Raw genomic sequence first — 250,677 nt, 5'->3', positions numbered from 1 at the left:
CATCCTGCAGGGTTAATAGAACCATCCTGCAGAGGTCAAGTGCAGACTCCTGAGTTTCTGTTAATATGTTTATTCATTATTGTTCTAAATGGGCTGACCTACTAAGTCTCTTTCTCTGTCTCACACAGGGGTTTACAAACCTCCAATACATGTCACTTCTCCTGATATTCAAATGTGTTGTTTCCTTCCCCTCAAAATAGAATTGATCTTTTTTTTTTAATATACTAGAGTTCATGTTATTATTTGTGACCAAGTTTCAAGTGCATTAGACAAAAACAATGCCAAAATTTGGAATAAATATTTTAATTTAACAGCAGTTTTTCAGTTTTTCAGACAAGTACTTTGGGGCACACACAAGAATCGTGGACACACCTTTTATGCACCATCTGTCACAACACTACAGCCTAGTGGCTGTAAATTTGGAGCCTATAACTAAGCTATATTTTAGAATAGGGCAATAGATAGCTGGGCAGACAATTTATGCTAGTTTGCATTATTATATTAACATGTAATTCTCAAATACAATCATACTTTCTCAGACTTGGGTGAGTCTTTGAGGCAAGTTTCATTTTGCTCACTGTTAAATTCCCCTCCAGGCTGCATGCTGTAGCTGTCAGATCACTCCAATACACTCAAACTCACTCAATTATTGTGATATGATGGTATATTTTGAGAATTAAAGCATGATCGTGAAAAGAAAAGAGACAGATGTGGATAAACTGCAAAAAGTGAATAGGTGATTAATAAAGATGCAGTAGGTAACATATTTTTCTGTTGTACTCTTGTATATTAAGATTCTCAGTTATCTGGAAGTTGAGTCATGTTAACTAGTTAGATCAAAACGTTTCACTGCTCACCCGAGCAGCTTCTTCAGTCCCTTCAGCTGTACTATTAAAAATCCTATTCCAGTAGTACAGCAGAATTTGATGACAAAATTACAAATGATTTAACAATACTTTAACAGTTATTAAAGAAATGTCACTAACTCCAAAGTGCCATATTCCTAAGAAATAAATTCAATGCATGTTTGTGTATAAGAACGTCTTGTAAGTCTTGTTCTAGATGCTGCCCAAAACCCCTCAGAATCAGCTGCTAAACTCTCAGCACAAACAGATCCTGCTATTGTGGACAAAACGAAATAAAACAAGTAAATACTGCTACTACAAGTAAATAAGTGCTTTTTCAAGTTGGAGGAGCCTATTGCTTGTGAAATGGATTAAGTAAATTAGCTAACTCTATGTTATGTTAATCCAAACAGTATAAATTAATAGCTAAGGAAAAGTAAAACATTTTATATTGACCTATTTATAATTGTACGATGTGTTACATTTGGAGCTTGCATAAATATGCTTATAAGCTAGCTAGCTAGATTTAGTAGATTTGGTTGACTGAAACCTCTACGCATATGTGAGCTTATTACACAGATGTACAGCACAATGTTTCATTATTCTTAATCACTCAGTGCAGAGCCAATTTTAAGACTTTATATGCTTATAGCTTTAAGATTTAAACTTTTCAATTGAATTGGCTCAACAGGGAGAGTAACTTATCATTATAGCTGGTCTTCCATATTCCCCCTCATGCTGAGCATTTCAACACACTTTCTTTGTGCATTTTGACTTTACCATATCACATTCAAATAAAATTCACATACACAACGAATTTGTCACATACACAACCAGACAGACAAAATTTTTGTCACATGCACAACCAGACAGAGAAAAACATGTAGTGAATTCTGATAAATACTGAGTATTGTTTCCCTGAATACCTGATTTGTGCTAGCTTCCCGGTTTCTGTGTTCTGTCTCAGCCCAGTGCATCCTGTTTGTATTTTGCCAGCCCTAACCTGTTGTTGACCTTGATCTTAATCTTGCTTGATGTTTTGGATTTGTTTGCCTCTCTATCATTAAAACAACTCTTACTACAACTGCATCTGTCTCAGCTCCCCATTTCATGACAGCTGGGCAATAGGGCCAATCAATCTCAATATAAATATCACAATATTTGTGACCATGTTTCATTACACTGTCATTGAATTTTAAAGAATATTCTTCCAAAGGATGCAGACTGAATCATTTTAAATTGGTGTTTATAATATTTACATTACAATACACAATATATTGTACATGCATGCAATATTATCACTACACTGGAACACAGTTTTACACACTACAGGACAAACCATCAATTCTTTAGAAGTCCCACATATACAGATTGCTGTTAGATGTTAATAAAAAGCAGTTAAAAGCAGCATATTTTGCATTTTTGGCTTAACTGTTAATGTGATTCCTTTTAAGTAGGTAAAATGTAAGTCAGCATCAAATTCAAATTTTATTGATCACATACACAATCATACATGCAAGCTTTTTTCCTGAATGTCCATGTCATAAAAATTGAATAAAATAATAAAGAATAGAAAAAATTTGAATTGAACTATACTGGTAGGAAAGGTGTAAAATATATAGAAAAATCGAAAGCATATACTATATGAATACAGATACAGTAGGTGCAAATGAATACAAAAAATGATATCTAAAAATGTTATCTAACGCTTATCTAATAACTATTCAATAAGTTCCACTAACTATAAGCATCTCTACTGTTTGCTCCTCTAGCACTTAGTTAAAAATCTTGTATGGTAGCACGACTTGTATTGTCCTCTGCTTGATATATTTCTTTGCTTGTATTTCCTTATTTGAAAGCCATTTGGGATATAAGTGTATAACAAAAGGAATAAATGTAACTGACATGAATAGAGTATGACTAATGTGTGCAATCATGCAGTCTGATGTACAGTACACTTTGGTGTCCTGCTACACAACCCATAACACCAGTCAGTTACAAACATGGCTACAAACCAGGACTCCGACTCCCATCACCTACAGTCCCTCTTACCTGATTTCTCCTCATGCACACTTGAACACTTTCACACACACAGCGCACTCACACAACTGCGAAGTATACACTCTGTGTTCCTTAATGTTCCAGTATTTGATCTTGTTCTTCATTCACAGTTCTGTTTTTTTTCCAGTTCATGTTGTTTGCACATCCTCTGATTATTGCCTATTTTTCTGCTTAACTTTTTGTATTTGTTGCTTCGCAATAAAAACATTGAGCGCCTGCATCTGTGTCCGTATCTGGTGCCTGTCAACATGAAGCCTACATGCTGTCTGATCAGCCTGGATCTATTTTGTTTTTTAGATGTAAGGTAGACTGGAAAATAGAAATCAAGGTTATTGCTTTTGAATACTCTAAGTTTAAGAGTCGTGTTTTCACCCACAGTGTATTCAAGCTACAAAATAACATATGGATGCTTCTGTGGTCTTTATCATTTGTTAGCAAAAGGTAGCCAGTGAGTTAAAAGAATATCATATCATGTGCAGAATCATATCATGTGCAATACTATTTTAATTCTCTAGCACCTTTTTTTTTGTACATTTCGTACATAGCATATTTCATTTATACTTATTTCTCTTCTGAAGCAGTCTCTGGCAAAAGAATTTCCTCAGGATTAATAAAGTTATTTCTTATCTTATCTTATCTTATCTTATCTTATCTTATCTTATCTTATCTTAAAAAGTGAATATACCTGTATGTTACCATCCTAAGTTACCAAATAGGAATTCCAAGCTGAAGCAGCATTTTCCTTGTTTTTTTTCCAAGTCAGAGACTGGGAATTACAAGTTATGTCTGTTATTTGAATAAATTTATTTATTTATTTTTATAAAAAAATATATATATATTGTCCAAGTGTTTTAATTTGTAGTCACACATTTACACTTTCAGTGCATCATAGAGAGAACTGCTATATTTTTTTTGCTTTAATTTGTGTAGCTTTAAGTGTTCTGCCAGCTTTGAGCCTTGTGTAGGCTTGTCCAAATAATAAAGAGTGTAATAATTAATAGTAATTTTTTGTTCTTTTGTGCTTTGTCTGCTGTGAGTAAACTATTTTAAATTGTTTATTTTGTAGTGCTGTTAATTTACATTTGTTTGTTTGTTTTTATTTGTGAAATTAATAAATGCCCCTGTCGAAAATGATCAAAAGTTAGCATTCACATAGATGCTATTTTTTTTATTTTTCAAAAATTTATTCCAAACGTAGTGTGCTCCCTGACCCAACTAGCATTAATGTGCCCCCTTCCAGTTGCCAAATTACTCCTACCCCCTTGCGCTAAGCCTCTCTCTCTCTCTTTTTCTCCATTTCTCTTACTCTGTCTCTCACTCACTCTCGCTCCCTCGCACCTGCCGTCTCACTCTGCCATTGTGTGGCTGTGCAAACGTTTAACCGACATTGAATGCAGAACCCCCTGCGATAAAGGGGAAGGGGGAAGGATATTGAGAGAAAGAAAGAAAGGCCGGGAAAGGGCATGTTCTCCCTCCCCACTCTTCTCTCTGCTTACCCTGCCAAGCGAAAGGCATGGCTTTGTTTGTTTTTGGAAGAGCAACATTCGGGATGGCTACAATGTTCAAAAATGAGCATCGGAGCCTGGAATATGAAAGAAGCTACTCAAATCCGATGCCTCTGCCTGGCTAGGAAGACATACATAGTTGTTAACATGTACGCTATGTTCAATGTTACCCCCCTTAATTCCCTTTTGTGGTATTTCAGCAGCCACATTCCTATTGGGCTTTGTTTTGCAAGTGGAGGCCAGACTGCTAATTGGTAATTGTTGTCCCTCTTTTGAGCACTCGGATGCCCTCAGAGCTGTTAGGCGATCACTTGGGTGACAGGTCACTGCAGGAGCTTCTGTTTCCGTTGCAGATGCTTCACCCTTGTCTCCCGTGTCTTCTCCCCACTTCAGCCCTAGTGGGTCATGACCTTTAACCTCACCTGTGCCATTAGGGGATCAAATGAGGAGCGAGGCCAGGTCAGGTCTAGCACCAAAGATGTTTGTAATAATTCCTCCACAGTGGACAATGTTGTGTGAAGGAGCAAGCAGAGCACTTCGTTTTCACACTTATTCATGCAGGAGGAAGGAATGTTGGAGTGCAAAATTCAAATCAAGTAAAGGACATGATGGTATTGTCCCTGGTGACCACTGATAGGTAAAAGACTGTGAGACACACTAAAAAAAGAAGAGATGCCGATTAGCTCACTCACTGGATAAGAGCAGGATTCTCACACACACATACATCCATGTAGAAGGGGAAAAAACAATTACATTTTCTCATTAAACTTCTCTTAATCCTTTTATATGAAACATCCTTACATAAGTATACACAATGAGGAAGAAGAAAGGAGGAGAATGCGTGAGGAATAATTACATATGTCATGGAGCCGGGGCTTTTATTTGGGGTGTCACTTATGATGTCATGGGCTGCATGTGCTAATTTGAATTCAGACCTTTATCTCTGGCCCGCAGCAGATTTGAGTGACGGGCCACCAAATGCTCAAGCCACTGTCTTATTGATTTCTCTAAATCCCCAACAATAGCATTTGCATGCTTGTTTCTGTAATAATACAGATATGCTATTCACAATGAAAGGCCGTGCAGACCAGAGGTAACTAATTGTGTGCCGTGTAATGAGTGCGGTTTCAATTTGATATAACTCAGCTCGCCACAGCCCCGTGCTAAGTACTTTCAAGTCTTTGTGGGGAAATAATTGATTTTTTGTGCTTTGGGCACAAGGAAAACTATTATGATCTTTTTGAATAATGGCAGTGGAAGGCCTGTGAATTATTTAAATTGGTATTAGAAGAAGAAGCCGTGGTGGGAAGATAGCAAAGCCGCTTGACTGACAGCTTGGAGTCTGGACTGCTTGATTAGTCATTCTCTTAAGGTGGAGACGAGGATTCATTTGAGATACACACTGGTGAATGGTATTATAGTGGCCCTTTTTTCTACGTGAGTGCATGGTTTTAGAGAGGGGTCCTCAAGGGGGTGAGCCTTCTGACTTTGGTACCTTCAGTGAAATGCGGAAGAGGGGGGTAGTTGGTGTTTTAGGGTGGAGGGTGGACTCCAGGCTGTGTTCCTGAGCGAGAGAAATGGAGAGAATCCACAATTCGGAATCTGCTCATGGTTAGCCAGTGGACGGTCTTAAATGAGCTCTACCTGTGCCAGCCGCAGGGATTTGAGGCAGAATGTGATTATTCTGGGTATCAGTGAGCCTTGGCGTTGCTCTCTCAAGGCTGAAAAACTCATTTTTTTCCACAGGGCTTTGTTTCCTTTGGAACAAAAGCACTTTCTTAGTTAACACAGCATGTTCAAATTTCATGCTCTTAATTGTGCTCATAGATAAATGTGTTGGGCGCCTGTGGAATGCTGGCTGTGTGCGTCCGCGCTGCAGAACCATCACTGTGCAGGCACAATGTGTGAATATATGTGTGTATGTGCATTTGTTTTAGAAGTGCAGCCTTCTTTCAAAGACACTTGCTTGGTGTGAGAAATCCAGGGTCTTGCTTCCAGAGCGGTAATTCAATTCCACATTTTCTTTCAACAAGGAGACTTAATCTGGTTGAAACCAGGACTAGCTTGGAAGGCATCATGTACCAGTGTGTGTACGAGTGTCATCCCATGTTACGTCTGTGAAGTTATCTTCCTGAAACACAATAGCCAATGAAAGACAGTTGGTGAGTCCACGAAATGACGATGGCCTTAGGATTTACAGCCTGTGTGTGCACGAACAGCGGACAGGCTTAACTACTGTGAAAGCATGTTAACTACTGTTCCAACAAGGCTACATGGTAGTTAAGAGTTGCAGCTTCACTGAACTGAAAAGACACATTGGTGGTGTGTGTTTGAGTAGAATGCAATGTAATGATCTTCTATGGTTAACACTGCTTGGGCAAGAAAGTGGTTATCTCATCTGGAAGCGCACACACACTTTTGGCATTCCACTCCAGTGTTTATTGTCTAAATCACATTATTGCAGTGATGTCTATCATTTGCCGTGAGCTCACCCTGACTGCCAAACACTGTACTGGACTTTCACTATTTATTCTTTAACAAACACCAAACTAAAACCTTGATCCTAATTTAGAATACTCATACTCAGTGGTATATAAACTCTGACCAGCCTCAATTTACTGTAAGAAACCTTAAAAATCTAAAACTAAAAGGATGAGAAGCCATCAGAATGTACACTAAGGCACTCCCAGACTTCATAACAGCCTGAACAGAACAGGATAATAGATATGGAAGGAAGGAAAAAGGAGACAGGAGATGGGATGCACCAGGGCGAAATAAGTATGAGATAAAGCCATGCTTCCACAGATTTGCAACATGATTGACAGGAGCTTGTGGCTCATTCGTATAGTACTTCTCCTGGCGCCTGAGCTCCAGTTAGAGGTTTTTTTATTTTATTTTATTAGAATAATGTCTAAAGGAAAAGATAAATGAATTAAAATGATTGTTATTGTGTGAATCCAGTATCCTGCAGATTTATTTTAAAGTTACGACCAAATAAAAAAAAATCCATCTAATGGAATTGGCATTAAAATACTTTACATTAAAACCTTAACGGCTTCTATTAGTATTGTTATGATTAAGATTAGAACAGATTAACACAACGCCGCAAGCATGTGCCTCTTTTTTCAAATGCAATTAACTCCAACTGCAAAATTACACATAGAAATGTTAACCAAAAGAGATAATGAAACATTACATTGCACATCAATTTCATATAGCCTCCATAGGATCTAGGCTAATTAGCATTCAGAATTGTTAGCAAGAAATGATTCGGGTTTCCATTTATCAAAGCCACATTATGATGTAAATATCTGAAATCCTATACCCTGAAAAAAAAAAGCAATTTATTAAAGTAGTACATAAAATAAATGAAACGGTGACACAAAACAGTAATTTCATCAGCATAATTTGTGTAGAAAAACAGTCAGCTGGGATTTAAGAAATAATTAAATGTAATGTTTCTAGTCTGTGAGTGAAATGGTGCAGATTTGTTGTTGAATTTCTTGGCTGGGTTTAAGGGAGCGTGAAATTACACGCATATATATAGAAAGATGGAAAAGTGGGTGCTAGTACATACACATGAATTTGTAAAAGACCACAAATAACGTGCGGTGTTACCACACACACACACACTGCACTGTGCATACAGTTCACTCTCTCCCTCTCTGTTCATTTAGTTGGTTATAACTAATAGTGTCTAATCTGGGAGAGGGAGTCTTGGGAGAATATTGGACAGCGTAAAGGTTAATCACCATTGCCTGGTTAGCCAAGGAAGACGAGCTAATTCCTCCGAAGGCAAATGGCATGCACTCGTTATCTGGGCTGCCGATAAGGAGTGTTAATGTACCGGGCTGAATGGATGCTCAAGGGCCCGGTTCCCCTTATCAGCAAACTTTACAACGGGAGCTCCGGCAAGCACACAACCCCCGCACACACACAATAAGCACCTCATTTTACCTCTCAACCAGAACTATCGCTGAAACCCCCAAGCCACACACACACACACACACACACACACACACATGCACATACACACACACACAGGCAGACAGCACCACCAGAAGCTGGGGTATTATGAGCGTGGGCTAATTGGAAGATCACTCTAATGCATTAAGAGATAAAATACTTTGGCTGGAAGCCTAAAGCGTGGATCAGGACAACATTGGGCAGCTATCTAGCCTTGTCACACACTCTGAGATTTCCATACATACACAGCACGAGCAATTACCCAAAACACATCTCTGTTTGTGCTACAACACACTCCCTGCCAATGTGGCAGCCGGAGGAAATTAGAGGAGCTTTGCGTGCGTGCATGTGTGTGTGTGTGTGTGTGGGTGTGTGTGTGTGTGTGGGTGTGTGTGTGTGTGTGTGTGTGTGTGTAAAAGAGAGAGAGATTTAGTAGGGCAACAGAGGGGAAATTGGCTCAATGTTTTTCTGATTGTGTTTGTGTATTTATTAGTACAAGAAGAGAATTGGCTCAGGGGCAATAGTGTGTGTGTGTATGTGTGCGTGTGTTTGTCTGTGTGTGTGTGTGTGTGTGTGTGTGTGTGTAACGAGGCTAGCATGCCCTATTGGTGAGAGAATTGTATTCACATAGGCAAAGAAATTAAAGCAGTGAGTTATTTGTTGCTGATATTTCAGCAAACCGTCAAGCCGTTTCCTTCTTCTGCTTTGTTTTTTATGCATTAATTATTGCTCCAGTTTACACACCTGTCAGTATTTTATCATTAGGATCATAGAGTCTGCCCTTTAGACACAACAGTGTAGGTCAAATTTAAAAGAAGTACAGTTATATGCTTGAAAATAAATAAAATGGGCTATGCGGAAAGAACATTTACAAGAAATTCATTTCAAATAATAAAGATGATTTTTGTATTATTTGGTGCTGAAATTAAAATTCAACCAAATAAAAAAAAAACATTCATATTTACACTTGCAAAAAACAACAAACAAAAAAAAACAAAGCTGTTGAATTTAGCATCAGTTTGGATTTGTTTTGGATGAGTTAATAATAAGCTCTACATCCTCGTATGCCTTTTTTGTTTGTTTTGAGCTTTTATTACGGTCTAACCTTTCAACTCTTCGAATTCCATGAATTTTACTTGCAAATTCTGGTTTATTCAAAAGCTTGCCAGTGCGGGATAAAAGGAAGTATTTACACGGGTTGCGCAGTGAGAGTCACAGGCTTTCAGAAGAGCTTGTGTGAATAGTGTACCATCACTTTCCTGCATGACATTCTGTGGAAGAGCGCACACTGTAAAGAAAGAGGATTCTCAGCTGCTCCTGGATCCTACACCTTACATTAGGGTTGTTTTTCCTCTCATATTTTGTGTGCTATCTACATGAATCAGTGTGTGCTTGGACTGACAAACATGAACAACTCAGACATAAATAATACTGAAGGACTCATTTTTATAAAATATTATATCCTCTGCACATTGTATTAATATTCTATGTTATTTCTACTAAGTGGTTTGATTGATTCTGTGTTTTGGGGATAGTTTTTGGGTGGAAACAGAGTTTATCGATTAGTTAAGTTGGATGATCTGCTTTCAATTTAATTCAATCCTAAATTGTTTGGACATGTCCTTGAAGGTGCTGCAATTTTTTTCAGTGATTCGATTTCTCGAGGTTTTCACAATACTTTTATGTAGGAAAAAATACAAAGGATTTCCACTGATGATTTCTGGGTAAATTACAGTTTATTAATCTGCTGCTTTCACTTTCCTGAACATCTGTTGAAGCAAATTCATCACTTGAGATTCACCATACTGTTATAGGTCACATGCTTTTACTATCATAAATAACATCCCGATGTAGAAAACGAAAGAAAAGCAACATATTTGATTATTTTCGATTTACCAGATTATTGTGTTAAAGCGCTTTTAACATGGTGTAGGTTACCTCTAGCTTGTAAATGATAGCAAGCTTATAAATAAATGTTTTAAAGTTTTGGATCTGTACATGTTAGACACCCTCGCATTTGACATCCACACATTATCTATTCCTCTTTGCCGCAGTTATTATTATTATTATGCCAGTCTGTCACTCACCCTGTTATTCTTCTTTTTTAAATATATATTTTAATGTATTATTTAGAATTTATTTAAATAATAAGGATCATAATTGACAACAATAATTGATAATAATAAGAATAATAATTGTCCAGGATCAATGTCCTTATCACATAATAAATTTAATTTATAATGCGACACAATTAATAATTACTTGTCATATTTAGCCAAATTGACACTCTTGATTTTATATTATATATTTAAATATATATTTTAGATAAAATGCATTTACAGGTCTTACATATAGAGCACGTGCAGCATACAACCTGGCCTTTTTTCTGCTCAGTGTTACCCAGACTAATAATGTGTTAAGGTCTAATACAAAAAAATCATCTTTTATTATATGCTAAGATTGTTCAATTCAATTCAATTCAATTCAATTCAATTTATTTTTGTATAGCTCTTTTAACAAAGAGCATTGTCTCAAAGCAGCTTTACATGAGAAACAACATAAGAAAACAACAAACATATAAACAGACAAACAGTCCTAGATGTTATCCCAAGTGAGCAAGCCTGAGGTGATTAAGGTGACTGTGGCAAGGAAAAACTCCCTTAGATTGTCTCTATATTGTACTGTCACTGTCTTTATTCTGTATGTGCTTTACATTTTTATATACTGTATACACAGTATCTATTCACTATTAAATATTAAGGATTCAAGTAATGGAAGAGAAACTTCTGGAAACATTTACTTTTTGCATTATGTTTGTTTTTTCCTCCTGTTTGGTTTAGGAAATTCAATAACTCTTTGATTTAAGGTTTGACAAAACACTATTAAGTAATTCACTAATGAAAGCTTAATTAACAAAAAATGATAATGAATAATTACTGCATAACATTGATAAAAAATATTGTATGGAATATTGGTAATCATTAATACTTAATTTACTTAATACTTACTAATAAAACTAATAAAGGGGGAGCTTGATTTGATCAATCTTGCTGACTTTTTATTTTTTTTTAATTGTTTATTTAATGTGTAATATTTACTAAATCTTACTTATGTCAAAAAAAGTTATTTTAATGAGTGAAGTACACAATTATAAATAATTTATTACTGTTACTATGTTTGTTTGTTAAAATGTTATACTGATACTGATAATTCAGATTTAAGTGATCTATTTGTTTATATTTTTTCTATATGGTTTAAATTATTTACGCATGATCAGCAGAGTTATAGAATTTTTATATACTTTTTAAACATTATACACCACATTACCCCATCTTGTATAGACTGACTACATTTAACACAACACAGAAATGTGGTAAAATGCAGCTACAAGTAGGTGTCATGATGGTGCCCGTAGGCAGGATGTAAGCTGGTACCTAACTGGATAAACCGTCATGGTGCCTTTTAGCCAGATCAATTTCATACTTTACAAAGATGAGTCACTTGTGCCATTTTATTGTGGGGGGACCGCATGTCGCAGCTTTATTGTGCTGACATGCTGTTAAATCGGATTTTCTGCTCATATGGAAATCGTGTGTCACCCCTAGCGAATAAGCCCACTTTTACACTTCCTATCCTGTTCCCTATTCACCCCGATGCAGCACTCGGGGTAAACATGGCCTCGAGATATATTCCTCACACAACACACCATTGCTCAGTGTTTAGCCTTCTCTCTATGTCCTGACAGGGCTCGCTAATGATCAGGGGCCTCTACTTCTTTTTACCATTAATCCATAAAAAACTCGGAAGCATGATAGTTTTCTCAGACCCCTGAAAGTGCTTATGTTGTGTGCTTAGGTGTATGTGTGTGTGTCTCTTAAATCTCATTTCAGACAGGTGAAACTCTTATTCCCAGGCACAGCTGTGCATCACACCCCCTGCAGGTGGACATTTTTCTTCATGCCAATACTGCAAATGAAACCAAAGGTTGCGACAGGGCTCAGTAGAGAGAACTGAGAAAATAGAGGTGAACGGGGTATAAAAAAAAAGAAGAAATCACAGAATGACTAGAATCATGCCGCTATTACCGGCATAGTACTAACTAAACCTCCATACCACTGTAAGTTGAACTGAACTTGGATTTGTGATGCTGCATTTATGGACATTGTAGTTTAGAATAAAAATACTTTAGCACTCAGGAACTAGAAACATGTATGGATCATCTCCCTGTAATAATAGTGCAGCTTGGAGCAAGGACCAGTTGGCCTCAATCTTCTGAGGAAAGATGTCACCTCAGTAGAATAAATAAACATGGATGAGGCAGTCTAGCAGTCTCATGCCTCCACTCCAAACGAGCCCTAAAGCAGTTTGCCTAATGCTGAGAGCTGCGCCAAGCACAGTGTGAGTGGCGCACACAAACACAAACCAGAACATGTGACAGAGCCTGATAGCAATGAATGGGGATTTCAAAGAACCAGTGTGTATATATGTGTGTGTCTTTCTGAGCTCACCCTCACACAGACCTCTCCCCTGATCCATGCACACACTAAGCCTCAGCATCACTGTCCAAGATGCAAAGCTGTTCCATGCTATCAGAAGAGCGGCATCCGCTCTCCCTTACTTTCTCTCTGTTTGTTTCTCTCTCTCGTTCTCTAATCTGAACCTCTTTTCTTTGTCTCCCTAATTGTCTTTATAAAACAATTGGCAGATGTAGCATTTAATTAAAAGCAGTATCTCCTCAGGGCTGCCTGGTCTGTCGCAGGCTTTGTGAAGGAGGTTGCATTACAATTTGCTGAGGAGCATGATTTGAAAGAGAGAGAGAGAGAGAGAGAGCATGCAGGGGAAAAAAGAAAGTAATTTCTGGATCCCTGTTGAAAAAGGTCAAATGCTTTTTAATGACTGTGGTTTGTGATAACGGCAAGCGGGGAGGGCGTGGTAATAAACTTGCAGATTGGTATCGTGTGCAGTGCACTTAAACGCTGTGTGCCGTTGAGGACTTAATTTGCCACCATTGCACTAGCCGACTGTCACCAGGTGTGATTTCTCTATTCCAGATGCCAGCTCTGTTTGCTGCAGACAGCAGCCAATTTGAAGAGAGCAAATACAGAGACGGACACATCCGCGAGAGGCAAGTTATTGAGCGGTGATTAATACATGCGAATAAATACAGCAGGTAATACGGACCACCTTCTTACAGTTAAATTAAAGAAAGCTATAGGCAGACACTGATAAGACAGTAAGGAGGATGGCATGCATTCTGATGGTAGCTTGTGCTTTTAGGTCGCATGCTGTGCCATGGGTGACTTGCCTTCTTCCTTCTCTCTGTTTGAATTCAAGGGCTTTGTGACCTATTATTAGTCTTCTCCATGGTTACTACTCTAATGCCTTTTTGGTGGCATGACCTTGCTGCCAACTCGTTTTAGTGGGAAGGCATAATTTACACGCAAACACTGAAACACATGAGTGGTACAATTATGGACACATAAGAGAACATGCGAGTGGCTCAAGCAGACGAAACTGATTGATGGCTCAAAACCTTCAGACGCTACCCTATTTAAATGTCTGCTTTCACACTGAATACTTGGTCGAGTGTAGCATTTTTAATATTCACTTCTAATCGAATAGATCATATATGATTTAGATTCTTTACCTTATTGAATGGAGAACATACACTTGAAGTACAGGGCTGAAAAAAAACAGCATGTTAGTGGCATGAAAAGTCTCCTACTCTGTGTTCCTCGAGTGCTTTTGCCATGCTGTAAATGGACCTCAGATACCAGTGGTTTTAATATGTTTGTACCATACCGAGGGATGTACAGATGACTAAGATTCACGTCAACTTGTATTTCAGCTTTCTTATGAAACCACAGTAGCCGAAGCAGCAATTCATATGCTAGCGGTATATATCTGAAAGGATACATGAAAAAAATAAATAAATAAAAATACAAAAACAGGATGCTTATTTAAGTAAACCAGCTCAATATAATCTGTATAAAGGTATACTTTATTGAGCAATTAAAATACTGAAGTAATAAATACATCTTAATAAAAAATGTCATATAAAATTCTATTGAGATTTTCAATTGCTTTACCTGGTGCAAGAGCAGCATCATTTATGGACACCTGACCTAACGGTGAGAGCCAGCAGACTATTTTATGTGTGCTTGTGTGAAATGTTTTTGCAAAAATGTATTTCTTATTTAAGTTGCAATGTTCAGTTTCTTTATAGATGTTTCACAATGCTTGTGAGAAGATGTTAATAGAATGTCAATCATGAAACAATGTTTTCAGTTTTTATTTTTAATCCCCAGACCCAAAGCTTTTTAATTAGTTGAAATACTACATTTAGCTAGCAAACAGTAACAGACTGTTCAAAGATTATTGCTTAATGTATTTAAATTACATTATTATTTAGTCTTTTTTTGTTACTTCTTTAATTCATCTTGTGTGAAGTTGTCTGCATATAGAGTTTGCATTTAAATCTTGGTCTCAGAGCAATTTCTCTTAATTAGATGGTATATGTTCATGATCAGCATTAAAACAGAACTGTTCTTGACATGAACTCTTGTGTTTGCACACGATATGCAATTTCATGACAATCCATAATTACATTTCCACAGTTTCACTCCTTTCTAGAATGATGGTGTGAATTATCAACAGAAGTGATGTGAGATCCAACAGTCAACACATATGTATATGCCTTCTGGTGTCACTGACACATAGCATGTTTTCCAAATAAAATGTTATTTCATGCTGAAGCTGTAAAGAAAACACACATTGGTTCAGTTAGACAGTGTTTTTGGAATTTGGTGTTTTGTTTGTGTCTTCACACTGCACAGACGTTTTGTTCAAATAAATCTATTAAGCTGAAAATACGTTCTGGTTAGTCCTACAGTATAAAAGTGTTAGATGTCTCCCTGAACCTTTGACTGTATTCACTACACTTTTGGTGGCCTTGAAGGTCTAGTGCATTCCACAAAGTGTGAAATTCGAAGCCAAGCCATAGATCCTTTTAAGACTAATCTGTAGTGACGTAATAAGACATTTTTTCCCCTCTTACTGTCATTATTATCTCACAAGTAGGTGCACCCTTTCTACTCCTCCGGTCATCTTTCTTTGTCTTCTTCAGTACACTGTTGTTCCCATCCTGAGAAAATTCTCAGGCATGCACAATGCCCTCCAGGCAGACCCAGTGGTCCTGAAGGGCATAACGGTTGGAACGCAAAAAGCCCATCACCGCCCTGCTCTGAACAGGAGAGCCCTTCTGTGTCTCAAAAGTGTATTTGGGGGAGTTTTAGAGGGCTACAGGAGTGGGGGGCTTTGGATAAGGTAAATAGATGCACTCGGTAAGGAGAAGAGCATCTTCGCTCTTAATTGGTGCCGGGAGGGGGTTACTTCAGCACTGCAGCAAGTTGCTAGCGAGGCCTCAGGCACATCCTTTCTACCTTGGTGAAAGCTGCTAATTTTCCATAGGAAGTACGAACAGGACCTTTGTCTGGCATGTCTTCCTTTTTCCTTCCTAAGGGAGTTAGAGGAGTGGAGAATAGGGAATGGCTGGAGCCACTACCTGAGAGGAGGAGAGGCTCCGTAATGAACCACTTCACATGGTGGTTTATGTGAGGAATGAAGGGGGGAGAGAAAGGCTGCAGAAAAAGGAAGCCTAATTTTGTGGCCTGAGAATGGCTGGGGGCACAAAAGGTCTTGTTTAAGGACGCTATTAAGAGCATTCTTCAGACGGGCCTCAGTCTTCGGCAGCAATGGGCCACTTAGCACAAGTGTACCAATCTCAGTCCCTAATGGAAACAAACCGATGCAATCTGTCAATGTTTACCATTATGGATTTCATGTTCCAAATCCCATATGCAAGATCTCAATGCCATGGAGGCCTAATACATTGTCTGTGCCTCAGATGAGTTTGCCAACACTGTCACAAAATGTAATGAGACCTGAAAAGTAAAGAGATCTGAATGTCTGAACTTGTGGAATGTGTGGAGCTTTTTGGTAAGTTGATCTCTTGTGACTGTCATTGACAGATGAGACGCTAAAGCTGGCCAATTCACTGAGGATTTATGATTCCAATAGCACTTTCTGCATGACATGCTGGTGAAGTGATCTTGATAAACTAAGCATGACTATTAATAATAAAATGAATAATAATTTTCCTTTAACTTCCTTTAACTTCTTATTGTTCTAAAAATCAATTACATGGTAAAAAAAAATTATGGATAATATAACATAAATTTGTTTTGCATTTCAGATATTCAAATATTTCCTGTATTGCATTGGTTTGATTTTTTATTTCTATTTTTTGGTATGATTTCCCATCCAGAATTCTGTGAAGGAACTGTTGAGCCTCAGGCTGTTTCAGACCCTACCAAAATGGTTTGGTGTAGATGGAAAGCAGGAGTGAGGGAGCAGCTAAAGATGGGGACAGGCTCCCTTTCTGCACTCACAGAGAGCAACAATTAAGAGAAAGAGAGTTCCGTTCCTTTCTCCTTTTCGCTCTTTAAATCCAGCATTGGGGAACAATAGCCCCCTACCCAGTGCCCTACATCTGGTTGCCCCCCTACTGGCCTGTGTGAGGTAGAAAGGCTTCCTAGAAGTTAGCCCCACTTCCGTTATGCTTTTGTGCCATGGTGGCCAGGCTCCAAAAGCCTGCCAAAGATATTGTAGTGGCTGGTGGCCTGTGGTTCCTGCCCATATTGTGCAGGTCACTCTTTCAGTTGGACAGAAAAGCCAGCCGAGCTCTGATTGGGCCACTTAAATGGTGAGGGTTAAAACTTCTAGAAGACGGGAAAAGGATTTGTATGGAACACCATACAATTATCTACTACTGCTGAGCAGGATGTTTGACTAAATGAATTGTAACTTAATGTGATAATCCTTCCTAAGAGACAGGAAACATGAGGGCACAGGTTTTTTTGTTTTGGTTTGTTTGTTTTGTTGTTGTTGTTTTTTTTAACAACAAGAAATGAGATAAATTTATTCAATAATATAAAGGTCGAAATGTTTTGGAGCTGTGAAATGCGCTGTGATGTGCCTTTAGGTCTGTAATAGAACGACGTGGCTGAGAAGTGAATAGAGCTAATATCCATGCAAAGTGAAAGCTCGTGTAAGAATGCTGTTGGGTGTAATTGTTTTCAGGGCACACAATATGAAACATTAACATATAAAATAGATTTTTTTAACATGACAATTTTAACAAGGAATAGGGCAACACTGTACCATCCTACGGGGGAGAAACAGACACAGAAAAGCTGGCAGACGGTGTCATAGTTCTATTAGAGTGAATTACTGTAAGCTGCTCTGCACACTGCTCTGCTGTAGAGGCTGCTGTCAACACGCTGCTGCCAAAATGACAAGCACTCCAAAGAGGACATGAAGGACAACTGAGAAAGTGTCATCTTTTTTTTTTTTCTCTTGCTGCAATGTCTTGTTCGATAAAGGAGCAGCAGAGAGAACAAAAGGAACAATAGGGAATGAGAGAAAAGAGAAAGAAGGGCAGAGAGAGAGAGAGAGAGAGAGAGAGAGAAACTGCACCATATGGTAGAGAGACTCCGCGCTGACATCTGAATTACATTTTAGCCGTGTGGAGAGAAAGAAAGGGGAGCAATAACTATGTCTCGAATGTTTATTTAACTCGGGCTTTGTCTTGTCAGTCAAGCACTTGGCATCAGCTCATATGGGAATGTATACGTTCAAAGGCACAGATAACTGACAGACTTAGGGTCCATACTGCAGATGCCAAAGTGGCATAGCTGACATTTATATCATTTAACTTCACTGACATTTTACCTCCCTGCTCCGAATGTTTGTCAATTTTAAAATGCCTTGTGCATCAGTGTCTCATCTGGACATTTGTGGTAGAACAATAATTTAAAGATTTCAGGTAGATTATTTCAGCATTTAGATATCGACCGTATACCTTATTTGATAAGAAATTTTAGACATCCCCATGTGTCTAAATATCTCCAGTGATAATCAGAGTTTTTGTGGTCTTGGCCCCATAAATTCCTTCCCAAAACTACTTTTTAATTTATCTCCATGGCTTTAAATTTTAAACAGTAGGACCATTTCTATCCCATGCTGTCATTTGTTATTAGATTTTAAAGGCCAGAGCAGTTGATTGTACTGTGGAACGTCAATAAGGTACATTTCACTTAGCCATTTAGTTCGCCAATAAGATTCCCTCTACTGCATATTCACTGCTTGCCAATCTGTCTAATTTACTGCAAAATGAATGAAGCTGCAGTGCTGAATAAAACTGAATATAAAATCAGTGGGATATTGTGTGTATTCAATTTTATGACATTTTCTGCTAGTAAGATTGCTAGTATGTTACAATAATAACATAAATAATTGATGCCTGTTGTAGCAGGTGACATGCTCCAATTCATTTTTCCTCATTTTTAAATATTACAGTGTGACTGCGGTGAGGATGACTGGCAGGGTGAACTGCTCTGGCTGAAATGGCACGTTTGGTGACACTACATCAGTGCACAGCAGGACCAAATTAGCCATGAAATAAAACAGGGTTATGAGACAGGTATGTTGATTGTCTCCTTAACCCCCCGGAACACGCTCATACATACAGTAGAGAGAAACAGAGACCTAGCTTTTGACATCTCACCCCCACACAACCTCATTACAACCTTTCAACAAAAGTTAGCACCTGAAGGCACTCTTACTGCGCTTTGATGGCTCCAGGTTTATAAATGTCAGTCAGACAGCCCCTCATGTCAGCACCGGCTCCATCATTCTCTCTCACTGGCATGCACTTGCGCTTTCTCTCATTCCCGCATGTATTTGGGAGTAATTTTATGTGCCAGTGTGCCACATAATACTCTTTTAATGGACAGCTAATTCTGTGCCATTAATTTGTCAACATGATTACTGGATCTGCCGTCTCAGCGCGGCCGAGTCGGAGCTCTTTTAAAGCACATACAAGACGTTAATGTGTTTCTATTCAGGTTTACATCAAGGCACGTCAGAGATTTACATAATGCGGCCATTGAGGTCCATGACAGCCCGCTTCTCTCCCGAGCTCATTTTTTCTGACTTGATTTTTTTTTTCCCCCACAAAAGACCTTTGCATTCTCAAGCTCTGCTCAGCTAAATACTACAATTTCTCTGTTCTGCAGACATGACCACAGCTATAGAGAAAGGATGGAAGGAGAAAAAGGATAAGGGAAGAGCTTAGCTGATGAGGCAAGTTGAGTGTATTTATTCTAAAAGAGAAAGCAGAGTCAGATGATGCAGAGTCATACGCTGACACTCAAAGTTTGTCCTGGCTTTTCAGCTCCCTCCAATCAGTGACTCTAGCAGAGCACTGCTATCCTGTTCAACCTCTTAAACCCTTCAGGACCCATTAAAGGGTCCAGATTTACATTCCTCGATCTTGTGAGTACTTCCCTTTCTTGTTAGTTTCACTGAATAATTCATTGAAGAATCTGAAAAAAAACATGCTTTAAGTTGAATAACTGTAGAGCCGAATAATAAGAGGTGAAGGCAAGACAGTCAGCTTCTCAAAAGCATCCGATTTTTATCATTACCATATCAGAAGCCGTGAGCTCTGTTTTCACCTAACAGTGACATTTTGAAAGCTGCCTAATGTCAGGCAGGGAGTCTGCCCTCACATAAAAACATTTATTAATGCTTTCAAAACCCTACACAGGAGGTTGACACGGTGCACACAACCCAGAGGTTCGTGGGTAGGTCACGGCTACTACCAGAGCCCTGCACCTTCCACAGTCCAGCCCAGGAAACACATCCCCTTACAGGCAGGAAGTTAACCAGGGCTCAGCCCAGAGAATTAAAAAAATATATCCTCTCGGGTTTTGCATGGCAAAACATATACCAAGTGTATTGTTTTTGTCGGTACTTGGACACTTTCCTATGAGTCATCTTTTATATACAACAAAGCAGGTCAAAAATAATTGATAATAATTGATAGAAAAGAAGCAAATACGTCACCTCACCCAGCAAGACCTTTGCTTGTTGTTATTAATATATAGCTAAGTTAATATATATATATATATATATATATATAAATAGTGGATTATAATGTAATATCTGACAATTAATAACTATGATTAATCAGAAAAGATTTAATAATGTATTAATAATAATTATAATAATAATAATAATTATAATAAAAACAAAGCATTTGTATGAGACATTAGGCGTTGCTTACATGCAAAACATTTTTATTCCTTTAAATAATATTTAATAATCCTATAGTTTCCATTATTACCTTTTAGTATATACTACAGTGTCACTATCTAGAAGAAAATTATTTTAAAAGCATAGGCATATTTTAAAAGACATTAAAATGACATTATATCATTAGATGTATGTGGCATTATTTTAATTGATTGCACATACAAATGACTTTAGAGCCGCATTTACACAGCTTATAAGGTTAAGGTTAATATAGGATTCATTAGGATCAGTATTTTCTGTGATATTTTAATTTCTGTTGTACTACTAAGACTGAAGAGTATGAAAAAAACCCAGTCAATTTTAACTTTATATATATATAGTATAAATATTATATATATAAGTTAAAATTGACTGGGTTTTTTTCATACTCTTCATATATATATAAATATTTCTGTTTACAAATGTTTTTAATACAATTAACTGAGCTTGTAATACTGGACCCTGAAAACTGATTGATTGATTGATTGATTGATTGATTGATTGATTGATTGATTTATTTATTTATTTATTTATTTATTTATTTATTTATTTATTTATTTATTTATTCATTCATTCATTCATTCATTCATTCATTCATTCATTCATTTATTCATTTGTTTGTTTATTTATGGGTTCACTTTCTTCCTTTGAAAATTCAAACAGTTATTTCAGTAGCTTATAAGTCAACATACAGTATTTCAGAAACATTGATGTGTACAAACACTAGCAATCAAACTAGCAAGTTTACACAAATATTCTACAGACCCAGCAGGCAGGATTCCCTCCGGTGCATTGCTCTCGTTCTTATTTTGCACAAATCCATGCAAAGCAGAGCTTTCTGACATTGTGACAACTTGTTTGCTGAGGGACGAGTAGCAATTGTGGAACAAGCTACAGCTTCATGTCCTCTTGTTGACAACGAGTCAACACTCTCAATTAGAAAAACTGCGGGACCCTAATTAACAGCATCAAACAGTTCATTAATATGCTGCCTATATGTCGTATAGAACGCCAGGCAATTTCTATATTCTTTTTCTAATCTACAAAGAAAGCAGGATTTTCAATGCATAAGGCTTAGAGACATAGCAGAACAATAAGCAAAGAGTTGGCAGATCTGTCTACAAACAGCCAACAGAAGCAACTAGGAATGAGGCCTTTGGTGTGTGGACATGTTTTTATATCTCAGTCCCTTAAAATATTGAAATATCTAGCAATATTGTTTAAAGAAAAATGATAGATTCAATAATAGATTAAATAAAATAATAATAGATTCTAAGGTTAGAATCATAATTAAGTATTACATTAAGTTCTTTTATATTTATGTGATCAGAGGTCTTCACCAGTGTAGTAAGACAGACGTGTGACAGAAGGCAGTGCATGTGGCAGTCTTGTTGACCTCCAGAAAAAGGAACTGACCCTCAAAGTGCTTGGAATACCACTTGTAAGAGGAAGAAGCCTGTTGACCAATCACAGTTCTTGAAGAAGATGAGAGCCCCGGGGCCATTCACATGGTCACTCCAGACTGAGCAAAGCCAAGATCGAGCTAGCATTAGAGGAAGCACTTGTGCACACAAACATTTCATGGCTTAATAAAAGAATAATTTCTTAACTGTGTGTACAAATCGGACAGCAGCCAGTTGATTCATACAGAACCTCTCCATTGCTGAAAGTGGCTGAATACTAAATCAATCAACAGAAATAAGTACAGTCACTTCTACAGTTCTTCCGCCTCCTGAGCTGCTTGACCCTTTCACACAAAGCTTCCTGTCAGATGCAGGTGGATTAAAAAGTCAGCCTGATGGAGAGGAAGCCCTGAAAGCTTGCTCTCTCTCACTCTCACTCTCTCTCTCATTCCCCCAAGCTGAAGTGGCTTACTTTTAAACTGGATGAAGGAATTATGTTTCTGAATGACATTTAACCAGGCTACCGTTGGAAACCACACATTTCTAACAAAGCAATTAAACTGATAACCGAGCCCTTCTTCAAAACAATCATGAACATGTCATCTGTTTTCAGAGCGTGATCTACTGTAAGGTCTGCTAAATGAACATTACTCAAAAACAACCTTGAAAGAAATATTCATTCCTACTCAGTATTACCGTCACTTAGTGGACCTTTAGAACGATGGCGAGATGGAGCAAGCGTAAATCAGGGCTGGAGTCGCAGAAGTGAAGCATTTCCTGTGCTTCCCTGACACTTAGCAGCTCTCGCCGGCAGAGACGCTTTCAGTTTCTGCTCAGCAGAGGAAAACATTTAAAAAGCAGCTAAGAATTTTGAGGACAGAGACTTTAAAGCCCCCTTCTGCAAATAAAAGGAGTTTGACGAACACTTTTCAAAAACTCATGTTTGAGAGGAGGAAAAATGTTTTTTTATTGCTTTTTAAATCAAGGACAAGTGGTAGGGAGGTGCACTAGCAGGGCACTGAATTTAGAAAGTAAAAGCAGCAGAAGTGAGTCGCAACAGAATTAGGCACAATTTAAAGAGCCAGTAAACAGAAGTCAAATCCAAGCTTAGGGTCAATTCTTAAATAAACAGCAATTTTAACTGAGAAAAGAAAAAGAAATAGAATTGATTTTTTTGTTTTGTCTGTTTGGGTACAGACATCTAAATGTTAACTAGAGGGATTCTGATCATTCAAATGTAATCCAAATGTGACGAAAAATAAAAATAAAAATAAAAACACAAACTTGAAACTTTTAAATACAGTTAAGTACAAAGAAAACAAAAACAAACTATTAAATTAAAGGTTACAGGTTTAGCTTGAACAGACCACAAGTCAAATATTTTATTTTTTTAAGTAGAAATTTTAATAATTTAAAACAGATAATTTAAAACAAAAGTAAATAAGATGACAGTTTAATTACATCAAATTAGTAATTAAAAGTGCACATTAAACACAGAAGCACTCTATAATAATTGACAATTAATTAAAGCAATTAAAATATGAATGAACTGTTCAGAAGACAGACTCAAGCATGTCTGTGTTTTTTTGGGGTTTTTTTTTTAAGTTACTACACCACAATACACCACATCACAGTGTTACCTTCTAAAGTCATAAGTAAGCTTTGGCAACATTTCTAAAGAAAAGGACTTTTACAGTTTAACAAAAGGAAATGTCAGAATAGAGTCTGGAATAAGTCACCATAGTAAAAGCTGAGCTTTACTCATCATTGATGAGTCAGTAACATGCCAAATATGTGCAAGAAAACAAAAATGCCATCTTTTATTGTTTTAACTAATTTACAGCACAATGCCTGAGTATTCGAATGAATTAACAGTACCATATGACTCAGGATATTTAACTTGTTTAATAATTGAAATAATTGTTAATATTAAAAACAAGACAGCACAGTGGTAGGATGAACTGATTTCTATGTAACTGCAGATAAAGTTGGTTTTGTGAGAAACAAATGTCAAATCATCACACAGATCTCCATAATTATTTGATCAATTCTTTATCAATTTTTGAATTAAAAAGTATTCATCAGCTAATCAACATGACAATTAATTTGATTTGGTATTCATTGTTTTGTTTTATTATATATTAAATTACCTCTAAAATTCATGTAATAATTAAATATAAATATTAATATTAATATTTATTAATAAATATAAGTGCATTTAAATTCCAGATATATCCCCGAAAGACATGATTTGTTTGAAGAATTTTAATTTAATTTCCTGTTTACACAAAATGCTCAAATGTAAGACACTTGTCTCACATGATATCTATCTATATATATCTATATCATCTGCTGAGTTATCACTGAGGAAGGTACAAATAGGACAAAAGGAAATCAAATGCCCAGCTTAGTCCACGTAGCCCTTACCACGTCACTGCTGATACTTTGCTCTGGCACTGATTACATGGCCCAGACAGGGAAACTGTAGCTCTTGAAGTGTATCAGCTCGTGTTTTTTGTGAGTCCAGAGAGAAATTTGGAGGGAAAACGGAGGCAAACTTTTTACCATATCCTTCGGTTATATTCAGAATATTTGTTTTGCATCTTGGTGCCTCACACCATGCACTGTAACTCTCACAGAGATGATTTTATTTATTTATTTTTATATCAGTGATAATGGAACCCCTGCATAAAATGCATGAGCAAACAAACTAATTGAGAATTTTCGACTTCGAACACATTCATTCGCAGAGTACATTCAAGCAATTTGTGCAGTGTACACCAAATAAACAACCTTCTATCTACCTTCACACACTAGTGGAAAATATGCCAGGCGGCAGGATGCACACACGCCTGTAGTTCATTTTAAATGGCTGCCCTCTCTTGGTCGGTTAACAGTGCCAGCTCTCTTCGTCTCTCTGCATCTTGACACAGCACACTGAGCCTAATCGCACATAATTGGGTGGGTGGGACAGGGGGCCGGCACAGGCTTTGTGTGCAAAGGGCAAGTGGTCAAGTTAATGGGGCTCTTGTATGGAACAGGGAGCGCTCACTCAATCTCTCTCTCTCCTTCTTTCTCCTTCCCTCAGGATGGATGGTGGTTTGGGGAAGAACAGACGTCTTTCAAATCTCAAAACAGGGGTGGGGGTGTAACTCGCTTCACCCCTCCCTCTGTGTGTGTCTCTTCTCCAGCGCCAGTCAGCCAGTCCTGTGAACTAGAAAGGCTTGTTCTCTCTGTAGGAGGGAACACCAGAGAGACAAAGTAATTTACCTGAGAGGCAAATGTGACTGGGAAACTTCTATCCCTGTATAATCCAGTCTAACAGAGTTACTGAGGGTTTTAAAAAGTAGCATTTTAAAATGAAAAGTGCAAGAGAATAATTGGTTCATTGATGGGATTAAAAAAAAAAGAAAATATATATATATATATATATATATATAAAGAGTATAAGAAAATATTTAAAAAAAATATATGTAAAATACTTTCATCAAAAAAAAAATTCAAAATGAAAGTATTTCATCCAAAATACAAACCAAATAATAAACACACATAAACAGTGTAAGTTTCATGTTACTCATCAGCTAATAACTACCATTGGACTGAAACCTTAAAATAAGTTGGTATCACGAAAGAGAAAAATCCTAGCAATTACAGCCATGATGGTTAAAATCACTGACTATCATTTTGTATTCAGGATTGAAAATAATAAAAGCTAAAAAAAATAAAATAAAATAAAGTAAAATAAAAATGCAGACAGTGTATATGGCATGCCAAATAAATTAGAGGCAAGCTAACATTTGTAGAAAAACAGCACTAGAAACAAAAATGTTTCAAATAATGATTTAATCACAGTCATTACAAGCACCTGCTCCATTAGTGTAAAACAATCACTTTAGACTCATCAGTCACAGTGCAGAAACACGAAGCCCCGAAAAAACAAGATGATCAAATTACTGTAAAAGTTGCAGCTCTGACATCAAGTGAATGATTTCTCAGCTCACTATAAACAGTTGAACAGCTTTTACAGTGGGCAAAGGAATATAATGCAAATATTCTGAATATGAAACACTTGATAATATGTTAACACTTTGCATCCTGATATGTTGATATAACTGACAGCATCACAAACACTCTGTACTAATACAATTTGTATTCAATGGAACAATATGGCAGTCAAAATGTTTAAAATTCAGCTCACTGGAAAGCTTCTAATACAACCCCCCCCCCCCCCCCCTCCATATACCCCTCCCCACACACACCCTGTCCCTTATTTTTATTATAGAATACTTAACACAGATACTTCCCCTGGAATACATGATTTGAATGGCTGTCTCCAAAAACCACATAGTGGAAGAGCCTGTAATTCATACTGCATTTCTTCATTTGCACACGGGCTAATGTCAGGGTGAACAGATCCACGTAACACACAGCAATCCAGAACAGTGGTAAAGGTCTAAAGGTAGAGGTCTGCGGAGAGACAATGGTTTGGCACATGATATTCTCATTTAAAATCTTACTTAAAAGATGAGCAGCGAGAGTGAATCACAGTGAAGCAAGTGATACTCAGTTCTCCAGATATGTGTGTGTGTATGTGTGTGTGTTCGGCGGCCTGGTAAAAACCAGTCGGATGGAGCTGGACCTGAATTCTGGTACAGCCCAAAAAGACAAACAAATAAAATTCTGCCTACGACATACTTTGTCCATCGACCATAAATATATATTTGGTGACACTTTTTATTGAAAAGGGACCTACATAGTACCTTTATAACACGTTCATAAGCATTGCATAAATATCTTATAAAGCATTGCTGCAACTTAATGAAAAGCTTAGGTTAAAGAGCGTAAGATGTTTTCAGATTTCTTTTAAACAACTTTGACTTTACATGTACGAGAGAAAAATGTCCATTGATTTTTATTATGAGTTGATGGAAGAAAAATATATTTTAGTGTATTTTTAATGTATTTTATGTCATCATATCTTGCCAATTAATATCTTCTTTTTTTTTTACTAATAGCACATTCATGCAAGTGGTAGACGGTACATGCAGTGCTTCTTAAAAGTGTTATACATGTATTTGTTAATATTATAGTTTGAGGGAATTAAAACAATTGATATGGCCGGCACATGAGATTCATGAATAAGAAATTCATAAGAATTGGGCTCCTTAATCATGCTCCTATAACAAGTAGATACTCCTCATCAATACTTTATTACAGTGTCTGCTTCTTAGAGGAGTATAGCCTCATCTACACTCATCCTCCACTTTAATAGGAACACCTGTACACTATCTTCTTCATGCAGTCATTTAATCAGCCAATCATGTGGCAGCAGTGCAATTCATACAATTCAAGCAGATACAGGTCAGGAGCTTCAGTTAATGTTCACATCAAACATCAGAATGTGGAAAAAGTGTGATTTCTGTGACTTTAATTATGGCATGGTTGTTGATGCCAGAGGGGCTGGTTTGTGTATTTCAGAAACTGGTTTGTGATTTCCTGGGATTTTCACACACAACAGTATTGTTGTGTTGTGTCTATTGTTAACAAAAACCTCCTGTGTGAGAAAAGTTTGGAAGCTGAAACACCTAGATGATTAGAGAGGTCAGACGAGAATGGCCAGACTGGTATAACCTGACAGGAAGTCTATAGTAACTCAAATAAGCACTCTTTAGAACCATGGTGAGTAGAAAAGCATCTCAGCATGCTTCAGCACGCTCAGCAAGCCTCTTATTCTTGGCTGACAGAAGTGGAACCCAGTGTGTCTTCTGCTGTTGTAGACCATACACCTCAAGGTTTGATGTTTTGTGCATGCTGAGATGCCTTTCTGCTCACCCTGGTTGTACAGAGTGATTATCTGAGTTACTATATCCTTTTTGGCAGTTTGAACCAATCTGGCCATTTTCCTCTGACCTCTTGTACCAATAAGATGTTTCTACCCACAGAACTGTCACTCACTCCGTGTTTTTTTTTGTTTTTCACACCATTCTCTAGAGAACTCTAGAGACTGTTTTGTGTGAAAATCCCAGGAGATCAGCAGTTTCTAGAATACTCAAACAGCCCATCTTTCAACAACCGTGCCACAGTTAAAGTCACAGAAATCACAATTTTTCCCTCTTCTGGTTTGATGTGATTAACTAAACCTTTTGACCTGTATCTGCATGACTGTATGCACTGAGCTGCTGCCACATGTTTGTCTGATTAGAACTGCATTAACAAGCGGGTGCACCTAATAAAGTGGACAGCGAGTACATATTTCCATATAAAAACAAAACTGCATAACACCTCTAATATCATCTTACACATATTGCCATAGACCTTTCAATATTTCTCCTGCAATGCTATATAACATACTTATGGAATGCTTATGAACGCATTATAAAGGCACTGTGTAGATGACGTTCAATTATCTTTTATATTTCGCTAAAAATTACATGGAATTATTTTTTAATTACTTTTTAATCATGCCTTGGAATTCTTCCTCCAAACATCATGTTGGAATTAGTTTAGCAAAAGCTGAAGTAAAAACAAGCAATCTGTCTAAAGACGTTTAAATCCTGGTTAGCTAAGCGTGATTTCCTTGCACAGTGAATTTCCGGGTTTATCCCCAAACGGAGTTGGAATGGAATGTTTAAATGTTTAGGAAAGCCATTTTGGAACAATATATATATATTTAAAAAAAAAAAGTGCCTTCATTTCACCATGTGAAGGGGATTCCCAGGTCACTGAACATATATTTTCTTTCCTTGTCCAGTGCTAAATGATGATAGAATAAAATAGTGATTATGCACAGTAGCATTTGATTGATTTATGCATGAAGTGCATAATTAGGCCAACTATTATGCAATAAGCCATGCCATTAAGCACCCATCAATCTATCCATCCATCCACCAGGTGCCTGTTCAAAATAGCAATATTCACTGCACCATATAAAGATATTAGAGTTAAGCTATTTTCAGTACACACGGTTCTCAGGAAGACGGCTGTGCTCCGTGTGGGCTTGCCTCTGTTTTACACACACTTTTTTTATTGCACAGTAACAAGGTCAGGCATGAGTTCACACAGCAAACTGAATCCCACACACTCCGACACATACTGTGTGTTTTTAAAAGCATTATGGATATAAGAGTGAAAAAAAAGGCGAGGTTGAGTAAACCCTGGGTATCACAGTGGCAGAGCCAGGGGTGGCACAGCGGAGGTCTGCCAGGCTCATAGCAGACGTGGACTGGGGATGTGGGTGAGGGTGAGCAGCACAGGATAGTGGATGTTCTCATCATATGCTTCTTTTCCTTCTCTTTTCATCTAAAAAAAAAAACAGATAAACATGAGCCAACAGCAGCACATATTATACATATTCAGTTACTGTGAAGAAGCTGTGTAAGTGTCTGGAACCTCTGAGTTTTTTTTTTTTGAAGTAATGTAATATTTTCAGCAATGTCTATCTGCATTTTAGTGTGCTCCTTTTGGCCAGGACAAGTCACTGTTTTATTAAAGGTTCTTAAGAAAATGCACTTAACAAAGCCTTGTTGAACTTGATTAATAGGTTGCATACATTCAGGGTAAGATTTTAAAAAATCCAGCAAGGATATTAAGGATTTGTTTGATTTGGCCTTATGAACACATGCAGCTTCTATTCTTATGAACACCTATGCTATGGACTGAAACAGGAAGATAATGTTGTAGTTGAAATTGGTTAGTAGGACTAATTGGTTAATAGAACCAATGAAGTTATTGGTTAATAGGTCTAATTGCATCTTCCTAAATATAACTATAGAAATGATGGTTTTCACTGACTGATTATAGTCTACCCATAATAATGCGAATTCTATCTGTGTGTCATTTTAAATCCAGTTTTCTGCTATTTTGGATATGATTTCATTTTGTAGTGTGACAGTGGAGTTTCTATTAATTTCCTTTCATTCATTTTGAAATCTTGGTCCTTTTAGTTCTCCTTTAACATTAATATCCAAAACTTCCCTGCACTCGGTGGTCCCCTTGTTTCTTCCCTCTTCTTCTACCCATGGCTCATATCATCACAGTGAGCACTCCGGGATAGACACAGAGTACCACTCTTCACAAATGCTCCACAGTGACTCACAACCGAGGTGTCTGCATGAGAGACATCTTCCATCGCAGCCTACAGGCCCTCAGGGGCCACTTTCCCTTAACAGTCCCACAACAAACAACACACCATTACTGCCAGCCCGCTCCTCTCTGCCAGCCGAGCCGTGCCCTGTCCCAGGCAATCGGCTTGCCTGCAGCACAAACACAAACACATCTGCCATGTGGGTTCAGTGAGTACTGTGCAATCCGGTTATGAAAATCACAACCCTTTACACAGAGAGCAAACCTGACATGCACACACTCCTTACTCAAGGCTGGGTGTTACAAACAAGGCTTGAATATACAGTAAAAAGAAATGAACAGAGGGAAGAAATAATGTGAAACTAAAATGTCTTTAAATGTATTTAAGCACTGGTCTGAACTACAAGATATTATAGCTATATGATAATTACACAGCAAGACAATGAAATTAAAGCAACATTTATTCTATCATCTGGTGAAGAAAACTAAAGCCGGAGTCTTTATAAAATATGCGAATAAGATTTAATCACTTTTTCTAAATAATGTGAAATAATCAATATGATTTCATGCCACAGCTTGGAGATCCTGTTTAATATATTTCATATGGATTATTCCTCTTGTTATGATTTGTCAGTTTGATGGAACCAAAGCCGTGTGACTCAGTTTTGCTTTTTGTAGGGAGCTATGAAAAAAATATGTATATTCCTCTGATCCAAGCGACAATGTACACATAGCTACTGATATAAACCAATATTAACACTTGCTGTGTTGAAAGTGATGAATTTTATAAGAGTACCTAGGACAAAGCAAACCTCTATCTGAGCTCAAGCGCATTTTAATTTAGCTTTTAATTTAATGGTGTAAAATTTGTCTTTACAATTGTTTAGAATAAAACACTCATTTGAAAAATGTTCATTTTAGATTTTCCTACTGCTGACAAATTCAATAACTGAGAGCTAATCTCAAAGTTTTACTAATTTAACTTTCATTTGATAAAAACGAAACCTTACATAAAATTCACCAGCGCTAACCTCAGCCCAAACCTTTGTATTGTTTCTTGACACATCTGAGTAGTTGCAAATTTGCAGGTGTGAAACCACGTGGGTCATTTCATTGGTCAGAACAGTCTGAATATATCCCACACATGAAAACAGCCCACAAGCTGCAGTTCATAAATTCACAGTATATAAACCCTGCCATGGCTTTTCTCGCTCTGTGGCTTGGAGGAGAGCAGATGAAAGACTCCCCTCTTGGACTTCATGCGCGTTATCGCTCTCTCCACCTCCTCCACGCAGCGGCCGGTGGTTGAACCCGTGACCTCTCGGTAATCAGGACGGCCAGTCGGCCAACACTAAACCCACTGCAGGGACCAGCATGCTCTACATTCAAATCTCACAGCTAAGAGGAAGAGAGAGAGAGAGAGAGAGAGAGAGATGAAGAGAGAAAGAGGGGGAGTGAAGGGGGTTTGTAGAAAGAGAGATAAAGTGTGAGAGAGTGATATAAGAAAGAAGCTTAGAGAGAGAGAGAGAGAGAGAGAGAGAGGACTAGCTTGCAGAGGTGAAAAGTTTAACAAGCAAAGCTGTTCCTCCAGATCACAGGCTGCTAACCAGCTTCATGGGTGGCTGGATAAATCGGCTCGTACGTTTTAAATCGTACTGCCGCCAAGATTCAGGGCATTTATTGTACTGCCACTCCCCCCCCACACACACACCTCCCTCTCCTTCTCTGCTTTTTTCCGCTTTCAGCCGCTAAACTAGCTCCTGAGAGAATGCGGGACACACTGAACACCCGCATGCTTAAACCGCAGCCCCAGAAATGCACAGACGGCTGGACTGAGAGAGGACATGAAGGAGGACCAGTAGTGGAGGAGCTGGAAGCGAACATTAAGGCACACTTATATGTATGATGTGTTTGCATGTGTGATTTATGTGTGTGTTTATAGAGGGGGGGTTGTCAGAATTAAAATTCATGACTCTCTCTTCACCACCAACTGAGTAACAAGATTAAGACGGGCGGGCGGAAAATAGCGGCATTATCAGGCGGCTTGCAGTCCTCCAGCTGCTGCAGCTCTATTCCAGAACAGTGGGGATAAGAGGATAACATGCAGCCCCCTCGCCGCAGCCCCCCCTCACACACACTTCTCTACACCCCTCTGCATATCTTGCAACACTGTGCTGCATAGGGAGGAGAGTAAGGTTTTGGGGGGTCAAAGGAAACGCCTCAATCTGCAGGACATCAGAGACTGCAGCTGAGGAGTCACCAGCATAAGAGGGTGTGAGAACGCAGATAACACCAACATGCATTTAAATACTCTATAATATTATCACTACTTAGAACAAAGCAGCAAGATTTTTTTTTCTCAGGTACATGATGTATAGTCTTGATATAGCATCTTTTTCAGTAAACAAACAAACACACATGGGCATGAACACACACACACACACACACAGGTAGCAGTAGTAGAACACTTGACTCGTCACACCGTTTATCATCATTATCCACACAGTAGGTGGCCTGTTCCCAGTTCAGTATGTCTAAGGTCTTTAAGAACCACAGGGCAGCATGTATTTTGTGTGTGTGTGTGTGTGTGTGTGTGTGTGTGTGCAGGTTTAGGTGTATCTTAGAGTAAATATTATACCCATATATAAAATCCCAATAGTATAAATCACTGTTTCAGGCAGTATGTGAAATATCGAAAGCTTCCAAATATCCTTGTTCAGTTTGCAAAGCATTATCTTTTATTACCACTGCACACACACAAACACACACACACACACACACTCACACACACACACACACACACACTTCCCATAATGCTACAGAGAAGATTATTCGCTCCTGGTGTTTCGGCTATTGTGTTAATATAATTACATGAGGGCAGTGAGAATGAAGTAGCCTAAAATGAAGCTTTGAGATGAATTCATCATGCAGTTTCTGATAGAGCTGACGTGATGAGAATGACACATTTGTTTCAGAATAATACAGAGACTGTTTCTTCGTCATCTTATGATTTCCTGTGCAGTGTGCATTGAGTACGGCTTGTCCTTTCTCTCTCTAACTTTTCCTCTTTCCCTTCCCCTTTAACTATCACTCAGTTTTGCATGTGTCTCTCCCTCCCTCTCTGGTCACCAACAGCTCTAAATTTACTCACGTAGTGTCTGGGGTTGTTTTTTTTTGTTGTTTTGTGTTACTTTTCTTATTTTTAGGCACCCACTTCTGGCCACCCACGACCAGTGGTGGAGTGGCCACTCAAAGGGCTGTGGAAATAAAGACCAAATCACTTAGTGCCAGGTCCATTTTCCTCAGGCATGGGCAGGTCTGCCCGTCAGGCCTATGGGGCCTAATGGGTCCTCACAGCTTCCTCCACAGCCAAAAATGGCAGCCAGTGCCATTAACCAGCTGTTAACCAGCTGGACTCCGTGGTTGCTGCTGCCAGCCATGTGCTTGGGCTGATAGATGGGCATGATGACAAGGGCAGTAACTACCACTCGATTTTCATTGCTCACTCAGTTTCCACGCACTGAGTTTGGCTCCTGAGAGTCTTCTTTTTAGCTAAAGATTGTGGTTTTTATCACACGTTAAGTGCAGAGGATGTTGAGGCACTCATACACATGCTGTGGACACACACCCTTCACCTCCAGCACTCCACAGAGTACTGAAAGTTAAATAAACTATTAAATTATATTTATTATACCGACACATCGTACAGAATAAAACATATATTTAACATTTCACACTTGATAAACACCTACCTTTATATGCAGGTCCCATATGATCGAGTCGTAGTTGTCATAGCGGCACACTAGGAGTCCTGCTCTTTCTGCCAGGCTACAGAATTCTGTCAGCGTGTCTCCTCTTGCAGGGGCAAACACCAACGCCGTGCCCTAAACACACACACACATACACACACACACACACACACACACACACAAACATTTTAACTCTTGGGGACCAGCCACATGTCCGAAGGCAAAAATATATACTATTTTAAAATAATATAAAATAACACGCACCCCAGATATGTTTTAATGAGGTCCATATCTAAAGTCATTTTTTAATTTCAATATTATATATGTTATAAAATTTAAAAAAGGTGTAGTTGTAGAACGTGTTAGTAAAATGGCAACAAGAGAGAGAGAGAGAGAGAGAGAGAGAGAGAGAAAGATTAGAAAGAATTTCAATAATAGTGGATTGCTTACAAACAATTACCACCATCAATGTGGAAATCGATTTGTAGTACTAATATATTCTACATATCTCTAGTAGATATTTAGATGTATACAGAATTGGTAAACTGGTGGCAAAGCCCAGTCCAAGTGCATTGCTTTTCCTGTAAATTCTTCGCCATGGTCACTCATGAAATCAACAGTAAAGTATTAAAGTATTAAAAATGAATTGGCCTGGAAATTAAAATGATTCATTAAAACTAAAATAATTATTATTAGTATTATTAATAATAATGTACAAATGATGATTCCAAACAGCAAAAAAGAAGCTACAGTAAAAAAAAAGTTTCATTACAATAAATGAGAGACAAAGACAAAGTCATCAGAATTACACTCACAATAATAAATGATGAGTGTGATTAAAGATCTAAGCTCTATCCGGCTGTGACGCATCGATGGAAGACACACGGCATCAAACGCAGCTTCACCGCAAGTGGTGGTTTGCATCATTACATTCTATTTGATTTCTCCCAGGTATTATATTAGATAATAAACAAAAAGATTAAAGCTCAACTAATCCAATCAATTGCGCATCCCCACCCTTTATAGATCAACAGGCCGGGACAACCAGCCGTGCTAAGAGGATTACTCAAGGGTTCAAAGTTTCTTTGAAATCCTTCAGCATTAAATACTATTTCATATTTTCTAGCATTTTATTGTTTCAATTAAATTGAGGCCTGGACTCCAGTGAAACAAACAAACAACAAACACGACCACAAGAGTTGCATCGGCTCACTCCGTCAGCTCTCGTCTTCAGTTTATTAGCCTTTATGTTTGACTGCGAGCCGAAAACACACATTCTCTTACAGCTACGGTAATCTCTGGCTGTGCGAGCCGGCTCGTTCACTTTCATTTTGAAATAGAAATTAAAGCCATTAAAGGAAAATTAATTGGTTTTCCAAAATGCAATTGGCCGGCATAGGCATGCTTTTGGCCATTAATAATGCTTCACGCTATACTGTTTTAATGACAAAATAAATAGCTCCTTCTCTTGAATATGTGAGAGCGTTATCGTTTTTACACCCAAAGCACAACTCTAATTCGTTACACGGTGAGAGCAGCTATTACTTCAGCTCCGAAATATGTCTGAATGGATTTGAGAAGGTCTCAGACAGTCAGACAGAGAGAGAGAGAGAGACAGAGAGAGAGAGAGGGAGAGAAGGAGAAAGAGAGAGAGACAGAGAGGAGATTAGAAGAGTGTAAACATAAACATAGAAATCAGGGTGATCACAAGCTGTCCCACCAAAGCACTGACAAACTCTCTCTCTCTCTCTCTCTCTCTCTCACCTCATACAAACACATTTTTATAAAGACATCCAGCATGAAGGACTTGAGGGGGAAAAAACTTGCCACAAATCTGTTGCCATCTTTAAAGCTTTTTCACTTACTGTGGCTCGGGCAGGGGAGGCTCTTATCACAGAGCTGATAAAGCGGAGCATCAAATATGAGAAAACCCAATTCAAGTTGAACATAATAAGTATTAAAGTATTACATGATATTAACCCTGCCATTCCATTACTCCCTCAATCACTACACAGTGCCTAATTACGCTAAGAATACAAGAGCAATGCAAGCACACACACACACACACACACTTACATCAGGCCGCAGTAATCTCCTTAGAGCATCAACCAGGCAGGCTCTGTACTGGTCGAGAAACAGGCTATGAGAGAAATAAGATGAAGGAGAGAGAGAGAGAGAGAGATTAGAATGTATTTCAATGATAGTGCATTGAGATAAAGCAGCAGGTTATTTATTTTTTGTTTACGAAAAATTCCACCATTAATGTGGAAATCACTTTGTAGCACTAATATTCTCTCTCTAGTAGACATGCAGATGTATACACAATTTCATGCTTTGCTTAGGCCGAGACTATTCCTTTCATCATATGCTAAAATACACAATGCACATGTGTCTAAAAAGCCAAATTTATGCATACACACAAGGACTGTCTGTCTTCCATAAACCCACACATACACATTTATATCAGGCATTGGTATCTGGTTCCTAATAAAAGGAATGATCATTTAGCTTCAAATCTGACAAGCTTATAACAAAATTGTAGTGTTATGATGGCTTTCTTCAGATACTGTCAATACCTTTGTGTTTTGTTATTTGTCTGAACTATGGCAGGCAGAGGCATGAGTGTGTGTGTGTTTGTGTGTCTCAGGGAATAGGAATGAGAGTGTTTATGTGGCAGTCATTTCAGCTCGAGTGCTTATGTGTAATTGAGAGTAAGCTAATCACTGTTAGTATATGTACAAATGTGCAGTAGTGTGTAACTATTTGTGAGACAGGCAATGCAGTGACCGTGTGTGTGTGTGTGTGTGTGTTTATGACTGGCTGAGCATGAGCTCTAGTTTGGCTCCTGATTTCAGTCTGAGGAGTCATTGAGAGCAATATGAAGAAAGAAGACTTTAGCCTTTGTCCTATTGTCCTACTCCTCTCTCTTTCTCTCTCTGTCTCTCTCTCTCTCTGTCTCTCTCACACAGACACGCTACTATAAGAAGAGGTGACAATCGACTAACAAGAAAACTCCATCATTAAAACACAAGCAGATTTTGATTACAAATAAAAAATAAATAAATCAAACATGTACACACACAGTAATGACACTGTACTACATCATTGCTGCTCCTTCTGTAGCCTGTTTTGAGTATTTTATCAAACTAATATAGTCAAAACACAGCAATCAGTCTTGATGATGAACAGTTTCCACTCTGTCATCCTGTGGGACATTCGAGTAGAAGAATCAGAGGGATTTGGAGATGACCTTTATGCTCAAATGCAGTGCTTAACACAGTGTTGCATCAATGACCGAACTGTTCACCCGATGTTTTGGGAGGAGCAGGTCAGAGTGGACAATAGAAGGCGAACTTACAGACAAAGCATGCGAGGGTTACCCTCAACTTACACAAAGCTCCCTTCCCTTACTCCGACTATAGCACTTCCTCATTCATATCCTCTTATCCACCTGTCAGTCATGCAGATGATATCATCATAATTATTGTTAGCCTAAATCTCTGTTTATGTATGATATGTATGATAATTTATGAATGATATTTTTGTGGAAATCATCTACATCCTAAAAAGACCACATGACAAATAACTCACAATCCTAGTATATAGTATCTATGTAAAAAAGTGCTTAAATCCAATTGAGATAATACTGAAATCCTGAATGAAAATGCAGATTCCACTGTGTGTGTGGATTTTGCATGTTCTCCCAGTGCTTCAAGGGTTTCCTCCAGGTACTCCAGGTTCCTCCCCAGTCCAAAGACATGTATTGTCAGCTGACTGCCATCTCTAAATTGTCTGTAGTGTATGAACGGTTGTGTGAATGTGTGATCTGTGATGGGTTGTGTGTGTGTGTGTGTCTCTCTCTCTCTCTCTCTCTCTCTCTCCCCTTCTGACCCCTTCCACTCTCTGGACCTGTCTGATGCCTGATACCTCTGGTTGGCGGTCTCAACAATTGGACAACACTCACTGCTGCTGAGGATGACCCACATGGAAGCCTGAGATACATGAGATTACAGTGGGTTCTAGCACTTACAAACCATGAGGATGGCTTAGGACTGCAACTGTACAATTTTGCATTCAAGTCTACATCAGTGAACAGTTGATAACTTCAACAAAATATACTTGATGTTAAAACTGGTAAAGTTCTTGGTTACATTATTGCACTTTTTGACTAAAGACTGCACAGTTATAGGGAAGGGAAATGATTAATAATCACACTCTCTAGTGCCACCCAAATGAGTATGAGTTCCCTTTTGAGTCATGGTTGTGTTTTAGGGACTTTTTTCTTTGCCCCCATCACCTCTGGCTTGCTCATTAGGGATAAAATGAAAATGTATATTTTATATCTTAGTTGAAGACGGAAATAGACAGGCACAAACCTAAGAATATAAAAGAGTTTAAAATGTTCTGTATGGATGAATGAACTAAGTGTCTCCAATATTGCTAGGCACTAAAGATTAAAGATTAGAGTGAGCATAACAAAATATTAATATTAATATTACAGTTGCCTATAATTTTGAAAAGAGTGTTGAATGATTAAATTATCCAATGTATAACCTATATTAATTTTACCTTTAGGGTAATCATTAGCAAAATTTATATAGGTTACCAAAATATAAATACAAAACTTATCATTTATTTTATTTTAATAAAATTGATGAAGCACAAATCTAATAAAAATAAAAAAAATTAGAAAAACCCTGGATAAATACATAAAACCTTCTAATTTAATTTAGTTTAATTAATTTAAATTTAATTTAATGAAATGTTGTTCCACTTGCCTTTATTCCACTAAGAAAAATAGTAAATACAAGTTGAGGTGTGTCTCGATCAGTTCTCTAATTCAGTAGTCAGGGCACTAATCAGGGAATCAGCCATTTTGAAGGATGTATCGATCACAAATCCTTCCAGTGCATCGCTCACAAAAAAATCCCACAATGCCCTGCAAAAACCAGGAGGCATGGATGCTCTCTATGTTCCCTTACTGGAAATGATGTCATATTTTCTATAGCCTCTCCGCAGTAAGAAAAAAAATAAAACCCTCACAGTCAACTTCATCTACAAATCTAAGTAGCTTGTTATTGTTTTTGGTTTTTGTAAATTACTTACATTAGTGTTTTTTAATTTAATTTTATTTGTTCTATATAGGGTTTGTTTGAGCTATTAGATAGTGTATGATCCTGCTGGAAGAACCATAATAGAAATATGTGTTATAAAGCTAACAAATCTACACGACATATAAAATTTGGGTTTTTAGAGTGACATGATGAGGAAATTAGAACGTTGCCAGAAATAGAGTCATTAGTGTCCCAGTGTGTAATGAGCCACAATCTTTACCAGTGCCCTGACTCGCATATATGATATACTAATTCACGACCTAGGGAGCTGGGGAGCTGAATGAGACACACCCACATATCTAGAGCACACTTTTGGAAAACTTTCAGCAAAGCAAGAAATGAATTCTGTAGCTCTATGCCTACATTTTACCCCTACATGATGACCACATTAATCCCGCTTTCTTAATGAGACATTTCCCAGAAGTTCAGCTTTCTTCAGTTCTACAGTTCCATATGGAGTCCACTCTTTCTTTAACACAAACCAAAGATAGAAGGCATGCCACAGGCAGAAGCAAATTCAGAGATCTTTCCTCTGAGAAGCCTAACCGGGTTAATCTGGACGTGGAATCCCTCAGATTATGTTGAGCATAATCTGCCTGGAGTTGCAGAGAGTGGTTTGCCATTCTGACCCCACTTCCACACTTAATCTGGAATAATCCACACCTGCTTCAGCCTGCTCCCTGACAGGTATAGCCAAGAAACATGGCCAAGAAAAGCATTTACTAATTACTCCTTCGAATCGTACAGTGTTGTTTAGCATCTTATTCTAATCAGATGACTAACATTAGCAATGATTAGGGAGTAAACCTTTCCTTTTTGAGTGCTTGTGGCATGTTTTTTGTTTTTCTTTGGTCATCCTTGCTTGCCATTGGTTTCCTTTCTTATGCTTGGACTAATGCTATTCATGTGAAGCTTTTTGTGAAATAAAAAGAAAGAAAATTCCTCTTCTGTCTTTTTCTAGCCCAATCTAAAAAGTGGGATTAGTCAAACTATCAGAACAGACTGACAAACCGTGTAATTTAATGCTTTTTCAGTGAACACGCACAAACAGAAATGTATGTCAAACAGTACAGTTCAGTGTGTGCTGTTAAAAGTGGCTGTAATGGTATGACAAATAAGTAATACACATTGTGCGAGAAGGCAGGCAGGCTTAATGAGCAAGAGACATAAAGTATGCTGTAAACCCATGTGTCTAAACTCCATCTCTGGCTCTTCCTCCTTCTTTCTCCCCCCTGGTGCGAGGGTCTCGGCGTTAGATGCTGCGTTCCTGGGCATCTGCCTGAAAGACTGTAATTAATGGAAGCAGAAGTACGGCTGTTGACCTTTTCGCAGGTGATCGCCGCTGCTGTGATGTTCATTAATCTCCAAGAGATCACTCTACTGATGACGGCAATTACGGGCGAGCGGCTGGCTGGAGCGACGGGGGGACGGCCACAGCGGCGTGAGTCATCTTCAATGCTGCTCGCGCTCTCATGCGTGCCCACATACACACACACATACCAAATCTTCTTACTGCACACAAATCACCACACACTGGCCCTCTACTGTTCATGTCACCCATGTATTAGCTGGCATTTTGTGGCATTAGAATAATAGCAGGATTTGCTGGGGGTTTCGAGATTATCAGCAGTATCATTATGCCGCCTGCAACACGTTCATCACTCATACGGATTCTTACGTTACATAAAGCACACTTTGTACAAGTCTTAGTGCACGTAATGAGCAATTTATTGATGCAAAAATAAGTCTAAAGGCTAATGCGTTTTTTGTGCATAATTCTTTACACTCACTCTCTAAGCTTGGCTTTTCCTTGTACACATACATTTCCGTAGCTTATTCTAAGTTATGCAGAGACTTGATCTTAACTCATTTTACAGAACAAAACCAAATTATTTTAAAGTTCTACATTTTCAATTCCAGCCTATAATATTATTGCAGCTGTAATAATATTAACTGCCAAATCACAGGTCATTAAATCTTAAACCGTTACAGCATTTGCAATCTAATCTAACCAGCTAATATTTCTTGTGAGCATTGTAACATCGGTTGTGTTGCATAATTAACAAGAATTGCTTTTTTTTTTTTTTTTAAACAAAGATTAAAAACAAATCAGGACTGAGATCTATGTTAAGAAGCAGGCTAATTGAAATGTTTGTGTTATTCTCTCCCGCTCTCGGTCTCTCTCCCGGCTCCTCACACCGGCATAATTATTTGCAATTTGCCTAAGACATCCATTTGCTGGGACGTCGAGCATGAAAAAAAGAAGGCAATTTGGGGAAAAATGAAAATGCCTGGCGGGGTTAGCCAAGGGGAAGTAACACGGTGCCAGCCTCGGGCTGAAGGCTGCCATCTGATAAGCGTTGTGCGAGTGTGGATATTAACGCACCATCACCAGGCCAACGAGCCGTGAGCTGTTATTGAGGGTGTGGACATATTGTGTCTGAAAAAGCTGCTACAGGGTGAGATATGATAGTTTTGTAGTTTCATAGTGATGTGAGCAGGAAAAAACTTGGAGAGCTGCACTACCTGTAGACAATTTATGCATGGGATTAGACTTGTGCATGTGCAGAAAAAATGTCTGTAGATGTAGATCGATGTAGCTGGACGGGATGTTAGAGTGCTTCATGTGATTATGTCGAATGCAGAGATCAGATGTGCATTGAGTGTATTTGCTGAAACAGATGACCTGGGAATGACTTACCAATCAGCACACATGACTACATCAAAGCGGCCCTCCATCGCCGACACGTCCCCTTCACTGTCCCATCTCACCACCCTGAGGAAAAACAACCTAGATTATAAGTTTTGTGACAAGCAACAAAAAAGGAATGAGAGATAATACTATCTATAGCTGACTTTTGCGACTAATGAATGACTGATGAAGCATTACAGACAAGAAGAAATGTCTTCGAAATCATACCCAGGCTGTAGAGTCATTGTGACTTTACTAATACTGCCTGCTTTAATCAAATCTCTGGGGCTCACTGTACTTCTATCCTTTTAACTCTTACTCTTACAAAATGAATTGTCCGGATCCGAATCCAGATCGAGGCAGTTAACACGCCTGCCATTCTATTCTCTCTGCTCATGACTCTCCTTTTTTTCTCTACCTATCTCCACCTTCCGTGCTACGGGCGAGTTTTTTTTTTTTTTTTTTTCCAGGCAAGAGAATCTGATTATTAATTAGCTATTATTAACACTCAGTAAACAAAAATTATGTCTTGTGGAAATACAATCTCCTCTCTCAGCAGGGGGCCACACCACTTATTCACAGAGTTGAGAAAGAGAATCCCCCCTCCCTCATCCAATCATGCACGACCTTCACCCCTCTTAAAGCGCGTGCTCTGACAGGAAGCCTAATCTCTAAAGAAAACAATCAAAGTAATGCAGGCTAATTATACATTTACTCCTGCACTTCATCAGCCTAGGGTAAATATGGAGGGAGGAGGGAGGAGTGTAGAGAGAAGAGCGCTTAGATCACTGAATACCAAAATGATTTTAGGTGATAATACATTAGGATTGCGGCACACAGTCTGTAAACCTTGTTGTGAGAAAGCAGGAAGATGAGACTCAGGAGGAGACAAGCTGCTTGAGATTCAAACTCATAATCAAGACTGTATGCTATCAGTACGGCTTGGTTCGGAGGGCAACTTCAAGGCAAGTGGCGTTATTCAGCAGTATTTAGGGTGATTATATTAATCAATACAGGTACCCAACAGTCATGGGTTCAAAATGAGGTCCACATAGCCAAGTGCTCTGCAATTTTATTATTATTACTATTATTGTTAATGATTTTATGCAACAGGGATCATATCATCATTATATTACTTAGTTGCTAGGGATAGTATTTAATCATTATAATATCAGTCAGACTAATATGTTTTTAGTTTATTCATTTTCTGACGTAAAGTTCAAGTCAGTAACATACTGATACTGTCAATTTAACAATTTAACTTTTAACAGTAAAAATAAATAAAACTAGGAAGAAAGCATTTATCATCATCAAGGACTCTTACATATCAGCAAGGAAAGTTATATAAAGTCTTAATAATAAAACACAAAAGAAAGCAAAGGTTTGGTTTATAATCACACAAAATTGTCTGAATATTTGTGTGATATAAAATAACAATGGTGTGTCATCTCTAAGAAATACGCACCACAGTACACTTTGACATTTAAAACATTGTGCTATTGGATATATTTTTCAATAATTAAGGCAATAAACTCATGGGCAATCATGTAAATATTTTACAGTGTAATCTTTGTTTATTCTTAATTCTTTCCTTTTTAACGTCTTAGTTACATCTTACATCTTATCTTATCAGCTATGGGTTCAATGGCTGAAGAGTTTGTAAATAAATCACTCTAATGACTCCAAAAACATGATAATGCATTTTATTTTTTGCTTAATGAGCCCCCTAACTGTCCGATGAGTCATGATTTCAAAGGCCTCTGTGATACTGATTTATTTCTAAGTAACAGGAGACCTTCACATTATACAGTACATACTGACATATGGCTCTAACTTCTGATCTACTTCCATTAATTGCATCAGCACAGTGCACTAGTCAACTGACCCTTACAAAAAGTGAATGCAGATTATATTGGCAAGGATAAACAACATTTTTTGTAGCAGTCAATAAATCTAATAGACAGTGAATTTGTGTCAGTGACTGAGATCCCACCTGCTGGACACATCGGTGCAGGTGAACAGTCCGGCTCGTCTGTTCCTCTCGATAACCACACGCACATCTGGAATAGGGGTTAAGGCAGACACAGGCTTCCACACACAACACACACACTCACTCCAATAAACTCATAGTCATATGTCCCATTAGGTGTATTCATCTTTCATTATGGCTGGTTATTTGACCATGAAAACCATTTGTCCATTTTTGTAGCGTATACATAGTCTTTCCATCATGCATGTTGTTAGTTCATTCATGCCCTACATATCATCCTTCCCCCTTGTCTTCTATTTCACGTCTGCTCACTCTCAACCTTACAAGTGAGAGTGAAAGCAAAGCTTCCCTAGAGACAATGAATAAGAAGGCTTTTAACGTGTAGTCGCTGCCCCAATGAGCCTCCGCCCAGAGTGCTAGATGGCAGGATTGATGGCAACCCATCTATTAATAGAATAGACCACAGTTTTAAGCTAATTCAATTAGGAGTTCTGCCTCTTCACTTCCCGCTAGCTCTCACTTCGTGCCAAACAGCCGTAGCAAATCCAATCTATAGCCGGGAGCACGGTTTGGAGGCTGTGTCACCGGCGGAGGATAGCTGGGCGAGAGAGGCTGTGGAAGTGTGTCACACGGGTGCGATCAGCCGTTCAGGAGATAGAGTAGAGCTTACAGTATAATCTCATCAGGAGAAGCCCACTGGGGAAGAGGTCAGAAATGCTGTGTCTCACATTGGTATCCACACATGTAGACACACACACTTAAAACCCCTCTTGGTTCTTCTTGGTGATGTGTACCAAAATACACTTTTCCTATTTAATCCAAATATTACATACTTGCTTTTTCACTATGGACCACTGACTGTCTGAAACTTTAATCTAGACAGAAATGAACAAAATCCTTATAATAACCTTAACTGCTTTTAACATATCGAAATGATCTATTAAAATGGCCAGCATAATTATCTCATTAATATGTAATCTATGAGTGTGATTTCTGATTCTGGTTTACTGCAAAGTCATAATCTGTAGCTAAATCTTTATGTGCTTTATTTGCTTATTATAACTTTAAAATCACTGACAGGTGAAGTGAATAACATTTATTCATAATTATTCATGATTATCTTGTAACAATGGCACCTGTCAAAAGGTGGGATATATTAGGCAGCAAGTGAACAGTCAGTTCTTTAAGTTGATGTGTTTGAAGCAGGAGAAATGGGTAAGAGTAAGGATCTGAGCCCACAAATTGTGATGGCTAGACAACTGGGTCAGAGCATCTCCAAAACTGCAGGTCTTGTGCTGTTTTGGAGATTTAAACTGTAGTTAAATTATTAAATAAACTTGACAAGCATCCACAACTTCATAAAACTTAAAACTGCTCATTTGAGTAAAAAAAAAACTCACAATGACCCTGATGCACACATCTGGTCTGAAGCATTTAATTCAATCTTAACAATGCATTCGCTTTTGGTTATATTCCTAGTAGATACATAAAGACAAAGAGAGAACACATGCCGTGGAAAAGAGTAAAGAGAGAACATTTGCTTCCTGTCTTTTGTTCTCCAGTGTGAATGTCAATCACTTCATGATACATTTCAGTGATTTCAGTAATTCAAGGTTAGGTTAGTTACAGCACAATGTCCAGAGTGGGAGAGCCAAGCTATAGCAAGAAGACAGCAGAGGACATCAGTGAAGGGTAAAGTCTTTCACACACTCATAGCATACTTTTTTCTCAGTGTTCTTATGGCTTTTTCTGTCTGTCTCTTCATACAGCAAAGTACACAATGTTACAGACTTTGAACCAATTATGTCTGCTCTCGAGTTTTCCACCATAGTGTTAGACAAATCTACTCTGTAGCTAAACCTACTGAGCATTTTATAGATATGCAGTTAGTGACTCATATGCAGCTCATATGTAGCTTATTAGCCCCCTCTACCTCATGCATTAATCAAAAATAACCACTACTGACCAGATAATGTTTGGGTGGAGGATCCAATCTCAGTATGACACCTATGTACTGGTTTGTTATTGTACAGTTTGTGGTTTTGGGGCAAATAAATCAAGAGCAGTTGCTTTGCTGGGAATTTTATTCCCTGTGTAGCTAAAAGGCCACATTATTAGACTGACCATGCTCTTACATCTAGTAGGAAACCACCAAGGGTCACGAGTTGGAGAACCACGACCAAACCAAGCCATTGAAAAATACTCTAACTTATTTACTTACTGTATTTACTGTCTAAACAGGGTCAGGATACTGTACCTGATCCTCTGTTGTTTCTTATCCAATCACATCCATTTATGTCAATTATTTACCTAAAAGCCACTCATGGAATCAGAGACTAGTCACACAGCTCCAGACATCCAGTCAGAAAATGGAGATTTCTGTAAATGTTTCATTTTCTATTCCCTTTCAGGTAAATAAAGAGAATATAGTAGTGAAGTAGTAGTGAAGTGATGACATGGCTTGTTTAAACAATGATGGAAACAGAATGGACAAAGAAGTATTCTCTGCTTTAAGTTCAAAACAGGGGTTTCATCCAGTCAGAGACCATGGGCACTAGTCAAAAGTGGTAAGGTGAATTACCTGTGCAAGCAAAATCACGGTGATCCAATTGTTAATGGACATGAACATGTAATGCAACTGGATGATCACAGATTTTGTTGAATACCCCTGCTTTCCACTTTTGGCTGGAGATTTTGAGTTGATGTTTTTTTCTCATCACAGAAGTGACACTGATGTGTTTAAAAATCTCGGTAAAGTGGATGTGCCTTACGCATGCCAGTGTTACAAAAAGCACTGTGACAATAGATGGGCTACATTCACTAACTCTGTGACTACAACATAAAAGGAATTGCCAATAGGTATAGCAAACTAGCGGATTTAATTAACATTTCACTTAACGTAGGATTCTGACGATCGATCTCATTTCAAAATACCTGAAATTCACTCAGTTTGATTCGGTACTGGGTGAATAATCGCATCACCAGCCTATTATGAGCTAAAAGTACTGCTATCTGAACCGTTTGGCTCCTCTCAATTTTTGCCTTCTGGAAAAAAAAAAGAGCCATAGAACGTACACAGGAGAATGTTATTTTTATGCTCCAGGGACAAGCGGCATTGTTCCGGCTCCTATCATATCATCAGATCTATCAGTGCTCTATTATGGCAGAAACATCTCCTGCACAAAGCGCTGCCAATTAATGCTCTATCAACCCACCGGCAGCCTTTTCACTCTCTATAAGAGGAAATGGCTTAGGCATGGGCTCTGACTGTTGCAAGCATGTCTTTTCTGATTATCCATCTCAGCAACCTTCCCCTCCATTTGGACTCCTTTCTTTTAAACAAATCTCTCCTCTCAATGGAGAATTGTGTGCGATTTCGTGTCACTGCTATTGTTTGCCAAGCGCAGAGATTCAATAAAGACCCACTGTCATCACAGCACTGGCTTTTGTACTAACGAACACTGTAATTTTGACGTATTTGCCGTCATCTTGGTTGCTGCTGCTTTTTTTGTGGACCATGCTCTGGTGGGAGGACGAATGCTGGAAGAGGAGGATGAGAAGTAGGAAGAAACAGAACCAGCCCAAATAGGATTGGGCTTTTAGTTCCAGTTCATTTTTTAACTTAAGAGACAAGTAGAATTGTCAAAGTGATGAATGTAAAAGCAAAATAATCATCATTTCAGTGGGCTGTGACACTATTGTTAGGAGGAAACAATGAAAAAATGAGTGGATCAAAAAGTCGTATTTTTGTCTGATCAGTTGTTTGGCTAAACAATAATGTAAAAAAAATAATTTCTTATAAATTAAATGTAAACAATTACAGCTGGTGGGAAATAAATTAGCACAGTGTTGCTTTAGACAGATTAACAGCACCAACAGAAAAATTCATTTATTTTTCTTTGTTTGTGTGAATGATATTGGGCTTAAAAAACATTCAGTCCTGCTAGTCCAAGACTGCCAATTAAATGTAGTTCTCATCTTGAACTGGGAGCAAAACTACACCTCTGTTATAAGACTAAATAATAATGGGGGGGAATAAAGTTCCAGTTTTCTGGTAGCAAAAAAAGCTCTTGTATTTTGAGCAGTGGAAAAAGGCCCAGAGTGAGAGAAAAAAAAAATCAGCATGCACATTATACAACATTAAAGTTCAATAAAGAGAGCAGGTGAGCATGTAGTGTGCATGGATATATACATGATTGACCACATGCTTGAGGTGTATACATGAGGAAAGGAAAGCATGTGATATCAACGTAATCTTAGACAATGTTCATTTTTGCATCCTGAAAGATAAAATAACAGCTATGGTGAAGTATGTAAAAGAAGTAAAGGTAGTAGAAACTATGCAGCGAGCTACCCAACACTAAACAATACGCACAAACTCTTTCTGTCTGAGCTCAATGCTTTTGCATTTTCGAAAATAAAAACAGGCGCATGATAACAGAAAATTGAAACATCCTCACAATCACGCATGCACCCACTCACTCAAATACACAGAGATTGCTCAGTATGAGGAGGATACTCTCGATGGCCTTCTCATTCCCATCAGATAGCAGCACTTCCTTCACATCAGCACAAACGGCAATCTGTGGGGGGAAAAAAAAATAGAGAGATGAAAACCAAGGAATTGAAACACAACAAAATACAAAACAAAACACCCCCCTTATACATACAGATACACACCCCTTGGAATTCTAAAAATCCCCCTCGCTGCACAGACTACACACTTTCTGTGTCTCTCGCTCTCTCTCCTTCCCCCCCTTCTCTCTCCCTCCATCTCTGCTCATCCCTCCTCTTCTGTCTCTTGGCCCGTTTTTTCATTTTACGTCTGCATTATTTTAATCATTCAATCAAATCAGTCAATACTTTTATCATTCCCCGTGGCTGGGAGCCCTCTATCTTGCTATCACTCTGTTGGGTAATTGCATTGTGACAGGAGATGATGGCGAGCACCGAGCCTTTCATTTGCAGCGTGGTGTTTATCAGGCGGGGCCATCGCGCTCCACTGTCACTCCGCACTCGGCTCGCCAGGCCTGCCTGATGCCCTTCATATAACTTTGCACTGCGCTGCCTCTGCTTTTGTTCTCGCAGTCTTCCCCCTTTCTTTGTTACCGTGTATTTTTTATCCATAACCTATTTTCATTCTAGTGGACGTCTTTATCTAAAAGGGTGTGTGTCGCTGTAGGTTTGAAGAGGAATTGTGTCCGGGGTGGGATCAGGTGGACGTGTATGTGTGGAAAGATGCATTTTTTTTATATTGCAGAATGTCTTTGGATATCAAAGCAAATCTAGATTCTTTATGTGTATTAAAGTGAGTTTTTGTGAGACAGAGAGAGAGAGAGAGAGAGAGAGAGAGATCCTTCAAATGTCAGTAAAAGGTCACATAATGGGCTGCGCAACAAGCAGTCACAAGCTCAAAGAGATCTACTACTAGCAAGCATTTTGAGTGTGGCCTTCACTTTAATTGTGAACTAGACATGAGAGATAGAGCAGAAAATACTACATCCAGGTCTTTCCTGGAAATTTTGCTTTCTCTGTCTCTCACACTAAGAAGTATGTGAAGTCAATGGAGTCTGCACCAGCAGCTGGCCACATAGGCACCACAGCCTAAGGGTTCTGAACTGGAGACGAACATGGCGTGTGGAGTGCAGAGCAGAGGAAGAAGGGATGAGAAGGAAGTGTAGGACTTAGTGCAGTAAAATCTGTTCAGCAATCGTACAACACAGGGGTATTGAGTGGACAAGATAAACAGAGGAGGGTCTTATGAAAGCAAGATCGATCAGCTCTACAGCATGTTCCTCTGGAGAAGCATCCATAGGCCACCACTAACCCCCCAGGGCCCCATGCATGTATGTCTGAATGTGTGTGTGTGTGTGTGTGTGTGTGTGTGTATGGTGTGTGCGTGTGTATGTGTGTGTGCTTATGCATATGCATGTGCATGTGCATGCTTGTGTGTAAGAATGCTCATGTGGAGTCAGTCCATCGCTCTGCGGTTGCTGAGGCGGAAATGCCAGTGTATTTGAACTCATTTCATGATGCTTACAATGTGCCTGTGTTTGGGTATCCATGCTGAAATCGCCCCTTTGCCTGTGATTGGGTTGTGTGTGTGTGTGTATCACACATCTTTCACTTACCATGAGCCCAGCAAGACATGTCATCCCTCCACCTAATTCACACACAGAGGAGCCCCTGTATAAGAGAGACAGCAGCAGAGAGGAGAAGATGAAGAGAGAGAGACAGAGAGAAAGAGAGAAAGAAAGAGAGAGACAGAGAGGACTGTGAATATTGAGCATTTACAATAAGTTTAATTAATGGTGCAATAACTCTCTGTAGGGGTGGCATTGACTGGAATGCAATTCTACTGGGCTCATTGATTTCAACTCTCTCTCACTCTCTCTCTCTTTTCTTCTCTCTCTCACTTGCTCATGAAGAAGCCGGTCTTAATTATTTAATGTTGCATATGATCAGATTCAAACGTAAATGAAGCATATGCACTTTTCAGCCATAACTTCGGTATTTATCCGTTTCCATTTTTTGCTCTTTTGCTGTGATCTGGTTAGACAGCACGTAAATCATCTATCATTTTAACAAAATATGCCTCGCAGTTAAATGATCACACTTATTACCAATATTTGTCAATGCTGTCAGTAATAATTAGAATAATAATGACATTACAGACATGTTCAGTGTGCTTGAGGAGATGAGGCTACCTCAGGGAGCAGTGCTTTAAGCTTAGTGACAGCTTGCTATTTCTTATTTGTGAGGGTTTTATATGCATTTCTTGAAACATAAGATGTTTTTATATCTTGGAGTAAACCGTTGAAATGTACATAAGGTAAATCAAGATGTATCATATGTATAATATATGCTGATTTTGTTACATGCAATTTAGACGGAGAAGAGATTGCCTGTCTTTACTGACTCGTAAAGTCAACCCTGTTTCAAAACTCGTCACTTTTAGCAAATTGTAAATGTTAATTTTGCAGTTAGATCAGATTGTACAACTCTGATGAGTAAGGACTAATCTCTGAACATTATTTCCTAAGCCATCACTATTATCAACATCAATTACGATGCATTTTATATCCACACACACACACACACACACACACACACACACACACACACACACGTGCGACTGTAGAGTGACAGTCAGACTGTGCCGTGCGTCTCTCTTGTCTCCCGTGTGTAATATATAAACTTGCGGAGAGGGAGACTCTGAAAAGAGGATAAAAGGCTGATTGTTGCAAGCAGTGCAATTAAAAATTTAATGTGCACAAAGCTGCTTGTATGAGCTGCACCAGGGACAAAGAGCCAGTGACAGGTAGCTATTTGGCTGTACAGTGGGCTAGTGGAGAGACAGAGGCATATACTGCAGCAATTGAGTGGAGAAATGGAAGCATGCCGTAACTTGGCTTGTTTTTTTTTGTTTTAAATTTCTCCATTTCTATCTCTTATGCTCTCCTTTGTAATGGGCTCAGACTTTTTATGGGGCTGGAGGACAGCCTGAGGACAGCTCCAGCAGGTAGCGCTAAAATGGTTGACGGGCCACACACAAACATACACACACACAGAGTGAGAGAGAGAGAGAGAGAGAGAGAGAGAGAGATGAGAGAGTGATGGTGAAGAAAAAAATGAAGTCAAAGAACTGTAAATGTATCAAATGAGATTTTACAAGAGCTCAGACACACACACACACACAGAGCAAGAGAGAGAGAGAGTGAGGGGCAGGAAAAAAACTTGAAAAAGTCATGAAGTAAAAGAGCAGCAAAAGTATCAATTGAGTTTTTACATGGTGTTACAGGCTTCTGCCTTAATAGCTCTATTGCTCTTTCTCTCTCACACACACACACACACACACACACACAGAGCAGTCCAAGGGCTCAGCACCCTGCGCTGTATGCCCAGTTGACCTTCAGCTTGTGGCTGGGTGATCGATAAGCCTCTCTTCCCCTCCTCTGCCTCTTGAATGTACAAACAGGAAATCAAAGGCTCGTATACCGCCTTGAGTGCAAATCAAAAAGTGCCCCTCGCATCTCTGTCAAATGGCCTGAGCAAGAGGGGAGGGGGCGGTGGGTGTTGGGGGGGTGGAGGGAGGAGGGAGTAGAGTGAGTGGAAAGAGGAAGAGACTCACGTAAACATATGACGATTCTTCAGACAGTAGTAGGCCATCACCTCTTCAGAGGGCCAAACACCTGAGAGAGAGAAAAGAGAAGAAGAGAAAAAGATACAGATAAGAGACTGAGTGGCAAAGGACAAGGATGATCTGCTCTGATACAACCAGACCACAAGCAGCTCAACACAAATGGAACGCAAACTCATTTCAGTAAATGTGCAAAAGGCGTGTATTTCCAGAAAGTCCTTCACATCCAGAGTGACAATCCCATGCTGCACTGATGCGTCTGCTGAACAGTAATGATTTTACATTTCAATGCTGTTTGATTTTTTATAATTATACTGAGAGACCTATAAGATGATATACAGCACACATGATTCCTGATGTGTATATCTTAATAACTTGTATCATGGTACATGGAAATGTAGAACAAAATATTGGCTATGAAAAACACCCCGGTGTATGTTTACTCTACCTGCTATACTTTATACACAAAGCTTACACCTACTGGACATTTCACCATCTGATCAGTGGTGGTCTGATTGGTGGACGGTTCCTTATAATGGGTGAGGTAGAGGTGGCGTGGAAAACTGCAGAGCAACGGATGAACCAGAGCTAGAATCTGTCTAATAGACCTAACATGATGACTTCTGCAAACTTTTTGAAGAGGACTGTGATGAAAAAAAGTGCAAATTATTCCATACTTTCATTTTGTTTAGTCACAAGGTGGCTTATCAGACTTGACTGGAGGACAAAGCATAACAGTGCCTGAAAGACCAGAAGTGCTCGATTGCTCCACTGTTAAACATCTCTGTTCTACAGAAACTGCACACCTGCAATCCAGCTACACAGCACCCTGTCTGTCTAGCTGTCTTTTTCTTTCTCTGCCCTTCTTAAACACACACACATACACACACACACACACATTCTGGCTACTTAGAGCTGTGCAAGCTGCACACAGGCAGAATGGGGGGTCCAGCGGGCGATAATCAGAAGGAGCAGGTTGGTGGTCTTATCACCCATTGTCAGCCTCTGCTTCTTCTGCTAGCTCTGACAACAGCCATAACACTGCTATTGTCTCTCTCTCTCTCTCTCTCTCTCTCTCACACACACACACACACACACACACACAATTTCTGGCAGTAGAAGAGATAAATGCTCATTTCAATAAGCTATGGCACCAGTCAGCTGCTGTGTGTTTTGGGACATTCTCAAGTTTATCCACTTCTCTATAGACATATCAGAGTCAGAGAGTTTAACACACACACACACACAATACCCACACTATATTGTGTACTATGTTTTCAGCATGCATCTATACACAAACCTAAAACTTGTGTGTTTGTGTTGATAACACCTATGTGAGTGTAAGACAGAAACAGAGGCTCCATGTGGGGATATTTGTGTGTGTGTGTGTGTGTGTATAAGAGAGAGAGTGCGTTAGAGGGAGAGAGTCGATATAATAAGCAGCTTATGACCTGCCTTTCACAGAGGCCTGTTAACGCCTGTCTCTCTCAACCTCTCTGCAGCATCAACCTGAGATTAACTCACCCAAGCACGATTTAATAATGCCTATTGATAAAACGTCAACATATGCCTCTGCCATTAAACAGGCAGCCTCTGCTTGCTATTCTCCACATATTCCTCCTGCCTGATCAGCTATATGACATATTGAGAGGCCGCTGCAAGGTTTATCAGGTTAAAAAAAAAAGTATTAACAAGGAGAAGAAAAACACATTTGTGACACTTAGAGGTCACAAAACTTATAGTCTTAGCAACTAAGAGGTATAAAAGAGAAAGTATTTCATTGTTAATATTTGGTGCTGTTTTGTTTGGAAATGGCAATGGCTTCAGCGCTGTGGGTCTTCAAAACCGTAGAGAGAATACACAAGAGGCACCTTCTTTTTTAGATGCCAAATTAGAAAATTACAATTTTTTTTTTTACAGTAAATGCAAGAATTGTAACCAAAGATAGGTATACATTATTCTGAATAAATAGATAATGTTTCCTAAATAGATACAAATTTAGATATAAATAAGTTGTGCACTATTTGCTTTTTTTACTTTCTTTTTTTTTCCACAGGGCATTGTAATTGATGTTGGGATAAGAGGAGTCAGGGATTGGGATCCACTGGGGGTTTTTAACTTTCATGAAGGTGTTTAAGTGTAATCAGATGAATATATCTTATATATTACAGTATTATATACAACAGAAGGTCTATATTTGGGGAATTTATACCAGCTTACTTAGAAAATACCACAGGCAGGTACAAATACAATAATATCTGAGCAGTTAGCACATTAGCTCTGCTTTTCCCCCCCCAATGTTTTCCACTATTTCCGCCTCCCATTTTGTGGTTCATTCTAACAACAAACACATTTACGGTTATTTAAAGCACTAAGCAGATGACACCGAGTTACAGCAATAGTAGTCATTTCATTTCAAGTTGCTGCTGTGCACATAGTCAGTATTGTTAAGTCATTACTGTAACGTTAAATGTTTTTTAAATGTTGCTACATTAAATGCTTTTTCTTGTAATATTTATGCTCTTACTGCCCTACCCTACAATCAATTCAATTTTTATCTGTATAGCCCTTTTAACAACAGATATTGACACAAAGCAGCTTTATAAAATTTTAAATAAACATCATAATGTTTAAAAAAACTCCCAGAGATGATATGAGGAAGAAACCTTGAGAAGACCTAGACTCAAAAGGGATCTCATCTTCATCTGGATGACACCAGACAATGCGATTATGAAAATAAGTCCTTTCTATAACTGTGCACTATATAGTCAAGTGCAATTGTGTAACTAGGAGCTTTTGAACAACTTATAAGTATGAACATCAGCATCATTTCTGAATGTCTCCACACCAATGTGTACTCAACCACTCCTATTATTGCTATCCCTGCCATTTTCTGTACCGCTCATCATACTCAGGGCTGCGAGAAGACTGTACCAGTGTATATGTGGAGACTCGGGGCACAAAGCAGTGGACACCCTGGACAGGGAACCAACTCATGGCATGGCACAATCACACACACACACACACAGGTCAGGAATGACCAGACGTCCGAGTCAAAAATCCTACCACTAAGCCACTGCCCCTCTTCATTACGTACAGTTTATTATTTAATATTGTATATTATTTATCTTATGCCACCACTGTGTGTGTCATGCACAAATAATGTCCAGGAAAAAAATTATTTTATTTTTTATTATATCTCACTGTGTACTAAGTGATAAATGTCAATACTGACTAAATATTCAAGTCCAATGCAAGGCTAAAAATGTGTCAGCTTGTTTGTGTGTGTGTGTGTGTTGCTGGGGCAAGGGGTTGGGACGCACTTGAGGAAATGAGGAGCTCATGAGGTGATCGCAGCTTAACTCTCCTTCTTATGGATAATGCAATCACTTCTCACCTTCAATTACCAGATGAGAAATAGAGCTGTCTCACCCTCCTTCCTCTATCTCTCTATTCCACTCTACACCTCTTTTATCCCATTTTATCCATCAGTGCATCCTTCTATCTCTTGGAAGAGCTATCTACTCCACTGTGTACCAATTCTGAGGGAAAAAAACACAACAGACACACATTAAAGTTACACATATGAGCTTGTAACTAAAGCTGGTCAGTAAAACCACAGACAAAATGGAAGATGTGCTTTATCCTTTAACCTTTAATCTCATCGCATCAATACTTATCCCTTGTAAAACACTGGTAAATGTAGAGAATATATTCTGATCTAGTCCATGTTCATGTTGATACATTTGTATAGTATATTACGTTATTGACTGTATATGACTTTAGCCTTCAGTATGCAAAGCCACTTGAATATTAATGCCACCATCATTTCATAATGCTACACATCTCATTAATCTAATCAACTCATCAAATATGCTGTATTTTTTCCCAAGGTTATATATATATACTGGAAAGAAAGTAGTGATCTCCATTAAGGTAGATACAACTTTATATTAACATCCGTCCATTTTCTGTATCCTTTATCCTACACAGGGTCACAGGAAGCCTGGAGTCAATTTCAGGGAACGCAGGACACAAAGTGCGCTCACAGTCACATGCACCAGGATACAACACGTGTTTGGACTGAGAAGAAAACTGGAGTACCTAGATGAAAGCCTTAAAACACAGGGACAACATGCACAAAGGGTGGAGGCAAGACTCGAACCCTCAAGCCCTGAGTTATGAGATAAACGTGGTAATCAATAGGTGACCAATAGGCTACTGTGCCCCCATCTTTTCAAAGTATGCCATAAATGAAGTGCATTTTATTCAGAAATCAAAATCAAAAATCAGGTAGAATTATGTGGTCCAAATGTTTAAAAAGCTTAAGTTTTCTAATCTAACTGTAATTTGAAGTGGATAAATAATTTACAGTATACAGTATAGGGACAGTGCTGTATTTTGTGTTGGAGAAGTGTACTGAAGTTGAAGTTGACACATAATCTTCTTCCAGCTTTAAGCTGTGTTGAACTTCTGGCCTGGTGAACTTTAGTAAAGTGTAGCAGCTGGTTAATCCTGACACCAGCACTGGACACTAATCACATGAGCTGGGATGAGTCCAGCAGCTGCTGCACTATATGATTCAAACACACGTGCATACAAACACACATACACACACACACACACACACACACACACACATCATGTAGGTATCTGTATCTTTTATTTTTTGCAGTCTTATAAATCAAGAAAGAGAGCAAGGCAGATATGAATGGACGAATGAGATTTGGTAGACACAGATGAAGAGAATCATGCAGAGAAAGAAAAGCAAGAGGAACATAAGTGTGTTGTATTAAGCTTGTGTGTAGGCTGCCAGGCGGCCTCAAGCTTTCCCCAGATGATCTCCACATTAACGCTGGCCTCCGATAATTCTTAAGCCTCCTCCATTTCAGATCCAATAACGGATAAGGGCGCATTTCAGCATGATCAACTGCCAATCTGTTCCCTCACACTGCTACTTTACTCCCACTCAGGATTACTGGACACACACTCACAGCCATAAATGTGCACACTCGCCAGGATGACACAAGGCACCTCTAAAAAGACTATACACACACACACACCATACAGCATATGAGTACAGCATGACATCTCAGTGGCCCTTGCCTCCAACAAAAGACTTACCTCATGGACATTTTCTCTAACTCATGTTTTTCTCCCTCTCACTCTGTCTTCTGTGTCTCTCAAACACACAACAAAAAGACTCGCCTGAAGCTTCTCCCCCAAAATGACAGAAGAAGGGAAAGCATGCCCAGCTATGCACATGAGTGTGTTTTTTCATGAGTGGCAGCCTGCAACACTGTATTAAGCAGATAAGGCCTGTCCTCCTCTCTCGGTAAACAACCCTTTTGGCTAAGGGTGCCTGTGGAGGAGCAGACCACGGCTCCATTGGTATGGACACACACGGGGAGCTGCCACAAAATCTTTGCTCTGCTATTTATCCGCCAGCCTGATAGCTTACTTATCAAAAAGCCCAAAAATGCAGCATCTCATCTAAGTGGGCGGCGTGGGTCTGACGGCAGGCTAATAGATATATCAGCAGCACGGGCATGAGGCTAAAGCAGGCCTGAATGAGTGTGCAGCTGATTGATTAGCATAGTCAGGAATGGCGATGGGTCGTTGACAACCACGGATTACAGGTGCCGTGCTGCACGCTGCAATTGCTCCCTCCTCTCAGAGGCGGAACGAAGCAGGGGCCTTGCTAAATTACAGCCCTGTCACCTGAACAGGCTTTATTTGGAGAATGTTAATGTATATAAACAATTAAGGAGAGAGAGGGGAGAGCAATAATAGAGATGAAAAGGGAAAAGTATAGAGGGAGAGGGTTAATAGGAGATGGGAAAAGATGGAGAGAAGGATACAGGACTGAGTGAAGCTTTTTTTTGGAAACTGGAAAGCTCTGCCACATGAACAGTTTTTCTACGCAATTTCTATCCTCTAGTCTTGTCAGAAAACACAGCAAACCAAACCCTACTGCATTGTACATATTATGGCAATTTAGAAATGTTTTTACAGGTTAAGAGTCTGGTTCAAATGTTTTTGTTTTAGACCAGAAAAATTAAGCACAATATAAATCCATTTTGCCCATGTAAGACTGGGCAAAATAACATTTTGTTAAAATGTGTGAGCACTTACTGCACGTGTGTGTGTGTGTGTATAAAGTGTTACCAGTGGACAGACGACCATTTGCTGAACTCTCCTCAGCAACAGTCTACTCTCTCTTATGACAAGGGTGGGCTACTTCTAAACAGTAACCATGACAACATGCCACAGTGGTACTTTTGGAGGGTACCAAAATTACCCATGTGTCCTTACTCTTCCCTGTTCGGACTCAGATATTCATGTTGTTGTTTGACGCAGACATTCATGCGACAGGTTAAGGTTTGGTCATCAGCTATTATTGTGAACAGCTGTGTTCTAGTGATTATTTATTGATACGGTTCAGACCCCATTGATACAGTTTGTCTTGAAAATTTGAAAACAACATACAATGGCAATATTTGCTATTTGATATCCAGCTATAGTTAATTTCAATCTATGAATAAAATGTAGTTTTCCATTTCTGTATGTTGGCAGTCGGCTAGTAAAGTTTTGGTTAACCGAAGGTGGGAAATGATTAGTAAGAAAAGAGGAACCAACTCCACCAATCTAAATCACTGTTAATAAAATTCAGCACTACAGAGAGAAAAAAAGTCACAGAAAGGGTCTCTTGAAATTGGCCACAAAAGGCAAATGAGCAAAACACATTCATGAGCTGCTGCTTACACATCCCTCCATACATACACACAGAGAGAGAGAGAGAGAGAGAGAACCATATCAAAATCTATTGGAAAGTTTTCCCAAAAGAGTGGAAGTATGTCTAACAGCAAAGCAACAAAATTGTATGTATTTACACGTATATGCATTCTACTCTCTCAGCTACTCTGAGCATGAAAATGCATCGTTTTTGCTGCCGTCTTTTTCCACTGCTAGTTGTGGAGGTATGAATGAACGTAAGCTGCATCATTATTCGACTCGTAGTTTGTTGGGAAAAGCTAGCACCGTCTCCAATTTCTGTTTGAAATGCAGCTAGAATGAAAAGGCCCAGAATAGAGAGCAAGATACATGTATGACTTTTGGCAGATGGCCTTATCCAGTGCACCTTACAGAAGTGCTTTCAAGTCTCTATCAATGAATACAACCTGATATTGGTTCACTAGGTCACAGACTAAGAATACTATCAGTCTATAAACTCTGTTGGGAGGAAATGAAGCAAGAAAGCAGATCAAGGGTTTAAGTGCTAATTTCAGTACTTGAGGAAAGTCTTTAGACGTTGTTTGAAGACAGTCAGTGACTCAGCTGTTGGGATATCTAGGGGAAGTTCAGTCCATCACCTAGATGCCAGAACAGAGAAGAGTCTTGGTGTACCCATCCTTGGACCAGTTGAGCAGTACTGGATGGTCAGTGCACAGTGTGATAAATGCTTTGAAGTAAGTAGGTACTGGTCTGTTTTTGGCTTTGTAGGTAAGCGTCAATGGTTTAAATCTGATCTGGGTGGCTACAGGACGTCTGTGGAGGCAGTGTAGCAATAGGATGGTGTGGGAGGACTTCGGAAGCTTAAACACAAGTCACACAGCTGTATTCTGGATCAGTTGCAGAGGTTAAATGGTGTTGACCTGCCAGGTGTGAGCTGCAGTAGTCCAGTCTCAAAATGGCAAGGGACTGAACAAGCACCTGAGTGGGCTGTGTGGATAGAAATGGACAAATCCTTCTGATGTCGTAAAGGAAAAATCGACAATTAAATCCACACTGGTCAAATATATATATATATATATATATATATATATGTATATGCATGGTTGCTAGCAGTTATGCGAAGCAGGGTTCGTTGCCCATGTGTGCATCAAGTCAAAGCACTGATCGAGAAGCAAAGATGAAATGCGCATTTCCTCACAGCTATTGTGTGTGTATCATCTACAGGAATTCATAAAATGATTAAAAAATAATGAAAAAAGAACCCATGTTCTAGCTTTTGAAGGCTGATTGGCTGTCTCAAAATTGAATATGACTATACATGCAAAAATAAGTGTTTCTTAAGATCATTTTAGTACATTTAAAATCTGAAAAGTCACATAACATACCGTGGATTCAAAGAAGTAACCCTAGAATTTCAGGCCTACTAATTATTGTGAGAATTCTGGGTCCTTAAAATGGTGAAAAAGGCTGAGAACCCCTGCTGAAGGGCCAGCCTAGTGCTCTAGAACCATATGCTGGTGTTAGCCCTCACTGCAGTTTCTCTCCATCTATCTCTCCACATCTCTCTCTCCCTCTCACTCTGGACACGCACTGAGCCTGCAGGCTGTGCTTTACGTTGGCGCTTTTCTCTCTAAACGAAGATGAGCGTGCTGATATCCCGGGGCCAGCTCAGGGGGCCTCTATCTAACCCAAAATGATTTTCAGCACGCCGACTCAAGCACTTCCCAGAAGCAATGTCAACCCACTGCCACAGCACAGCACCACCCCCCCCTCCACACACACACACACACACACACACACACACTCACAGAGCTCTCTCTCTCTAGCTCGCTCTCTCTGTGGGGAGAGAGAAAAACCGAACAGACAGGAGGAAGTTAAAAAGCTTAGCAGCGAGGGTCAGCTTACGACACAGGGGCTTATCATTTTTCTGTCGCTCCCCCGCCGGCCAAAGAAGGGACTTCTTTTTTTCCCCCCACTCGTCTCTCTTCGTCGTTCAGGTGAAAAGATTACTACTTCCCTTGCTCTCTCTCCCACTCCCTCTCTTTCCCTCTCTCTCCTTCTTTCTCTCTCACACACACACATACGCTCTTCCCTCCTTTTCACATCTCAATGCCTTTTAAATGTCACTTATTTTACATGAGGTATTTTGTAGAGACGAGGAATCAGGAGCAATCAGAGCCATTATCCCTGTGGGGCAATGGCGGGTCCAGATGCATTACGACACCCTTCCTCTGGCTGGCCACTGCGTCAGTGTGCCACTTCTCAGGGAATTAAGTGGTATTATGGGGAAAAGCAGTGGTGTTGAGAACAGCATGGGCAGTGAAGGTAGAGAGCTGCTGTCCCTCTATCCTTAAAGGGAAAAAAAAGCACAGGAATCAGAACAAATATAGCATGACAGTTGATGTGATAGATTTAAAAAAAAAAAAACACAATAAAAATGTAAGTGAAATGATTTCTTTTTGTCCATTAGAAAGAAAGCCATTTAACAGATGAAGAGAGTGAGCTTGTGCTCAATGATTGACAAAATAATCCACTGTCCATTATTTGTATTTTGGGATGCTTTTCTGCTCACCACCATTGCAAAGAGTAACTTCATCCATCCTGTCAGTTCAATCTAGTCTGGCTGTTTCTCTCTGACCTCTCTCATCAACAATGCAACCACAGAACTGTCCCTGAACGGATGTCCCCCCCCCCTCCCATCATTCTGTGTAAACTCTAGAGACTGTTGTGTGTGAAAATCCCAGGAGATCAGCAGTTTTTGAACGACTCAAACCAGCCCGTCTGTCACTCATAAGCACATAAGCCCCGACTTGGAAGAAGCCTTTTTGTCAACGCTCTACTGACTTCCAACTCTTCTGCACACCTATTTATGAGTACTACTGAACAGACAGAGCAAAAGAAAACACCCCCTGACTCTGATCTAGTGAATAAAAACCCATCTGGGGCTCAATTAAACTTTTTGCAAGTGTTTTTGTTCATGATAAGTCGTTAGTGCCTTTCATATTATCAGAGTAATTCAGTATGTAGAACTGCACTGTAAGCATAGTAAAAATTCCAGAGCAGTACACAATTTTCAGAGAACCATGACAAAAACATTTGGGGCAAAAATGATGTTTAATTTATCCTCTAGTACTCCATACTGACCCTAACTGACCTTGTTCACACCAAATAAACTGAATTAAAATGGAGGTGATAGCCGATAGATAGCAGTTAGTAATTCTGTTGGGTTATTTCTGACTTGTAAATATGAACAAAATCAAAAAGGAGCAATTATCTGTGCGTTAAAATTGAGTCTACGGTCACATCACTAACTCTGGGTGCGTCTCAATCTGCTATCTAGTTCAGTAGTCAGGGCATTGATCAGGGAGTCGCCATTTTAAGGGCTGTCTATCTCTTAATCGCAAAATGCTTCCAGTGCACTTAAACAGTTGCTCCCTAAAAATTCTACAATGCACTAAAAAAACAGACAGCATCAGTGCTCACTATATTCCCTTACAGGAAATAACATCATGTTTTCTGAAGCTGAAAAAAATGGTGGACAAACTCTCAATCAACTCCGACAAATATACGTAGCTTGTTATCATTGTTGTAGCTTTGAACCGAATAATTACGTTAGCAATCTAAAAATTGATCTGACATTCTATTAACAGTTTTGTTTGAGTCTCACAACTTTTACTGTCTTCATAAAATCCTCTAGCTAGCCTACGATCCTGCTTAAAGTTAAATGACAGAAACGTGCGATTAAGCTAACAAATGCCATATAAATTTTACTTACTGATGTGGATATTAGAACATCACTGGACATCAGTGTCCCAGTGTGTGGTGAGTCAAGGTCCTTACGATATACTGACTCATGACCGGACTGAGCCACTTTCACAGCTGCTGCAACATCTGCACTTAGCTTCCATGTCAAATAGTAACCAACCAATGAACTAGAAATAATTATATTTTTATCATTTATTTTTAGATTTATTGCCTGAAAATAGATAATGATTATTTACTTAGCGGTTAACATCCACACTTATGAAACATTTGCGAGTGAAAAAATAGAGTTATATATAACCAATGTCATGAAATTTCCTGTAAACCTTTGAACTAAAACAGATTCAATTTCATAATAATTCATGACTCAGTTCATAATTATATATTATGGTAGCGAGGGTTCAGATTGATTGCATTAATAACATACAGTGTTAGCATTGGGATCGGTATTTCAGGAATAAAAAATTGAACAAAATCAAAGTTCAGAAATCAAAATCTCCTACACCGGTTTCAAATTAAGTCCCTTTCCAAACTACCAGGATCCTTCAGTAGCTCTTACACTGCTTTCTTGCTATGTACTTTTCTTATTAGTTTCATTGTAGCATATTTCGCAGTAGAACTGAATGATATGATTTCATGTGAATAAATGAATACTAAGCGAAGACTTTAAGGACTTAAACAGACCTCAGTTTATTATTAAATGAAACGATCTTTAATGTGGTGTACAAAAGCGTTCTGACTCAAACAAGACATTTCTTATTTCCAGGCTTTTTTAATAGATTCCACCTCTCTTAGCGAGTGCTCCCTACAAAGACCCAATCAAAGTGAAAGCCCTGGACAAAGCAACAGTTCTGGCTTGGCTAAACCTCCAGCCAGAGGAAAGCAGGGCCATTTATTGTCCATGAGACCCACACACCTTTATTCACCACCGATTTTTATTCTCTCTTCTCATATCCTTTCACACACAAATATACACTATATATACACACACACTAACACAGACAAATTCCTTGCTTTAAATGCTGCCGTTGGCAGCGCTGTCAGACAAATGAAGTATAACATGTCAAAAGGATTAGCTGTAAGCATCCAGTACAGAGACCTCCATTTGAGCTGGAGGGCTTTTAGCAGTGTACTGATTCAGTAGCCTCATATTCTTATCAACTTGTCCAACATCAAATCTAGCACTCATTACAGCATGAAGCCCAATTAGAATATCATCACAGCATACATCTGAAGCGATGGGTTTTAGCTAGTCAAGTACAGAAGGAAATGACGGCGCTTTGATATCGTACTCTGACCCCCATTCCCATCTCATTTCATTTTTTTTTTTAAAGACACTGCAGTTTTGACATGCTTGCAAGTAATACTCTCAGCAGCGAGAAGATGCAAAGTGGCTGAAAGGTCGCAACAGTGCTGCAATGGCATGCATCTTTTATTTGAGAAAAAAAAAAATAGGAGAGAGTTAGCAGAAGATGACAGTGGTACAGCACAAAGTATGTCAAGAAAGCTGAACCTTGCCTTGTCCATTTTACTTGCATTTCTCGAGCACAAAGAGAACTAATTCTCAGTCCTCTCTTCCCTAAATCTCAACACTATAAAGGAAATAATGCTTTATTTCACAGAGAGAATGAAGAGGTTTTTCCCAGAGGCTATTTGGGCCCTCAACCAGAACAATATCTAGAATCTGGACTTTTTCTGGACTTGCTACCTCGGACAGTTTTGCACAGCATATTCAATTCAGTTTTATTTGTATAGCACTTTCGACAACTCAAAGCAGCTTTACAGAAATATAAAAATTCTGAATAGAAATTAAAATTTTAATTCATATTTATCCCGAATGAGTAAGCCAGAGGCAATGGTGGCAAGGAGATGATAGGAGGAAGAGGAAGAAACCTTGAGAGGAAGCAGACTCAAAAGGGAACTCATCCTCATCTGGGTGACACCAGAGAGTATGATTATAAATAATGTCCATTTATAACCATAAATAGTCAAGTGGAATTGTTTAACCAGGAACTTTGAGCAGCTTATAAATATGAGCATCAGTGAAATTTCTAAATTCATTCATTTAAATTAATACATTTCTCAATTCATAGATTGAACATAGAACATGATTTCCTTCCTGATGAAGCTATGCAATGTTCAATGTTCATATACTTTGTAACTGCATAAACATAGCTATACCGTTTTGCCACTGATTTGCATTCGTATACACATTTTTTCCTTTCCTACTTGTATAGTTTATTGCAATTTTTTAAATTCTATTCTTAGTACAGCTTTATTCCATTACATTCTTATTTACTCCATTTGTATGATGCTGACAGTCAAAAACATTTCACTACATGTCATACTATGCATGGTTGTACATGCAACAAATCAAATTTAATAATTTGTATTTAAAGAGCTACCCATTTTGTCAGATGCACCTACATCACTACATTTGTCCACTTTCTTATTCATAACAAAAATAATTTTAAAAAAATGGGACCTGTAAGACTTGTAGTCACTGCTTATATATTATAAACCCACTGAAGAGCAGCTTAGCTAAATAAAAGCTCAGAGGAAACAGTACAGAGGGTGACAGCATGATATCTATAGACTGTCTACACTCACAGTTTGATCCTACAACATTTCCCATGGTTTCTGAAGGTAGAAATTAACATACATAAGCAATACTGCAAAGGTTTGAGCATAATCCGCATATATCCAGTGTACAGTTATTAGAATTAAAAAAAGCATCTGATTGAAAGGCTTTTTATTAGCAGCAGGCGTAAGAGAAAGGGAGGTCCCTTTTTTAGACTAATAACTGTACTCTGCAAATATGCGGATAATGCTCAAGCCTATGCAGTACTGCTTATCTAAGTAAGGTAATTTCCACTTTCAGAACTCCGCCATGTAACAGGAGGCGTCAAAGCCTCGCAGTAGTCGAGCTGAGCTTTTCAGCAGATCCTTGTGCAAAGGCATTGAGGGCACTGCAGGGCAGAACAGACAGACACACACACACACACAGCAAAGTTTAACCTCTCCCACTCAAAGTCAAGCTATTATTCGGTAGCACGAATAGACTTATCTTCTACCATCCGAGAGTACAATGCAAAGGCTCTTTGGACCAGAGTCTATTGTAAGCTCTTCGTTGTGCTTTCTCAAAGTAGAAAGCTATTGTATCTCACTGAGCTATGGGCACAGAGGTGGCAGGAATGTGCAAGAATGAGTCTGGGACTCTGGGACTGTGTGGTGCCACAATGTTGAAAGAAAAACAGATGGAGAAAAAGAGAGAGAGAGAAAGAGAGGATAAAGTTGGTCAGATATTGTATGTGAATAAAATGTTAGTTCACAATGTCAGCTACTACAAGCAGCTGAAGGATGAAAACAGTGTATGTGTGTGTGTGTATGTGTGTGCATGCAAGTTCATGTATCTCAACTTTCATATGAACTAGCATTGCTTGTGGGTGGTGTAATTCAACTAATAAGCTACTTTTTTAATAGTTCATTAAAGCAATTTAAGACACAGAGGTCTGCAGCTGGGAGAAGGGTCTCGCTGGCAACCATGGCCGAAAATAGAAACCTTGAGGATGGGTAGAGGATGGGTAGAGGATGTGTAGAGGATGCCATGGCTGGGAAGCTTGTGCTTAGGGCATCCTTGATAACTTGAACAGCTCTGACATCTTTATTCACAAGTGTGAGGGAGGGGGGAGATGACGACTGTCCGGTGCCGCCCACTAGCATGTGGTACACCAGCACTATAAACAACCAGGGCAAGAAACAGGAAAGAAGGCTGAGGAAGAGAGCACCTTCCCAAAGATGAAGTTAATGGAAGGAAATAATATCACATATCACCTGGCGTAAAGCCCCAGGCTGTCTCTTAGACTAAATTATCTCTAAGCAGATCACATGCTGTGATCTCAGTGAAAACCACAGACTACATGATCCACAAGTCTGAGTTCAAATGCAAGAAGTTTTTGTATTTTGAAGTGTCAAAAATTGCTGCACATTTACCACTACAGGAGTCGTTATTCAAATTTGAGCACAATCATTTTTAGCCTATACAGTCCTGATATATAAACCTGTATCTTTATAGATACATACACTCACCAAGCACTTTATTAGGAACACCTGCACTCCTACTAAGCCACTTGTGTAGCAGCAGTGCAATCCCTAAAATCAGGCAGATATAACCCAGCAGCTATGGATAACATTCACGCCAGTCTTCAGAACAGAGAAATAATGTGATCTCACTGATTTTGACTGTGGCATTATTGGTGGTGTCAGTTGGGCTTTCAGAAACTGTTGAACTCCTGGGATGTTTACACACACCAGTCTCTACACAGAATGGTGTGAAAAGCAAAAACTGACAGTCCTGTTTGTAGAAACACCTTGCTGATGAGAGAGGTCAAAGGAAGATGGCCAGATTGGTTTAAGCAGCCAGAAAGGATATAGTAGCTCATATAGTTTTGCTTTACAACTAGTGAACAGAAAAGCATCTTTGATTGCACAAAACATTTAGGTGTGAGGTAGATGGTCCACAACGGCAGAAGTCTACAATGAGTCCCACTTTTGTCAATCAAGAACACAGCTCAGTGAGAGTCTATACATACAGTATACTGTATACCTACATGTATACGAGATACACACAAACTGTACAAACCAGGCAGACCAGCATTTATAGCATGCTTTAGTTTTCCACTAAATAGGTTAAACAAGTGACCTTGGAATGTAGAATCATAGCGCTAAGCATGCCAGCTCTAGCTGCCTGCTTTTTCACGCGCAGTTGTTTCAAGTGTTTACAGAGTATGCGAGAAGTGCGAAAAGTACAAGTGACATAGCTTGTGGAGAACTGGATAAGCAAACAGACAGGCCACATTCACATTTAATACTAAGGTGCAGAATGGGTGAAGACCATGTAAGGTGAAGTAGAAGACAGCAGGTAATGCCAATGAGGACGGAGGAGTGGGTAAGAGTCACCTGGGTCAACAAATCCAGATTTGTTGATATGGATGGATCACAATTTGGAGCGAGCAACATGATCCATAGAGTCATGCTGCTAGGTGTGAACAGCACAGAGCTGTTTTTACAGTGTGAGGGCATGGGGAATGTTTTCCTAGCATGTTTGAATGTCTCAGTATGTCAGAAGAGGTTCATCGTTATGGCTAAAGTTTATTCCAACTCAGATGGACATCACTGAATATCACAAAGGACCCATCCCAATAAACGCAATGGCAGACTTTTCAATGGTTCCTGCACAGCACACCCAGTTCATTCCTGACAATTTCATGTTGTTTTGAAAATTTAAGGGAAGATCAAAATGATCCTACTCCAGAGATTACATGTTATTTTTAATGCTTCAAATAAAAAAAGAAATAACCCACTGACAACCACGGTATTGTTTTTTCCTGGTGGAATTAAAAGAGTTCTCATTGACTTCATATCAAAAAAATAGACAACACAGACTGAAATAGAAGTCTAACTGACTAAAATAAAATCTATTCTTAAACCTAATGTAGAAACAAGTAGCACCGAAACCCAGATTTGTTTGCGTAAATATTACATCAGCTATATAGATGAATCCAGGCCTCAGTGGCAGTTGTTAAAATATTCACTCAGTATCACAAGCTCTTGATTTAAATGAATGTTGTAATCCACACGTGCACATACATATACACAAACACATCCAACACCAGCTGCCATCTTCACACACTAAAACACTACACGCACAGACTGCGGTCGCAATCAGCAACGTATGAGTAATGATACAAAACACACAGCGCAAATGAAAAAAGCGCTGACTGTCTGTAATTAAGGGTAATTATGTACCTTGCCTTAATTAGGCTGAGTAATAGGGCCATGTTCTTGCCAAGTAAAACAGCCTTTCAGAGCGCAAACAAAGGCAGCAGCTAAGTGGCAGGTAGGACCGGGGAAGGGCCTGCACTCGGAAAGCAGCTCCACAATCAGCATCACGTCCAGCAAAATAGCAACAAAAGGAACCCGAGCCACACGTCATCTGCCCATGCTGTTTCTCCTGCTTAGGTTACTGAGCGAGGAATACATTTTACCCACTCTGTAACCCACACTAAACTTTGTGTTTGCTGGATCCAGTATGGCTTTAGTTGAACCAGGCGGTCAATGAATGGTTACATGTAGAGCAGTGTGTGTGTGTGTGTGTGTGTGTGTGTGTGTTTAAGTAAAGTAATGAGAGCTCCATCTCCTCCAGAGAGAGCATCATCTCACTAACCCTGGTGAGCGGTAGACGTCTATGCGCGCTGATGGACAGCAGCCATTGTTTGATGGGGCTGAGGAGGGGGGTTATAGGCTGGTATCTCCAGGCGACGAGTTGCCGTGGCACTCTTGTCGCTGTGACACCAATGGACTGAAATAAAGAGAGCTCATCCCTCCCACTCAATTACTGACCCTGACAGCTTGCCATTGTCTGCGCGGCTCTATCATTAACGTCACTTATGAACTAGCGCGGCATTTATAGAACAACCGGCTTAGCTAGCCACTCTCCACCACCCTGACACACACACACACAAACATATATGCATTCTTACTTTCAACCCAAACCCCTAACACAAACACTACTTTTTCTCCCATAAACACATGCTCATGAAATGCACTCTCTCACACACACACACACACACACACACTTACTTCCAGCTCTTCATGCACACACACTCCCCCCCTCCTTCCCAACACCCACCCACCCATATGCACATAATCACTCTTAATCTATGCCACAAACACTGCACAAATATAGAAACACAAACCCACACTGACAAGAAGTGCGCTAAAAATCCAAAAGGGCATATGACAAAATATAATGCAGTGGCATGTGCTATTGCAGGTTTAATATCGCACAAAGGCAGGGTGAAAAAAAAGATGCAGATAAACAGAGGCATTGCCGCCTGAAAGAGACAGAAAGAGAGGGTGAGAAACATATCATACAGTTATTTTTTACCAGTGTGATTGAAACAGGGTGAAGGCTGTGGCAGCTCTAGCCATTGCCACTGTTTGCATTCATTCTGGCAAACAGACTAAATAAATACACCATCATCTGTGGGCTAGCAGTGCGATTAGAATGTCAAGATAAGCGAGGACACATGGCAGCCATTCACAAGAGCGAGAATGAAACCAGAGACGCCAACAATCTCCCCAATGTCACTCGTTCGTTCTCTCTCTCTCTCTCTCTCTCTCTCTCTCTTTCTCTGTCTGTCTCTCACTAACCTCCAACACACACACCAGTTGTCAGTCATTCTTCTGGCCCGCTGCACAATCACTGTGAATGTGCAGAGATATGATGATAGGGACTGCTAACACTGTGCTTTGATGGACAGGGCCACTGAGCCTCACACCTTTCCCAAACACAGCAAATATACTGTTTGCTCATTAAGATTAAGAAGAATCAATTAACAGCAGACACATTTTTAGCTTTGTTCATGTCTTTACAAACAAAGACCAATTTTTTTTATACAACAGTTTGAATCTGTTTGTTTCGTTCATTTGTCCACTGCAATGTCCAGTACAGATGAATAAATTATGCCGGGACGTCTGCCAAACTGTTGTTGCCACCCACAAAGTAGGCATTAATAGTGCAGAATCTGTTCATGTTATTTTCCTGATTTCATTCAGCCCAGTTTATACCCTCCACCCAGAGGAATAGCCCTCCTACATCCTTCCTCCACAAGCCCATTCTTTAGGATCTGCTCTGACAGCACAGGAAGAGAGGTGTGTGTGTGTGTGGTGTGTGTGTGTGTGTGTGTGTACGTACACCGTCGAAGGGAGGGAACGGGGGATCCTGCCAGGCATGGCAGAGCCCTCAAATAAATATTTCACATCTCCATCTGAATATTTTAGGGCTGACAAGCGCGTGTAAACAGAGGCAGGCAAAGTGCCCAAATCCATTCAGGAGAGACTATTAAGTCGTCAGGCTCGTGCTGACAGCCACCAAGCGCTGTGGCAACACAGGCTAGTCAGCAGACAGTGGGGCATCGCTGGCAGACTGCTAATTTAACTTGTCTTTAGGAGAGAGCGGGAGAGAGGTAAAGAAACAGAGAAGAAACCAAACTTAGAATGTCACAGGCTCTGTCATACAGGTCTATGGAGTAGTGCAAAGATAGTCATAAAAATAAAACTACTAGAGTGTGTGTGTGCGTGTGTGTGACTGCATGTGTGTGAGCATCAGGTGAGGTGACGCACAGCCCCTGATCCTGAAAGTATAGACCTGCCTTGAAGCTGTCCTGGTTAATTTATAGCTGATAAAAAAAAAATCACCATCATTCATTCATCTTCAGTAACCGCTTCATCCTGGGTGAAAAATGCATCTCGGACAATAGGATAAGGAGAGAAGTGCATATGTGCACACTTATAGTATACATGCTTATCTCTAATGACTGCCAGAGAAGTAGCTGACCTTAACAGTGCTCCCGTTAGGACCTTCTTATGTGTAGATTTATACTGTATGGAGGTTTTTTTCTCCCTGTGTTTGTCTGAAAATCCTCAATAGCCATCTCCCTTTACATTTTTTTTTTATTCTAGTGTCTCTTCTATTTCAATTTTTCTCCTTTTCATTCCAAACCTCATCCTTGAACTCATCTGCTACAAAAAGCTGCATACTCTAACGTCAATGCTCCAGCTAGACAGAGACACCCACACGAACACGTTTTCACCTGATTCCACCCACTGCCACATCACTGCCTATGTTTTACCTGCCTGAGTTTCTAACCTTGGAGCAGACATGCTATTTCCCATTGAATTGGTATCATTTCAAAGGCGCTGCTTTTGCTTTTTACTCAACTATATACACCACTCATTTTTCAAAGCAGAGAATATGACTGCTGTAACAGTCGGCGGAAAAGCGTGAGATTGATGTACGAGCTTTTTGTGCAACTAGATGTATGGTGTGTGTGATGCACAAGGCCAGCATTTTACAACCGTGAATACTGAATACACTGAAAGGTAATGTAATCCAGTTGTCATTTAATACACCACTTTTTGGCCAAAAAAATTGATAGGGGCTGAACTCTTAGTGCAGTGTCCAATCTTATCCACAAAGGGTTTTCTGTCTAATCAAGCAGGAGCCACACCTGATTCTACCTGTTTAATCAGTTGATCTTGGTTGGAATGAAAACCTGCACACACACTGGCTCTTGCTGATCACCCCTGCCTTAGGATGAGCCACCACCAGGGGCCTAGCTAAGATGCAAAAAAATTCATCTTGTTGTGTCTTGCAAACCCTTCTCTCTTCACACTTTACCTATTCACAGAAGTCCTGCTTCTCTACAGGAATTCAGCTCCGAAGTGAGGAAAAGAAGACTGACTCCTGAGCATGATGCACCAATTTTGTGTGAAGATGAGCGTGTACGTGTATGAACAAGTGTGAGGAATCGGCATCTGTACGACCGTCAAAACCACCTCTTAATTATTCAAATGGATTTTAGTGCAAATACTGGGGGTGGTGAACAATAGGGACATTCCAGGCCTAAGTGCTTGCTTGCTAGCCATCTCTTTGTGCATGAGGGATAGGATCTATATGATTGTGGGCCTACGTGTTGTTGTAAATGCGCTGGAGGAAAAATGCGGGCTTTTGTATTGTTCGAACAAGTGTGCGTTTTCGAGGACGCATGAGCCGACCACCCCAGGGTCAACAGGCAGGCAGCCAATAATTTACCCACTGACAGCAAATTTCATCTGTCTACCGCCTCCATCCACTGATTATGCCATCAATACTGTGTGGATGAGAGGAGCTGACAATTGACCAGGCCTGGATCAATGCTGTCTAATAAGCATTTTGTGGAGAAGGGAGAGGGAGAAGGCAAGAGCGTGAGTCAACCAGAGACGAGTCTGATCCAATTCCGTTGTTTGGCGTCTGGTGGTGTAAGTGCGATGATTGGGGCTGTTATTGCTGGTTTAATGTTGAGCAATCAAGCTATAGTGGTCTAGATATCAACAAACATCAACAAATTGTCCCTTTTCTTCTGATACCCTCTTCTCTGACTCCGCCTGCCCTCCCAGAAACAATGGGCAAACAATCGAGCCAGGAGCGGCATTTTCACAACCCAAGGAGGGAGAATGGATAGCCACGGACGAACAGAGAAAGCCTCTTTTTGTTTAGTAGCATCTTTTTTTCCCCTTGTGTTGTTTGCGTGTACATGTTTTCCCTCTCTTTTCTTCCTCCTCCCCATGGTTTCCAGCGGACGAACTTGGCGGTCTGGATTGTGAGATAATAACACAGCCAGGTGTCGGTGGAATTGTGTGATCTGACTTTGCGTAAATCACCATGGTGGGGTTTTTCTTCTGCGCCGGTGTCATTTTCTTTTGCTCAAATTACCTTTTCCGTTGCCCTGGGGATCACACAATTGGAGGTGCTCTATGGATACTGATTGAGGCCTTTTCTTGGCGTCAACAGCCTGGCATGTATCTACCACTGTTAAAGACATTACTTTTATTGCAGGCTATTATGCCTTAGGTATAGGAAAGGTGCTGGTGGAAAGATGGTATTGATGGACAGGTGAGTGGAGAAAAACACATAATGATCTAGGCTCGAGCTTCAGAGAAGGAAATAAGTACAAGTTTGTAGATAAAGTCACAGCAGACATACTGCTAAAGAGCTTGTAGAATACATGGGCCCTCTAACGTCTGTAAGGTATGTAAGTAGTCTTTAAAGAGTGGGTTGATCTACAGCCATTTTAGCTTAAAACACATTAAGATGTGTCCCTGCACATTTGGTATGGATAGCATGACAGAGAATAAACTACAAATACAACCATATGCATACTATGTCCTCCTTGGCTAACTTTTAAGCCTCTCTACATGGAAGGTCCTTGCTATCCAGTTCCAGCAGTGTTCAACAGTGGACTGATGCTCCTGCCTACTAAAGGACAAACACTACTGCTTCTGGACATTCCTTCACTCACCTAGCCTCTCATTTCCATTTTTATAAGTTGTCAGAGGGGAAGAAGCCGCTACCAATTATAAACCCAGCTGCAATGTGTCCCCAACCTCGTCTCTGTCCCCATCATGTCCCATCTGTCAAGCTGAATGTCCGCCCCCCTCTTACCGTCAGTGTCAGAGAACAAAAAGCCTGATTTGTGCATGCTTAATTCTTAAAGTGTAAACAATGACATTATGCAGAGCGAGAGAGAGAGAGAGAGAGAGAGAGAGAGAGAGGGCGAGAAAGAGAGGGAGACAGAGAGCAAAAGGTGTAGAAATGGACAACAGCTTACTACTAAGTTAATCTATATGTAGCAGGTGTGAAAGCAAATTGCATGGATGACAAGATTTGGATGACAAGATAAACCTAGGATGTCAAAGCTGAGGCAAGATTAAAGATCATGTATCAGAGCACATAACCATGGAGGGCCATTATGGCTCTGCATATTCACTCATTATATACTGGAGACCATTCGGTCTTCTCTACAGAAATATCTTACTTACAAAAGGGTTCCTAAATCTGGATTGACATAAGTGCTTTTTTCCTTTTGTTATATGATGCATTATAATGATAAGCTCCAGGAAGGCAAAAAAATAATCTGGGAATATGGGAAGAAGTCATAATTATTTACATATCACATTGCACATTGCTTGTATTACAGTAGGTCTTCATACTGGCTGAATAGAAGAGTGGCAGAGATTGTTCAATGAGCACAGACAAATATAAACATCAATATCAATTACTGTGATAAATCTGATATCATGACTTGATCTGTTGCGACTAAATGAAAAAAATAAATAGCAAACTGACTGGAAGCAGCTGATTTGATAAAGTTCAATTTTTCAAAACTGTAAAAGGCTAAAAAGTTTTTTTCTGCTTTTGAGTACAGTACCTTTTTATATAATGTTTATCTTTTTTTTAAAAAAAATATAATTTAATGCAATTAATTTTATTGTAGTGTTCTTAACAATGGATCTATCTATCTATCTATCCATCCATCCATCCATCCATCCATCCATCCATCCATCATCTATTTTTAATGCAGCACATGCTGGCAGTTTCTGAGTCTACATCGTAATCTACAAACATTTATGGTAATCTAACATCAAAATCGTGATACACCATTCCTGTCATATCAGCCATCCCATAATGTATACCACTACAACCAAAAACCTCTTTCACTAAAGGCTACCAACTAGGAAGCATGTCATCATGCACTAGCAGATTCGGTCTGAAACCACAGTGAAGCTTTTGATGTTTCTCACAAACACAGGTCAGTGCCCATTTTTCAGGCATGCTATCAGAGTATGCACTGCACTGGCAGACGAGCACTCATGGTGAGGACCTTGATGGACAGGCAATCCCTCTACCTAGACTAACAGGTGATTCAGTTATCGCCGAAAGTCATTTATCTAACATGCGTGGTGCAATCCTTCAATCTGTGAGAAAGACCTGAGATGACAGAAAGAGAGCAAGAGGGGCGAAAGGAGTATAGAGAGAGAGAGAGAGAGAGAGAGAGAGGACGATCAAGAGAACTGCTGACATTTATGCAAGGCCTCCTCCTCCTGAATAAGAAAAGAGACTGATTATACACTATTATATCTGTGGGGGACACAACCTCTTGACCTAATATGGCCAGCAATTGAGCCTGTGCAAATAGAGTGAGGGCAGAAAGAGAGAGAGAGAGAGAGAGAGAGAGAGAGAGAAACAAGCAGACATGAGAAAAACACTAGCAGAGGCTAGTTCTAATAGCTAAAAGCTTAAAAGTGACAGAGCTGGCTGCACTTGACAAGCGCTCTCAACCTTTCGAAGGCTCTAAGAAGACCTCTTCCTCTTACAGTAGAGCATCCAGAACACCATTCTGGTGTCACCTACACAGAATACAGCATTGACATGATATTCTAAAACTTGTACTATCAAGTCACCATACTAAGTAACTACCTAATGATTTAACTAAAGATCATTTACTGAAATGCGGAAGGTAAGACATGACCTATATTGATCAGGGCAGTATTCACACAGGAAAAATTCTAAACTTTCAATTCCGCAATCTGAAGATTAATAAGTGATAAAGTAGCAATACAAATTACCCTAAAACAGGTACCCTTAAAACAGGAATGCATATCATTAGTACATTCTCTGCCAAAAAATATCTATATATATTTTAATTTTCAAGTGTATCTAATATTTCTAATTATGAGATTATTTAAAAATATATATATTACCGTACAAGCCTATTTCTAGACACTTTTATTTACTTTCAAGTTTACAAATGGCAGATAATTTTGTTTTACTGAAGTCAAATGATTTGAGAACAGAGTAAGAAACGTTTAAAAAGGGGGTTGGAATTGCATAATAATATAATATTATGTAATAATTGAAGAAATATTTGGCTTTATTAAAGATGCTTCACTTGCTAATGTAGAATTTTTACAGTGGATAGAAGGTATAACTCAGGTTCACTTTAGTCAAATAAATATACAATTTATTTCTTATTATAAGACTACAAAAACCAGATTATTAAGCATATAGGCATCTTTTACTGTTCTTAAGATTTAGGTAATTTTAATTCTATTGGCTATTATCACCTGCTATGGGTTCTTGCTGTGGCAGTGCTTTAAATCATAGCCATGCATATACAATGTTTATTATACTTTGGATATATATATATATATATATATATATATATATATATATATATATATATATATATATATATATATATATATATATATATAAAATTAGAAAATCTGATGTTAGCAATGTAGTAGAGGTTTGATTTTAAGACTTCTTATCACTTGCTAGAAGCCAAAAAATGAAATTTCATTCAGATTTGGTGTGCCCATCTTCAGCATTACATTTCTTTGCATTGCCACACTCCACAGTGGTGTTTATTGGCAGAGGTGAAAACGTAATGATGAACTCATAAAAAAGGTTCATCAGCTATTCTGCTGCTGCCATTTACCATCTTACTTAGATCCTTTGCTGACTGCATGCTTCTAAACATTAGCTAAGTTTACTTCTACTTAGGACAGGCCCTGTGTAGAATATATTACAAAGCTTTGAAGAAAACAGAAAGACAAGGTGCAGGCTGAATGTTTCCAAATCAGACTGAAAGAAAGGAAGCAGCATCAGTTTTCCCATACATCCAAGGCAGTACCACAACCAGACACACCTCACCTATACTTAGAAATACAGATCTGGTCAATCGGTTCTCCCCCTGCCTGTCTCAGAGGGAATTGCTCTCCAAGTGCATAATATAAAAAATAAACAGAATTCCCTACATGCTCAAATTAGAGCTCAGCTGAACACATCCAAAATCATAGACACAGATGTGTGTAGTTGTGCAGTAGCAGGATAAGGATGCTTATACTTTTATATCAAGACCTAATTTGGCGTCTTGATTCACAAACACAAACCATTAATAACATTGCTACACATATACTAGACTTGTTGGTTTTGCTCTGTTCACATTCAATCTATGGCTGTAAGGATGCCATTTTCACCTAAACTAAACCGACGTTTAAGCAAATTGTCCTTCAGCAACACAATTTCTGCTGCCATTACTTCAGGATATACTAATTCCGCTGTCTGACATGCCTGAATATTCACCAGCCCATAAAAAGAACAGGCCAAGAGAGAATAAATGGGTGTTTAATTAGGCTTAATTTGGCCTGATTTCCCCTCATTACCACGGTGCGTGTGTCAGTCAGGCGCGGGTGCGGAGGTGAGGGGTCACAGAGAGAGAGTACAGTTGGTACTCTTCCACACGCTGAACACACTCTTCCCAGACAGCTAGTCTGTCATACGGCGTGACACCTGGACACAGAGTCGACAACTCAAACACTGCCTTTATTATCCTGCTCAAATACACTCTCCCTATCAGGGTTCTCGAGCTTTTTCCTCACACACATAGCCTTTGGTTTCTTATATATTCTCACACATACGCACACTGCTTCCACTCACTCTCACACTCACACTGTCTGACTCTTCTCAATTGTGCATGCATGCATGCACTCACACACACACACATACACATACACACACACACACACACACTGTCCATTATCCCTCCTCAAACACATGCCTGTCTGACCTCTTCCTCAATTTTTCGAGTGTGTTCCTTCTTCCTCCTGGTTTGTCAGTCACAGCCCTGACATGTCCCCCCCATCCTCGGTATACTAGAAGGGCAGTGTGGAGAGTTCACATGAGTTCACAACATGAGTTCAAACTGGAGAGGAAGCTGTCAAGGTTTGTTATTCATTCATTCATTCATTCATTCATTCATTCATCTTCAGTCCTTCCCTGGGTCACAGTGAACAATAGGCCTGAATTTACACATTCATACATTCACACCTAGGGGCAATTTATTAGAACCACTTACTTGCTTGTTTTGAGGTGAGAAGAAACTGGTCACCCTGGAAGAAACCCACACAGACACAGTGAGAATATACACAAATCCACACAGACAGTAAAGTCAAACTTGGGATAGACCCTGGAGCTGTGAGGCAACAACCCCATCATACCACCATACCACTGTAAGCAATCCTTCAAGGTGCATAGCACAACATTTTTAAGTGTCTCTACACCTATGATAATCATATATCAACAAAGATTCCTTGAGACAGAATGGCTTTGTCCACGTTCTTGATTTCAGGTATCTACGTTTTTTTCCGGCATGAATATTAGCTCCATCGCTGTGGCTCAGCTTTTGGTGATTATGTAACATAAATTACTGATCAACAACACACCAAAGAACATAATAAGTCCCAGTAATTCTTAAGCAAACACACACACACACTGTGAACTTTCATTGAACCTCAGATCAGGAAGCTTGAACTCTATGTGGCATACCCAAACACAGCCTAATCCTATTTCGGAAATGGCGTGGCACCTCCAGTCCTTGATTAAGAAAGGCCTCTGTATAGCAGTTTAAGATGGCTTTTGCTATTACCCACCTTGGCTGTACAAAATCTGCCTTAGTCAAATCACACTAAAGCCTTCCAAGCATATGCTGTCGGACAAAACGCTGCTCTAAAGCCTCTTACACACCTACAGTCTGTTTTCCTCATCCACTGCTATTTAAAACACTGCAGACTTTGTCATGGAGCCCATAACACCCTCGAGACTTTAGTGCCATGGTGCCTGGTGTAACAGATCTTTGTCTATAAACAAAGGGAAATTGGTACAAATCCTCAAGAAAAAAACACTCACTCTCATGACTTTTTTCCTTTGGTCCCATGGGATCAGAGTCATGACACACACCTTTAGACTCCAGGTCTCCAGGACAGGAGTTAGGGACCCTTGATTTAGTTTTCCACTAACACAAGACAACTACAACAGAGACCCTTAAAAAAGAAGGTTGAGGTCATAAAAAATTCTTGTGTCCATTCGTAAGTTTTTATCTTGAGCCAATGAGCAATGTTGGCCCCTGTACTTTTTGCAGTATGTCTGTTCCATCATTAACCATGTCTACATTTCTCTTCCACCTGTCTTAACTTCACTGTAAAGTCTAGCAAGTAAGGGCACACACACACACACACAACTTCTCTTATCCGTCCTACTTCCTTCATCTATGATATAACTTACTGCCCCCTCCTGGCACTTGGAGTTATTTTGTTTGTGTGTCTCAGTCACCAGCTGTAGTCTTTACTCTGTGATCATTAGTTGGCATTGGTGGTGTTAGTTCTTCGACACTGGCAAGGTGTGTCATCGCCCTTAAGCTGATCTTTCTCTGCCTCTCTGCGTCACGGTGTTCTCATCCTCTCTCTGACAGATGCCTCACACTCCAACTGAACTGCTCTTGAGCACTTGTCATGCGTGTGAAAGGCTTTTATACAGAGTGATATAGCGCAGTGCTTAGAGAAAAGTGAGACAAGAACTGGAACACGGTCCTGAGATGCCTGGATTCAACCAGACATACACACCCACGCACATGTTTGAGTGCAATTAGTGTATTCGCTGTACAATACAATGACATGTCATATTCTGGTAATATGTCTAGTAGAATTGTAAAATGCTAGATGATTCAGGTCTCAGTTTCCCCTATCATGGTACTAGTGGATTCCATGGTGTGTGTGTGTGTGTGTGTGTGTGTAAGTGAGCCCTAGTCATTAGTGCTCTGAGGTTAGTCTTTAATAACACACAGGGAAGTAAACACATCATTAGCAATGTAATGAAGGCAGCGAGCCTAAAAGAGGGAAGGAGGGTGGGAGAGAGAGAGAGAGTGTGTGACAGGGCACATGGGTAAGAGGGCACTGGGGGTACACTGAGAAGGTTAAGGGGCAGGACAGGGTCCTGAGCCTCACCCCTCACTGCCCTTACTGAGGCATTACACCCAGAGGGAGGGGGGAGGACAGAGAGTGCCGCAGTGTCCTCTGCTGCTGTACTTAAAGTCTTAAAGAGAGCCTAACTTGAGACAGAGTACATTAGCGATCAATAAACACCAGTGTGCAGAAATGTTGAGCAAACTTTAAAATGTGTGGTCACTTCAGCTGTAAGCCATTAAATGACACACACACACACACACACACTATTTTACACATACAAAATGATAAGCAGAGACGATTTCAAATAACCTCTCCACAGCTACTTTCTGTCAGATATTGCTCTGTATATGTGTTTTGCAGGAATCAATGCAAAAAAAATAGCAAGTGTTTGTGTGGGTGACACAAAGTTGCCCCCTGTGGAAGTCCAAAAAAATTGTTCACCTTACAACCTTTCTTTACCCCTCTGTCACAAGACCAGCTAACCAGCGCTTGCCAATTACCGTCATATGAATAGAGGGAGAAGTTTTGGCAAATGGGTGTGGGTCAGAGGGGCCAAATGAAGGTCCGTAGGGGCCATGGACTAAATGGATGGGGCCTTTCCCTTCGCTGCTGCTCATTTTGCCCAGAGAAAAGGACTGCATGGAAAGAGCGAGAGGAGAAAAGCAGCCCAATCAGGATGGGAGATGGAGGTGGTTGTACAGAGCCTGCCAGGGTCACACACACTGAAAGCATTTCAGCTCTCTATTGTAAGCTCAGAAATAGGCAGGAACCAAGCGGTATGACAGGCACAGTCCACCTGTGAGGACGAGAGAAGTGACACACACACACACATCTAAGACAGACAGACACAACTACAAGACACAGCTAAGTGCATTATGGTTAGGAACTTTCAGTGTGCGATAAGCAACAGATATGACAGTTTCAGGGTATTTATTTACTATTTAAATACACAATTTTGTTGCAAATTGTCAGCATTAATCATGTCGTTATTAGCTGAAAGAGGGAACGGCTGTGAGGAGAATGCAGGTTGGCCAAATAAAAACTAGTGTGCAGTGCTGTTTAGCCAAAAACAGAGCATTATTTTCATTTAGTTCTGGTCAAAAAGTGAGAGAGTGATCTGCGGCAAGAAATCAGGAATGGTAGCAAGAAATAGTAGATGCTAATATATGGAAATGATTCTAATCAGAAAACGTTAACTGTGAAGTAACTTCCACTAATAAATTGTGATTAACTATGAAACTGTGTCAAACCTAGGCCATTAAAATAACAGCTATCCACATAACTATAAAGCACAACTTCTCTTAGGGTGTCATAGATTATTTCTGTTTTTTTATTAAACAAGCTTGATTTAGACAAATAAAAATCTTCACCTCACTCTAGCTATTGATCGCAGTAGCATTCCATAACATACATATTCTATTAGACAGTTCAGCCTTATCCTCAGCTTTTCATCCAGGGAGGGTCTTCATGCCTCGTCACATCACCCCTCCCATCCCACCCCATCCCCTCCCACCCCATCCTTCTGAAGCTCCACTTTCATTCTCGTTCCCTCAAAATCAAGAGTGTCTGCTCTCTTAGTTCATAAAGCAGCTAAGCTTTTGATGTTCCTTCTCATCCTGCACTGACCTGCCTATCTCTTACTCTGTCACATTTTTAGTGTTTTTGGAAGAAAATAAATCCTGTGTCAAGTGGTGTGTGAGGCTCAGGTGGTATTAACCGCAGGGCCTGGGCTGTGGGAATATGGTTTGTGTGTAGTGTGTGTGCATACAAAGAAGATACCGAACCAAACATCGTCAGTGTACAAAAGACAATATCACAAGTGAACCATTTCTTACATACTTAAGAACTCAGATTGATTTAGCTGTTTATCTGGGACAAATTTTTTAACAATGTTAGATGACGAAAATTAGCTCACGCCATCTGAGGTGTGTATAGTCAGGCAGAAAATGTACAACACTGCTGCGCTGGCATATACCTGTGGGGCGCTCGGCACTCAAAAGCCGTCTCTGCTAGCTACCATGCCAAACATTACACTCAAATTTAGAGGTAGAATTTTAGGAAAAAAATTTTTTTAGAAAGCATTGTAAATGGGGGGGTTACATGACAAAATAAAATACACCCATAGAGTAAGTATGGAGTTCCATCGATAATGCAGGCTTAAATGAAATGGGGTTATCTGCTTTTAATAGAAAAATGCCTGCAGCCTGTGCAGAAACCTTGCTGTTTTGTGTGCTGAATTGCTGAAACTGTAATTGCAATGTATTTTATTAAAAAAAGTAAAAGGCAGAGAAATGCAGAGGTGAAAAGCAGAGAAATATGCAGCTGAGGATGAGAGTGAAACAGTGTATACATGATAAGGACTGAGGACTCTAGACAGGACAAATTTTGACCCTTTTTTTTCTAACATTTAATAGCACTTAGGTTTAAGCCATAAGAAGACCATTACAATTAAGCAAGCAAATATTAAAAAAGAATACTTCACATACAGCAGAGGAGGCAGCAGGATGATCTCAGATATCTTTGCTATTTCTGTGAATTACAGCTCAATTCTATATGATCAATAACACAACTTCTCTACCGTCTGAGAAGCAGATCTGCCAAGTTCTTTGTTTTGACTAGCTGCCACTTTCTGCCACTGGCACTCCATTAATCATCAAACTATCATGAAATTAGAAATTACTCTGATACATACTTATGTGTACAGTTATAGAAAGGACACTATTAACATCACACTATATGGTGTCAACCAGATGAGGAGGAGTTCCCTTTAGAATCTAGTTACTCTCAAGGTTTCTTCCTCGTATCGTCTCAAGCAGGATTTTCTTTCCATCTCTGCCTCTGGTTTGCTCATTAAGGGAATCTGTGCCTATCTCAGGCGTCATCGGGCATCAAGACAGGATACACCCTGGACGGAGTGCCAACCCATCGCAGGGCACGCACACACTCATTCACTCACGCAATCACACACACTACAGGCAATTTAAAGACTCCAATCAGACTAGAAGCATGTCTTTGGACTGTGGGAGGAAACTGGAGCACCCGGAGGAAACCCACCAAGCACAGGGAGAACATGCAAACTCTGTGCTAACCACTAAGCCACCGTGCCACCTGCTCATTAAGGATAAAATATAAATAAAATTTTAAACTTTATCATTTTTATCCTGAATTTTTATTTTCCTGTAAAGCTGTTTTACAAATAAAACTGTATTGCATTGTACTGTATTGTATTGAATTACAGAAGCCTTTACTCATCCTTCACTCATCATAGCCACTCCTTGGTCCAGCACAGCTGTGTCTGTACAGCTGTGTAAGGAGATGCATTGCCCCTGTGATTAGCTTCTTGTGACAGGTTCCGTACTACAGGAAGCATTAAGGACATGTGATATTTAACCTTAGCTCTAAAATAACACAGTGAAGAACCCAGTAAGTTCTTAGAAAAATTAGAGCATTCTCTGGAAATATTAGTCATTAAAGTAACTGCCTATGAATGTACATCGTAGGTATAGTATAGACAACATGAACCCTTGACCATCACACCCATACCTGCCCATTCCAACAGTCATTTCTATGGAGTTATTTCCCCATTGCAGTTACAACAGCCTCCAATCTTCTGGGAACGAGGCTGTGGGAATTTGTGTTCATTCAGCCACAAAAGCATTAGTGAGGTCAGGCAGTAATGTCAAATGAGAAGGCCTGGGGTGCAGTCTGCATTCCAAATCATCCCAGATGTGATCAGTGGGGCTGAGGTCAGTGCTCTGTGCAGGACACACAAGCTTTTCCACCTTAACAAACCTTAAACTATGTCTTCATGGACCTTATTTTGTGTACAAACTGTGTGCAGCAGTTTAGGGAAGGCTCATATACAGTATGGAGGTGATAATAGGGTGTGCACATACTTTTGGACGCATCAAATGAACTCAGACACACAAGCATCCCATACTCAGAGCAGCTCTAGAAAAAGCGTCAGTACAAACAGTTTGTGGTTCATTTTGTGGTCTACTTTGATTTGTTTCTTGTGAAAACAAAGTAAGTGCAGTCCAACTCACATTTTTGCTTTATGGCCAATGCACTTGAGGCTTACTGTCCATATTCAGCTGCAGTTTTGTGCCAGCTCATGTATTAAGAACAAAGGTGTATGTATTTGTTTTGTCTTTACCAACTAAGCAAACCTATAGCATAAAACATGAGCCTCTGCTATTTTTCCTTTAGTTTTTTTTCATCCACAATGAAAAATCCTCAATTTTTCATCCACAGTCATATAATAGCATCATAGATGCTGAAACATGGATGTTTATATTTTCTGGTTTGGAAGATGCTTTAGATAAAAGCATCTGCTAAATGAATAAATGTAAATGTAACATAAATGCGTAATCTAAAGAAGTTCTATAAAAGCAGTCGTGAGAACAACACACAGTCTGAGAGATAAATGGAAAAATGTCCAGAAACTGAAATGAGTTCCCTTCTAAGTCCACTTGTATTGTGCACTGAGGAACAATGAGAAGAAACAATATAGAAATAATTCCATGAAAGAAAAAAAAAATACATAATGCATACACAATATACAAAACTACTCAACCTGCCAAATTACTATTATTGATAGTTGTTAGCATGTATGTTTCTCACATCCAGGGTTGGAGGTTCAATTCCCACCTCTGCCCTATATACATGTTCTCCACCTTGCTTCAGGGGTTTCCTCTGTATGCTCCAGTTTCCACCCCCAGGCCAAAAACTTGCCTTGTAGGCTGACTGGCATCTCTAAATTGTCCATGTGAATATGTGTGTGATTTTGCCCTGCGATAGGTTGGCATCCTGTCCAAGGTAACCACTGCCTTGTACCCACAGTCCTCTGGTATAGACTCCATGCTCCCTAGGATGCATAGGATAAGTACTACAGAATATGGATGGATGGCATTTATAGGTTCAACCTCTGTCATTCTCACAGCAGCCACTAATAAAACAGTTCTTTAAATATCGTCTACACAGCTTGCGATATCATCAACAAAAAAGTAATGTATAAAGATTTTAGTTCAATGCTTAGATGTGTACTTGAGCTGTTTTTGAATCTAAATTTGAATAGATGATCAAATGTAATGCAAAAGATGCAAAGACTGTAATAGACTTTTCATGATTTTTAATAATTCTCACAGATGTCTAGTTAATTTGTTAATGATTTAAACATACTCTTTAACCTGCTTCATCATAACTACTCTGTTTTGAAAATTTACTCCTTTGAATGTCAAGCACCTTTAGCGTTAGAACTCAAAAGGAAAAGTAGTAGTTGAATAATGATTATGAGTAGCATTGTGTCCCTTGAAATGACTTTGTGTGTGTGTGTGTTTGCATGGTGACCTGTGATGAACTGGAATTCTATGAATTTTCCCACCTTGAGCCCAATGTTCCCAGGATACACTCTGGAGCTACAGTAAACCTAACCAGGATGAAGCTTACTAAAGATGAATTAAGTTTGTTTAAAAAAAATAAACAAACTGAGCTTCATTTGACGATTTGTCTGATAGTTCTGGACATTTGGTGGCTTCATCCAATGGCAATGTTCACTCTCTGTACCAGATCTTTGCTACAGTAAATAATAAAAGCATGTTTACAATTATTACCAACTAGCCAATTCTTAATTTGGCAAAGAAATAAAAACAAAAACAGAACATGCAAGAAAACTGGCACTGAAATGCAAACTTCAGTTATGCTCAGTTATTGATATTATTTGTCTAAGAGGCAGAACATAGGAAAGCAGAAGCGTGTATGTTTGTATGTGAAAACAGACCAAATTACACTTCCAACCTGTTTTTATAAACAGTTTTGGTCGAGGTTCTGCTTGTGTTTTGGGTGACAGTGTGAAAATTCGGGTGCGGTGTGAAAATTGTTTCATAATTATTTGAATGAGGCTGAAATGTGTGAATGTGATATTTGCTAACATTACCCCCTCACTAATTCACATGCACTTACTCATACTATCCAAACACTTGCATTCTGCACCATATATCGGGGGGAAAAAGTGCGGCAAGCCCTGGTCAAAACTCATCACGAGATTATAATTCCTCTCCAGCTGTGCAATCATCATTGAAAGGTGTTGGGCATAATTTGAGTGGATTAGGAGATTAGCAGACTATTGTAACAGCTTTTTGTGGCCTTACTGACAGGCCTTGTCTGATCTAACCCCGCTGATGAAATGTTTTGTCTCTACTGAGTGCTAGCTATTGTTCTGCCCTCAGCTGGGTCATTTGGGGAAAAGCTAGCAGGGGGAGTCTTTCACATTTGCACAGCATATTTTCTGATTTACTCAGTGTTGTATTATTTCATTAATTTGTCTCAGCTAATGCACTGGGATTTAACCCCCTGTCAGAGCAAGAGAATTATTCTGTCAGAAGAATAGAAGGGAGACATTTTCCCTTCTTTTTTTTTTTTGTTAATGGGTGCCACACACACACATACACACACACACACACACACAGCAGGCAGGATTAATGGTGTAATAGTTGCAGCTGTATAGCACACCTGTCCTGAACCCCAGGGTCACCTAATATTTAAGCCCTTCACACAAATCATATAGGTGATGCAAATGAGGTGGTATAGAAAAGTGTCTAAGGCTCTTTCACAGACACTGTAATTATGTTTGTACTGTATTAACAATATTCAGCAAAAAAATGGGGGGGTCTCCTATCATGACTTTAATGCTCGGATTTCCAGTTAACACATTACGCCTCGCTCGGATAAACCTTTTGAACCTTCCTGATGAACCAGTTCCACTGTATGGATCCAATATATATTCTTTTCATTCTAATAACACAAGTTAAAATAGGGATAGCATATTAATAGGGATGAAAATAGAAAATAGGGCTGACAAAGGAAATTAAAATAAAGGTTATGCTGCAGAAGGCCACTTGTCCAGTCAGTGGGAAGGCCCTACAAATCAATACAAAGTTTTTCTGTCCTATTTATCCTGTGATGATACAGGTCTGTCTTGATACGAGTGCTCTATTCAAGAATGATAGTGTCATTCACAAGGCATGAGGGCTCAATGAATGCCTTTGCCAAGGCACACTGAAGCTGTTCTAATGTCACACAGCGGCCTGACACCTTATTTGGCTTTGTTGGCTTTTTCTTTCATTTGTCACCTGTCTATATGTTATTACTAATACATGAAAATATACATCCACTTTAACAGGAATACCTGTATGCCAGCTCATTCCTGTAATTATCCAATCAACCAATCAGGTGGCAGAAGCGGAATGTGTAAAATCATGTAGATACAGGTCAAGAGCTTCATGAAATGATTACAACAAATCAGTGACTAATGGCATGGCAGTGCCTGATAGACTATTCTGAATATTTTTAAATTTTCATGCACAACAGTTTCACTCACCGCCACGGCCTGGGTTCAATTCCCAGGCACGGAAATCAAGCCAGACACTGAGTGCCGGGCCCAAGCCTAGCTAAAACATGATGGTTGCATCAGGAAGGGCATCTGATATGCCAAATCAAATATGCGGATTAGATGGTCCACTGTGGCAACAGGCTGCACCCAAAGGACAACAACAACATGCAGTTTCTAGAGTTTACAATGATGAGAAAGGTCAAAAGCTCACAGGAAGGCTATAATAAGTCAAGTAACCACTATTTACAACCATGGTGAGTGTATCTGCACTCACAACAAAGAGCAGGAAACCAAATCGAGTTACACTGCTGTCAGTCAAGAGATGCAATCTAAGATTACAATGAACACCAAAACTGGACAAATGAAGCCAAATTTAATCCTTAAAATAGTTTTTCGATCGAGAGATATTTAAATATGCTACAACATGACAACTCAATAAGCAAGAGTTTGAGAAGAGAGATGAGGAATAAGAAGGACCAGATCCTAAAAGTACTGATGCATCCTGCTACAACACCTTTCACTTTCTAGAACATTAGCACTAAAATAATACAACATTTCATGAGGGTAGGGCTCAATTAAATGTAAAGAATATAATGTGTTAGGTGTAACAGAAGAGCAAATTATAACCATGAAGCAGATTTATTTGGCAAAAGGTGAAAGGAAGGAGGTAGAGTACTTAAATGCTCCGATTAACTGTTGCATAGCGGCGTTATCTACGCGTCCACAGCTCAGAATAAACAATTAGCCACACAGTGGCGGCAGCTCCCGGGCCCACTTGAGTCGTGGCTGCACTGCGGTAGCTCTGCCCCTGAGAGGTGCCATTAAAATGGACTTGACTTAAGCCCTGGAAGCAAAAAAAGCATGTCCAAACCTCAAGCACCTCCTTCTCCAGAGATCTCTACTCTAGAATGGCTTAGATGCCCAGATGCTACAAGCAGCAAGGGGGAGCACCTGGCAACTGTTGTGGGGTTTGAGAAGGCCGTCTGCGATGAGGGTGGGTAGGACGGCCCTCCGTCTGGTCAAAAAATTAATCTCCTACTGCGTGACTTCTGTCTCAGAACACCTAACAGTTGAAGACTGACTCAGGTGTATGGTGTGTGTGTGTGTGTGTGCGCGTGTCAGTGCAAAGAATCAAGATTCTTCCCAGATGCATGTCTCTAAATCCCCAACATCACCTCTTTTAAAGCCACTAAATCACTCTCCACCTCGAGGGAAATCTTACTTCAGCTTGACAGGGTTAAATTAAAAAGGATACACAATAGCTAAGTCACTGCTGATCCCCTGTCAACACAGGGACCTCTTAGTGAACAAACAAATACATTTGTGGTCATTCTGTTGCCGCCTAATTGACTGTGCCTTGGATACAAAGAGGCCAGCTGGTGTGGGCTGCTACAGTGGGCAGGTGCCTAACACACCCTTACATGCATCAGTAGGGGGAACAGGAGGGAGGCCTTTACTCTAATCACACACCTTGTGCAGAATACAGAGGTCTAGCTCTGTCGACACCACATGCTTCCTATAGCAATGAATTACTCAAGACAATCGTCTTGGGCGTACGGGAGGAGTGTAGTAACAACCTCAGAGTTCAAACAGCCTTGAACTCTTTGTATTTTCGCATTTTTAACAATTGTGCAAAAAAATTGTGTCATCCAGCTACCATTAAGTGCCTTAGATTTAGATTTGTTTTCATTTAAAAAGTCATGCAAACATAAGTAAATATGATGTTAAACTGATTAGACAGAATAGACCATAATACTTAACGTGCACGGCTGCTTTGCGACTGACCGAAACAACATCGAATGTATGTACTGTATGTACATTCATTCATCATTACATTTCAATCCATTGTCCTGATTAATGTGAGGTTTGATGCTGATTTTGTTCACGGTTACGTTTTTACATCATCCTTCGTTTCAAAAAGCTGTTTCCGCCACCAATTTCTCATCCCATCTTTACCAATAAACTCACTTTTTCACCGCAGACAAGCATAGAACATCCTGTTTGTTTATGATTATTCAAAATTTGAATAAAACAGAAAACCGCAATACTCTCTCTCTCTCCCTCTCTCTCTCTCTGTGGCACTTTGACCAGCAGCACAAAAGTTAACAATCATATTCGGAGCCAAGTGAAAGATTTGCTGGAGCACTGTGTGCACATTTGAAAACACTCTCCCACTCAGATCAGCCGTGTTTGTCACTGAGATCCTGAACATGAGCGCAGGCATTGTGTCAGTAGATTCTATGAAGATGTGTAGGTTGGGCACAATTGAAAAATGTCACTGATTCCACCTACTTGTTTCTGTCTAACGCTGAGTGTACAGAGAGAACGAGTGTGTGTGTGTTGGAATTGTGTGTACATCAAGTACATTGGCGCACTGTAGACTGGGAAATAAACACATAAGCACTCCCACCATTCAGGGTATAATCACTATTCTTATGTTGCCATGGCCATGCTCTTTACATGCTAATTGACTTCTGCAACCTGGCATTTAAATTACGCTCTCCTAAAGAGGCTCATCGGGGGCACAGGCAAACAAGCGCATAGGGTATGCCATTGTGTGTTAGTCGGTGAATGTCTCTGAGAGTGGCAAAGTTGTAAAGAAACAAAATCAAAATGTGTCTGCCTCGCAAAAGCCTTAGCATTGCCTCCACCGGCATACTATGACGTATATCCTGTGTTATATAGTCTACTGTACACTATAAGTACATAATCACACAAGTTCAAACAAGTCTCCAGTCGCTGTACTATGGAGTAGGCGTTCCTGCTACCGGTTGCCATAGTAATAACGTTTATCAGTGGGTAGTGCATTCCACTTGATGACAAATTAGTTTTCTTTGTAGAGAGAGATTCTGGTGTTTGTGTATAAAATCCAGCAGTGTATATATGCATCATATCATATGAGATGAAGGAGAAACAGCATGTGTGCTCTTTGCTTGCTCTCTGCTGTCTTCACTCTCATTGGTACACATGTCGCTGCACCAAGGTGCTTCATGTTTGCATAAAGTTCAACTTTTCTCAACTTTGTCACGTCATTGGACACGCCCACATCTAGTCGTCGAAGGCTGCGGGTGCATTGTTGACTCGATGTGGTTTGATTGTAGCATAATGTGAGTACAGGGATCCTATTTGAGTTACCCTTGTGCTCCTGGCAGCACAAACCAGTCAATGATCTTTGTTTTTTCATGCCATTCTGTGCACTCTCAGGCATGAAAATCCCAAGAGATCAGCAGTTTCTTAAAAAACTCAAATCAGCCCATCTGGCACTAAGATCTATGCCACATAATGGACATCAGAATTTTACCCAAATCTAATGTTTGATGAACTGAATCTCTTAATCTGTATCTGCATCGCTGCTGCTTCAGGATTGGCTGACTGAATAACTGAATGAATGAGCAGGTGTCCAGGTGTTCCTATTAAAGTGGCTGCTGAATGAAGGGCATGTTTTTTTTATTGGGAGTGCATATAAAGGTTTTGAAAACAAACCATTTTACAATGTGTCAATATTTAATGATTTTAAAAAAATACAAATGTTTTATGATTTAAGAAGATGTGGGTCATACAGTTAGGGGAAAATAATCATCTTCTCTAAAGTAATGTAGAGCTTATCATCATGACTTCTGAGGTCTACAATGGGAAAGGTTAATTCAAAAAGGGTCCTTTGCTTAACATTTCATTTGTCAGCAATATGTCATTTGAGTACAGGTTTGGATACGGCAAAAGACTAGGACTGTGAGGGGAGGCTGGTAGAAAAGAGAGAGGAGAGGAAGAAAGAGGAAGAAACACTATCTGCCTGCAATACTTGCTCCGCACGGCTGGCAGAGTCAATCACGTATGCATTGAAAAAGTCTCCCCACTGCAATTATTCAGCGAGCTAGCCACAATGATACAGAGTCAGAGATGAAGAGAGGGGGGGCACACACACACACACACACACTCTTAAAATGGTAGCACTCTAAAAGTCTCTAGTCATGACTAATTCAAAACGCTCTCCAGCACTCGCTATCTGGGATCTGTTTTTACAAACAGAGTTGGTGAGAGGAGAACTGGACTGTTTGTGTGTGTGTGTGTGTGTGTGTGTGGTCATTGAGAGCCATGTTAGAATGAGGTCTGCTTAGAATGCACTGAGTGAGAGTGGGTGTATCTATGTAGGTGCAAAGCTCTTTCTGGTCAGTCCTACAGCTCACGAAAATCTTCGCTGGCAGGCAATATAGCGACACACAGCAGTAACAAGATCCTGCAATCCATCTAAATAACCCTCCCCACCCCCCCCAGAGTACTACCCATATAGCGCATACATACCCAAGTACATACCCAAGAACACACACACACTAGTGATTAGTCAATTTTGCTTAGTTGTGATTCTATGCAAAATCAAATAATCTCAGGATCTGTCAGGTCACTATGATTTCACCAACACGACAGAAATAACGGCTCAACGTGAATACAAATCACCGAATCACATCAATGAGTTTAAAGCATTAAAGGTGGCAACACAAAACCTTTCCAGGCTTTAGTTGTCCAGTTTCGGTGTCCACTGTAGCCTTAGATTTCTGTTCTTAGCTAACAGAATCGGACACTGATGTGGATCCTCTGCTCATCCACCTCAAGGTCATCGTTCTAAACCCTGCACTTAACCCCAGAATAGAGGAATGTTTCACACTTGTAATTTAGAAGTGGAGTTATCCCCAAACAAGTACAGTGTGAAGTGATGTGGTGTTAGAATGTTACAGCTAGATGCTTAGCAGCAGACACCCGATCAGTGTGTTGCTCATATCACAGGCTTTGTACACTCACAGAAACTGGAGGCCTAATCAGAGACAACTGAGTATTTAAAGAACTGACTAATAAATTTGCGTACATTCTTTTCAAACAACAAAGCCAGGGTTTAGGAACGTACAGTGTGAAACATCAGATTATGAATAGTCGGGATTAATTTAATTGTTCGCCTTGGGGGAGTTTCAAGAAGTGTGAAACATGATAACCCAGGATTCCATTCCTCCGGAGCTCAGAATGACCCAGGGTTAACTATTTCAAGTGTGAAAAGCCCATAGTATGCTTTTCTTCTCACCAAAGTTGAAAAAAGTGGTTATTTCAGTCACTGTAGCTTTTCCCGTCAACGTCACGCGGTCAACCCACAGAACTGATGCTCACTTTTTGTGCATGAAATTCTTTCTGAAGTGCCTGTACCATATAGTCTGTGACAACCATGCCACTAACAAAAAAAAGTCATTGTGATTTTGTATTTTCCTCCATTCTGACATTTGATATAAAGGTCTTGCATGATTGCCAGATTGGAAAATTGCAGGAAAGTGGAGGGTTACAGGAACTCCCATTAAAGTGGCCAGTGAGTTTTTTTAATAAATAAATAACAGGAAGAATAAAAAAAAATTGACATTTCTTGCTTGTCATTTCTTTAGCTGTAGTGCATTTTCATCTGAAAAGTTTCACTATATAAGCCATCTTCAAGAGTCCTGAGTCAAGCACAGGGCAGTCTTTAGGACTACTGAAGCAGGGTCATTTAATAACATAATTAATAAGCAACAACTTCTCCAAAATATCAGAGATGTGATGATGGCATATTTTATAACTCTGTGCATCCTCTATTCTCACACACACACACGCACACACACACGCACACACACTCTATGACATGCTAGTTAACATCCCATGCCTTTCATCTTAAAATATTTTCATCTTAAAATATATCACTAAATTATATGCAGCGCATGATCCGTAACAATCTATCACTTTTTCCTCATCATATGCAAAATTATAAGACAAATCAGCTGAAAGCTTTCCTCAGATAGATAAATTACTGAGAAGAAGAACAAGAAGAGAGAGAGAGAGAGAGAGAGAGAGAGAGGACTGACAGTAAGAGGGATACAGGAAGACAATCGGCATTTAATCAGAGGTTTGCTTTACACAGCAGTACTTGAGTACGTCTACATGCATTTGTGAGATGTTGAGTGTAAAAATGGAATAATATTAAAATTTTATAGTATAATAACTCAAAAATCTAATATTATAGTTTCAAGTGGATATATTACTCAATACTTCCTACTAGTCTTTCTCTTTCTCCCTCTCTCTCTCTGTCTCCGTCTCTCTCCACAAATGCTACTCCTAAGATAGCACCACTTCTGAGCCGTTTCTGCTCTCTACACCTGCCTGATGCTCTACTTCTGGTTAAAGGTCTCTTCACTTGGACACCACTTACCGCTGCTGAGGATGACCCACATGGAAGCCTGAAGATACATGAGATACTGTGGCTGGAATCACTAACAAACCATGAAGATGGCTTAGAACTGCAATTGATACAAACTATTTGTTTGCACTCAAGTCTCCATCACTGAACAGTTGCTAACTTTTACAAGATAGGCTTCATGTGAAAACTGGTAAATTTCCTGATTATATTATTGCACTTTTTGTCCATGGAGTGCAGTTGTAGGGAAGGGAAATGATTTCTAATCACATTATCCAGTGTTACTTTTGAGTCAAGGCTTCTTCCTCATATTGTCTCTGGAAGTTTTGTTTTTCGCCACCATCACCTGTCTCGCTCATTAAATAATAAATAAAGTGATACTTCTATATATTTAAAATGTATATCCTGAATTTCTACATTTCTGTAAATCATCTTTTCTGACAATGTCCATATTAAAAGCGCTACACAATTAAAACTGAATTGGATTGAATATATTTTATTTCAAGTGGAAACTGCGTCTCGAAATAATACTGGTTGTGCCGCAAAAGTATATAACATTAGAGAATTATATGCATATGTATATGTATAGCATGGTCAAGGGGGGAATAAACCAATATACACTGCTGTTTAGCCCACAAATACACACACACACTCATCATTATCCACTACCATTTCCTTCGGTAGAAATCATGGTCATGCTGCTACGGGATGCGCAACAACTCCTCTGATCGCTCAATCCTGCCGCTGCAGTTCTGGATGGAGATGGAGTGGGTGGTCTCATCAGGGACAGAGACGCACACCGTCTGAGAGATTGTATCACTGAGGGGGGGAAGCATAAGGTGAAATCAAATCATTTGATTAAAGCTGAGTAGGGAGCGAGGGACCTCTGGCTCTGATGAGAGGTAGTCGGAAATCAGGGGTCCAATCAGAATAATTTGGCTGTGGTGATGACTTCCTCCAGCCTGAATCCACTCCCCACAGAGTGTGTGTGTTCGTTTGTGATTATCAGCGTGCAGATACTGTAATAACACACACTAGAGAGAAATGTGTGTGTGTGTGTGTGTGTTTTGGAGAAATGGCATGCATGCACTCTGAGTGATGAATGTTAGAGTAAAGCTCTCTGAGCAATAGTTGCCGTTGTGTGTGTGTGTGTCTGCAATCATACCTGTAGAAACACCAAGATTATCCACAAGAGTGTGCTGTATAACATTACTGAAATGACAAGGTACCAGCAATGTATCATCATTTCGCAAATTTTGCTTCCTGATGAAAATGTAGGCTACTTTACGGCTACGTTACAAGCTTCACTGCACGGATCGGAGTGTCGGAATTTGCCAGTTCACGATCGTAACCGTAGAGTGTCCCGTATCTCTCTTAATATATATCGTGAGGATCGACATGCGTCACCAACACAAGAATGTCATATTTGCGAGACAATCAATGAGAGTAGCATTCGATAGAAGCAACAAATAAATGCACTAGTATGATGATCAGATCAAGGAGGTGAAAAAGATGCCAGAAATGTGTGGGTCTGGAAGAGGAACCAGCAACATCAGGACCACAGTGTGGAGGGATTCACAGAGCACATTTCTTTGCTAGTTATGTTTGGTTCTTAGCCAATTGTTTCGAACACAACTCGGTTTCGGTAGCGTTCGGTTGATTTCCCTAAACATCAAATAAATCCCCATTCTTCCACCGAATATACTGTAGTCACTGCTGTTATTGTCCTCTGCTGCTTTTCTGCCTCATGGCTGCTGATAATAAAAGATGATGATGATGATCAGCATCATCATTTATAATTTATAATCACTATACTCACAACATTCAAACTACTATATATGCAATAAAAAACTCTCTCCTTGCTAATAAATATACATTCTTTTAAGTTTTCTTTTTTGATATATTTATTGTACACATCTGCTCACTTCGCATTTTGCACATTTTGTACACAGTTGCCACTGTATATCTGTTTACATTGTATGTGTGTGTGTGTGTTTACCATTTGAATGACCGCGCCTTCATTTCATTGTGCAACTGTACAATGACTATAAAGTATTCTCTTCTATTCTATAATGATGATGATGATGATGATGATGATGACGTTGCATATGTTTTTGATCTAAGGTCACATATAAAAGTGTTCCAAGTGTGATTTGAAAAGATCAGCTGTTTGTGTCCATACAGTCCTGGAAGATCACAGTATGTTATAAAATCTGAAAGTTTTTGGGCAAGACTTCCTGAATTAGTGAAACTGCATGCACGGGACTCTTCTTACCGATGAAGACACGTGTAATTACTTTTTATGATAGCTGTATGCCCAGGAATCATAGAGGGCTTTGGCTGAATGTGTGTTGTGATGATGTCACATGACACGTCTCAGCCAAAATGTGTGTAAAATCTGCTGGAATTTTGAAAAATCTCAAGCTCCTTTGGGTTTGTTGTAAATTTCTGCGATCACAAAATTACAAAATCATGGAGGGGCTGGTGACCATAACCTATACTACATTAAGTAAAAACAGGTCAGGGAGTGTGTATGTATATGTGTGTGTGTGTGTGTGTGTGTGTGTATAAAAAAGAGAAACTGCTGGGGAATTATCTATCTCTGATAATGTTCATTGAAATGAACAAACTCAGCATATGCCAAACCACTTGGGTTAGTGTATGTGTGTCTCTGTGTATGAGTGTGTGTGTGTGTGAGTGTGTGTGCATGTTTGTGTGAATGTGTGTGTTCCCCCTATTGCATTTGTGTCATAACTAGCTCTAGGATTCGCTCCAGGAATCAAGCTGGTACATAAAACCAGACAATGTTCCACATTTCCCTTTCTACTTTCCCAGCACAGTGGTTCAATTCATTTAATACAAATCCATGTCACTTTTTTATCATGGTAATGAATTATGCAATGAATTTTTTTTTTTTTAAATAACCAACCTAAATGTTTACTCTGTGTGTTTGTGTGTGTGTCTCTACAAACAGAGGTATATTAATCTGCTTAGTATTAATGGATTTGTCTCACAACTTGTTTACGGCGCTGCTAAACAACGCAACATTTTCTTTCACTACACATCAAAGCTGCTTCCTTTCCCACTGAGATGTGAGAGCTGTGAGTCTCACCATATGTGTGGTCATCATACTAAATACATATACATGTGCATGAGACATCTGTTTCAGTTAGAAAAGGACAGGCACTGAGAACATGAGCCATCGCAATCCCTCGCTCTCTCCCGGGCTTCTCTAATTCTCTCCCTGTACACAGCGGCACCCTGCTATTTTATCCCAGGATTTACAGAGAAGTGCATTACAGAGAGAGAGAGAGAAAGAGAGAGAGAGACTCCATATGACCACTTTAATGCACTAAGATGCTGTCGAGCAAGGATATTATTGATGTTTCTGTGGCAACAGGGGCTGAAGCTGCGGATTATACTGCCAACATTCTTGCGACCGGAGGGAGCCGAGCAAGAGGGCGCAAGAAATCATCATGCATCTCAGAGGGCACTGAAGAGCAGGAAGCTGCCGAGGACATTCAGATTGGGACAGAGAGGCAAAAAGACATGTATGCAACTGGCATACCGAGGGAAGCACTTATTCTGAATCGTACCACACTGTTCACTGCTGAATTCTTCAACTTGATGAATCAGATAGCATTGATTCTTTTTCTGTAAGACACCCAGGGCTGCAAGGCAAATCACAGGTTTATATTTAATGCTGAGTCTGTTCCTGAGTCTGTTCTTGTTTCTATAGCAACAACTTACACATCATTTTTGGAAGGAGTCTCCGTTGTCAGTGATTTGCAACAGAATAAACGACTCTTACAAGCTGTTTCATGGACGTTTCACAACAATACACGTGTACATGGATATAAAAAGTGGCCTTCTTTAAAGCTGCGTTCGCACACACTGAGATTTTAGTGCTGAATTTTTATGAAGTTAATTATAGGCGTTCCTACTTCTGGTTGCTGTAGTAATAGCATTTATCAATAAGCGGAGCAACTAACATTCCGAATCTTTTTACTAGTTGCTAAAACGAAACATTCTAGGAGATTTGGTGTATAATAAAATTCATCAGTGTATATCTGCATCGTATCAAGTAAGATGAAGGAGAAGCAGTGTGTGCTCCTTGCAACAGATCACATGTGCTCTACTCACTCCCATTGGTGCACCAATTCTCTCCATATTCGCATCAATTTAAACTTTGTCGCAGCACTGGACACGCCCAGTGAGCTCTAGTCACCGATGCTCTCTGTTGCTCATTGGACCAGAATGGCGCACAGCTCTCAATAAAAAGAAATGACCTGCGATCGCTTTATCGCTGCAAGCCATGGTATTAGAGGAATGCTTCATGGAGTTGTTTGTAAATAAGCAACTTCGGGGTAGGAAATCACACCGTATTGTCGCGTTTCATTCCTTACATGGCTGCATGTGCGTTATCCCGAACACGGTAGCCGATCGCTCAGAGATATCACTTTTAAATCTTCCCCAGTGTGTCTTGCTATCTCCTGTTCACTATCACATTTATCTGTTTAAAAAAAAAAAAGAGGATTATCTTGGCAAAAACCATCTATCAAATTACAATAGCACTACACTTACTCATCTACCATGAGCTCCATGTGTGTGTGCACGGAGCAGGCTACTCTACTTCCCTTTTGCATTAGCATAATTGTATGGTATCACTGGACAATGCACTTTGTACGATCCATTGTGCAAAAAAAGAGGAAAAATCTAAACTGATCATCTATTAAATGCAATGGAAAAAAATACCAATATCATTTCCAAATTCCATTTTCATATTCGCAGATAAAAGCATTTTAAAAACATACTCTCTTTTCATTGCAGATTTTGTATAAGGCCTTATTTTTCTGCTGTTTTTGTGTAACCGCAGCAAAAGGAAAAAATCAAACCTGCACTGTCGTTATTATCTCAAGAAACGCAGGCATGAGCACTTCAGATTTAGCTGCACATCACATGACGGACAAAATTTAACGTCTAAATAAACTGTTACTAATATCATGACATGTAAACAAACCACAATAACTGTTTAAACATAAATCCTTACCAAGATTTAAAACTGTAAATGATATGCATTCCAAATGTTGTTCACTCGCTGTGCTGGGAAATGATAGAAAAAGTACAACATTAGCTGATTTCTGGAACGGCTCCTAGAGCTAGCCATGACTGAACACACTGCTGAGTGCGTCTCAGTAACTGATCAGAAAGCTTTGACTCTGTTAGGAGTTTAAACAGCAGATGAAGTTTTTATTGTCCTCATACAAAGCAGCTAAATGTCCACACAAGGTCAAAACTGTCATGTAGTCCTGTCTTTCTGAAGACCTAAAGTTCCCACTAAGATGTAAACACACACACACATATTCATACATACATACATACATACATACACACAAACACACACACAAGCATGCAGACAGACACACACACACAGACACAAGCATACAGACAGACACATACAGACACACACACACAGACACAAGCAGGCAGACAAACACATACACACAAAAACACAAACACACACACACACAAGCAGGCAGACAAACACACACACACACACACACAAGCAGGCAGACAAGCACACTCACACAAACACTCACATACCCACACACACTCACACACAGACACACACACACACACACACATACATACACATACATATATACACACACACACACATACACACAAGCAGGCAGGCAGACAAACACACACAAACACACACATATAACGGAGGCCAGCGGTAGGCGCTGTGCAGATAAACCTCACTCCTCTGATCTCAAGAGGCGAACTAGCAACTGACGCTAGAGGCTGCAATCTTTAGTCTCCTTGTTAGAGCGCCCGCCTCCCATGTTGGAGACCCAGGTTCGAGACCCGCTTGAAGCGGTTGTGAGTAGGACCCGGGGGGTTACACATACATACACACATGCAAGCAGGCAGACCAGCACACTCACACAAACAGATACATACACACACATACATGCAGACAAGCATACACTACTTATATGGTATAAAGTGAAAAATGTGTTTTATAGGAGTTCATGTACACACACACACACACAGACACACAGGCTGCTTCCACACACAATTTCCACAAAGTCATTTAATACTAAACATACAGTTCAGAGTTTGAACACAGGAGCTGTGAGTGAAACAGACAGTTCAGATATTAACAGTTTCCTCAGAACTGCAGTGACTTCAGTAGAACTGGAGCTTTTATACTGCAGGCTGAAATGTGAGCATCGAGCAGTGAGCAGCGCCAGCATCTCGGACCCATGCAGGACGCTGCAGTGTGGGATCGGGTGTAACTACATTAACACTACTGCGTGAGAAATGATCTCTGCTAAAAAAGTAGCGACTGCTGCCACCTCCAGGAGAGGCCGAGTCCGGCGCAGAGCTAATCACACACTAATCAAGAGCTGCTACGTTTCTCTGTTTATTCTTCAAACTGCTGCTGTAACTGCTTCTCTAACACACACACACACACACACACACACACACACACAGCTGAAGCTCTGTTTCCTCACATCTGTCTCCAGACCTCAAGGGTGAAGAGTTTATTCATTTATTACTGAAGCTGAGAGGACTTTCTTCACTCAGGCCATCACACTCCTCTACATGTTGCACATACTGATCCCTCACAACTCCAGCAACACATTCTGACACTCTACACTCACAACTGCACTACACACAACACCACTGCACTACACACACAACACCACTGCACTACACACACAACACCACTGCACTACACCCACAACACCACTGCACTACACACAACACCACTGCACTACACACAACACCACTGCACTACACACACAACACCACTGCACTACACACAATACCACTGCACTACACACACAACACCACTGCACTACACACAACACCACTGAACTACACACACAACACCACTGAACTACACACACAACACCACTGCACTACACACAACACCACTGCACTACACCCACAACACCACTGCACTACACACACACAACACCACTGCACTACACACACACAACACCACTGCACTACACACAACACCACTGCACTACACACACACAACACCACTGCACTACACACACAACACCACTGCACTACACACAATACCACTGCACTACACACACAACACCACTGCACTACACACAACACCACTGAACTACACACACAACACCACTGAACTACACACACAACACCACTGCACTACACACAACACCACTGCACTACACCCACAACACCACTGCACTACACACACACACAACACCACTGCACTACACACACAACACCACTGCACTACACACAACACCACTGCACTACACACACACAACACCACTGCACTACACACACAACACCACTGCACTACACACAACACCACTGCACTACACACACAACACCACTGCACTACACACAACACCACTGCACTACACACACACACAACACCACTGCACTACACACAACACCACTGCACTACACACACAACACCACTGCACTACACACAATACCACTGCACTACACACACAACACCACTGCACTACACACACAACACCACTGCACTACACACACAACACCACTGCACTACACACAACACCACTGCACTACACACAATACCACTGCACTACACACACACAACACCACTGCACTACACACACAACACCACTGCACTACACACACAACACCACTGCACTACACACACAACACCACTGCACTACACACACAACACCACTGCACTACACACACAACACCACTGCACTACACACAACACCACTGCACTACACACAATACCACTGCACTACACACACAACACCACTGCACTACACACAATACCACTGCACTACACACACACAACACCACTGCACTACACACACAACACCACTGCACTACACACAACACCACTGCACTACACACAACACCACTGAACTACACACACAACACCACTGAACTACACACACAACACCACTGCACTACACACACAACACCACTGCACTACACACAACACCACTGCACTACACACACAACACCACTGCACTACACACAACACCACTGCACTACACACAACACCACTGCACTACACACACACAACACCACTGCACTACACACACAACACCACTGCACTACACACAATACCACTGCACTACACACAACACCACTGAACTACACACACAACACCACTGCACTACACACACAACACCACTGCACTACACACACAACACCACTGCACTACACACACAACACCACTGCACTACACACAATACCACTGCACTACACACAACACCACTGCACTACACACACAACACCACTGCACTACACACAATACCACTGCACTACACACACACAACACCACTGCACTACACACACACAACACCACTGCACTATACACACAACACCACTGCACTATACACACAACACCACTGCACTACACACAACACCACTGCACTACACACACAACACAACTGCACTACACACAACACCACTGCACTACACACAACACCACTGCACTACACACACAACAGCACTACACACAACACCACTGCACTATACACACAACACCACTGCACTACACACAACACCACTGCACTACACACACAACACCACTGAACTACACACACAACACAACACAACTGCACTACACACAACACCACTGCACTATACACACAATACAACTGCACTACACACAACACCACTGCACTATACACACAATACAACTGCACTACACACACAACACCACTGCACTACACACAACACCACTGCACTACACACACAACACCACTGCACTACACACAACACCACTGCACTACACACAACACCACTGCACTATACACACAATACAACTGCACTACACACACAACACCACTGCACTACACACAACACCACTGCACTACACACACAACACCACTGCACTACACACAACACCACTGCACTATACACAACACCACTGCACTACACACACACAACACCACTGCACTACACACACACAACACCACTGCACTACACACACAACACCACTGCACTACACACACAACACCACTGCACTACACACACAACACCACTGCACTACACACACAACACCACTGCACTACACACAACACCACTGCACTATACACACAATACAACTGCACTGCACACAACACTCATGTCATTGGTGTGTGTGTGTTCAGTCTGGAGCTTTACAGAATGTTTCTGACTGGAGCAGTTACAGGTGCAGTGGTGAACACACAGAGTGAGTAAGAGTGACTCAGTGAGTCAGCTTGGAAGTCACAGCTCTTTGAAACTGCAGGCTCTGGATCTGGTGAAAGGTCAGAGGTCAGACGAGGTGAGGGTCTTGTGAGGCTGATCAGCGTGTCGTGCGAGAGAGAATCAGAGAGATTCCGCTGTGATTGTGTAGCGGCGGATGGGACGAGGGCTGTTTGTCTGTCTCTAGTCCAGACACAGGAAACCCTGCTCAGCTACTTAGCATCACCCAGATCCTGTCCGAATCCAAAATAACCAAAACCTGTGCAAAACAAAGCTGAGTACTGAAGCAACATCCCCATGAGTGTGTACCTGCTGCTGAACAAGTTTATTCTCCTGCTTATTGTTCTTGGCTTTTGCTGCAAGTGATATATAAATTAGGGATGTAGCTAAACATGAGGGCATTATTCAGATATAAATACAGATATGAATAGGAGGTACGCTCATGTTGTTGATGTTCTTCATTTTGTTTTTTTGGAAATCTTACCAGAAAACTTTCATGTGGCTGAGAAGTCTGTTATGAAGCATGAAGCTCAGAAGAAAGCAGTGAAGCTCATGGGACAAAGAAAGAGCAGGCTCATTAACACGAATGAGGTCTATGCATTCATCATCCTTAGTAACCGCCTGCTCACAGTCATTTAAATTATTCTACTAATTTGTTGGAGATAAACTACAAAAATATTGGCAGTAAGTACAAACTAAAATAACTGCACAAGCTGGATTTTAAAAATCTCTACTATACACATCTCTCTTTAATTATTTAACTTTAATTATGTAACTTTTATTGTCTAAAAGGGTGCCAATAATTCTGCCACACATACACAATATTGCCAAAAGTTTTGGTACACCCCAAGAAATCATTGAATTCAGGTGTTGTTTTTCAGGGGTTGGGCTTGAATTAGAGCGGAGACTGTGAGCCAGACCTTCTCATCCAGCATCAGTTCCTGACCTCATAAATGCGCTTCTAGTGGAATGGTCAAAAATGACCATGAACACACTCCTAAACCTTGTGGAAAGCCTTCCCAGAAGAGTTGAAGCTGTGATAGCTGCAAAGGGCGGGCCAACTCCATATTACATTCATGTGCATGTAAAGGTAGACGTCCCAGTTTTGGCCTGGCTCACAGTCTCCTCTCTAATTTATCCCAAAGGTGTTCTATCAGGTTGAGGTCAGGACTCTGTGCAGGCCAGTCAAGTTCATCTACACCAAACTCGCTCATCCATGTCTTTATGGACCTTGATTTGTGCACTGGTCTGCAGTCATGTTGGAACAGGAAGGGATCATCCCCAAACGGTTCCCATAATGTTGGGAGCATGAAATTGTCCAAAATGTCTTGGTATGCTGAAGCATTAAGAGTTCCTTTCACTGGAACTAAGGGGTCAAGCCCAACTCCTGAAAAACAACACCTGAATCAGACCACGTAAAGTAGCAAAAAACTAAACTAAAGATCTGCCAATAGAATACGAACATTTAAACCTTATAGCATTTAAACCTAATAGTAAAATATGCCTATAAAATGTATAGCTTTGTCTGATTAACTTTAATCTTGTAATAAGAAATAGAAGATAACTTTGAGTAGATTTAAAATATTACAACTTTTAAAAATGTCAAATTATTGCAGTGTATAACTGCATACTTGTACAAGTACTCAGCACTACAAGGATACTCTGTTCAGTGTTAACTTTACCCTAATACAGATTTTCCCTCTTAAAACTTCATGGTAAATCATTTAATCAACCCAAACCTGGAAAAGAAGCATTACTGAAAGGTGTAATAATATTATCAGCTGTGCCGCTCTAATCCTTTTACAAACTGGTTGTCTAATGTCCACATGGCCAACGGTTTCACTGTCGCTTATAGGAGAGAGTGCATGAGAAATCAGCCACAAAGAAGAAGAAAAAACACAGTGTGTTTCTTCACTTCAAAACTATTTCTTCATTTTATAACTATTTTAGACCTCCTAGTTTTTGGTGGTAGGTAGATAGATAGGATTTGTAAAACTCAGGTACAAGATATACTCAGGTACTCAGATATACACCATAATACAGCATAAAGTTGATGAGTCTGGAGATGAGACATGGAGATGCACTAGAGCCTCTTCATCAGCAGGAGCTCAGGAACATTAAGATTCCGAGGGTTTTGCGTCGAGTATCACTTGTACAGACGTGGAAGACGTGAGCGGGTGTGTGTCGGTGAAGTGCTCTAATGCTTTGCATTGTGTAAACATTTGCAGTAGCATTTAGGCACTTACACAGAGTATCTGCTGATTGATTTGTTTATGTACTACACTGGATGGCTCTCAGTACAGAAGCCTGGAGAGGACAATCAGCATGCACGCCTGCCTGTGGAGTGCTTTTGGAGGACAGGAATGCACGCTGCCAAATATGTTTTTTTTTTTTTTAAGAAAAAAAACCCTCACACACAATAAATAATTATAAGAGATGAATATATCTGTTTTTATGGCTGCATGTTGTGTTTGTGTGGTTAATGACTATAGGGTCGGCTATATGCTGCTACAAGGAGCTTTACGTATGAATATTTGCAATTAAACAGAAATTTGACAATTTCAAATTGAAAACACCAGCACTCTCTCTCTCTCTCTCTCTCTATTTATCATATCTACCGGAAAAGAGAAATAAGTAAATTCAGAGAAATTATCTACAAAAAAGTGGAATGCTAACTGAAACGTTGCCTTTGTTTGTGGGTCACGTTGCACCCTATGACTCTCTTCCTAACATTTCATTCTTATACCTTCAAGAAGTTCCCCAAATCGCAGCGTCCTATCAGTCTTGATTCTGCACTCGACTGATTTATTTCAGCCTTCATTAATATGGAAATGAACTACAAAAACATACCCCAAAAAAAGCCTGCTGAGAAGTTTTTTTTTTTTTTTCTGGCTTGTCTGCTGCTCACGTGTGCGTTGAGTTGGAATGGTAGGGAGCATGTCGGTCGGTTTTACAAGAGCGCTCCAAAACAATGGTCTTATGTACCATGGGCCTCTCACTCGATCGCTTTTGCTAATAGGTATGCAAATCAGGAATGATACTGAGGCTTACGGGCCTGCAGTACCTCCTAACTCCCCCCACACACACACATACACCCCAAAAAAACAAAACAAAACAAAAAAAATCAACAAAATACTCTACAATCTGAAACAAACGAGGATATAGCATGAATACCAAAGATGTTAATATTCACCTTTAATCAGGCGAACATATTTGCAACCTCTCAAAAACATTAGTACAACAAAACCCTCAGTGGAGTGGGGAGTAAACAGGCCATTAAGAGGGTGCGGGGGTGGCGAGACTTGACTTTAGACCTGTGCATTTGAAGAGCGCTGTAGTACTCCAGGTATTTGTTTCAAAGCAACTCACTTCAGATGAACTTCAGTGCAGAGCTCTTAGGTACTGTTCAGCCCTCTGCATCGCACAGCTGCAGAAAATTACACAGTTAAACACACACTCGGCTTTCACACAGACACTGTGGGTCAGGACCCACGCTAATTCACACAGCGATGCTAGTTTATGATATTTGCAATCGCGCTTCCTGATCATATAGCTCTGCTGGAAAGCATGAACTACATCATGTTAAAACCTGATCGCTGAAAGTCGCTAATCTACCTCTTACTCCTGCCTCGCTCTGTGTTTGAAAACACAAATCCATCCCTGAGTCCTCTGGGGATGATGGTCTAAAAGAGGTAGCACATATCCAATGCAAGTGTGTGGCCCATGAAGGAGAGTACTTCCACAGAATTCTACAGCCAAAGGTCATTAAAGTAGAGGAATAAAATAAAAATAGAAAACGGAGGGAGGTGGAAGGAGGGGCTGGAGGTGAAGAGATGATGGTCAGACTGCAGAAGGAGAGAGTGAGAACATTAAAGTGCTACTGCATACAAGCACGGGTTGATGACCTAAGTGCGACGACAAGTTTAGTGTGAGGTCAATAGCTCTGTATTTTACACACACACACACACACACACACACACACACACACACACAGACGCTACTGGAATTACAACAAATATCTCTACAAACATTCAGGCATTCAGTTTTAGGAGAATATATATGTGTGTGTGTAACAGTGAATAGTGAAGCTTAGCCATCATTAATAAGTGCTGAATCACTAAAGAACATTTGGCAAATACATTTGCTACTAGTTTATATGTTCTTGATTCCTCTCCTTGCATCCTGATTTCATGTTCTGAGACAGGAGCTAGGAAAGAAAAAGATTTAAAAAAAGAATTAAGAATCTAAGAATCACCCAATGGAGGCACGGTGGATTAGTGGTTAGCTCTGAGGTTGTGGGTTTGATTCCCCCCTCTGTCCAGTGTGTGTGGAGTTTGCATGCACTCCCAGTGCTTTGACTGGATTCCTTCAGGTACTCCAGTTTCCTCGCCCAGTCCAAAGACATGAACTGTAAGCTGATTGATTGATCTCTAAATAGTCTGTAGTGTGTGAACAGGTGTGCGTGTGTGTGTATGTTAGTGATTATGCACCGCAACTCCATTCAGGGTGTCACCCGCCTTGTGGAAAGGCTCATGGTTCTCTTCAACCTTGTGGAATGGATAGGACAAGCGGAAAATGGATAGATAGATAGATAGATAGATCTATACCCAAACAGTGCTATAAACCCTCTGAGCAACTCCCTCACATGTGTTTGAGCGCTAGTACAAAATGGCTAAAATCCAGTTACACAAGAGTTATGAGTCACACTAGCCAATCCTGGGCATCTGTAAGTACATGTAGTTCAAAAAGATGCATCTTAGACCAAGTGTGTGTTGGCCTTCACTCGCCCTATTTGGTAGCAGGCATATAAAGGTGGAGAACTAGCTAGTGGGTGGGAACTGGCATGTAACCAAACTGGGGAGAAAAATGAGAGGGGAAAAAAAAGTAGTGCCTTGGGTCACATAGCACTTGAGACATCCGTATACTGATCTAAACTCTGACCCACAAACACTACTGTTTCACCTGCCCTGTCAGACTAAACCCAGACAGACTGCAACCCGGGCACATTTACACCAGAGCGCTAAAAAGGAAAGCGGCTTCTGTTGATGGTGGCCCTGCCAAAAATGTGGGGTTGTGGCATGCACGTGTGAGCTGGGGCATAACCGACTGAAAGTGTCTGTGTGTTTGATCGCCGCGATGATTGACCTCGCTGCAATTCCAGAATCAATTACTCAGTGTCCGTCTGTGTGTGTTTGTGTGTACGTAATCAACGCACATTTTAAAAGCACATACTCTACTGTCAATTCCTGTGTATGTGTGTCACTTGCTGATTGAACCACAGCATGTATCTATCTGATAATGTACCGCAGAGTATGAGCAGATCATAGAGTGTAAGGGTGTGTGTGTGTGTCTCACTCTCTGTGTAATGGTCCTGGGGGGGCAGGAAGCTCTAGCAGCAGTAGAGCATTAGCACTCAGCTGGACCACATGTATCGATGGACATTGCCAGCCCCCTGCCCTCTGGACTGTCTGGCTCGGATGACCTGTGACCTCGAGAATGTTTGGCAGGGCTGCGTTCACTCTGACACAGCATTGGCCATCGATCCTCAAGCGACACCAAGACAGCACTTAGCACTCTGACTGCGGGAGTAATAGAGCCAGCCCACTGTTATTACAGACTATATGTGAGCGTCTTTCTGTGTGTGGATTCCTCTCATTGTCTCTCTCTCGCTCTCCCTCTCTCTGACATCAATATTTACAAAAGACCACTACAATTTCTTGGAATGCTACATAGCAGCATCCCTTTTAACCAATTACGCTCATACATTTTCCTCTACCTTGCCTTTAGTACTCTGCAATGTCCTCACTTTCACTGGTTTAGTGGAGCAGAATGAGGCGTTTTATGAGGAGCTACTATTAAAGAAGCAGTTTAGAATTTTTAGAGCCCTCTGCTGTCTGCAGTGAAAATACTCACAAGGTTCCTTCTCCACCTAACCAACACCACACCCATGATCAAAATGGCTTATGTCTTGTAAATTGGGATTTAGGAAAAAGAAGCTGTGATAAGCTGCAGTGTTATGGCTGGAGGCCATTTATGCAGGCTGGAAAAATGTCAAAAGAATCCTGAAATCAAGAGACTAACTGTAGCTAGTAGTTGCAAATATTGTGAATCATAGTTATTCTAAGGCATCTTTAAAATTATGTAATTATTATAAGTTTAGAAACACGTTTACCTTTTTAAAAATAGCAACGTTAATCTCTTTACCATGCCCATGCATTACAGTGCATTAAAATTTTGGGTTTCAAAGTTAAACTAAATATCACAACTCTGAACACATAAATTATACATTATCTCACTTATATCTACCTTCCCTTATTTTCTATAGTAGAGCAATATGCACACCAGATACAGTGGTCAGAAACATAGGTCTCTGGGTGCCTGTGGCTGCTCTGGACGAGCCACTAAACGGGATGCTTCACCCCAGTTGAAGGGAGAATAATTTCTTCTTTATATCTCGGTGCTCACGACCTTGTCTTTCTTCTCATGCGCGAGGTGAAGGACGCTTGGGGCTAGCCGCTGGCTGCTGCAGGGGCTGGAGAGGGCCACTAGATAGTTTGGGGGGGTCTTTACCCACAAGCGGGTGTAGAGATTGGGTCATGCCAGGGGAAAGAGGCTCTTGAGTGATCTGATTGCCTGGTGGAGGATGCAGTGGTCCTTAGAAAGGTTGCTAATAGCATAGCCCCCTTTTAGTGAACAGCACAGTACCTACTAATTGAACTTGATGCAAGGCTTTTGTGTATGTGCACACGCGCACGCGCACACACAGAGAGAGAGAGAGAGAGAAAGAGAGAGAGAGAGAGAGAGAGAGAGAGCGAGAAACAAAACTGTGGACAAATTTAGCTAAGCACTGGAACTGGGGAGGGAAAAAACTAAAGGGGGGCAAAACAACCTGCTCACACACAAACACAGTGCCACACACACTCACTCTGTGCCTCTTTCAGTCACCCGTGCTAATACACACACACACACACAGCTTAGTATAAAGGCAGGGGAATGGGGAATGCATTGAGAGCCTATATACACACTGTGTCACACAGACATACACAAACACACACACACACTGAGTAGTATGTGTATTATTAGACTGGAAAAGTGAATGACACTTTTGTTTTGAATTGATTAGCAAAACGCTGGGTATTGTGGCCTGAGAGAGAATGGGCCTAAACGATTCCCATTGATTAGTGATGTCCCACTTTGGAGCACACCATGGGTTTCCTCTTACACGCCACATGACGTTTGTGTATGTGTGTGTGCGTGTGTGTGCCTGTGTAATGGTCGCAAATAAAAAGTGGTCAGAGTGAGAAAGTATACATAGGATACAAATAGCAGCATCAGGATGTTTACACTGCATTGTGATAGATGTGACACCTTCAGAATACAGTCTGTACCTTCCTGGGTTTAATGACTCCAAACTGTTACAACCTCTTTATTTTCTTTCATTAAACAAATTAAGTAAAAGAAAGACTATTCCAACATTGCACTGGCAGTAGACAGAGATAAAGTGGTAGATCAGTGGTTAAGATCTAACAGCTCAGTGGTTGTCAGTGGTTAAGCTCGAGCAAGAGTCTAACGACTGCTCGAAAAGGTCATGAGTTCAAAATCCAGCCTCAGCCAAGCTGCCACTGTTGGGCCCTTCAGCAAGGCCCTTAACCCTCAAGTTGTATAAATGAGATAAATGTAAGTGGATAAGGGTGTCTGCCTAATGGAAATGGAAATACACAGTAAACGCAGTGACAACAGAAGAGTGTTGTATGGGAAAACTATCACAATGAAACGTGGACTGTAACCTAGTCTACAAAGCATCACAATTGTAGCAGACGTGCTAAGATCAAGTGGGATTTTATTGTCATTCCTATATATACACAATATAGAGCTAAAAGTATGTAACCATCACACTTCACTAAACTGTTACCACAAAGTTTGAAGCACACAATTATATAGAAAGTCTCTGTATGATGTAGATTTATCATTTCCCTACACTGGACCTAATAGGCCTAAACCTGTTCCAGCATGACAATGACAACATGCACAAACAGAGCTCCACGACTACATAGTTTGCCAAGCCCAGAGCACTGAACTCAACCCCAGTAAACAACAACTACATACCAGACCTCCTGACCTGACATCAGTGCATGACTTCAATAAAGCTCTTGTAGCTGAACAAGCACAAATTCCCATATACACACTCCAAAATGAAAAGTAGATGCTATTATAAACAGCAAAGAGCAAACCAGACAAGGTTGGACAGGATTAGGAACAAGTACATCAGAGGGACAGCTCATGCTGGACGTTTGGTTGACAAAGTTAGGAAGGCCAGATTAAGATGGTTTGGACATGTTCAGAGGAAGGCCAAAGAGGAGGTATATGGATGGAATAAATGAGGATATGAAGCTAGTGGGTGCAAGTGTTGAGGATGCAGAAGATAGGGATAGGTGGAGAGAGATGATTCGCTGTGGTGACACCTGAAGGGAAAAGCCAGAGGAGGAGGAGGAGGAGGAGGAGGAGGAGGAAGAGGAAGAAGAAGAAGAAGAAGAAGAAAACCAGCTCTGAAATGGGATCGTCAACACGAACATGTGAGTGTGATGGTCAGGTGTTTTATTCCTTTTCTGGCCATATAGTGTCACCTGTATACACTGGCGTTTCTCCAGAATCATGATGCAACACATAAGGTGCTGATACACAACAATGTGAGATCACATTCACACAACCAGACAACAGAACAGGGTTATATGTGAGAACAACAGGTATATTGTCACTACATGAGAAAAATCCAGGAAAATGATGCTGATTATTTAATCTTACAAATGAAGTTAATACTAAATCAATGAAAATGTTTAGAAATGAACAGAACTGCCAAAACTTTAACCTACAAATAAAAATCCCAGTAGAGTGAAAATGTGAAACTTAACAACAAAAATCCCAGACAGTGTAAGAGGTCACTGTGGCATCCAAAAACAATATAAGTTAGCAAAAAGTTACTAAAACAGTTTTCACAGAGCTGAAAAAGTGCCACCACTCTTGACTCTCTGTGCTAAGTATGTAATAGTTGTGCTTGTGTTTTCACACACACACACAAAACACACTTGTTTAGTGTTCGGCTACTTCTGATTGGTCAGACTCATCTACAAGCAGTTTGCATGTTCGTTGTTGTTTGGAAGAATTTCTCTTCTCAAAACTTAAGATGGCACTGTTAATGAAATGGCTACTCTTGCATTTTTGCACTGTATTAAACAGCATTTTGAAATAAAAATCATGTGCATCACCCAAAACGTCCTGAAAGGGTGTTATGTTTGGAGTAGTTGTAATGGTTAGTGAAAGGATAACAGTAGTAGAAGTAGTAGTAGTGGTAGTAGTAGTACACATCACAGCAGCTTTAGAAAGTATGAGAGCACCCCCAACTGGACAAACGTTAACTCATTCCATAAACCAACCTTAACCTATTTCTCAGTCACATAGTGTATTATTCTCCACTGCACACTTTGAATCTAGCTAAAATATAGTTATCCCCAAACATACAAACCTAAAAACCACAGTCCTTAAACAAAGAATAAAAATAATGCAATTTTTTCACTCTGAGTTGTGTTGTGTGTGAGGTATGGGTGGTCTTTCAGAGGCCTCAGGTAAAAGAGATGCAATTAGGACGCTAACATGATCAATTAACCAGCTCTCCAAATCTACAGTAATTAGCTTCTCCATTGTGCAATAGTTGTAAAAAGCCACTTGGCAAAGCAGCAGAAAAGCATCATCGTTTATTGTTTTGGGAGAATGTGGGAGTGTGAATTCACGAAGAGCATTGTGTGTGTGTGTTTACGTGTTTGTGTGGTATGAGAGTTTGACAATATGTGTGTATGTGTGAGTGTGTGTGGAAGAGATGAGGGTTGATGGGTGTTGAGCGTTGGCAGCTTTTTGACTGCTACACTTTCGGGAACATAGTGGTTGGAATAAAACAATAGTCTGTTTTGTTTCCCATTGTTTAGATCCGGTATCTGAAAATGTAACACATGCCTAAAACTTGAGAGCGCACAAACAGACACACACACACATGCAAACAAAGACCCACACAAGCCTACAGTACATTTACTACACACATTCAGACTCAAGTAACACCCTGTCTGAGGCTTACCTTTTCAGACACACATACATGCACTTAAAAAGCTCAGTGGGAAGGCAAGGCATCATCTGGCCACTGGACCAGCAACACATCAATCCCCCATAATCCTCTAGGTCGGATGGATGGAGAGGAGCTGGAGAAAGCACCAGGAACACCCCTCCTTTCCATCCCACCCCCGTGCATAAAAAGAGAGGGAAAAAAGCCCTCCCCTTTTGCTCTTCTCTGATTGGGTCATTTCTACTCAATACAATTTGTGAAGCATGAACCCCTGGGCTGGGACTAATAAATGACTTCTCCTTATTGCGGCAGATTACTTCCCATCACGGCTCTGGCAAGACAATGAGAAAGGAACCAACCTGGTGGAAAAAAGGAGGGCCGCTTGGCTTAAGGCTGCCTGCTCTACGGGTGACGGCACAGATAGAGAGAGCTGCTGCGGTCAGACTAAAATGCCCTGGACCTTTCACACTCCTCTGCACTCATAAGAGTGATGGCTAGTTGCCAATACATGATTACGCTGTTGCAACATAGGAGCAATTTTCTTAAAGTCGGCCCTCTGTTGGCTCTCTTTTGACTTGTCAGATGACTCTATCAGAGGATGGATAGATGAGCTTAAAGTCATGACTACAAAGACTAGGTGTTAGGGGGAGGGAAAAGACAGAAGGAAGAGTTCAGGACAAAAAAAAAGGAAAAGCACAAGGGGCTCCTTCCTGTCCTGAAAAGGCAGCGATGTGAAGCAACTTGTGGTCTCTGTGAAAACGTGGAAACAAAAGGCCTAGGCTAGCAATCAGCTCCCCCCAAACCACCACACACACACACACACACACACACACACACATACACATACACACACACAAAACCCCAGCTCTTTAAGGTAGCTCTTCTTTTCCATAGATGCAGAGGTGTCATATTCCTCCCAAACATTCCTACTCTTTTCGCTCTAAACGTCTGCTGTTTTGTCGCTGGATCAGGGCCTCTCTAATGAACTTGGGTGGGGTGGGTGGCAGTGGTGCTAGTTTCTGTGTAAGGGGGGGGCGATCTTCAGAACTCAATGACTGGACGTAATTACTTCTCTCCTTTTCTTTGCTCCTTTTCTCTCAGGCAGCTCTCCCCAGGAGTCGAGCAGGCCCCCGGCTTTCGGGATGGATAGCCAAACACAAAGGCTGGGCCGGGCTGCGTTTCGGCCCACTGAGGGGAGGGAGAACTGAAGGGGATAGAGGGGGACACTGGACCCCTTAGATCAGCTGTATCGAAGACACGGGGTGATTCAGCACTAGTCAGACAACCTGCTATGACCTTACAGAGCAGTGAAAATAGCTACTCCATGTGAGGTAAGGAAGAAAAGCAAAACAACGACATATGAAGTCAGATTATTTAAACCCAAATAAATCTAGTATCTGTGTAGCTACTAAATAATGTATTGTAGTGAATACGGTGCCTTTAGCCTCACTTTAACTGTTCAACATTTTCCCACAACTTGTGTTCAACTTGGAACTGGATTTAATCAGAGTTATATGTCATTAATCTGCACAACCTTTATAGCCCATAATATTGAGACAGGAGGATTTTTTTTTTTTTTTCAAAATTATTTACAAACAACAGTGTAAGTTAAGATTGCAAAATTATTTACCCCTTAAATTAGTTCATCCATCAAAATTCATGGTCATGTTATATTATTTTCATTTTTTAAATAATGAATAAGGACCGACAGGATGTTCAAAGTTTTAGCTATTTGTAGCGATCACCCCAATTGTTTTATTCAAACTGATATAATAGAGTGCAAACCTATTTAAGTTATAACCAAAATAAAACAAAAGCACACCACTAGACCCTGTGTCCATCCTGCACCCACCCTGCTACCTCCTAATCCCACCCAAAGCTCTCTCATTTACAAAAGCCACATACTGTATAGTTACATGTAAAACACAAAAATCAGGGACACAATACAACAATGGCAAAATTATGCTAATCATATCTATCTTAAAATTGTGCTAGCCATTTTTGGGTATCAAAAAGCTACGGGGCAATTGTTATACATTTTTCACTGATGTTAAGCCAGCAACCCAATGTACGCACTGCTGTTCAGGGAAGTCAGTCTTTTTAATATTTTTTTACACAGTTGGACTACATTCATCTAAATATTTGCCTTTTAATGGCAACTTGTTGCACCAGAACTGATTTAGGAGATTCACAGAAACAAGGATACCTGAGTACCTCTATAATAACCATTTATTTTGCAAATGATATTGTTTTTGTTCCTCTCTCACTTTAATATTAATATTTTTCTGTTGCATATCCAAGCTACAAAATGTGGGGGGAAATTTAAGGGGGTGAATACTTATGCAAAACACCATAAGATGAATGTCTGAATAAGAAGAATAATGAGATTTCAAGGGCTTAAAGAAGTCATCAGTGTCATGAAAATGTGGTCATAAACGGCAAGAGCTTGACACCATAAGTAGAAGACATGATGACCATAATCTCCAAAATACTCCACGGCCATTTGTTCTGTTCCACATCCTGGCTGTGTTTTATTAGTTAAGCAAAGGATTTAAATTGAGGACGCAGGTGGGCCTTAAATCAGCACCACAACACACTAACACACACAGATCTTCCCAGAGCTCTATCAGATAAACACACCTGACCGAGGCAATGATTTTTTCAGTAGGGGGTAAAGTAGCAATTCAGAGGTATTTTTTCAGTAGGAGATAGCAGACACATTCTCTTAGCGTTTGAGATTATTATCTTTTGTCTGCAGGCTATATGGTGTTAACTGATTGTTACTGATTTTCTAGCACATTCTAAGTGCCGTGTACACCCACCTTGACACCTCGCAAGGCGACACACCATCACAAACCATGATGCATGCTAATTACTGCATGAAAACACACAGCGACTGTGGAGGTTTATTCAGCTGCATGCTCGTGCACTCAAAAGTGAGACAGTATTCACAGAATGCTTGGCAAACAACTGGGCAAAAATCTCTGTCATTCATACACACTCACACACATACACACACATACACACACACACACACACACACACACACACCCCTCCCCAGTGTCAGGATTTTGGAGTTCTGCCCAATCTCTAAGTGAGAGGTAGCCATTTACAAGCTTCATTCTCCACCAAGACACTAATCAGATAAATGATCTATTTGTTTTAAAACATCATCAACTACATTAAGGCTGCAGGCGAACTTGCACGGTTGCCAGGCAGCTAGCTAGTGGGGTGGTAGAGCTGAGGTGGGGGTGGGGGTGTTTGCCCACCAATAGGGTGACACTGAGATACACTCTGATGGATGCAGAGCAACGAGAGTCAAATTAACTACAGAGTGTTAATCACTTATTCCTCTAATGGAAGCACAGCAACACACACACACACACAGGCCTCAAGGCACATACACTTGCCCTTGAAAACCATTGTAGGACATCACTTCCCTGTCAATGTGCTAATCTAGTTTTCAATTAAGGTGATTTCGAGGCTGACTTTCAATTTCACCTGAGGAACAGTTTAAAGTTTTTGCACCACCACGAACTGCACTGAGGAGTCAAGGAAAGATTTGTCAAACATCGAAGCAAAGAGGTCAAAATTAATTTGTCCAAAGTTTATGAAGAGCATGAACTAAAAAGTGTTTCTACAATACAGAGTAAAATACTGCAAAAATGTAGATGTAAATAAATTATATATACACTTTTTTTCTTCTTCCCTGTCAAACATTACTTTGCAGAATAGAGTCATGCATGATGCTGAATTTTTCATTCTGTATGATAATCTATTTTTGTGAGTAATTGTCTGGTATTTCCTTATACACTATATTGTATATAGATATGAAATTTAAAGACATTCACTTAAGACACAGGAGTACATTCTAACATTTTCTGTAGTTTGCAGTGACTTTTATTTGTAACAGATATACACTGTTCAGGCATAACATTATGAACACTGGGAGGTGAAGTGAATATCACTGATTATCTCCTCATCATGGCACCTGTTAGTGGGTGGGATATATTAGGCAGCAAGTCAACATTTTGTCCTCAAAGTTGATGTGATAGAAGCAGGAAAAATGGGCAAGCGTAAGGATTTGAGCGAGTTTGACAAGGGCCAAATTGTGATGGCTAGATGACTGGATCAGAGCATCTCCAAAACTGCAGCTCTTGTGGAGTGTTCCTGGTCTGCAGTGGTCAGTATCTATCAAAAGTATCATTTAAGTCCTTAAAGTCTTTAAAGGCTCTGCTGCTAAGATCTTGGTGCCACAGCACACCTTCAGGGATCTAGTGGAATCCATGCTTTGACGGGTCAGGGCTGTTTTGGCAGCAAAAGGGGGACCAACACAATATTAGGCAGGTGGTCATTATGTTATGCCTGATCAGTGTACATGAGTAACAATAGTTAGACACAAAAAAATGCCCTATTGTCTATTGTTGCTAATTTAAATCCATGCATAGCTGAAAAATACAGAAGAGAGAGCAAAAGTGTCCGTGCTAGGCAGGTGGTGGCAGGGATGACATTCTATCTCTCCTTATCAATCAACACAACACTAGCCAATAACATGTGTCTGTGATCTCATGCATGCAGAAGAAGGCAGAAAGCACTTTCCTCTGTGTGTATTATGCTGCCCTGCGACACAGCATTATCAGCAGTTGAAAAAGACACAAGTTAGTGGCTTCATGTGTCTTAGAGGAAGCAGGAAAACCTTCTCTTTCCTGATTTGCCAGCTGCCATATGATAGAGAGGTGACTGGTGGGAAGGAACTGGCCAAGAATATCTTTTAATATGAATTAATAATTTAAAAAATATGTGTTTGTCATTTTACCAAGAAACCTCAAAGCCCTATGTCCTGAAGAATTCTCCCAACTCAGAAAACCTAAAATTATAGATTTATCTATTTGACTCTGACAGTTCAAGTTAAATAAAAAAAAGTTAAAAAAATCTATTATCTGTACCACTTATCCTACCATGGACAAGGCAGGGAATACCCTAGACAGGGTTATTGCTGGGCTCAATCTCACACACCCATTCACACACCACAGATAATACTACAGGGGATGCAGTAGGTTAGTGGTTAAGGTGTTGGACTGCTGATCAGAAGCTAATTGTGAGTTCAAATCCCATGTCCTCCAAGCTGCCACTGCTAGGACCTTGAGCAAAGCCCTTAACCCTATATTGCTCAGTCTCAATGAAATGAAATAAATTGTAGGTCACTCTGAATAAGTGCATCTGCCAAATGCCAGAAATGTAAATGAACCCAAAGGAATCATCAACAAAGGGCACCTCCTATGTATAAATACACACATTTTTTTGATCACACATATAATATACACACTGGTTATGCTTCACTTTTTGTAACCTTTAGTGGGTCAATTTCTAAAAGTGGCACCATTTGACATAGTGACGCAAATCTTCATGCAAGTTATAAAGGGTTGATTGAAGTCTACAAAAGTGGAGAAAATGAAGGGAAGCAGTAAAATTCAATAATCACCCAATTCTAGGCCGATATTTCTTCCCCACCTTCTCTTGCCCTTGCTCTGTCTCTTTCTAATTCCTGACAAGAAGGGATCTTTGTGATAGAGGAAAGAGTGTGACCTGGTTGCTGAAGTATATCTGTAATTACCAGGGCATTAGAGCCACACACAAAGCCTCTGAAAAGTCTCATTTTGTTATTTCATTTCCCTAAAAAAAAAAACCTCTCATCCCCATTGCAGCAGTGCTGGTAATTGTGGTTCACCTTTTGTTCACCTTATAAAGCCAGTGGACAAATCCTTCATATAATATGCTCATATTAACATGTAGAATTCACTGTAATAAAAAATGGTAGCTTAGTGATTAAGGGTTGTAAGTTCAAATCTTAGTACTGCCTTGGAGCAAAATATCCATCAAATGCATCGCCTATATGCTTTAGGCTGGATTTATACTGTAAACAGCATTGAACCTGCACCTTTGCAACTCCTCTGATCTCACTGCTTATGACTAAACGTTAAGTTTGTTGCATATGGACCATAAACCCTCTAAACCCAATGCAGTTTATATATGTGTTTATAAAGACTGGTGAGCGTCCAGGACAGGAATGCTAATTAAGCATTAACAGAAGAGTCAGATTGTTCTGTAATAAGCAATTAGCAGTAGGGACCTAAATCAGCATAACTGTGCAAATAGACAAAAGAAGAGACAAGTATGAGACAAACAAATGAGAAAATTTGGCCTCAGAGCATACAAGTGGGAGCATTAGGGTGTACCCAGCATGCACTTTAGCCACCATGTCACACTCTTTCCTCTATCACAATGACAGTCTGAGCAAAGGCAAGAGAAGTTAGAGTAAAACTTTTGGCCTAGAACTGGGTGATTATTCATTTTGGGTTGTAATTTCAAACAGTCCATTTTAACTTGCACAGTGCACAGTGCACACTGCACACACACACACACACACATACACACACACACACAGCTGGACACGAAACAGACCCTGAAGTTAATTATTTTCCTGTAATAGCATATCCTGAAGTGTTTTAAGCCACTATTTATACCACAGCAATTTGCCAATAAACAAGTTTTATTTATTAAAAGAATGACACCTTTTATCCATTAACATTTACAATTTGATGTTGTGGAAGTTAGTTCTTATTATCACTACATATTACATCAGCTATAAACAACCATTCCTTCAAAAAGGAACAAGACGCAGCTTGTTACAGAGAAACCACAAAGCGCAAGCTCCTCTATCTTGAAGACATTCCCATATCGTAAAACTTAAATTACAGCTTTATCTCCAATTACTACTAAGTGCTGAGGCATTACATTTCCTTTAACATTTATTAAAACATTCACCATAGCAGATGTTTTTAATGTGTTTCCTTGCCCCATGGAGTCTCCACCATACAAGTCTGTGTGTTGTACTTTAAATAATTTCAGATTTCTTTCTTTTTTGAGGTTTAATGAGACAATAGGCCTGATTCAAAAATCTGCAAGTTTATACATATCTCAGGATGTTGATTAGAGAGGTGAGAGGAGAGAGGTTAGACAGGTTAAAGGCTACAGTAAGTCAAATAACCACACTTTACAAACACCTTCAGCAGGAAAGCATTGCCAAAATACAAGTAGCTTACAAGAATGCTGTTCAGCTAGCTAGTTTTACAGCCAGATTGAGCTGGTTGAATCTTTTAAAATTGTGCTATTATCTTGGGCTTTGGAATATAAATGACAGGAAGCTACTAATATGAAAAATAGTACGCAGATGTACCTTCACAAGCACACTGTCAGGATAAAAAGGTAGTGTAGAGGTGCTTTATTGTTCCCAAATGTATAAACAATATACTCAGTGATACAGCAGTGGTCTTTAAGGACCAATTTAAGGACGTCAAATGAGCTTTACAGGTAGACAGGTCATGTCTAGATTATTTAATTAAGCAACAAAAGACATCCCTGAAGACAGGGCTTTGTACTCTGAAGTGTTTTCTTCTGAGTGTGAGGCTACACCTGGATCAGTTGCAAATTTAATAGACATTTGTGAAAGCAAATTGTTTAAAACTGTGTGTTAGGTTTTTATTCTTGATCCTGGAGGAAATATGGGCATCTCTGAAGTGTGGCATATGTGTGAACTGATGCTGAAATGAAGGTGATACAATCAGCTGAGCATGAACAGATCCATATCTGTATCTGCAGCCATGGGCCATGATTGGCTTAAGAAGTGAGGCGGGGAAGGGGTGATCAGGGGGACCTTCGACACGTTTGAGAAGATGAGTTGCTCTAATTGATGCTTCCTTGTCTCCTCAATCTTACGTCCTTCAGCCTGTGACCCGGAATTCGATCGACGTCAACCAACGTCAAGTGATTTAAGAAAGCATCACTTCTCTAAATGCACTGAGAGTAATCTAAGGAGCGAGGAAACAGAAAGCTCCTAGATCAAGAATACACAGGTGTAGTGGCTGGGATTAGTATAAGGCCACCATGATATAGTGTTCTCCAACTCTCCCAAAAAAGCTAATTCCAAAATATAATATAACAATAATACAAATCCTATTAATGAAATAAGATGAGTTAAGGCTTAGTGTATTGCACGTTTGCCTCGCACCTCTAGTGTTGGAGATTTGATTCCTGCCTCCACCCTGTAAGTTCTCCCCGTGTTCCTCTGGGCACACCAGTTTCAACCACCAGTCCAAAAAAATGCTGTAGGCTGATTGGCATCACTAAACTGTTTGTATTGTGTGAATCAGTGTGACTGGATGTGTACTTGTATGACAGTGATTGTATAGGCTTTCCCCCACCTTGTGCTCTGAGTCCCCTGGGATATTCTCCAGGATCCTCCCAACCCTGTGTAGGATAATCAGTACCGAAAATGGATGGATGGATGGATGGATGGGATCACTTGCAAAATGCACATATCAGAAAACATAGCAGAATTTCATATAGAATATAGCAACAACATTCATATGCAATCCCCTGTTTTTTGTTATATGACGATGCATTAAGGTGATGCTTAAGTGAGCAGGAAGTAACACTTAGGCAAATTTGTTTGTCCTTGATTCCTCCTGTGTTTGTTTCCTTTCCTTGCATCCTTTTAAGAAGCAAATTTAAGTGGCACGAGAAGCACCAAAGGTTCTCCACTGCATCAACAACAAAAACAAAATACACACTTGCGTTTTTAACAACTTATTATTATGTAGTCCACTCTTTGTTTAATAGACAACTTACAAACCAAGATCGTCCTTCTGTTCGGGAAAAAAAAAACATTAACATTGTATTGGATGTTTTTTTCAGGAACTCTCCTGACGCAGTGCAAACAGGGCATACGAGACAGTGTAACAACCAATACAGCCTCTCGTCACGTGATCTGCTTCAGAACACTTCACTGGAGAGTCTCCTTAACACCTCACTCAAACACAGCGAGTCATGACCCCTGACACACTCGGAGGTATACCAGTGTGGGGGGTGAGAGTAATTAGAAAAGCTTGAAAGTATCCAGTATAATGTATTGATTCATACCCAAAGTACAGGACAACTTATACCATTTTTTTTCTTTAGAATACACACTGATTACTTATTGGACTTATCTTTTCAGACACAATCCATGTCCATCGTGCTGGGCAAAAATGTCTTTCCAAATCTCTTCAAGTCCTATCCAGCATGTTCTGATAAGTTCTGTTGTGTTGCTCTTGAGCCCTGCTGGAAGCAAGGGCACTTAAAGCAACAGCATGGTCAGCGCTTCACAGTCCTGACCAGACAGATCACACAAATCCAGACATTTGTACTAATTGTACTAACTAATCCAACATCCAGTCGTTCACAAGACACAGAGACTTCAGGGTTAGTCAGGTCTTTAGGCAGGGATTTTGGAAGGAGGATAGGTAATAGACAGACATCCCCCTTCTTTACTGACAATGCAGCAGGCCAGCTGAGACGAGAAGGACATGGGGGAGATGTTTGGACCTACCAAGGCGTGAGATCAATTAGGGGTGGCTGAGAGGAGCGTTTGAAAGAAAGAGGGATGACCCTGCCTCAAAGAGGGGCATAGGGCCAAAAAAAAGGGGTGATGCTGCCAGTGCTTATTAATCCAACAAGAGAACAGGTTTGTTAGAGACTGCAAAAGGGAGGCAACAAACTAACTAACTAACTGATAGTGTCTTTCTTTTAAAAACAGAACACAGAAAAGTGTATCCAGTCACATATTTATAGTGATTTTATATTTGTTTTAAAATAGAGATGAGAGAGCAACAAGAAATGAAAAATGAGAGACAAAGCCTAAAAACTAAGCCTATCTTATCACCACTTGATAATTTCCAAGACAGAGATCTAATGCTGAATTAAAATAACAAAGCCTGGCCATCAGTCTGCACAAAAAGAGTAGTGGTAATACACATATGTTTTGACACAATGTCATAGTTCTTGATTAGAAACCATACCTCTTTATCCTGGGATTGATACACTTTAATTTGACACTTGCGCCAGGTAACACAAATCTTACTCAGAATTTTTTCATTGGACGAGGATTGCATTAAGAGTAAGCCTCCTTAAAAAAATCATTTTAAAGAATAAGTACAGCACTAAACAGGAATGTAAATATTTTTAGAAATATTTGCCATTTGTTTTTGCCATCATATTAGATTCAACAAAAAGAAACTTTAAAGCTTGGTCAAAAAACATACATTACCTGGAAAATGTAGCAATTCCTTCTCTCTCTCATATATATATATATATATATATATATATATATATATATATATATATATATATATATATATATATATATATATATATATATATATTGCTGTCATATTTCAATGGTTTTTTATTTTGGAGTTACATTGTATTTACTGTTAAATACCAATAAATTTTCAATTAAATGCCAGATTCCTAAAAACATGACAAATATCACTTTAATTGTGTGTGCTGATGTTTTAAACTCAACAGGTTAATGCTGCATTTCAGATTCAGGAAACCTGTTATATATCTATAAAATCTGCTTACACTATTAAAGGTTCTTTTCAGAAAAATGTTCCAACAGAGACACATATTTAAATACATTGTGTTAAGCATCTTAACACTTTTTTAAAAAACGCTATACAGAAATTCTACACATAGCCCTAATAGTATAGGTGCCAAAAACAGTTCAAAAAAATTCTTATTATTAATTTGTCTAATTGACAGTTTCACTAAATCCAGCATCAACTTCTGCCCAAATTCCCCCTCACTAACAGAGTAAATGAGATGTCTCTAATTGCTCAATTGTGCCTGCCAGTGGCTCCTTAGAGATCTGCAGCCTGAAGTAGAACCTAAAACCACCATCTGTTTCTCAACTAACAAAATCTATACTCTCAAATGTCCAGGACTAACAAATTAGTACACAGAGCCACAAATCATTTACTGCTACTACAAGGAAAAGACATGTTTAATGCAGCACAAGAAATCCCTGCACAACAGGAATTGTGCATACTATACCATAATTCATCTGTTTCTGATTCCTATACAAATATATATTTACTTCATTATTTTATTTTACAGTTGCAACAGGTTTATTTTAAACTTACTTTAGTTAAATGTCTTTTTTTTTATAAATATTTGATAATTCAATTCATTTGTATAGCACTTTTAACCATGGACATTGTCTCAAAGCAGCTTTACAGAAATATAAAAACATAGAATAAAAATGACCAAAAAATTATCCCTATTATTTATCCCTAATGAGCATCAGCTACAAAACTTTGTCATTTTTATATGTTTTTATATTTCTGTAAAGCTGCCTTGAGACTATGTCCATTGTTAAAAGCGCTATACAAATAAACTGAATTGAATTTGAATTCTTCTCATGTGCATGAAACATATTTGGTGAAATAAAGAAATTCGGATTCTGATGAAACTGGTTAAAGCATGCGAAAAGGTCCAAATGTGTTCAAAAGTCCCAAGGATGGTTACTCACAGACATTTCCGGTGTTGTCAAAGCTGTTGAGCACCTCCTCCATTTTAATTGGCCCTTGGCTGTCTCTAAAGCATGTAAACATGTTCACAGATGTAAAAGAATCAATGATGCAGAAAAATGAGAGCGTAAAACAATTCGTAGCAGTGGTCTATATCGTCACGACCATCCAGGCCATACCAACCTGATTAAGGCACTGTATTGGGGAAAGCAGGAACTCCTATACTCAATCCACCGACCATCAGATGGGCCATCGCTGTCCAGTGAGGGAACCTCGGACCTGGAGAACAGGTTGAAGGAGGAGAACCTGCGTACTGATACTGGCTGAACCTTGATACTGTCAATCTGCTTTTGTCTCAATACCTGGAAAAGAGGAGTTAATAATGTATAGATGGATAAATACTGTAGAGAGTGCACTAATACAGTCACCATCAAGAGACACTAAAAACAGTGTACAGTATAATTATATTATATGTATTAAAGATGCTAGTTACGCAGTGCATTTCGGGTAAAATGTGATCCTGTGTGTACTGTATAGATGATCAACTAGAAGCGGTCACCTGTCGGAGAATTGTCCACCTGGCGCGTGCTGCATCTGTCCCACAGTGTGGATCGGGAGTCTGGTGCTTGTTTACATAGGTTTCCGGCAATGGAGCATCTTTGAATTTTTTCACTCCCGGGCTACCTGTTGGGTTTGACTCCATTTCTCACTTCAGTAACTAATACATACAGTGTCAGTAGATCGAATAACCTAATAATACAAATCGTATCGTTTACAACTGCTTGGATTGCTCAAAAACAGACACAATGAGTTATAAATAAAATGTCACAATTTGCCGGTAACCAAGGCACCCTGTAGCCAGTCCATGAAGTGCGCTACTTCCGCATACTTCCTGACGTTCTAGCTTTCAAGAAAATCCAATCCATTGCCGAACTCATCGAGCGCGGTTTATCCGTCGTAGTAGTTGACACTTACAGTGTTGGGATCGATTATTGTAGTCTATTCAAGATGTCACCCTACGCCGCGGTTAAGTTTCCAGACACGCACATGTAGTAGTAAATACAAGAACATAAACATAAAGACATATACACCCGCGGTCGTTTGTATTTGTGATTTCGCATGAAGTGTAAAGACCGCTTCGATAAATGATTTCATCATTTAATGCCAGTGTGTGCTGTATGATTTTACGTTCAGCATCACGGAGATTAAATCTGTCTTCTTGCACGAGACGATGCATCCGAATGACAACACGCCTGTACTCCGCGGTAAGAACCAAAATGTGACACGCTTCTCATTTAACTTCAGCTGTTTATCATTAATCTCATTAGTTTTGCATCCCTTTATTCGTTTTGCTGAACTTAGTTCTGTAAAGTTGGTGTAGTCAAGCTGAAAGAAATCCTTGTGACTGTGAAGGTGCAGTGATCATTTCCTGTCTAGGAATCTGTAAAGGCTGATCTGAGGAAGCTGAAAGGGCTAGAGAAGCGCTTTGAGAGAAAGCTGCGTTCAGTTTACGAGCAGTTTGCTGATGTGCCGGACACCAGTGTGGTGAGTGGCTTCCTTTGTGGATAAAATTGATCCATTTCATGAGATGCAATGGCACTTAACTTCCTCTGATCCTCAAGTTTCAGGGACTCCATCATGTGTATACAGTGCAAGAGGATGGAGTATACAGAGCAACACGTGGAGAAGGTAAACAGTAGTGGTGTAAACCCTGGCTTCCACATGATAGGATATGGTTTTGATTATCAAGCAACCTTTTGTTATCAGTATAGTACTGGATCTGCTACAGTATGATAAAGCTCGATTTAGTGGCTTGTGCTCGATATGTGATTGGCATTATAATAAAAAAAAAAAATATCTGGGATAATCTTAAAAGAATCTTAAAGAGAAAAAGGCTATTTTAAGTAATTAGCTTGCTTACGGATTTACACATCAATAAGTTTTTACACACCAGTGCTTTATCCTTTTTTAATAATAATTCATTTATATATAGTTATAATCAAAAACAATCTATGTATGAGTACTGCTTTGATTCCTTTTTCATCATTCCCTTTTAAACTGATGAGTCTATCCAAAAATGTCTGATTGTTACACCCCATTGCTCTTCCTTTATTAACTTCATAGAATGTTACAAATTTTAGAAGGCTTTTTTAAAAACCTTTTTAGGCTTTTAGCACAATTTAGTGTTTTTCCTGATTCAACTTATCAGCTAATTATTTAACCTTCCCTGGAATGAAGTGCGTGTGTTGAAGCGAGGGGAATTTCCTAGTGTTTTACACGCATCTGTGATACAAAGCAATGGAAAGAATGGATCTCGTTCCCAAAATGCACTTGAAGGCAGAATTGTGTATGTGTTGTGTTTCCTCAGATGAGCAGGACGTTGTGCCAGTGCTCAGTGCTGACTGGGCAGGTGATGTGGACAGGACTGTTCAGAGGGTCAGACTCTCTCCTTCTGAGTCCATGCTGGCAGCTACACTGAAGAGTAACCACAGTGAAGCAGCTAGATGCCTGATAGTTCAATTAGAACCCTATGCTGTTCCCCAGGAGCCCATGCTCATGCTTGACAACGTGTTCAGCTTTGGTAAGGCTACACAATTATAACGTTAACGTTGTAACTTGTGATTTTAAATACAGTGCACAGCATACGGACCCTTTCAAAAGTATTGGAACAGCAAGGCCAGTGCTTTTATTTTTGCTCCGCACATTAGGAAGACATTATTACTTAAGACAGCTCTCTGGTCTTCATGTTGGTTTATCCTTTTTAACAACAATTACAGTCTTTACAGGTCAGGGCTCAAATCAAGAGTAGACATTAGATAGTATTTCATTGTTTAAACATTCAGTGTAACACTTAGGCAAAGAGAAACAGCTGTTAATATTTTAGATCACTTGAATAAATGGATGGCTGCCATGTTTTAAGGTTAACACAGATGGATATAAATATCAGGAAATTTGATTCAATCGTCTCATATTCATCTTCTGATCTCAAACACAAATGTCTTCAGTGAAAAACCCATGCCCGTCCTGTTCCGATACTGTATAAAATGTTGTGTGCATTTCTTTGAAGTCTATACTTAAAAAGGAATACATAGTGATGGAGCATTACAAGCAACAGGAGCAAAATGCTTTGCCTTTTGTGGATTGAAATAAACAGTGTGTCTTTTTGTTTTGAGATTGGCATGAGATGGACAAATCAAACCCTTGGAAACCTTTTTGGTGAATTCTTTTGATCATCAGTGCTGTTGGAAAAAGTCCCAGTCTTCAGGTTAATCCAACCACATTATCAGAGATCTAAGATATCTAGCTATGATTTTCAGATTCTATTAAAAGTTTTGATTGGTTGAACAAGATGCAGTAGATTAGTGTGGAAACCAACTGTATGGCAGTAGGGCTACAGACAGGAGCTTGTGCAGTGAAGGAATTTACAATGCATATTAGTTACATTCTTTCCTTTGCTATTCTATGACTTATGGCATTAATGACTGCCTGTTCTCGGGACAGAGTGGGCCGCTGATGACGTATTGTACTACACTACTCAAGAAGGGCTCCGGTGCAGACATGTTTGTCGACTTCACTTTACAAACACTGGAGCTTACAGCATGCTGGTTTATGAAGAAAAAGATCCTGAGTAAGAGTGTGTTACTAACACTGGCTGGCTGATTTGTTGGTGTCCTTTATTGTTTGATTAAAACCTGAGCATAGACTATTCTCAGTCACTGCTGTCATCTAGTTACTGCTTTTTTCCAATGTTTTTGTCCCCCTATATTAGGATTAAAATAGCAGAGTATTAGTGTGTTTTCAGTTTAGTGTAACATCTATTTCCCTTGTTATTGCATCTTTGTGAATAGAAGCTACATCAGCAGCTGCAGCACTGCAGTCTCTATACTATTCCTCTCAGAAATCAATATTATCGCTTCACTCTCATTTATTTTAAAACCATCACCAAATTATTTACAGCAAGTTGCTGATACGGTATATAAGTATATATAATTTTCCCCACATTTTGTCATGTTACTATCAGGAAATTGATTTAACTGGGATTTTAAAAATCAATATATCTAAAATATTAATATATCTATAATGGGAAGGCTCTTTGACCGGGCCATTCTCATTCTCTAACTCAGATTTTTGGATCTGAACCACTCGCAATCCTAAGCTCAAATATATTTTCCTGACTGGTTTCCTTCTAGCATATTCAGACCAAATCAGATTTTATTGGTCACACACAAGCATACATGGTACAACATGCAGTTAAATACCTTTCATGACTGTGTGGTGACATAATTCGCATAAAAAACAAAATTTACTTGCATAGAAATAAAAAAAAGAAAGAAAGAAAAATATAAAAAAAATAGAAGGTAAAAATTGTACAAACTGTATGTGGTATATAGTGCATGTATGTTCAGTATGTGCAATACAATGTTGTGCAACACCACGCTGAGGTAGTTGCAGTGAAAAAGCTAACAATATAATGGATATTTATACATACAGGATGTGCCATGTATATTGATATGAATGTTGGGTGTGGGTGTTATGCCATATTGTGCAATATTAGACTGAATTCCTGGTCTGTGTTTATGTTTATGCATCCTTATCTCCACTGGGATCAGCTTTCCAGTTTAAAAATAAAGCACCCACCATACACACGCATACACAAAATAATGCTATCACCACCATGCTTCACTGTGGGAATGGTGTTGTCAGGGTAACAAGCAGTGTTGCGTTTTTACCAAACATAGCACTTTTTACCAAGGCCAAAAATCATTTTTTAGACTCAAAAATGGCTTTCATACGAGTTTCTTCTCATTTTGTGCCATGCCTGACTTTGTGGTCTTGTACACAGCTTCTCCCACCCAAACTCACTTTCACTACTCAGGAATGAAAATTTTACATTTTCAATATTGATAAGTCTAACAGTCAGTTCTATTACACTGTAAGAGCCGTAAGTCTATGTAAATGAGACCGGTAGAAATTATTTCCTTTTTGCAATGATACAACTCTCACTTAGTAAATACTTTACAAACAGGTTCAAGTTCAATTTTATTTGTCCTATATCGGTGACAGTTTGTACAATGAAATGTTTACGAGGCTCAGGCAAACTACAGCAATAATTCATGCAAAAAATAAAAGCTAAAATAAAATAAAACACTTAAGAATAGTAATATCATATACAGTAAATGGATATAAGTTTATATCTGTTTGATAACACTATTTGTGCTTTGGAGAGATACATAAAATATTTGAAAGCAAATAGGTGTGACTACTATTAATAGAGATGCAATAACAAGGTATATGTATTAAATAGGTATAGGTATCATGTATTAAATATATTGTATAACAACGTCAAATGAATTCGGAATGTTTATGTGCTGTGTAGGTTCTTCGTGGAGGTCATTCGTTCAAGAGACCAGAGACTTCTGACTATAAACTGCAGCAGTAAGAGCAGCTCTGAGGTCTGGATGATTGACAGCAGGTCTCCTCTCTCACCTCCTAAACTAGTACAGTCTCGGCAGCCTGGTCTGCTGTATCATGTAGAGCGCTCGGACAATCAGCTGTACATCCTCGCCAACACTGGCCCAGGTCAAGAGTACGAGGTGAGCAGCTGCACTGTCCCATGCATTTCTATTCATGTCCTGAATGTTAGAATTGACAGCAACAATTGCATTATTTTTTTCCCTGTTCTGAATTAAACACAAAAGTGAAAAACCTTTTAGAATTATCGTTAGTAATATTAGTTCTGATCTATAATGCTGATTGTACAGTATCTAGTATCTCTCATAAACTTGCTTTTTAGAAAACACTGTAATTATACATCTTTTGAAAATCGAAAAGAGTCATTTATCTAACGTCATGGAAGGTTGTAAAATGATAGTATGTTGTGCATGGATGTGCGAAATAAAATACAAACACTGGTTTGATAAAGGAAGCAATGGAAAATAGTGTTCTCCATGACGTTTGCTGGTTTTCTCCCAGTTTTCTATATTTCTGGCCAACACCCAGCAATATTTGGAGTAGCTTGTAGATTCACTGTGAGTCTCATATTGGCTGATGCATTGTGCTGATTGTACAAGGCACTGCTAAATCCTTGTACAAGTGCCAGTTGACTACACTCTAAAGAGACACAAACAAGCTACCTATGGTGCTGCCAGAAACAGTCAATACAGATATAGTATAAGGCAGTAATAAGTAAGGCAGTGGTGGCTCAATGATTAAGGCTCTGGGTTACTGATTAGAAGGTCAGGGGTTGAAGCCCCAGAACCACCAAGCTACCACTGTTGGGCCCTTAACCCTCTCTGCTCCACTAGCTCTCTATCATGACTGATCCCAAATTCCTACCAAGCTGGGATATACAAAGAAAAAAAATCCCTGTGCTGGAATGTATACATGAAAAATAAAGGCTTCTTTTAGATAAAATATATTTAATAACATTTTTTGTAACAGTAGTCTATGCTGCCTTTGTATGCACAAAGCAGAGAGACAGCATGCACTTTAAGAAAGACACCTTTTTGAATTTTCTGTTAGGCTTAAACTCAGCATGTGTATAGTGTATATGATTGCTGTTCTTCTGACCTGTTCATGTGGTTTATTTTTGCGAAGCTGCTGAGGACCCCTCTCTCCTCTCCAGCCATGTGCTATTGGAAGCCTGTGTTCAGTCCCGGACCCAGAGCAGTTGTTAAAGACATGGAGATGCTACCAGATCACGGTGTGTTCATAGTGAGGGGTCCTGAGGGTCGACTCCAACTGCAGTGCTTGCCATTTAAAACTCCGAATGATGTGGCCGTTCACCATGTAAGAACAGTTATTTAAAGTTGTGCTCATTACAGTACTGCTCATGTGTATAAAAGCTAAATATTTCTTTGTTTTATGTAATCGTTATTTGTATCCTATCCCTGCAAAGCCAGGCTTTTGAACTCCTTTGTATCTTTATAAATGACGGAAGTAAATAGCCCGATTCTTAACCTTCAGCTAAATGTGTGTTAGGGTTAATGTACTGCCATATAATCTTTGTTTATTCAAGTTACTGTAAATTATTCACTCAAAGTTGCATCATCATCAATTTTTAACAAACAGCAAATTCTAAGTGATTTTGCTATGGCTCGGGATGTGAGAAGAGCTTTTTTTAATGATTATTTTTATGATTAACATAGCTCCCATCCTGGGCCTGTGCTGTGGAGACAGAACGCTCTGACACACTGAAGACAAATGTATTCCGCTTCCTCCTGTCCTCCCCGGTTCATCCCCCTCGCCGCTTCCTCTTATCTCCTACAGATGAGCGACCCCTCTCCTGTGAGAGAGTGCTTCAACACACCGCTCTCTCTGACTGTCACACCACCCGCCTGCAGGCCATCAGCCAGGTCTTTATTCTAGTATACATCTTACTGCAGTGTGAGAATGTTCAGTCCTAGAGGAGATCAACAATCAGCTCAGTTTATTGCTTAAGACTAGTTAAACTCAGGTTTAGGACATGTATGCATTTTTATTAATGGCTCTCAAACACATCTCTCATTTCACCAGGGTCAATAAGGAAATTCAAAATCTGATGCCCATAGTTAATGTACACTATATGGCGAATGTCTATATGGTATGTAGACACCGTTAGTGTATTAAGTACACATTTCTCTGGGATGTTTTTGTACACTGTAGAATCAAGATTTCCCTTTAATGCAACTAAGAAGCCTAAACATGTTCCAGCATGACAGTGCATAAGTGCACAAAGCAATGCATAGTTTGCCAAGGTTAGAGGCAAAGAGCTCAAGAGCTCTGAACTTAACCCCAGTGAACACCTTTAGTGTAAACCGGAGCTCTGACTGCACCCCAGGCCTCCTCACCTGACATCATTGCTCAATTTTAATAAATCTCTTCAGGCTGAATGTTCACAAAGCAATGCTCCAAAATCTAGTGGAAATCCTTCCCAGAAGAGTGGAGGTTATTATAACAGCAAAGGGGGAATGCATCTCAAATAGGATGTTCAAAAAGCAGTTATGGGTGTGATTGGTCAGGTGTCTACATACATTTTGGTGATATAGTGTATATGATGTAAACATTCAATGCATAATTGTGTTTTAGGATGGGACTGCAGTACCTGTGACAATTTTTCACACAAAATCATTGGCTGATCTGAGTGATGTTCCACTTTTGCTCCATGTATATGGTGCTTATGGCTTGGACCTCAACATGGCCTTCAGTCCTGAGAAGAGACTGCTGCTGGAGGATAACTGGGCTCTGGCATACTGCCATGTCAGGTACAGAACTATCAGAATGAAGAGTGTTAATGGAAGCTTGTGCGGTCTGTAATATTTAATGATCAGTGTAGTATTCTGAAAGAATAATCACAGAAATTTTAGTGATAATTGCAAATCCACTCACTGTCCACTTTATTATGAACACCTGCACATTTGTGTAGTTATCTAATCAGCCAATTATGTGGCAGTAGCACAGTGGCTAAAATCATACAGGTACAGATTATGTTCTTTAGTTAATGTTCACATGAAACAAAAAACTGTGAGTCCTTTGACTTTGGCATGGTTCTTGGTATCAGATCTGCTGGTTTGAGCATTTCATAAACTGCTGAACTCCTGGGATTTTCACACACATCAGTCTACACAGAATGGTGCACAAAACAAAAAACACTGAATGATCAGCAGTAGATCATCAGTTTCTGAAATAATCAAACCAGCCCGTGTGGCACCAACAACTATGTCACAATGAAAGATCAAACTTTTTTCCCCCTACACTAATATTTGATGTGAACATTAATGAAGGTCTTGACCTCAATCTGCCTGATTTTATGAATTGTGTTGGTGTCTCATGATTAGCTGATTGTATAACTGCAGTGTAGAGATGTTACTAGAATGTACACCTATTGACGTTTGTGTGTGTTGGGGGTGTAATTGAACAGGGGTGGTGGTGAGTGTGGTCTGGCCTGGCACAAAGCAGGGTGTTTGCAGCGCAAGCAGAATGGAGTGGAGGATCTTGCTGCCTGTATTCAGACACTTTTTAAGTCAGGAGTGTCTCAGCCTGCACTTACTGCCCTCACTGCACACAGTGCCGGAGCTGTCCTAGCGGGTGCACTCTGCAACCAACATCCTCATCTCCTCAGAGCCGTCCTCCTGCAGGTGAGATGCAATGTCATGAAGCTCTGCTGTATGTCGTTTATAGAATTCAAGACAGTGAATACGAGAAATGTTGCAAGGAGCGCCTCCATCTGAGTTTATCTGTCTCTGGTCTCTGTTTTTTGGTGTATGCTACTACTTAGTATACAGTAAATCCAGCACATGCTGTTTTAACGCTGGGGTCAGTCAGTCACTGTAAAGGTCTCTTGTAGATCTGCAACTGCTAAGCCTTGATTATCTGTACTTCTCATTGAACAGGGTTTTAAAAAATAGGCTTTGATGTTTCTGAAGAACAAGTTAACATTTAAACAGATCTTTTTTATTATTATTATTATTATTATTATTATTATTATTATTATTATTGGTATTATTTAGACCCTTAGTCCTTGTATTAGTTACAATTCCTCTGTATCAATGTACTTAAAAAAAAAAGAAGGCATTTTTCCCAAAATTTCTGTCAGATTAAAATGCCTTCAATATACCCAGCCAACATAAATGATCCAAAGGGGAACATAGATCAATTAAATCATGTGGGGGTTTTTTGTGTGAATGTAATTTTTCCATTCAGAATTTTCATGTGAATTAAAAAAAATTACTAAATTTTATTTAGAAACAACATTAATATCGTTACTTTGCAATTTACAAATATTAGGTCTTCTGAAACGTATACGTCATATTTCATCATATTTCATACCCATGGTCTGAAAGGTCTGTACTGAATATAAAATGATGAGGTTTCTCACAAGCGATGCTACTTTCAAACTTAGGCAAAACAAGGAACCTGAGAACAGTTAGCAGTCACATGCTGCTTTAATCTTAGAAGCTTGCAGTACTTCTCAGATAAGCAAGTGACATTATGTTGTGCGAAAGTATGCACTGATCAGGCATAACATTATGAACACTGAGAGGTGAAGTGAATAACACTGATTATCTCCTCATCATGGCACCTGTTAGTGGGTGGGATATATTAGGCAGCAAGTGAACATTTTGTCCTCAAAGTTGATGTGTTAGAAGCAGGAAAAATGGGCAAGCGTAAGGATTTGAGCGAGTTTGACAAGGGCCAGATTGTGATGGCTAGACGACTGGATCAGAGCATCTCCAAAACTGCAGCTCTTGTGGGGTGTTCCCGGTCTGCAGTAGTCAGTATCTATCAAAAGTATCCCTTAAATCCTGTAAGTCCTTTAAGACCTGTAAGTTGCAACATAAAGGATCTGCTGGTGCCAGATACCACAGCACACCTTCAGGGATCTAGTGGTGTCCATACCTAGACGGGTCAGGGCTGTTTTGGCAGCAAAAGGGGGACCAACACAATATTAAGCAGGTGGTCATAATGTTATGCCTGATCTGTGTACTTCATGATTTTTTTTATTTGATATTGATATCAAACCTTATAATATAAATTCAGGCAAATATTTCTTGTGTGAACTGCAATCCTTATACTGTAATATCAACATATAAGATTCACTTGCAGTGGTTTATCTGTTTAGGCACCTTTTTTGGATGTTCTTAGCACCATGCAGGACGCATCCCTTCCGTTAACAGTAGAGGAGAGAGGGGAGTGGGGTGACCCGCTTGCCTATACACAAGACAGGAACAACATTGCCTCTTACTGTCCCTGTTATAATATCACTCCTCAGGTAATTCAGACTTACATTTCCAATGCCACTTTAAATGTCTGTGTGATGACTTACAGATATATCTTCTGTGCTCCAGCTCTATCCATCCATGCTAATCACTGCGTACTCTGAGGACAGCAGAGTGCCTTTGGCAGGTGTCCTAAAGTACGTGGAAAAACTCAAGAAGGCCATCCAGATACATACCAGCAACCTCAGGATTAAGGGTTAGTCTTCAGCTTCACTGGAAATGTTGGTGCTATTTCTGATTCATGCTATTATTCGCTTCATTAGAGCTGGAAATAGTAATTAATTCTTAGCACTTGAGGGATTTTATTTTAAGTAGATTCATCTAATTGAAATTAGTTAACACTAATTGAATGGTCAGGTTTATTAAAGGTCAGGTCAGTGATTTTTTTTTTAGACATTTCTTGTGATATTTAATACTGTATTCACTGTAAGACTGTATTCGATCATCTCAAGTTCCCTCAAGTTTTTTTCCTGCAATCACTCATAATTCCTGACCTCTAGTCAAATGCAGTAAAACATTTCAGCAGCTGTCTCAATCTGTGGCTGTTCCTGCTTGTTAAACTGTCTGTGTGTGTGTGTGTGTGTGTGTGTGGGTGGGTGTGCAGACTTGAGAAGCTGTATTTGTTTGTATTTTAGTTTCCGAATATTCCAAATCCCTAGCTTTAGCTAAAATTGCAGACTACACCTTTAACCATTTGACTCCAGTCCAATCGCTGTAACTTTCTGCTGCTTGACATGACCTGCAGGTCTGAGGACCTTCACAGGCCAAGTGAGCACTGTAACAAGAATGCTAGTAGCTTATCTCACAGCGTGGGATATGTCAAGAGCTGTCAAGAGTAAACCAAAAACCATTAAAAGCACAGCAAGAAGAATAGAATGAGTGGAGTGTGATGTAACAAAACCTAGAGGTGGTTTGTCTAAAAGGCCAGCTCTCAAGTCAGCCAGTAGGATAAGCACAAGCTGTGTCTTCAGTAGAGTAAGTCTGAAAACATGTGATTTGTTAGAAGCCTGTTCTATCACGCAGAGGTCACCTTGTGTGTGAGCATTCGTTGCGAGATATGGTGTCAGCACATCCCAATCCCTTAGAGTGCAAATTCCTTTCCTTCTCTGTGTGTGGTTAATTAACATACATGCACACACACACACACAAACACACACACACATACACAGATGAATGCTAAAAGCAAGTCTCCTTCTAATCTCTTGCTACCCTTCTTCAAGAGATAAAATGCTGATCACACATGCCAGCAGCTGGAGCGATTAGCATGTTTGAAAGATAGCATATCAGATCAGGAACAATACACCGGGCTGGGCCAAGGTCAGGAGGAGGCTTGTGAAAAACAGACCAAAGAGAGGCAGACTGATAGTCAAAGACACCAACGGTGACGCTGCCGATAGCAGACAGAGGAGTTTTCAGGATTAGCTGTGTGATGTTCAAACAGCACTGTACTTCAGAGTCGGATATAAAGTGACGACGTGCAAGTTTCTCGATGGCCTCTCAGGATTAAGAGCAGCAAACTCCTGGATGTGCTAGGATGGACAGGAGAGAGCCTAGCTCTTTTAGATTAAGTCCTGCATGGCTTCACCTGTCCAGTGGACAAGACATGTAACACTTTTTGTTTAACAGAGAGCAGCTTTGTTCCTGTCATCATGACTAAGCACAGCTAATTACTTGGGATAACACTGTATCTTGGCTGCTCATTCACAAAGCATGCCTGTTAATAAATACATGTATTAACCTTCTACTAGCACGAGTATGAGTTAAAATGTGTTTTATACTATAAATATGTGAATGTCTTTGGTTGCTTGCTTCAGTCTTAAATGAGTCAGTAGAAAAAATGGACACTTGTTTGTCATAGAATTCCATTTTTTGCCTTAATTGAATGTATAAATAGATTATTTAAAAGAAAAAAAAACATATTTTCAGTGTGAGATTATGCTAATGAACTAAAGAAACATATTTTTAAAAACCTTTTTGTTTTAAAATTTTTAATGTTTCTTATTTATAACTCAGCACTACCAAGGCTGCCAATAATTCTGGAGCTGACTTTACGGCACTGAAGACGCAAATAAACGTTTTACAAAAAGCTTCACCATAACAACAATTTTTTTTAACCATGCATTATCAGGCTCAAATTATATGGAGTATCCACCATGCAAACCTCTACGAATGAGTTAGTATAGAAAAGATAATATATTAGATAGTGAGCTCATTAACACTTTCTAACCATTCATATTCAACAACACTGTTGTCTAATGTTAATCTATTCCACAATTTCAGTGTTTATTCATATGCTCATTTATTTCCCAATGAGATATATTTTGTTATATATTTAATTTTAGCATAAATAGATTTATATACTTGACCCTCCTTGTGTTAGTTTTGAAGAGTTTGGCATGTGGTGATGTTAAGCTCATAAGGTGGGCCTGACGCCCAGGGGAGGCACTGTGTGCCTGTGAGCCAGAGATAAAGAGGCTACTGTGAATCGCCCCCACTTCAACACACCTGAGAGGATCACAGCCTGCTCATGCCCGTGCATTCGGTTACTGTCTTTATCCCGTATGCCAGCGTGGTTATGCTTCTCAAAACCAGGCTTTACATTAATTGCTCCAAATGGATACATATACTGTTGGTATAGTCATGTCATAGTATAACTGCATGATGTACTGCAACATCATTTTTACATTCTTCTTCAATCAGGACATGTCCCAGCTGTCATTCTGAATCTTCAGCCAGGTGGAGGTCACTTTGGTCCGGAGGATTATGACCAGTCCATCTGTGAGGTGCTGTATTCATTCATTCATTTCTTTCCAGTGCCAGACCCCAGTTATTCTTTAATCTTGAAATCTTTTGTAGCTCATAAAATTCTAACATTTGCTTTTCTTTTTTGCCCTAATCATTTACTTGAATTCAGTTATAAACAGGTTTTCTTTTAACCACTTTAACTTGCATACTCTCACCTCTTTTGAACACAATATTTCACCTTACATCATGGATTTGAATTTGTAATTGACTTTACTGGGATTTTTATCATTTAATGTACACTGCATGTCCAACATTTAAAGGTCCAAATGACTTGTTTAGCTTGATATGCTTTCACTACTTGGTTCAGTACATGTAGAATTACCTTGGCTGCAGCTTGAGCTACACGTCTTCTGGGATATGTCACTATCAGCTTTGTACACCAGATCTTGGTGTGTTTTGTTCCTTTCTTTTCGGGAAAAATTGCTGAAGTTCTGCCAGATTAGATGGATGAAATCTTGCCACAGATTTTCATTCAGAGTGAAATCTGGGCTTTGACTGGGCCTTTCTAACACCTTTTAGCTTCTTAGGTTTTGAACTACTCCAGTGTAGCTTTGCCAGTATGCATGGTGTTGTCCTATTGGAATGGGAATCTTTGCACCGGTCTCAAGACTCTTGCATGAACAAGAACAGATTTTCCTCTCGGATTAGCTTTTTGTTATTTAGTATTTTGCTTCATCCTTCAAGTTTCCCATGCTAATGAAAACCGCTACCACCACCATGTGAGGATGGTGTTTTCACCAAACATACCACATTATACCAAGGTCAGCATATTCAGTTTTGGTCTCAACAATTCAAGGTTTCCAACACATAGCCAAGTCATCAAGCTTTTTTTTCATTAATGATTTTTTAGCACTTTTTTATGGGGTGTCTAGACAGTGGTTGTCCTTTGAACAGCTCCTCCAATCTGACATGTGCATTTCATAAGCTTCTTCACAGTTAACCTTGTCATCTTAGCTATTTCTCAAACTAGTGCCTTCTTTACCCAATCAAATACTTTACCAGAACCTTTGTTTTGTTGAATTTTTATGCTACACTATATTGTCAAAAGTTTTGAGACACCCCTCCAAATCATTGAATTCAGGTGTTGGGCTTGACCCCTTAGTTCTAGTAAAAGGCACTCTTAATGCTTCAGCATACCAAGACATTTTGGACAATTTCATGCTCCGGAATTTGTGGGAACCGTTTGGGGATGACCCCTTCCTGTTCCAACATGACTGCACACCAGTGCACAAAGCAAGGTCCATAAAGACATGGATAAGAGAGTTTGGTGTGGAGGAACTTGACTGGCCTGCACAGAGTCCTGACCTCAACCCGATAGAACACCTTTGGGATGAATTAGAGTGGAGACTGTGAGCTTCTCATCCAAAATCAGTGCCTGACCTCACAAATGCACTTTTAGTGGAATGGTCAAAAATTCCCATAAACACACTCCTAAACCTTGTGGAAAGCCTTCCCAGAAGACTTGAAGCTGTTATAGCTGCAAAGGGCGGGCCAACTCCATATCACATTCATGTGCATGTAAAGGCAGACGTCCCAGTTTTGGCCTGGCTCACAGTCTCCTCTCTAATTCATCCCAAAAGTGTTCTATCAGGTTGAGGTCAGGCCAGTCAAGTTCCTCCACAGCAGGAACAGGTGTATTTATATTGCGATCCTGTGACACTTTATTCACACAAAGCTGAACTCCATTCAACTAATTATGTGCCTTCAGATGTGCCTTCAACTTTAATACATGCCAGTTCATGCCAGTTTCAGGTACTTGTGCCAGGCATTGCACACTTTTGTTGCTGTTTCACTTATCAGATGTTCTTGTACAATCTTCCAATAAAGCGGCTCAATGAAACTTTCTGCGACTCATTAACTCATCTCTTGGCCCACTGAGAACTTTTGTTGGTCATGACCATGTGTTAGATATTAACTTTGACAAAGCCTTTGAGCTTGTTTAACAATAAAACACTTTTACTATACTAAGAAATGGAGATCATACAGTTTCAGAATCATGCCTCAATGTTTACATTTTTTAATCATAGCTAGTTCAGAGCATGATATCCTGATTCTTTTTAACCCTGTGTGCTCTTGATTTCTCTTGCAGATTGCTCACCAGTTAGCTTTCCTCTACACAACGCTGGGCCTCAGCTTCCATCGATCCAGAGAGAACAAAAGAGGAAGTTATCCATGAGGAAGACTTGGTGAAATCTAATATCATTCTGTATACAAATGTAATTGTGAATAAAGCATGTGAATTATTTTAACAAATGCCTTTATTTTGAAGATGCAATATGGACAATTTTCTTTCATGTCACATTCACATACTTAGCACTTGTACAAAATATCAAGTGCACTTAGGAAGCAGGCTTTCTCAGAGACGTAACACTCAGACTTGTGGTTGAGGTGAAAGCGCTTAGTGCTGGAGTATTTCAGCAGCAGTCCCTGGCCCTTTGAGGTCCTGATTTTGGATTTGGAGAAGCTGCTCTCTGTTCCAGTTTGTGTACTGAAGTGAACGCTGAGCTGATCTGGCAGCTCGCTAACTGCAGAGAGATTTGTTTCTGTATCTTGGCCAAAGTTCAGGAGCACTAGAAAAACCTGGTTCAGTCCATCCAGCTCACGCAAAAAGGCAAACACGTTATCATCTGCCCAGACATAGCAGAGCCAGCCTCGAGTCAGTGCTACTTCCTTTTCTCTGAGCTGAGCCAGAGTGCGGTACTGCTCCAGCACTGAGGCAGGGTCACCCTGTTGAACCTGTACACACACACACATATATGTATATATAACTGTATACTTGAAGCCCTTCAAATATTTAAATTCATCAAGAGAATAGTAAAATGTAATAATAAGTGATATAAGGTACTGATATAGAAAATGCCTGTCTGACATTCATCTTTAATAACTTATTTGCCCTGGTCAGGGTGATGAAGCATGGTGCCTCGAACACTGGCTGAAAGGTACAAATTTTCCCTAGATAGGATGGCAGTTCATCACAATACACACACACCTTCACACCATGGGACAGTATACTTTAACCAGTACACCTACTCGCATTTTTTAAAGTGGGAAGAACTAGTAAACCTGGACAAAACCCACAGAAACATGGGGAGAACATGCAGAGAAACTTTACACAGAGAGGAAACCCAGCTCAAGATTAAACAGAAAACCCTGGAGGTATGAGAATACAATACTGTATACGAAATAAAAATTTAAGGTTAAATACTTATTGTTGGGAAAATACGGTTAGAAATGTAATCGAGACTCTATTACATGAGATGACTCTATTGGGTAAGATTTACCAACCTTATTTTGGATAATGATTGATGATGAAATTTTATCAGTCACATACACAATCACACAGTACTTCATGCAGTGAAATGCTTTTTGTGATTGTCCATATTCTAAAAAAAGTTAAATAAAAATTGTCAAAAATGGGGAGTTATTATTGTGACATTTAGCAACACATACCTCTACGTTTATGGTGGCGAAATTTGGACCTACATCCAACCAGGTACCATTCTTGCTATCACTAAACCCAGCATTGAGAGTGCTGTTCCACTGCATTGGTGTCCTCTGAGGATCCCGACTGTTGTTCTAAACAAGGATAATTGTGTGTTTGAAGCCAGTTTGATATCTGGGTTTGGGAACACAGCAAATAAAGTGCCTGTTCACTTACTGGGTCAAACTTTCCAAAAGGATCCTGGATCACAGAAACATTGACATTCTCCATGCCAATTTCCTCGCCATAGTATGTGGTGGGGGTTCCAGGTAGAGTTAACAGCAGCATGTTGACAACACGAACATAATCCTGACCAGCTCTGGAGCTCATGCGTGGCTTGTCATGATTCCCTACCTACACAGATATTAATGAATCAAGTATTATTGTTCAAAGTTAAAACTTTATATCTAAAAACATTATTGTTTGGAAAAACAGAGCAGGGAACTCACCACCCAGTTTGGCCATTTCCCCTTGGGCATGTTTGACATCCAGAGTTCAACCAATTCCTTCGCTCTCAATCCAGACAGACCATCAGGGAGGTCCAGCAGATAAAAGTTAAAGGGGAAATCAGCCTCTTTAGCAAAATGGGTTCCATAGTACATCATGGTCTTTTCAATTTCTTCATAGTCGTATGACTCCGTCACCATAAAACTGTTGGTTTAAAGACATAAACTATCATTTTTCTTTCCGAAAAAAAAATTCTTCAGGTTCACACAAAAAATCTATGAGAAATCTATGAGTACCGATAACGTCCTGGCTCTCTGCTGTAATCATCCAGGTTTACTCTCCAGCTTCGAAGGATGTCATGCAGGCCTACTTGTGTGTATGTATAGTCATGGTACAGCTCAAATTCCGTATCCACAGTATCCTGTAATGTGAAACGTGGAGAAAAAAAATCTGTTCTTGAGTTTTGTGTCTGTATTTTTTTTTTATGCCACTTCAGATAGAAATGACAATTGTGACAGATTTTTCTGGAAAATTGCATCAATAACAAGACAAAAAAAAATTTATTTCACTGTTTTCTGCTTTATAAAATGATGAAATCCGCCTGTAGTGTTTTGCCTTGATAAAATGATGGATTACTTATTACTTATATGGCAGTATCTTTACACCTGGGCTAATCAAGGCTACCATAAAGATATGTGATATAACACTTAAACACCCCTGTGCGTCCCCTTCTGCCAAATGCTTCAGATTGAAATGTAGATAAATGTATGAGAAGCCAAGCTTCCATTACATACTCCGCTTCAGTGCTTAAGAGAAATAACTCTCTCTGACATTGCCATTAAAGAGTTGCCTGTGTGCACTGCTCAGATTTCCAGCTCCTTTGAAACTATGTTGTTTTTAGGATAATTGGAATGACTCTCTGGTAAAATCCAGGGAAGTATGCACCAGTAATCTCCTGACTGCTCTGAGAACAAAGTCACTTACAGTGCTAGTTTTATTTAAAGCGCATTTCAAGCTCATTAAAGTGTTAACACAGAAATTCTTTTCATAAGGAATTTTGGGGATTGTGGAATGAGAGGTGCATGATAGTGGGCCCAAGGATTAGACAGCTATAATGAGAGGTACAATGTTAAGCTATAAATATTATATCTATAAATAGAGCTGTTCAGAGATGCGGCCACCTGGTATTACACTGGGTGAGGATAATAACTGGTTTGCAGTTAAACCTGTATAATAACTCACAGGAGGTTGTTTGGGATCAACCTGGGGTTCGTTCCTCAAATGTGTCGCTTCAAGAATATGCTTGACAGCATCCATGCGAAACCCATCCACCCCCTTCTTTAACCAGAAATGGATTACGTCCTGTTAAAGAAAAACAGAGACAAATATGTTGTAACATGGAGAGAAACCTGGTAGTATGTTCAACTTACAAAGGAGCACGATCTGTAAATTTCCCAATTTTACTTAAGACTGTTGAGTCATTCAATCATTAAACTAATGAAAAGATGCAAAAAGAGTGTATACTTCCACAAAGAATTGCATATTAGCTTGTATCAGGAAGAGAAGCATACTGTAAACCATATCACCACCGCTATAAGCACCACTGATAACAGTGAAGATGAAACAGCTGGGGTCAAAGGCAAAGCTGCTTGTATACTTGACCCTCCTTGTGTCTGCTACCTTTGAAGAGTTTGTCATGTGGTGATGTTAAGCTCATCAGATGAGACACTGTGTGCCTGTTAGTCAGAGATAAAGAGGCTACTGTGACTCGAAAACCACCTGAGAGGGTGTCAGCCTGCTGGGTATTACACAACACACCCACTTATTCATTCAGACACTGCACCACTCTGCCAGCTCTTTCTTTCACCTTGTCCTTCTCAGCAACAGTACATCATGGTGCCATGTTCATTAATGACCTCACAGTGTATACAGTCTCTACTACAGATCTTACCAAAAATGCATAAGCTAATATTAATGGTGCAGTAACACTACAGTATTATTGTTTATTGATTATGCTGCGTGTATGATTACCGTCATCTCCTTTACAACGTCGGGGTTCCGGAAGTTGAGATCTGGCTGCTCTTTGAGGAATTGATGGAGGTAGCACTGCCCACGAACTGGGTCATACGTCCAGCTGGAGTTCCCAAACACACTCAACTGAGGATGAATCATGCATTAAAACATGGCTGGAATGTTTCAATGACATGGTCTGTGTTATAGCATATAAAGTAGATTCCAAACATTCAGCCATTTTCTGAACTACTTATTATGGAGTCCCCAGGGACTCAGGGCACAAGGCGGGGGATACCATGCCAATATGTCACAGGGCACAATTACACATACTTAAAATTTGTAAAGAATTTAGAGATGCAAATCAGCCTTTAATGCATTTCTTTGGACTGCGAGAGAAAACTGGAGTACCCAAAGGAAGCCCCAAAAGCATGGGCAGAACCCCCATGATTCCAGACATATTAGATACATGAACCCCCTTGATATAATAATGATTATGAACCCTCTGAAGGACTAACATCCTAACTATGCTCAGTATTCTGGGATCCCTGACCAGGATAAAGCATTAATTAAACATGAACAAATGAATAAAAATGATAAATAGATTAATAGTCAGTTAAAGCAATAATGTTGAAATGAGTCTATCTGCCTGTGTGCAGTGTGGATTATCGTACCCAGTTGTTAGGGGGTTTGTCCTCGGTGCAGTTCACCCAGACATAGAAGTCAGAATAGTATTCGGTGCGGTTACGGCTGAGCTGGAACCAGATGTGCTTATCACTAGTGTGGTTGGGAATGTAGTCCATGATCAGTTTCAGGCCTGTCACAGTCACACACTTTTATTACATTTGAACAAAAACACCTACAAATCACAATATTTGCATGTATGAAATCTGTTTAAATGAAAGGTTTTCAATGAGATTTATGCTCACCCATGCTATGCATGCTGGACAGCAGCTCATCAAAGTCTGCCATGGTTCCAAAGAGAGGATCGACATCCCTGAAGTCTTCTACGTCGTAGCCAAAATCCTTCATGGGAGACTTATAGAAAGGGCTGATCCAGATTGCTTTGACATTTAGATACTGGAAATGGCTCAGTTTTTCTTTGATGCCTGCATATAAGCATATTATTGGAAAAAAAAGTTATAGAGGTATAAACTGTTTATCATGCACACAGCAAGTGTTTTTTTTTATATTAACATATCCTTTCCTAACCTATCCTATCTTTATTGCAGCCTTGTTCATAAAGTCACTGGATTCCATTTGTGCAATTTATGTTAGTGTCTCTTCTGACCATTACATATTAACAGTCATCGCAGAGAAGCTTCTAGCTAGTTGCAAAACAACTGGCCTTCAAATAGAACTATCATGTGCACTTGGTACATTCTAGAGGAAAACAGTTTAAGCTGTGCAGAAAGTGATGCATTTCATTTGAATATGTGTATGTGAGTAAGTATGTAAAATGTAATATGTGTGTAAACTCAGTGAACTTAATGCTGTGATGTAGAATACACTAGGAAAGGTTAACTTCAACTAGGAGCACATGTTTACATATTAGTTTGCATCGGTGTGAGAAATAGACCTGTCTATAATAAGAAGGTGCACGCAATATTATTTACCAGTTTTGTCTGCTACAGGCCTGAACATGGCTATTACAGTCATGGTATTGTCAAAGTAGCAGATTGTAATTTTTATTCCTCTGTTACCTGTATGGAGGATTGCAATAGCAGTAAAAACAGACAAGGCACACTCTTTCCTTGTATTGAAACTGTATTTGTCCTGAGTACAATAAGGTGCCTGAACTATGCAGCTCTGTTTTGCCTCAAGGTGGAGCCTATTTCTGATCCGGAAGAATTTTAACATACATTTGAAATAAAGAAGAAAAAATAGCTAAATACATACATGACAAATTTGTGAGAGTTGTTCTCAGATAATACAGAAAATATAATAACAATGCAGTAAATAATTGTACATATCAGATAGCACCTTTAAATTTTAAGGGATTCGCTCATATTTTAAGTCAAGAACATACTATAGATAACTGGCTTACCGTTCATATTTACACTGATCAGCCATTATCTTTGAGAACTGACTGTTTACATGCTGCCCGCAACTTGACAGGTGCATTGTAATGAGATAAATAATGTTATTTACTTCACCTGTCAGTGGTTTTAATGTTATTGCTGATCCATGTACATACAGTGAGTTCTGATCTAATCTGTGAGTTTAAACAGGCAACACTTAATTCCAAGGTTGTTATCATGCTGTGTCTCTTTTAAATATAAAGTTTTGTAAGGAGAAAAGGTGCAAAGTAATCCTCAAGAACATGATCTATTTTTATTACACCTGCATTTCTATTACACCATTAGAACACAGAATCTAAGGGGGTGTTTTACCACGTATACTCACTTGACATGACTGTCAAAAATTGGCTGAATCTACAATCAAGGACAGAAAGTAGATAAGATCCAAATCATAAGGCCCAAAATGTATACATTTGCTTCTTGTTTTTTTGTTTTACTTAAAAGTGAGGAAGGACTGCTAGCCCATTTACACCAGTTTAACCTTGTCCTAATTCATACTAATGTCACTGGTGACTATGGAAGTTCACTGTTACCATTTAAGAATTATTCATAATGTGTTTATACCGATGACAGGACGCAAGTCTACAAAATCTCACTGAGTTTTAACCTACAAGTAAATATAAGGTATAAATTCTGACAGATGTGCGATTTATTAGCAGCTATCACTTGGTAAGCATGAAGGCTGTAATGTAACATCAAGATATTGTTTTTTTCCAGTAGATTTATTTCAGAAAAACAAAATGCTTATAATAGCAAATGTTATTTTATTTATTTTATTTTATTTTATTTATTTTTTGATATTTCCTTACACACTTTTTACAAGTTTTCTCCTACTAACCAGATGTTTTGTTCTAGTAACAAGTTGCTTTTCTTGTAAAAAAAGAAAGAAAAGAAAAGAAAAAAAAAAGGTGTTTTGTTGCTGTAACGAAATGTTTTTATAATCATCACGAGATGTTTTATTATAGTAACAACACTTCTCTCAAGGGTTTTCTTGTAATAAAAATATGTTTTCTTTGTTACAGATGCTTTCGTGTAGTAACAACACTTCTCTAATACTCAACCAGATGTTTTGCTGTAGTAAGAAAAATGATTCTTTTCCCCTAAAACGACATAATAACGACATGTTTTCTCTTGGTAAAGAGATGCCGGTGTGATTATTTCCCTCCAAACACGCTTTCTGTACACGACTAACTTAGTAAAGCCTCGACCTTTGACTAACAGCCTAAAAGCCTGTTGACAGTAAAATCTAGTTGATTTATTAAGTGTAGCGCAGATCTTTACCGTTGAGATCTCCGACCCCGTCTCCGTCGGAGTCTTTGAATGAGCGGGGGTAGATCTGATACACCGGGGTTGTTTGCCACCAGCTCAGGCAGGCTGGAGAAAGGACTATGAGTGTGATGGTGAGCGCTATGAGCGCCAGGGTGCACGCCACCGCCAGCCAGAAGAGGATTTCTCTCGGTATTCGGTATCGAGCCTGACTGGAGTATACCAGCAGGACCTCTTTGGGCATCCCGGCGTACGGTTTGATCTGCGTGTACGCGCTTTCCTCTGCGCTCGCCGAGGCGCGCGGCTCCTGACTGGAACTTATGTTGTCTTCTTCATCATCCTGAAAAGCCGAGTTGTCGATATATTCCTTTAGCTCAACAGAGGAGTCTTTGTTATTTCGGGTTAAGCTCATTTTGCGTGCAGGTGTTTCAGTGCAATCAAAAGAGACTGCGCGTCGAGGACGAGCTCTTTTATGCTCTTTAATAGTCTCGAGTGTCTACCTGCTCAAGGCCAGAGCTAGCAGTCTCTCCCTCCACTCCACCCCCTTTTAACACACACACACACCCACACACACATACACACATACACACACGGACTTGCTTTTGCTTTTAATCCTTTTTTTTTTTGGATTATGCTAACCGTAGAAACCAAAAGGAAATGTCTCCTTTCTGTATCAAAACTCCCCACAAAGTACACATACACTGATCAGCCATAATATTAACACCACCTGTCTAATATTGTATAGGTCCACCATTTGCTCTGAGTCTATAAGACATTTGAAGATGTTTTGTGAAATCAAGACGTCATCATTAGACCTGAAGTTGTGAGGTGGGAACACTGTGGATCTGACGATCCCTTCCTTCCTTCCCTTCGATCTTCCCACTGATGTTTGATCAAATTGCGAAATGGAGTTTTTGGACAAGTCAACGTCTTGAACTTAGTCATGTTCTTCAAACAATTCTTGAACAATTTTTGCAGTGTGGCAGAAACCATACTGCTGTTGAAAGAGGCCATTGTCATTATTGGATACCATGGTCATAAAGGACAGTATTTGGTCTGCAGCAATGTTTAGGTAGATGGTACGTGTCAAAGTAACATCCATATGAATGCCAGGACCGAAGGTTTCCCAACAGGACTCTGCACAGACCTCTTCCCATAGTGCATCCTGGAGCCATCTCTTCCCAAGGAAAGTTATGAATACGCATCTGGCCATCCACATGATATAAAAGAAAATATGATTCATCAGTTCAGGACACCTTCTTCCATGGTCTAGTTCTGATGTTCACATACCCATTGTAGGCATTGTCGATGATTGACAGGGGTCAGCATAGGTGCTCTGACGGGTTATTCATCTACATAGCACAGAGAACAGCACATGCTGAAACATTCTATTCCCCTTACACCATAGCCAAAACAGCTGATACTTAAATACAATGTTTTATTCCTTTTGTAAACCAACAGTGATGACAGTTATTTCCCTCAAATAGATACGCCTCTATAGCAAATCTGGCTAGGAGTGTGACACAGGGGAAGGCTAGATTTTCACCTCATATCAGTTTTTGAGAATCGAAAGGTTTTAAGGCAAATGATATCTATACTAACTTAGAACCAGGACTTAAATTTATTTATATTGTTAATATATTATTTATAAGCATTTATAAATATATTTATTTTGACTTGATGAATACATACGCTATATTCAGAATTTTAGAATCATAAAATAACAGGATTAACGTTTACCATTTGTTTTAATATACTGTGTGACTGAGTTATAACTATTATTTATGTACAAATCAAAAACAATATATTGTGAATTGGGATTTTAGTTATTTTTAAGGGCATTTATATATGGAATGCAAAGATTCCTTCATGATCCCATGTGTCACAAATCTATTAAAGCTTTCATTTAAAAACTAACCTTCAGTCCTCTTTTTTACAACTGTGAATCCTGTTTTGTCTTCAGACTTTAAATAAGTTTCTTTCATTAATCAGTGTTATGATTTTGCCCCAGAAATGACCACTGTGATGAGCACTTCCATGTTGGCCATCATGGACTGAGCACTTTTGGGTTAGCCGCCATTTTATGCACTCTGGCATATATTTAAGGATGCCGCCGGCGCTCTTTTGTCACCAGATGGTCTCTCCAGTTTGCCTTTGTGAGCAGCAGAGGTCTGGGACAGGGAGTTAACAAGGGCCTACATGTTCTGGGCACCTGCTGGGTCCATGTCTGACCAGATGGTGCTTTCAGAGTGACTGGCTTGGACCCAAATGCTAGGTGTGAGGTGGGACTAAAATGACACAGTCTTTACTGAGCACACAGGTAGCAAAACAGTTGATGTCCATCAGCTCACATCCTTGCTACAGACCTGGACCCCAGGAGCCGAGCAAGCCTTCCAAACGCAATTTACCTCAGACCCTATATTAACCGTGCCTAACCACTCTCTCCAGTTTGTTGTGGAGACCTCAGACCTTGGAGTAGGAGAAACCCGAAGGATAACCGTCTGCACCCATGTGCCTTCTCGTGCAAACTGAACTCGACTGAATGCAACTATGCTACTGGGAAGAGGGAGCTGTTGGCTATAAAGTGCGCTTAAGGAGTGCCGCAATTGGCTGGAGGGAGCGGAACGGCCTCTCAGTGAGGATAGACCACAAGAACCTCGAGTACCTCTAGACAGCAAAAAGACTAAATCCTTGTCATACCCGCTGGGCCCTCTCCTTCAGGAGGTTCAGTTTTACATTCTCCTATTGTATGGGGGCTAAGAACAGCAAACCGGACTCCCTCTCATGCCAGTTTGCTCCAGCAGTGAAGGAACCCGTCACCTACTCCTATCCTCCATCATGATCAAAGCCCTGTGACTGGACATCCAGAAGAAGGTCCAGCAAGCTGCAACCTGCCAACCTGTTCAAGAAGGGTTTCCAGAGAGAAAGGTCTATGTATCTGATCCTTTACGCTCCCAGGTCCTCCAGTGGTGCCATAATTCCCATTCGTTCTGCCACCCCAGCCCTGCTTGAACTCTGCCCCTCCTACAGCAATGCTGTAGCCTGCCATAATCTAACACCTCACTTTGTGGGACCCAGTAGCCATCCACCTCAAGTTTCCCAAGGTCCTCATAGTCCTTCCTACATTCCACATCCCACCATTGTGATTGTTGGTTTTCTGTTTGTAAATTACTGTGTGTTTTTAAAAGGTCTCATAACTATTTACCTGCCTGCCTGCATCCACTGAGCAAAATTGGCTGTGCTCCCAGGATGGGAGGTGTGACAATAATAGCGATCACCAAATCTGTCAGTTCATGCATACGGTAGTAGCATGGATAGTAGGTGGATAGTATTTTTTTCTGTTACACTAACCAAAGACATTGCTTGAGCAGCAGTTCAAAAAGATGGACTTGGTGGCTTCAGAGGAAGCATGCGATAGCTTTTGACTGGTTGATAGCTGTCTTGTGATAGTGAAGAATTAACCAGACAACTTGCCATAACTAAATTAGGGAGAAATCTACAGATTTGGCATCGAGTTAGAATTCTCACAAAGTCTGTGCACCCAGTTCACATTTTTTTTATAAACACATGCAATGCTTGAAGCACTGAATTCCAAAACGTTTGAGAGAAACGCTATGAAAGGGACTCAGGTAGAAACCAAGGACAGCTTTCATTTCCTGGGTGTCTACATGTCTGGGGACCTCATTTGGGCCATCAGCACTTTCACACGGATCAAGAAAGTGCTTCAGTAGTTTTAATTCTTGAGCAGCTTGAATCAGTGTACTATCAAGTACATACTGATCTCAGTGTGGTATGACGGCTGCTTAGTCTCTGACTAGAAGGTTCTCCACACATCACTGGTGCTTAGCACAGCCATCTATGTATTACAGATGTGTCAATATCTACACATCAACATCGTCACACAACCCAACCAGTTTGCTCACTCTTCTCCCATTCACGAAGCACAAGAGCCTCCACTCAATCAGCTTACTGAATCCCTCACACCACCACTAACACCCATTTCCCAACCACTGCTGTGTTTTACCCTCGGATCAACTTGCACTACTCCTCTGCACACACAAACAGCTTACACCTTCTCCTATCAGCACTTTATCTCCAGCTGCATTATTGTATCTTCCATTCCACTCATTTCAATGCACTTTGAACCTTTGGTCTCTGTATAGTGCTGTCTTCAATTACATTCAGCCATGTATCCTGACTCATGTACACAAATTATGCCATTTAGGTCATCTTGTACTTTACTGCCACCATAAATCATTGTGTATTTTGTACCTTTTCCACAACACTACTGGCTGTTCATGCCTTCATACAAAATACATTTTATTGGCTTTGTACTCTTACTCTGCACACTGACAAAGTTAATATAATAAATCAGTTTTTGTGAAACTTTTTACTAGAAAAGAGCTCAAGCACTGTCCTCAGCAAACAAACCTCAGTGTAGTGCATTATGATTAGCATGTTATTCACACTTATTTAATGGGCCATTGACTAACTTTTTACATCCTGGCTGCAATCAAATGAAACACTAGTAAAGATTTTTCCCCATATTCTTAATTAGAAATGTTGGAGCCAATAAGGGAAAAATTCATTTAGAAGCTCAACTGTCACAATGAGAACAATTTTCTATTTCTAAGCAAAGAATGTGATGTTTCAGTCAACAGAACCTGCAGTTTTTAATAACTTTTTTTCTTTTTTAAAAAAGGAGCATCATATAATGCCGTAGTTGGCTACTATGTTGAGTTTCACAAACCAGTTCATGTTGTAGTTCAAAGTACCTAAGACTAGAACTTTGAGTCCTTGGGAACAGTCCAGTTTTTGTTTTTTTGTTTGAACACCAATGTAATGAATTATTCAGAGAAATAGTTCATGACGTGAAAATCATATCCTCAGAAAAGACTGGGACATTTACTAGGTCAAGTTTTTACAATAGCACACGGCATAATCTTTGTATTTAGAGAATATTACACAGAATAAAATCCCAAAAGCTCTCTTACATAAAGACATTGAAACACTAGAATACAATATGAGGAACAGCTTTTTAGTTGATCTTTATTGTTCTGCTCGAGTTCACCATTAGCCATGACTGAAGTCATCTGTGACTCTTGAAAATGCATTTGAGCAAAACAAGTATTACACTTGTACGCCAAGTTGGAAAATAATACGCAAATTCATCATAAAGCTTGTATTCATGTTCAGCTAACCAAACAAACAGAAAAAAAAATCATGTCATTTTACAATACACTCTGAGGAGGGGAGGAAGGCAGGTGATTCAAGAGTTCTTTTGTGCATGGTAAAAGTCAGAACTGAGGGGGGGGGCAGAGATATGATACAGAGAAGATTTGAGCAGAGAAGTAGTGTGGCTTCACTGGGCACCAAGAATTCCTTTTAGCCTGCTGTTCTTGGAGAGTCGTGTTACATAAGCACATAACTTGCACAATCTCAGTATGTTCAAAATAATTCACACTTCCTTTTTCAGATGTCAGTCAACAAATGGCCATAAACACACTGGTCATTCCATGTCAAATCACATGAGGTTTCTAATCACCACTGTAAAGTGGGAACAAATCTAGGACATGTTACGAATGGGAAAGAGAAAACAAAAAAACCAAAACACAAATCCAACAAACTGTCATTTTGTGCTGATAGTCATCTTCAATCTCTTATATAATACTTTCAAATATAATCATTTCCATACTGGCACACAAGTTAGTTTAACAACGTTTAACAAAACGGAGTTCTGAAAATAAAACATCTGGAATTACAGAGGGTGTTAAACAGCATCTTTGTCATTTCCCTTTAAATATTTCACACATTTAACATTTCTTCATAAATCTCTCTCTTGCTCCATCTTGATCACACACAGACACAAAAGATAAGTTAACAGAGGAAACTGAGATGGCTATTATTTGCATGTTCATTTTTCAATTTTCATTTCGTCGTCATCCATATCAGGCCAACTGACAGGCTCAATGGTAAAAACTGGATGTGTTCTGGTGTTACAGACATTTATTTCCTAAGTTCCAAGCCAACAGCATTTCAATTATAGAGAGTTGAGGAATTGTATGTGAATAGAAAACAACTGACGTTTCTTTACAATGTCATCACATTGCAAACATGCTTTAAAAAAAAAAAAGAAAAAAAAAAAAAAAAAAAAAAAAAAAAGGGAAGGTGGTGGTGGGCGACATCAAACCCTAGTGATTTCACACAGAATAACTCAACCAAATGAACCTGTCACTTCTATTGCTTCTTAAACAGTAAGCCATAAATGACACTGTACTCAAGGAGGAAAATATATGAATTTATTCATATATATATATATATATATATATATATATATATATATATATATATATATATATATATATATATATATATATATATTTTCTCTGAAACAGTATTTAAAAGCTTATAACAACCAAATAAGTGATAAACTGAAGCAATATTGATGCAGTTCCTCTCCTTTAGCATCTGTCAGAGCACATGTGGGTGGGGTGTAAAAGGTGCAAAAAAGCTGTCAGGCTTCAAACTTTTCCACACAGGTTATGTAGTAACGTAGCAAGTCCTCCACACATGTTCCACATGCAATAGTCAGTCAAGGAAATCCTGATTAAAGCCAATGATGGTCCATATCCCCCAGGTTCGAGAGTGTAGCAGTGGTCTCGAGTTGCCTGGCTGCTCTATTGTGCTCGGGGAGGGTGAAAGCTATGAAACAGCCAATAGCCCAAGTTCCCCATCCGTAGCCGCTTAGAAAAAGGCACCACAACGCTTATGGGCGTGCACTGCTCCAAAGCAAAGTTTCAACAAGAACACCAACAACCACAAAAGGGGTGGGGGGTGGGGGCACAAAAACTGTCTTTACGGTTTGATATGTACTTTCTAAAGCTAAAGTTCTTCTCTTTCCCTCATGTTTTTGCAAAAAAAAAAAGAAAAAAAAAGTAGTTTGTAATCCTGTTTGGCAGACGGTTTGCCATTGTACTTCAAATTATTACTGATGACCCAAATTAATGTAAATTTCATTTTAAAAAAAAAAGGGGGAACAAAAATATGACGGGTGTCTCGTGAACAGAGGAATCCTGTAAGGCCATAGGCCCTCATGGTGGGCAGCTACCAGGGGTCCTCCAGGTCTGCACCATTCTACAGAAAGAGAGAACAAGAAGAACAAGAGAAGAGCAAAATTAGTTAAGGAAAAACGCAAACTTTTTTTACTTAAAATAACAAACATTAAAGCAAAGTTCTCATGCCTCATTTAAACTGTGACTCAAGCTTGTGTAAACATTAACATTAACAGAAATGTTTAAGGCACAGGAACAAAGATCAAAACAAGAACACACATGTATAATCTAAACTAACTGAAACCGAGCAAAGATGAAGTAAAGCAGCTTTCCCTGTCTCGTCCCTGTTAATTACTGTCACACAACCCCTGTGAGATTTATGCACAATCTGACTACGATGCCAGGCTATTATTACATTATATTACATTATATTACAGAATATTATATTTTCCTAGTTTATTACCACCGGGGACCAGGAAGAGTTGATCTCCCAACAAATCTACACAGACCATCATGTTTGTCATGGTTTCTGAAAATTGTGATGTAAAAATCTTTTTAAAAAGTGAAGCAAAGTTATTAGCACTGTGGGGCTGATTAACATGTTTTATTACCTGTATACCACAGCAATTTGGCAAGAAATTAATGTTCAATTTATTCCTGAGCAATAATACATTTATTAACAATTACATTTAGTGGTTTAGAAATCACTTACGTTATGGTGGCTATAAACTGTCATTCATTCACCAACCTCTCTTTTTTCCTCTTGACGTTAATAAGTATTGTTACAGAAGCTTCACCATATAAATAAGTATATGGTTTTCTCTATGTTTTGATTTCTGTCTATTTATTACTAGACTTGGCTCATTCACCATACAAGACCCTGTGAATGAGCTGTTACTATAGAAATGATAACATTAGTATGAGCAGATTTGTATTTACCTCCCATTTATTATACACTTATTCTCTCCGCGTGCCAAATTGACCGGGTCTGTTTTGACCACTTATAAAAAATTTTTTTTAAAAAATGAGGTATTTATGATCTTTTTTTTTTTTGTTTCACCTTTTTAGTCAGCTTGACCTGAAGATAACAGGAGGGTTAATATAAACCCATCACTTGAATTAAAGCTGGAACAATGTTAGAGATTTCTATAGCATTGTAGTAAATTTTTTACAAGTTAACTAGCTAATGATGTAGCCTTATTTAGCTTATATTGGTACAACCCCTCCAAATCACTGAATTCAGGTGTTGTTTTTCAGGAGTTGAGCTTGGTCCCTTAGTTCCAGTGAAATTAACTCTTAATGCTTCAGACTTTTTGGACAATTTCATGCTGCTAACGTTGTGGGAACAGATTGGGGATGATCCCTTCCTGTTCCAACATGACTGTACACCAGTGCACAAAGCAAGGTCCATAAAGACATGGATGAGTGAGTTTGGTGTGGAGGAACTTGATTGGTCTGCACAGAGTCCTGACCTCAACCTGATAGAACACCTTTGGGATGAATTAGAGTGGAGGCTGTGAGCCAGACCTTCTCATCCAGCATCAGTGCCTGACTTCATAAATGCGCTTCTAGATTAATGGTCAAAAATTCCCATAAACACACTCCTAAACCTTGTGGAAAGCCTTCCCTTAAGAGCTGAAGCTGTAATAGCTGCAAAGGACTAGCCAACTCCATATCAAATTCATGTGCATGTAAAGGCAGTTGAAAACAATTGGCAATAGTGTATATGCCATTTGTGTAGTTTCTGTAGAACATGGCGTCATGCCATCAATGGAACGGGGCGTGCGTTAAACACCATTGCAAGTGTAATGAAATGTTCTCTCCTGAAAGAACTTGCATTTGGTTGTTTGTTACTGAATGTCAAACAAGCTAATAAACAACTAAGTAATAAAACATTCACAGAATGACCAGTACTCACTGATATTACTAATGCAGATTCAGCACTTCAAAATGACACCTGGCAGTACATTTTTGAAACTCAGTGTCTCTATTCTGCCCTTCTGAAGCATGATTAGTCATTACACTTACCAAATAATACAGGAGGGCTGCATTAATCACAAAGTGAACACAAAATTAGCCGAAGGCGTGACTTACATGCATAGGTTTAACGAGAGGTTGGTCTAAATGCAATCAAATGTTTTTGAGACTAAAATAAAAAAATTTAAAAAAGGCATATACTGCTAAGCAACTATACGGTTGGAACATGGGTACAAATTTAGGCCAAAACGCTAGTTACACAACCTGCGCAAGCGTGTAGAATTCAAATGTGTCATTTGCAAGGGCCTTTGAATGGGACAAAAAAAAATCTAGAGATGGCAGAGTTCCAATACCCAGTGTCAGCCATCAGACAAAAATGATTGGAAGTGGATTTGGAAAAGAAAGTAATTTTTTGAGCATGTTTACATATAAAGAGATGTGATAATTTTTTTCTAGGTTCTATTTTACTACATATATATACAGGGTGTCCAATGAGTCATTATACATGGGGAAAGTTAACACTATTTATATTAATTTACAAAACATCCTGTACATGACCACCATTTCTTTGTAAGCACACAGAGCTGTCTCTCTCCCAACTTTGGGTCCCAGTTTGGCAACAGTGTCACAGTGTCAGGTGTGATGTGCTTGCCATGTTTCCTGTTATCGTGCATTGTGACCTTGCGACAGTTTCCCGATCCAGCCATGAGAGTGATGTTTTTTTTCTTCTGTCTAAGGCATCCTAAAATTCTGTCAAATTATAATATATATATTTAGCAAAATGTCTTAATTTCTCCTATATATGGCGACACCTGGGGCAGCCTGTATTTACATATATTTAAAATGTAAGTGATTGTGGTGTGAAAGAGAGTGAAGTTCTTCAATTTATGCGTTTTAAAGTAACTAAATAACTCATTTCAGAGAAGTTAAACCCCTAAACTGAGTAAACAACTGTGCTTTGTCACAGAACACTTAATGGCATGACACAAACTACAAAAAAGTAATTTCACAGCAGATCAATTGTGTAGGTCTATATTTTAACTTTTTATGAAGTATGATTAATCATAGCACTAATGTGAGAATGTTTACCAGGTTAATTGAATCTATTTAACATAAGCTTTATATCTGTATTTCTAATCGGATGCGGTAACAAGAGAACACAGGAAGGGGGAGACAGGCAAACGAACTGAATACACAGCACTGCACACTCTGACCAGCACTCAGTCAATTAGAGACAACTGGCAGTAAAATACTGTCCATATCACATAATAAACTATGTGAGAAAGATGTCCAAGCCACAAAAACATCAGCACACATGCCACCTCCTAGAGATCCAGTACAGGAATTGAAGACCTTTTTCCACTGTACATACACCGATCAGGCATAACATTATGACCACCTGCCAAATATTTTCTTGGCCCCCCTTTTGCTGCCAAAACATCCCTGACTCTTCATGTACTGCGTATTCTGACATCTTTCTTTCACAACCAGCATTACCTTCTTCAGCAAAGTGAGCAAGAGTAGCTCAGCTGTCTGACCACATGGGGCAGCTTTCGCTCCCCACGTGCATCAATGAGTCTTGGCCGCCCATGACCCTGTCGCCGATTCACCACTGTTCCTTCCTTGGACCACTTTTGATAGATACTGACCACTGCAGACCGGGAACATCCCACAAGAGCTGCAGTTTTGGAGATGCTCTAATCCAGTCTCTAGCCATGACAAATCAACTTTGAGGACAAAATGTTCACTTGCTGCCTAATATATCCCACCCACTAACAGGTGCCATTATGCAGAGTTAATCAGTGTTATTCACTTCACCTCTCAGTGCTCATAATGTTATGCCTGCTGGATGATCGGTGTAGCATCTCCACATTTAACGTAAGTGGACAAAACAAAGGCTCCTGCTGTAGTATTTACAGTAGACTGCATAATGCCACCACATTATCAGGACCTCACTATTACCGTATTATTAAACTTTTCAACTGGAGGCAGGCCACATGGTTAAAAAAACCTTTCCAAGTCTATCACTGTTCCGACATCAGAGTTCACAAAGCTATTTATGGCCATCTCTGCAAATTCAAGCATTCTGCAATCACCACTTCCAATGAGAGGACTAGGCTTGGGCAAGGAGCATTCCGTTCTGTGCTTTCTTCAGCTGGATTAGCAAATTACAAATATCTGTAAATGTTATTAATCCCACCACTGTGTAAGATCACAAAGTTTGTTAATGCAGTAATTAATTCATTTTCCCTTCTACACTCAGTAGCAGTTATAGCTTTCAGGAGCTTTGGGTTTTACTGCAAGCGTGTGTCAATCGCGACTCTCTTCATGCTGCCAGCGTTCAGTAAAAAAGCCACATTACCACGAGAGCACATCCAACATTTGTTCGATAATTTATTTACCTACACATAATTGCGTTATAAACCATGGTGGTTAAAAAAAAAAAAAAACACATTAATTGTGAGTAAAAAAAAAGACAAGCCCTCGTGGGATCCCAACACCAAGGTTGAGAAGCTATGATTTCAGATCTTAAAAATCATGTCAGCAAAAACCAAACACAGTGTAGAGTTACATTCATTCGTTTTTCTGATTACTGCAAGATCCTGAATGCATGGAGGCATCCAGACTATTGAAAACATCCTTGCCATTTCAGTTACCTGAAATTAAATTGGTTTACATTCTGTCACTGCATGGATTTTTTGGTCAACTGGTTTTCTGTAATGAGCTTGAGAACAATGTTAATCCATTCTTCTTTATGGCTGAAAGTATCACTGACTCCTGTTTGAATGGACAGTGAAACATCTTATGAATCTTATGTTCATAGCCATAAATAGACAAAGTTGTGTTTTTAAGATGATTTTGCAAGCCCGTGTCATACACACATTATCAGTGTATCACTTAGCAGCATTGTATGTTGAAAACTTTAAGAGGTTTTCCTTGTTGGGTCCTCTTGTTCTTAGTGTGTGTGTGTGTGGGGGTGGGTTTTTTTTTGGTGTGGTGATCTCAGCCTTTGTGCTTTGTTGCAGTTGCCCAGAGAGATGAGCTCACTGCAGCTGTGGGGCTGTTTGAACAGACTGTGTGCGAGTGAGTGACAAAGCAGGAGCAGGAGAGGGAGCCGTAGCGCAGTCTCATGGTGAGATTACTAAAACTAAGCGTAGTAGTAGAGCTGCACTCCCAAAACACTACTGCTGTGTATGATACATACGGTTTTTAAATGGGAGTACAATAGCGGGATTAAGGTCAGAGAAAACGCTCACTCACCCCATCATCTTCTCTTTGGGGATTGAGTCGGTTATACACAGCCTCGATAACACTGTGCCTGCAATGAAAGAAATGACACAAATTTTCACTGTTCAAAGATTCTGTGAGTATTGCAGATTTTATCAAAAACATTTATGCTTTGAAAGGAAGATCCCCCAGACCAATTCAGTAAACATTTGGTGATGTTCAAAATCGAAGCTGTGAAGAGTAAGAAGGAGGAGAAAAAGTAAAAATTCAATCAGCAGTATAGCCATATTAACATGTCTTTAGGACACTGGCACAAAGTACAAACTTTTGCACTTCTACATTCACTGGATTTCCTAGATGTTTGACTATCTTTGCTTAAACAAGTGTCTGTGTGCACATGCATTGCTCACTTGCTGGCGAGGCCTCCCCCTGGTGGGAGGTTAGGGATATTCTCTGTGGCAAGGTTTCTCATGATATGCACCAGATCAGGAATTCCCTCTTCCCCTGCTTTTTCGATGAGTTCTGAGAGAGAGCAAACAAATGACAGGTTAAAAGGCTGCTGAATAAAAGTAGAAAGAGTGGCGATCATGTGTCATCCCTGGCCACTAGAACAAACTGCAGCTAAGTTTAGAAACAGTGAAAGGACAGCCAGAAATAAAGAAACCTCTCACATAAATCATTTCCCAAGTAATCTTACAGCACCTGAGGTAAAAGCATTTGGTTTATAAACTTTGTGAATGGCAACTGACAGCGTCGTGGGGAGTGCAGACATGTGTGAGATCGGGACACAGTCAAAAAGGGCAGGGGGATTGAAGAAGGATACCCTGCAGCTCAGTTAGACTGCTCTGGGCCTGCTGCCAGATGGATGTTCAGCCAGCACATTCCTAGCTAGAGGAGCAGTGCTGACGACTCCCTAAGGCCCTCTCAGCACGCAGCCAAACATTACCACAACGTTACCCCAACCATGACCCAACATTCAAACCCATGCCTTTACATAACCCACAAAACTACATTTAACGTGCATCTGCTTGCCAAAGTATGTGCAGCATGCAAGAAAGAAAAGGGAAGGATAGGCGAAAAAAAGGAAAAACAAAAGTAGCGGTGTCATGCTACTAAAATACTGAAGAAAAGACAGGAGTGGACAAGCAATACATTTATTAGTCTGTTCACTGGGCAAGGAAAAGTTTCAGTGTGCTGCACAGCTCATGTTTGGGTCGCATGGAAACATAACTAGTCTAAAATTCTACAGCTCATGTAAATTAACTAGCTAAACGGCTGGTCATACTCGGTGTTAAGTACATTAATACAGACTAGAGGGAATGAATTTCACCACACATGTCCAGAGGCAGCCTTATGAATGCACAGTCCTTATTTTATCCTGTCTACAATGTACCATGGGCCGCTAAAATTTGGGTTATGGTGTTCTCACATTACTCATAACTGACGCTTCACAAGTCTGGCTACTGTATTTATTCTCACTCAACAAATTAGCAGACCTGCAGGACTATTTTTCCTTGCACTTTCTGAGAGAAAACCCCACCACACTGACCCACTGAAATGAAGAATGTATGTGAAATATATTTACACAGTAGTCAGTTAGTGCATATATAGTGTATTGTGTCACAGTGCAATATTTATACAAACATTTCAGTACAGATATCATGTAAAAATGTGAGAATGTTAACATTTTTGTTCTTTCCGTGGTCGGAAGCCAGGTGGGAAAAGCAGCCTAAAGAACCTATTTGTCGCTTGCTCGAGTGTTTTGGCAGCCCTAAGCAGGATAATAACAAATATAAAAAATCATTTTTAAAAAAAATAAACAAAAATACTCACTAAATTGCTTATTGCTTACACATATTAAGGCACAAGTACTGCAGTTAAAAACATGCAGGTTTACCACACTGTAGAATGCCGTTTTGAGGTGCGTTTTGTTTTTTCATTGAAACTGCCTGTCCAAAGCACCAGGGGCATGAAGAGCAAGAAGAAACTCCCAGGTCTGCTGCCAAGTTTGTTCAACTAAATACTAGCAATAACTACCAAACGTGTACAAAACAATATTATCTTCTGTTTCTTTAGCCTCATCTCTTGCGCATCTTCTGAATTTGTTTAAAAAGATGTGCTATGTCCCAATTCCAAACCAAGAATAGTATGATTAAATAGCATTCAACTATAAAGTACAGATGGCATGGATTTGGAGCATAGCCTTAATGAAATAAAAACCAATCCCACTCTTTTTTTTTAATGTACATCTACATTTAATTTTATGACATATGGTCATAACATAACATTGATTAGGGGCCCCCTGGTGGCTGTGGAGCCTTAGACAGCTTGCTTTGTTGAATATGATTTGTAGCTGGCTCTGTATAGTGTAAATACCCTCCACCTTCAGTTCACCTTCATTTACACAAAACATTTTAAGACAAGTTGATTTTTCAGGACAAACATACATGACATAAGCACTGTTTTGCTTCAAGTTTCATTATGTGAGCAAAAAGGTTTCAATAATTCTCTCACCTTCCACACGTGTTTCAAGGAACTTATCCAACTCGGCGTCTCTCTTCACTGCCTCTTCTGATACTTTGGGTGCATTTGGCAAACACACTAACACAACACTCATATTATCTCGACTTCCCTGTAGGGAGAAGAGAAATTTTAATTTCCTACCAAGATTCCAGTACAAAAAAACAATATTGCAGCATTTTCAACCTAATCCCTTTTTCCTCTCAAAATTCAATACAATAAATAAGACCATGAAATGAATAGTTCAACATCTCTTTCTGCCTAATCTACTACAGTCAACTTTAGGTATCTTTCAGTAAAGAAAAAGGAAAAAAAAAAAAAAAAACACAACTTAAAAAAAATCCATGGTTCCTGAATGCTGTGGTTGAGTGTTAAGATGAGTCTAAAATTAAACCTTTTTGGCCATGCACCCCACGAGTAAGAAAACTGTCTCAGGACGAGAGGAGATTTTAAGTGAGGAAAGGCTAAAAATCACCTGCTGTGTGAAATGTCAAGTTTGACAGGGGACAGATGGATATTTCTGGCTAAAAACCGAACAAGGTTAGTCTTAAAGTATAAAAATCTGTACTACACTAGAAGCCTTTTATTTTTTTCCAGGGTTCAGAATAAGTTTTAAGATGATCAATTAAGAAGAGCTAGTACTTATTATTACAGAATCCCTGATTAAGTATTTCATAAACATTTTACAACATGTATTGCACAAAATATGCATCGCACTCTTAACACCTGCAATACCAACTGCCCTTAGGCATCTATTGATTAGGCAGGAAAAAAACTAAACAACTCCTAGCACTACACAATGATTGAGATAAAGGCAAGCAATTTTCCAACAACAGGAAGAAAGCTCATCTACCTTGTGCAGGCACGTGTCCACCACCTCATTGCACACTTTTTCCAAGTCATCAGACACCTCCAGCCTGGCACGCACAAAGGCACACAGCTCCTCATTACTCATCACGTCCCATATTCCATCACAGGCCAGCACCACAAACTCGTCCTCTTCTGGCACGCGGGAAATCTCAAATACCTCCGGCTCAGGGGAAACCAGCTGCTCGGTGGGGCCCTTGCCCTCCACGCACTTGTAGTCATAGTCGCCCAAAGCACGCGACACGGCCAGAGAGCCATTCACGCGCTGGATCATGACAGACCCACCGGCATTCTGGATGCGCTCCTTCTCACGTGGGTCACATGGCTTATGGTCGAGCGTGGAAAAGCGAACACGCGCATCACGACAAAGCAGAGCACGTGAGTCACCACAATTGATGAAGTACATATGCTCAGGTGAAAGCAGTACAGCCACAGCTGTGGAGCCGCTGCGATCAAGGCCATTGCGCGGGTCGGCAAAGCCGCGCATGTGCTCGTCAATGCGCAGGAAACCAGCACGCACGCCGCTCTTCACCGCCTCCACACTGCGGGCTAGTTCTCCGGCTGGCGCTGATGCCACGATGTGCTCTAACAGATGCTTGGAGCAGTAGTTGGCCACACGTGAGCCTGCATGGCCATCATATACAGCAAAAAAGGACCAGTCGTCAAGGCCATGTGGTAAGCCCACAGTGGCTGTATGTGCATCCTCCATTTCCACACGCCATCCTTGCATGCTGCTCAGGCCATAGCGCAGGCCATTGCCCTCACCATGTGCATTGTGCTTCTCCGTCTTGGGCTTGTCTAGGAACGCCCCCATGACTCTCACCACCGGCTAGGACAAAAAAAAAAAAAAAATAAAAAAAAAAAAAAAAAAAGACAAGCAAGTGATTGAAACATGAACACCAATTTATCATTGCAAAGCATTACAGTGTACAATGCAGAAATCTAAAGGGCAGTACTCTGTTCTCACAACCTGTCCCTTTCTTCTAAGAGGCAGTGAAAAACCCATGTAACGTCAAGCAGTTTAGACAGTGTGCAACATAGGGCTTATCTATTTATCTACTTGCTTAAGGCTAACACAACAGTGTAAACTCACATGGGTACTAAGGCAAATAAGCAGTATTGTTGAAGGTGTGGACTATTTACCTAAAAGGAAGTATAAAGAATAAAGCATTGTGTTTGTGCATATAAAAAATGTATATTCAACAAGCAAGAGGTGCTGTGTAACATACCAGTTAGGAGACACAACATATCTTGCTTACAGTCCTTGATATTTTATTAAAAGAACCATAAAATCATTTCAAATTAACTCCACACACGTTTTTCTAATTGACTTCAGAACAGCCATCCTCTACAGCTCAGGTTCCCAGCCTTGGTCCTGGAGTTCCTCTTGCCCTGCAAATGTGTTTGTGTTGTCTCTACTTAAGCTCAGGAAGAACTTTTTAGAAGCTATTTAGTTGAGTCAATGATTAGGTGGTTAGCAATGATTAGGAAGAGAGGACACACTAAAATGAGCAGGACAGGGGCTTCTCCTGGACTAGAACAACTGGACTTTGTGTTTTAATAGGAACGATAACTGTCCCAAAAGTACCATCAGCACGTAGATCCATAAGAAAAACAGCAGTAAATAGACTTAGAAACTGTGGTCCAAAGTGCCATTCAGTGGCATCAGCCCATTGACAACTACACAGAGAGAGATATTATAGTAGTAGCAGTACATAAACAAAGACAAATACAGATGAGAATTTCATGGTGCAAAAAGCCACAGGCTCTGGTCTACAGAGATGTGAAAAAATGTGCTATGGGCAGTTGAGTCATCCTTCAATATATTTATAAATACATATTTTTGACAAGTAGGCGAGAGCATGTGCAGGGCACGCCAAGAGAACAGTACAAAGCTGAATCTACCCCCTACTGTAGATGTGTATATTGGGACCAAACAGAAAAATGTTGTAGAGGAGTGGGAGTCAAATATGGAGCTTAAAACATTTCTATCCTGATGGGAGCGCTCTCATCCAGGATCAACACCACCATCCACAGGCCTTCACTAAATGGTTTGGGGAGTATGGAAATAAATAAAAAAAATGCTGTTTTTGACTTTTCTTTTGGCCAAAATAGATTTTGTTGATACCCTAATAAATAGTTATTTGATCTTAACTACAAACTTAATCTGACATACATTGATAGTTCTCATATTATTATCGATGAAAGCACATGATTCAAGGAGACAGCTCAAGCGTATTCATGTCACTTGGTGTATCTGCTGTATTCATGAAAATCTTTGGATTCTGGTCTGAAAATGATTGGACTCAAATGTTTTTTTTTTTTTAAGTATTTATTTTTGGTATTTTCCATCTTACTACGGTATAAAGGTTCCCCAACTTGCAACCCACAAACGCTACTGCAATGAACAAGTCAGAACTACCCCAGCCTTTAAAAATGTACAATACAAAAAACTTCAGATATTATACAGTAGTAATCAGGCAAAGTAGCCCTGCATTAACTTATAGTGGTAGATGACAACAGCATGAAGCTCCATTGCTAAAGATAAAGGCTTAAGAGTTACAAGTCTTAAACAGCTACCACCATCTCCAGACATGACGTAATGATGGTTATCAAGTCAGAAATATATGATACGATTCCAAATATCACTGGAAACTCTTAAGCTCTTAAGCAGAGCTTTAACCAACAACAATAAGAACTAAGCTGTAGCATAAGGTTGCCTCTCTAAGCGAGTTTGGTCTTGTATCTCTCCCAAATTATTCATCACATTCAGCACAGACTGAGAAACATCCGGCAAAAGCTCATTCTACTGACAGAATGATTAGGTCAGAAGTGGATAAGAAGAGTGGAATCAAACACGCTAGGAAAAACAACCAACTCTGACCCGCAAACACTGCATACTCCTGGCTTACACTTCCCCCTCACCTCCTTGAGGTGGACCATACAACAGATGGACTGGTCTATTAAGAGCGTTTAATAGTGGAAGTAGGTTATCCCAAGGAAAAAATATAACACGAAGTTTTTATCCTAAAATTGTATTTGTGCTTATTATATAATATGTGATAATGAAATGTTTACTCTGGCATCTAGGTCAGTCAGCTGCCTAAAAACCTCACACTTTATTAACACTTTGAAATGAACTTTTTAAAAAAGGACAGCACCTGATTAATTTTATTTAAGCATCCCTTGTGTCTTCAGAGTTAGTGAACGTAATGAGCATTACAAGAAATAAAAAATACCTTGGCCAACCAGAACCTCCCACACTAAACTCAAACCGCATTGGACATGTATATATAAGGATTAGACTCGCTTCCCAACAGACGGTATTCTATTAACGCCAAACTGAAAAGCTCTGAGTGAAATAAACATGTTGAGGTTCTTGGCTCTGAAACCATGGTGTGGGTGTACCTACCAAAAATCAACACACTGCACGCCTGATAAACCTATCGCCTCTGCAGAGCTGCCTGAGATTTGAAAAAGTGTTGTGCTGCTCAGAAACAAAGCCACAGAGGACAAACCATTATCACTGTTTCTAATCTAACTTAAAAGATCTCAAATATTTTCCATCTTATGTACATGGATTCCCAGTAAAATTCAATTAATATGACCCCTAAAAAGTCATTTCTAAACGAGTCTTAAAAAAAAGCTGAAATGACTTTGGCATTCAGCCCATCACTTCTGTGGGAACCTTTTATTGGTGTCCATTCAGAAACCTTTCCAGCAGTTGTTCTGTCCATTCAGGACTGATAATGCAACTCAAGTCATCTCTGGTATCACTGTATAAAATCTCTTATGCAGTACAGCTTAAAAATCTGGTTTCTATCATAAATCATAACTTGCAGATTAAAAAAACAAAACAAAACACAACAACAACAACAACAACAACACGGAAACCCTAGTGCCGGTTGTGGAAAAGCGTAGCTCATTGCTAATTTAGTGAATGAGGAGGGGAAAGTATTGGTTGAACTGATAAACTGCATTCTGCAGAAATTTTAGAATTTAAAAGCAGCCAACTAAGTGTGTAAGCTATTTGAGTGTACATGTCAGCGACTGCACATGATAAACCGTCTACAATTGAACTTTGAAATTAAACTGATCTCTCATTGCCACAGCCCAGGTTCGATTCCCGGGCAGGGCGCTAACCCAGCCACTGAAGAGTTAACTCTCAGTGCAGGTCCCGAGCCCGGATTAAATGGGAGGGTTGCGTCAAGAAGGGCGTCTGGCGTAAAACCTGTGCCAAATCGAAAGATGTGGACCAAATGATCCGCTGTGGTGACCCCAAACAGGGAGCAGCCAAAAGAACACCACCACTCATTAATAACATGAAACAAAAACATGAAACAATTCAGTTAACTGGCTGCCAAAACAGAAGCATGCAATTAACAACAGTCTACATACTGAAAGATACTAAATCAAAACAACACATTCCATGTTTCTGTAGACAGAATTCTGTAGCGCGTAGACTAACTAATCACATGATACCATCAGATTACACACATCTACACTGTTAGCTCTGAGAGTGCTAACAGTCACCGTCAGACCAGATATTGGGCCTTCGTGTGTGTTTTTTTTTTTTTTTTAAAGTACCCTAACATTAAGAAAAGAACTAGTTAATGCATTTCTAATATACTTCATAATAAGCAGCTCCTCCATGTTTCACCGTCCAAACGGGTCCACTGACCCGCCTACTTGTTTTCTATTGGCTCATGACTATGAGGTTCATGAATTCACAGGTCAAAGTTCCTCCAGATAAAGAGAAGCACATTCCTCTCCCACGTCCTGTGTCCTTTCCCGTTCAATGAATTTTCTCCCGGGCAAACAGAAAGTGCATGTGGTCTAACTGGTTTACAAAATTTATAGAAAAGATTACAACAAAGTGTAATTTTTAGGTGTCTCCCATATCTCAGTGGAAGGGCTCAGAATTCGCCACAGCAATACCACAGATGTTGACAGGTCTGCATTCTGAATGTACTGTGCTGCTATATTGCACAGGTCACAAAATGGTGTGAGGGTTACCGGCAGACACCGTGTGCATCACTGACACTTTAAAGAGTGTGAAGTATTATACACAAAGGCATTTAGATAGATTCAAAAAGTCACAAAACAAGAAGTATTCCCGAAGACAAGATCCATTTAAAACTATTAGCGTGAACATCTACAAGAGAGAGCACACTATTAACGGTCATACGAACTGTAGATGATGTGAGGATATTTGCTTTGAAACTTTTGAAAGAATGAATTTACTGTTTGCACACTCATTTCTCAAACAGAAAATATCCGTGTCAGATACAAATATAATGGTGCCTCAGCATGTAGAAGATTGTTTGTTGCCACACAATCATTATAAGGTTTACACTTGATCATATCTGAGCTGTTTAAGGATTGTCGTTCATAAGAGAATAAACAATAACCAACAAAACTAAAAGAAATCAGAAGCAAACAAAAAGGAAACAAAATGCTTCTAAACACTGGTCTGAGTTATAAACAACATTAAAGGGCTCCAGAGTGTTGTAGCTGTATACGGCTTTGCCCTATTGTCAGAACACCACCAAAGTCCTTCTAGTAAAGTCTGTCCACCCGACAGCCATCTTGGCAACACTCCCGGACCGTTATTTTCTGCTGTATCTATTTGAATGGGGAGAAACCCATGTACCAGAAATTAATTGTCAAAGATGATTTAAACAATGACTTTGTGGTCTGCACGTTTCTTCATTATGGAGCCAAGTGTTCTATATCTGTGCCTGTGTCCGTGCAACAATGTGCCAGGCCAGGCGGTTTTTCATAACATCTTTATTACTGAGTGAAAGAGAAAGCAGGTTTGTTGGTAAACAAAGACTTGTTCATGAACATGCAAGTCATCAGTTAGGTCAGCAAAATATACCCACACCTCACTCCTTGAGAAGCTGCGGGCATGAAAAGAAAGCAGATGGATTCGCCTCAGCCATGCTTTTATCAGGTTATACTGTGTGTATAGAACCTACAAGACATCAGGCCCTGAGGGCGATGGGCTAAAACAGCAGCAATCCATATCAGGTTCCAATCCTGTCCGCCAAGACGAGAATCCAAGTCTATCACATAGGCACACACTCAAACCCAGAGAAAAAGGATGATTTTCTCTTTCCTTACTCTTCAACTGTCCACTTTGGGAGAGCCTGAACTCCTTTTAGCTTCGGATTCCTGTTCTTAGCTGACAGGAGTGGAACCTGGTGTAGTCATCAACCACAAGGCCTGCTGTTTGTGATTGGGTCATCATACCTATTGTGTCACCCAATGTGATTCTGGTGTCAGCAAACCAGAAAATTCACATCTGAAAGTCTAGTGACAAAAATAAATAAATCAAGTTGTTGGAATTAACCCACCAACATGATGTGGTGGGATCTTAAGAGCTTAATTGGGCCAAAATTTAAAAGTTTTTGCCGCTAAAGACAGTTCTGTGTTACTGAACTATAGAATATTGGTTTGCTTAAATATTGAAAAATGTAAGTTTGTATATTGAAATGATAAAATGTATATTGAAATTTCTTGTGTTTTGTTTGTCGCCTAAGGTTAATTTGGTTATAGAAAATGGTGAGGACTACACATATCTATGGAAAACTTATTTCTCATGTCAAGAAGAAATAAGACATTTTTTCCCCTCTTTTTCTGATTATTGAGCTGACCCGAGTACCAGGCAACTACAAATAAAAACTAATCGCCTGGACGTTAAATCTGCTTCTGATCTATCCACCCTGATGATGAACATACCATTTCAAATCTCAATGTTCTGCACTAATTCAATTTTCTAAACAACGTCCACACTGAACAATTTATTACTATTACCCATTAACATCTTTGATTACAGCAGTCACATACATCTGCCTAACATGTGTAGAGAATATACAAAAATGCACTGCAACTGATTTAGGTTAGTGTGCGTCTTCAAGATTTTACCTTTGGCATATGTAGTTCATCATGACTCACCACCATAAAAAGACCTAGGCTTTTACGCCTATGTGAGCTAGCCATGTCTGGCAGCAGCACAGTGACCACAGCATCAGTTTTTTAATTAGTGCAAACAGCAGACCTGTGGAACTTGGAGCTCACCATGAGCCGAGCCAGCAGTGTAAAGAAGGTCAAAACACTGCCGGGTCACTCACACCACAGGCCGAACTGTTCTTAACGGCTTTCATTCAAACACAATGTACATATACAAATGTATAAATGCAAATTAAATAAAATAATTCAAAATGAGATGTATTTCTTCTGAATTTCTTACAAATGCTAAAGAATGTTTTGAATTTACACATTTGCTGTTAAATACACTACATACTGCATACTACCTACATACTCTATTCTCTTCATCACTCTTTTCAAAAGGTAGACATATTTAATCATTTCTAGATTTCGATTTCTAAATTCGCTTTTTAACACTTGAAAGGTTTTTATTGCATTTTTCAGGGCTTCGAGCCAACACCATATCATCACACTGCTTTTACTTTATATACTGTGTCATGAGAAAGCCGTAAAATTTAGGTACGCAAAACAGGAAATGTACAAAATATAAGCAACCAACTACGTATCAGGATTCTAAAGCAGTTTAATGCCATTTGACTACATTATTTATTTTAGAATGCAAGGACTTAAATCCTAATGAATGACTTGCTGTATAATTTCTTCCTGTGACAAATAAACTGAGAAAAATCTTTAAAAATAAAATATACTGAACTACTAACTCCTGAACTAGCATAAACTATTGTTTAAACAACACTGATTATGCACATAAATAACATTCTGTTCAGATTTAGGATGCATATATATGCTTGCTAACAGTTTATGACTAAGTTTTTTCCACTTCTGGACCTTATTAAGATCAAGAAGAAGAACTGTCTTGGTTGCAGAAGGCCTGTCTAGCATAGCCTACCATAATCAAACAAAAATGCTGATTTGTAAACTGAATCAACATTTTGAAATTACAACTTCTGCCTCAACTTAAACTCCACCCAGAACATGTGGTGTGAGATGAAAACAACACCTCTGAAAACCAATGGAAAAACCATAAGACATCAGTGCACAAACTGTTCAAGATTGGACTTGAAGGTGTTTATACACAATGGAAGAAAGGAGAATCTTGCTGTGTTATTTAGGATGCTGCGCAATACCACATTAGGGTGTTGAAAAAATCTATTAAAAAAATATATATATTTGACATTTCCTCTTGCAGTTCATGTAGTTTATACAGACAACCAATGTATGTAGTGCAATATTAGTCTAACTGTATTAATGTACTGTTTAATACAAAAGTTCAGGAAGGTTATAGGAAGATACACATAGATGAGCTAATATGGAAAATCACCTAGCTGCACTATTGCCGTTATCAGAGGAATTCCAAACCATGAACAAAGGACACCTGACTATCACAGCCGTGTGTGCTTGTTGAACATCATATTCCAGATATAGTTCTCCTTTGCTGTAACAATAACCTCCATTCTTCTGGAAAGGATTTCCACTAGATTTTGGAGTGTGACTGTGGGGATTTGTGCTCGTTCAGCTACAAGAACTTTAGTGAAGTTGAGCACTGATGATGGTTGAAGTGGCCTGGGGTGCAGTCAGTGTTTCAGTTCATCCAAAAGGTGTTGGGGTTGAGGTCAGGGCTCAGTGCAGATCACTCACATTCTTTCAGAACAATCTTGACAAACCGTGTCTTCAGGGCCCTCACATTTTACACAATGGCACTGCCATACTGGAACAAGTTTGAGCCTCTTAGTTCCAGTGAAGGGAACCTATAATAGTAAAAGGACATTTGTGCACTTCTGACTTTGTGGGACAGTATGGAGAAAAAGTACATGTGTGTGTGTTGGTCAGGTGCTCACAAACTTAACAAGACTGAAAGGAGAAAAAAGACTTTATCAAATGGGGGTCTCTGAAACCAAAGTGAATGAATAAAAGAATTGTACAATGCAGCAAAGACTATAATTATATTCCAGAAAATCCAGATGACACATTTAATTAAAATTAAATACACAAATATACTACTCTAAAACTGCTAAAACTACTATTATCTGAAATGACAAAGCATCTTTAAGCAGCTTTAGCCAACCTGTCTCAATAAACACTATACATACCCAGGAGTAAATACTTTCGACTCAGCATCATGTTAAAGAACAATAATGCACATATGATTCAATTAAGTGTGATTTAATGTACTGTTACAACTAGAAACAAATTTATACACACACATGCCTTCCATTTTTAAGGGGTCACAGTATAATTAGCCCAAAAAATAAAAAATAAAAATTTAGGCTACAGTCTGGCACCTCCACCTGCCTCTTTTCTTCCTGGTTCATGTGTTAAAAAGCCACAATATGTTAACGTCTGCAACAAATACTACACTCAAATCTTAGGACACTAATCTTGGCTACACACACTACCAAGAACAAGTAAGGAATTTGTTCATTGTTTAATTTGCCGATCAGCCTACTCTGGGGTAAAACCTGAGGCCAATTCTTTCAGCTAGCTATCTCATTCAATTTCAAATGATATAATTATTATACTGTGTATTAAGTTGATGTAGAATATCACATGACCTATGGTATGATTTGTATAAAATTCATCAATAAATTAACAGGCTTTTCATTGTTTTGTTGGTGGTGAGTTTTCACCACCACTGGGGGCTGTTATAACTTGGTTAACAGTCAATGGACCATTTTATAATAAAGATTTGAACTTGCTAAATGTGTATTTCTGATTTTAAACCTGATCTGATCTCATCTCAGTTAATATTAACATACTTTAGGCATTATTGTTAGTTTAAGACTGTTTCTGCATTTATTTAACCTGAACATGAACTCTTCAGTGACAAGTTTATACTAGAATAAAAATACGGTAGGGGCAAATACCCATTCATTCAAAACAAGAATGTTATCATTAAATACAGATGCCTTCCCACTGCAAAACATGTAAGCCAGTGCTCTGAGCAGCTTCTGTACATAATTGCTGACATAAAACCTAAACCTCTAAAAGGATGGAGTCAGTAACGCTGGCATTCTGTTTAACACAAAGTGCACCATCATGGGTAAGTGAAGGGGGAAAAAACACTTTCATTAAAATTGCATTTAAAAACAGAGTCTATACTAGAGTGAATCCTAATATCAGAATGCCCATCATAGGTTTTAGCATGGCTACAGCTCAGCGGACTACAGACCGGTCATCTGGCATGTGATGTCATAAGGCAGCTTGTCTGAGCATCTGCGTCTCACACCCACTGAACTATAAATAACCTCATCTAGGATTACACATCACCATTCCATTCTCTGAGGCCTCTAGCCATATACTCAGTTTTCAAACTCTCACCTTTCATCATAGGAAACTGCATTTCCTCTGCACAACATCCAGAACCTAGCTGGAACAACATGACCAAAAGAGTACAGAAGAAAAAGGGACTTGGTTTCCAAAGTGGCTTACACTGGACAAACACATTATCCTATGAAGTGCAATATTAATGTTTAGCATTAAAACAAGGTAGAGTGTATTGAACACCTGTGCCCTGACTCCGGCTTCAGCACACTTTGATCATGCGGCATAATTAGCATCACAGTAGCCTAAAAAGAGCAGAAAATAATAACTCATTGGTTATGAATGCAGGTGGACTCACAGAGAGCTCCTTATGGCTAAGCAGAAGACAAACAGAAATTAAATGTATTCAGTAGGACAGGAAATCTAACAAACCTTTGAAAGCCTTTTCAATAATGGCAGCTAACAAAGAAACGAACACAAATTTATACACCTAATTATGCCTCTTTTACAAACTCATATCCACCATTTACATGTTATCCACTGTAGTAAAGGCAACAAGAAAACTAAGATGTACAGGCTTAGACATGAAGACTGGCTCTGATGTTTTAACAAGCTCTGTTTTATACAGCACAGCCTGTGAAACACACTACAAGCCTTTACACAAGATCTGCTTCTTATCAAAGGCAGAAAATCAAGTGCAAACCGGACAACAATCCTATGCTAACTCCAGTCCTTCTATAAATAGCCTCTTTATTGTTTCCAGCTAAGGCTTTCCAATATCGTGAGTCATTTTTTGGCTTTAAAAATTAACTTACCTGCCTTTATATAGGCATGCGTTCAACAGCTGTGCATCCAGGTGATCTGCTGCTCCTACAAGACCCCCTACATTCCACTGATGTGAGCAGAGGAGGCCTACATAGTGTCGAGATGTACGCCACTGCAATGATGTAACCACTGGACCACTGTCACATGGTCGGTTTCCATGCCTACCGTGCCTGGAGTGGCAGCTAAGAGTGGTTTCTATAGCAACAAAGCACTTCAACAGGGCCCTTCAGTGCATCTTTGCTGTGACCAGTGCCTTCTCTGGAATGGGGAGTAAAAGATCAAACCAAAAAAATAAAAATCCTACATTGGACCATCACACTCACCACATTGAACAGAGATGAGATGTTTTAGTTTTCAGTCTTCTCTTGCCAAGTCCATTAAACAGGGATAATTAAAGCTCATGGCTAGCTTTGTTTGCACTCCATTAGGCACTAAGGATAAGAATGATGTAAATATCTGCACACACTTCTCACCGTCACAGGTCAAATATTCCATGTTTACTTCACATGTGCAAACCAGCAGCAAAAAACAAAGTGATCTTTGTTGAAACACTGCATGATTCAATGACTAAAATATAGTCACGTTTTCAATGAAATCGAAATCACAGCATCAATCATAGTGGAGTAGTATAAACTGGTGTGTTTTTTTCCCTTTCTTTAAAGAGCATAAAATCTGCATAAAATGGTAAGTAGCTGAAAGTGGAACATGAATGAGGAGAGGCCCATTATACACAAGACATAACATTACTGCTGGAAAAAAAAAAATACTGAAAGCTAGTTACAAGACAACTGTAGCTACAATTACTAGGCATGAATGTGTTTTAGCTTACTTTTCTGTTAACAAGCCAACGAATGTAGCATACCTGAAGTCTGAACTAGAAGTGAATGTAACAAGTTAGGTGTAAACCAGCTCATGCAAGTGCCTGGGTGTCACGGTGAACAGTAAGAGACACATGGTTCATTCTTGTATATTCAAGTGTCTCTAATAAACAACCAGTGTTTCTTAATTTTAACCCGTCTCCGTACTTTGAGAGCGGCTTTATCTGTCTGGCTGCACGACTAGGGGAAGCTAGGACACACCGGAGAAAGAGATTTTGGTGCTGTGCTCTTAAGTCAGACATTGCAGGCTATTTAGGTTGGTACATGATACAGTGTAGGTGAAAAGGAAACAACATAATGAGATACACATGCTCAGAAATTAATTCTACACGTTCTCACGATGCAGTACTAACCACAGTAATAACAGTGGAAGCAGTATAGAACCAGGTATTATATTTACTGTTTCTTTAATGCCATGTCTGCATCAATAGCTATTTTTGAGTCAGAAATCAAGCTATAATAATATAGGTCATTCAACAAAATCTTACAATATTACATCAATAATATCTTACATTTTAACAGTAAAAACTAGTTTAAATATATTATATTTCATTTAATAGTTTCAATTACTTTTTTCATTCAAAAAATTTTCCTAGTCAGACATTTTCCAAAGACTTCTAGATAAGTATGGTCCTAATAAAAGCATTGTCTAGTATTGTTCAGAACAGGACAGTCCAGTAAGATATGCTTAAACAGAAACACATGGCAATGGTTCATCGCCATTCAATAAGAACGGATGTGCAAGTCTAGAATGACCAATAAGAGAGTTCATGTATACAGTCTGATCAAGTCTCGATTCGAAGGGAAAATGAAGGAAGAACCTCTGATTTATAACAGGGTTAACTTTCTGTACTGTACTGTGAGCACACTGGTCTCAGTTTTTTTTGAGATGTACAAGCTTATTATTAGGTGTGAGATCTTATGGTAGGTTTTGACAATCAATAATTCTCAGTTTGAAGGCTTCCTTAGAAGCAGTGTCTGCTTGTTTGTTAGCAGATAACCCAATATGGCCTGGTTTCCAACAGAAAAGGATGTTAAAATTTGTGTCTCTGTAAAGAATCCACTTTAGCTAGAACGCTGACAGTTATGTGGTGTTTGGTCTTTAAAGATTCAAATGCTTGGAGGTAAGATTTTGAGTCTGTGCAAACAAAAAAGTGCTGTTTTTAAGTACTTACAAACTGCTCTAGAGCTAGGAGGAAACTGAGCTGAGATACAGAGGCCAAGTCTGACGGTGATTGTCCGTCCTAGATCCATCTGTATAGAGTGGTTTATGAAGTGGAAAACTGTCTTATATGCAAGAATTGCAGTTTATAGATATTTGAATGGTCTTCTTTTGATTATGTTCTTATTTTCCTGTAAATGGCATCTTCAACAAAAAAATCTTCAACAAATTTTCACAAATACTGCAAAATATACTGGGTCCAATAATGTTTGTAATACTGTTGATTTCTATGCTTAAAAAAGGGTGACTGAAAGGATGCTTCCTTGTGGCACCCCTAATACTTTCCTATTCGGACACAAAAATGTCTGTTGGATAAAATGTGAGCAGGTATTTTCTGTTAGAAATGAAAATTAGCAAATATACCCAAGACACTTTTCAAGATGTTTGCCGATGTACATAAATGGCTTAAGTCTTATGAGGTGATTCATTTCTTTTCCTGTATCTAAGACCCCACTGGAAATTGGCACAAGATGGCAATTTACCATTCTCTCCATGGTTTTACGGAGGCAACTAGTCAAAGGGTAAAGGCGATATGACCTTTACCTAGTGTAGGTATGAGCATGATTATTGCCTCTTTCCAGTGTGATGGTCTCCTGACTTCAAGATGATGTTAAAGTTGATAACATACTTTGGGGCAGATGCTTGAAGAACTGACAATGAATTTCATCTAGTCCAACAGCTGCATTATGAAGAAATATAGGGCTCACTAATAATTTTGCATGCTTGTGCTCTGAGGATTTTTAGTCTGTTTGTGAAATGTTCTTTAAAAGCCTTCATCAAACCATGGATTAGTCCTGCAATACAGTTTTGTTGTTGTTTGTAGAAGTGAGTCTTCTGCTGTTTTATTATCAGTGAATCTCTTTTCAGATCATGACTACTTCTCATAGCAGAGTGACCGTAAGGGAATTACTGTGAATCACCTCAATTCTTACTAATATGGCTGATCCAAACAAGGATGTTGCATATATTAGTCAAAAACATTAAACATTACATTGATTGAAAACGTGCTTGGAAGTAGGTGAATCGATTGAAGACAACAGGGTATAAAAACTGCTGTAAAATGCTATAATTCTGCAAAATTAAAAAGCAAGCCAAGACAGTTCCACTGACTAATATGAGAACTCTTCATCAAGTAGGCAGGACAAGTATGTGCACTTTAACTCTACATTTATGAGACAGATTATGACTACAATAAGTAATGATTTCTATAATTTCACTATCCTTTGACTGACTAATCTTTTAAGGTCTCTTTTCTTTAATTTTTTAATATTTTCCCCTCCTGAGTTTTGACTATTTTCAGCTGACGAACTCAGTAGCTTGAACTTGATTTGCCATCATGTAGCACTCAGTGCTTTGAGTCTTCTTTTGAAATGGGACAGCACTTTTTTATTTGTGGCGTGGTTAATTTTCTCCACCTTAAAATCAACGAAACTCATGGTGGCTTTCATCATAGAGGCATAGGATTTCCTTTAATTAAAAAGCAAAGATTTATCAATCACTTTACACCCTCTCTGTATATTTCACATTATATTTCTTTTTCTTTGATCCAGACTGTTCAGTATTTTGATGATGCAGAATGATGGATTTTGATGGTCTTGTACAAGCTAATTCATGTTTTTTCCCCACAATTATAACAAATGGCCTTATTTTTAAAACCTGCAGAATCATGTTCAAAATTTTTTACAATTAAAACATCTCAGAGGGTTTGGAATGAAAATACTTACAAGTACACTCAAGTGTCCTCAAGAATCCTCTCTAGTGGTTGAGGTTAATTGAATATCTGGATTTAAGGGCCTGTTTTAATTACCTGATACTCTTTTTGATCAGCATTTATTTGTTCAATTGTCATACATTTGGTTTACCTTGCTGTGTCAATGTTTTTTTTTTAGCCTTATCCATTTCCTGAAGTTCTCTGGTTCCAATTACTCTTTCATGGCTGTTTAACAATGGATGATAATAGCCCTTAATAGGAACGCTGGCTAACAATCAGCATGCATCAAATTATCTGCATTAATGTTCCTGGAGCACTCCACCAGAATCTGTCCAGTCCTTAACTTTCATATCTTTCACCGTCACTGCTACACCTGAAATACCTTTTTGAATTGCAATTGAATTTTGAAGGAGCTTTTTGAGGGGACTGTCAGGAAGTAGAGATTCTGAAAGCATCAATCTCTGGCATGAATCTAATTCTCGCTTATTGGGGAGAACATGCAAGCTGGCATCTGAATCTACATCTAGAGTTTGTCATTTACGGGGGTTTTTAAGCCATATTTTTAGTACTTGGTTTCATCACTCCTGCTCCCCACCCACCTTGGAGACCAACAAGGGGCTGCACAGAGCCATGGATATCCTTTGGATATGCACCAAGGATACAGTGGTGACACACTAAAGTAAAGAGAAGTAAAGGTTGTACTCAATTGACCCTAAGCCAATGCAGGGCAAGTCTTGACTAGCCAGCTGACTGGACTGGGCCCTTTCAACCACCAGTCTATGTGAAGTCTGTGCAATGGGTGCTTGGGACCTATTCTAACCCTGGATCATCCATGCAACACTGTGCCCCAGACTGCATAAACACAATAATGCTGTGCCTTAAATCACACACACTTGTACTACTCTGGACTGTTTACTGAGTATTAACACTAACATTAACATAATGGTTTTCCTATTATAGTGAGTGAGTGAATTTTACAACCCTCTTTAAACTTACCATAAGATCTGTTTTCAGTACAAGACTTTTTCAATGTACTGTGAAAGTTTTCAATTTGTGATGCATGCAATGACAACAATCATGTCAACCACAGAACGTTTTGAAGAGATATTGAGCTCATCTGTGTCTGCACATGTATGAGTGGTGATGGTTTTAAGGTGCAAATATGTACTTCACTGGCAGTAAACAGACCCCATACATGATATGAAAACTGTGGGTGGGGAAAACTTTGCCTGGGCTAAATAAGATTTCACATCACTTTTCCCATGACTTCAAATGTGTAAGCATTTATCGGGCTGTTCTCACCGGCTTCTTCTATGTGTCCATGGTTTAACTACTTCTGTGTGTCCATAGTTCAACTACTTCTGTGTATCCACAGTTTAACATCTTCTGTGTGTCCATAGTTTAACTGTGTCATAGAACTGTATCCGATTATCTTTATTCTCAAAAGTCTTACTATCAGACCTTCTGTTCGTTTTCAGCATTAATAAACAAATGGCCTTAAAAGCATCAATAGCCTAGACCAAAGCCAGAGGAAGAAACAAACTGTGGCAAAATATATTAGCGCTACATGATAATCTACTGTCTCAGAAGACCAAACATAAGCAAGGAACCTCCACAGAGAGTGATTTTAATTAAATGACCACAGATAAAAAAAAAAAAATGCAAAGCTTACAATGTCACTGTAAATACTTAGTAAAGATTTTACTGTATTAATTGTATATTATATACTAGTACTATAACTGTAGCAAAGAAGCACTTTAAAAAAAGTACTGTAAAAATAATCTACTGTTTGTAAAATTTACAACCAACTACACAATAAAGCCCTGAATATTTGTGTTTTCCAATGTGAAGTTTTTGTTAGAATAAGGTGCAGCCAAAAACAGAAATGTACTTGTTTTATTTTTACTTAACTAGTTAGGCTAAGAAGCCACAAAAACAAACTTCATTGACAACTTCCATATGTCTCGCCAAGCAGACAACCCCTAACAGTGAAGCTTGTAATCGGACACGATGCCTCACTAAAAATAAACAAACTAGTGTTGCCAAGTAACTTGTTTGTTTGCCCCATTCGACTGGCCACACTGGAGCTCCACAAACTTTATCTCCATAGCAAATCAATCAGTTTTGTTTAAAAAAAACCTGCCTTTTATTATCCGACAAGGTTCAGGTTTCTGGCATCTACAAAACAATGACACCTTTAATATTTTATGTGAACTAGAAAAAGCTGTGACGGACATCTGTGACAAAGCAGGTAGTTAACAGTGATTAACAAGCTATCTAAATGCAGAAGGGGAATTTGGTGCAACACACAGCACTCCTGATTTGTGTCTCACAAGTGTGGGATGAGCCTAGTAGAAATCCTTAGGTAAGAAAATAGAAACAGTGAGAAGCGTGTCAGATGGTCAGTGGGCGGACAAGCAGCACATAAGACAAAGTCTCCATAGACATCAGACCAACACAATACACTCTAGGTTTGCAAGTGGGGTACATCTCTCCATCGCAGCAGAACCTCTTGAATAATGCTAATTCTCTTTACTCTGGGTTTGATTACTGCAACTAAGCCTGCTATTTCTCCCAAACCTGACCATCAACCAGGGATAGTTTGTCTTTCTAAATGTGGGAAAGATTAACCCAAGAGATTTTCTACTTAAGTCATTGAAATAGAGCTGATGAGTCAGCCCAGCTCCCCACTGTGTTCGGCATATCACTGTCTACATGCCCATTAGCCAGTGTCCAAAACACCAAGAAAGATTTCTGGAATCAAACTGCTCTTCTACTTCTTAGGTTCCCCTTGTATCGGTGGTTCACAATGTGAGCTCTGAAGAAGAGGAAGACCATTTTGAGATGGACAGAGGCAGACAGATAATGAGCACAGCTGTTTTAAAGAGAGACGTACAAAAGCATCACAAGGTACAATAGGTTTCCAGATACTAACAAGATAACTCAATTTTGTAAAGCACACAGCAGAGCCATGCACTGTTAGCCTCTGAGCAGAGGCTTTCTCCTAATCATGAAATCTCAAGACAATAATAAGCTGACAGTGACCATAATAAACCCTGACAGAAACAACCACACTATAAATCTAAATAAATGAGTTATAATAACAAAAAACAGCCTTCTGATTTAATTTTGCAAACGAATACAGCTGAGAGTGTGTTAAACATAGGAATGCCTTAAATATAAACTTCATTAATGCAGTGTTCTGTTGAAAAAGCAGACGCAAATCTCACGTCAAACATATAGATGAAAAAATTACGGCTTAACAATTGTGTCCCTCAACTATTTATACACAAAGACTATGTGAACATGGGTGAAAAGCAGTTATTAAAACTGAACAGTTAAAAATCTTTACAACAAGCAGCACACAGCAGTTGAAAGAATGGTTATGGTTAGAAAATAATATTTATACGACCCTGATCATTGTGCCAAGATGAGCAATTTTGTGTCTCGCTCTCAGTTTATTTTGTTCATTTGTTGCCACACGGGTTCAACCACCACAGAAAGATCATAGTGACCTCTGCAAAACGAATGTCATCATTTGATATATTTAACCACAATGCACATCACAGTAGTGTGACAACTTTATGCTGTAACTATAGCACGTGCTAGATTAGCAGATGACAGAAAATTAGAATCAACACACAGGCATGGAGAAATATTGATGAAACCAAGCAAAAAGAAATGCACAAAGCTGTCATACAACTCTCCTGCTAACACAAGTCACCATGTAGTCCCAACAGAGTCAATAATACTGCTAGACAGATTAGAATAAGATTTTTACTTGCAATGAAACACCACAACTCACAGCAGTAACTTCTACCAATGACTGTGACTTTCTGACAAGAACACAAAAAGCTACACCAAACACTAGATTTTGGAGCGTGGCTGTAGGGATTTGCCCTCATTCAGCCACAAGAACTTTGGAGAAGTCGGGCAATGATGTTGGGTAAGGAGGACTGGTACAGAGTCAGCATTTCAGTTCATCCAAAAGATGGTAAGTGGGGCTGAGGTCAAACTCTGTGCAGGCTAACCTTAGCAAACCTTCGAGAAATGTTTTCACGAAGCTCACTTTGTGTACATGTCATGCTGGAACACGTTTGAGCCCCTTTAGTTCTGATGAAGATCAATTTTAATGCTACAGCATTACAGCAGAGTCATACTATACAGTTGGGCACGTGCAACTTTAAGGCAACAGTTTGAGGAAGAACCACAATGATCCGGTGGGCAGAAACATTTGGCCATATAGTACATGAGTAATTCTGAGGTTGTGCTCATGAATCATGGCATTCATATGATCTTGCAAAGGTGGATACATTTGTTCAGATTAATGAAAGCTAAATCCATATTAAATTATGGACCAGTAGTTTTATATCAAATAAGAATTTGCATGGATATAAGGGAAATGTGACATTCTGTCAGTGATGTGCAGTATTAAGCATGAAACACATGTGGAAGTTAAGGGCTGGGGAAAACACACCTCACACTTCAACACACCTCATACGTATACAAAGTGAAATTGGCTAGCCAACATGCAGAGTTTCTACTTCCCTAACTAATATACACACTTCTATACATGTGAGCACACTAGTACAACTGTCCAGTGTAGTCATGGGAATGACCATTAAACACTTCTATACATGTGTGCACACTAGTACAACTGTCCATTGTCGTCATGGGAATGACCATTATTCCTGATTATGTAACAGAAGAAGTAACGAGACTGGAAAAATAGACAACATGGAATGCTTCCAACTATTTCACTAAAAATAAAGATAACCACCATGTTGGACTGTTTCATCACCATTTTAAAACTGTGTGTTAGGAATAGCTTGAGCAAAATAGCAGTGGGCCTGGGCCACGGTTGATACATGCTCTAAAGCAGAACACATTTACCTCTGGTTACTCTGAGAGTCTGTATTCTCTGTATCTTTAGCAATATGCCTGGTTGGAGTCAGACTGTGAAACAAAATGAAGACCAACCAGGCAAGGGTTTAAGTGCTATTCAGATAAGCTGAAGAGGATTCATAAAAATATTATTCAGCAAAGCAAAAGCTGGCTGTAAAAGGTAAAATGTAAAACTTTCAAAATCATTTGTCTGGCCCAGGTAGATGTTTAGGGCGTTATTCATAAACAGTAATTACAAAATGGGTTACAGGTCACATTAGACAGCTAAAGTACAGTAATGTATCTGTTTCCGGTTAATTTAAGGACATTTCATAATAAAATGACTAGAATTCACCAAGAGGAGGGGTCAAAAACTGTCTGACAACAAACCAAATTAGAAAAAATAATTTAGCTGATCCTTTGTAGAGGTCACATGCATTTATGTAAATGAATTAACTGAAAGCAGCTCACTGGGCCAGAGTCTAGCCACAGGGCTAAGGACATTTGGCCAGAAAGGGGGGAGTTCTCACACATCCTCTCCTGTCTGATAATGATAAAAACAATCCTTGTAAGGTGCATTAGCAAAAGCATGCATTTATTCTTCCTGCTTCAAGCATATGATGAAGGATAGATCTGTTCAAAATCTGTGGCTCTAGTAAGTAAAGTAAAGTAAAACAAAACATAACTTCAAACTATTTTATTAACAGCCATGAAGAAATAATTAACTGTTAAGCATTTAGGTAGTGCTTAACAGTTCAGTCCTGACAGCTGCTTACCCAGACCTTCGTAAGAAAGGAAGTTTATAAAACTGTGGGCAATCATATATCATTTAGAATATCAGCACAACACATTTGAACACTCAAATCGTATTGTTTAGAAGGTGCACATTATTTCTTTCTCCATCTAATTGTTTCTAAAGAAACAGCTCATATATGGGACATAATCTTAGAGTAATAAAGATGGGATTTAAGAAACAATTAAAGAAATTTATAATTGGTGATGCAGTGATTTTTATAGGAGATATTTATTTACCATTTAAGGAAGGGGTCTAGGTTATAAGTGCTTTGTAACAGTCAAAGTTTCCCCATCTCTGGAAAGTCTTCCCACAGAAAAGTTTACACTTTTCCGGTTTGGTTTCTTGGTAAAATGACAGGTTGTGTTTTTAACGAGCAAGAGAGAGAGAGAGAGAGAGAGAGACTCTTGGAAATTCCACAACATTAAATTTAACTGCAAACTGAAGTATACTATATTGCCAAAAGTTTTGGGACACCCCTCCAAATCATGGAATTCAGGTGTTGTTTTTCAGGAGTTAGGCTTGGCCCCTTAGTTCCAGTGAAAGGAACTCAGCATGCCAAGACATTTAGGACAATTTCTCTGAACTTTGTGGGAACAGTTTGAGAATGGGCCATTCCTGTTCCTACATGACTGTGCACCAGTGCACAAAACAAAGTTTATAAAAGACATGCATGAGAGAGTTTGGTGTGGAGGACCTTGACTGACCTGCACAAAAACCTGACCCTAACCTGATAGAACACCTTTGGGATGAATTACAGCGGAGACTGTGAGCAAGACCATCTCGTCCAACATCAGTGCCCGAACTCACAAATGCGCTTCTAGAGGAATGGTCAAAAATTCCCATAAACACACTCCTAAACCTTGTGGAAAGCCTTCCCAGAAGAGTTAAAGGGCGGGCCAACTCCAAATTAAATTCATGTGCATGTAAAGGCAGACGTCCCAGTTTTGGCCTGGCTCACAGTCTCCTCTCTAATTCATCCCAAAGGTTTTCTATCAGGTTGAGGCCAGTCAAGTTCCTCCACACCAAACTCACTCATCCATGTTTTTATGGACCTTGCTTTGTGCACTGGTGTGCAGTCATGTTGGAACAGGAAGAGGTCATCCCCAAACTGTTCCCACAAAGTTAGGAGCATGAAATTGTCCAAAATGTCTTGGTATGCTGAAGCATTAAGAGTTCCTTTCACTGGAACTAAGGGGTCAATCCCTGAATTCAATGATATGGAGGGGTGTCCCAAAACTTTTGGCAATATAGTGTACATGTCATTCATTAATAAATTAAACATTGGAATCACTGGCAAATCGACGTGGTGTAAGTAGAGAGCATCACACCAATCCCAAAGTCAAGTTTATGAGTAGCAGCACAGTCTAAACTGCTGAAGAAAACATTTGAAAATTGTTTCGTTCACAAAAGTGAATTGAATGTCACGTGACATGTGCTAAGAAATACCACACCTGCCCTGTAACACCTCAGGCATTTCTAAGTGACTCTAAGTGTGCATTGGAGGAGTGCAGACATAACAGTGTCAAGTCTGCTGGAAAGATGTACGCAAAACGAGAGGCTGCGTTATTTGCCTACAAGTAGCCCTGGTGCTGTTTCAAGGCAAATCTACAAATGTAAAATAACGGAGTGAGTGGATGCGTTTCAGACACTAATTATAAGCAATTTGAATTACAAACTTTAACACCCTTAAGGATGAAATTCAGGGTTTCGGGTTTTTAGTCTGCTCTTCTAAAAAGAAAAACCAGGATGGTGTGATGGCAAAGTCAGAAACAACGTCATAACATCTCAATTCAGACGGCTGCATTTCAATGAAAATGTTCTGGCATTATTCCCATGTTTTGACGCGGTTTTACACAACCTCACGAATATTTTTTAACAATATACCTTGTTCCTGAGGTTGTCTTATAGCTGTCAGAGACATTATGTCCATTGTTGGACTTGCAAATTATGGACTTGAACTTTCGCTGATGACATTTACACGTTTACATAACGCTAGCTTGTAAAGAGCGAAAAGTAAATCAGTTTAGAAATAGGATCCAAGAGTGTGTCAGAGTGGTTTCTATAATAAACAAGCTAATATGTCCGTTTTTAAAAATAACAATAATAACAATATTAATAATGTTGGCCTGAACTACAGACATCTCAGTGCGAGATCACACATTCACGGCACTATTTCAGAGCTGTTGCATTAGAATCAAATGAGTTAACGATAACTAGCTAAACGAAGAAGAGTTCTCGGGCCAGTTAGGCAGGTAGTTAAGTCTCAGCCAGCGTCAGGTGTTACAAAACGTCGCTAGGCTAACCCTCCAGCTAAAGCTAGCTGATATAACAGAATAACAGAAAATGACTTACGTTATCTCAGGATGGAAGTATCCCTTCACACGTACCAAGCAGACGATAACTTGACTTTCTCACAGCAAAGCCGCTCTCTGAACATCTAATTAGTGTTGCTGCTCACGGTGGATACGGTCGCTAACCGCTAGCGCAGCAGGGCTAGCTGTTGGTTAGCTAGACTAAGCTAACAGGCTACCTAATGCGGCTGTTTTCACGCGCTAACTTTTAACTGCTCCCTGAACAAATTGCAGCTCCCGTTATAAGGGTTTTCATACATATTTGACACCAGCCCACACTTTTGTGCAGTGTCGGTCGCAAAAAAAAAAATAAATGTTAGAAAAGTGAAATGTTACAAAATATGGACGCTAAAGCGGCGTTTGAGCTAACGAGGCTACATGTTCTAACCAGATGACGTCCTCCCCATCGCTGACGGCCAGCAGTCTGCGCTGAACTGCGAGAGGGGCGTAGCTTCTGCTGTCACTCGTCCGCCATTGGCCAAGCGCAGCATGATGTCTCGTTGACTTGCTAAAACTGGTTTGCGTGCTCGTCCAGAAAGCTCCCTCTTATGTAATGAAAATAATGTGTGAACAAAAATATTGCGAAATGAAACACATATTTAATCTGACAATTGCAGTTTCCTAAGCCTAGCTCAGGCACACAGACCACTACTTTCTTTTTCATATTCATCCATCCATCCATCCATCCATCCATTGTCTATACCCGCTTTATTCCTAATTAGGGTCACGGGGATCTGCTGGAGCCTATCCCAGCACACATTGGGCGAAAGGCAGGGGTACACCCTGGACAGGTCACCAGTTCTTTTTCATATTCAGTAACTTATGAGTCATAGAAACCCATGTGTATACATGGTGAAGATGGAGATCTCCACACGGTTTAATAACCTGAGCTCAGGATCAAGGGGTGTCATTTCATGGACAACCCTATGCTCTGACCCTAACCTCGCAACAAGCTGGGATATATGAAGAAAAGAATTTCACAGAACTCTATATGTGACAAATAGTGGCTTTATCTTTATTACCATGATCGGGATCACATGAGATCCACAGCAGATCACTGGGCATGAGGCAGAAATACATCCTGCACACAGACATTCACATCTCGGGGCAATTTCGTGTAGCCAAGCCACCTAATGTCACATTTATGGAAGATGGGAAGAAACCAGAAAACCCAGAAAAAATATGAAACTATATGAAAAGTAACCGAGGAACCTGGTACACAGCTCCATAAAAAAATTTATCAGATACTTTATATTAGATACTTTATTTGGGTATACATAGGCTAGCTTATTGCACCAATCACTGGCTCATTTATCATGTACTTTTTCCACATAGGTACACAATATAGATCCACCATTATTAACTGTCATCCACATGTTACCTGATATTATCTGAGTAGTGGTATAGGTGTATCCGGTGGAGAGCAGTGTTAAGAATTGAGCAAAATAATCAACGGGAGTCATGTTCTCAGGAAAAGCTAAAGAACCACAAGAGCACAATTAACACATATTCTGCTTGAGGAACAGTAAACATATAAGGTAAACGTGCCCTGAAATCAAAATTGGTGCTGCAGAGCATATCTATGTTATAGACACTGATGTGACACTAAATATGGAAAACAAACTTTAATGATTCAAATCTTGGCACAACTTCCCAACTTCCCTGTGATCATACAAGTAAATGATCTCTAGACCAATATATGTCCTGTCTATGAAGGTGGGTGTTACTCTGCAATGTATCCGCAATGTTTGAAGAGGAAGGAATTTGAATGTGGGGCTCCTCAATGCTGGAATATTGCTCCTTCGGACAGACCTAGAAAGCAATTCCCTTTTTATATCGCATCAGGGCTTTTCAGTCTGCCATGCTGCTGTGCATGATGTATTCATACCATTGCAATGCCCACCAAGTTGCCACTATAAGGTCAGTGTCACTGAGCTGAGAATGGTCCACCATCTAAATACTGTATGTGATCATCAGTTGTCCTCTGGTGGTCATTTTCCTAGATGGACAAACTGTTCATTTCAACCGATTGTCTACTGTCAGTAACTGTAGGCCTACGAAATATGTACATGAAAATATTAACTATCAGTAATTTCAAGTTATCTATTAGACTTTGATTCTGGTCAGAGATACTGAATCTGGTCAATTTCTCTCTCTCTCTCTCTCTCTCTCTCTCTCTCTCTCTCTCTCTCGTTCTTTCACACACATGCACACACATGCACATATACACACAACATGCCAAGGGCTGGTGATGTGTGCTAATTTGCAACACCACTGTCTGTAGTTCAGTTCTTGTTGTAACCCATCACAGAGTTTAAAAGCCTGTGCTGTGCTTAATGAGTGCTGCTGAAGCATTGCTATGGAGACTGCAGAGGGCCTTTCATCACCATGGAGACTATGGAGGAGTGTGTGAACACTAGGATTGTCTTATTCAGAAACGAATGGGGAGAGCTGAACTTAAGGCCAGTGGCTCTTCAAGAGAACTATTCTAGAAAGCGCGACAGATCTGGCACTGTGTTACAGTCAACTTTGGTTCAAACATTGGGCAGTGTATTGAAATAACATAGGGAAGATGTGATGAAGTAAAAATAATGTCAAATGAAAAAGAATAGTCAGGAAAGGACCTGTAGTTGACGTGCATAACTAGTCTTAGACTTTTTCTCTTTAGATTTGTGGTGAATACAAAACTCCAGTATTTTCTAGTCAACATTTGCTAGGTTTTGAGTATTTTTCCCTGAGTCAGAGTATTTAAGTCTTATGTAATGATCACTACGAAAGTAATTAGTGATTGCAGTAACAAGAATAAACATGTGAGATCAAGGATGTAAACTGTTGCAGAAAGTCTTGCCAAAACCATTTAGTCTAAACAAGTTATTGCTTTGATGATCAATATCTACTTACTAGGAACCTCACAGTAAACAAATATCACAGTATTTATCTGTTACACATTGCTGTGAATAGCTAAAAATGGATCAACATTGAAATACCCTTGACAGTTATGAAGCTGTGTGCAGATATCAAACACTCCCATCGCAGCATCAACTCACAGCGTCAAGCAGAGTCAGGTTTCAAACTTATAAAGTATGAAATGAAAGTGATAAGCTTCCAGATAGCATTAATGTCTGAAAGTAATATTCTGACGAGAGCTGTGTGTGTGTGTGTACAATATGTCCATGCATGGGTGTGACATCTGTCTACTTTGTGTATGTATTCATAATGAAAGCTCTAAGTAAGTATTATTAGAATCAAGCAATATAGCATACTTCACTCACTTTCAGTAACTTTATCCTTATCAGGGTCACGGTGGATCCATAGTCTATCCCAAGCAAGACTGGATATGAAGCATGGTCACACCCTGGATGAAATGCTAGTACATCACAGCACACCATGCATATACACATTGACACACAGGACCAATTTATCTTAGGCAATGCACCTGGTGAAACCAGACAATCTGGTGGAAACCCACACAGACACAGAGACTCCACACAGACAGTAATGTGATCTCAGGAACAAACCTGGGACTCTGGAGCTGTGGAGCAGCAACACTAACCACTGCTCCATCATACCACTATGCAATGCCAAGTGTGCTTCAGGAATGATAACACAAAGGCTCTATATTTGTTTGAAAAAGTGCAAAGGTACATTTAAAAAGTGCAAAAGAGCCACTTGGCAAACACTAGACACTTCATTTTACTGACTAATTCATGCAACCCATTTAAACCTCATTGGCACTGATACTCCACACATAACAAGATTACATTTTGTCCCTTAAAAATATTCCAGAATTGTTTTGTTTACTGCAAGAACAGTATTTATTAGTCAGTTTAATTTTGTATTCAGTCCACTGCATGGCCCTTAAACAAGGCCCTTAACCTTGCCCACTCCAGGGGCACCGTATCATGGCTGACCCTGCACCTTGACCCCTACTCCCTAACAAGCTGGCATAAACAAAGAAAAAGATTTCACTGTATTGTTAGTCCTCTGAGTTGCGAGGTGGGCCCTCCACTGATCGGATTTGTTTGTCCAGTGCCTGTTGCTGTGCTCATTGAACCATTCCTGAACCAGGTAACCAGGTGTTCCCCATGTTTGCAATGCACAAGCACCCGGCTATCCACGTGATGTAAAAGAAAAAGTGATTCATCAGACCAGGCCACCTTCTTCCATTGCTCCGTGGTCCAGTTCTGATGCTCATGTGTCCATTATTGCTGCTTTTGGTGGTGCACCGGGGTCAGTTTGGGCACCCTAACTGTTCTGTGGCTATGCAGCCCCATACGCAGCAAAATGTGATGCACTGTGTATTCTGACACCTTTCGCTCCCCATATGCATCAATGAACCTTGGCCGTACATGACCCTGTCGCTGGTTCACCACTGTTCCTTCCTTGGACCACTTTTGATAGATACTGACCAGTGCAGACTGGGAACACCCCACAAGAGCTGCAGTTTTGGAAATACTCTGATCCAGTCGTCTAGACATCACAGTTTGGCCCTTCATCAAACTCGCTCAAATCCTTACTCTTGCCCATTTGAGGACAAAACGTTCACTTGCTGCCTAATATATCCCACCCACTAACAGGTGCCATGATGAGGAGATAATCAGTGTTGTTCACTTCACTTTTCAGTGCTCATAATGTTATGCCTGATCAGTGTATATTTCAAATTTGCGTTCTCTCTCTCTCTCTCTCTCTCTCTCTAAAACACATTCTGGAGGTCATACCACGGACCTCTGTATATAACTAATTTAATAGCTATCCACATTAGCTAACCGCTTCAGTTGCTATGGACATTATGTCCTTAATAATTGTTTTATTTTTAATTTGCATTCAGCAATTCATAAGTACTAAAAAAAGAACAACAAGAAATAAAATTTAGATAAATGAATAAAAATCTGGAATCTAAAATATCCTTTAGATAATATAATTATACATATGAGAAAGCTGAACCAAGAATAGGACGCTGAGATGTACGTTTGAATCATAGCAGCACCACCTAGTGGCTAATGATTGCCTTATTGCAGATCATCACTTGGTCCTGTTGTTGAACAAGTCCCCATGGTTCTCAAAAGTGAGGTAATAATAATACAATAATGTTAGGTAATAATAATTATATTAATTTTAGTGTGGTGAACATTTTAACTGACTATTATTTATTATAGTTATTAGCCAGTTTGACTGGTCATTGAATATATAAGTCTTAATAATAAAAAAAAAAAGTAGATTGGACTTGAATCAATGACATTGTAATGAAAATGTGTTCTGTGAATGATCATAATTAAGTTCATAAATTGAAGACAACAACAAAAAAGCTCTTGCACTAATAGATAAATATTTGATGAGTTACTATAAAACTGAGGGATATGTCAAAGCTCCAAAAAGGTTTTTCAGCATTATGTCTGAGGAGGAACCTAAGAGTATGTGTAAAAGGTATGTGTGGAGCATGGAAAGCCAGTTGATTAAAGCATATATACCAAATAATAAAATTTGAATGTAAACTTTAAAATGAACTAGAACTGAAAGAAGGGAAGATAATGATTTTTGTTTTTGAAAGAAACATATTGAACCTGTTATCATAAAAAAAAAATGACTGGCTGACCTCAAGATGCTACAACATTCTTGACAGAAGTAAATAAAAGCATAAATCTAATTTTCTCTATCGCATTTACAAAAGAAACATTTTAATATTTTCATAATTATTCTGAAGCTCCATTAAACAAATGTGTTGATTTGCTTTACTTGGTCTTGAATTCATAGAAACCATCGAACATTTTTTTTCTATGACTATGTCAAGGTGACCTCAAAAATCTGAACATCATTGCCTAATGATAAATAACACAGCCCTGGTTTCTTGATCTTCAGAGGTCCTCTTAGAGAGAGTTCATCTGGAAGAAATCATTTAAGAGAACCGTGTTGTCTTTCCCCTGAGCATACACCATGCCTCCTCTGACTTTCCTGGACATTTGATGCCCATTGATTTCCATGAGAAAACAAGCGGAATTTGTTTATCTGCCTGGAACCCAAGAGCGCACCAGCATGTCAGTTACCCATATTGACTTATTTTTTTTAAACTTACTTTAAAAGTTTCAATTTCCTATTTTTTCTATTGCTTTGGTATTTACAATAGATCTAAAAGGTCTACACAGTCCTGTTACAATGGCAGGATTTGGGGATGTATAAAATGAAACCAAGATACATTTATGGCATTTGGGAGACGCCCTTATCCAGAGCAACTTACAATGTATCTCGTCTCTAATTGTATACAACTGAGAGGTTAAAGGACTTGCTCAGGGGCCCAGCAGTAGCAGTTTGGTGGACCTGAGAATCAAACTCACAAAGTTCAGAACAGTAGCCCAACACCTTAACCACTAAGTTACCACATCCCCCAAGATAAATGATGTATCACCAAATTCTTGACTGCATAATGTTGATCAAAAGATCAGGGGTTCAAGCCCCAGCACTGCCAAGCTACCAATATTGGGCCCTTGAGCAATGCCCTTAACCTTCTCTGCTCCAGGGGCAACATACCATGGCTAACTCTGGGACTGGCCCTTGCTTCAAAAGCTTGGATATGATGAGAAAGGAATTCCACCACTGTGCTGTAATATGTGGCAATAATAAAACCTTCTTCTTGTTGTTGTTTTTCTTCTTCTTCTTCTTCTTCTTCTTCTTCTTCTTCTTCTATAGCAACCAGCAAATCAAATCCAAGTGAAAAACAAATAGAAACATTTTAAGGGAGAAAAGGAAACAGACTGGTATTTAAAGCTATCAATAATTCCTTGAACAAAATAAATAAAAGCCTAATTTTCAGCTGAAGAGAATCGGCCCTGTAGCATGATATGACCATCATGCATCACCGTGGGTATAGGTCTTGTCTTGTATCATTTAGAATTATGCCCCAAAAGTTCTACTTTTGGTCTCAGCAGATCAGTACACAGTTTGACACATGATATGTTATGTTTTTTTTTAATGAGAAAGGGCTTCCATCTTCCCACCTTATCCCTTAAGCCAGATGTGAGAAATACCTGAGATTGCCAGATATTCCTGCAGCTCCTTTATTATGTCTCTTAGCAGCCTCCTTGATACATTGTTTTTTGTCCATTTTAGAGGGACGTCCTGTTCTTGGTGATACCACTAGTGGTGCCACATTTTCTCCACTTGTTGATAACGGTCTTTTTAGTGTTCCACAGCACATTAAATGTTTTAGAAAACCTTTTGTACCTCTCTCCTGATCGATACCTTTTGAAAAAGCTAAACCGTACATTCTTTGTAAGTTCTCCATCAGTTCTGCAGATGGATGAAACTAAGAAGATATCAAGGAAATCCTACACAAACAGCTGATCTTTATATGTGTATCACTGAGACTTGGGTGACCATGACTCTCTCACTGGTTCACCAGTTGTCTTTCATTGGACCACTTTTGGTTGGTACTAACCAATGCATACCTGAGATGCTCTGACCCGTTCGTCTTGCCATTAAAATTTGTTCCTTTTTCAAAGACTCTCAGATCCTAAAGCTTGCCTATTTATCCTGCTTCCAACACATCGGCTTCAGAACTGACTGTTCACTTGCTTTCTAATATATCCTAATATTAATATATATATGCCTTGCCATTGAAATTATAACAAGATAATCACTTCCATTCACTGCACCTGTCAGTGGTAATGTTATGATTGTTTGATTATAAGTTATTTAATAATTCCAATCTCTATAGTACTTATGAATTACTGAATGCAAATTAAAACAATTATTAGGGACATAATGTCCATAGCAACTGAAGTGGTTAATGTGGATAGCTATTAAATTAGTTATATATAGAGGTCCATGGTATGACCTCCAGAATGTGCTTTAGAGAGAGAGAGAGAGAGAGAGAGAGAGAGAGAGAAAATACAAATTTGGAACATACACTGATCAGGCATAACATTATGGCCACTGAGAGGTGAAGTGAATAACTCTGATTATCTCCTCATCATGGCACCTGATATTAGGCAGCAAGTGAACATTTTGCCCTCAAAGTTGATGTGTTAGAAGCAGGAAAAATGAGCAAGAAAAGAGTAAGGATTTGAGCAAGTTTGACAAGGGTCAGATTGTGATGGCTAGACGATTGGATAAGAGCATCTCCAAAACTGCAGCTCTTGTGGGGTGTTCCCAGTCTGCAGTGATCAGTACCCATCAAAAGTATCCTTTAAGTCCTGTAAGTATCCCTTAAGTCCTGTAAGTATCCTTTAAATCCTGTAAAATATGAGGTATAATGGTCATAATGTTATGCCTGATCAGTGTATATATTTCAGTATGTCACTCACAACAGTTTCTAAAGTTTACACAAAATGCTGAAAAAACACTGAGTGAGTGCCAGTTTTGGGAGGAAATGTCTTGTTGATGAGAGAGGTCATAGGTAAATGGCTAGATTAGTTCAAGGTGCCAGGAAGGACATAATAACTCAAATAATCACTCTTTACAAATGTTTGAACTGCTTTACAGCAGTTTGGAATATATAGAAAACCTGTGATATTCCCAATATTATGTATTTTTTCATTATTTTCCTTTGGTGAAATTGTGTATATTGCATTTCCTTCACAATACTGATAATACAGAAGCCTGCAGAGAAAGTTCTGCTTGCTAATTGTGCAAATTCTGAGGATCCAAATTAATTTTCTCTGGGTGTGTGATAAAGCATGACATTTTTTAACCTCCTTATAAACCACAGTCTTTAACTGTGACACCAGTTTCTTTTTAAATATATTTCAAGGCAGTGTGTACTTGGGGCATTATAAGACTGTATAAGGTGTGTGTGTGTGTGTGGGTGGGTGGGTGGTTCTCATATGTCTGTGGCATTGGTTGTGTGATCTAACAGTAGCTGACAGGGAGGTTGGAGGGCGGGTCCTGAGGTCTCTGGGGTCCTGAGGCTGGAAGAACTCCATGCCACATTACAGCAGAGCTGTTCTCTGTCCTGCTGAGCAAACAATTAACACACAAGACAAGACACACTCGTGTGGTGGAATAAATACAGATTATTAAATGACTAGTAGTTGTATATATATATATATATATATATATATATATATATATATATATACATACAACTACTTCAGGCTATGTGTGCTATTCAAGGTGGAATATACAGTACAAAATACAAACTTTAAATGGAACTGAACCTGATCCACTTTCTTAATACAGTTTGTTTTCATGAAGTGGATTTGGTTTTCTCCAAATATCTAGATATTGGGGTTTCGGTTGATTGACTGGATTGGCACCACTGTCCATTAAAAAAAAGGTCACAGAATTGCTGAGTAATATAATGAACGTACCACAATTCATAGGAATGCTTCTGATTAAGAATGAACTGATTCTACATTAAAAATATAATTGAAGATCACAAAATTATTCATTTCCATCATGCATATTGAAATGAGTCTTCCATTATGTGTCTTGAAATGAGTGTGAATATGTAAATGGAGCTTTGTGATGGATTATTGTCCCATCCTGACAAGTCAGTGATCTCAGGAATGACTCTGGATCACAACCCTGACCAGGATAAAGCACTCATGAGGGATAAATGATTGAATGAACAAATGAATACTGGCCTTGAAGTCTTTACCCTTGATTTATGCCTCTTTCAGTGACCTATTTTAACAGTCTATCTTTGCTCATGTGTTAAAATGTTCGAATGTGTGTGTGTATGTAAGTCCTAGGTGAGATGGGTTGGTAGTTTGATCTGTTAGTGCTTCTACATTTAACATGATGCCAGGCTTCTTCTTCTTGATTTATTCATCCAGCTTTGCCACTGGCTAGCGCTAACCTGAGTCGACAGCTGTGCGTCTGCTGAAGACATCTCTATCTCTTCTCATTCTCTCAGGAATCTCTCTCTCTCTCTGTCTCTCTCAGACACACACACATACACACACACACACACACACACACACATATACACACACTATCTTTCTAAGGACCTTTCATATATGAGCTCATAGACGCTCCTGATTGGTTAGCATCGCTATGATTGACTGATGACAGAGCATGCCCCTCTCGCCTTGAGAACATGGTCTTTCATGTCTGGCTTTTTGAACTTGCAATGATAAATTTTCATATTTTTCTTATAAACCTCTCAGCAGAGATACTGATGAACATGAGTTATATAATAAAAACAACAAATTATTTAGACAGAATGATATACAACCTTAATTCAGTTTGCTGCAGTGAACAGAATACTGCTGAATAAAGTACAAATACAGAAAATGTCACAAACTTTTAACTTTTTACTTTTAGCTGAGGGAAAACAGGAGGAGTACAGAACAGAGATCCAGTGTGTGTTTTTGCAGTCAAGGTCAGAGGCCGGATGAGAAAGATCGATGCCATGATTACTGGCGTGTGAGACTGATATTCACTAGTGACCCCCTGTCCTGAGATGTCTCATGCAACTGTCTCTGGAGACACTTAGAGAGACTGCATTCTGGACATGACAGGTGACAGTAAAATAGCCTACATGCTCTTATGGCTTGTTCTTATACTTTATGTAATGTGTATATGAAATGGCTGGCATTTCATTTACATTTTTACTGCAAATAATTTAAATACCATTGTTATAATTTTCGGGTTCACTCGGAGAAGAAGCCTGAGCCACGCTGCTGTCTCTGCCATTACTCATACCAAGCTTTTTGCCAAAGAACCATACAGAGAGGGTGATTGAATACCAAAACTCTTTGAAATGTACAGAGATAAACAAGGAGTATTTATACAGAAGAAAGATGTAATATTCAGCATTACCTCGAAAAACAAAAGACATCAGCAAAAACAGACATGGTGGTTGACGTGTTCACTGAAACAGAACAGAAAGAAAGTATATCACGGTCATAAGAAGAGGTAATAAACAAATATTATCACACAGTCAGCCCAAGGACCACAGCCCAAGGGCCCAGGGCAGAGTGTAGGCCGAGATAGGTATAAAAGATTTTTTTGATGTGAATCCAGGCCTATGTTCAGGAGTATTTATTGAAGGAGATTCTCTGTGAACATGTTGGGTATTTGAATCGAAAATTAGCATGAGAATATAAATGGAGAAAGTAAGACATTTTTTACTTACACACCTCTCAGCTGTGTGTATAAGGCAGCAAGGCAGCTAAGATCAAGAACTGTATTTGTCAATGCACATATAGGGCTTTCTGGTTTTTCACTTATTCAAGATTTCTTTTTTTAATAAAATGCACAGATTAAGAGAACATTTGTTGGCATGTTCTGGGTAACAAATACAAATAGCAGTATTTGTGCAGGTTTCATAAACTCACCATCCACTTTATTAGGAACAGCTGTTGACCTGCCCATTCATCCTGTTATCTAATCAGCCAATAATGTGGCAGCAGCATAATGTGGGCCAAGAGCTTCATTTAACGTTCACATCAAACATCAGAATGAAGAAAAGTATCTCTGTGACTTTGACCGTGCCTCGGATGTTAGTGCCAGATGGGCTGGTTTGAATATTTCATTATCTCCTTCTAAAGTATCTCACTCACAACAATTGCTAGAGTTTACACAGAATGCTGACAAAGCCACTAAGTGAGTGACAGTTCTGTGAGAGGAAATATCTTGTTGATGAGAGAGGTCAGAGAAAAATGGCTAGAGTGGTTCAAGAATGTCCAAGAAGGACAAATAATCACTTTTACTGTGGTGAGCAGAAAAGTATCACATCATGCACAAAAAGAAGGATGGGCTTCAACAGCAGAAGAACACATTAGGTTCCACTTCTGTCAGCCAAAGAACAGGGCACAGACTCACAAAAACTGGACAGATGAAATTTAGAAAAGAAATATAGTGAGTCTGCCCCCTTGATATAGACTTGCCTATATAGGATTGTAGTATCTAGAAAAATAATCAAGTCTGAAGAGCTTAATATAGGTGTTATAAGATTCAGTTCAAACTAATTAGAAGGTTCACTATATTGCCAAAAGTTGTGGGACTGCCCTTTGCAGCTTTAACTCTTCTAGAAGTGCATTTGTGAGGTCAGGCACTAATGTTGGATGAGAAGGCCTGGCTCACAGTTTCCGCTCTAATTCATCCCAAAGGTGTTCTATCAGGTTGAGGTCAGGACTCTGTGCAGACCAATCAAGTTCCTCCACACCAAACTCACTCATGGACCTTGCTTTGTGCACTGGTGTGCAGTCATGTTGGAACAGGAAGGGGTCATCCCCAAACTGTTCACACAAAGTTGGGAGCATGAAATTGTCCAAAATGTCTGAAGCATTAAGGGTTCCTTTCACCGGAACTAAGGGGTCAAGCCCAACCCCTGAAAAACAACATCTGAACACCCCTTTGGAGGGGTGTCCCAAAACTTTTGGCAATATAGTATAGAGTAATTTAAGCCATAGTTAAAGGAGAGAAGAACAATTGTAATATTACAGCAAACTTTGTCTGGATTAAAGAATAAAAATCAACCAGGAGCTATTTTGGGAGCTGAAAGGCTTGACACTAATTGTTGAGCTGAGCCAAATGATGTAACTCATAGAAAGAAGAGAAGAAATGAAAGATGAATCTGAAGTCATAGTAAATGCCAAGAGATGAATGGAAAGGATTGACAGACTATGTACAAAGGCTTTGCTCTCTCATGCATAAAGAAGTATTTTCTGGTAGCAATGTCATCAGGGGTTTCATTGTGATTCACCACACTTCTTATCTGGTAACACTTTATAATATCAGTTCATGAATAATTTCTGAATTGATACTTATTTAAATATAAACTAATGATAAGGCATGCACTAATCACCAGCTAATAAAGAGCTAACCATGAGACTTATAAATTCATGCATGAATATCAACCACCTTAAGTACATGTTTGTTAGTTTAATGTATTAAATAACACTTAGGGTTAAACTTCCTGTATAAGAAAGAATATGTATGTGAACAGACATTTTGAGAGGCAAAACATGAGCAAGAGCACAAGAGAGAAATAGTTAACTGTTCATTTAACCAGATCATGTACAAACTAAAACACAAGAAAATAATCTTGGTTTTAGATGTTAATGTTAATTATAAAAAAATATGCTAATAAATATTATGCTAATAATAAATTATGCTAATAAATAAATATTACTGTAAACATTTTTACCCTTGTGGATAAAAGACAGAGCTTCGGACCCGAGCCTATGAGAGCATGTACTAGTACAGTTGGATTGGAAATGGAACAAATTGAGAATGATGCAAAATTGGTTAAGAAGAAATTATTGGTGTTAATTATTAGTGCATCATTTTACACTTGATAAGGAGGATTGATGCAAATTATGAAAGTTCTACATCACCGTCTAATGATGTTAGTGTATGCAGCTGTAAATGGCAAATAATATAAACAATGAAAAGATGCACATTTAATTTATATTTTTTCTTACAGAGCATGATTGGTTTAGTTTCTCCCATGTATTAATTAATACATTACATTAAGAAAACATGTACATAATGTGGTCATTATTTATTTATAAGAATTTAAGTAAGTATTAATTCACATATTATTGTCTGATTGTTCATGAACCTTTGTCACCCTTTATCATTTGGCACAAAACTCCTCAATATTTTCATAGTTGTCAGAAAAGAAATATACACTGGTCAATTAAATTGGTGAATTTTATTTTATGAGAACATGGACTGCCTGTTACCTCTGTGTGTACACAAGTTGTGATCCTGCTCCATATTGACGAGTGTTGAACAATGTAGCTAGAGTTGCTTCAAGGAAGAGGGTAGGTGATGTCCAGCATATGAGACTAAAACAACATGACGGCTTCCTCCACCCCCATCCAGTCCTGACTGACAGCTTCACGTCATACAGCTTCAGTTCCTGCTCTGTGACCAGCCAGGGGCTATGAAAACACATGGGTGCAGGGACAGACGGTAAACTGCAGACAAACTGGACAGACAGATCTGAAGATGCACTGAGAACCAAAGGGCAGGTGGCTTAGGAGACAGCTGTCCACTGTCATGGCTAAGATGCTCGGCTCCAGGGTCAGGAGATTGCTGTGACAAACAGATGAGTGCGGAAGGTAGGAAATGAAAGAGAGGAGGGCTGATGAGGTTTGAGAGATTCCTCAAGGGAAGCTCAGGAACGGAGGAAGTCACTCACCTTGGCAGATGCATTGTGGGTCAACATAGTGAGTACAGGAAAGAAGGAGAAAGATAAGATAAGGCAAAAGTGAATCTATGCCCAGATGAAAGGAAGTAAACCATGGATGTAGACTGAGTTGAATGAAAGCCGACAGCTGAGTGCGTGGTGAAAAATATTTGGGTGAATGATGAAAGAAAGGGGTTGAAATGGTTGACTCTGAGGCACTTTAAAGACGAGGATTATGTGCTTGCCACAGTCGTACATAAATACACACCTACTATTTCCGAATATTTTCTCTCCATCTCTTCCTAAAAATGCCGTTACGAGAATAACAGAAAAAAAACGCATCCCCATGACACCCCACTGAAAAGCCTCCAGCTATGTTTTCACGACACACAGGAATGCAGCAGCAGAAGCAGTGTGACAGTAATCTCCCTCCCTCAGGAAAGACTCTAACTGATAAGTGCCAGGGACCGAGGGGAACTGGCTCTGTTAGTGGCGTCTTCAGTGGAGCAAGATGGAATGTGGTGCCCCGAAGAGCATTGCCTGATGATGCAAAACGACACAGCTGACATTACACTCTGCTGCCAATCACATAGGGGATCATGCTTAAGACTTGCCTGTTTGCTTCAGTTGACAAGCCCACCTGTATACTGAAGACTCATAAAAACTGTCCTGTACTCATCACAGACCTACTTTTCACAATATGAACCATTTGGGGTTTGATTTTTTTGGATAAACAAATTAGGGCTGTTAATAGAGGGAAGCTTCTTTCATTTAAGGTCTTTTACAAAGTTAAAACAAAAAACTAGGAAACTGTGATTCATGCTCATTACAAGACAGTTGGACTACTAGAAATCTCTGTATGCTGGCTTTCCTCAAACTGGCGTAAAATTCCACTTGCAGCTTGTGGAAAATTCAGCAGCTAGATTTTTAGCAGGGACCAAAAAGAGGGATCTTTTCTGGCATCTCTTCACTGGCTTCCTGTTAAATTCAGAATTGCATTAAAAATTCTTATTCATGCATACAAAGCTGTTTTTGGTCCTTTAGGTACTTTTCTGGTCCTGGTCCACATTATTGACCTTCTCTACCTTTACTCTCCTACCAAAACGCTAAGATCTTGTAACCAACTTCTTCTATTTGTCCCCTGTTATTGTACTAAGAGAAAGGGTAATCACGCCTTTTCTGTGGTTGGTCTCCTTTCCCATGAGATCCGGTCATTTTTAAAGCTTCTCTTGAAACTTATTATTATTCTTTGTTATTATATTACATGGTATAATGTGACGTTATATAATATTTTGGATCAACCGTTCCTGTCTTTAGATATGCTTTGGACTTTTTTTTTAGCACTCTATATCCTTTCAATACATTTAATACTGTTTGTCTTTTCTCATTTATGGGTGTATAATTAAGTAATATGTATCTAGTAAAAAAAGGTATCCATTGTCACCCAGAAGAGGATGCCTTCCCTTCTGAGTCTTCCCAATTTGTCTTGTCCCAAAGAGTTTCACATTGCTGAAGTCACATCTGGCTTGTTCATTAGGGATCTAAATCTGTATCTGAATTTAAGTTTAAAAATAAATAAATAAATAAATAAATAAATAAATAAATTTTAAATTGAATTTAAATCAACATGTACTTCCATACATAATAAAAATATTCATACAATTTTACATGTATCTTTCAGTGGTGGGCCGTGCATTTCACACCTAGGCCTTTACTGGTGTCCTTCCTGAATTAATCCACCTCTAAACCATCATTATGACACCACAGCAATAGATACTAATCAACCACAAATATCAACTAAATAGCAAAGTAAAAAAGAAATTAGGCTACAGTATTTCACACCTCACAGGGAATAGTCAATTTTATTACAGTCCGCCTTGAAAATGCATTTGGATAAACTGGATAAATACTGGAAGCAGTGCAACCAAGAGAAAAGCTATGAAATGTAGAGAATAGGCTATTGGGAATAATTTAATACACATTCATGGAAAAATATATATTAAATATATTTAAATGCAAGTCAGTGATTCAGATCACTGCTATTTAGGCCAGCAGAGAAGGCCTTGCTGGCCCTGATGGCCCACCACTGGTATCTTTATATTTTAAAAGATATAGAAGATTTTATATTATAAATTTTTTTATGATACATAATTAAACTATTTTGTATCTAAACTATATCGTGTTACTTTATAACACTTTACATTGTGTATGTCACTGTTATGTCACCATTCTAAACTTTCAGATAAAGTGGTCCAGAAGAAATGTGCGAGCTTTTCATCCTGAACACTTAAAGCAGGAAACATTGTCATTCTCAACAATTGGCGACAGAGACCATCTTGCTGTAGGCTACACTGGAGAGAGGAAAAGGTCAGGTCAGATTGCAGTCTCCTCACCTTATTGTGGTGTTTTCAGTGTAGAGAAGAAGAAGGCGAGACAAAGCCTCTTTCCCCCCCAAAAAAAGGACAAGGAAGAAAATTGAAAAGGACATTTTGAAAATGTCATGTAGCTTAAGGCTGTTGAGGTCAGAGGGGAGAGGAGTGCTGAACCTTTCATGTGCACTCTTGGTGAGTGGGTGTGATAGAGGGAGAGAGACAGGGTGTGAGAGAAATGTGATGATGCTGAGAACACGGTCAAGGTCAAGGTTGCAGCTGGGTTTCAGGCTGGAGGATGCAGCCTTCCTCAGCAGGCTTGCTCTGTTTTTTGTATAGTTGAAGAAATGAATGATGAAGACCTCTTGTTTAAGGTGACAGGGTGCTGAAAACTTTGCAGAGTTCTTAAAAATCTCTTCTGTCAAGTTTAAGGATGTAAAGTCAATTAAAACACAGAGACAGTTTTGGTGTTGTACTGGTGGATCCCCACTCCACCCTCCTCCCTCCACCCCCTTTCTGCCCTGTCAACACTCTGATGCACATGCTCGACTGAACGTTTTTGTCCCCTAGCCATCATTCACTCCTGATGACTTAGTAGTAATCAACATTATGCTAATGCAAAACAGCAATATATGATATAAATGCTAGAATGACAAAAATCGATAATTTGAACAAAGGATTGATAGCATGCTGTCACCTGCCTGGAACATTAAAGTCCCTTACAATCTCTGAACCTCTGTACCACCTCTGTACCATCACCATTCACCATGCTGGGCTTTAGCCAAATGTGTTCAATTTTAGTTTCATCAGGCCAGAGAATTTTTCAAGTTTCCGACATGCCTTTGGCAAACTGCACTAGGGCCATCATATGTTTCCTTAAAGCTTTGTGAAGAGTGAGGGTTATGGTTAAGGCGATTACCATGATAGCTCAATGGTTGAGATGTTGGGCTACTGATAAGAAGGTGAGTTCAAATCCCAGAACCATTACTTTTGGGACCTTAAGCAAAGTCCATAATCCTCGACTGCTCCAATGTATAAATAAGATAAATGTAAGTCATTCTGGATAAGGGTGTCTTCCATATGCTGTAAAAGTAAACTGTGGACTTCTCCAGCTCCTTCATGGCTACCCTATATTTCAAAGAACTGATATATATTTTTAAGCATTAACTGGATTAACACCACAATGCATAATGTGTTCCTTAAAATGACAGGCCTTACATAGCTGAGTTCATCATGTCTATGTCTGTGTGTTATCTCCTCACCCACTCATCATGGCAGGAAAACTGTGGTCCTAACAGCCTCTCATACTCACTGATCACTGCAGCATATAGTGATTATCTTGATGCCTGAGTGAAGACTCCAGTCCACAGATTGTTCTTAGCACACATGTCACAACATCTCACAGACAGCCATATAAGAGTGTGCGGACCAACAGCACGTGATTTATCCTTCGTTGTCATGCTTGGCCGGGTCTGAGCAGAGATCCAGCCATGGAGCTTCCTCATGCTGTGGAGATGATGAGAGTGGACAGGCCTGGAGAGGAGCTGGCAAAGTGCTGAAGCATGAGAGCCTCTGGTAATGATAATATAATGATGCTTCTAAGGATGCAGGAATCTCTTAGTAAGTCACAGTTCTGTCATGTTCCCTGGATTGTTATCATTATCTCTGGTTGCACAGTCGGCCAGAAATACATCCATGGATGCACAAAATGCACGTCAAGATTTAGTGCACCTTCGTGAGCACAGGAAGTGATTGCATCTGGCATCAGAAACCACCACAAATGACAAAGACGGTGTCTCGAATGGTCTACTCTAATATTGTCGTGAAGAAGCAGAAAAAGCGTGCTCTGATTGAGATTTGAGAAAGCAAAATCTGGGTCAGAACGCAGGCTACAGTGACAGTGTGTCATGCTTTTGTCCTGTGAGTGTGTTTGTCTGTGTCGATTTCTGTGGGTTAGGTCAGATCAGGCCCTGGGGCCCTTGCTATGTCTGCAGTGTCATTTCTTGCCACCGGTTCTGCCTTCCATCTTCATATGTGTGACACTTTGGTTCACAGGGATCTCTGAGAAACAACACTCTTCTCACTAGGGAGAGTATTGCTCCTATCAACACATTCACACTCTCACACTCCTTGAAATGCCTAGACATAGACAAATCCTCTGGGCCCCATCCACATGTATACAGATATACAGTATATATATATATATATATATATATATATATATATATATATATATATATATATATATATATATATATATATATATATATATATATATGTATATATATATATATATAAATATGTATATATATATATATATTAAATCTCTCTTTCTCTCTCTGTTTATTTTTAAGTCTCCTGTCTACATGAAAAAGCATTTTTGTCACAGAAAGCTTTCCAAAAAGACTCCAAAAAGAGGTGAATCAATTTCAAAAGTCTTTTTATACTGTTTTTGTGTGGACAGAAAAAGATTTTTCTTTTTTTTTCTTTTTTTGAAAATACTGATGCCAGATCTTCATCCTGTGCATAACCATGGAGGTTTTTATTTATCCCTTTAGCATGGCTGCTGACCAAGTTGCTATGCTGTGGTCTTTCTACGCTGATAACATATTTGCAATTTGCATCATAGTATTTGAAGTGTAAAAGTTGTTGGCCAGTGAAACATTTTGTTAAATACTATTCTACAACATATTTTTTGCTCTTCAGTATAAGTGGATGTTGACTTGTAACAAACTCATTGAAGTGATTTGTTACGTGTCCAATTAGGAATTATTGCATCTTTTATACAAGGTTTGGATAATTGGTCCCCTGAAATAAGCTACATGTCATAAAAGGGCCTAGAAATTGTATACAGTTCACCTGATATACTGTATGCACTATAGTCATGTCAAGTCAAGAAGCTTTTATTGGCATTTCAACCACACACCAACCAGGCATAACATTATGACTAAACGGGTTGGTCCTCCCTTTTGCTGCCAAAACAGCCCTGACCCATCATACACTGTGTATTCTGACACCTTTCTATCAGACCCAGCATTAACTTCTTCAGTAATCTGAGCAACAGTAGCTCGTCTGTTGGACCGGATCACACGGGCCAGCCTTCGCTCCCCATGTGCATAAATGTGCCTTCGCCACCCATGACCCTGTCGCCGGTTCACCACTGTTCCTTCCTTGGACCACTTTTGATAGATACTGACCACTGCAGACCGGGAACACCCCACAAGAGCTGCAGTTTTGGAGATGCTCAGATCCAGTCATCTAGCCGTCACAATTTGGCCCTTGTCAAACTCTCTCAAATCCTTACTCTTCCCCATTTTTCCTGCTTCTAACATCAACTTTGAGGATAAAATGTTCACTTGCTGCCTAATATATCCCACCCACTAACAGGTGCCATGATGAGGAGATCATCAGTGTTATTCATTTCACCTCTCAGTGCTCATAATGTTATGCCTGATCAGTGTATACAGCTAACACTGTACATAGTGAAATGAGACAATGTTTCTCATGATGCTTAATTTAACTTGTACTGGCCACATAAGGTGCATTGTGTACAACCTAGTGCAAACAGTGAGAGACAAAACACAGTGCAAACAGACAATACAAAACACGACAGGACAGATACACAAAATATATGCCTTACACCTAAGGCATTTAAATAAAATGACTTTAATTAAAGATGATATTAACTACACTCTAACACTACAGAGACATTACATTGATTCATTTTAAATCTAATGTGAATGAGAAGTGGAGAAAAGGTTCAGGTAGTGATTTTTAACATGCAATACATTTTTATCCATATAGGAGAAGAATAGAGGAATAATATGCAAATATGACCCTAAATCAATTGTTGGGAATAGAAATTCTAAGCAAACAGGATAAAGCTGGGACAAATAGATAAAGCCTGGCTTTCTTTAATGTCTTGAATGATTAGTGAACCTGTAGAGATGGGTGAAACTGTGCCATTAAATATAATGCCATAATGCACTTGAACTGTTATTATGCCAAGAAATGAGTGCAAGAAATCTAAAAGAGCAGCAAAAATCTTAAGTAGAGAAGTGGATATAATCAGTAAATAATAGATTAGCATGATGAATAAAAGATTGCTAACAAATGCATTCATGCTGTAGGAAAAAGTTCTGGCATTTCATTCAGCAAAAAAAAAGAAGAAGAAGAAGAAGAAGGCAAGGGAAGAACGAGCTTCAGTGCTCAGCTCACCTTCTCTTCTCTCCTTTATAATTTAGTGACCTTGAGATGTTTCCTCCCCTGAGCACCCTGCTTTTAGCTCTTGCTGCTGTCGAGAAAGCACATGCTTCCGACAGAGTGCAGATTTCCTCTACTCCGGAGAGCAGAACGCTCCTACAGACCGCTTCACTGGCAATTCATTAGGTTTCACAGGACTCTCCTCTTGGTCATTTTTGTATATATTTGGTCAAATATTAATGATGTCTGTGGGGGACATGCCTACAAGCTATATAGGGATAGAAAACATTCCTTTGGTTGGTGTTTTAAGTGTGTAAGATTCTCCAAAAATGTGAACACACCCCAAATGTGTGGGACCAGTGACACTTGACCTCTGAAGCCTTCTTCTCTTCTGTTCAGCTAAATGCCATTTGGAGAAATGTCTTGCAATCAAATATTAACTGATATTGTTAAATAGGCTATATGGCCAAAATTATGTGGACACCTGGGAGATTACCGGGAACACCTGGGGACAAATGGCACAAACACACTGTCACTATTTTAGAGTTTTAGAGCTCACACATTAAATTCATCCTTTTCAGAAATCAAGGTGAAAAAGAAATAAAGTATTATAGCACTAGTGAAAATGCTATGACATTGCATTTCTTTAGATTATCAGCAACAACCTGAACCTGAATTATCATCTTTTTCACACTTGAGCTGGCATGGACTCCACTGCTGATCTGTTTTAGATGAAATCCATCAGCGTGTTGTCTGAACACATGTTTCAGTAGAGGATATTAGACAGGAGGAAAATCTGCTTTTTGTACAAAGCAGTTGGCACGGTCAGTATCGCATTTGCTTACATTTCTAAATAGAGAACTAGTAATAAAAAAAAATTTATAAAAAAAAAAGTAATAAAAATAGTAATTTAAGATTTCTAAATGCTTGTATTCTTTTATTATGAATCAGGATAATCTTGTTCATGCACACTGATGCTACTCCAAAAGCCTTGCTTTGGTCTCGGACCAACCTGCTCACAGACCAGCAGGAGAGGCGTGATGGACAAAGGTCTGACAGACAGGGGCAGTCTGGGGCAGCGGGTGACTTGCTCAGTAGGAGCCAGACAAATGTGCCTGGCAGGCAGTGCCTGTTCCACGTCGCCTGTCGGCTGGCTGCTGCTGTGAGGGTTGTGCTGTACTGCTTTCCTGTGTGCTTGGTGTCAACTTTGAAAACGAGCGCAGCCTGCATTTGTCAGACGTGATGGAGCCCCCTGGCCCTGATGCCTGGCACGAGACACAGTGGCCTGGTGGGCATTGGGTTAGGCTTGGCAACACCCCACCTGCCTGACCTTTTCAGTCAGACATGACCACAGCTAGAGCTAATCAGCTTCCAACCTCAACACTGTACACATCATATCTCTAAATAAGCTACACTGAATCACACAGCAGAAATTCAAGTATGTCTGCTGTAATGTCTGACATGTTCAAAGAAAATCATACAGAAATTACTTTAGGACAGTTATGAAGATTCTCACATTCTGGTTAAAACCATGCATTATGTGGAACAAGATACAGAAGCAAAAAAAGCAGTATCTATAGATATACATATGATATTTATTAAACAATAATGTACAAAAAGGAAAAAAATGGTCAGATGATTGTCTTTGTGGGATCACAACTGGACCACTGATACATTTGTTGTAGTTTTAAATGGAATGACATTTGTACGTATTTCTACACTACACATTAACACTGACAAATAAACTTTGTTGAGAAGATGTGCTGTGAATTAAAAGTAAAACGTTTTAAATTCACATTACATTTTTTTTTAGCTTCATTTACTTTCTAATTTTTTTTTCTTGGCTGTCTGCAGAGCTCATGTTGGCTACGGAGCCAGTTTAACCAACAAAGTCAGTCTGCTTAAAGGTGTCTAAAACTTTGCAAGCAATGATTATCATAATTTGATTGTGTTTTTAGCTAACTACAGACCAAATGGACTTAAATCAAATCCATTCAGTTTGTAATCAGATATCGCATGTCAAACTGCCCATGATGCTCCTGCTCTGTAACATCATCAAAACTTTTGTACGTTGCTCTGGATAAGGGAATCTGCCAAACACCAGAAATGTAAATGTAATTCAAAACACAGAACACTTTAGGCAAAGTTAAAACGTTTTACATATATAAAAATGTATTGAAAAAAATTTTAATCAGAAATATTTACAGTTTGAATCAACCAGTGATTTTTTCTTTAAATTATATAATGCCATGAGTGCTAATTGAAGAGTTAACTCATTTCTCACTTTAAACTTGGAAAGCTTTACCTTTTGGCTGCAATGCTGTTTTTCCATAATAAAATATTCACTGACCAGGCATGTGTTAGAAGCAGGAAAAATGGGCAAGTGTAAGGATTTGAGCGAGTTTGACTAGGGCCAAATTGTGATGGCTAGATGACTGGATCAGAGCATCTCCAAAACTGTAGCTCTTGTGGGGTGTTCCCGGTCTGCAGTGGTCAGTACCTATCAAAGGTATCCTTTAAATCCTGTCACTTAGAGGACTTAAAGGATCTGCTGCCAACATCTTGGTACCAGAAACCACAGCACACCTTCAGGGATCTAGTGGAGTCCATGCCTCAATGGGTCAGGACTGTTTTGGCAGCAAAATGGGGACCAAATATTAAGCAGGTGGTCATAATGTTATGCCTGGTCAGTGTATAGTTATAAATTCAGAGGAAGGCAGACCGTGTTTCAGTAGAGCCGAAACTGAATCTGAAAAAAAAGAGGTTTTTTTTCATCAAGAGACACATATTTCAGGTTACTTGTAAATCTTTTCAGAGCTACACTATTTATACAAAAGTATGTGGACACCTGACCATCCCACATGTATGTGGTTCTTCCACAAATCGTTGCCACAAAGTAGGAATTACACAATTGTATAAAATATCTCTGTGTGCTGTAGCATTACAATTCTCCAACCCGTTGTGTTAAATCAAGTAACTCGACTCAACAATTAACATGCTACTTATGTAAATTCAAATTGATTTATTGCAAAATGTGACTGTTTGATATTTGCATTTTTTTTTAAAGTTTACACAAAAATAGCTTATTCAGCTTTTCAATAAGCTATGTAAATAATATTACTAATAATATAACAGTATACAGTAGCTCTTATAGCCACCTTCACTTTGTCACAGTAGCTCTCAGAGGAAAAATGCCTGGAGAGCCCTGACTTAAGAGGTGTAAATAAATAAAACAAAATGATCTACCAAAAGAACAAGACTATTTCAGTCCCTTTTTTAAGAAAAAGAAGAGATCCTGTCTCAGCAGGACAACATGTACACAAAGTGAGCTCCATGTAGATATGGTTTAACAAGAATTCGATGAGTCCTGACCTCAGCCCACTGACCACTGAATGCTATTGTGGCTGAATGAACACAAATCCTCACAAATTACACTCCAAAATTTATTTATTTCAGCAAACAGGGAACTAAATTATTTTGGCGCTATGTGTCCTGTACTGTCTTGTGTTGTTTTTTTTTTTTTGTATTTTGTGTTTCTGCACTGTCTTGCATGTCTTGTCCTGGTTGCACCAGGTGGTTGCATTTGATGTAGCTAGGACAACTACTGTCTGTCCGTAGCTGTGTGTTGTTGTTTTTGTTCTGTAGTTATATGTTGTTATGTTGTCTTATGTAGCACAAGGGTCCTGAAGAAATGTTGGTGTACTGCATCAGCTATATGTGGTTGAAATGACAATAAAAACTGCTTGACCAAATCTCGATGGGGATGAACCAATAGGTGTGATGGTCCGGTGTCCGAAAACGTTTGGCCATATAGTGTGTGTGTGTGTGTGTTGTACAGTAGAATACTTCCCTATTGAATAGTATATACTACCTTTATTTATTCAAATGTACTTGCTAAATGAAGAAATAAACAAACGAATAAATAAATGAATGAATACGTCTGCAGTACATAGTCAGTAAAACACCCAGAGAATGAATGAATGAATGAATGAATGAATGAATGAATAAATAAATAAATAAATAAATAAATAAATAAATAAATGCTTCAGCAGTACATAGTCAATAAAAACCCAGAGAATGAATGAATGAATGAATAAATAAATAAATAAATAAATAAATAAATGCTTCTGCGGTAGATAGTCAATAAAAAACAGAAAATAAATAAATAAATGCTTCTGCAGTACATAGTCAATTAAAAAAACAGTAAATAAATAAATAAATAAATAAATGCTTCTGCGGTAGATAGTCAATAAAAAACAGAAAATAAAAAAAAAAATAAAAAAAATGCTTCTGCAGTACATAGTCAATAAAAAAACCCAGAGAAGAAATAAATAAAAAAGAAAAGAAAAGTAAATATACGGCGCCATAGAGTTACAAGCTGCTGAGTATCATCTTCGTATCATTTCTAATACGTACGTTTCATTTACGCCGCCAGGGGTTACGTGTACAAACAAAAATACGTATGCAAACGTTATACTTTCAATAAACATCAAGTGTAAAGGAACATTCTTTTCAAACTTATAACGCGTCAAAATTAATAAAAAGAATAAAAGATTCTCACCATTAACTCAACATCAACTTCTAACCTAAATAAGTCCCCCCCATGTTTTTAGCGTCTAAATGGGCTCGCCCAGTGCCCTATGGTCTGTCACGTGGTACGGATGTCCTTCTACCACTCTTTTGCAGGTTAAACATGGCTGCGCTCTTAAGATCTAGTCGGCTGCTAAAACTCTCACCTTCTCCTTTGCTACGAGTAAATATAAACAGTCATGTCCCGCCGCTTAATCGTTTATACAATAGAGCAGTCGGCGGAAGAGGAATCGAAGCTTGTCCGAGACTAATTTCTTTAAGATCTCTGGGCGCGAGCAGGTAGGTTAGCATGCCGGATAGCCATGCTTGTTTGGGAACACGCAGTTGTCATTGAGCTTTGGGGACAATACCGTGCAGGACTGATTTACGGTATAAAAATGATCTGGCATGTCAGCGTGGATCATTTTAATGCCATTTCTGTTCAGGATTAGATTCAGGCCATTGTTGTGAAAATACATGGGTTGAATTGACCTCACATGCATGTTACAGTAATCAGGATATAATGTATTTTTTCATTCTGTGTGGTGTATTATACAGGTCAGATAGGGAGCCATGTGGGATTAAACCCCGCCTTTATCTGAACTTGCACAGCTTTTATAAACGTTGAATGTGAATTAAAGGCTTCTTCTCTCTATATAGTGCTTTACTGGGAGCCACTGAGATTTATCCAAGGAGAAGCAGAAGTCATCTTTTGTTTAAAAAAAAAAAAAAAAAGCAACGTCTCAAATGGTCCACTTCGACCTTTACACCACTCCTATAAGCACTACCCAGATTAGGTGTAGATTTTCTTTTAGTGTTATGTTAGCCCTGTGTGAAGTCCATCCCTTTCTTCCTTTCAGTAGGTACCGGTAGTGTTTTTATTCTTATTTATTCCAAATATCTTGAAAACAAATCCGTCTTCTCCAGAGGATTATCATTAGTGATGTTTGCAGCTGTGTGTTTATCAGGTCATTTGGTCAAGGTCATCCATTCACCATCACATGCACATTTGTATTTAAATGAATGCAGTTGATTTTTCATTTTCAGTGTGATGCTGGTAAAGCAGCTCGGACTGTCTGATAACTGATTCAGTTCTGTTGTCGTTCTGCAAGCTTCTACTGCAAAGTTAGACATAAACTCAGTTACAGTGGCAATAGGATTTAACACAATAGGTGTTAAAGAAGTCAGTCAACATTACACACGCTGTGTCTGATGGCATAAAACACACCAGAGACTCGACAGTAAGGCTGTATGGACCAAATCTGTCATGTTCCTGTCATTACTCACTCATTCTATACAATTTATATTCATCTTTCCACTGGGTAATGAATAGTTCATAAGGTAAAAGGGATTAAAACGTGATTTATTTAAACTTTGTCTGCAATGGATACAATGTCAGGGTTAATAGCTCTCTTAAAAAAATAAATAAATTGAATGTATTGCATGAGGAATGTCTAAATAACTAATAAAACGCCTTTTATGGTCAGTCTGTCCTCACTTCGTGCCTCTAAGCTTTTCTCACAAACTAAATAAAATGATTTCACCTTGCTGTAATGTATATTTGACAAATAAAGTCATCTTCTACTTTAGGTCAGCTTGGTCCGCTGTGAGTCTGCGGTGCTTCAGTGCAGCCGCTGAGAGGAAAGGTGTGGTGAAAGATGAACCGAGCATCGCTTTGCGCACCAAGCAGGCCCAGCAGTTCGATTGGGCTCTCGCTAAACTTGACAGCTCGGTCCGACGCACTGGACGAGTCACCAAAACACTGATTCAGCGCATCTTTCATGACATCTGCCGAACAGGTACAGCAAGATTATACTCACCTATACAACATCTTATGCCTCTCATTGTGTGAAACATCATGTTATTTATGATGTATGTTTTCAGTTTAGTGTAGTCTGACAAAAATGATGTCAAACTTTAAAAAAAAAACCCTGGAGCTGTTTGTTTAGTATTGGGAAACCTGATTTTTCTCTGTAGGATACCCCAGTGCTAATCAGGCCCTGCTGCTGCTGAGGAGCTGTGGCTCTCTGCTGCCTGAGATGCCGCTTGAAGAGCGCAGTCAGCTCGCCCACCGGATCTGGGAGAAGCTGCAGGAGCTGGGTAAGAGGCTTGCTGCTTTATTTACAGTTAGTCTGCTAGAAAAGCAAGGTGCTTTGTAAATGACTCTCAAAACCCTAGGCACCTTAACCTTCAAGTTAAAACACCTTGAATGTAGATGCAATAATCAAGCAAGATCAAGCAATAACTATTAGAAGATTCTAGGAAACTAAATAGAAGAATGGTAAACCTGTTTCTTCTTACTCTTCATTTTCTTAAAAACGGGCCTCATTTTTTTTGTAGATAATTTTCTTTTATTTATTTAGTTTTCTTTTATTTCTAGAAAGATCTAAATTACCAGCAAAAGAGTTGAAGAGAGAATATATAAAATATATTTATAGCATTTGGGGTTTTTTTTGTTTGTTTTTTGTTTTTTTTTTTACACACAAATGAACCAGTTTACATATCCACCTGATTCTGTATACTGTGTATTGGAACTGCTTTTATGTTTTGTGACAGTTGTTCATGAGCCTCATGTCTGTTCTGAGCAAGAACTGTACACAGTTCTTCAGAAAAACATTTAGGTCCTGCAGAGTATTTAGTTTTTCCAGCATCTTCTGCATATTTTTCCATTTTTTTCACACCGATGACATCGCTCACTGCTGCTCAAGAAGGCAACATGATGCAGAGGGGGTGAAAACTTTTGAACAGGATAATAAATTTTATTTTGTTTAAAGATCTCCTATTTTCTTTTCATTTAGTACTGCTCATTAAAAGCTACAAGAAATATAAGTATTTCCCAGAAGACATCATGATAACAATTTACACTGATCATCTTTTTCATATATAAATTTTAGATCTTCATCTACTTCATGTAGTTTTTAAAACTTCTTATAGTCAACATTGACGCGATTTCCCAATCCATCACAGCTCGGATCAGACGTAATATATGAAGGAAAGATTTGTGTCTGTTTCTCATGAGTGTATATGTGGCAGAGTTATTAATAAATGATCCGGTTTCTCTTCCAGGTGCCGTTTATGATGTAAGCCATTACAATGCGCTGCTTAAAGTCTACCTGCAGAATGAGTTCAGCTTCTCACCCACTGATTTCCTGGCCAAGATGGAAGCGGCCAACGTGCAGCCCAACAGAGTGAGTGAAGCTTTCACACATTTGTAAACTCTCTGAGGAGTAAAGAAGAAAATATCAGCTGGATGATTACGTTAGGAGAACATAATTCTGCTTTTTTCATTTACGATTTATACCTTTAACCCTATTTTGTTATAAACTATTGCAGTTTTGGGAATCTTTATGCTGTTTGTTAGTTCTGCATTTTAGGATCACTGGGTTAGGGTTAGTGATGCCACAGGTAGGGTTAGGGTTAGCAGGCCTTACTTAAGATGTAGGAGGAACTTGTAGAAGCAGGTTTTACTTAAGATGTAGAAAAGCATATCATATCTAGCATCAGCTTCATTGAGCCCCCAGTTCACTATAGTAGTAGTATTAGTAGTAGTGGTATTTTTCTTTTATGTTACTGTAAAATTGGCTAAACTATTGAAATGCTCCTCTCTTGTCAGGTGACGTATCAGAGACTGATTGCAGCTTACTGTCAAAATGGAGACATTGAAGGCGCGAGGTGAGAGACTGGATTTGTAATGCACACTGAATGTGTGTGTGAATGTTTTTGTGTGTGTGAGAATAAAGCTACACTATACACTGATCAGGCATAACATTATGAGCACTGAGAGGTGAAATGAACAACACTGATTATCTCCTCATCATGGCATCTGTTAGTGGGTGGGATATATTAGGCAGCAAGTGAACATTTTGTCCTCAAAGTTGATGTGTTAGAAGCAGGAAAAAAAGTGTAAGGATTTGAACGAGCCAAATTATGATGGCTAGACGACTGGATCAGAGCATCTCCAAACTGCAGATCTTGTGGGGTGTTCCCGGTCTGCAGTGGTCAGTATCTATCAAAAGTGGTCCAAGGAAGGAACAGTGGTGAACCGGCGAAAGGCTCATGGGCGGCATACAGGATGTCTGAGTGCTGTAAGATTTACAGTTTCCCTTCACTCTAACTAAGAGGCTCAGACCTGTTCTAGCATGATGATGCTTCTGTGCACAAAGCGAGGACATGGATTGAGTAAAAAACTTGTGTCCTATACAAGAACCTTGACCACATTCTTATGAAACACCTTTGAGTTGAGCTTTTGAGGCCTCCTCAACCATCATGAGCACAAATCCCAACAGCCACGCTCCGAAATGTAGTGGAAATCCTTTCTCAGAAGAGTGGAGGTTATTATAACAGCAAAGAAAAACTAAATCTGGAATATGATTCAGATTCAACAAGCACATACAGCCAGGTGTCTACAAACCTATAGCCATGTGTGAATGAATATGAAGTTTGTGGTCAGCTTGCCGTGTCTTAGATGATCTTGATGTCCAGCGTTCTCTGTTTACAGTAAAATTCTGGGCTTCATGAAGAGTAAAGACTTGCCCATCACAGAGGCGGTGTTCAACTCTCTGCTGACTGGACACAGCCGAGCAGGGTGAGTCGTCTTCTGTGAGCAGCAGCTGTATGTTTATATATTTCTATATGTCTATAATGTAAACACATGTCTTTTTTCTTCACAGAGACATGGAGAGTGCGGAAAACATCCTGTCTGTGATGAAAGGGGCGGGGATTGAGCCAGGCCCAGACTCTTACCTCGCTTTACTCGTGGCTTATGCTGAAGTGGGAAACATGAGCAAAATCAAAGAGGTGAGGAATTTAGGGTCATTTGGGATTAGAATTAAGAAAAGGATATTGACTCAAAATTAAACACTAGTATTACCATTTATTTATTTTCAAGTTTAATACGAATTTGATTATTTGCGTAGGAAGGCACCAGGAAAGGCACTTAAAGAAATCAAATGATTTAGATTTGAAATCTCAGTCACAATTCTGTGTGGTTTTATTAAATTCCTATATGTGAGTCTAGCAGACTCTAGGAACTGAACTGTGCACCTTGGAGCAGATGTAATGGCTTATTTCCTGAACAAAATAAAAGTCTTGTTCAGTAGAGACATGGAGAAATTTGTTAGAACTCTTTTGAAGCAATGGTTCATTCCTCCTGTAAAGTGATGAAGTTAAAAGAAATCAAATGTCTCATATATACTTGCTAGCATGTGACAAATCAAAGTGTGGAAAGAGATCATTTATTGCTTATTTTACTTTGAAAGGAATATTTTGTTGGTATCTTTTCATAAATATTTGGATTATAGCGTAACGCTTCAATCTTGTAATCAGTCATTGAGCTTGTCTCACTGGAAAAAAGTAGTGAATCTACTACAGTAAACAAAGCACAATTTTTAGGATTCTTTTTTGATTTCTTTTTTTAAAAGTTATTAACATTTTGCAAGTTTATAAGATAAATATATGACCTCAACTGTAGGTAATATTCTGTGCATAATTTTAAACATCTGCTTTGGACAAATTCATTTAGCATTGTGGTGGTGTTGCTCCTTTTTTTCTTTCTTTCTGCATACACTCTGTGCTGTCTGTCTGTCTGTCTGTCTGTCTGTCTGTCTGTCTGTCTGTCTGTGTCTGTGTGTGTGTGTGTGCGCGCGCATGTGAGCCTGTGTGTGTGTTTGTCTGTCTGCCTGTGTGTGTGAGCCTGTGTGTGTGTGCACACATGTGTTTTGCACTCTTTAATTGTGTCTAATTGCATTCTTGAATCTTGCCCAGACTATGGACACAGCGCAGAGTAAAGATGTCAGTCTGATGGACAGAGACCTGATGCAGGTGGTGTTCAGTCTGGCTAAAGCTGGCCATCAGCAGTATGTGCCTGAAATAGTGGAGTGCATGCGACATGAGAGAGGCTACGTGCCAGGTACAGACATGTTGACCTGTTGTGATTGCCTCTGACTTCTTTGTTGATTCTTTTATTTATTATTTTTCCTGCATTGAGAGATATTGTGAATAAAATGCAGGTCTATAGGACACTAAATGTTTTGAGGTGCAGTTTGTAAGTGTATTGTATGTGTGTGTGTGTGTGCGTCCATAGATGCAATGAACCTGTGTTTGAGTCTGATCACCCAGGGCTTTGAGGACACGGCATTTACTGTGCTGAAAACCTTCCCCGGTCTACAGACAGAGTTACAGGATGGTGAAACTCTAAACATGGGCAACTTCTTCCTCCGTCACTGTGTGAACATGAATAAGGTGAAGATCTAAACATAATAGTAGACATTCTACATTCACTAGCTTCTGCCAACATGATTTAAAGTCTGAAATCTGCCACTTAAAGCCCGTTATACAGCCGCTGGTACTAGGGTCCACTAGTTAAATTTTTCCACCAGCGTTCCAAGAGATCTTATATTTCCTAGAACTGCACTGGGATGTGTCACTGTGTATCACTCTCTCTCTTCTGTGCAAACCATGTCAAATTCCACTTCCTAGTTCAAAACCGTTACTAAAATACTCTTGGTGACATCATCAGTGGACAAAACATACTTTTTTCAGAAATATTATTTTTAGCTTAAAATATAAAAGCTCGTCAGGTGAATATGAACAGGAAGAAGGGTTGCCAGTTTTACCTGAAATACCCTTAACAGAAATGTAGAAATGAATATGAGCTATAAAGTGAGTCTGGCTTCTTCAGGATCTATTTGTACTAGTGGAGCACACAGAAAAATACAGAACGATGGATGGATGGATAATTTACTTAATATTAAATTTAATTTATGCATTCAGTTATAAAAATGAACATCTTATAAAATTGCAATCATTTCTGACAAATATGTGATGTGAAGCTGATTACATTAGTGAGTCTCTTCACAGATAAATATATAAGCTTGAGCCACTTGTAGGATACGATGCAAACATTTTACTCATGAATTTGTTTATATTCCATTCGAGATAAACAAGGCATCGCGTACTAAATACACTTTCACTGTATACAAGAGCCCGAATGAGCAGGAAATATGTTCATGTTCATGTTTCCCAAGTAGCCAACAAATCATTCTGCTTTCTACATGAAATGATCTGATGACTCTATTTTACCGTATAAACAGAAAAGATCAGAATAATATTTCTCTTGTCTTCAGTATTAAACGGAGCGTAGAAGCTAATAGAGTCTAATTATGAAGTGAACAGTAGCGTTAATGAAACTCCAGTCTGTAAATTTCATGCTAGTGTGGAGTATCTGCAGTGTAATGACTGACTGTTTTGGTCACTTCAGTCTGCACCTCATTGTGTGAAGCCTTTTGAAAATATATTCATATGTCAGTGAGATTATTTGGTGTGTGATTCTGTTACAGTCTCCTGAAAAGCTGGTGGCTTACTGCATGCAGCTAAAGGATTCCAACCTGCACTCATCTCCACTGCAGTTCACACTGTACTGTGCTCTGGAGTCCAAGAACCTAGGTGTGTGTGTGTGTGTGCATGCGCGCATATGTGTTTGTGTGCATGTGTGTGTTGCGCACACACACATGTATATATGCTTTTGTGTGTGCATGTATGCATGTTATGTATGTTTGTCATGTGTTCATGTATGTGTATATGCTTTAGTGTGTGTGTGCATATGTATATGCTTTTGTGTGTGTTAATATATGTGTATATTCTCTTTTTTGTGTTTGTGTACATATACGTGCGTGTGTCTGCCTAATATTTAGCTTTCCTGTGCAGTCCTGGTCTCATTCTAGGTGTCAGAACTCCCCCAAACAATAATCACTTCTCTTCCACACAGCTATGGCAGTGGAGATAATGAAGAAGATGAAGGAAAAAGGACTTCCCATCAGGCCTCATTACTTCTGGCCACTTTTAACCAAGCATCAGAAAGACAAAAACGCAGCAGGTGAGTAGATTATCTTCTTTATAGCTGCTGCACCGTTTGCAAAACACGGACGTGACGAGTTTCAAAAACGTCAGAAGTGTTCATATGAAACAGACAGCTTGAAAGAAAATGTGCTGAATCTTTCTGCCAGTGTGATGAATAGATGGAGGATGGAATACAAGGTAATATGGTCAATAAAAATAAATAAATAGTTTGTCGGTCAGAAGAGTAGGGTTTTTTTTTTAAATACATGGAGAATGAAGGTCATTGGGCCATTAAGTAAAGGCAAACACTCATTTTCTTGTAGCAGCCCTCAAGAAAGATGTAGTTTCTCTAAACACCATCCTGTGTGTGTGTGAGAGAGGGAGAGAGAAAGATGCAGTTCCATGGTAAAGCTCATATGATGGAATGCAGAGTGACTGGGTCTCATGTAAATGTGAGCGCTCTGAGGGAATTCACTTTGGATTACGTGCGCCGCTGTGCACGGCCATGAAATATTAAGCACCACGTCACTTTACGTCCACAGGTGTCACTAGCGGGCAGGCGCCGAATAAACCCTCCTCCCCTAACAAAAAAAAAAAAAAGCACGAATGAGAGAGAGAAAACAGGAGGAAAAAGTTTGCATTTTGATGAGGTGTGGATTTGGGCAGACGGCTTTGCGGAAGCATATGCTAGTGCTGTCTCGGCAGCCGCAAGCCAGCAGCGCTTGTCAGTGTGGATCAGCGGAGGCGGTGCATTGCCTGTGACACGGTGTGAGAAACGCGCACCGGCCTTCCTCTTCACCCGCAGACAGCTTTTAGCTCCCCGCGTTAGAAACCTGCGTCGCCTGTCAGACAGACGGAAACATGAACCGTCTACCTCCTTTTGTCATCTGCCTGTTCTGTCTATCTCTACCTTCTACATTCGTTTATATGCATATTTTATATCCTGCCCTGTTCAGCTCCTGAGCCTGATGAGAAGCAGTCGTAGCCCATCAGCACTGATTTCAGCTGATGTTTCCCTCAGATACTGAGGAAGTGATAGTTTCAAGGACAAAAAAAGTGCATGATCTGCAGCACTGATCTGTCACTTTTATGCTGCGTTCACACATACCGTGATTTTTATCACATACAATCAAGTCACCAGTAAGCATTTCTACTACTGGTTGCCATAGTAATAATGTTTATCAGTTGGTGGAGCAACTAGCATTCAAAGTCAATTTTCTTGGTGCTTAAATAAAATATCCAGGAGGGAGATTTTGGTGTTTTTGTATAAAATTCAGCCGTATATATATATATATATATATGCATCGTATCATAGTAGATGATGAAGGATGCAGTGTTTGCTCTTTGTCATGGATCATGTCGCTCTACTGTCTTTACTCCCACCAACTGGTGAACCAGTTTGACTTCATATTTGCATAAAGTTCAACTTTTCTCAACTTTGTCCCACCGCTGGACATGCCCACATCTAATCTCCGACTCTTGCCATCATTCATGATGTGACAAAGCTGTCGTTCAACATGAATGATCTCTGGTTGCTGTGAATCACTGTATGTGTGAAATGTAGCATTACATCTGTTATGTCCTTCAATCTTCAGATCATTTTAATAATACTATAATTCCTTTATAGTATTATAATGTACTAAAGCACTGTATACTATACTTTAGTAGTACTGTATACTATATTGTATTGTATATACTATACTAGAATAGTACTGTATAGTATATTAAAACACTTCTGCACCATTTGCTTTAGGTATGGATAATCGCTAATGTTATCAGCAAGCATATTGACGAGCATTGTGTTAGATCTGCTAGACTGACCGTGGAATCTACGTTTTCTTTCTCCATGTTTAACCTATTTATGTAATCTAAGTAGGATGTTCCTTTTCATGCCTTGTTGCTCAGTACATTTTAGAAGATTTTGTTGATGGGGATATTTAACTCTCCAGCTCGGAGAGTCTTTTAAGTCAACCCGATGTATTTAACAGCTACATTTTATATCTGAACTCTGCTTTTTCTATATTCTTTAGTGGAGAAGCCTCTTTACTATCTTGGTCACATCCTCCATTTGCAGTTGGGTCATGAAACCTGACAAACAGAAACCCGCAAGTCATCAGAGAATTTGCTGAACTTCTAATGCTGTAAAAGCCCACTTGCACTCTCTCCTGAGATCCAAAAGGAAAAAAAAGAAAGAAATCTGCTTATTTGGGCAGCTTGGCTATACTGCTGCTTTTCCTTCTTCCAGCCCCATTCACATGTTCCTGTTCACTTTGAAGGTCTTTGAGCCCAGTTTATGGATAAGAAATGGAGTTATGGATTATTAATAAGGAAAGCAGGTGTTCTCCTTTCACAAACCAGGAATGAATTGATGGCAGGCTCTCAGGTTCCATTGAGGAAGAAATGTCTGATCGACTCTTGGCTTTTTCTTGAAAGTGGAGAAGCAGCATGCTGTGAAGGAGCATGAATGGGGCGAGTCAAATGGAGGGATGGATATCCCAGTTCATTTATGTTTACCAGATGTGGGGTTTAATGGCAGATAAAAGCACCTCTTATATTTTATTCAGCTGTGCAGCGAGAGAGAGAGTGCGAGTGAGGTGCAGCCAGGTGAATGCGTCTCCCGAGGGCGTTGGGATACAGAGCACCGAAGTCCTGGATGGAGAACGTAAACAGCGGAAATCGCTAGTTCATGTGCTTCGTGCACTTATAACCCTTCTTGTGGTCGTATCTGCATGCTCGCTTATCACACACAGAAACACTCATGCATGGTTTGTGCTCTTCCATATGTATGAGGCCCTGCTTGAGCCTGGAGCACAAGGCACTGCTGGAGATCTGGGTGAAGGACTACTGAACACAGAATGCTGCCTGATTAAAATTCTGATTAATATTAAACATGTTTTGTTTTGTTGTTGTTTTTTTCACGCCAGAGTTTACGACCTTGGTAGCAATGGTAGCATGAAGCAGTCTTTCTTATTAAAGAGCTCACTGTTTGATGAGCAGGATGATCAAAAATTTATTTCCTCCCATTAAAAGTCTGTTCTTTCTGATCTTCTGTATAGAGAGCACTAATTCATGGCTGCTGTATTGCTCTGATTTTGTTCAGGTACTCTGGAGGTGCTGAAGGCCATGCAAGAGCTGAACGTTCATCTTGATGTTGACACGTACTCCACCTACGTACTTCCTACTTTCTCCTCAGTGGACAGTGCCCGTGCTGCTCTTAAGGTAATGACTTGTGTGGATGGAAGGATAGAGATACATGGATGGACAGACAGACACACGCATATATGGATGGATTGAGTTAGATATGTGGATGGATGGAGGTAGAGTTAGATATAGGGACGGATGGAGGTAGAGTTAGATATGGGGATGGATGGATACAAATGTGTGGATAGATAGAGTTAGATAGAAATAGATATATGAATTTATGGGTATAGATGGATGTGGATAGATGGACATTTTAGGGTTATACTCAAATACCGTAGCATGACAGTATAATAATGATAGTACAGACTTGTTTGAGAATTATATGTGGTTTGCTTTATTATTATTATTATTTACTTTATGATGGTGTCAGTACTTTATCCACTCTCTTCCTGCACTGAGCGACAGTTAGCTAATAAGATGCTGAAATTTCTTTCGTACCTTTCTCATGATGTTAAGGGAAACATATTCAAACAATAGCTTTTTGTAGCAAAAGGAAACAAAAGCTGAAACTCATATTCATCTTTTAATCTCGAACCCAAATGTCTTGTGTATAGCTTAAAAGAAAAATAATTGGCCTTGTTGTTCCAATACTTTTGGAGGCAGCTGGGTATTTTGAGCTCTCATAACTGTGTGTGTGTGTACAGGAAAGTACACCTTCCTTCATTCCAGTCTATGGTTTCATTTATCATGGCCTAAACAATGGTGGTTCTATGAACAATTAACTGCAGGTAACAACAAAAAAAAAGATTTTATGTAGTCAAAAAAAGGATAAGTACATCGTATGATTCAGTAACACCTAAAGTAGAACCACCTTAACCTGAGGTTATGTTGGTAGTTATTTATTTATTAAAGATTTTTTTTTTAAATAACTCTTATTATTTTTTAGCAGTATGAAAGCCACAATTGTTATGCAGGCCCTGATAAATAAAAAACCTTGTATTTAAGGAGGGTTTACTTTTGCATGCATTCCCATATGTTGCTGTATCTGGTGCAGGACGCTGGCTGTGCAGTCGACACTGATGACTTTATTGCAGCAGAAGTGCGAACAGTGGCTGCGAGTGGGAAACTCTCAGAACTCTACTCTCTGTGTGAGTATTCACGACTTACAGACTTGCACTTTCTCTCTCTCTCTCTCTCTCTCTCTCACTCTCGCTCACTTATACAGACACGTTAACGTCTGAGGTCAGTTCTAGGTCTCTGGCTTGACTGAGATCTTGCCATACACTGTGAACACAGCATGTCCCCAAACACTCGCCAGGATCTAGCTGACATTTTGCCTGCAGGCTAATTGTATGACACAGAGAGACACAAACGGTACACATGGTTTTGTCCCAACCCTCAGGCATTCATCAGGCCTGTTAAGTGATTAGTAAATGAGTGCAAGAAACTAGGGAGTGACGAGCCTTAACTTGGATGAAGAAAAAGGAGAATGAATGTTGTTCAATTATTTATATTCTCTTCTCTCATCACATATTTTAGACTTTTTCTGTTTTGTAGTAAAGAGATGTGTGTGACCTTACAGGGAAATATATCCAGCTCAGAGGTACCGTTATGTGACCGCATGCACTGTACTCACCCTGTGCTTTTAACCCTCACATAGTTAATGTTTTTTTTTTATGATAGGGTGATGAGATGCTACGAGTTAAAATCCAAAATGTCATACTTTTTATCCACGGACGATTACATTTCATCTTGTAAAGATCTTGGAAACGAGTTAGTTGCTTTTATCACTTTTTCACACTGGACACATTTTTTATCAGTCTGAATCCGCTCGTCATTGGTTTCAGACTCACTGGATTTTATTAGACTAGATCAGGGGTGTCCAATCTTATCCAGAAAGGGCCGGTGTGGGTGCAGGCTTTCATTCCAACTAGGCAGAAGCTACACCTGATTCCAACTGGCTAATCAACTGATCTTGGCTTTCAGTGGACTCGGGTGTGGCTTCTGCTCAGTTGGAATGAAAACCTGCACCCACACCGGCCCTTTGCGGATAAGATTGAACACCCCTGGACTAGATAGAGATAAAATAGTAACTTAAATTTAAACTTTATATACACACACACACATATATACATATATATATATATATATATATATATATATATATATATATATATATATATATATATATATATATATATATATATATATATATATATATATATATAGTATGTATGTATGTATATGTATAGATAGATCGATAGATAGATCGATAGATAGATAGATATACTCTGAGCTGGATATATTTCCCTGTAAGGTCACACACATCTCTGTACTACAAAACAGAAAAAGTCTAAAATCTCATACATGCGCACACACACACCTTGTAGAGGAAGTCTCAGGTTCGGTACTGCGTTTTTCATGCAAACCCATGCTCTGTTTCAGTACTTAACAACCAGTGTGAAAGCCCTCTTAAATTATAGCAGCTATAAACACCAGCCACTTTTCGTTTAATCTCATGAAGTTAATAAGACAAGAGAAGCTGTGAAGCGTTCTGTCGTGGCCTGAAAACTTCACTGCTGACTGTGACACTAATGTCTTTCCATAAATACTAAGAATCTATAAAACAGTTACACAGTTTATCAATCCATATATGCTTGACATCTGCCATACGAGTCCCTGTTATTTTAGTAACAATTCAGAGCTGCTGTTACAGAAAATTAATCAAAACCATTTAACCAGACCGAACTGAGATTTCGACAGCACTGTGATATGACCTCATTATAAACCTACATGTAGTAGACTCTAAACCTCATGGATGATTCTTGACCGGTGTCTTTTTCCTGTCTCTGCAGTGTCTTCACCCTCTTTCCCAGCCATTTCCCTGAATTTGTTCAGAGCAAGCCTGATCGTTGGCTTTAGGGGGTAAGTGCAAGAGCGTGTGCATTTGTGTTGCAGCCCAAGGCCAGACACCTACTAACACTTCTTTCACTTCATGCATATGGATGATACCTCTGGTCATTCTGTAATGGCTCAAAGATGTAAATGCAGTGTGCAGAGAAATGTAGTCTTACAACACTAGTGTGGATATAGAAGCGTACACACACACACACACACACACCCATCCATCCATCCATCCATCACTTTGTTTGAATTTATCTCTGCATATCAACTTATTATCTTTCTTATGGGTTTATAGGCTGTGTGTGTGTGGTGTTATAGTGTGTGTGTGTGTGTGTTGGGGTAATGGTCAAGTAGGATGAAAATAGTGGGGTCACTCAGCCAATGCATTACATTATTTTTGTAATCCTGTGTTATATATGTGGCAGATGTGTAGTCCTGTTAAATTGAAGCTGATCAAATATCTTTATACAAATATAATATATTTTGGCGTTTTCATAGACTATTATTAACACTTGCCATCTTTCCTTTAATTAAAATTAAAATGTATACAAATCATATCTTTTGTGCTTTTTGGTTATACACGCAGCTGAGTACATGACTGCGTTTATGAGCGTGCTGTTATTCCTAACATCTGTGATCCTGTGCTGCCTCCTACAGGTCAAAAGATGTGACGAGCATGGCCAAGGTACACATTCATCCCAATCCAAATCATTATTCCATTGGTCTGCAGTTATTCACCCACACAAAGCTCTTCCTGATCCATCACATCTGATACAGTTAATGAGCTCCCTGTCGAGTTTATGTTCCCTGTCGGACATGTTAGTGTAGAGTTCACGGTGTTTAATAATGCAGGGTTTTATTACACTGAAAAAAGCTTGTGAATTTATTTAATTCAATTGCATACATTTGTTCCACTTGATTGAAATATGTAACTTTAACACAGTTAGTTTTTGTTCATCTTATGACCCACATGAATAAAAGCAAATGCAGAGATATTATTGATATTGAGGTTCGAACCAGTGACCTTGGGTATACAAGCTCCATCACTTCCTACTGCGCTATTCTGTTTTAGTGCATTACGCCTATAAATCCTGCAATTTAATACTATTTTTGGGTTTCATACTATTAGGGTTTTGGGGATTTATGCTATTAGGGTTACATGCTGTATGGTTTAGAGACAGTGTCACTGAGGAAGGGACAGGAGTCAGAGCTGGAGGTAGCAGAGCTGGATTAGGAACGAGTACATCAGAGGGGCAGCTCATGTTGGATGTTTGGGGGACAAAGTTAGGGAGGCCAGATTAAGATGGTTTGGACATGTTCAGAGGAGGGAGAGTGAGTATATCGGTAGGAGAATGTTGGACATGGAGCTGCCAGGCAGGAGGCAAAGAAGAGGTATATGGATGGAATAAATGAGGATATGAAGCTAGTGGGTGTAAGTGTTGAGGATGCAGAAGATAGGGATAGGTGGAGAGGGATGAGTCGCTGTGGTGACCCCTGAAGGGAAAAGCCGAAAGAAGAAGAAGATGATTAGTTTTGGTCTAACCCTAGTTTTGGTGAATTAATCACGTTCACTGTAGTAATTAAAAACTTTTAAAATGAAGTTTAGTTTAAGCAATAAAATCACTTTTGTTGAGAATTGTAATATTTTTATGCAAACTACGAGCATTACATATCTAAAAAATATAAGCAATATTTTTTTCTTAAATGTGACTGATCACATACTATTTTTTTGGCTTATAAATAACTGTGTTGAATGATTATTTCTTTTTTCAGATCACAGAGCTGCTTTATACAGATAGCCGCTTTGGACAGACTGAGGCAGACCGAGCAGGTATACCACTTTTTCTCTATTTCTCTCACACACACACAAACACACCTGTCATATGCTTATCAATAGTCAATAATAGTTCATAATATCAATATCAATAATAGTTCATAATATTTGAAGGTGGAAAAAATCTGCAATGTATGTCAGTCTTAAGCTTTTTGACACCCTGAGATCTGCTGAAACACATTTCCTAATATTTTGGTCATTTATCTGTCAATTGTTTGAAAGTCTTAAAAGAGTGCACTTCTTCTGCAGAAGTATATCAATTCAGATCTGCTTAGCTTGCAAGACTGACCAGGCATTAGGTTTTACCTTATTAGTATTAAGCATGTTTACTGAACATGAAGCGTATATTCAGACTAATTGACGACAAGCTTTAAACAATATTATGGACAAATTTTAGGTAACGGGAAATTGTGCTCGTGAAAAGAATACAGTTTCTGGGGGTAAATAAAAACAAATCTGAAACTTGTATGAAAAAATTGTATGCCGTCTGTTCATTCTTCTGCTGTTTGTGATAAGAACACGTGTTATTCTGCTATTGCTAATATGAATCTTGTCTATAACTGTAAACAATTACACACATTAATATTCCTAAATGAAGAAATAATCATTTGAATGCCTATTAATAGATACAGTCAAGTATTTCTGTTTGTGGATCCAGACTCGTTGATTGAGCTGTATGTGTGTGTGTGTGTGTGTGTGTGTGCATACACACTGGAGAGGGAATCTGTAACTTGAGGCATATTTATGGATTCTGACAGCCTCGCTTTGTGTTAAGTGTGTGCACTTGATGCAGTCTGAACCGTGTGTGTACTCTCATGTAAGTGTGTGTGTGTGTGAGAAAAGGCTGCTGACTTTATGCTGAGTAAACTGTGTGTGTTTGGGTGGGCCTCAGTAATAGTGTGTGAGCAGGTGGGAAAGCTTGAGATGGTCTCTCTGTCTCATCTCACACCCTGTGTGTGTGTGTGTGTGTGTGTGTGTGTGAGAGAGAGAGAGAGAGAGAGAGAAAGTGAGTGTGTGCATGCACATGACTGTCAGCTGCCCAACACACATTATCACATGCTTCACTTGAGATTGTAGCAAATCTTCCTCCATCACCGATACACACCAACACACACTCGAGCCTGGAATTTGACTGTATCAATGAAATCATAAAGGTTAATGAAATTTTCTATCCCAACCCAGAAAACACGGCCTACTTTCTTTTTAACATCTTCGACGGCATGACCGAGACTGAGGTGCAGGCCAAAGAGGAGATGTTGAGAGAATACCTCAATCAGCTCAGCAGTATGGTGCGTGTCCATAGTCTCTACCATTGAGTTGCCACCTCCTTTTTATCTTCATGTACTAATGAAAGTGTTTTGCCTGCATATCGTCTTTTCAGAACATCGTCATTCATGTGAACATCTACAGAGGAATCAGGAACATCCTAAACTCCTACCATGTGCCAGAGCTAATAAAGGTACAGCTTACAAGGTCAAAGCAGAAATGTAATCACTTTTAAGTTATTAGCCCATCGGCTCAAACGTGTACATGTTGGTCTTTTTCTACAGGATGTTCTTGTTCTTGTGGATAAACAAACGAGAGATGAAGATGGCTCTGAGTCTAAGGTAAGCTGAAATGCCTGATCAGAGTTATTTTGTTGCCCCAAGTCTGATATAAAATGAGTGGGGACACTGAGTTTTAGTTGGAACAAAAAGTAACTGTTTTTGTTTTTTTGAATATATAGCCCCTAGCAGGCTAGGTAAAAACAGAACTATTTATAAAAAGCAACAAATTCGTAAAACCCTGAGTGTCATTACACACCACTGTGGAGTGTGACCTGAGAAAGGAACTCAATGCTGAACATGGGCACAAGAAAACAGGCAGAAAAGTCCATTTTCTGGCCTCTGGTAGGAAGAGTTATGGTGTGAATAGACTAAGTGCATTTTTCACACAAATGTGGAGCTCTACCTGAGCCTAGTGCTCTGTAGTTGACTTCATATGGATCAGATCATGTGTGAAAGCTGTCTGTTTCTGCTGTGGTGTGCTTTAACGTCATTGGTGTTTATTTACCGTTGCTGTGAAATTCATGTTATGATCTGCAGAAGAGACAGAATATCATCTTGATATATAAACCACATCAATAATAACCACTCAATCAGCCCAGAATGAATCCTGATTATGGGCTTGGAATTTGTATAAAGTATAAATGAGTTGTAATGATTTTCACTCAAGGTTCTTGAAGGAAAGCTAGACGCTCAGGGGAGAAGGCTGGAGGAGCTGAAATCTAAGGGGAAGCCGGTTGGAAATGCGTTCAGGCAGCTTATTGCTGCAATGTGTGCTGAAGAGGTGAGAGGAATATTTTATTTATTTATTTATTTATTTATTTATTTATTTTGCTTATGCTGCCCAGGTTTCTCATTTCTCCATCCGTCTTTGTCTCTGACTCTGTTTGGTAAAATGTTTATTTTTCTCCTCAGAACCTGCCCCGTGCTCTGGAGCTGAAAGCTCAGTATGAGAATGAAATGACTGCCAGTTGCTATGCCCTGCTCATCAACCTGTGCTGTCGTCACGACAACCCAGAGGAAGCGCTTAACCTGAAGAGAGAGCTGTGAGTTTAACGCGGACCTACACACACACACACACACACACACACACACAACACGTGCACAAATTACCATTGTGTTACTTAATCTTCCAGGCAATGAGTCTTATATGTAGTTCAGTGTAACAAGCTGAGAATAGATAGGTTTCATTAAATCCCATGTCCTCTATTTCCACTGGTGTTTCAGACCCCAATCAACACTTGCGTCAGATGTAATGAAATTGATTTTATCCCAAATAAAAGTAAATGTTTTGTTTCATATATTTGTGCTTTCACTTCTGTCTAGAGCTCGTAAGGACTCCGCGGTCATGTTGGATGCCAACAAGTACATGAGCTTGGTCAAGGTGCTCTCCAAACATGGCAGGGTTGAAGGTTAGTCCATCCTATGGTATACAGTCTGCTTCAGAAGTATTGGCACCTTTGGTAAAGATGAAGAAAACTTTTTTTTTTCTTTTTGAAAAAGTCTTTTTAGTACACACACACACAATATGAGGGAAAGGGAAAAAATAAGAAAATAATTTGGACATTTAAAAACAAATATTGGCATGCATAATAATTCTTTTGAAATAAATATGTAACTAAAGGATGCTTTTAAAAAAAAAAAAGTATTACTTATTTGTGTGTGTTTTGTTTTGGAAACCCCTCATTGGAGGACTACTATGACTTTATTGCTAGTTATATATCATCTCAGGGGAGGACCTATTTTAACAATCGTCAATCAACTATCCAACAAAATGGGAATAGACAAGTGAAGGCAAACCTAAAAGTAAAACAATAAGGGAAGAGAATATAAGCAAAATTAATAATAAGGTATATTTTAATTTACTATATGTTACTTTACATGAATCTAAGCGATCCATGAGCTTATGATCCATGACTTTCCCGTTCACTGGAGTATAAATGAGAGAAAAATTTTCCTTAGTCATTCATCAATTTGGAGTAAATTAGAGAAATGAAATGAGACAAGAGTGTGCTGACCTTCTTAAATTAGACATTGACGCGACTAAAAATCGGCTACATGCCTGAAAACGTCTATATCCATAATCAGGATGATGATTAAGAATTTCAAACAAACTGAGCTGTCATGAAGCTTTCTTGCACATTGAAGGACTTAACTTTCATCCAGCTATAAATACAAGCACCAGGACTTCAGTAGAAGCTACTAGAACTTTCACTGTAACAGTTTTATTGTCAGATGCTTGACATTCAACACACAAGGTGAGTTTGGAGAGAAAAGAACAGTTAAAAATCGAATCCCTACTGTTAAGTGGAGGAACTGTGACGATTTGGAGCAGTTTTTCCCCAAAAGCTCTGGAAACCTTGTTACTGTACACTGTATCATGGACTCCATGATGTACCTGAAGATTTAAATGAACTCTTTGGCTTACAATTTGGTTACAAATTTGGATCTTCCAGCAGGACAGAGATCCTGAAGATGCTTTGAGATCTGCACCAAAATGATTCACTGACCACTAAAGCAAACTTTTGGCATGACCATCTCAGTCCCCTGAGCTACAACATTAAAAACAGAGCGGGCTAAATAGGAGAGATGATCTATGGCCTATAACATATCACACAAAGCCTACAAGTGTTGAAGTCTGGCAGTCCTTTGCATTTGCACATTCTGGATTTTACACCAAAGTATGAGCACTATCAATGACCCAGTGATGACCAATGACCCAAGAGGATCTGGAGATTTAAGAGCTATGTGTTCTTCTTTAAAGCACCTTGTCCAAGTTTAAAGTCATATGTGTCATGCTGCCACCTTAAGCTCTCATCTAAGGATAAACTCAACTTTCTTAAGACTTCGTCAGTGAAATAATTTATAGCTTTGTGATTTGCTGTAGAGGAGAAATACAAAAAAATTATATTAATTAAAGGAGACACAGTTGAAGGATACTTTTCATACTGGAGGCTAGATTTTGCACGGAATTGTACATAACATGAAATCATTCTCTTGGTTTGTTTAATGAATTGCTTTATTGGCTGAAATTCTCAATCTCTACGCTTTATTGCGAACGGTTGTGAAGCATCAGGCATCCGTCCCTCAGGACGGCCATGTTAATCAGCCATTATCTGAATTCTATGGTGGATTTCTTCGTGCCCATATATGACACAATTACAATAAAAGTGTTTCCTCTTTGCTTTTGTGCATGCAGTGATGGTGAAAATATATCCTCGCACTTCCTTTTCACCATGTGTGTCACTCTGGGCCCCCCTTACAGACTCCAGCTGTCATAGAGCGGTGGAAAATTACAGGACTGGCGCCACTTTAACGGAATTACGGAAATCCGTCCTGATACTAATGGCATATCATGCTGGGGGGAGGGGGGTATAGGGAGCGGAGGGGGACACTGGGGGGTTATGGGGGAAGGAATTGAGCATTACACACACATTCGCAAATTTACATGTGAATTCGGGCGAAGGCGGGTAATGAGGGACGAACAAGCGTGTTGTGTGTGTGCCTGCATTGGCGAGTGTCTGTCAGCATGAGCAAGCGGCCATTAGCCCGCCAGTGTACAACAGACAGGCTTGTCTCCCAAATTAACACACCTCAATGCTCTGGTACAGCAACCAGCCCTGCTTGAAGATCATGACTCATTGTACCAGTGCATAGTGTCCTGTTTTTCTCCATCCAGCACCCGCTTCATCTCTGCCTTCTGCACTTGTTCTTCACCTCCCTCCATGCTTCGGAGTCTTTATGGAGTGAGAATGTTGGTGTGTGGAAAATATTTTTCCCCATGTTACCCTGAGATCCATTTGCATCCCAGCTGATCAGTAGGTGTGTCCACTCTGAAGAAGGCTAAACTTTCTCCGCGTTGAGCTGTGCTTCTGCTCTCCAGGTCTCATGCTTGTGCATCTGGAATTCAGAGACCTTGAGGTTCAGTTTGAAGGAGTGGATTGTGGATAAACAGCTTGCCTGCAGTAAGACTGGAAGTGTGGATTTTGTTATGATACAAGAGCAATGTGGGGATGTTGAATTCCTGAGCTATTAGGAATGTTTATGTACATAAGTCTAGTTGATATCAGACGCCTTGTTTCGTTGCATGCACATAAAACAGATATTCCTCCAATTCAATCCAGAAAAAATGAGCTATTCTACTGTTCTACTTTTCTACTTTTCAGTTATATTATATAAAATCAACAGAGATGCATTCACTTCAGCTAATTTATGAAAATCATCTGCTCCAATGGCATAACTGAGGAAACTCTGTGTGGGGGAAGGGGCATTAGTGTGCCTGAAAACTGGTTTTCATAATGATGCCATCATATACAGATGTTTTGGTGATTTGAACAGACTGTTGCTGCTGGCTGCTCCTTCATTGCTTCCATGACCCGTCCGGCCCAAGCTCAGAATTAGAACGATGGTCTGAAGGGATCTCAGCGAGCAGTGTGTATCTGATGAGCCTCTTAAACCTTTATTATGTGAATTTATATCCAGCTGTTAACTGACGTCATGTCTCTGGATCGGATCAGACCCAATCGACCGCTGGGTTCCTTATACAACACCACTTCTCTCCTGAGTGGTCTTGAGTGAGTGGAATGTAATCTTTACTAAAGCACGGTCCTAAACGCAGCATGTTACCTCCATCTCCTGCCACTGGTTCTCTTTCCTAGCTCAAAAGAATCTTCTTTTGCCCCATAATTTTCCCCCTCGACAGCTGAGAGAACGGGCACAGGGATTTGCATAACAGAAATAAAATTAAGCGACGTTGAAGAGATGCACAAGAGTGTGTGTGTGTGTGTGTGTATGTATTTGTGTGTTGGGCGCTCAGGACAGTGATGTTCTGTTGAGATTTCCAATTTAATTCAGCCTGCAATCTAAGCAAACCTGTTTTGAATATAGATTGTTATAGAGTATAGATTATGCAAAACTCACTTTCCTGTAGCACTTCAGTTTCAATTCTTCCAATCACTAGAGGCATTTTCTAGCATGTCATAAGGTCCTTTCACATGACGTAGATTTTACAATTTTTATGCCTTCAAAATCTGCCACTTCCTGAACAGAATCTGGTGAGAAAATGGCCAGCGTCTGGCTGGTGAATGCAAGAAAACCTCCAAGTTTTACAGGCCTTGTACAGGATAGGATGGCACATCTGTTGATGCCTCCTTTCATGTGCCCTCGCTGCTCCAATCTGATGGCAACACATGTCCGTTATCTTGCGCCAACAGTAAACGAAATGCAACCGGCGAATTTCCTTCAACTTTGTGACAGGATGCGTAAGGTAAAAACTGGTGCGCGTGGGAATTTTGCAGAGCGTGTACTTTGAAAGCTGCCTGACAGACTTGGACATAAAAGAAGCTCTGGAAAAGGTATTTTCAAAAAAATAAAGGGCTGCTGTACTATCTCTCTTCTCTGCTATCCAGCTTTGGATGATTAGTATCGTCTGTGCAAACAGGCCCTATCGGTATCAACCCATTAGCGAGCCTCTAAACAGTGCGTAAACACATCTTAATTATCTGGCTTGGTGACAAAGCAGATGTTGAGGTGGAAAGAGGGGTTTGTGGAGCTGGTGAGCGGCAGACCCTTGCCCTCTGCCAGATGGGAGCATCTCCCACTAAAAAAAGCCTCCATTACGCTGTGTGATCAGCAGCGGGCCTGTGACCACAGCCCACCAGGTTCACGCCGGGCATCCGCCGCACACCTATAATTTACCGGGATGCTTTCACAGGGAGGCGCGAAAAAAGCAAGCCACCATTGTGGGGGCCCGGTAATTGGAGTCTCGTTTAGAAATGCAAGTAGCAATTAGCGGCGTATTGGCATTATACACCAGCATTTGCATTCCCGCTGGGTGTAAAATGTTGTTTTAATAGCGGTTTGTTTTCCCCACATGAAATTATCTAAGGGGCCTTTTATCACCTCCTCCCCTCCCTTGTTCTCTCACTGGCGCTAAAGCATGTATCAGCAGCAGGCCCATCAGGGGACAGCCCAGTTTCCTGTCACAGATGTGAACTTGTTGAGGAAGAGCCGTTTAAGCATGCTCGTTTTACCCGAACTCAAGCCTTTAGAATCTATTCATTACTTAATTTGTTTTCCAGAGTCCCAAACAACCTCTTCAGCTAATCAACAAGCTGTACTTAAATGTCCTTCCGGCTCCATCGCTCCCTCTTTAAGTGTGTAGTGCAGAACGGATACAGTAAACCTTCAAATTTAGGTTCCAGGCTTATATTAATCCTCTAATTGTGTTTAATTACAAGCATTGCTATAGCCAGTATCTGACATGTGCAGGCCAACAACCATTCACTCTTTTGTATTCAGAGCTCTTTGGGTATAAATGGGTTTTCATACAACAACCAATGAAAACTGGAAGCAGTATTGTCAGGTTTTTTGTTTGTGTTTTTTTGGAGTATGTGGGAAATTCACGCACTTATTCTGTTAGCCAATCACGTAGCACGAACGCACTGCATACGATCCTACACATACAGGTCAAAATCTTCTGTTAATGTTTACGTCAAACATCAGAATGGGGAAATAATGTGATCTCAGTGACGCTTACATGGTTGTTGGTGCCAAATAGGCTGGTTTGAAGAATTTCCAGGAACTGCTGATTATCTAGGATTGTACAAGAAGTGTGAATTTGCAACAAATCAAAAAAAAAAAAAAAAGTTCTGTGATGAGAGAAGTGCAGGGAGAATGGCTAAACTGGTTGGAGCTGATTGAAAAGCTACAGTATCTCAAATTACTACTCCTATACCCAACTGTGGTGCGCAGATAAAGCATCTCAGAATGCACAACATGGCAGATCTGACGGTGGGTAGGTTACTTAGGCAGAAGACAAGGCTATAGTGTGCAAGGTCACTTGGACTGTTGAATATTGGAAAAAGCTATGTATCTTGTGTAATCTTCAGCTATGTAGTTTTAGTGAGTCTGTATCCTAATAAAGTGGCTGCTAAGTGTACGTGTCTGTAAAAATGACCAAGTTAAAAATGTTAGCTCACTTCTGTCCATTCTCATAAAGGGACTGCTAATTATAATTATGGCCAAACACATCACTTACACCCCCCCCCCCCTCTTTCTTTTTTTCAGAGGCGGTGGACATCCTGAAAGAGATGAAGGAGAAGAATGTGAGGATGTTGGACACCACAGCCACCAGGTTGTTCCACATACTCAACGCAGCCGCTCTGAAGGGCGACGTGGCCACCATTCGACGCTTGCAGGATACAGTGTTCACCTTGGGCCTGGTCAAGCCCACCAGCAACCTCTGCTCACCACTGGTTTCTGCTTACCTGGAGAGGTGAGTAAAAGTATATCTCTTTCAGGCTGTTAGAATCTTTGATAGCTTTGGTACGGTTTCGGACTGCAGTGATTTAAATCCCTATGTTACCCTAAGACCAAATGGACAGTTGTTTATTCTTATATGAAAAGATTGGCTATCATTTGTCTTTGAGCTAAATCGCAAATTTCACTAGAAGGAGGGAAAAAAACAAGCATTCTGCTTCTCCAAGCTGGCCCCTCAGCCCCGCCCCCGGTCTCCTTTGAGGTCTATTTGCGAGAGCTGCTTTTAAGAAGATCAGCTCATTTGCATGTTAATTATGCGCCCTGTGCTAATTGCTGGATTTGTCAGGGACATGCAGAGCAGCGCGTAAGTGCCTCCCCCCTCCCTGCTGGGGAATACATGGGTTTACATGGTGTTAGTAAATACACACACACACACACACACACACACACACACACGCACACACAGGCTCACTTGGTTCCCCTTCCAAGATTGTTTGTTTTCCTGTCACTCGAGTGGCGCAAACACACCAGCACGGTGCGAGGTTTAATTGCTGCTTCGTGTACGATAAGCTTTCTAATTTAACTCTGGTTCATTAGCAGGAAGAAACATGGGGAAACCAGGCGCCTCTCGGCAGAGAGGCAGATAAGCTCGCTCGCTCTCAGACACACACACGCGCCAATGCACACTGCATCTGGCAACCAGACAGGATGAGAAAACACATCAAAACTGAATCTGACAAGGGGTAATGTGTTGTTATAGTGGTTAAGGATACAGTGATGCATTACAATAATCAATATTATCATAGAATACATTGCAGTGCCCTTTTCTCAGAAATGTCATATGTCTGTATGTCGGAGTGCTCTGTATTTTCATAACACTTACCAACTCCGCTAAGAGGTTTGTCATCACACGCTAATTAAGCCGACTGACTAATAAAATTGTTCAGCGTAGAAGCAGATCACACTTTGGCATATGTGTGTAGTGCAGCAAGTGGTGAGACTCAGGAACATGTATCTTATGCTATAGTTAAAGCACAGAGTTGCCGCATCATCGTGACACACATTATATTTAAATATACAGATGAATTATTTAATGGTAATCATCTTGTTACATTGGTACCGGTCAAGTTAAGGCTATATTAGTCAGCAAGTGAACATTCAGTTATCAGTTCTCAAAGGTGATGTGTTAGAAGCAGGAAAAATGGGCAAGCGTAAGGATATAAGCGACTTTGACAAGAGCCAAATTGTGATGGCTAGACAACTGACTCAGAGCATCTCCAAAACAACAGGTCTTGTGGGGTGTTCCTGGTCTGCAGTGCTTACTACCAAAAGTGGTCCATGGAAGGACAAACAGTGAACCAGTGACAGGGTCATGGGCTCCCAGGTTTTAGTGATCTGTATGGGGAGTGAAGATGCTAGTCAGTGGATGATACTTTGACATGTACCATTTACCTCAGACCGAGCGTGCAATTTAATGGAAACAGTATTCCCTAATGGCAGGACAATGTTGCCAAAGTGTTCAGGAATGGTTTGAGGAACATGCCAAAGAGCCTCCATGTTACCCATATGTCAATCTGTTCAAGCTTCAGTGGGATGTGCTTGACAAAAATCTGAACCATGGAGGCCTCACCTCGCAATGCTAAAGACTTAAAGGATCCACTGATGACGTCTTAATGCCAGATACCACAGCATACCTTCAAGAGTCTTGTGGAGTCCATGCCTTGAGCTGTTGTTTTGGCAGCACAAGGGGAACCTACACATTATTAGGAAGGTGGTTTTATTTGTTTTGTGATATTTATTTATTTGTTTTGTTGAACCTGATGGTCCATTGGGCAGTTTTGAATTAAAATACCTGAGGACATGAAATCTGCCTGTTCCAGATGACCGAGCTTTACGTTTACCTTTTTTATGTGGATGTTAAATAAATGTATAACTCCTAGTACCAGAAATCCAGAGGTAAAAACCTATGAAATTCTGTTAGCAAACCGACAGTAAATATCATGGTACATCTTGTGTATTGTGAAACCGTCATCAAATCATATCATATGATATAATATTTTTATTTTTTTTTCGCCTTAGCGCAAAGTAATGATATTGTCTTCTCTTCAACCCTCCCTCATCCCATAACTTTTATTTCCAAAGTCCCCAACATGGCCCCACCCCATCTTTGTCTTTCTCTGATTTCTCATCAACCCTCCCTCACTCTGGCTGTGTCTTCCCCTCTCTGTCATCCTTCTCTCCTCTCTGTCTTAGAAAGCTGTGCGGAGGGGAACAAAGCCGCGCATGTCAGTATGTCAGCTATAATGACTTAATGAACGCTTCTCTATGGGATTAACTCTGACAGCCATCAGCACGTCGCCACGCCGACCACAAGCGCCGCTCCTGATCCATCCGTCTCCCCCCCCCCATACTTTTGCTTTAGTGGAACAAAGGGATGTGGCAGGAACTTTTTTTTTCTTTTTTTTTTTTGCACAAGGGGGGCTGGGAGGGATGTAGTAACAGTAACAGGAAGGGAGGAGAACAGTGCTGTCAACTGGGCACGAAAAGTCTGGCACTTTCTTTTTTCTTTTTTTTTTTTTAAAATAATAATAATAACGAGTGCTACTTGCACACATTTGACATAGGTGTGTGTGTGTGTGTTAGGGAAGTGTTTTAGGATGTGGTAGTTGGAACGTTTGAGGAGCAGGGATGCAGGTGGACATGGCAATCTGTCATGCAACTAGACAACTGTCATGTTGCTCTGTGAATGAAACTTAACCGTGGATCACAAATCTTGGTGTCAGTTCTCTGTCAAGCGCACACACACACACACACACACACACAGTTCACCATGTATTTTTTTTAACAATAGCTTCCCCCCAAAAAAGCCCAATGTTTTAGTGGTCTCCTCTTTCAAGAACGTGGAATGGATGATAACATGGGTGCCAGTCTATGGAACAAAAGAGGAGGTGGGCATGAGCGAGAGATAGAGGAGACGAGCCGGGAGGAGGAGGAGGGATGAGATGAGCTTTCTTGTCTAATTCTTCAGGTTCTCTGCGCAAAGCACTCACTCATGCTCTTTTTTTTATTCTCCTGCGACTTAATTGGCTGGAAAGTGCTTGACATGCAAAGTTGGTGACATTAACGGGTACATGTTGCAGTAAAGGCTGAACGCCACTGACAGCTAAATTGTATCCAGGGAAATTATGAAGCCTTCAACATGGTTAAGTCTTTTTTTTTTTTTTTTTTTTTTTATCCCCCCAGAGGGGAGCGTAGTCGGAGGCAGGGGTGGTTCGCAGTGGTAGAGGGGGGTAATTGCAGTTTGGTGGGCTTCATATGCTGTTGATGGCTCTGAAGGTTTCTGTGAAAAGTTGGTGCTTAGCCATTAGAATTGAATTGGATGTTGGTTTGGGAATGGAATGGGTGTTAGAAAGAGTGAGAGATGTGAGGTTTGTGTGATTTGTGCATTATTGTGTGCTTTTTTTCTTAAAACTATCTGCATTTTTTAGCTCCAAATGAGTAACTTTTTAAACTTTTATTTTTATATTGCATCTAATTATTGTTATATTTTAATTGGCATCTCTGTGCCTCTCTCTCTCTCTCTCTCTCTCTTTCTGTCGAGTGCATTGCTCAATCAGCTGCCGTGTGTTTTTGAATTGCCTCTTGACTCCTGCTTGATGAATAATATTGCCACTCTTCATTTCAATTAAGCGCGATTGCCTAAGAGGAGTTGTCATGGGCCAGGCTCAATCACCGCTCTTGTTTTGTCCATCCTCGCTACTCCTCTCCTCTTATTTAGTCCACTAGCGAGGTCACCCCTGTCCGAGACACGTTCTCCTGCTGTATAATCTCAAGGGTCGAGCCCGCCTCAGAAATTATACCTGTTAAAACCCCAGTGGTTCACTTTCCCACCCTGCGTGCCCCCTCCCTGCCGGTGCCCTCTCTGCTTTGACCTCGACGTGATTGGCATGGTAATTACCCAATCACTCGATGGCTGCCAGTGCAGTCACAATAGAGCGATCGGAGTAGTGTTTTTCTCGTCTGCTCCTCTCGCTTTATCCCTCCGTCAGCCCTCTGTCAGGAAAGCGCGCAGCTCTTTGTTAGGCAGTAGGAGAATGACGGAGGTAGAAGGAGAGGTAAAGGGAGGGAGAGAAATATAGCACATGGAGTAGATCTAATTTTGTTGCCTTGTTCTGTCAAACAGCCCAGTAGGGGGTGAGGGCTGGAAGAGGAAGGTGGGGTCTGAGAGAAATGGGAAAGGCTGCTGACCTTATGCCTGTGTCCTTACTGAGAAAATCTGATTTTTTTTTTCTCCCACTCAATTCAGCTATCTTATTATACATTGTGATCCCTGCTCTTAAAATCTCATGACTCTTCAACATGTTTTTAGTAATCTAGTCTTAGTAACTTAGTTAGTTTAACCTTGTCTAATTTGTGTGTGTGTGTGTGTGTATCAGTGGGGATGTGTTTGGAGCTCTGGAGGCAAGCATGGAGAGCCAAAAGCAGTACAACCAAATGCCCCGGATTCATGACATCATCTGTCACCTAGTGGAGAAAGGAGAGACTGAGCCACTGCAAAAAGGTGATATACATACACACACACACATTAGACACACACATTAGACACACATTAAGCGACTGTACTGACCCTAATATTTTTTTTAATTGTATGAACAGTTACTAATCCAAATTCAGAACTGGTTGAGTGTGTGTCCATTTCTCATCACACACACACATACACACAAACACTCACACACTTCTTGCTACTTATTTATCATTTATGGAAGCAGTCTTGGGTGTCGGTGCTTTCGGTCAGTGAGTTTTCTGCCGTGGAAAATAAACTGTCAGTAAAGAACGATAATGTAGTCCAAGTTTCCAGATCTGATGCTGAGACTAGCTCCTCAATATCAAATCTGACTGAATTAAGGAAGCTAAAAATTGTGATAGTAATGAGCTGTAATTAATTGATTGTGCAAACTTGTATGAATCTGTTCCTTTTTCTTCTGTTTCTCTGTGTGTGTGTGTGTGTGTGTGTGTGTGTGTGTGTGAGTGAGTGAGAGAGGGAGACATGGAGACAGACACCCAGGCCTCCAGTAGGTCTTGTTGAAAACCCTATACAGTCATGTTTTTAATGGTCTGTGTCCTCGTACAGGCCATGGAGAGGGTTTAATGTTTTTGTTTGGAGCCGAGTGTGTTTGGAGTATTAAGGATGTGAGACCTCTAGGCTGAGCTGGAGGACCACTTTATCCATCCACTCCCCCATACCCACCTTAACCTTTCCCCACTCTCACTTAGACACACAGCAACCTTGTGGCCTTTCCCCAAACATGCGCTAATGTGATTTCTCTTTAAGCGAACTAACTGAAATCTGCGGCGTATGAATAGAGAAATCAATTCTGCTGGAATTATCTCTTTGCTCTATTCACTCTATTGAGATGCAAATCCCTGTCAGGCTATGACAGCGTGTGTGTGTGTGTGGAGTAAGAGTGAAGTGCACCAGTGGATGTGCAGAAGTGCTTGAAGTCTTCCAGTGAATGAGGGAAGAGTGTGTATGTAGGTAGGTGAAGTGATTTGAAGCGTCCTGCTAGGCACAAGAATGCCCACACACTCGCTGTGTGTACAGACGCATTTCAGTTAAGCTGAAAGCACCCGCTCACCCTCTCTCTCTCTCTCTCTCTCTCTCTCTCACACACACACACACACACTTGGGTGAAGCCTGATTACATTGAGAGCCTTACTCATGAGGCTGTTCTTTGCACAGATTGTCAGGTTTTTTTTATTTATTTATTCATATAAATGTCCTCTTTCTCTTTTCCTCTTTTTCTTCCTGTCTCTCTTGGCAGCTATGGACTTTGTGAGCCAGGAGCGTGGTGAGATGATGATGCTCTACGACCTCTACTTCGCTTTCTTGCAGACGAGCCGCTACAAGGAGGCACGCAAAATCCTAGAGGTGGGAACGCTAACATTGTGCTGGAAGCACACAGCTATTTAATGTAGAGCCACAAAGCCATTTCCGCTTTTAAACGACTCCGGCCACAAAGCTGAAATTAAGCTATTCATTCCACGCAGTAAGCAAAGCAGGGGGCTGGAGGAGACAAGCGTGTGTAACAGTACAGGTGTGATTATGAAAAGGGCAGCTTTGATTAGCAGTCTGAGCATAAGTGCTCTTTGCTGAAGTTTCCCCTAAGTGCTCAGGTGTTGAGCCTTATTTCTTAAGTGGGCACAAATGTGGTCCACTCAAGCATTTTCTTCTTACACACACACACACACTTTATACAGAGTCTTACCCAGGTTAACGTCTCTCGACTCTGTTACTCTGAGATATGAGCGCTGCAAATGGATTTTCCTTGCATATCGTACTTGTGTTTAATTGTCTGCTGAGGATTTCCTCTCTCAATCTCCCAGCGTCTCCAGAACACGACTGACTTTGAGTCTCCTGACATGTTTGAAATGGCTTTGGGGCTGCCGTTTTTTTCCCTCCTTTTACACTCCAGTCCATTTTGCTTTGCGGCTTTATATAAGTCGTGACGTCTCACGAGTCTCCTCTTCCTCTGAGAAACAGCCCTGACAAAACCATTATGATATTTATTTAGTCAAGCCTTACAATTTCAGCCCCTCTGTAGAACTGTACCATACTCTGTATGCTTGGTGTAACCTTGCAACAACAAAAAAATCCTCACATATTTGAATAGATTTTGTGCCCTTTCCCGTGCACAAGTGGCTGTTTTGGTTTTGGACTCCTCTCTGTATATATGCTGATGCTGAAATTTTGTCATTTGTATGCAAAGAAAAAGAGATTTATTGTGTGGAGTTACACAGATGTTCCTTCCTTCCAGATGTTCCTAATGGTGAAGATATTAATAGAGCGAAACAGTAGTCCAGTGTGTTTCGTTCCCTTTCTTTGTGATTTAAAGTGATATTATCACAGTTAGAGAATGTGCTATTTTCTAATACATATTTTTGACAAACATTTGTTTTTAAAACTTTTGAAGTTTTTTTAAGCAGTTTTAGGTCACCTATGTATTAGGTTTCATACATTATTCAAATTATTTTGCGTTACGTTTATTTGTCTTCTTGTAAAACGTGATGTGTATTATTATTTTTTTTATTCATTTTATTTGTAAATAATTTGTAAACTAGCCTTTACAGTTCCTTAACTTGACATCACCTTTCGCTTGTCTTCAAAGCTGTCAGATAATTTGAAACCCTAGCTTTATTATTTGTACTCTCTCACACAATAGCTGAAAGTCTATGAGAGCCTCTGATGCCATAAGGCAGATGAAGCCGATGCTTGAGTAAGTGTCCTGTATACCTAAGAGCTGCTGGTGTTCCTTTGATTGACAGGCGAGAGAAGACTGTAATCCCGCCCACTCAGATACCTGTGGCATCGAGCATGTGTTGGTCTTTCTACTGGTACAGTGAATAATTAGGAACCATTCGAGTGATCATGTGACCGGATCCTGTAGCTTGGTAGTGTTGTACTTTAATGAAGCTACTCTATGAACTATGGGAATGAACATTTCCCATGACAGGAGAGTTTCCAATCTTGAGCTTGTCCTAGCTGTACATGTGTTCAATCAGTCTCTTGTAGCCTACTTGAAAATGTAGTTTGCACTCTGGTTCAATCCTCCTTACTTCATAAATGCTCTCTGTGTTAGTGGAGCATCAGGTGCGAGCTCCTCACGGCCAGCCGCAGGGTTAAAAGCCCCTCTTGTTCCAGCAGGCTGTGTGATTTTTAGTGTAGAGCCACTCCTCAGGCCTCCGCTAACTAATTAAAAACAATGATATCTGTGTAGCGCTGACAGATACTGGCATCAGATGTGACCCAGATCGGAGCTGTAAGTGCTGCAATCGAGTGTTCGGCAGGTGATTTTCTTGTCTGTAATTGTGAGATTATTAATAATAGTGGGTAATTACACGAAATGAATGTAAACGATTTGATGTAATTAAGACGGTTAGGAAGCAGTGCTAGGTGGAAGCACTTGCTAGAGAATGTGACCTGTGTTTAAGAGAGTGAGATTCGTTTCTAACTATTTTTAAGAGCTGAACACTGAATGTGCTCCTGTGTCATTCCTGCCTCGCACTAACAGCAGTACCATAACAAATAAAAGGCAGACGTTACAGCTCATTAGAGATAACGTTGGTTTATACACCAAGTCTTAAACCAACAAATTACAATGAAAAATGAATTAGTAAACAAAAATATTGCAGTATATGCAAAGGAGAGATAATGTTGACTGGGATTTTTATTTTTTTTATTTTATTTTATTAATTTTTATTTTAAATAAAGTTTGCATGTATGTGTAAACTGAAGAGGATAGGCCACACGTTTAAATCTGAGAATATCTAAAAGTATCAAGATGGATCCATGAAGGAGTTTCTAAAATCCTGCAGCAAAAAAATTCTAACCTTTTTAAACATTGTAAGAAAACGAACAGGGCTATTATTTGAAATGACTTGTGTTTTGCAGAAAAAAGAAATCATGCTTAAAAAGGTAACCTGTTAAACTATACAGTGCCTCCACAGATTTAAACAATAATAGTGCATAAAATAAAATATAAAATTTTGATAATTCATTTTTATCAAATTAAGAACCAATCAAATCCTCTCTAGAACACATTGGTCCCGCCCTGAAAATAGGCAGAACAAGTCACTCCACAGTAGCTGCTGAAAAGCATATCAGACAAGTCGTTTGTGTAGTTTTGGTTGTTGAGCATCCTGCAGGTTATTCTCCTTTTAAACCATCTCATGTACATCATGGATGAAAGATGGGTGGAGTTTACAGAATCTCACAAAAGTGAGTACACCCCTCACATTTTTGTAAATATTTTATTATATCTTTTCATGTGACAACACTGAAGAAATGACACTCTAAATGTAAAGTAGTGAGTGTACAGCCTGTATAACAGTGTAAATTTGCTGTCCCCTCAAAATAACTCACAGCCATTAATGTCTAAACCATTGGCAACAAAAGTGAGTACACCCCTATGTGGAAATGTCCAAATTGATCCCAATTAGCCATTTACCCTCCCCGTTGTCATGTGACTTGTTTGTGTTACAAGGTCTCAGGTGTGAATGAGGAGCAGGTGTGTTAAATTTGGTGTTATCGCTTTCACACTCTCTCATACTGGTCACTGGAAGTTCAACATGGCACCTCATTGCAAAGAACTCTCTGAGGATCTGAAAAAAAGAATTGTTGCTCTACCTAAAGATGGCCTAGGCTATAAGAAGATTGCCAATGCCCTGAAACTGAGCTGCAGCACGGTGGGCAAGACCATACAGCGGTTTTACAGGACAGGTTCCACTCAGAACAGGCCTCACCATGGTCCACCAAAGAAGTTGAGTGCACGTGCTCAGCATCATATCCAGAGGTTGTCTTTGGGAAATAGACGTATGAGTGCTGCCAGCATTGCTGCAGAGGTTGAAGGAGTGGGGGGGGTCAGCCTGTCAGTGCTCAGACCATACGCCGCACACTGCATCAAACTGGTCTGCATGGCTGTCATCCCAGAAGGAAGCCTTTACTAAAGATGATGCACAAGAAAGCCCGCATACAGTTTGCTGAAGATAAGCAGACTAAGGACATGGATTACTGGAACCATGTCCTGTGGTCCGATGAGACCAAGATAAACTTATTTGGTTCAGATGGTTTCAAGCGTGTGTGGCGGCAACCAGGTGAGGAGTACAAAGACAAGTGTGTCTTGCCTACAGTCAAGCATGGTGGTGGGAGTGTCATGGTCTGCTGCCGGCACTGGGGAGCTACAGTTCATTAAGGGAACCATGAATGCCAACATGTACTGTGACATACTGAAGCAGAGCATGATCCCCTCCCTTCGGAGACTGAGCCACAGGGCAGTATTCCAACATGATAATGACCCCAAACACACCTCCAAGATGATCACTGCCTTGCTAAAGAAGCTGAGGGTAAAGGTGATGGACTGGCCAAGCATGTCTCCAGACCTAAACCCTAAGGTGGGGGAGCGCAAGGTCTCTAACATCCACCAGCTCTGTGGTGTCATCATGGAGGAGTGGAGGAGGACTCCAGTGGCAACCTGTGAAGCTCTGGTGAACTCCATGCCCAAGAGGGTTAAAGCAGTGCTGGAAAATAATAGTGGCCACACAAAATATTGACACTTTGAGCCCAATTTGGACATTTCCACTTAGGGGTGTACTCACTTTTGTTGCCAACGGTTTAGACATTAATTTCTGTGTGTTGAGTTATTTTGAGGGGACAGCAAATTTACACTGTTATACAGGCTGTACACTCACTACTTTACATTGTAGCAGAGTGTCATTTCTTCAGTGTTGTCACATGAAAAGATATAATAAAATATTGACAAACATGTGAGGGGTGTACTCACTTTTGTGAGATACTGTATATATGTGTCTCTCTGTGTCTCAAGACTGCTGTGGTCCTGTGATAATTGAGTCACAGCTTTGTACCAATCCATTGTGCAGTGGTTGGATGTCTATGATCTAGAACAAATTTATAGTGAGATTTTACACTGCTGAAAATGAGCAATGTGCTTGCTTATGTTTGATAAGTTATCCTTACACTGCACTACAGTCAGTGTGGTCGGTGTTGGTCAATCCCTTCGGTGCATTCCTTTCCCGACTTCCTGTTTCATAAACAAGCAGTTTAACATACAAGAAAATCACATCATGGCTTGCATCCATTCAGGGATGCTTTAAATGCTTTAGATATTGCCTGTTTTTATTCTATTTGCATGTGCTAACACTTTCTTTTTGTTTTCCTGCATTTGTTGACTGGATGTTTATATTAAAAGTGAACGTTTTCTCTTCCAGACCCCTGGTTTAAGGGCGAGAGCTGGTCGTCTGCAGTGGTTTGCAGAGAAGTGTATTGCATCTCAGCAGGTCAGAATCGCTCATACCCATTATCATGTCCATCTCCATACTTATGCACATACCCATGCCGATGCACATGATTGCTCATGCAAAAGTGAATGCACATACTCATGCACTTGCACATAATAATAGACATATCATAGCCATGCACAAATTAATGCACATGCTCATACTCATGCCCATCCACTTCCCCACATCCATGCACATGCTCATGCTCAAACACATGTGTTTCTCTTTGATAGATGGAGCCTCTTGAAAACATGGTGGACATGACTGCAAAGCTCTTCGAATGCGACCGAGACGAAATGTACTACTACATGCTGCGCCTTTGCAGTAAGTTCCGTGACACGTACAAAAAAAAAAAAAAACATGCAGATGTGTACATGCATGCAGTTGTGTTTGAGAAGCTGCACAGCTGGTGTGAAGGTCAGTGGATGATTCTGATAGTGTGTAGACAGTACATTTGCTCAGTACATTGGTCATTTACCCTGCGGTGGAGAAGCACTGCACATCTGCTGTGTGTGTGTGTGTGTGTGTGTGTGTGCACGCATGCAACAGAGCTGGAGTCTCACAGGCCCATAGACACACACTTAGCCTCACAGCACTTGATTGTTCGCACAGCATGGAGCTGAGTGTCGCCAATAGCTTCCAGCAGAGAGATAAAATGTGTGTGCACTATGCACATCTGTGAGTGTGTGTGTGCAGATAGACCAAACCAGATGAGTGCTTGTACAATGAGTTATTGTTCTATCTTCGTCACACTTCCAAATCGACCAAAAAGGGAAAAGCCAAGAGGAGCTCATGGTCCCATTTGAAGGAAATTTCTAAATTAATTCCCTAGTTAGGAAGCTGATAAATCGGGGCTTTCACCTCTAGTTGGCCAGCGGTTTTGTCTTATCATTCAGTATGTTCTATGTTGTCACACAGTGGACCGAAATCACACAGATTTAACACACAATCCTACAAAAAACGGGCTTTCATCTGTCATGCACAAATGGGCACTGGGGAAAAACAAATCAGCATGATCATTTGGAAATTCCAGTTAACCAGTGGACTAGAGCCAGCCAGCTAGCTGATTTGCATTGTAAAAGCAGGCCTAATTAAAAACTATCGTTTGTGACCAAGTGCTATGAAAACCTGTAATGCTGTGTAGGAAAATCAAACCTACAAGAAAATTTGGCAGTTTTTAAGCAGTGCTATTGTAGCATTTTCATAGATTTAATTTCTGTTGTAATGGCTGTGGGCTGACAAGGTTAGTTAAGTTTGTTTACACATGTTCTGAATTTTCTTAGCTCCTAGCTGAACTCCAGAACCTGATTAAAAAATAATAACAATAATAATAGTAATAAAAATAATAGTAATAACCTTTTGTCAATTTGGTCAAAGTGAGGAAATGCACGATTTTATTAAATCAAGCTAGAAGGTGAAAATATTCCCCTTTACTAGTCATCTCCCCTGCCACTGACTGGTTTCAAAAGACCACCACCAATTTCCCACAATGCTATGCAGGTTTTTGAAGCCTTAAAATATAGACTGTATCCCAGTTTAGAGGAAAGGTGCACACTTCAGCCTTGAGTTTGACTTTAAAATGGAGTTGGTGTGTATGTATAATGTCTGTCCATCACTCTGTGTTCTCCAGAGGACATGAATGACTGGCAAAAGGCAGAAGCTGTCTGGACTAAGATGCAGGAGGAGAATGTGATTCCCAGAGAAAGAACCCTGCGTCTGCTTGCTGACATCCTCAAGAACAACAACCAGGAGGTGCCCTTCGACATGCCTGAGGTAAAAGAAAACTACTAGATTTGTCTTTCTCAGTCTCTCTCTGACTACCTCTGCACGTTCTCTCTCTCTCTCTCTCTCTCTCTCTCTCTCTCTCTCTCTCTCTCTGTCTCTCTCTCTGTCTCTCTCTCTGTCTCTCTCTCTCTCTCTCTCTCTGTCTCTCTCTCTGTCTCTCTTTCTCTCTCTCTCTCGCTCCTTTTGAATCTCTCTACCACTTCTACTTGTTTTATTTTGCTCTTATTTTCTTTAGATAACAGTTTAACACTTCCATCTTGTGGTGACTATTCCAACCTGTGGTGAATTAGAAGGATGTATATTTTGTGTTTTTTTTTGTTTTTTTTGTTTTTTTTTAATACATGTGCAGGTGTGGTATGGACATCCTGAATCCCAGGAGCATCCTGACGACATCAAGGAGGAGGGTTTAAGAGTGGAAGATAGTACTGGTTCCTCTGCATCTCTTTCGAAAGATACTAAACCCCGTGATTATCACCTCGCTGTTATGACTCTAAGCAAAAAAGGGAAAGTTGAAGGTATGCTCTTATGTAACTGTTAAATCCTAACATTGCGTTCCCTCAGTGGTAAAACCCTCATGATACTTTTTAGTATTAATTAGGACACCATGAATTCTAGCTTTTCTTTTTCTTCCATCTCTCTCTCTCTCTCTCTCTCTGCTCCCTTTTGATGCAATTTGATTGTGAAATGCTTATGCCTTTAAAGACTTTAATGTTTCTGGATTTTCTCTTCTTTCTCCTCCGTCAGAGGCCTTGAAGGTGGTGAAGGAGATGCACAGGCAGGGTCAGGCGCTGGGAGCTACTTCATATGACATTCTCATCAAAGCCCTGCTGGCCAGAGGAAACCTGAAGGATGCCATGGAAGTAAAAGACATGTGAGTCTGCCTGTGTTCATCCTTTCACTCTGACTTGTGTAATTTGCTTGAAATAATTCTTACTCACAGTGGCACGTGATCTCAGAGAAGCTTGGCTATGCATTGAAAAATAGGATAATATAGAGTATTTTATTGGTATAAGAATACACTATTTTTTTTTTTACTATTTCAGTAATGTACAATAATGTATTTTTCCTATGTATGAGTTTGGAGGTGAGTTTGGAGATAGGGGGTGGCAAGGAGGCTTAGAGGTTATCATGTTAGCCCCACAGCTCCAGGGGTTGGGGGTTTGATTCCGGCCTTTGTCGTGTGTGTGTGTGTGTGTGTGTTTGTGGAGGTTGCGTGTTCTCCCCGTGTTTCAGGGGTGTCCTCCTCCCCAAGTCCAAACACTTGTTATAGGCAAATCTGTAAATTATCCACAGTGTGTGAGATGTGCACTCGTTCCTGGATATCCCTTGCCTTGTTCCCAGAATTCCCTGGGACAACCTTCAGACTCCATGGGTTGGATAAGCAGTACAGAAAATGGATGGTTGGATGCAAGGATTATAGTGCTAGTCTTTAGTCTCATTGTTGTGGCATTTAAAAGAGAAATTTGATGTTCAAAAACAAATACTTAAACAATAACATAAAAATATGAATAGATGCTATTTAAAGTTCCCAGTAGGTCAAATTTAATTCTCACATTTCTTGCTTATGTATCTTTAATAAATTCTCTTAAGTACTCTCAATAATGTTAATCTTTACTGCTATGGTTCTTGTACAATATATCTTCATACAATAGATATCATTATTCCTGAACTTCTGAAATCTAAACACTATTCAGATTTATTTTTCCCCATTCCTCTGCCTCCGAACTGACTCTTAATACCGGACTTGGTTCAGGTAAACTATAATAATAATAATACGGTTACAATACCATTACTTTAGAATTTAAAAGTGTGACAAGTCAAGCAAACAGAACACACTTGCACATAGACAGAAAATGCCAGAAGGCCTAATGTCCAGTGCTTGTCTCCATGTAGCTGAGCATCTGAGGTCTTTTTTTCAAGCTCTTGTGAGTCCCTGCCCGAGTACCGAGTCTCTGTCGCTGATAAGCGTTTTGTGTGTGTGCATTTGTGTTGCATCGATGGCCTTTTAGTCTCGAGTGGAGTGAAGGGCTTAGCAGCCAGATTAAGAAGATTGGTAATAGAGGAGAGTGGAGAGAGAAATAGATGGATGGGATTGTCAATTGGGAGGGGAGGAAAGCAGGACAGAGGGATTTTTCCAAGCTTGATAAGAAGCCTGACCCCTGAAACAGCGGCAATCTGCTGAGCGGACTGCTCTAGGCCCATCGCCATGGCGATAAGGTCCAGCAGCAGCTGCTCAATTGGGCAACAGAGCTAATCTGGAGAGAGAATGTAATAAGAAAAAATATTTGATTGAGGTTGTTGGGAGCTAAAGGACAGCGGAGAGGGCATTTGGGACCTGGGATAGTCAGTCAGAGCAACACACACTTTTACCGCCTCATATGTTCAGGTCTTCTTGGTGTTTATTTTGGAAAGAACTCAGATGCCGGTAAAGATATCCTCAAAATTTATGCTTAATTCACATGTGTGATGTTCGTGTTTGTTGTTAGGCTCTGATAATGTTCCCTCTTTCCCACAGCGCTTCCAAGCATATTGCAGGATTCAAGCTGAGTGAAATGGCCAACAACCTCCAAATAGTCACACAAGTAAAGCAAGGAGACATTAAAGGTGGGTCAGAGCAGCATTGTTATCTGTCTAGTCAATAATTTCATTCATAGCATCTGCTTGTTTTTAGCATTATTAATAAAAAAAACATCTAAATCAACATTAAAGTCTATGTCTCTTGTCTGGGTGAAGGAGCCTTGGCAAGTATTAAGGACATGCTGCAGTTTGACCAGGTGCCCTCCCATTTGGCTATTACCCGATTGGTCCAGGGCCTGGGTAGCCATGGAGATTTAGAGGGCATCCAGGAAGTGGAGAACATTGTTAAGAATTTAGGGACCTCTGTCAACCTGTCCTACATGCTGTTTGTGAACAACAAGGCTTTGGCCCATATCAAAAAGTGAGTTTTGCATCTATTTTCTATCTCCTGTTTGTCTGTCTGTTTGTCTGCATGTTTGCCTGCCTTGCCTGTCTGTCTGTTTGCCCACCTGTTTATTTGTCTACCTGTCTGTCTGCCTGCTTGTCAGCCTGCCTGTCATATCAAGTGTGCTGTGCTTCTGCCTCTTTGTCT

At 39.6% G+C, this 250,677-nt stretch overlaps 5 protein-coding genes across 7 annotated transcripts in view; 2 read left to right on the top strand and 3 right to left on the bottom strand.

Annotated features, from left to right (window-relative positions):
• Window positions 1-26,239: 26,239 nt before the first annotated feature.
• On the bottom strand, window positions 26,240-124,654 carry camkmt (calmodulin-lysine N-methyltransferase). Its single transcript, XM_058386169.1, has 11 exons — window positions 124,322-124,654; window positions 123,946-124,124; window positions 123,765-123,829; window positions 51,737-51,797; window positions 49,737-49,791; window positions 48,125-48,188; window positions 43,609-43,675; window positions 41,625-41,699; window positions 35,886-35,949; window positions 33,813-33,944; window positions 26,240-29,277 (listed from the first exon to the last, which is right to left on the bottom strand). Exons 1-11 carry the CDS (start codon window positions 124,463-124,465, stop codon window positions 29,185-29,187), a joined length of 999 nt encoding a protein of 332 aa, XP_058242152.1. The 5' UTR covers window positions 124,466-124,654; the 3' UTR covers window positions 26,240-29,184.
• A 115-nt stretch (window positions 124,655-124,769) lies between these two features.
• prepl (prolyl endopeptidase like) lies at window positions 124,770-139,577 on the top strand. Of its 2 annotated transcripts, none has more exons than XM_058386040.1 (14): window positions 124,770-125,027; window positions 125,200-125,307; window positions 125,385-125,451; window positions 126,131-126,343; window positions 127,264-127,390; window positions 129,140-129,356; window positions 130,360-130,551; window positions 130,911-131,117; window positions 131,830-132,005; window positions 132,662-132,878; window positions 134,363-134,512; window positions 134,589-134,715; window positions 137,220-137,302; window positions 139,414-139,577. In XM_058386040.1, exons 1-14 carry the CDS (start codon window positions 124,908-124,910, stop codon window positions 139,498-139,500), a joined length of 2,091 nt encoding a protein of 696 aa, XP_058242023.1. In that variant the 5' UTR covers window positions 124,770-124,907; the 3' UTR covers window positions 139,501-139,577. The 2 variants fall into 2 exon arrangements, with proteins under 2 accessions (XP_058242023.1, XP_058242024.1); XM_058386041.1 differs by having other exon boundaries at window positions 125,176-125,307.
• Window positions 139,565-147,100, bottom strand: slc3a1 (solute carrier family 3 member 1). The gene is made up of 10 exons (XM_058386042.1): window positions 146,625-147,100; window positions 144,192-144,371; window positions 143,937-144,079; window positions 143,284-143,409; window positions 142,495-142,614; window positions 141,549-141,673; window positions 141,255-141,456; window positions 140,983-141,159; window positions 140,775-140,900; window positions 139,565-140,060 (listed from the first exon to the last, which is right to left on the bottom strand). The coding sequence occupies exons 1-10, from the start codon at window positions 147,019-147,021 to the stop codon at window positions 139,635-139,637; spliced, it is 2,022 nt and encodes a 673-aa protein (XP_058242025.1). The 5' UTR covers window positions 147,022-147,100; the 3' UTR covers window positions 139,565-139,634.
• A 5,878-nt stretch (window positions 147,101-152,978) lies between these two features.
• Window positions 152,979-185,622, bottom strand: ppm1ba (protein phosphatase, Mg2+/Mn2+ dependent, 1Ba). Of its 2 annotated transcripts, none has more exons than XM_058385856.1 (6): window positions 185,194-185,622; window positions 162,240-163,082; window positions 161,381-161,498; window positions 159,277-159,388; window positions 158,900-158,957; window positions 152,979-153,743 (listed from the first exon to the last, which is right to left on the bottom strand). In XM_058385856.1, the coding sequence occupies exons 2-6, from the start codon at window positions 163,065-163,067 to the stop codon at window positions 153,714-153,716; spliced, it is 1,146 nt and encodes a 381-aa protein (XP_058241839.1). In that variant the 5' UTR covers window positions 163,068-163,082; window positions 185,194-185,622; the 3' UTR covers window positions 152,979-153,713. The 2 variants fall into 2 exon arrangements, with proteins under 2 accessions (XP_058241839.1, XP_058241840.1); XM_058385857.1 differs by lacking the exon at window positions 185,194-185,622 and adding an exon at window positions 173,341-173,608.
• Window positions 185,623-210,499: 24,877 nt separating this feature from the next.
• Window positions 210,500-250,677, top strand: part of lrpprc (leucine-rich pentatricopeptide repeat containing) — a 48,538-nt gene continuing 8,360 nt past the window's right edge. Inside the window, exons 1-32 of the mRNA XM_058385707.1 lie at window positions 210,500-210,713; window positions 212,004-212,212; window positions 212,391-212,513; window positions 213,480-213,601; window positions 214,027-214,085; window positions 214,912-214,998; window positions 215,084-215,210; window positions 216,177-216,321; window positions 216,496-216,653; window positions 217,751-217,856; window positions 218,179-218,286; window positions 221,350-221,468; window positions 222,445-222,538; window positions 224,246-224,315; window positions 224,952-224,979; window positions 226,068-226,125; window positions 227,311-227,417; window positions 227,510-227,587; window positions 227,679-227,735; window positions 228,343-228,456; window positions 228,588-228,718; window positions 228,999-229,084; window positions 234,741-234,948; window positions 239,369-239,493; window positions 240,755-240,861; window positions 245,715-245,783; window positions 246,017-246,107; window positions 247,414-247,556; window positions 247,918-248,083; window positions 248,313-248,439; window positions 250,084-250,172; window positions 250,302-250,506. Coding sequence (XP_058241690.1) covers window positions 210,538-210,713; window positions 212,004-212,212; window positions 212,391-212,513; window positions 213,480-213,601; window positions 214,027-214,085; window positions 214,912-214,998; window positions 215,084-215,210; window positions 216,177-216,321; window positions 216,496-216,653; window positions 217,751-217,856; window positions 218,179-218,286; window positions 221,350-221,468; window positions 222,445-222,538; window positions 224,246-224,315; window positions 224,952-224,979; window positions 226,068-226,125; window positions 227,311-227,417; window positions 227,510-227,587; window positions 227,679-227,735; window positions 228,343-228,456; window positions 228,588-228,718; window positions 228,999-229,084; window positions 234,741-234,948; window positions 239,369-239,493; window positions 240,755-240,861; window positions 245,715-245,783; window positions 246,017-246,107; window positions 247,414-247,556; window positions 247,918-248,083; window positions 248,313-248,439; window positions 250,084-250,172; window positions 250,302-250,506 — 3,692 coding nt within the window. The 5' untranslated portion in view covers window positions 210,500-210,537. The remainder of the gene's footprint in view (window positions 210,714-212,003; window positions 212,213-212,390; window positions 212,514-213,479; window positions 213,602-214,026; window positions 214,086-214,911; window positions 214,999-215,083; window positions 215,211-216,176; window positions 216,322-216,495; window positions 216,654-217,750; window positions 217,857-218,178; window positions 218,287-221,349; window positions 221,469-222,444; window positions 222,539-224,245; window positions 224,316-224,951; window positions 224,980-226,067; window positions 226,126-227,310; window positions 227,418-227,509; window positions 227,588-227,678; window positions 227,736-228,342; window positions 228,457-228,587; window positions 228,719-228,998; window positions 229,085-234,740; window positions 234,949-239,368; window positions 239,494-240,754; window positions 240,862-245,714; window positions 245,784-246,016; window positions 246,108-247,413; window positions 247,557-247,917; window positions 248,084-248,312; window positions 248,440-250,083; window positions 250,173-250,301; window positions 250,507-250,677) is intronic.

This window comes from Hemibagrus wyckioides, linkage group LG03 (assembly GCF_019097595.1).
Source record: "Hemibagrus wyckioides isolate EC202008001 linkage group LG03, SWU_Hwy_1.0, whole genome shotgun sequence".
Taxonomy (NCBI): Eukaryota; Metazoa; Chordata; class Actinopteri; order Siluriformes; family Bagridae; genus Hemibagrus; species Hemibagrus wyckioides.
The sequence above is the reverse complement of the archived record's forward strand: the minus strand, read 5'-3'. Positions and strand labels throughout refer to the sequence as shown.

What these genes read in the sequence shown, in the direction of transcription:
- camkmt (XM_058386169.1), bottom strand. Translation starts at nt 124,465, where the DNA reads ATGGAGTCAAACCCAACAGGTAGCCCGGGAGTGAAAAAATTCAAAGAT. An exon ending in CATGTCTTGCTGGGCTCATG is followed by an intron (nt 48,189 to 49,736) that starts GTAAGTGAAAGA and finishes TTCCCCCCACAG; the next exon opens with ATTGCCGTTTGTGCTGATGT. An exon ending in GAATGAGAAGGCCATCGAGA is followed by an intron (nt 43,676 to 48,124) that starts GTATCCTCCTCA and finishes CCCCTATTCCAG; the next exon opens with ATGTGCGTGTGGTTATCGAG.
- prepl (XM_058386040.1), top strand. Translation starts at nt 124,908, where the DNA reads ATGATTTCATCATTTAATGCCAGTGTGTGCTGTATGATTTTACGTTCA. An exon ending in ATGTGCCGGACACCAGTGTG is followed by an intron (nt 125,308 to 125,384) that starts GTGAGTGGCTTC and finishes CTGATCCTCAAG; the next exon opens with TTTCAGGGACTCCATCATGT. An exon ending in GCCCAGGTCAAGAGTACGAG is followed by an intron (nt 129,357 to 130,359) that starts GTGAGCAGCTGC and finishes ATTTTTGCGAAG; the next exon opens with CTGCTGAGGACCCCTCTCTC.
- slc3a1 (XM_058386042.1), bottom strand. Translation starts at nt 147,021, where the DNA reads ATGAGCTTAACCCGAAATAACAAAGACTCCTCTGTTGAGCTAAAGGAA. An exon ending in ACAAACCCCCTAACAACTGG is followed by an intron (nt 143,410 to 143,936) that starts GTACGATAATCC and finishes ATTCATCCTCAG; the next exon opens with TTGAGTGTGTTTGGGAACTC. An exon ending in ACGTTGTAAAGGAGATGACG is followed by an intron (nt 142,615 to 143,283) that starts GTAATCATACAC and finishes TTTCTTTAACAG; the next exon opens with GACGTAATCCATTTCTGGTT.
- ppm1ba (XM_058385856.1), bottom strand. Translation starts at nt 163,067, where the DNA reads ATGGGGGCGTTCCTAGACAAGCCCAAGACGGAGAAGCACAATGCACAT. An exon ending in TGGACACGTGCCTGCACAAG is followed by an intron (nt 161,499 to 162,239) that starts GTAGATGAGCTT and finishes TTCTCCCTACAG; the next exon opens with GGAAGTCGAGATAATATGAG. An exon ending in CCCAAAGAGAAGATGATGGG is followed by an intron (nt 153,744 to 158,899) that starts GTGAGTGAGCGT and finishes CTCTTTCTGTAG; the next exon opens with AATGGTGCAGACCTGGAGGA.